General features: G+C 39.3%; 6 protein-coding genes and 1 long non-coding RNA gene across 10 annotated transcripts in view; 1 reads left to right on the top strand and 6 right to left on the bottom strand.

Annotated features, from left to right (window-relative positions):
- Positions 1 to 25815: 25815 nt before the first annotated feature.
- LOC132070609 (uncharacterized) lies at positions 25816 to 31390 on the bottom strand. Its single transcript, XR_009418026.1, has 2 exons — positions 31282 to 31390; positions 25816 to 25940 (listed from the first exon to the last, which is right to left on the bottom strand). It is a non-coding gene; the product is annotated as an uncharacterized LOC132070609 (long non-coding RNA).
- Positions 31391 to 32052: 662 nt separating this feature from the next.
- On the top strand, positions 32053 to 145186 carry REV3L (REV3 like, DNA directed polymerase zeta catalytic subunit). Its single transcript, XM_059467995.1, has 32 exons — positions 32053 to 32197; positions 73842 to 74031; positions 75396 to 75470; positions 76901 to 77061; positions 81108 to 81204; positions 89034 to 89128; positions 89710 to 89814; positions 90778 to 90862; positions 90948 to 91096; positions 91387 to 91515; positions 94025 to 94262; positions 97336 to 97472; positions 99882 to 104061; positions 104436 to 105418; positions 106010 to 106092; positions 107131 to 107256; positions 108825 to 109017; positions 111365 to 111476; positions 120353 to 120468; positions 125457 to 125575; positions 126260 to 126378; positions 127335 to 127476; positions 131337 to 131581; positions 132573 to 132681; positions 133531 to 133737; positions 134375 to 134484; positions 135508 to 135622; positions 137031 to 137168; positions 137970 to 138160; positions 139188 to 139434; positions 140808 to 141017; positions 144013 to 145186. Exons 1-32 carry the CDS (start codon positions 32059 to 32061, stop codon positions 144151 to 144153), a joined length of 9486 nt encoding a protein of 3161 aa, XP_059323978.1. The 5' UTR covers positions 32053 to 32058; the 3' UTR covers positions 144154 to 145186.
- Positions 145187 to 145414: 228 nt separating this feature from the next.
- On the bottom strand, positions 145415 to 156324 carry MFSD4B (major facilitator superfamily domain containing 4B). Its single transcript, XM_059468534.1, has 4 exons — positions 155935 to 156324; positions 155680 to 155848; positions 153120 to 153236; positions 145415 to 150628 (listed from the first exon to the last, which is right to left on the bottom strand). Exons 1-4 carry the CDS (start codon positions 156322 to 156324, stop codon positions 149391 to 149393), a joined length of 1914 nt encoding a protein of 637 aa, XP_059324517.1. The 3' UTR covers positions 145415 to 149390.
- A 1692-nt stretch (positions 156325 to 158016) lies between these two features.
- SLC16A10 (solute carrier family 16 member 10) lies at positions 158017 to 224175 on the bottom strand. Its single transcript, XM_059467807.1, has 6 exons — positions 223574 to 224175; positions 184365 to 184509; positions 180835 to 181273; positions 166229 to 166372; positions 164502 to 164730; positions 158017 to 163230 (listed from the first exon to the last, which is right to left on the bottom strand). Exons 1-6 carry the CDS (start codon positions 223944 to 223946, stop codon positions 162995 to 162997), a joined length of 1566 nt encoding a protein of 521 aa, XP_059323790.1. The 5' UTR covers positions 223947 to 224175; the 3' UTR covers positions 158017 to 162994.
- Positions 224176 to 248522: 24347 nt separating this feature from the next.
- RPF2 (ribosome production factor 2 homolog) lies at positions 248523 to 259598 on the bottom strand. Of its 3 annotated transcripts, none has more exons than XM_059469412.1 (10): positions 259524 to 259598; positions 258490 to 258622; positions 257659 to 257696; positions 256947 to 256986; positions 255072 to 255153; positions 254905 to 254981; positions 254486 to 254585; positions 250277 to 250379; positions 249228 to 249372; positions 248523 to 248928 (listed from the first exon to the last, which is right to left on the bottom strand). In XM_059469412.1, exons 1-10 carry the CDS (start codon positions 259544 to 259546, stop codon positions 248749 to 248751), a joined length of 921 nt encoding a protein of 306 aa, XP_059325395.1. In that variant the 5' UTR covers positions 259547 to 259598; the 3' UTR covers positions 248523 to 248748. The 3 variants fall into 3 exon arrangements, with proteins under 3 accessions (XP_059325395.1, XP_059325396.1, XP_059325397.1); XM_059469413.1 differs by lacking the exon at positions 259524 to 259598 and adding an exon at positions 259379 to 259486; XM_059469414.1 differs by lacking the exon at positions 259524 to 259598 and adding an exon at positions 259113 to 259131.
- Positions 259599 to 261486: 1888 nt separating this feature from the next.
- On the bottom strand, positions 261487 to 267943 carry GTF3C6 (general transcription factor IIIC subunit 6). 2 transcript variants are annotated; one of them, XM_059469416.1, is made up of 6 exons: positions 267873 to 267943; positions 266847 to 266927; positions 264517 to 264580; positions 263940 to 263984; positions 263692 to 263802; positions 261487 to 262127 (listed from the first exon to the last, which is right to left on the bottom strand). In XM_059469416.1, the coding sequence occupies exons 1-6, from the start codon at positions 267936 to 267938 to the stop codon at positions 261832 to 261834; spliced, it is 663 nt and encodes a 220-aa protein (XP_059325399.1). In that variant the 5' UTR covers positions 267939 to 267943; the 3' UTR covers positions 261487 to 261831. The 2 variants fall into 2 exon arrangements, with proteins under 2 accessions (XP_059325399.1, XP_059325398.1); XM_059469415.1 differs by having other exon boundaries at positions 263692 to 263805.
- Positions 267944 to 285155: 17212 nt separating this feature from the next.
- The window catches only part of AMD1 (adenosylmethionine decarboxylase 1), a 17686-nt gene continuing 14483 nt past the window's right edge, over positions 285156 to 288358 (bottom strand). Inside the window, exons 8-9 of the mRNA XM_059467380.1 lie at positions 288288 to 288358; positions 285156 to 287320 (exon numbers count right to left, since the gene is read on the bottom strand). The exon at positions 288288 to 288358 is cut by the window's right edge and continues 85 nt beyond it. Of these exons, the coding sequence (XP_059323363.1) occupies positions 287180 to 287320; positions 288288 to 288358 (212 nt within the window). The 3' untranslated portion in view covers positions 285156 to 287179. The remainder of the gene's footprint in view (positions 287321 to 288287) is intronic.

Here is a 288358-nt window from a genome sequence, read left to right on the forward strand (position 1 = left end):
AAAAATAATTGCAGCCATTTAAGAGAAGGGTGTATTCAGTGTTGTCAACTCCAATGATTTTTATTGTAGTATTTTCTGTGGCTCTTGCCACTCCAGTTTCAAAAGGGAAGCTAAAGAGCTGAAACAGGCTAATACCTGATGTGCCAGCAGCTTCCTGAGAGGGCACAATAAAACTGTGTTAGGCAGTGGCACTTCTTGGCACCTACTTACATGTGGGGAAGGGAGGTCTGTTTTTCATGTGATAAATTTTCTATTAAGAAAATAATTTTCTAGTATGTGGTGACAGCCTAAAATCATGACAGAAATTTATCTTAAATGGTCACCAAAGTAAACACAGGAGTGGGATGTGGGTTGACATTTGGGGTCACCTGGAGTGCACTACAACATCGAGCCCAGCCTCCAGGTTCAGTGAGTCTTCTGAAATGCTGGGGCATTATCTGCCAACTCAGTATGGCTGCCTCTGTTATCTGAAGTGTTCTAGCACTATGAATTAGTCTGTCTCAATTGGCTTCTGAGCCTCTTAGCCAATTTCTGCCACATTTAATAGGGAGGGCTCAAAGATATAAGTGCCTGTGAGTTTCATGGAAAGACTTCCCCAAGCAAAGAGCGAGCCCCAAACCCACACGCTGAGGAGGGAGAGGTTCTGGTCTCTTCCCAGAGGTGGACAGCTGGCCACCCTGGCCCTGGCAGGGGGCTGGGAGGCCTCCTGGGCTTCACAGCCTGCACAAGTCTGCAGGAGAGAAGCACGTGGGGAATGAGGCTGTGTCAGTTTAGCTGCTTGCAAAGCAGCGTATTAGGGAGTGCAGTTAAGCATTCAAAATGATTAGTGAGGCTGGGTAGTGAATTCCTTTCATCATTTTGGCTGTCATCTGAAAATATCTGCTCTAGATTTACCACAGATTTGCTTGGTTTGGGCCAGGGAATTTCATTAAGCAATTCCTGCATCATGTGATGCACAAGGTTGCATTAAATGGTCTGGTGATTATTTCTATTCTGTTTGAACGATCCTTTTCTGCAAAACAATACTAGCAGAGTGAGGAAGAAAAACTAAGCTTTGCTGTTTGGGAAGTACAAAGAGCCCAATCTATTTAACTGCTGGGGCCTTTTTTTTTTTTTTTTTTTTAATCGAATAAGAATTCCCAGGATTCATTGATCTTTACATTAGTTAGAGCATCCTACAAGGACAGAAACCATGATGGGGAGAGTGTGAGTAATGAGCTAGCAGCCTAGTGAATCATTTCCCCTAAAGCTTTGTATTTGTAGAGAGACAGATGGTGGGAGCTGTGAAGAGGGAGAGGCAGGAGAGGTTTTTGCAAACAGCAGAAGTATAGAGGATGGTGAGGAAAGGAAAATAGAAAAAAGAAATAATCAGCAGGTAAGGAAGAAGAAGAGGCTGAGAATACACCAGCTGTTTCAAAACTAATGCATTAATGTTAGAATGGATTAGGTTTAAGGGAAAATACAAAAAGGAAATTGCAGAAAACAAGTGCTTTGTGGCTGAGAGAGGGAAAATTTACCAAGAGCAGCCCTAAATATATATTTGTAGATGAACTCTTGAGTCAGTTATTAAGTGCAAATAACAGAGAAGCAGCTGAAAGGATGCAAGGCTCCATCCTGCAGACTGGCAGTGCTGCTGCCCAGCTGGAGCTGCCAAGCTGCAGGTGCCCACAGAGGCAAAAGGCATCACTTGGATGGCGACAGCACCAGGGGTTTTTCTCACAGCACCTGTAAATTTGCAAGGGGTGTGTGGGAAAGGAAATCCATTGTCCCTAACATGGAAAGTAAGCAAAGCAAGAGAATTACATACTTAACACTGGGATGAGTGCAGCATTAAGATAGAAATACAGGATTTAGAGACAGCCTGCTTTGGAGGCTTGCCAAAATTCAGATGACATTAATGCATGTAAAGGTTTTGTTGTGCAAGTCACCTGTGTGACAAAAATAGGGGTGCAAAATTTTATCCCACAGTTAATTTGGACCTCTCCAGAGAGGGTGATTCAAGTACAAAGTTAATTTAATAAAGCCTTGTACACAGGACAAGAAATGCTGCCCTAAGAGCTCATTTGCTCCTGGTAGGGTCTTAAATGGCATCATTTGATGCCATTTAAGAAAATAAATCAGCGGACTTCCCTGCAGCCTCTCTGGGGCCACCAGCAAGGCAGGTAATGAAACTGGCTCATAAAAACAGCTCCACCAAAGGGTGCCTTGCTGAGAGCCTTTCCCTCATCTCCAGCCACTGACCAGGCTGCAGGTAGCAAAGACATGGGCATCTCAATAACAGCATCAGTGTGGGCAGCAAACTTGGGCAGTGTGGTCAGGAAGCTCCTCACTGAGATAAGAAAAGGAGCAATTCCCACCATTTAGGATGCTCTGGGTTGTCAGATGGAGGCACTGGTAAAGCTGACAGACACCCCTTGTCTTAAAAGGGAAGGGGATGTGAGAGAGAGGAATTGGAAGCTCTGTGGCCTTGCAGTGCCAGAGGTCTGCTGTGGCAATGAAGTGAAACATGTCTCAGGGGGTTCCCTCCTTCAGTGCAGAACAGGCACACCTTATCTTCCAAAGCAAACATCTCCCTTGTTACACTTTGGCTCTAATTTAACAGGTTCCTCCATGCCCACATCTGATAATGTTTCACCTGTGTTTGGGAAACAGATCCTGCCTGGAAGGTCACAGCTTTTGTCAGCCTCCTCCTCCACCACCTTTTATCACGATGTTGCTGCAGGGAAGCACTGCCACAGCACCCACTTTGCAGTACTGATGGGCTGGCACTGCTGCTTCTCCCCAGAGCCCCCAGCATGGGTCTTCTGCAGAAGTGCCAGGCTGGCACACAGCACATCAGTATCACTACATAGCTCCAGTGTGTCACTTCTCCTCGAGCAATGGATGCTCACACAGTCCCCTCAGCCAGCATGCACCACACTGGCACATAAACATCTCACAAAAGTCACTTGCAAAACCCTCTCTGAGACATCAGGCACACCTCTCCCACGTGCATATTACAACCAGTGCAGAAGAGAAATGCCTGCGTTTATGTGGTATTTGTATTACAAGTTATTGCTCATAGCAAGAGATGTTCTCTGGGCTGCAGGGAAGGACATCTGAGCAAGCAGAGGCTCCACTGCCATGGCAGAGGAGTGCTGGATGCTGCTGCCCACAGAGGCAAAGCCAAACCAGGCCCTGAGATGCCAGAGCACAGAAGAAGGCAGCAGAGTAGCAGCCTGTCCAATCCCCCACTAAATGAGGCCAAGAATAAGATGGAATTGCTTAGCCCCACTCCAGCCTCCATGGGCTCAGAGCCCAGCCTCAGCCTGATCATGGAACAGTGCACAGACCACCAGCTGTGTGTCCCTGTCTGTGGCCAAGATCACTTGTAAACAAACAAAAAACCATCTAAAGCTAAGTTGCCCAGCCTAACCAGATCTGCCAGCTGGGCTGCATTTCAAGGGCTCGCTGATGTGGAGGGGACCAAACAAATACAAACACACATACTCCCTGCATCGTGGCTCTGAGCACTGCATGCCACTGCACAGATCCATGCAAACGGGAAAAATGTCACCAGCAGCAAAGGCAGGGTTTTTAAAAACATTTGTTCTTTATTGAAAAGTATCAGGGACTTCTCCAGTTTCCAGAGTGAGGGGAAAGCGCCTGCTTGCCCACCTAACTCTGGGGTAAGGGGAATTTCACAGCAACCTCTACAGACACCAACTCCTTAGGGCTAATGGACAGATCCAGGGAATCTCAGGTGAAACTTGGATGAACCCAGTGGATTTAAATCCCTCCAGGACTGGCTGTTGTGGAAGGGGGACCTGCCAAGGTGTAGGACATTTCCCAGGACCTACTTTGATGGTTGGGCAGATGAAGCCCTCTCTGTCTGACTTGCACCACTCTTCTAAGAATGGGGAAATGCACACTGTTGAAAAGCTCCAGAGAACCTCAAAAGTGTGGATTTTCTGGTGTGCAGAAGAAGGTACTGTAACGGCAGTACAAACACCCCACCACCCAAAAAACTACTAAAATAGTTAATAACTAAAATTGATTTTTAAAAAATCATTACAAGCATCTGCAGTGAGCTCATTCTGTCTGTACTCCATTCTTTGGATTTTCCACTTTTTTCCTAAGGAATTACATTCTGGAAATACTATCTTGGAGGCCTTCTTCAAAGTTACCTCCTTTACTTGGGCTGACAGTCCTTACAGCATGTCTGTTCTGGTTTTCATCAGCTACACCCAGTGAAAATCTGGTGAATGTGATGCATTGTGACTGCCACGTTCAGCACTGCACTGCTCCTGTGCCAGCCTTGGGATTTCCAGCAAGCAGCAGGTGCTGCAGTCCACTGTTAAAAACCCTGCAGTCTTCAAAGGCAGAAATTCAGTGAGAAAGACTTCTAAACAGGTAACACTACTGGGGATTGAGCTGAACATCCCAGAAGCAGCGAGTGCATTAAAGAATCTTTCACTCCAAGGCTGGGAGAGGGAATTGAGCCCAGCTTGGCACTGACCAAGCCCAGTCCATCAGTATCTGGTAGCATCAGTTCTCAGTGGGTGCTGTGTGCATCTCACTCATGTGCAAATGCACACAGCCAGATGCTCCCACCACAGTCCTCCTCTCAGAACTTCCCCCCACACAGACTCTACAGAGACACTGAAATCCATCCTCAGCACTGATAAGGCACTAGTGGCTCCCAAATGCCAAACCAACAGTATACAGAGGACAACTGACCACCCCTCTTCACAGCAGACTAAAAATATCCCTACCAGCAATGGTTCCAGATGCTCAGGACTGGCTTTCCCCACATACAGGGCAGAGAATTGTTTGGAAAACAGAGATTTTTTTTTTTATTCTTCACTTTACTACTGTACTGCTGCAGACAGCAGAAAGTTACCCACTCACTCTTCTGCAGCCTCCTTAGCTAAGAAGCTGAGATAATAGCAAAGCGGCCATTTAGGCAAGGGTGTTGAAGACTTACTGATGAAAGAAGCACGTACATACAAAAATTACTGATTTTTATGGGTCCATTCTCTTCACAGCCTTACAAGAGACAGTTTTTTCCTTGAAGCACCAGCTGTGCAGAAGCTGAAACAGCAAAAAGCCAGCAGTAAGACTATCCCAAAAGAGAGATGAAGGGGAGCTCTTAAAATAGGCACAATAGCACCTGAGAAGACAGACAGAGTACAATAAAGAAGTGAGAAAGAAGAAGGGAACTACACTGTAATAGAATTGAATGCAGTAGCAAAGTTAATCAGCTAGCATAGACTCATCTCTTTTGGTCTCTTCTTTTCTTTTTTTTTTTTTTAAGAGGTAAAATAACTTAGCACTTACTATTTTTAAAAAGAAGAGGAAAAAGAGAGAAAACCAGTATCTTCCTCCAGGCTTTTGTGTCCCATTTTAACTTAGTAGTTGGAAACCAACCTACTAAAGCAGCACAGTCCCTCCTGAGGACACAGTCACACTGATGACAATTTGATATACCAGCATACCAGCAGTCAAGAGACAGCTGCATCAAGGCAAGACAGACAGGTATAGAGATGCACATGCAAAACACAAGGAATGCAAACTGCACATCTCAGACCCTAACACTGATTGATGTAGTCAAGACTCCTTGCTCACTCCAGGGTAGAGTTAATTATTCCCAGGAGCAATTAACAGGTTGAATTTTCAGCTCTGGGCTGGATGGACTTGGCATTGGAGAGACAGGTTTCACCACTCCCTCAAAGCAATGCCCAGACAGTGCGACAGAATTTTGTGACTTGCTTTAATGGAGCAGTATGAGGGAAAAAGCATCATCCTCATCAAACCAGGTTATGGTTTTTCTGTTGCCCATATTTCTCAGTTGTGCACACTTCCCTGGTTTTGATGTCTTACTGAGTAACTTTGTCTAAAACAGCCCGATGTTCCAGGCCCCAACTTTCCAAGCCCCAGCTTTTTTCACTACAAAAAAAAATGTTCATCCAGGGACCCAGATCAGGCTCAGCCTGTGCATCCCTACACAAATTCAGCACTGGATGTGATGTGGCCCTGTACTGCCTTCATATGATGTGAAATGAGAGGTGTAGTTCAGCAGTGCTGTTGTATGGAGAGAGGGCAGTGCTTGGGCAAAACTTCCAGGGCATTTCTATATCAAGTATGGTCTAAGCCTACATCTGTGGTGATGCCCAAACTGGTCTTTTGCAGAGGGCAAGAAGACAAGCCTTGATGAGACACTGTCTGTGAAACAGCATTGGTGAGAAAATCCAGCGAGTGCCAGGAAATCTGGTGGCACATTGTTTGTGGCAGAGCTCAGTAAAATGAGGTGTCCTAGGCCTACCCCTACAACCAGGACATTTCTTAGGTACATCACAGGGAAAGGCATTTATCCTACCAGACATATGGGGTACAAGCACAGGTTGCAAGCAGCACGTCTGTGAGCTCCAGAGCTGTCAGACCAGTCTCAGTGCCTCAACCCTCAGTGCACATGGAGATTTAGCAAAGGCATTTCACATCAGCCCAGCTATCAGCTCTGACTATCATGCTGTAGATGTGCAAGATGTAAAAGCATGCTATCAGTTCTGATTTCCCTTTTCTCTCCCACCCTTCCATTAGGAAACCTCTAATCAAAAGAAGAATTTTTCATAATTCTTTTGTGTGTTGCCTGCATTTTATAATATTAGAAGCAGCTATGCAGATACAGCTGCCTTGTGCCTAATGCTGTATACCAGAAGGCTGCTCTAACGAAGAGCTTACAGTCTGACTCTATCTGGGATTTGAGTGGCTAACTAAAATCCTTTGCAAATTATCACTGTCACTTCTTTGTAAGCCCTGCTTCCTTTCTTTACGTCTGAATTCGGGCTGGGGATAATGAACTTCCTGTATCAGGGACTGGGATACAAGGAAACTCATTGTACACTCACCAAGGAAGGGGACAGCAGTAAGTAGCTTATGAGGCAGCTCTGAAGGGTCTTATTAGAATGACTTATTCTGAGTTTCAGTGGTTTGATTAAGTGCATCATGTGATAAACACTTATAATGAACTTCTTCAGATGCTGCCAGGGAAAACCCAGCAGATAAAATGCAGAATCCCATGGCACTGCTCTCTGCATAACAAACTGATTACAAAGATGGAAAAAATCATGAATTCACTGGCTTCTCCCACTCAGGACACACATAACAATGTTATACAATTTTCTCTTTGCTGTCCCAGATTAAAGTATCCTTGCTATTCAGTCCAGTTCAAACTAGTGCAATTTTTCTCCTACAAGTCACCAGGCAGATTACAGCTAAATGTAACTACTTGCAAGAAAGTCTAGTCATGCTTCTAAATGATTTCTTTGTTATTAAAGAAAACAAAATAATACAAACAAACATGGCTATGGTTAGAACTAGATGATCTTTAAGGTTGCTATAGGGAAAAAAACCCCAAAGAACTAAAAAAAGAACTTAAACTCACAAGTAACATACGCTAATTTGGTTTGTTTAAGAACAGCAGGCCACAGTTGAGAGCATCCCTTGCAGTTTTGGCCTGGCCAATACCTGTAGGACCAATGAACCAAGGTAATGCATCAGCATCTGCTCTGCTCTCTCCTCACCCCCAGTTTGCAGCTTCATTTTTTCTCCTTCTCAGCAGCACAGCCTCTTTTCTTTACCCTCCCAAGCTGTCTGTGCCTAACAAGCTACAGCACCTCTGCAAAAGGCATCCTGGTTCTGGCATGAAGCAGAGGATGGATGCACTGCTTCCTGTCCTGTTAGCCAGCATAAATTACAGCACTGCTTCTTCAAGGCCAGTGCCATATCCCTGGCTGGGGTGTCAGCTGGAGCAGGCAAATGTTTCAGCTGGGTGTGGTAAAGATGTCAGGAAGCACCAAGAGAGGTAGACAAGTGCTGGACTCTTAAGTGAGGTAATTGGTATTACCTGGGAGCCTTAATTCAGTAAAAGGTCAATGAGGGCATCCCTTTCCTTTAAGCTAGTTACTGACTGGTTTTCCCTCAGTCCAGGCTCCAGGCTTTACAGAGCAGTAGCTGAGATGGCAGAGGCTGCAAAGCCAGCCCACAGTAATGCCTGTCCTCAGGCTACCTTGCTCCATCATCCCACTGAGTAATCAGCTCTTTAGGGTCACTGGGTGAAGTGCCTTAAAGGGGATTGCTTTGGCAGTTCAGGTGTCAGTAGAAACAAGAGGGTAAAGGGTCACCTGACACCTGGCAGGACACCTCAGCAGCTCTGTCCTGCCTGTCACCAGTGGGTCTGATAGCTGCCAATGCCACAGAGTGGAACCACACTGGCAGTACTAATTCCTCTGATGCCTCAGGTTTTAGCTTTTATATTTTTGCAGATTTTGTACTTCTTTGGTGTGTAGATCTGAGCTTCATATTAGGGGATAGTGAGATACTCTCTTCACAGAGTAGGTTGACAAAACAATTCCTTCTCTAGCTGGGGGCCAAGGACAAATGATGCAAATTTCAGGCCCAAGAGCATAAACAACAGTGGACTGAAGAGAGAAAAACAAGAAGGGTGGGACTTCATAAGCTAAAGCTGTAACTGGACAGTAACTCCAGTATGCTAATGGACCAGAACTTATAAAAGTGTGAGACCCCGTGACCGGTCATCCATTTTGTGACCATTTTGGGTTCACCTTGGGTGTAGCCCTGGCTGGGCTCTTGTACTGCCCAGGGTGTATCTACTGAGGCCTTTTAATAAATACCTACTCTATTCTTTAACTCTGTCTAGCCTGTCTTCTAGGTCAGCCTTCACAAGGCATCACCTCCATCAGATGTACAGCCCTTGCATTTCCCTCCTGCCTGCCTCAAGACAAGAGTGCCCAGCCTGGCACACAAGTTGCCATCACCATCTCACCATCACCTGTGCACCATCACTGGAAAGCCTGCTCTGGCACAGCACCTGGGAGAGTGGTTTTGGTTATGGCTGGCATTGAATGTGCTCCCCACTCATGTGCTTCCCGTGCCCAGGAGCAGTGCCACATCCCCTGCTAAACCCCCTCACTAAATACCAGCTGCCAAACCTCAGATGTGCACAGACACACAGACAGCCCTGCAGGTGAGACCCCAGGCTGGCAGTGTGCACGGACACCACAGCTGCCCCAGAGGCAAGTCCAGCAGCATCCTTAAGTAGAATGCCAAGGTGTTAACGTGCTATATGAGCCAACAGCCTCATCACACCCAGGGCAGCTGTTACACAGAGATCTAGGCAGGAAACATGTGTCAGAGGAAGAACACAGGCAGGAATATCAAGTGGACTTGTCAGATGAATTACAGCACTGCTGGGGGGTAGATGCCCTGCTCCTTGGCTTGTCCATCAGTTCTGTTTTGAAGAATGGTCCAGCAATTATGGCATCTCAAAAAAGTCCTAGAGGATGGTAAAAACTGTTTGTGTTTTTTCCAAGCATCCAACCTGGAAACACAACAGCAGTTTAAAACGTACATCAAAACGTATGTGAGCTTTCCTATGTACTCTTACTAGCCATTAAGTTTCCCCAGGCCATGCTATTATTCAATTAATAGGATTGCAGGCTATAACTGAAGGGATAATACACCTCTCAGAACTCATCAGTTGTGATGCCATGTGAGAAAGAGGGCCTTATCTTGATTTATTTTACAGCCAAAGGGAATCCATGTATCTAATAGCAAGAAAAAGGTATCTTCAAAACGTGGTTCTATGCAATCAGTAAGAATCAATAACAATAACAATACTACTATTAGACTCAGTCATCAGAGAACAATGGAATTTTAGATCTGTAAACCAAGCAAAAATTTGCACATTCAGTCATTTCCACTTGATAAAGGAGCCTTCCTCCTACATGACAAAACAGGTAAAGGTGTTTGTGCTTTAAATCATGGATGCTAACTTATCCACAATCTAGTCTGAAAGTGTGAATCAATTTGGAGTGCCATTCAGCAGCTGCCTTTTTACTGGTCTCATACTTGTATGTATTAAATACTGTCCACAGATTTCCTTTGTAGGCCTGTCCCCAGGGACTGAAAACCTGGTGTACTCAACTCATAAATAAAGCTAGTGAGACATGAGCAAGAAAAAACATAGCATACTTCTGGGCATCACTCCAGGAAAATAAATATGCAAGATGGCACATCACCCTACACAAAGCTGGCAAAGGTAAAATAACATTTGGGTTCAATCATTATGGAAAAGAAAACAATTCTCTGTTCATATGTACATGCTGATCTTCCACTGAGACAAAAGGGCCAAGGTAAGACTGGAGTTTGACTCACAAGGAAACAAACCTCCTGGAAACAGTTGTGGCTTATTTAACCAAATGGAGGGAATCAAGTCTGAATCTGATTCCCAGCTTTCAGGAGGCCCTTGAATTCTCCAGCAATGACCAACACCCTCATTTTCTATCTCTGTGGTTCATGACTCTTCTTATGGCATATGCTTGCTTTTAAATTCGTATACCTTTCCCTCAGCAGCTACAATGCATGACTTTATACATTAGTAGTAAAACATGGTAAAGAACAAAAGAGGGTAAATTGTCCTGCTTTCCTACAATGGATTTGGATGAACATGCTCTCCTGTTTCCATCAGTGCTTCACTCTTTTTTTCTTGAACAGGATATTACATTTACTGGCATTGACTCTGAGGAAAGATTTTATTTTGCTCCCCTCTGCTCTTCTCTCATTTTCAGTCTTTTCTACATTTTTGTTTGGTTGGGGTTTTTTTGTCTAGTCTCCTGAATCCTTATTTTCCTATTAATAGGCTTTGCACTGTCTAATCCCCAGGTTAGTTTACTACTGCTATTTATGAGATACTGAAAAGTTTAAGCCAATCTATATAATGTATGACAACAATAGGATTGCACAGAAATACTCATTATTTAAGGGATGAATTGGCAGAACACACATCCAGCAGATTGCAGACAGATGTCTACCTGTGTATTTTGGCTGTGATTTGAAATGTACAGAATTCTTTGAGAGCAAATGTGATGTGCTCTTGGCAGTTTTAATTTCATTATGGATTGGTCCATATTTTTGCTTTTAGGGATGATGGCTTACTGTTGTCTTATCACTGTTTGCCGGGTGATGTTTGCTGGCAATTTTGCTTGTGTTCTTAAATTTTATACATGACAGTAGAACTGCACTTGCTGTGCAGACAAAGGTTTAGAACAAGGTATTTATTGATGCCGCATTCCGTTAATAAGTTTCAAAATTTGGAGTTCAAGGAAAATATCTTAAAAGTAGTGACTCACTCTATTTCAAATATTGTTTGCTTGGGTACTCTTACTGTTGCTTTCTGTGTGCATTTTAAAATTACTTTATCCTTTGTAAGATTGAACATGTTTATGCTGTCTGGTATTGCTACTTGCATTGCACAAAGAACCTGCAGGAAAGATATTCATTGCTGTGATTGAATGACTGCTAAAATATAGCACCAGGGTTCAATGAGAGGTATATATACATATCTGCACATTTGTTTAAGGGACTGCAAGGACTGACATAGTTGATGTAGCACATGTAAGCCTTGAGGCACCTGGAGATTTTAATTTGGACAACAGAACACTCAGTGTGCCTTTGTGTGTGAGAATCCCAAGGGTGCAGGAGTACAACAAAAGGAGAAAGGGGGCTGTGTGGAATATGTGCACATCCAGCACTCATCATTACTGGTAGGTAACATGCTCTGTTTTCCTCCTAGCAGTTATCTGCATGTGGCATATATCCATATTTTCAGCACAGTGTGCTCAATAACAACCATTAGTTCCTTCCCTGGCGAACTCAGATTCTTGAGGGGTTGCAATAGGAACAACACTTCATGTTGCAACCCATCAAGAGCTGTTAATCTATGTAACATCTGTTGAATTGGGAAGACAGAGCTTCAGGATGATGCTCTGTAGATGTCTAAGATAAATAATTTTCTTGCTGAAATTGTCAGCACAGATGCTGCTCTGACACAGTATGATCTAATGCTTTACCTGGAATTGCTATAACAATCTTAAAACAGACGTGCAGTCTGCAATAACTAGGTAGGAAAAGTCAAGTGAATATCTTCAAATACTTCACTTTTTGTAGTTAGCAGGGCACTTGTTACATCCCAAGTGCAAAGAGATGACTGACTCCAATAACGCGGTGTGACAGAGGAATACAGAAAGATGAATTCTCTAGTTCAGATGGAGCTCCATAACCATCATTGACAGAAATTGGAGGATTCCATTAAGTGCTCTGTATCCAGTGCACAGAGAACAGAAGAGGGATCAGCTTGATTTTTCCATCTCTCTTGTCACTGAAGTGATGGCCAAAAGTCATTAAAGGCATAAAATTTTTGTCAAGGATAGGAACTAATGTGAGCTGATGGTTCCAGGCACAGGTCCCACTGTGAAGCAGGAGAACTACCTTACATGTACACTTCAAAAACCTTCAAGAATTCAGTAAGGTGGGCAAAGACACTGAATATAGACTCCTGCAAGTTCAACTTCTTTCAGCCTTCCAGGACTGCCCACTGCTCCAAAGCCAGAAGATGGTTTAAAACATCATGTAGCAATTCCTGAAATGTGCTCAAGATACTTCACAGGTCTAAGAGGAAAATCTCATTTTCTTTGCCAATTAGAACTGCCTCAATGAGATCTTAGCACTGTGCAAGAATGAGTGAAATGCAGCACTTCCTATTCTTAACAGCTATCCAGCATGCAGGCTAAGAGAGGGAACAGCTTGAAGTACAGATACCGAACCATTCTGTTTGGTGGCTCCAAATGCTGGAAGTCCATTAGTTCCACAGTTACTCTTTTCAGGATATTGGGAAAGCAGGACTCTTTTGCCAAGTACTGATTTAAAAGGTTAATTTTGCTGAGTCTTACTTGATTTTGCCAAGTAATCTGCCAATGGGAAGGACTGACAGGAAAGAATAAAAGGAAACACCTATCTATCCCTGGAACATGGAAATCATTGCCTTATTGGCCTGTGCTTGAAGATGTCCATTCAGGGCAACTCTATTCTGAGCAGATGCCTTCAACTGACTTTGATTTCCTGTCTGTGTTTGGAGGAGGAGTATCTGCTGAAATCTTTCAAGCAGATACTCTGCAGACTAAGCACAACACAAAAAAAGATTTTATGCAAATACCGTAATTTAATTTCTTCCTGGCACAGAGAGTAATGTCACATTCTCACACATGAAGCCATACAAGATTGCTAACAATCATGATGACCTTTCTGGTTCAGATATTTGTCCACTGGAAACTGGTTTAAGGGTCTGACTTAACTGTACACAGTCCATCCAAAAACTATTAGATGACAAAAACTTTCTGCCATGACTTGTATGGTGTCAAGACCTAGCCTATATCCTGTAAGTTATCCATTTCCTATGAGGAATTACTTTATACTATCATATAACAGAAGAGCAACCACCTATTTTGCACTGAAATATTTACCTACTTTCTAGTGTTTCAGCAAGCACAATTTCCCTGAACTGACAGAATTTTTACAGTAAAAAGAGAGGTAAGGGTTCTGTGGTTTGGGGAAGTCAAAGCGAAATTCACTGCCTGGTTCAAAAGCAACCACATGACCATGTCTAAATTGATGTTTTCTGTAGCTCACTGCCTTCAACAAGAAAACTTTTAAAAAAGGGGAAGGACACATTGATTTGTATGTGTGAATTCTCCAGCTAATCTTCCCACTTGACTTATAAGAAACTGAGTGATGCATTTGGGGTTAGTTATTTTAATCCCCACTGTTTAGAAGTCCCCCTCTGAGGATAAATGAGACCACCACAGCTGTGTGACACTGTAATTGAACCAAAGGTCCTTTGGACCATGAGCAAACACAGTATATAATCCATAGCCCCTCCTCCCCAAGCCCTATCCACTCCAGATGTCTTATGGCACAAGGACCACCAGCAGACTGCTCATGACACTTAGGATGCTCCTGTACTAACCCACCAAACTCACTCAGGTGCCCAGATGCCAAGTGCTCTAAGGAAAGGGCAACATGCCCATTTCTGAGGTCAGTCCTGTATCTTTGCAGTACAAAATGTGGTTAAGCGTTATTTCCAAAAAGGTTTCAGGTCTGCTTTCATTAGAGCATAAATCTAGGTCTTAAGTGATTATGCAAATGAAGTAATTATGTAAATCTGTAAGACTTATGACAACTGGAATTAAGACTGAGGATGTAAATGTGGACTTTGCTATCTTGCATTTGGTGAGGGAGTTTTTATTTTTCTCAACATTGTAATATATGAAAACTTTAATTCTAACACAAATCTTTACTAACAAATCAGGTTGATGGGCAGAATGACAAAGGTTAAGCATAATTTGTTATTTACAGTTTTCAAAATCATACACAAATCCCCATGTTCTGAGTGCTAAACTCTCCTGACCTATACATATGTTGTTTATTTTATTAGACTACATGTGAATGAAGTGAACAGCTGTGACCTCCCCTTGTACTTTGAAAGGTCTCTGATAAAAACAAACAAATCCTCTTTAAGAAAAAAAAATTAATTTGGAGCCATTCATTCTGCTTATATAAGGACTTCCGAATGTAATAAAAACATGGAATAATTTCATAATTATTAGTGAAGAGGCAGGTGAGGGAGACTCTCACACCTGTTCCTATGTAGTTTTGGAGTTGTCTCGTAACATTTCAGTAATAATGCACTGTTCACCACCACTGTTTTCTAACACAGAACCAGACATTGTAAATGGATATGGCATTCATATAAGCCTCTATGTGGGCTGAAACTGAGTTCAAGCAATGCCATTCCCTCTTTGTGCAACTTTCAGTTACCTAAAATATGTTATTAAAAGGATCTCCCTCTTTCCATACATAATTGAAACAATTTTTTGTTGGATTGGGTGTGACTTTTTAAGTGTAATCACTAAACTGATACTAGTATTTATTTTTAATAAAGTCACTAAAATTACTGTGTCTGCTCTGCAGGCTTATATTGCTTTTATTACACCAAATGATTTATTTCAAATAGCTAACAGTACACGAAAACTAGGTGTGTGTAACCCATTGTTAAACTAATGCATAACCTTATGTAGTCTTATAAAGATTTAGTTTATGTCAAAAAATGAGACAATTAATCAGTGTAAGTTTTGAATGTGACTAAAACATGATACACATATTTCACTGTAAAGCACTTACAGCAATTATCACCCAATATCCCTTCTCTCTGCCTCCTGGACTGCACACACTCCTTTTTCCCCCCAGAAAATACAGCTCTTCAAATATGAGCATACATAATGAGAATACAACAACAAAACAGGAAAAAAGGCCTCTTAACTCAGCTGGAGAATGAGGCTGCTGCCTCCCCAGCTACAAGATGGTGTTGATCAGCTTTCTGCAAGACAGCTGCTCGCAGCTTCTGCTAAGCTGTGCACTCAGTATGGGATGTGGAAGAGAGGAGATGGGGTACTGGGATAGGAACCTGGAAACAGGGAATAGTGTAGCTCATGTTATGGCGTGGAGGGAACTGAGGAAGGAAAATGCAACCAAGCCATTGGTTTGTGACTCACTGACACCATGTATTTTATTTGCCTTGTTCTTGGCCTGTGCAAGTTTGATGATCTCTGTCCTTTGGCGTTCTTCCACTTACTCCCACTGCTATGTGAGCTTTCGCATGTGTCAGATGACCCAGATGTTTCTCCTTCACTCACTGTCTTCCAATTTGACTGAGCAATTCCTGGGATTAATAGGCAAAAAGTACATGAACGGGATGTATTTTCAGTAACAAATTCTGCAGCTAATTGAAAAGTAAAAATTAATTAAAATACTTTTAAACATTTAGTCAGTAGATGAGTGATTTGGTGTCTTCTACTTTTTAAAATTTTCATATGTAATCATATTTAGAATAATTGAAATTCTATGATGAATTACCAGAGTCTGTTACAGATTCTCTGCCTTTTAAGACTGAAGTAACAGAAAATTTGTTCACGCTTGCCATATGACTGCCTGGAGAGATGCAGGAACATGCAAAGAAAGCAAGCAGAACATAGCTGTAGCTGGCTAGGCTCATTTAATCCAAATGTTTAATAACCAAATGTTCCTAACAATAAATAAGAAATAGCAATCTCTTCTGTATCAAAGGATATATTTGAACTCCCTGGGCAAGTTTGGCTTAAGCTTATGAGGTATGTGTTAGTGGAAAGGAAATACACAAATAAAAGATTTGTTCTGAACTACTTTACCAACAAAGATGAGGGGAGGACACACAAATTAACTACACAGTTCTGTACTTTGTTCTTGAAACAAGCAGAGCAAGTTCCCTCAAAGCACACACTGTGAACTGCACAGGCTCTGACAAGAGCCCAGGCCTGGCCAGATGCCCAAACCAGCTCTCTGTGCCCAGCTGGAGTCACGTCATGTCACTGGACACGTTAGCTTAAGGCACAAAGCACTGATAAGAACATATTTACCCAGCTAAGAGGAAAAGTGCAGTAAATCTCTCTGTGTCATTTTCCACCATGTTCCTCAAACAGTTACATGAACCCAACCCACATTTCTATCTTACTATGTCACAGATATAATCCTCTTTCTAATAAAATAATAATAACAAAATATCTACATTTGAAAAAACATCTTAAATAATTTGCAGGCATGATTAACAGTTCTGCTGAATGGTAAAAATCTGGTTATAGCAGCTAGGGTATGGTGGTTTTTTAGGGGCAGGATAAAGTTTATTTGATTCTCTGTAACTGTGTGTCCTCAGCTGAACCTACCAGCCCTTTGCTGTGTGAGGATTATAACTCACGCAGTTGGATCAGCCTCTGTTTCTATTTTTAGTGCAGATCTTACTCCTTATTTAGTCCTGATTGCATAGCCAGAACTCCATTCTCAGCAGTTCAGTGAAAAGCCTGCCTGTTCCATTTTATAACTTTTCCAGACAAAAAGATGGGAAGCCTGTAGCTTTCCAAACACTCTTATTTTAGGAGCTTGCAACACAATATAGTCCAAAAACCCAAGGGCCACATGAATCCCTGCTGAAATACTATAGACTTTCCTGAAGCTTTACACAGCAAGAATCTGGCTGCTTCTAAGTTAACTGGGATATTAAAAAAAAAAAAGCCAACAACAAAAATAAACAAACAAAAACCCAAACCAAAACAAACAAAAAACCACCAACCAAAATATCCAAACAAACCCAAATAACCAAAACCAAACAAATCCCCAAATTCTCCCAAAACCTTCTTTGCCCTAAATACTTAAAATATATCTATTGAAACAGTAATAGACATCTGGATCAAATTCTTCAAAAAGCATTTTATCCTCCTTAGATTCATAGTTTATAAATCAAATTCAGGAAGGCAACTACTAGCCAAAAAAGAAATAAACAAGGAAAAATGGAAAATGTTGGTTTTAAAGAACCTCTTAGCAGGGATGACCACACAGAAGTAATTTTCTGCCACTCAATTAAAACCATAAGAACATTCCTGGTTTTGAACAAAGTTTTCCCATTATAGCAAGGAATTTCTGCAATTCTGTCAGCATCAGCTAAAATGCTTCACCTTCACTTCTAGGATTTGCTTCTGGAATATCTTCTCAGTCATTTATATTTTGTAAGCTATTGTTCCATTTGTTGCATGCAAGTGCATAACTGAAACCCAAGATTAAGATGATCGAGACCACTGTGAGGCTATAAACACACAAAATGCAAAAAATCTACATGGATAATACATGTAAAATACATTTTTATCTACATGTACAATGTTAATAATGGGTCCTATTTTCATGTGAGAAGGCACTGCATCTTACCATACACTGAAATTACACATAACTCCAAACAGGTCCTTTATTCCTAACACAAGATACTTATAGTCTTGCACGCACAGACCTCTTGCATGTAATCCTGAATCCTTTCTCTCCAAACCTGCAATAAATTGCTAAGGAATCGTTATGCTGGTCAGGCAGTGGTCACTGAATTCAGCCAGTTTTATTGTACATATAAGGATATCCAGCACTCCTCCTGTAGTGAGTGGGGAGATTGACTGCAGACAGAAATCTCCCTCAACTGCCCCTGTATTCAGGCTGTTGACAGTCCCTTCATCACACACTGAGAACACAAAGGCAGATTTAAAAGAAAATTAACTGGAGGAGTAAAGAATTAAAATCAATTAAGAGAAGGAGGGACTGATATATTCTCATTCTAAATTTAATTACCCCTTAGTCAAAAACTGGACAAATTACAAAGCCAATACAAAACAGAAGGGCCATAAAAATTATGTATTCAGCAGGTCTGCATTTGCATATTCTATGTTCCCCAAATATCTTACTGATTCTGTGAAAATGGAGAATATTCAAAATACATGAAGTCAAGTTCCATATCTTGATTTAAATGACAGGCTTGGAATGCCACAAGAAGTACTCTAGATCACTGTCTGGAAGGCAGAGGGTTAGAAACTGAAAGAACTGGAAGTCATTAACTGAAAAGACCCATGTACTTGAAATCCTGTTCATTCTTGCAGCTCTCAGAAACATTGCACCCTTGTACCCTGAGTGGAGATTACTGAAATTTGGGTATTTGGGATGTGGAATGTCTTGGCTGAGCTTCTCAGTATAACACATAAAGTTGAAACTCTAGCACATTTGGACAAATATAATTTAAAAATACTCATACCAAGACACCAATGTGCAAACTGGGGTGAGGAAATCACAATTTGTGTGCCTACAAATTGTGGGAACAAAAATTTAAGCATGACTATTCTGAGAAAGAAGGTATTTAAAACAGAGTTCTACTCTCAAAAAGCCACTCAGATTTTTTTCAAGATTATACTGAGAGACTGAACCGCACCTGAATCCTTCATAAAATGCCTAAAAACATAAGACAGCCAGAGACTAGAATAACTTCCTTTAAACCCTTTTCAAGGGCTGCGCATGACAGAGGAGCCCCAGAAGCTGATAGTGAGTTGCAGGGGTTTGAAACTCTGTACACCTTTATATTACAGGAGGGTGTGGAGAAGTTTGTCACAGGGAAACCCTCTATGGAATCATTACAAGATTTTCTCTAGCAAGCCTCTGGCATGGATTTTCTTATGAAACACCACAGCATAGTGCAAAGAGTATCAAATTACTCACAACTATTCTGGACATATTTTTTCATTAAAAACGTGACTGCTGAATCCATTTGGAAGAAAATCTGATCTAAGTGTATATAGCTTTGTTTGTAATTCAACACTATGAAGAGTACCCTAACAAATTATGAGTATTTTGCAACTGATGTCGTAACTATTTTTGCATTTTCAGTTAAGAGTGACCATTTCTCTGTTTTGAATTAGGAAATCTGCATAACATTAAAATAAATTACTCAAGTGCCATTTTAAATCAAAATTAAGTAGGTCACTTTGAAGTCAGCTTTGATGGGTAGTTTTGTTGTTGGTTTTGGTTTTCTTTTTCAAATGAGAACATGAGTCTGTTCCCTCAGCACCACTTAATCACTAGTAACTTTTATGAAGAGCAAACAAAAGGCCTCTTCTATTTATCCATTATGTCCCTAAGAGGTGAGAACAGCTTGATGCAAATGAAAATCATTAAAGCATTCTGCACTACCATTAACTGTCTGAATATGTGTCTATGCAAATGCAGCACATTACCCAGTGAAACTGCAGCCTCATGACCTTTTGCATTGAAAATCTATGCCTTATGACTCTCTTAGCAGCTGAAATGCTTTCTGTGATGTAAAGTGTAAGTGTTTGGTTTGGACAGGTACAGTAATGGAGTGCAAGCCATTTCACAGGAACATATTCAGTTTCAGATACCCTTTCACCCTGTCTGGGGAAGGGATAACATCAGAGATATCCAATTTGCAGCAGTGCTATGGTACAAATAATAAGCCAAAATGTGATTGCCCAGATCCAATCCTGCATGCATTTACATCCATAACTACACTCAAATAAGTAGTTCCATTTAAGACACAATGAACATATAATAATGCAAAACTGTGACTGGTTTGTAGGATTAGAGGCCTAATTAGATATTAAAGCTACTGATCTAATTCTTTAGAACTCTGTCCTTCGTGCAGCCATCCCAAATGCTGTGCAGAACCTGGCGATTCCCACTTGGTGCCATGGTGCCTGCCTGATGAGATGGGTGAATGTATGGAACTTACAGAGTCTAGTCCTCCAACAGCATACCTGCCTGACAGCAATGCACCACAACTCCTGTCTTCTTAAAAGCTTGAACAACAGACAGATTTACAGTAGCCCAGACAACAGGTCACAGGACATTTATTGCTATTTAGTGTGTCTCTCTCCTTGGCAAAATTTAGGTCAGTCTTCAGGCACAAATTTGCACCCACTGCATGAGCTTTTCTTGAACTAAGTCTTTGGCTTAGGCTATCTCCCCCTCCTTTGGGACATATCCCTTTGTTGCGTGCTTTTATGTAGCAGCAGAGTGGTTAGGACAGTGCATTATACAACAGCAGCAGAACAGGCAACAGCAGACCAGATTCTAGGCTTTCCATTTGAAGGACACCAAGCCAACCCCTCCTGTCTCACAGTCCTGGCACACTCTGAGGAGAATCCTTCAATCAGGAGGTGGCTGCACGTAAAGCATCTCTTACCTCCAGTTTGGGATTTTGCCAATCATTGCTGATGACTGGAAGACTTAGAGGACAAAAAGAATAAGGAAATTTTAATTTCCTAGGCCTGCTTGCTGTATGTTTTTTTTTCACTGGACAATAATTAGATGCCTTACATACACAGTACTAAATGCAGGGACAAAGGACCTTTAGGCAGGGGCCCTTATTACTCATTTGTTTGGATGTTATGAAAAGCTATTAAAGCATTTCAAGGCCAGGCTGGATGGGTGTTTGAGCATGCTGGTCTAGTGGAAGGTGTCCCTGACCTTGGCTGAGGGTTTGGAACTAGATGATGTCTGCGGTCTCTTCCAAGCCAAACCATTCTGTGGTTCTATTTGAAGCACATGGAAAAGAAATCAATCAATGAAACTGAATAACCCTAAAGGTCTTTTTCTGAATTCGGCAAATTGGCACATTTTAAAAGTCTGATTTAGTAAAATGATCCCCAGGAACAAACCTGAATACCAGCCTGCTTGTCACCTGGCCAGCGTGCTGGGGGCAGTTTGGGACCATAAGAGCAAGAGCCATCCAAAGCAGCATTCCCACAGCGGTCAGGGGCAGCAGTGGAAGGCAGGGTGATGCAGTGGTTTCAGCAGCCCTTTTCATTTCCCACTATAGCTGCAATATATGGCAAGTAACATTAAAAAGGATCCAAAGGAGTGAATTCAAATCCAAATTGTGAATTCTACTCTAATGCTACAGTTCATACGAAATAATTTGGAATTTTTAAACCTTGGAAGTAGCAGTGTTATAATTTTATAAATGATTAAATTAAAATAAGCTTAAAAAGTTTCAGGTTCTTAGGAACGTATATATTATGCTAGCAACAACAGAGTATTTACTGAAAAGTTGTGCCTATAACAAGCTCATTCATCTCATTTTCTGTCAGAACACAAGAAATAAAGCTGTTTATGTTTCCAGGTAATGCACTTTATCCCACCGGCAACTACTGCTGTCTTTTCTCTTCATCTGAGTGGAATTTACTTCTAAACAGAACTATTTAATTTTAAAAATGGTAATACTTTCAAATTGTGATAAAAGATTAAAGCTACTCATGATAAGATAGAAAAACATGGGTGCTGTAGATTCCTTTGTTTAAACGAAGTAATTTCTGCAGTACTTTCAAAAAAAAGCATTTCTGTGCCAGTAAAAAAAAAGAAGAAATTAGGGAACTGACTAGTAACCTTGGCAGGGGCAGGAGAGGGGAAACTCAGATTAGTGGTACTGTAAGCTTGATCACAAAAAAGTGGCAGCTAAAACATGTGGTCTTTAAACTTGTTTGGTTTTTTTTCCTCCAACATCAACTAAGAAAAGCTGGACGTTTTTCATAAGAAATCCAATTTCCTCTTTAAACAAATAGATATTAAAAAAACCTTAGAATACTTTAAAAAGCTTATTCATTACAGCACAAAAATGGAGTCTAATTTTTAATGTGTACCTAAAGATCTGCCCAGAATAGCCACCATAGCTGCTATCTTTAGACAATGATCAAGAAAAAAAATAAAAATCAGGTTATGGAGAAAAGGTATTGTTTAATGAAAGACATACCCATTTTCCTCAAAGCACAAGAGACCTTGGCACTGACAGTTCTTGTTTTAAATGTCCTGCCCTAATGCCTTATTTCAGACTGTTGCTACAGCTTTGCAGACATGCCTGCAACTACATCTGATTTACTGACTGATTATCTTCTGTTTCCTTTTAAAGGTAAAGAATGTCTCTAAAGCTGAGCTGAAGAATGTGACCACTTCTTAGAAGGTTCTCTTCCCTCTCTGAACAATGTGAGATTCTTAAAAGTTATTTTTATGGCATAATCATTTCCTATTTCCCCCTGTGCATTAGTAATTTCATTCACTTTTTTTTTCTTTCAAAAAACCACTGTCCTAATGCAAACACATCAGTTAATTATTAGAGATTAAAAATGAAACAGGTCAAAAGCCTCAGTCCTGTCCTCAGAAAAACAGGACAAAATAATGTCTCCACAAAATAGCTTACAGAGTAGCACAGGGAAAGGAAGGTGGAGGTAGCGTGTGTGAAGAGGCTGGAACATGAAATAGTATTTGATACTTCACAGATTTTGGGGGCAGTGTTGTTTCATCTTATTAGCCAAGTCATCAAGTTCCTCCTTTTGGACAAAAACAAGTGTCACTGATTTTCTAAGTAAAACAGCTGCAAGATTATTCAAGAACAGCAGGAAACATGCACCATATTATAACAGAACCCAGTCCCAGTCACTTAACTGCACAGCTCCCAGAGAGAACATGGCCCATTTCTGTACATGACTATGTGTGTTTATAAACAGCATACATGATTCTCCTCCCCAAAATCTGGAAACAGAATCACAGTGTCTTGCCCTTCAATCTGTCCTATCTTCAGTTAGTACATGACACTTTATAAACCCATTTTGCATTTCCAGTGGTACCTCCCTCATGCTTTGAGACATAAAACGATCAATACATTGGTATGAAAATTAATTTTATTTGCAAAATTCAAATTGTCAAGGTAGATCTGTGTGCTGATGGGGTCTGCACACTGTCATAGTAATAATAATATCTCAATATTAAAATAACATAATAATATGTTAATCATAGTGCAAGTTCTGGGGAAAAAAGAACACTAGCAAAAAGCATTCAGTAAATGAACATTTTTGAAAATAGGCTTCAGTAGCCACAAAATTAGTTTTTTTAAGCATCTAGATAAGAGCCTTACGTCTGAAATTGCATTAAACTTAATTTCAGATGAAGCAAGCCTGAAAATATTAGCCTTTAAGGACAGCAGAATACTAGGCAATATTTACCTTACAATAAAACAAACACCTCCACTTCCCCCAAAAGCCAGAACAAAATACAGGGTCCAAAGGAACTCTTTAGATAGTACATAACTCGATTTTTGGAAAGCATATGGTACTCCAATGAAACTTCAAAAATCTCTTAGGATGTGCTGCATGGGTTACAATGCAGAATGGGAGGTCCAAAGGACTGTGTAACAATTCTGTAGCTTAAAGTAAACAGTGACTATTACAGGGCTCAAGATAAAACTGGAATATAGGAAAATAAGTAATTTATCTATACCTGTGGTGCCACAGGAACCATTGTGAGGCCTTGTTTTATTTGACAGCTTCATTAATCCCCAAGAGGCTACAACGTGGGCAACTCTGAGGACACTGAGATACTTTAACATAAATTAGTGAGGCTAAAATGCAGCCAGAAAACTATAAAATTAAATTAAATACAAGAAAAATCAAGCTACTGCTATGGAAAAGACTGAGAGAAATATTCTGGAACAGATTCTGGAATATATTCAATGGGATGGCAATACCCCAGAGGCATCATTTTTGTAAAGGATCTAAGGATAACAAGCAAGTAGAAACTACAAATAGATTTGTGAGAGTACCAACAAAGAGACTAAGTGAGATTTGGGTTGCATACTTGGAAGCAGTGTATCCTGGAGCAGGAAGGTAATGGTCTCTCTAAACATGGCTCTAGGCAGGCTGTGCAACACTTTATTTGTGGGCAGCCAACAGAGTCCTTCAAACCTCATGGTGGACCAAACATCAATACTCCCAAGTAATTAATGCTGCCCTACAAATGGAGGTCATGCAGTTGCCTGGACATAAAACATGAATGCTTCATCCACACTCTTTACAACCACTGTGGAAATCACAAATGTGTTCTAGGCATATTACAAGAAAGATCTATGCAAATTGGATGGAATTCACATAAAAATAACAGAAATTCTTTGGGAGCTGGAAAGAATCAAAAGGAAATACTACAAGCGTTACTTTACTTAGCTTAAGCTAAACAAGTAAAAAGTTAAAAATGCTTTTTTGTTAACATTCAGTTTGATCAGGAAAATTATTTCAAAGGAACAAACCCCAGGAAGGAAAAATAATTATTTGAGGGCAATAAAAGGTTATATATACATACTTATTTGGTAACTCACAGAAAGCATATACTGACTTCTAAACTAGAGGTAATTGTCCTAATAGAAGAAAATATAGCAGGCTTCTGAACCTTCAGTATAATGTATACACTTGTATATGACAGAGACCAACAGAGATGGACAAAATATTTAATGGAGCTCTGCCATCTCTAAGCTAATCTTAAAACATTTCAGGTTTACTCTTATAGCAACACTCCTCTTTCCTTCTGAATAACAGATGGCTGTTTGTGAGCTACATATTGCGCTGGGGCTTCTTTCACTTTGTCTGATGCATGAACGAGGAATGCCTCCCATAAGTCAGACTACATGGCAGAAAAAAACGCAGCATCTAAAATTAAATGGCTTTCACTCCTTACCATCCAGCCTCATTTCTGTGATTCATTCACAGAAACCCATTTCCCATTTTAAAACAACAAAAATTCAAATAATAACCACATACTCATGTGTATTTGGCTACACAAGTTATAGAAGAATGATAGGGCTTTTGGCAGTTATAGCACTTGAAAATTTTCCATTATGACATCCTTTTAATTACTTATTATTTGAACCATTTGGGCTAACTGTCTTCACACCAGACGTATTTCTCAATGGAGACTTTCAACTAAATGCTTCAGCTATTTATCAGAACTAGAATATGAAAAATTATGTTTCACTTTCTTGTTTAAAAGAAATTCTTACAAGCATCTACCTGAGCTGCATTGTGCAGAATAAAAATTTTGGAGTATGGAGGGATTGGCAGCTCTCTTGTAGAAATAAACCTATTACTTTGATTTTTTAAAAAAAGGTATTCAAATGCTCAACCAATTTTCTTGTATACTCCACTACTTGCTAGTAAATCTGTTGAACATACCATTTCCCAAAATAGTATTAGTGCTCAAATGTTATATGTCATTACACACTGTTTTCTCTTGTGAGTCCACTCCCAACTTTTACAGTCATTAGTACAAAGCAACAAACAGAAGGTTTTTAAATTATGCTGGTTCAGCAATGCCAACAACTCTAGCACTATTCCTCAATTACTTAAGACTTAATCAGTTCATCTTAATCAAATTTAATCTACGAAATTCTCACTGTCATATAAGCAATCTCTGAAGGTCACTTAGTGCTATACTGTTAACTGCTTCCCAACAATGTGTGTTCTTGTTATACTAAACTGAATTCCTTAAAAAATCATATAATTATTTCACTCTTGACAATAGGTCATTTTCCAAGCATGGGAGGGAACCTCAATCACTTCTTGACATGTAGAATTCTGCCAGCAAACCTCACCTTTACAATTAAGTGTTTACTGGCACTCCTCTTACATGATGCATGTGCTGCTTCTCAATTAACTACACTTTCTCAATTTTTTCAAAAAGTGGCATAGTTCTACATTGTTACACATGTAATTCTTTATTAATTTTTACATTTCAATTTATATAATTTTCTTGAATACTTATGCATTTTCCTGTAGGCACATTCGGTGGCAGGTTTTTCTGATACAGGGCAACAGCAAGACCTGAAAATATTAGAAAAAAATCATTATTTAAAAAAAAACAACAAAGAAAAGGATAACTTTCAATGAAAACTGTTTGAAACATAAGTTGCTAAATGCAAATACAACCCAGGAAACAAAAATGGTCAAAGGTAATTTGTACTTTCATATAAAGATTATGTATGTGAGTTTGTACATACAACTCATTTACAGATAGGAACATACACATAAGGACACAATGCATGTTGTAGGAAGGTTGCCTTTTACACTGCTGTCCAGATTTTCTGAAACAGAAAGCTGTACCATCTTCATGGTATACAAAGTATTTAGTACAATGATGATGAGAACTCATTTATCCAAATGGCTAAATTGTCTGTATTGATTAGGGGAACCCATTATTGAAATGTTCAGGGATCTACATGCAGTCCTTCTAGAATTTAGATAATCAGGTGCAGTCGTGTGCAATAACCAGCAAACATCATATAACCTTTTCCATAATCTCGTCAATCTCCATATTAAAATTCACTGAAATGCTCTGCCCTGTTGCTTTCACTGAGAGAAGAAATCCATTCATCCATTGGATAGAAACTTTCTTTCTTGGAAAGTTCATTTCTAATTTATGTCTAATCATTCTACATTGAGAGTGTTCTTTGTCTTAAATATTTTTTTCCTTTCTTAACTCCAAAGTTCTAGATCTTATTTGATACACTATTCTCCTTCAAATTTAAAGTCATTAGCAACTTTTAGTTATAAGCTAACTAGGACTGCACCAAAGACATTAAATGGGCAGACTCCACCTGCAGCCAGCATCCAATTTTATAGTCCTTCTCTCAAAACAATCCATCAGAACTTCTCATCAGCAATTCTTTACATTATGCATCTTCCGTCTTTTCTCATATGACACTATACTGAATCTTTTTATGGTGGTGCTTGGATGACAGTTGGACTAGCTGATCTTGAAGGTCTCTTTCAGCCTTGATGATTTTGTGAAATTGACTTAATTTTGTCAAATAATTATTTTATTAAAAATTACAGTTATCCCAACAGAATCTAATGCTACTACACCAAAAATATATCTCTTTTTTTTTATTTCTATGCCTTTGCACACCCTATATTATAATTTGTTTCCTATGTCCCATACAATGCCCATGGGCTCTCCTTCGACCACACTGGTCGCTTTCCAATCACGTGGCACTGTTCTTGCCCTGACAGGTTTATTAAGAGTCTTTGCTAAAAGATTTTTTTGATACTTCTAATATTTTTATAATTGAGAGCTGGTTTCATTTTCCCATCAGGTTTCTAGTGACAAGACACTGATGGTAATGCCACTGACTACACTTCAGAGCCTACTGCCTAGCCTGTAGCCAGTAACTGAGAATTGAAACAGACAAACAAACAAATACACCTCATTAATTAGGATCTTAAGTGTTCTTTCCAAAACACTGCTACCCCTACCAATTATTTCAGCATCCTAAGAGCCACTCTGAGGCAGTTTGGTATGCACAGGTTGCTCAATCCCTTGCTGTCCACATACAGTCTTTAGATTTTTATCTGATAACATCCAGAGAGTAATTGTCTTTCAGCTGGTCTGATGTCATGTGTGGTATTGCTTAAAATTCTGGCTTTAGTGGGCTCAACTACCTGGAGCATAAGCAAGGCTTGTCAGAACCCTCATGTGAGGACTTCTTGGCCTGGGTGTGTATGGAGTCTTAGAGTCTAACAAGACTATGGACTGTCACACATGACAAAGCAAGGACACATTTGGCAGGCCAGAACTATACAGCATAGCACCATGTATTTATTTCAGTGTGAAGATTTAGATCTTCAGCATTCGCTCAGTCAGTGGGGCCACACTGGGAAATAACCTTCCTGTGCATTGCAGGCAGTCTGACTGTCCAGGGTGGGATACCAACTGGATGGACCACATATAACTTCATCCATGTGTCTAGATTTACTCCCTGCAGAAACCGTGTTTCTGTCACCTGGAAAAACAGCACCTGAGAATATGAGCCACACTCAGCTCTCATTTTGAAATCACAGCTTAGATAAAACCCCTGACTGAGAGAGCACTCCAAGATTCCAGATCACAGACCTCATAAATACTGAACATCTTTGAAATCAATAGGAACTCAAACATGGCTGACTAAGTGGGTTTTGAACTTAAGATGTGCTGCTGGAAATTTTACCTTTGTGTCATAGTCTAAACTCTTATCAGCAAATTTTGTTGCACTCTGCTACTATAAATAGTAGCAAAATGTGGATTTTCCCTGGGCCTCCATCATGTATAGTCACTAGATGATTCTGTTTCTGCTTATATTTGTATTTATAATTTTTTGCGAACTGCAGATATCATTTTGTGACCAGTTTTTTAAAGTAGCTACACAGTAAGCATTAAACAAAACAAAAACTGATATGTCTTTTGTTTAAAAAAACAGGGCAAACCTTTATTGATTTTACTCTTTGGAGAAATTCTGACTTCAAAGACAGTCATCAGTTATGCTGATAAGTAATATTATTAATACTCAAATTTTGATTGTACAGCTGTTTAGCTGTGCATGATTAGGACCAGTTATATATTCAAGAGTGATTATTTTCATGCAAATACTTGGCTGGCTAATGGGGAGAACAGCTGCTGCTTAGCAACTGGAGGAACAGAGAAAGGGGGTGACTTGCTTTATAACAGAAAACGGCATGAAACCTTAAGAGAGAGAACACAGTGTTTGGAGAAAAAATGAGTGGTAGTGCTGTCTGACCAGGATATTTCCTTTTACAATTACTGACACCCTAGAACAGCAGCATTTTAAGGTAATGAAGTGTAAACTACAAGAAAATTTATATATCATACATGCATACACACATGTGAGTGAACAACACATAAAACAACTAAAACCAAATACTGACACACAAATTGAAATGTAGGAAATCCAGAAACAGGCTTTGTGTCTGTCATCTATTGAAAGGGTTAAACCAATTTTCAGACTTCAGCAACTTAAAACTACCACAAGCCAAGCTTTCTGGAAGAAGTGTTCTCTTTATTCTTGCTGCTCAATCTCAGTCCCTGCACTGCCTCCTCCTCTGTGCAAGCACAGCCTTTCACACCCCTACATAATGAAGCACATCAAGGACCTGATGGAGGTTAAATTTAACCCATATTTCTTAGTGGGACTGCTTTTACCTGGCTCAGTTTCCAAGCCAAGTTTCTTGCGCAGCTATTCAAATGAGGAGTAGGGCAGGGGACCTCCTGTGACAGTGCTGACTCAGTCTTACCTTGATGCAACCCTGCAGACAAACCTACTGACTTGACTGCAAGACAAAACTGAAAGCAGAAGTGAGCTGCAGGACACCACTGGAAACTGAAAAGGCACCACTCAGAAAGCGTGCAAGTTCCACAAAAGTGTCTGCACAGGTTTAATGTACATGTGGATTACACTATTTACATCAAAAAGGAAAGCCACTTTTTTTTTTTCCCAAGAGTAACATTCAACATTTTCAGAAATCAAATTAATAACTCATATGAACAAGAAACTGGCTCTAGGTTAGGTATCAATTGCTCTTTCTGATTTCAAAGCATGGTTCTCCCTGATTTAATAAACAACATAACAAATGTTGTCATTTTAAATGGAATACTCTGCATGACATGCGTTAGCAAATCCTGCTTTATGCTTCTAAGAAGTTAGTTATTTCAGCTTTCTACACTATTCTACTGCAGGCAACTGGTTCCTCTTCAGCAGGACTCCCAGGTATGAACTCGTGCTACATCTCACACACCACCTCATTCAGGAGAAACCAGAATCCACCAGTGGCTCAAATGTCTCAGTTTATTCACCAACGCCACTGAGGGGCAGATCCACCATCATGTTCTCCTGCCTGAGCAATGACAACAGAATACAGCAGGACTGGTCCTCCCCAGCACAGGGGAGAACTGCTGACCTACCCTCAGCTCTTGCAGGCACCAGACCACATCTGCCAGGGTTCAAAGGCATTAAACTGTCAGTGAAATACACAGTGGGGGGAAGACACAATGCTCAGCAAGTTAAGAAGACCATGTGAACAGAGAGTAAACAGAGCATGGAATGGAGTAACACAAGAACTGTTACCATCCCTACCTAAGTTCTATGGAAAACTGAGGAAATGGAGTAGTGAGGGAGCAGTACAAAATGTATTCAAATAACAATAGTTAGAGATGGTGTTTGTTAACAAGCCCCAACAGCAAGCTCCTAGTGATTTATTAGCCTTTGTGAAATCTAAGCATTCATAAGAGTATTTTTGCAGTTCCAAAGGTTTTCCAAATATCAGCTTTGCAAATGTAAACAACTGTCAAAAGTTAAAGTTGTAGCTCAGTTATTCTTTAGATACAGTGAAAATAGTTTGCATTTCAACCCTATTTCAACCACTTCTGTGACACAAGATTTCTTGATGACTAGGTAGTTGGATTTTCTTTTTCTGTTCACATAAAAATGAGTTTAAGGAAGAAAACAGATGTGAGTTAGAGAAAATAAACAGCTTACAAAGAAAGAGTAGGAAACCAGTTACCCCTGAGTAGACAGGCAAGCTTCCTGTTCATTACAATGAAAAAATGAAGGGTAGCAACTGCCTGACCTGTCTTTTGTTCAAATCTAAACCCGAAACACATGTAAGCGAAATGCGAAACATGTGTTCTACATATTGGACGTTTGTCAGGTTTTATAGATTTGTGCATGTCTCGTATCATCCAGTGCTGCACGCACATGTAGCAGCATCACTCTGAGTGCACGTGAGAGCATTTGGCCTTTTAACCGGCTCAACTCCCACATCGCCAACTCTGGATATTTGCTATGGTTTGGGGTTTTTACCCGCGGACCCGCAGCTCTCAGACAAAGAGACTGCAACAGGATTCTTAAACCTAAAATCAACGTTTTTTCAGCTCCTCAACCTAAATTCAAGCCTGTTTTACGGCTTTCAATAAAAGCCTGCACGAGAGCGCTGCAAACCGCACAGTAAGCTCTCCTGCAGGGCAGAGGAGGCGGAGGAGCAGGGGCAGCGGGGCCGGGGGGGCCGCGGCCGCCTCAGGGCCGAACCGCCCGCAGGGGCGCGGGGCCGCGACCCCGCCCCCGCCGCTCCGCCGCAGCGCGCCCGGCCCGGCCCCGCCCGCCCCGCCCCCTCCGCGCGCCCGGCCCCGCCGCCAATCGCCGCCGTCCCTCCGCAGCCGCGGCCCCGCCCCGCCCCCGCGCCGCGCGCGCTCACCGTCACAGCTCGAGAGCGCGCGGGCGCCGGCGGGAGCGCGGCCGCTCCACCCCTTCCTCCCGGTCCCGTCCCCTTCCTCGCCCTCATCTTGTTAGGGTTTGGGGTTTTCTTTGGCCGGCCCCTGCGGCGTGGGGAGACTCACCTCCCCGCCATTCAAAATGGCGGTCGACCCAGCTTAACCCCGTCGTGTCCCCGCAGCGCTGCCTCTCCCGCCCCATCCGCGGCTCGGGATTCCGCAGCCTCACCCTCAGCCCGCGCGGCCGATCGCCGAATCACCGAGGCCGCCCCTCTGTCCCTCCCTGCCTCCTCCGTCGCCACCAGGGGAGGCGAGAGAAAGATTTTTTTCCCCCGCTCCCACGCGCGCTCGCGCCCCGCCTGCCGAGCCCAACCGAAGGGTGGGGGGGAGAGACCGTGTGTGTGCCGGGGAGTGACGGACACCTCCTCCGCTCGTTGAACCCCTCTCCGCCCCAACACATGGCCCATCCACCCCCCTGCCCGTTCCCCCAGTGGTTGCATCCGTGACGACATCATCATGGCAACAGCAGCTGCAGCCCGGGGCCGGGGCGCCGCCGGGGCGTCCGCGGGGCACGAGCCCGCGCTGTCCCTGAGGGGCGCGCGGCCGCACGGGCTGTAGGAGCGCGCGGGGGGCGCGCCGCCGCGCACGCGCCCCGAGCGGCGGCACCAGGCGGGGAAGGGGGGGCGGGGGAGTGGAGACACAGACAAGGCGCGTGCGGGACTGCGCGCGCTCCCGCGGGCGGGCGGGCAGGAGCGGCAGGCGCGGGGAGTGTTGCGCTCGCGCGCGCGCTCGCTGCGGCGGCAGCGGCGGCGGCGGGCGGGGGGAGCCGTGCGGGCTCCGCGCTCGCTCCGCGCTCGCTCGCTCGGTGCTGTGCTGGTGCCTCGGCGGCGGCGGCGAACAAACATGTTCTCAGTGCGGATCGTGACTGCCGACTACTACATGGGCAGCCCGCTGCCCGGCCTGGACCCCTGCCAGTCCCGCTTCCGAGAGGCCCCGGCCAAACGGGTGCCCGTCGTGAGAGTCTTCGGCGCCACCCCTGCAGGTAAGGGACGACCCTCGCCGCCGCCACCGATGGGCGGGCGGGGACGTCCCCCCGCTGCGGCGCCGCGGGTCGCGCTGGCGCCGGCCCCGCCGCCGCCCACCCCGCTCCCGCTCTTTGTGGCTGGGTCGCGCCCCCCCCTCCGCGCCCGGCGGCGCCGCCGCTGCGGCGCGTCTCACCTGCCGGCGGGGACGGCAGGGCAGCGGCCAGCAGCGGGGACCTGCCCCGGGTGCCGCGCCGCGCCCGCCCGGCGGCGGTGGGGGCTGCGGGGCCGCCGGGGCTTTGTGCGGGGCTGCCCCGGGAGAGCGGCGCAGCTGTGCAAACACCGGGGCCGGCCCGTGCCGCTCTCCTGCCCTTGCCGGGAGCTGTCGCTGCGGGCGGGCGAGCGGACGCGGGGAAGGCGCTGAGCGCGGCACAAGCGGGACTTGTGCGGCACTTGGGACGTGGGGACTCGGGGCTCGTGTGGCGGCACGGAGCGCGCACGGCCCGAGGCACCGGTGCTGCACTGCAGAGAGCGGCGTCCTGAGCGCCGGCCACATGTTGCCCCCCGAGACTGCCGAATGTCACATGCCACTTCTCCGCTGCCTCTTCGCCCCGTGGCCTTGTGCCTACAGCCGTCCCACGGCTCAGACGTGTTTCTGACCAATACAAACAAATACGTTGTCAGAGCAAATTTCGAACAAATTAAATACTTAGGAAAATTCATTTAGTATGTATTGTAGTTTGCCCGTACGTTAAATATAAAATTGGAAAAAGCCCTCGCTTTTGAGATATTAGGCGTAGTAAGTAAGCATCATTGCTTGTGATCTCTTTACACTTATGCTGTGTAATGCTGACCTTGGGAATTAAGGTATTTCTGCATATTTTATTGACTGACATGTTGAAAATTATCTATTCATGCACATACATTAAATCTTAGGCAAGACAAAAAACATGTAATAAAAGAACACAGCAGAGGTGTTTTTCCCTTCAGGCAGTTATTATAGTAGAGCAGCTATTTTTGTTCTCTTTTTTGTCGGCTTGTTTTTTGTTTGGTTTGGGTTTTTTTTTTTAAAATCCAGAATTAACTGTCTTCTCTGTTTAAGCACAAAGGAACGTGACATATTCAAGCTGTTGTGTTCTGATGCAACTACAGCTCCAAATTATTAAGTGAAGGAGTGGGATTAATAGATAAAATATTGAAATAGTGGGACCTATTTTATTGTAGCTCTAATTCTGCATACAAAGGAGATATTATGTAATAATATTTATGTAATGGCAGGAGTAACTATTTCATGATTAAAAAATGTAGAGCCTGAGGTTGTTGGCAGGTAGCAGGATTTTTGTGCATGCGTGTGGTTAACTCATTAAGGCTTATTTTCTTTTAAGAAAATGTTTAGGCTATGCCATATCATGAATGTGGCATCATAAAGTAAACAGTGAAGTAGTTTAGTTGTCCAGCTATTAGGAATACGGTAGGAAATCCCTGGCTTCCCCAAACATAAACTTTAATGTCAGTTTGCATAATAGAAGTGTTTCTAATTTGACTTCGTTAGAGCAAACAATTCACTAGAGTCTGCAAAAGCAGTGTTACTTGTCTATCCCATTTATTTCCTTTTTGAACTTTTAAATTTTTTTTAATGTTTTGTACCTTTAGTAATGTTTGCTATTAAGCTTCATGAGCTTCTTACTGCATCTCTGCATTGTTTTTTGGGTTTTTTTTCCTTTTTAGGAAAGCAGAAAAATGTATTTCTCTCTCTTCAGAGGTGTTGGACCTAAGCACTCATTGTCAGAATTACTCTGACAGTGATTCTCAGGTTATTTCTTGAGAGCTGAAATTTAAAACAAAGTGTAATCACTTACATCTACAATCACATTTTCTTTGAGGAAAAAGAAATAGTGAAAACAACTTCTAGCATACTGTCTGAGACAATGGGATGTCCTTATTGTTTGGCTTACAGGGAATGTGATGCTTTTCTTCCCTGGAGTTGGTCTGGGTGGGAATAACCCTTTCTCACTGGGTTTGAAGTGTGTGCCTTGCCTCCAGGAAAGGTGCTCTGCTGCCTTGTTGCCTCCATGGTAGCAGCCTATTATGGCTGTAGGGGCTGCTCCACCTTCAGCATGATTAACTTTGCACAACTCTTGGTGTGTTTATAGCTGAGTGCCCAAGCTGTGCAGGTAATTGGGAGTCAGGGTCAGAACAGATTCCAAATGTCACCTGCTGAGCGAGGGGGGTTTGATTGGTATGTGGCAGTGGCTTGTGCAGATGTTCAGAAAGTCAAACATCTGGCACTGCTGTATCCTTGTGTCCACCAGCAGCTGAGGACAGTGGTCCTGCAGGCACCCACCTGTGCTCTCTGCCCCATCTTGTGGAGGGACTGCACTCAGTGAGGTGTGTGAATGACAGGGATTGCCAGTGTTACCTTTGAAGGCTTTCATGTAAGCCAGTACTCAACAATTAATTTGTAGAGGTTTACTGGTACAATCTACAAAATGAAAGTGGCTTGTGGTTGGGGGAGGAAAAAGCCAGACTTTTAATTAGAAGTAATGAAAGGATCAGCTTCTAGAATGGACTCTGCTGGCAATAACATTGGCAACTTCTTTATGTCTTTTGAGGAAGAAATCTTCTTTTATTTGGTAAGGCTGTACAAATTCTGTCTTGATGTCCTACATCTTTGCATAATAAGAGCTTGAAAGATGAGGAATCAAAATTTTGTTTCAGCCCAAAGATCTGCCTGCTATATTCTGTTATTTTGTGAAATAAAGAGTAAAATTCTGATTACAGTAGCAAAAGGTGAAGTGAGCTGGTTGAGCCATTTCATTCAGTTTTAGCTGGTTAAGCAGACTGGCATGTCTGTTGACATAGTGACGTGGACAAAAGCATAATTTCAGAAATGCTGCAACACTGCCATGGTGGTAATACAATGAAAGCAGTGTTGAATTCATGCTTTATTGTACAAGGGCATAGATATTATCTGATACACCAGTATTTGTATCTCTAAGGGAGTCTCATAATATTGCTGCTTTTACATAAAAGCAATAGGTTTTCATTCATTAGGTAATGCTCAAGTATGAAACAAAGTCACATTCTATTCTCAGGCAGTATGGTCTGCTAACTAGTACTTTTGTAAATGCTCTTTGTAAAAATAGGAAAAGGCTGAAAAATTGCAAGACCTGTTGTTTAGAGTGAAATCATAATAAAAATTTATTTTTCTGTTAGTGTATTGCTGTTAGTTGTATTGTCAATTCTTGAATTGTCATTCCTATTGCTAATCTGAATCCTAAGATTTTTGCAACCATGTAAGTACCTGAATTTATAGCTTCAAAAGAGATATATTTAAGGTAAGACATATCTGTAATCATAAAAGTCATGTATGTTTTTAGTTTTGTTTGGGAAGAGGTTATTCCATAGATCTTAGTCATTGAATATGGAATATGCTGAGTTGGAAGGGACCTATCAGGATCCAACTCCAGGCCCTGTGCAAGACATGCCAAGAGTCACATCATGTGCCTGAGAGTGTTGTCCAAATTCTCGTTGAACTCTGTGAGGCTTGGTGCTATGACCACTTCCTTGGGGAGCCTGTTCCTGTGCAAGGAAAAATCTTTTTCCTCATATCAAACCTAAATTTTCCTCGACGCAGCTTCACGCCATTTCCTCGAGTCCTGTCATGAGAGTGAAGAGATCTGTGCCTGCATCTCCTTCATGAGGAAGTTGTAGGACTGCAGTGAGGTCTCCTCCAGGCTGAGCAGACAAAGCAGACCTCAGCTGCTCCCCATGAGGCTTCCCATCAGGACCCTTCACCATCCCTGTGGCCCTCCTTTGGATGCTCTCTAATAGCCTAGTGACTCTTGTTCGAGTTGCTCTTGTTCCAAACCCCCAGGTCCCTTCCTGCAGTGCTGCTCTCCAGCATCTTGTTCCCTGATCTAGAGATAAACCCAGGCTTGCTCCGTCCCTGGTGCAGAGTCCAGCACTTGACCTTCTTAAACCTCATGTGATTGATGGTTGCCCATCTCAGTGATTTATCTAGGTCTTTCTGCAGGGCCTGTGTGCCCTTGAGAGAGTCAGCAGCTCCTCCCAATTGAGTGCTGCCACAAAGTTACTTAGTATTCCTTCAAATCCTTTATCCAAGTTGTTAATGAAGATGTTGAAGAGAGCTGGGCTAAGGATGGAGCCCTACGGAATCCCACTAGTGACTGGATGCCATGTCTGTATTATTTTTATTCCTCTGAAAATGTATGTGGAATTTAATTCCATTTGCAAATCAAGCACTGTAAGTCACCCTATGCCTCATTCCAAATTTATATTAAATTTAGGTGATCTCAGAAGAAGATTGCTGTCTCAAGTTTCTTCCATTTAGCTGGTACAGTGAAGATTAGTTTACTATGAGGTCTCTTGTGGTGTATGGGGGTATTAAAGCTTTGTTTTGTTTCCTGCTAGCTCTTGGCTATTTCAAGCTCTTGGAGTCTGTCCTCAAGATTTCACTGACCACTTCAGAACATGTACATAAATTCTTAGTTGAGTGTTTCTGTCAGGTGCTTATTCAACTGCAGAAAGAACCAAGCTGTGAATCCATTCATAAAAAAATCAGGGAGACTAGATGAACTGGGTGTCATTTTAGGAGAGGCATTAATAAGCAAGCTGAGGTTGCTAAATTAGCACTTAATGAAACAAGCACAAGTAGCTGAGGATACTACTCATAAACCACATAGGAGATAGCTGTTGGTGTGTGATAATGAGTATTGTCAAACAGATAGCTGAAATGTTAGGAAAAAAATCATTTTGATGTGAGTGTGATTTGAGGCTGATATGTGATAAATTTTACAAATATAGGTGCACATTTTAAAATTGCTTTTGAAGGGTGTTAGGCTGAGAAATGTGTGTTCTGTTGACAGGAGGGTCTTTGGAGAAGGCAGATTAGGAATTTACGTAGGAAAGAGCAATGTGTAATTTGAGGAGTAATGTAAGTGCTATCCTCAACTGCCACTTTATGTATTTGTCTTGTTTGGAGGAGTTTTGTATTTTACATTATGAAATCACTGATCCAAGAAAGAATCTTGCTCAGGGCAGCATAAAAACCCAGTCAAAAAAAGGATGTTTTCAAGTTACTTTTGCATACTTTTGATTACAAGTTTTTCTGAGGCTAAATGTAACATAGTGTAGGAGCTTACAGTCAGCAAAATCTTAATGTATTTCAGGTAGACATCTAAGTTTGGTGCTTTCACTTCTTGGTTTTCTGAGAGGGGGGAAGAAAAGCAGAGGCAAAAGCTCCAGCTAAAATCTGGCTCCTGTCCAGCAGCAGTAGCTCTGGTATGACTCAGTGAAGGGGCCTGCTTATCTTCTTTTTTCTGTTCTTCCCCCTCCCCTTTCCCCCTTCACTGACCTGGCCAGGCTGTATATCTGATCCCATCCAGTGTCTGTGCCTTTCTGTACTCAGTTATTGCTCATTTGAGAAGGACTGAACTCACTGCAGGATCTTGCTGCTTTCTACGCTCAGCTCATGATGAACTTTTCCTCTCCCATTTTCACTACTATTTCAGACCCTGGCCCCCACAGTGGTCATTCCCTGTAGCTTCCTTAGTTCAGTGTTCACAGAGGAACATCGTTCCAGTTGCTGCTACTTTGTGTATTCCATTTCCCAGAGGCAGGTACTACTTCTTGATAACACTTCCACTTTCTTCTGTGCCTTCACAGTGAGAAGATGCAAATAGGATATAGCCATTGTGGAGATGCTTGTGCCTTTGCTTTACCTTTTCACACCCTTTCCCAAAACATAGCAGCATACAACTCTTGGTGAAGGGTTATTCTGTGGGCTACAGCATGGCCTAAAAGATTTTTGTGTTGTACAGTGTAGCTTCACTTCCAGCTTTACATTTCTGCATCTTGCTTCTGCATCAGGCTTCTCATACTTTTGAAGTACTGTTTGAAAAATTGCCTCATGTATTAAAAGGATATGTTTTCTAAATTGTCAGGTTGTGGTGGGGCTGTTGTGTTTGGTTGGGTTTTTTAAGAACCTTCTGTTTTTTGTTTTTTTTTTGTTGTTGGTTTTGGTTTGTTGTTTTGTTTTGGGATTTCTTTTTGGTTGGTTTTTTGGTTTTTTTTTAAGAGGCATTTGTTACATACTTTGTATAGATTGCCTGCTGAGTTGTTTGAGCATGAAAGGCTGCCTGAATAAACTGAGATTATACTTCACTAGCATGGAACTTAAGTAGCCAATTTCACACTTGTCTATATACAACTTGCTAAAATTCTGTCTCTTAAATAAACTTTTAAATACTGTGACAAAATTCATGTTCTAAATAGAATCCAGATACTGGTTCATAACCATTATTGTGCTTCCTATTGTAGAGTACCTCTTGGTCAATTCACTGAATATTTTTGTGCTGTTGTAATGCAGTGGAAAAAATACATACATAACTGACCCTACACACTTAAAACTCGATCAGCTGCAGACTTCAAAGTGTCCCACAAAGTAGTTGCATCTATATTGAATCTGGGATTGGTTTTTATGATTAGTGTCCCTGGAAGTAGATCAGGAGCTTATCTATATCAGCTGTAATTTCCAGTTCTGTTATATACTTCTTAAGGACACTTTTAGGCTGCTGGTTGGAATATATTCTTTTTCAGTGTGTAAAACGAACCTCCTCAAAATAGCACACTAGTCTGAAAATAGTTGTCTCTCTTAATTTTACCAGAGAAGCACATGCATATCACAACTGAGGTTGGCAGAATGAGATGATGTGTAAACACTCAGTGAGAAATAGCTCCTGCTTAGTAATTTTTGCAGTCTGAGTAGATGAGATAAATCTCTGAAAGAAAGAAGCAGGTGTGATAATACCATGCTGTCAATTTCTTCTCAGTCTCTCATATTCAGAGTTCCAGTATTGATCATTTAATAATACCCTCTTCTACTAACTCTTGTCATTACCTTGGTTTTGTCCTTTACCCTTGGTTGACTTGATTGACCTCTGTGTGCAGCAGACCTCTGAGAAGCATGGTGGTGAACATATAACCGTTTGGAAGGAGGCAGTATGAGCACTCATACTGAAAGATTTATAGTCCATGTTCTATCTCACAAATAAAGCAGCTGAAATTTTTGATGATGATTGGACTGTATCACTGAAGATTCGGTCTCATGTCACAGAAGACCTGCTCCTCAAAATCTCAGGAAAATTGGCAGTTGAAAAATTTTTTCTTCTTTAATTATGGCTTAAAAAGACTGTTATCTCCAGCTATTGCAAAGCCAGTATCTCAGCCTCCTGGTCTGTCATCACTGAATGTTGAGGTGACAACCGATGGACTTGCTTCTTTGCCTTTTCCTGGATATTTGCCCCTATATGTTACAATTGTGTAACAATTTAAAAAGGTTTTTTAAAGTTATATAATCAAGTATGTGTGCTTGCAAACAGGCAGTATTTTTCTGCCAGTGATATAGTTAAGACTGAGAATAGAGCCCAAAATATACAAGAAACTAAACAAATACCAGAAAAGTTTGTACCAAATACAGGGACTGTCTGAAACATCACTTCTTGCATAGGCTTCATTCATGCATGTTTGTTAAGGCTCTTTTCTTTCAAGAGCTGCTTTTTATTACAGGGGAGTTATAAGGTATGCAGAAGTTTGTGTGTTTTTTGGCAGGGCATTTAAATAAAACCTCACACTTGCTGGCTGGGCTGAACCATATGGCTTATTAAGGAACCATTTGATGTCTGTATGTTGCAGCCTTCCTGTGATCAGGATGCAGACAGCCATTTTGGATAACTTCTTCCTCAACTCATATATTTGCAGTCTGTCATGTTGACTGCATGTTTATGAGTTCATGTTATGTTACTTTTGTGTGTATGTGCATGCCTTCTCTGGTTTCAGGTTGTGGAGTCATCATCCTTGGAGGCACTTAAAAGTTCTTGGGATGTGGTCCTGGGCAGCCAGCTCTAGGTGGGAATAGCAGGGAATTTGTTCCAGGTGACCTCCAGAGGTCCCTTCTAACCTCAACCATTCTGTGATTACAGAGATTACTCTTGTCAGTAGTGAGTATCCAGGTGCTCTGTACAGCCTGTTTGTGTGTCCAGGTAAGCACAGTTGCATTCCAGCGGTGTGGAAAGGTTGCCAGGTAGCTGGCTGTCTTTGAGCTGATTGCCCTACAGCTGTGAAAGTTACTGGAAGATTTTGGTGGTGTTGGTGAGAACTGATTAAGATTTGGAAAGAAGAAAAGAGAGGATATTCATTACAGACACCTAAGTTGTGTTTGTCCCTTAGTGACATGTTTTTTTCCTAAAAATTAGAGAAAAAGTAGGAGCAGCCCTGCTTATTTATATTCAGGTTGTGCCTCTGTGCTGTTTGCTGACTAAACCAGTGTTTACTACAGAAAAGCTGTATGTCCTATTTTAGGTGCAATATCAACATGTGGTACTCAGTATGAATATTGAAAGGACTCTGGAATGTTGCACCTAATCCATAATACCTGACATTACACCTCAGGGAAGGTTTACAATAGAAGTTTTCCGAGTTTTGTATAATGAGATGTATAATGAGTCTTTCATTTTGTGTTCGAAACTACCTAGGTGCGTTTCTGCATAGCACAGATCTTATGAAGCAGTGGGAATTGGAAACTGATTCAGTCCTCATGTTGGCAGGTACTGCCTTCAGATCAATAATGAACAAATTTTTATTTCTACCACCCTTATGCTTATTAACCAGATGAAGAGGCTATTTTCTGGAGTTCTTGATACAGAAGCTTCTGTATTTTCTTTTGAAAAGTTATGTATTTAAGCTAGCTAAAATGTTACTAAATACTTGATGAATCATTCTTTATGTTTTTGTATGTCTTTGTCCATTGACCAGTAAGCAAATGGATTTGTGGCATTCACATTTGTAGGTAGTGAAACCTGTTTTGCTGTCTGTAGGAAATTAGAAGAGATTACAGGCAGATCCTTATGCTGAGGTAAAATGAATCTATGGTATCAAATATTTTAATGTTTGAGCTTTTTGAATTGGCTTTGTCCAACTGACCCTTAGCCATCTTTACTGGGGGGTTATCTGTTTATATATTTCTTACAGTAGAAGTATGTTTTCACTCTCAGATTAATGTTCATGTCAGAAGGGACATCTCTAGAGATTGTCTAGTTAGTCCAAGCATCCTGAACAAAGCAGGACTCTCTAGACCAGCTCCAAGGATGAAAATGCCACAATCTGAGTGACTTAGAGTGTTTGACCACGTTCACAGCACACCAAACCAAACAAATAAAGAAAACCACCAGACTTTTTTTAAAGTTTCTTGTGTTTCAGTTTGTGCTCATTGTCTCTTGTCCATTCATTGGGTGCCACTGAGAAGTCAGACTCACTCTTCTTTAGTGCTTCCTATCCGGCATTTATACCGGATCAATAATACATCAATAAGATCTTCCCACCTTCTCTTCCTGAAGCTACAAGATCCTGACCTACTCAGCTTTCCCTTGTATGTCCAGTGTTCCCAGCCCTTAATTATCTTTATGGCCTGACTCCAGTATGTCCATGTCTAGTGCTGGAATACCCAGACCTGAAGCTAGCACTCCAGGATGCATCTCACCAGTGCTGAGTAGAGGAGAAGCATCATGCTCCTCGACCTGCTGGTGTTACTGTTCCTAATGCTGCTCAGGACACTCTTTGGCCTTCTTTGTGGCTGCTTGTTCAATTCAGGACCCAGGGTCCTTTCCATCAGAGCTGCTTTCCAGACAGTCTGCCTCCAGCCCCTCCCCATGTTAAGACTTTTCATTTCTCCTTTTGGGGCTCCATGAAGTTCTGCCTATTTCTTCAGCCTGTTATGAATGTCAGCACAACCCTCTGGTGTATCAGGCACTGCTCCAGATTTTGTCATCTACAAACTTGCTGAGGTGCACCTGTTCAATGTGTGGGTCCTTAATGAAGATGTTAAACAGCGTTGGCCTCAGTTTTGACCTCTAAAGTACACCAAAAATGACTGGCCTCTGTGATCCATTATTGCAAGGCTGCTTCTCCACCCTTTGAAGTTTCATTACTCTCCTTGCTGCATAACAGTCAAATCTGTTTTAGTGATCTCCAGTACGTCTCTTGTAACCCCTTCTTTTTTTTAATATGCCGTCCTCTGAGGTGAAAGTATAAGCACTGCATCTCAATTCTGATTGCAGAAAGGTTGGTTTCATAACATTTATACAATTTCCATAAGATATCTTGGGTATGCTGTGGCTGTGTAAAAGTAATAAATCCTGGATCTGGATTTTCTGGGTTTTGATGGTATGTTTTACCTGATGGAAAACAAGAGAATTTTGTAAAATAACTGTATATAAGTCATCATGTGACTAAAAAGGTGTTCTGTATTGGAAATACAGTTTTAAATTGTCCCATATTTTTCATACTTCAGAAGAGTGACAGATGTTGTACATTTATGCCACGGTATTTCAGGTCCTTCCTTGTTCTGGTTTCTTACGGTTTTTTGGGTTCTGTTTTTTTGTTGGTGGTGGTTTTTTTGATGTACTGTTCTTGAGGAATTGTGCATTGACATGTGCATTTGTAAACCTGCTATTCCCATGCAGGGATTAATTTAGTGTCTTTACAGTACAGATTCCTGGTTTCAGTCTGATGCATTAAAAAACCCCAAAAAACCCACAACAAGAAAAGCCAAAAAACCCCAGAAGAACCCCATCAACACACTTTCAGATAGATGGAAAGAACAGAATAAAGTGCTGCTAAGCATTTACAGATTGTGCCAGCATGTCAGCTTTTGGTGAATTTGTGTTCTTATGCCAGCAGTTCGAAATCTAATCAAGGAAATAAATAGTCATTTTAAACCACTGCTATATTAAAGATGAAAGATTTAAGAATCAAAACCAGTTGTTTTAGGCAGGGTGCAGATGATAGTGGAGTAGTCCTCACTCCAGAAGAGTTATGTTCTTTATAAATGGAGCGTTAAAAGGTGTGGAAAGAGTGGTATGTTATAAAAACAGATGGCATGGCAATATTGTTAGTCTTTAGTTTGAAGTGGAATTTTGTAGGAGGGATATCCTGAATGGAAAAACAAGGGAAGGGTAGGATGTGTTGAAAAGAAGACTGGGATCATAAAGCAGTATGTAGAGCATGTGAGGTGAGCTGGGGGGTAGGGGAGGTTGGAGGAAGGAGGGTGCTGAGAGCTAGGACTGTGGAAAATATTGATGTTGGAGTTGCAGTAACAGGGATCAGTTATCTAAAGCTGCTCCCTTTTGGATTTGCTTGCTTTGGCTCATGAGGCTGACTCGTCCCCTGAAATTTATCTGTGAACTCGTGGCTGAAGGTACATGAGATGCTGCATGAGGTTTATCGCTCTGTGCAGTGAGAGAAGAGAGAAAAACAAAGTACTCCTGACTGAGAACTTTCCAAGAGGTGTGGAACATAGTGCAGAGCTACAGTATTCTCATCAGCACTGTACAGTTTGTAAACACCTTTTGTATTGTCTACTTTCAGGAAAATTTGAATTAGTTTTTGGTTAAGGGAGAATGTAAATAAAACAAATAAATATCTGGTGTTCATCTTCCCAGTATATCAATAGAAATAAACTAAAACCAGCCAGACTTGAAACCAGACTTTGCAGTAATGAGTGCACAAGAAAATGCATCTCTTGCTGGCTGAGTAAGATAGGTGGGCCTGCCTAATGTTAGGTGCATATGTGGCAGGTTTCAGAAACAGAACAAAACACAAATGCTGTGAAAAGCAACACATTTCTTCAACCTGATCATCTCTTCTTTGGTGCCAATGGGCTTCTTGTAGCTTGTTTGCTTGTTATGTTACTCAGTTACTTCCATAAGAATCTTACTTCTCTTGTGTAAGCTTGATTTATTGTAAGAAAACTGTAGCAATATCTTGTTCTTTCCAGGTTAGTCTTTGGCTTTTTCAGAATGTTGTTCTCTAATGGAAACCACTAGCAATGCAGTGTTTTATGATTATTAGTAATTTGGCTTCTGTAGCCATCTGACTCACAGTAAGCCATTAATTTCAGTGGATGTTTGAATTTTACTTTTTAAAGGATGAGTGACTGCATTTTTTACTTGTAGTACCCTAATTACTAGGGATTTGGTATTTTGACAGCAGAACATGTAATGGTGAGAGGCTGAAGCTTATGAGTTTGGCAATAAAGTTGTGGAGATAAAATGGTGGTGGAAAAATAACAGTAGATCAGAGTGGAGTTGGCCAGAGAAACTTGAGTAAGAAACTGATTCAGGAGAAAACCTAGTGACTTAAGATTGCATGGTAGTTCTTTTATTGTCTGAAGATTCATAATTTGGCATACAAGGGTCAGGAGAAGCACATGGAATATTTAAAACAGTAGTACAAAACTTGTCTGTTGTTATAGCTGCTTTGCAGAAGCCATCAGTTGGAACTTTAAACTTGATCATACAGTTGAATCTCTACATCAGATAACTTGATGAGTTTCCAATCCAGTGGTTTGCATTTAATTTCTTCTATATTTGGTTACTGATTTAAATGTTTTATTGTGTGCAGTATTGAACCAGAGTTTCTTCGTCCCAGAATTTGATACAGTAATCATCACACTGAATAAATGTTGCTTTCTGAAGCCTTTGATTTTATTTGGCTTGTGTTATGACAAGTGAGTGGTCAGGTATGGTTATTTTTTAGTGCTTTTAAACTAAGAAATCACTTAGAATTGCAGGGAAGAGGCAAGAGAGGGGAAAGGACTTATTCAGTATGCTTGCTGTGCTGAAGAGGCTTTTGTGGGGGTGTTTTTGGTATTCTGTTTTTTTGATGGAGGTAGACTCAATCTGTTGTCCTCAAGTAATTGGGTTCATTGTTAGCACAGTGTAATTGAGGTTTCAACTGTTCTAGAGCTGAAAATAACTTACAGCTTCAGAGTGTTTTGTGAGCTGCATATTGATGCTGTAATGAGTAACTGAGAAAGGCAGATAATTTTCTACTGGCTGTGTGCTGAATTACTGCACCCACTGAAGCTTTGCAGAAATGTGCTGTTTGGGTTCATCAGTACAGTAAAACAGGATACTTCTAGTACTTAGAGGTGGCATATTCCTGTGAGGATTACAGGAGGAGAAACAGATGAAGAAAAAAGAGGAAAAAAATAAGTCTTGGGGAATTAGAAGTCCATTCCACCTGCATTCATGAAGGAATCTCAACTTTTTTCCATCTAAACTGTTTTTTTCCATATTAAAATGGTTTCTTTATTTCTTCAAATGTGAAATGATCTGTTACAGATACCAGCCATTCCTTAATGTAACTATCATAGATACCAGTCATTCCTTAATGTAACTAGATGTAATGGAATTAGATCTATTCTGCTACTCTGAATATAACCCTAGCTCTTCAGTATCTCTTAATTGTATTTAAGTGCATAGCCAGAACCATAGTCTTTTTGACTGAGTAGAACCTGGTCTAGCAGTTACAAATGTTATGATACAGTTTGGAACAAAAATTTTTATGTTTAAATTAGATATGACTAAGCTTTTGATTTTTTTTTTTTTTTTTTTTTTTTTTTTGCATTTAAGTAGTATTTGGAAAATTCTCCAGCTGTTGTATTGATGCCCTTCATTTTCTTAGAGTTTTCAGAAGAGTAGAGAAGGAATATGTGATAGGGAAATGTGTCTGCTAAATCTTTGTGTCAATACCAGAGTGATTGGATATGACAGGAGTCCCATGTCATTATACTTCAAAGTGTGTCTTTCATTTGTTAGTACAGGTTTTTTTAGGGAAAATTCAAATGTTTGGGAAAGCATTGTTTAACAATCAGTTCAAGGATGAAATTTTTAATTAAGGATGATAATGTCATCGATATAAAAGATATTACTTCTAGTTAACTTCTATGGAAGTGACAGCAGTTCTTTTTTTTGTGTGCATGTTGATTTTCTAAATATTCTTAAATATTTCTGTCTCTGGTGCCACCCAGAATCTCTCAGTGCAACTTTGCTACTTCTTTCTGTGAAACCTAGAGTACTGGTGAAAGAGAAGGCATGTTGTGCTTTCCATAGTTATAGTGAATTGAACCTTAATTGCAATTCCAGAAATTCTTTCCAGCGTTCCAGCCAAGGAATAAACAATCAAGTCCTAGTTGTTATTACTATTTGAGTACTAATCAGCTACTTTTTAAAGTAAAGTGTTTATTTTTCCTTGTAGCTCTTGTGTAAAATCTTTAGAAAGTACCAAGGAGTAAAGTGGATTTTTTAAAATTGAGGTATGTTCTAGTAGCTGCAACTTTTAGAGCAAGGAAATGTCCAAATTGCCATTGGAGACTAGCCACGTAAAAGGATGAGGTGCCAACTGTTTTTCTGGCAACTAGCTTCTGTATACACTCATCCCTAACTCAGAGGTAAATCTGGCCTGAGGTGATTTCTGCTTTTATGAGTTAGTTCAAGTTTAGTTCTGAAGTCATGAAGCACAGCTCACATCTGTAGTGAAAATTGTTGCTCTTTGACCATTTTTGTGGTTGCACAGTGGGGTCAAAAGCTCTTTTGCTATTCAGGAATTTCAGTCACATTTTAAAATAAGCTCAGTTGCAACTGGACATAATTTTCTCTCATTACCAAGCTGTATGTTGAAGTGTTTAGCTTTAAAAAGGCTTTTAAAGATCACCTCTCATGAGGTTTAGTGGTATTTCTGCATAGGCCCATTCACAGACAAAAGACTTTAGTCCAAAGAAGGATAGTGATGGTTGGAATTGTTCTATTTTGTATTAGAATTTGCTCAAGCAGTTAAAAAAAGTGTTAAAAAAAAAAAAGGCAAACAGATGTTTTCTACTATTAGTAAAGAATGTGATGAAAATGGAGTGATCTTTTCCAGAGAAGTAAAGTGAAACAAAAGAAATTTTGGATTGAATTAAGACTCATAATTTCTATTAAGTGAAAGGAGAATAAAATGCAGAGGATTATGATTATAATTAATATCTATTTAGAAATGGCTTGCACCTTTTTCAGTGGGGAGACAAATATTTATGTTCTGTAATTGTTTGTTAATGGAGTTCTTGATCCCCAGCTATTGAACAGTGGCAGCCACAATAACAGAATCAATGTGTCCAAAATGTCACATTAGCAGACTTTTTTTTGTTAACACACCACTGTTGTAAGAAACCATGTGCTAGATCTTTCTTTGTTTTAAAACAGTTTCTTAATACGTGAGACCTCAAAATTTCAATGGACAATTCATCACTTGGGTGCAAGGAAATTTGTCAGTACAGTTATATACCGTACTGTATATAACAGGTACTGACAAATTAGTCTTATATACTACTGACAAATAAAGTCTTGATGTTATACTACTGATTCTTATATACTACTGAAAAATAAAGTCTTGATGTTATATAATAACATCAAGACTTTATTTTTCAGTAGTATATAAGAATCACAGTTCCTATAAAACTAATATGTTTCTGGCTATCTCTAGGAATTCCGTTCTTACCGGTTTTTTGTTTGATTGGTTCTTTTAATAGAACTGTGCTGCAGATGTTTTTATTTAGAACCAGTAATTGGAGTCCTGTGGGTTTTTTTAATGCATAATTGTCAAGGGTCGTTACTTTTTGTAGGAGCGAATAAGTAGAACCCACAGTCTCATCTGTGATTTGCGTATGAGGTTTTTAGTTCCTTTTGACCATAATTTTGAAGTGATTGCTATTTTTCATGCAGTCATATCTTAAGGTTTTTGTCTCCCCCACAGCTCCCCAGTTTACATCCAAAACAGAATTTTATACATCAGGACTTGATAACTTGGTAATAGCAAGATAAATCAAAGTATTTACCATATCAAAGCATTGCCCATTTAAGCAGTATTACTGTTATTTGGTCATTACTTTGTACATTTACATATTAGAGTTATTTTCAATTGGATTAAGCTTTTGCAAGATATTTCCTTCAAGCTGGCCTTGTAGGATTACGTTCAGATTAAAGCTGAGAGTAATGTGCAGAATCTTTGCAAAGACATTTGACTTTCTTTTAATTCAGCTCCTGCAAAGAGTGGGTTTTGAGTGTTTGTCACATATAAATTATGTGACTGCTTTTTTTCTCTGAATGCCATGGTATGTGGTTAGTGAATGACTTTGTGCTTTAAGATATTTAATCAATTATTAATTTGGTTATTACAGATGTAGAATCAAATCTGAGGGATTGAATGACTTTTGTACAAGGTCGTGGTAGATTTGAAGTGGAATTCATCCTCCTTTTCATGCCACTAGGTATTTTAATCACTAGACCATCATTTAAGATAATGATATGCACCAGTGCTTCTAAGAATTCCTCATAAGATCTGTGCCTTTATGCCATACTATTGTGTGCAGATTTGTACAGCAACCTAATGAGCAAAAGACTGGACACAAGACGTTGTAGAATATGTGTTTTGGAAAGTCACTAAAGAGAAAGTTTTGTTAAAAGATTACATTTTGAGGAGAATTAAAGAAGACCCTTTTCATTAAAGTTGAGGCTTTTTTTATCATGTGCTAAGCACAATATTGAGGATTCTGTATTGATAAGTGATTTTCAAGATTCACAGGATAGCATTTTGTGCTCTGAAAATTGAAGTTTTGACTGTGCTGTGTCTCCTAATGTTTTTGAACCATATTCAAGTGTAAGTCTGCATATATGATAGTGCACTTCCACTTCCTGAAAGAACTGCTTGAAGGATAGTCCCTGACAAAGTTTGGCTCACATAGTTCCTTTATTTAAAAAAAAAAAATCCTGGATAGGGAAACTTGGCAGGCAGTCATATTGGAAAATAATAAACATGCCTCTGCCAGAAGTGTTTGGATTTGTTACAGTCATCTGGTCAGGACTAGTAGCTGCTTAGAGAACTATGAATAGCAACAGTAAAGGCAGAGGAACAATTTTTCTACAGGCATAGGGTTTAAATGATGCTTATTTGGAAGACTGCCTTTGTCATCAAAGAGTTGGAAACATAGGGGTTTTTTCTCTTAAAGTTTTTTTCCTGAAGAAATTAAAATCTGTTTATACTATATGTAATTACAAGATTTTGAACCTTGATTTTTAGACACCCCAGTGACAGCAATGAATTATTGTTCTGGCCGAAGCCAAGGGAGAAAATAAATAGCTTTACCTGTGTTTTTGTATTTCAAGGTCTTCTGGTGGTTTGGATGGCAATGCTTTTCTGCTTTTTCAAGAGGAAGTTTTTTTTTCTGAAAAGGCTAGAGCCCTGGAAGTTTTAATAGTCAGCTTTTCTTTAAGCTTGCACAAGACTTCTTATTATTTTCTCTCAACAGGAGGGTTTCAGGTTGTTTTCCCAGTCCACAGCCATAATTGTTAATACCATGATGTAGCACCAACCGTGTGAGAAGTTCTGCTGGGTCTGTGCTTTGCTGTTGATTAACTTGATATCAAAAGTAAAATAAATGCATTTAAGTTAATTGAGTTGGTTTCCAAATAATCAGAGAAGTGTTGGTCCCAACTATATGAAATATTATTTAAACTCAGATATTTTTCATGCTGATTATGGTCCATTTCTTCCAGTTGTCCAATTGTTTGAACCCCCACTGGAAAAGTAAGAGCAGTCTCATGGCTAGGGGGCTAGAGTTCAGATTTGTTTTTTCTGTCAGTTTCCTGTGAGGCTTTGGAAAATACTTCTAATATCTATAAAAATATAAGCAGAAGTAAAGTATTAATTTATAAACAGGCACAGTGCTGTACTGGTAATCTAACCTGAGTAATTTGAATCTCCATAATCCTGTTTCCCCCTTTTGGTCTAATTGCAAATAAGAAAATGTGTTCTTTTCTTCATTGTTCTGAACTTTGCTATCAGTATTTCCAGGTTCTTCTGTTTTGCATGCCTGAGCGAGTTCAAGTGTGCCAGTTGTTTCTTAAACTCATGATTAATAATTTCTTCATTACTGTTGAAAGGATTGAGTTAGACCTTTCTCTCAAAAGAACCAGGAGCTGGGGCAGTGAAATAAATATCATTGCCCAGAATAGAGGTGAAACCATTAGTACTGGAAATAAAACATGCATAATTTCAAATTTGAAACATGAGAATGGGAAAATTTCTGTTCCATGGTACTGTGTTCTCAAGAGATTTTTTTGGACTTGAACTGGGGTCGCTAGTTGAGTAGTGCTCGTTGATTTACAAAACTATACATCCTGAGAAATCTTTTGCTTCTTTTTTAAAGGAGCAAGAGATGATGGCAACTTTATACTTCAACAGCCTAAAACTATTTACTAATCAGTAATCTTTACAGACTGGGAGTTAACTGCAGCAATAACTGTCCAGCAGACCTCAGGGACAAAAAAACCCTGGAGCTTTGATTCCTCAGTGTACTTCTGAACTTGTATAAACTTCTTCATCAGTCTCCTGATACAATATCATTATTGGGAAGTTGTTGCATGGCTTCAGGAACATGGTCTTTCTTTTCAAGCCTTGCAGACGTAAATAATTGCTTCTGAGGAAGTCTCTCAAGTGCTCATTTAAGGTGTGTCTTCACTAAGCAATTAGCAGTAGTGCTTCTTTGGTTCTTCTCCAGAAGTGTACCATATACTTTAACAACCTACCTGTATTTTCAGATTTGGTCCAGCTTTCTGATTTCAGGAGAAATCACAGATTGGAATTCAGTCCAATTTCTCACTCAAGCTTGTTGTGACTATGCAGCTAAAATTATTTTTGAGGCTTGTAGTCCTCCAGTCCTCTGGCTGTAGGAGTTCTCAAGAGGCATGTAAACTGACAGTATGTGCTGGTAAACACTCTTAGAGGAGCTCAGGATGAAAAGTAGAACATACCACCAGAGGCACGTGGATGAACAGAGAGTAGTGAAGATGAAGAGTTACTGACTGGTGTTTTACAAACACCTGCTAGATGTGTCTGAACACATGTGAATAAAGCAAAAGCTATTTTTGAAGAGATAAAGACTATTGCTTCTCTGACAACAAAAAGAATATGTTCAGTAGCTTCTAGTTCTCTTTGTTTTCTTTTAGGGCTAACTTCTACTATTCCAGTGGTTGTAGCATGGGGAAACAATGGTTTCAGAAGGTTGCCATGTGTGTATTCTGCCACCAGCTGAAATAAAGACCTAATAATGCATGCTTGTTTCTGTGAGCTCTGAAAAGCAAAGAATTCACTACAGAAAACCAACTCGTATGGAATAAACTGGTTTCAAAGATTTTATAATTTCATCAAAAATTATATTAAAAATACATTAAATTACCTTTCATAGCTAATCTCTAGTGTTATTTGCAAGTTTTTCCTGTTAGTGTGCTAAGGAGACTTTATCCTGTTAACTTACTAAGTGTACCGTGTCCTGAGAGTTTTGTCCCATCCACATTGCTCCTGCTTTTAGCTAACGTTTAGTCATAAACTCTGCACCATGCTTTTTGTTATTTTGGTTTTTTCATATCTGTACTAGCCCTGCTTTTGTATGAAAACTTAGTCTGTGTGGACTTTACATTAGTGCAGTGAGATGTCTGTATTTGGGTTGGATGTTGCTGTTCCAGTTACCAGGTTCTACTGAAGAGCTTAATTAAGTCCTCTGGGTGTCTTAAATGTAGATGGCCTCCATCCTATTACTAAAATATGCAGCTTTTAAACAGATTACAGATCAGAACTGAGGATTTATTTTGATGCAACTGAATAGTGATGATGATTTTCTCCATGCATTGGAAATGCAAGTTCTTTGTGTTCTTTAAGTATTCCTGTTGCTTTTGATGATCCATTCAACTCAAAGGCTTAATACAGTAATATGTGAAATTTTTTTATTAAGCTTGTATAGATATTTGATACTTTTTTCTAAATGTGGTAATTAGTAGACATAAATTTTCAAAACCTGAATCAATAAGGTTCTGATACAGTATATCAGTTTTGTATAATACATGCTGTTCCTTGCCATCTTCACTTTAAGAATTTTTTTGCAAAGTCAGACTTCTAAGAATAGTTGCAGCAATTTCAGGGGACATAAAAGAAAGCTTCTTGGGGACCCTTGTTTCGTGATTTATCATTTTAACTTTGTTTTCAAATGAGAATCAGTTCTGTAGTTGCAAGGAAACATTCAACACCAGAATTAAGTCAGTGTGATTGACTAGAGCTGTCAGAGAGCTTGAAACAATAGTTCTTAAAACTACACCAATCTAAGTGCCAATAGTGGTGGTCCAGAATATCAGAGTACTTTACTGTTTGATTGTTCATTGAGCTCTAGAAAGTAATACCATGTTTATGTGCATGTTACTTGCATTCTGAAAAATGTAGAGCCCATACAAGCTGATAATCAGTGAAAAGAGTAAAGGAGCATACGTATGTAAATATTAAACAGAACAGCAGCAAACTTTCAGATTTAGAATCTCTCTTCTGGAACAAAACTTCAGACTTGCCAATATAATTCATGTCAAATCGGGATACTTCATGCACATGATAATTAATTATATTTATTTTCTTGAACAAAACCTAACCCACTGTATTTTCTTTTGTTTTATTTTTTGTTGGGCTTAAGGCTAATTGTGGTTGTGATTGTATGGCTTAAATATTTGTTAAAATACATTTGTGTAGAAACTGGAGTCAAATGGAGAAAAAACTCCTTAACTAAAGTACTACACATTGCCATAAACCACCTGCTTTAGATTACTCTGCTTTGAGAAGGGAGGTTGGACTACATGATGTCCAGGGTGCCTTCCAACCTCAATTGTTCTGCCAATCTGTTATATAACAGAAGAATTGCATTTAATATACCTACAATAGAAATGGGTTTATCCAACTAGCTTGTATTTCAAATTTTCTTCTTTGTTTGTTGAAATATTTTCTCTCATGCTCTTGTCTTGAATTAAAAGAAAGAATACTTTAGTAATTTTAATGTGGCATTTATTTATGGAGCTGTTTCTCAGTTCTAAAGGAATATCATCTACATATATTAATTTCACCAATCTTAAGATATTTGTTCTGCACCTACTTGAGAAAAATGGTCTATGTTACAAGATGAATTTAGAAAAACTTTGTAATTCTAGTTCACTTACTTTACCTTTTCCGAGGTTTGGTTTTCTTCTAATGCCTTCATCAAGCTATTACACACACTGACAGATAACTTGTGATTCCCTAAAAGTAGAAGTGTAATAGTTATCCTGTTTGGCTAAAGGAGCATGATTTGATCCAGGTAATATAAGGGAGAAGCTCAGTACAGCTAACAAAGATGAACTCTAGTTGCTTGTGATGAAGTTACAGATTTGTAAGAACCGAATTTCAGGAGAGACTGGATATTAAATAAGTAAGTGATTAAATCTTCAATCATGGAACAAAGGCAAACAGCCAACACTTAGTAAAATATGCGTAGTTCAGTCTAGGTTGTGTTTGATTACTGGCATTTAACAGTGCATTTAGCATGCAGAGTATCCCTTCAGAAGATTTAAATTGTTAGCTTTGGTGGTCAAAATGAGTACAATTAAACTAGGAGTACTGCAGCACAAGTGAAAAGGAGGAAAAAAAAGTAAGTAAGTAAATAAATCTGAGCTTGATAGAGCTTTTTTAGTCCCACAAGTAAAATTTTAGAATGCAGACATTTCACCAGTTCCTTATTTGAATGAACACACCCACATGCTCTAACTACTGTATATATGTATATAGATAGAGATAGATAAAATGTATGTAGTTGGAAATGTTATTATGCTTCTAATATACAATGTATCTTGTTTTCAATCAGGCTAGTTTTGAGTTCTATGGTAAGCATACTCTTGCATATTTTTGCAAATTTTTTGCATATTCTTATTGATACATTTTTAGGTTTTTGTTCTTGTAGTACTTGTTTAATTTATTGCTCCATAGCTGTGTACTATGATGTACAAGCATATTGGTTCTTTCTGGCCTGTTTAACAATATCCCTTATAACTGTAGTAAAACTTATTAAAGAAATTTATTGAGAGTGGAGGACACAGGAGAGAACTGCTTGAGAATTTTTTATTTTAATTCTCACTGCAATGTAAAATTCAAGGTAAAAGTGTTCTGATAACTGTATCACCTGATACCATATGTTTTCATTTGATTTGAATTACACGTAGTTGCAGAGTAAGAGCTGGAGCTTGGTCTTTAGAAAAGTTCAATAACTTTGGAAGTTTCATCTCTTTAAGGACCAAAAATATTTCACATGAGAAATATTACTACTAATCATAATACTTATTTATAATAAACTCTTTAGTGCAAATTGATAATTCAATTAGTTTGTATAAGTAACATGCAATGTTCATAGAATTCAAGAAAGCTGAAGAATAGTAGCAGTCATACATAGTTATGTAGATCACTTGGTAGAGTTTAAATGTTCAGACAAAGTGCAGTGTTGTTTGTAAGAACAAAGAATGTAAACAAAGTCCCTGGTATGGGAAACAGTGACTGTGAAAAGAATTGCAGGTCATTGCAGACAAGCGGCTGGGCTAATGTCATTTTTGGTTACAACAGAATGCCAGAGGTTGAAGGTAGCATTTGTGAAACAGATGTGCTAAACAGTGTGACTCTGTGGCATTGCTGTTTAAATTATGTAGGAAAAATATAGGAGGCTTTGAAGAATGCTCAAAACATTTTTTTTCTCCTCTAGAGGATATTAAAATAAACTTCTATTAGATGGTATCAAGAGCTTGAGAAGAAGTGATGAGTTCTAGTTTAGTAAGAAAACCACAGGAAAAAAATACCTGAAATTCAGGCTAGTCAAATTCAAACAAAAACATAAGCAATGAAGAATTGTGGAGAGAGAATTTAAAGACTTCTGAGCTGCCTGTTAGGAGAAAGTGGTAGCCACAACTTCTCCTAAAGATAGATATAGATCTTTCTAGAATGTCTGCTTTTGTCATGTAAGCCACTGGGCAACCAGGTCTATAATGTCCTGGAATACAGACAAATTGAAGAAGCCTTCCCCCATAACTTAGGGGGGAAAACCCATTAAATATCAGTCTGCTGCGTCAATATGATTCAGTGCTGTATCAGTGCAGGGTTGCTTCTGGTTGGGAAATACTGCATGTAGTTCAGTCTCAGCAGTGTAGGGTACTAACTACGGCTGTGTGAAGTAGAAAAATGTGAGTTCCAGATCCCATTAGGCTCCTTGTGTTACTCAGAGTTCACTGGCCTGTGCAGGTCTGAGCTGTATGTGAGCAGCTGACTCCAAATACTGGGAGTTTAGATAAAATCTGTAGGTAGGATTGTGCTTCCTCTATCTTGGAGCTCATGAGAGAGCTCACTAGCTTTGCAGCACCACTTTAATGGTGTTACCCTGTAGTAACAGCTCTGCAAACTGTCATAGCAGGAGCAGCTGATATGCTGTAAATTTATGTGCTGGTTCAACCTGCTGTAAGTTGTGCATGTGCTCATACTTCCAGGGATGACAGGCAAAACATCTTGCCTGTGCTTTCAAAGCATTTGAGCAATCTGTTATAGTGTCTTCAGCTGGTGTCACTGCCACAATGGAATCAGAATTTGAAACTAAATGTAACTTTTCATGAAATGTGTCCATGGATAACTGGGGTCTCTCTCTGCCATTTTCATACTATGGGAGAAGGAGATCAGTGTCATAGAGCAGAGGCCTTTGTTGTCTTCCAAAAGCAGCTGTTAAATGCATAATTTGAGTAAATTTTAGCATGATAAACCAGTTTTTGAGATGTGCTTGTTCTTAGAAATGTATCTGATTAATAATTCAGCATGTGCAGGATTGGATTCTTTCAGCTGCTTGTGACTAAGAGAGAATGCCAATACAGAGTGCACTCACACATAGCTCAAGGCATAAAGGGCAAGTGGCTTCTACCTTCTGTCTGCTCTTTCTGGTTCTAAGAGAGAATGCTGTCGTTTATAAAATAAATGTGATGCGATAGAATTTATATACTTATTTATTACTTGTTTCTTTCTCCCATTCAAACAGGATAAGCCATGTAAGGTAGCATTTTGGCCAGTGGCAAAAGCACAGTGTTTGGGTTCATAGGATCATTGGGCTTTACTGTTTATCCATTATTGTTTAACATTTCTGATGCTTTTTGTATTTTGGCAGATGCTATTTTCTTGTTTCCTTTGTGTGAGGAAACTCTTCTCCAGAGGGATGTAAATGACACATGAGACACCTTTTCAGGTAGTGCTGGATCTGGGTAGATCTGCTGAAAGATCAGGCAAGTGCATCAGCATAATAAAGCCACTGTTTAGTAAATACAAGTGTAGTTTGGCAAGCCCAGTCTGTTTTAATTCAAACCTCTTTCTAGCATATAAAATGTAACACTGTAAAAAGCAGCTTCAGGAGAGCACAGTATCAGGCCAGATGCAGTTTGCTTCTGTACTGTGTGAAATAGAAAGAGAAAGCCTGGGCTCTTCTTTTCTGATGCAATTGTATTTTTGTTCCTGTTAGTGTTAAGCACTTCAACATCAAGTGTTCTGATCATCACAATATTCTTTGAAAGAGTTATCTTTATTTCTAGACAGACTGAGTTATTTATGGCAATACAAGTGTTTCCCTGGTATTGATTTGATTTATGGCATTAGGAGGCCTTTCCTGGCATTGCCATTGCCTTGTCTCTTTTCGAAAGCGTGAGCACTCATTGCAAAATATGGCTCGGTATTGTTTTGGAAACAAATGTTTCCAAATAGTCAGACCCGTCCACTGAAAGAAGCTTCCATGCCTTTGGAGATTTCTTAGTTGTACTTTGCACAACCCATGTTGATGAAATACAAGTCAGAATGAATCACTGGAGAATTTTCAAGTGGAATTGAGAGATGATTGTTGTGGTAGAAGGAGCAGCTGACATCATCACATTTAGTGCAGGATCCTCACCAGTCACAGAAGGATTGGGTCTCTTTAGACAATGGGCTTTATTTGTTGAAAGTAGATGTCCTTCACTGAATATTCACCAAATTCAGTATGGCTCATTTATGTCCATCACAGGGGAACCATTCCAGCTTGAGTGAATATTGTGCTGGTCGATTCCCAGTTTTTAAAAGGAGAACTGAGAAAGGAAGAGAGTATTTTTCAGATCACTACTTTCTGGCAAGTGCAGCTAAGGGCTTAGTAGAGAGGACTTAATACTCTTTAGTAGCAAACTGTCAAGCACTATGCATTGTATTTCTCATAAAGCTTAATAGCATGGAATCAGTATTATTTGTTTGGCAGTGTAAGTTGCATTTGGTGTTTCTGATTTGACATCACTGGCTTTGATTATTTAGCTGAACATGCTCCTGACAAGACTTTAAGGAGGTGATGTCCATTGACCATTCCTCTATTTAAGAAAGGCAGTGAAATGTATAATTTAATTTTAAAAATTTAAAAATATCACAAAGATATGATTCTCTGTTTGCATTTATGGGCTTTTTGTCTTTGTGTTACATATTTCTATGTGGATGGTAATCGGAAGAAGCCTAATTTATCTGGTGAAAAGTAAGGAAACTTAGAACATGGTAGAAAATATTGGAAGTTTCTTAGAAAATGAATCTTGTGGTGACAGCTTGAAATTTCCTCCAACTTATTCAAGTTTGAGTGCATATAACATGCCGCTGTAAAATATATTTTTAAATTTACATGGCAGGGAATAGTTTTTTGCTTTCTTGCTGTTTCTGGAAGTAGTTGTTTGTGCTTCTGAAACACTGAAGAAATGTTGTCTACAAAACCGCTGTCTTAATGTAGGGTGAATTACCTGTTGAAGGGGTCCAATCTGCTGCTAGTCCCCTTTGAAGCAGTATGGTGCTTAACTCATTAGACTGCATGAATCTCATGCTTAAAAAAAAAAAAGGTTGGTCTCTGGACCAAGAAAAAAGATTCATCTGATTCATAGTAGGTCTGTTCTTCTGACAATTAGACACATGGAAATAAAATACTTTCTTTTTCCCCTCCCTCTCTTCAGGGAACAGCAGTAGAGAGGAGCATCTTTATGTAGTCAGCGTTGCCACTAAATATGTGATGCAAGTTTTGGTTGAAGTACACATAGCGAAATGAGTCAAGATAGGAAACTGCAGATAAAGAGCCTCACACATATAGACAGGATTCATGGGCCCAAAAATCCAGGCAGGTAACAAGAGAGCTTGTGTTGTTTAAATATGGTGTGGTACCTACATGAAGAGTAGTAATTTTACCCATGTACTGTCTTGAGTCTGCTTATTTTTGCAGTGATTCTTCTTTTGCTGAAATTATTTACTTGGGACTAGGAATGTTTTAAAAATCACTTTGACTGTATTAGGTCCATTTGAAGTTAGACAGTCCCTTATTATATGTGGTTCCATTAGAAAAAGGAAAGTTACTTTATGCATGTTTGTAGTGTACACAGGGGGCTTGTCTGAACAATTTTTTTATAAGCAATGAACTACAAATTGGACTTTTAAGCACTTTTAAAAACTAGAATAAAGCTACTTTAGAAAATAGCCTGTTTTGTAATACACTTCCCTAGAGCTATATATCTTCCAGTTGAGTGCAGATGTTAATTATTAGTTGGTTAACCTCAAACTTCTTTGGAGCAAAAATGTAAACCTGGTCACATGGCAAGCCACAGTGTTGATTTCTATCATCAGTACTTCTTAAAAGTTTTCTTAACAATAGTCTAACTTCTTTCCAAATGTTTAAATAACTTTACATTCTTTTGCATGCCTAACTGCAGATTGTGGTGGGTGTGTCTTGAATCCTGTATTGGGTGTATTCCAGTGAGATTGTTTTTGTTCCACTTTTTAAAAGTTATTTGATAAATCATAATTCTGACACAGTAACTTTGTGCAGATTTGTTTAAATCTCCAATGCTGAGCCAATTTCTTCTGCTGTAATTTATTTGTGAACTTTCATGCATATTTATTTTCTGTAGATCTTTGTTTATAAGTACAATTACCAAAACTGGCATTGTTTCATTTGTGGAAAGACAATTTATTGCTGTATGATACTGTCATGTTTTCATTTTCTTTAATTGTTTTAATCAGTTTGGGAATCACAGCTGTGATCTGAGTAGTAGCTATTCACTAAATCTGTCTTTAAATGGTGCACTTAAAACTGTACTGATTTTTATTAATTTCTGTTATATTGTGCTCCCATAGCCTTACAGTGTGAACACATGATTTCACACTGGTCTCTTGTTCTGCCCATTTATGTTGTCCAGGAAATAACTGCAAAGTATATAAAACTGGTACATTTCTTGATTGTGAACAACACCACCACCATCTTTTCTTTTTTTAAATATGAAAAAGGGCAGAAATGTGACATTCACCATTCAATAGCCATTGTCTTACCTCTAGTACAGTTATAGTAACATTAATATAATTGCTTCCGTTTTAGAAATACTTAATTTGTTTTACACTCTGGATTAATTGGTTCTTTTTCTCCACATGAAACTCAAGTCATGTGATGTGGTTTACAAGTGATAAGAAAAATAGGATTTGTGTCTTGAAAATGTAGAACAAATCCTTTTCTGTTTTATTAGTGTTTGGAAGTTACTTGCTTTCTCAGTCTAGTTTGCCAAAAATACTGCAAAATACTGGCTGTCTAGCTTGCTTTAGAAGTAAGAAACATTTAAGAGATGTTGTTTGCTTAAATATGTTAGAGCAGTTAGTTTACTGGTATTTTCTTGTATTTGCAGAAGATAGTTGCTTTTCATCTCTCTGTGGAAGGGGCACAACATAAAAGCTGTATGTGTGTACCAGCCATTCCTTCCCACTTGTAAGAATGTGGCAGTATAGGAATTGTTTTCCCTTGGCTTTTAAAGTAGCTAACAATTAGGTGATAGTTTGGGATGCTGCATATGCTGTCTATTAGCTGACATTGGTACTGTATGAAGCAAGAAGCACAGCTGCTCTGTGTGGTTGTGTGTGCTGGCACAGTAAGTTGTGCAGTTGTGGTGAGCCTGGGGAGCTGATATGTGTTGAAAGGGTAATTGTTTTGCAGGATGAGTTTTTAGCCAGGTCAGTGTTCCAGTTCAGTTCCTAGTGCAGATTTCCCCAGTCTTGTTCAGTCTCAAAAGAGAAATGGAGAGCAGGAGCAAGACCAGATGACTTGGACAGCTTAGATGTCATCTGATTTTGTCTCTACTGTCCAGCCAAATTGCTTTTTCTAAAGAATGACCTCTCAATGTTATCTCTCTCTGCATAAACACCTGGAAGGTGTTTTTGTATTGAAATTCACGGAGTACAAAGAAGATTTTGAGATTTGTTTTGTTTTTTTCCTCATGCTGTATTTTGGATTTTGTCTTTCCCTTACCTTTCTTAGAGACATAAAAGGACAAAAATTAAAAACTGAGGAACATGTGTAGCAAACTTCCAAGTTTGTAAAACTGTGTGTTATTTCACTTCTTCCTAGGTATTGTTAAGGTTAAAAATGGGTGGGAGAAAGAGTAGTATCTAAACATTGAAATGTTTTCCATTTCACTGTAATCTGAAAACTCAAAAATCCAAATGGACAGTTATATGTGCTAGGTTCAAATATGCTGTGATGTATCTATTTTAAAAATTTACTTTAAAAAGTTGTAACTTAAAACATGCTTATCATTCAATAGTAATTCATAGGTAATATTTAAATAAATTTGACATTTAAATTTAGGGGGGAAAAAAAGACCAGTAAGCATGTCCTTTACCTCTAACTTGAATGAATTCATGCACCTTTATAATGTAGTTTCTCATATGTGGTATGAGAAGGGAATCTTTGGTACTTAGCTATACTATTTGCAATCAAACTCTACTTGTAATCTCACCTTTTGATGCATTTGCTGAAGTTGATGTGTGCAGATGCTGAACATGCAGTACTTTCATAAAACTGGTTTTAGATTAATGTTTATAGGGAATCTAGTACATTATTCATTCCGGCTACAAGGTGACTCGTGCAGTTGTTGCTCTTACAGAGCTGGAATTAAATGAGAAAGTATATATTCACTACAAAGGACAGCATACAGCACTGGCTGAATCAAAGTTGTTTTGTTTGCCAGGTTTGCTCTTTTTGGCCTGGGCTGATTTTGATTGAGAAGGTTAAATAGTGATAGATGTCACTTGTGCTGAGGCCACATGTCGGTCACTTTGTGTTTGGTAGGCATTTGTTCTCAGAACTGATTTGTAAGAGCTGATGTTATTTCTATAATAGCAAGGCCTCTGTGTCATGATACCATTAATTCCTTTTTCTTTATGTTTTGGTAATATATTGCAGTTTTCTGCAGTTTTAGCAGCAACCTTAAATTTTATTAATTTGATACTTTCATCTTCAACATATTTACCTTTTATGTAGCTCAAATTTTTTCATCATTTAGTGTCTTACTGTTAATTGGCTTGCTTGTTTATATTATTTATCTAATTGTAGTAAATCATTGGAGGTTTAACCTGAAATGTGAGCTACACCTAAGCAAAAAATGAGAAATACAGCTTTATGGAGCCTTGGAAACACCAGTGTAAATTTGGACACAGACTTTTGGTCCTTCTGTGACTTGAAACAATGAACAAATGACTTTAGGTCTTCATCTAGATCAGCAAAGTCTGACAAGTGGCATCTGCTGGTCAATTCAAAATGGTTTTTGGCTTTCATAGAACGGTTTGGTTTGGAAGGGACCTTTAAAGGTAATTTAGTCTAACCCTCTTGCAATGAACAAGGACCTCTTCAACCTTCAGAGGTGCCAAATTTAACTAGTTCCCCTCCCATCTCATCTTTTCCTCATCTGCTATAGGAGTTCTGGAGTCTCTGTTTATCAGTGTTGCATATAAATTCTTGGTTAAAAGAACACCAGGGTTGCAGTCACTAAAAAAGGTGAAAATATGCCAGAAGTATTTTTCTTTGTGTGAAACATTAGGATGATTTTCAATAAAGTGATAAAACACTATATTTTCTCATTTTCCCCAGCAATTAGCACAAGGTGCTCAGTGACTCTCACCAATTATTCAGTGAGTAGGCATAATCTTTTTTTATCATCCCCAGTCACAAATTCAATCCACATTACACATTCACTCTGAGAGGGTTTTTTCCTTGTAATACTGATGTATTTACCTTTTTTTTTTCTTTTGAAGTTATCTGCAAGTCTGAGCTGTGGTAATGATAGTAACTTGCATATGAAAAACTGAGATTGTAAAATGAGAAGACTAGGTTTTAATTTTTTAAGCTTTTGTGGGGCTTCAGCCAAAAGTTATGCTTTGAATTTCTGTAACATTAGACTGCTTAATGATTTAATTAGGCATAGAACTATTTTGCTGTTTTCTAAACCATTTTAACTGTCTCAATGCAATAAAGGCTCCCTCTGCCTTTTTAACATATGACCTACTCAGCATCCCAGTAAAAATTCCGAGGGAGAGGTGGGAGTGCTCTCTGTTTACTACAGTGATATTCATCTGCCTCAATGATGAACCTTTCTGTGTGCGTTGGTGTCTGCTTCATTGGCATGAATTTCTGACTGCTATGACAAATGAGATATGCATTATGCAGGTAAATCATTCAGCATGTTGTTCTGACTTGCAAATTCCAGGTCTTTGCTCTGTATCATGTGTAGCTAAGGTTTTGTGAGACAGTCACTATCAGTTGTACAAATACACTTTAATAATATATGTGAGGAGTCCAGGGCTTGACTAGTAGCGCTTTGTTCTGGCACTCACTAAGATTTCTGTCAGTAGATTGGCCCTGTTCTCCTCCAACACCAACACCTCCCACTCTGACTTTTTTTTTAATCTCTGTTTACCTGTTTGGGCCTTCTCTTCATGCAGAATGTAAATTTTGGGGTTTTTTTGGAAGGGTTATATTGTGGTGGTGGTTTTTAGGGGCTTTTGTTTTTTTGTTGTTTTCTGTGCTAACTGGATATTAGCTATAGGGCTACTGAGAACCTAGGGAGGGGAAGTCTTTGTATTTTAATGCTGTTATTTTGCTATTGATGCACATTTTATTAATGCTATTAGACAAAACCTCAAATATTGCTCAAATATTATTTTTATTTTTATTTAAAAACTTGTTAGTGTCTCAGTCACAAAGGCTACAGTCTTAAGGCTGCACCATGAAGGGTTTAGGTTGGACATTAAGAGAAATTTCTTCACAAGAAGGAGGAGGTTGAGCATTGCAATGGGCTGCCTAGGGTGGTGGAGGAGTCACTGTCCCTGGAGGTGTTTAAGGAAAGACTGGATGACACTCAGTGTCATGGTTTAGTTGACACGGGTGTTTGATCATAGGTTGGAGTTGATCTTGGAGGCCTTTTCCAACCTAATTCTGGGATTCTGTGACACTGCCTGTGTATCACTGCTATCATAGATTTGGGGAAAGGGAGGTAAGAGAATTCAAATCTGAACAGAGCTGTGAAGAGATTAAGTAATCCTTCAGCACATTTTGATACTCGCTTAAAATGTGAAACTAGATTGCTGTCTGATTTTTTGAGGGAGACCCTTTGTTTTCAGTGCAGAAAAGTAGCCACTGGTTAGTTGTGCTGTGCACAGAATTTCAGCAATTCAAAATACAAAAGCCAGTGAGATGACCTTGTAAAACAGGAGTATTTGGGCTGGGTGACACTACATCTGCAACAGATATTTTTGAGTAACACTTCAAAACATTCCCTAAAGAATGCAGATACTGCTATAAATACATTGCCTTGGCAAGTGAGGCATCCAGTCTACACAGGTTTTTACAGCCACTCTGAAGGCTGCTGAGTGTATACAAGGCAACCACATGAAATGATCTATACAAGCAAGGCAAGCAGTCTTTGGATACATACTTTCTGTAAAGTGCTCAGATGTTTAAATTTTTTTGCTGTAGCACTGGAACAGAAAAAGATTTTGTAGTTCTAATCATGTGAAGAAGTAGAGCAGTGTGTGTGTTCTCAGTTAATGATGGTGACAAGCCTAAGATAAGGATACTACAAAGTCTGGGCATTCTTTGCAGAAACAAAGGCGTGGAGCAGGCAAATAACCATGAAAGCCTTGCAGTGCTGCCACTAGACTTTACAGAAGATGAAAAGAGGGGGATGGGTGCCTAAGTCAGGGTGAGGAAGGAAAGTAGTATGTTGAAAAAAACCCCTAAAATAGGAATTAAGATACTTAATACTATTGCAAAATGTGTAGAATATAATAGCATTGGCTGTATTACTGAAAGAGCATTCATTTACATATTTTGTAAAACAGGAAAGAAGATGGCATAAAAATAGCACATGTAAAGAATGACAAATGCTGTGCCTGCATGTAGCATCTATCGACTTCAGTCATGTTTTAGTGGGTGTTTAGGTCTTTGTTCACCTGGAAATGAGTCAGTGAAGACCCTGCATGTTAGTGCCCACAGATAAGGGTGTGGCAGACACCTGAGGACGGTATTTGCACTAGAAGGCAAAAAGCTAAAATGTTGATTCTTTTAAAATACTGTAGGAAAGCTCCAAAAAGAGTTCATTTAATTTACTTTTGGTTTCAAGGTCGTTTTTTCTTCTATGAGACTCTTACCCTGCTATGTCTTTTGTAAAGCAAGGAGGCTATCTAATATATTGACAGGCAAAATAAAACATTACTGTAGTGTGATTTCCATATACTGTGCTCTTTAGTGTGAAGGAAAACAATTTTAAAAAATACTGAAAAATGCTGTAATCTGAATTTTTTCTAATGCTGCTGTTGTTTCCACTCTTTGAAACTACTGTATTTGCACTTGCACAGTACCTCTCAAGTCAGTCCTGACTATCTGTTGATGATAAGTATAATTATTGAACAACTGCTAAATTAAAGTTTAAAAATTATATGATCAAAAAAGGATTGGTAACATTTTTGTCTATGTGTGTGATGCAAACTTTAGTATTGCTCAGGATTTACAGTTCTGCTAGATAAATCAGGATTCAGACCACCGGTTTTTGAGGATATGGTTTCTCTAAGACACTTATGGAACCGCTCCCTCTGTAACTGGGTTATAGAATTGAGTTTGGCTGAGGATGGGTTCATGGCACATCTAGTGCTGCTGTTACCAGATGAAAATTGTTTCACTTGCTTGAAAGATCCTGTCATGAAATTCTCTAGGAAAAACTATAATAAGGATTTGAGGTATGTGCAATCTCATCTTAAAAAACTTCAATGGATCTAGAGCATTTTATCTTTCTGTCTGCTTGCTGGAGTTTCTCCCCCACATGGAAGTGTCTTGAATTTTCTCCACCTTCATGCACAACCTTTTTTGGAAGACTCATGAATAGGCATATCTTTCACTAATATATTTTTAAGTACATTTGTTGTAAAGGATAATACTGTCTCCCACATTGTTTAATTATGTATTAACACAACAAACAGACAATATTTATACCAATACATCACTTAATGTAAGCTATGATAATAGGACTACTTTATTTTAGTCAAGTTTGTGGTTAAATATTTTAATGTTGCATTGAAAGGTTTTGTTACTTTGGTGATTGAGGCTGTATATTGTTTTTATTGAATTAAATCTGGTAGACTGAAACTTCTATTCTGAGTAAAGGTTTAAAGTAGAGATTTGCAGCTGTAACACCCTCTGAAGTTTTCTGGTGCAGTTAGAGATCACAAGGTAGAAGACAGGAGTCTGCTAACACTAAGACTTGCTTTACTTTGTTACCTTTACTGTCTGACATAGTATGTTTTAGAGGTTGACATCCAGAGAATCATTTCTGTTAAGTGGTTTGTGCTCAGCCAGACTTGACCAACAGCAAAATTTCCATCCAGCTGCCTGCTTGTGCAGCCCACCACCCCCAGTCTGGTAATGGAAGGGGGTAAAATAGGAAAAACAGAAACAGTAAAACAGTAGGTTGAGATAACAACAGGAAAGATGCTTACCAATTATCATTGCAGGCAAAACAAACTCTGTTTGGGAAAAAATAGCTGTTTTATTTCCAACTAAAATTGATTCAGGTAGTGAGAAAGAAATTCAAAACAGCACACCTTTCCCCCCCTTCCCCCAGGCTCAGCTCTGTTTCTCACATCCCCCACCCGTGCCATGCCCGCTCACATGGAGAGTGGCAGGGGGGTTGCAGCCAGTACACAATGGTGTCTCTGCCTTCTTCCTCATCATGGCTTTGCTCTGATGGGGGCTCTCCATGGGCTTCAGTTCCTTCAGGAATATCCTTGTGCTCCACTGTGGCATCCTCCATGGACTGCAGGGATTATCTGCTGTTCCATGGAGATGTTCCTCCTCCGCTTTTCCTCTGACTGTGGTGTTCCTTTTCCTAAACATGTTCTCCCAGGAGTGTCCCCAGCTTGGCTGAGGGACTCAGCTCTGCTCTGCAGTGTGTCTGTTGGGTCTGGCCGTGTCCTGCACAGCAACCCCTCCTCTGCCAAACCCTTGGCACATAAACCTGGAACACAGAGTTAGCAAGATATTAAGAATACAGTTTATTTCCTGGGTCATGAGATTCTGTCCCCTACTATTACTGTCACACACCATGTAGTCATTTCAAAAGCTTACACAGAAATTTGGAGGGTGTCTGTAGTAAGGAAGTACTTCCTACTAAGTTGCTACTTGTCCAAAAATTATAAGCCTAAAACATAAAAATAAAAACTTTTTGTTTTTATTGAAATGAAAGGGTATGTGTGATAAGGAGTACCAAGTGTTGCAGATTTGCTTATGAGTAGGCTAAGAGCAGTGCTTGTATTTGTGGAGCACATCCTCTAGTTTTCATCAGCTCAAGGAGTGGGCTGAAATGACAGTTACCTGCAAGTGAGAGATCTTAATGCAGATACAAACCCAAAAATTTCAAGTAATATTTATAGAATTATTTAGTGCCATTTGAAGAATACAGAAAGAGAAAACAAACAGAATGTGATGTCATTTCATTGTCAGCATAAAATAATGTGACTCATGAGTGTATATACTCTACAGTGTGTCATTCTGGGGAGATTACACAAGCTTGGTGTTGTCCAGGAATTTATAGTCAGCATTGCTGAAAAGTGTCTATGAAGGATTATACTGATGAAAACACTGTTAACCTTACCACAAGGCCAGAGAGTTTTTGCCTGCAGTTTAGAGTAACAAATAATTTTTGGTAATAATTTATGGTGCTTTTTATCCAACTAGCTCTGCAGCTGACAGAAAAATACCTGTTGAATAAGAATGTTTTAGTTGCTTTTGTGTAGCACAGGACAAAGGGATGAGTTGTGGCTGGAGCAGTGCACACACACTGCAGTATTTAAATAGGAAGATGAGCCTCCTGTGGAAGTGAAAGTTCAGTTACTACAAAAACTTTTCTTTGAATATCTGTCTGTGCACCAGTCTCCATTTACGTGTGACTTGTGTAATTTGCACCAAGAGAGACCAGTAAGATTGACTTGTGTGGCAGTGTCAGTCTTTAATGAACAGTTGAGGAGGGAAGTGGAAACCAAAAGGTGTGTGACTGTTCTGCCCTCCTTTTTTATTACTGACTTGTTTCTTCATATTTTACAGGATGTGGTGCAGTACACCTCATCAGTTTACCTGAGACTAGTAAATACACTCTTTTCTGTTCAGCTGTGCTTTGGTCAGCGTGGTCTAACATAGCCTGCCTGTGTTGCTTTCATGTGGTTGTGTTTCTTACCAGAATGGCAGCTTGGACTGGGCTGCCAGCCTGTGAGTGCCAAGAGCTCAATCAGTATGATAGCTAGAGTCTGTAGCTGGGGCCAGCTGCATTTCCCTCCTCTGTGTGTTTTAGCTCATTTTAGCTGGCTGGCTTCATAGTGATTTTTGACACTCAGTCTAGAAATAGTTACTGATGTTGTCCAGCTGCTTACATGAGTAATCTGTCAATAGAGGAAGCAAGAATAATATTTTGTATGGGGTTCATTTTATAGACAGATCCTTAATAAGTGAATACCTGTCCTCACCTTGTATGTCTTAAGAAAAGAAGAAAATAACTATGGCTGTTATAACTCACAGTCATCAGCTTGAAGAATGGTTTGTACATAGCTTATCTTTGCTTTTTGAGATGCTTACTTTCTTTGGTCTCCATTATTTCTGGAGATACTTTTAAATTATCTTATCCCACTCTGGACTTTTCTGGTTTTAGTTGTACTGCATAACAATAATTTTTTTTTGTTATATTTCAGTTATTTTTGCTTGGTGATAACAGTAGGGAGTAGATGTTCCTTTCTGCTGGATGTACCTTTGCATCCTATAAGCAGCTAGGCTTATCAGTAGTACTTCTGAGGTTGTTTTCTAATGTCTCAGCAGTAATTCAGAAAAGATCCATCCTAATCAATTCCAGTCAGGAGGAGGTGGTTTTACGGAGATAATCAGAATATCTTCGTTGAGTTGATGTATTAAATAAACTGTTTCAACTTTTGTGCTTTTTCTTGGGGTTTGCTCATTGTTTATGTGTAAAAAAATGAATGCCTCTCTTACATATTTGAAATTGACTTCTGATAATATTCCACTTTAAAAATTTCATTTTTAGAATTCTTTTTACAATAGAATTGTTAATTTTCCAATTCTCTGTAGGCATCACTATTTGCAGTTCGTTTTTCAAGTGTTTTTGAATGTAAGTGGTTCAAGAGTTAGTTGAAAATACCAATTTTCTTTTTAAGATTGTAGTGTCATGTCTTTTGATTTATAATTATTCTGCTTTACTATTGCTGTTAAAGGGAAGAAATCTGTTATTTTTTCTGCATCCTGTAGTGACACTTGATATGTTTGTGTGCATTCTTCTTCTTATACTTGCCCATGCTTAGTTAGTCCTTCCACTTTACAAAACTGTACTTGAAGTACTTCTAACAGATTGCAAGTGTATGAAAAACCATTTGTCTTCCGTCTTCTGCATCTCTTTATTGATTCCCAGCCCAAATTTCCTAAAATCTTAGGGTTTTGCCATGCTTCTAAATGCTGCTGTAATTTCTATATTACTCCCACACCATTGTTCCCTATGGCTTTCCTTAGCGTCTTATAATGGGATCAGCTTGTTCTGTAGCAGAAATATCACAGCAAAATATGACTGCATGTAGACCAGTGTTGAACTGTTCTCTGAAGTAATATTTATCTAGATTTGGGTTTTGTTTTCTAAATACTAAAGAAGACATCTCTTCGGAATGTTTCCAGCACTGAGTTCCATCAGTGAGGATTCTGTAGTCAGTTTCTAAATTAAGAATTACAGGAGAGGAGCTACACAGCTTTGAGTATCATTTATGAAAAGTTAATTGAACTGTACCACAACTGTAGAACATGTTCTCATTCATTATTGGAAATTAGAGTAATCAGAATGGATTCACTCAATGTAAATCATCCTTGGCCAACCTGATTGCCTTCTGTGGTCATCTACATGCTTTGTTCAGACAGTTCTCCCATGAAACTGTAAGGCTTCTGGAGGAAATAAATGGAGACAGTATCTACAGAAGCTCTCCCCTTGATGGAATATGAGCCAGCAGGTAGTCATATATGTGTGGAATTCCATTTAGAACAGATAGACTTCTGTTTTCTCTTGGAATGTATACATAGATGTTCATGTGCTCCTTTTCTGTCTTATTTGCAAACTTTATTCCTGAACTGGACAATTAAATAAGTTGCCTTATTAATAATGTTCACATTTTTCTTTTGTACAGAAATTTGTCCAATTTGATCTTGGTGTAAGAAAGATTTAGAAGTTTAAATCAAAGTCAATGTTTATAAATGATGAAAAGGCACTTCTCTGAGGACACTTGAATAATAATTCTCAGATTCTCTAATTTCTTGTGCTGTGAAATTAGGTGTTCATAAGCTTGGGCAAGGGGCTGGGCAAGATGACTTTCAGAGGTCCTTCCAGCTTCACTCATTCTGTGTAAATTGCATCTCAGTTTCATCCCTACCAGATCATTCGTCATGGCTGAGCATTTTGGTGGTCAGAAGACGTCAGTTCCTGTATCTTTGCATTGCATTATCATTCTGGTTTCAGTTCTCTTTTGATAATATTGATGTTTTCTATCTTAGGGTTGCTACAGATTTTTCTTGTAATACTAAAAATTATAGAGTAGCTGAAGGATTATGCTTGGTATATGCTCCTAATAGTAATGTATATGGTAACCATCTTCCAGAAAAAATACCAGATTGACTTTCTTAATATCCCTCTCTCATGGGTCAAGTATGCAAAATGCTTTATTTTAATACTTCAGTAACATTTATGCCACTTGCTTTTAGAAGTATGGGTTTTGCAGGTGAGCTTTCTTTCTATGCTGTATGAAAATACTGCATTTGTATTATTTTTGAAGTATTGATTCATAATTATTATTATGAATATTCATCCATATTGATGTTTAGTTGGCAGTGTCTTCTTTTCAGAGAAAATGGCCAGTTTGCTACTTGAGTATCTCATAATATCTCAAGGTTTGGTGTATTGCCTTTTTTCTATGTTACAGCAGCAATTTTTGTGTTCCTTCATTTACCACTTCATTCAGTGCCTTACAAAGACTCATAATTAAGCCTCAGCTTTACTTATAGGTGCTTTAATTAGCAGTCTCTTTGAGTCATACTGAGGTGCTTGATCTGCAGGTGATTCAGCCAGCGCAGACCTCATTCTTTCAGGCCCATGAAGAGGGCACAGAATGAAAACATTTCTGTTGCTTGTTCCATCAGTGGCCAATTTTGTATCCAGAAATTCTGTGGAGAGCAGTCATATACAGAATCTGCTGTTGAGCATCCCTTCCACTGATTCTACAGATGTGAAGAAACTGATGAACAGATATAAAAATAACATCATCTGGTCACTGTAAGTGGGTACTGTAGCAGTCATTGCTATTCTAGTGGCACAAATTTGTTTTTCTGTATCTCCAAAAAGAAACAGGAGCATAAGATTAACATATTTAAACCATAAAACTCATTAACCTTTTCCCAAGCCAAGTTTTTAATTCTTGTAAATTGGCAGGTCTGTGTAGCCTGAAATCCTCAGTGGGCAGATCTTTTTTCTCCTTGTGGCTCTATTGGAAAGAATCCACTAGAATTTTTAATGGGTTAGTGCAAACCATGGTTGCTATTACTGGAGTCTGGGCTTCAAACTCAATACCATGATATTTGGTGCACTTTGATGATTTTACCTAAATGATGGAAATACATGACTGTTCTTAACAGGGTCAGACTTCTGATCATGTTGCTTTTAAGTAAAAATAGCAGTATAACCAAATATCACGATTAAGAAATCAATACTATCAAGGATCAAAGTAAGTAGCTGTGTAAACCCATGTAACTTGACTGCTGTTAGCCTAATAGGAGTCTTAGCTCAGCAGTAACTTGTTTGCTTTCTTGGCAGAATCAAAAATGAAAAGCAGCTCAGGGTGTGTATTCTGTAAGATTTCCCTGGAGTTAAGTGGCAATTTGACTCTGTTCAATCCAAAGCCAGTGTTTTTCATGGGTTTTTTTGCACATAAAGGGAAGTACAGGGGAGGGAACAGAAGGAAACTTTCTTTGTACATGTTCTCATTTTTATTCAACAATAAAAGTACATTTTCAGTTCAGCAAGAATTGTTAAATAGCTGATTAACTTGAAAGGAACCTGAATTTAAGTACAGTAAGTGTAGACTGTGTCACCGTTCTGTTTATTCTCGTGCTTTGCAATTTTGTCCTAAATTATGACATAAAAAACTAAGGGATCATAAATTAACTCCAACTCAGAATACTTGGACAACCATTAAAGCTAAGATATTTTTTTAAATATGAAAAAATTTATGCTCTTGAAAGGAGTCCATAGCAAGTAGTGCAAATAAAATGTATAAGCACAGAAATGATTCTGACTGATGAGTTCTAGAAAGCAAACACCTGAATTTGTAAAATTCATGGGGGTATAGACATGTATATTTGTATATATAGAAATTCAATCTGTATTTCAATATCAAATTTAGCTTGGGGTGAGTTGGTTTGTTCACTTGTTTTTTTTAAGCTGCAGTGAGCATTCAGACAAATTACTTCATGAACTAGTTTAAATTTTCCCCTGAACATGATCCTGGGATACATTTAAAAAAACAAGAAGAACAACCCACTCTTTCCAGCTTAGCAACAAAAAGTAATAAAAAAACCCAAACTCAAATCCTTCCCAAAACCAACCAACCAAACATGAATAGAGAACCTGTAGGATTTCAAAGAACTATTAATTTTCTGATAATTATATTTGGATGAGGGACTCCTTTATTTCAAAATCAATCCTAAGTACAGCCATCAGTATACACTCAGATTTGTTGGTGACCTGGTATAGAAAATAAATGGTTTGCTACCACTGTACAAATCAGTCCTCTCAGTTCACATGCCACTGATAGATGATTTTTTTCCATAGTTTTATGCCATATAAAGCTTTTACTGTCCTTTGTTTTTGGTTTTTAAAAAAACCTCAAACCTGTAGTTCTTAGTTTCTTTAGTTTACCATTTCTCTTAATGAATTTTTGTTTGAAAAACATGGTACATAAATAAGAACTTTATTCTCCTGAAATACCTTAAAAAACATGGGCAGAATTCATAGATGGTGACTTCAACATTATGAATGCATATATAGATTGTATTTCAACATTGATGAGGAGACTTGATGGAGCTGACATGCCAGAATAAAATTCAGTTCAGAAAATGGACTTGTAGTACCATTTTTTTATCAATTTCTTTACTTCTAAACATAATTCAAGAACAACACATCTGACCCCAGTTTTAAAAGAGTCAAAAAAGCTGTGCTGTTAGTGGGATTCTTGGGCATGTTTTTCACAGGTGTAAAAGATTTGCAGGCAGTCCCCAGTCTGAAAGTCTTGTTATTACTGCACTTCAGCAGGCATAAGCTGTCTTCACTGGGTGGCCACTGGGACATGACTGAGTGTAAATACTTCAGGCAAGCTCCACCAGCTAAGAAATAACCTCAGTTTGAAAGAGTGGGCTTTTAGAAGTCTTTTCATTGGTCTTGTGGATCAGTGAAGTTGTGTTCCCTTTTCGTAGCATTCATCTCCTGGGTGATGAAAGCACAGCCAGTTTTGCTGTCCTCATGCAGGGAGTTCATCCAAACAAAATGCAAAGGGATATGTGCTGCCTGTCCTTGCGGTGGTGGTTGTTAGTCAGCAACACATGCTTACAGTATTTTCCTGTGAAAGGTTTTCACTGGCCACTGAGAAGTCATGAATGATTTTGGGGACTGAAAAGGTGGCAAATGGATGCCACCAAATGCATGCTTTGTTGCATTGTGGTGAGAAAAGAGCAGATAACATGCATTGTAGTTGAGACTAGTCCCCCTAAAAATGTGGTGGGTTTGAGAGGCCCCAATCTGTATTACTGTACTGCCTTGTGTGAATGAGAAGCTCAGACTGGTCTAGCACGAAGGTTTTCATGGTGTGTCCTTTCACTCTGCTCTTGCTGCAGACTCACAGAAACTAATGCTGAGAAGTAAGTGTGTTGTTAGGAGTCTAGAGATTTGCAGATAGAGTAGAAATCTCTGAGGGATCTACAGATGTTAAATGTTGAAAGTTGCCTGGTATTTTTTCCACATCCCAATTTACACCCTAATAACTAGAATACTGAATGGCCTCATAGGTGCTCTGGATGTTCTTTTTAATTTCTGAGATTGTGTAATTGCTACTGAGAACTTTTCACAAAGGCTGAGAAACTGTTAAGCATCCAACATTTATTCAGTATGCAGAGGTAATCTTAGAGAGATGTTGTGTTGTTTCTATAAAGAAAACAATTAGTAGTGGATTCTATTACACAGGTGTAGTCATGGGTATGTCAGGTAACCACATCTGTTCTGTTTTGGTTTTGTCAATGGATCAAGTGTGAGAACTGCTGTACATTAGTACCCTTTGCTTGAAACACACTTGCACTTGCATCATAAATTTATCCTGTCTGAAGAACCTGAAAGTAATATGAAAAAACTCAGATGTAGCAACTACTAAGAAGAAGAAAAAGTAGTCATTAGAAAATAAATGTTTACCTTTTGTTTTTAGGTCAGAAGACTTGTCTCCACTTGCATGGTATCTTCCCTTACCTCTATGTACCGTACGATGGTTTTGGACAGCATCCAGAGTGCTACCTTCGTCAGGTGGCGTTCAGCATTGACAGGGCACTCAATGTGGCTTTAGGAAATCCATCTTCTACTGTCCAACATGTTTTCAAAGTATCATTAGTGTCTGGAATGTAAGTATGACCTGTCAGCAGTTCTGGTTGCTTGTTTTGAATAGCTTTTTGCAGTTGTACTATTTGGACTTGGATGATTGCAGTGCTAATCCTTTTTCATTTTCCACCCATGTATGTCTTCATACAGCGCTGTACAACTTCTTAATTATTCTTCTCACTTGCTTTGACCTTAACACAGTTAACATGTTTTCCCAAAAAACCTTCTTGACACAACCATTTTTTCCTAGCTTGTATCCTAGTGTCTATAATTTTGCAAAATCTGTTCTTCTTAGCTTTTTCTGTCTCTGCTGTTAGAGCAGTACTTTCCATGCAGCATTTCTACCTCGCTGGATTATTCTGTGTTCCCTGAGACCAGGCATGTCTTCCAGGAGCCTGAATCTAGCTGAATCTAGGTGCTCTTTTTTTTTTTTTTTTTTTTTTCAAATTAAATTGCCCCTATGAGACTCTCAAGTTGTCTTTATCTGTCTGATTCTTACAGCAGCACAGGCCAGGAAGTGTGGAGGCCCTTAAACATTCCTTTATTAATCTGTCAAGATGACCACTGTGTTTTATTTGGTGTAGCTGTCTATATTGAGTGTTAGCATTTTAAGGATTCTTTTAGTTAATTTTTATTTAACTTGCACAACCAAGGGTTGAAAAATAAATCATAATGAGTAATAGGAGAATATCCTTGAAGAGCATAGGTAATTGAGCTACATGCATTCAGTTTTTCATCTTCAAAACTATGTAAATGCTAATTTTCAGTGTTGTGCAACACTATTTTATTTGCTTTTTTCGTGCATTTCTGAAATACATTCTTTCTAATTGTTTAGGTGTAGGAAGTTAATATTTCTGTTCCCAGCCAGTTTTTGTGGCTTCTAGATATTATGAGTAAAGTGGCTGCAATAACTTGTTTTTATTTTCAGTCAGAACTTTCTGATGTTTTTACAGTAACAAAGGTCACCTACCAAATTTCTTGATATTGTTATTTTTTGTAAGAACTATATAAATTGTAGTATAGCTGTTCATCTCAATAGTGAAAGCTGGGCAGAGGAAGCTGTTGATGACAATCTTTACTTGAATAAGTGAGAAAAGAGCAGGTAGTAATTAGGAGAACCTGCCTCTTTTTCACCTCTCTTGCCTTAGAATTTCAGAACAGTTGTTACTGAAAGTCAGCTGCTCATTGCCTCAAAGCAGCCTAAGAGTGTTTTGGGTGTTTTGTTTGTTTGCATTAGAGGCTAATGGGAAAGACCTAGATTAAATCCATCTTCATCTTTAACTGGGTGGATAGACATGCTTATTTAATAGTCCTTATAGTAAAATGTCATTGAATAAATGCCACAGCATAACTGGCTAGCTTCTTGCTTTTATTCCTTTCTCTTCAGGCCTTTTTATGGTTACCATGAAAAGGAGAGACAGTTTATGAAGATTTATCTTTACAATCCTGCAATGGTAAAAAGGTAAGGATCTTGAAGTACAAAGTTCTGTCTGGTTTCCTTGTATCTTGAATTAAAAAGTCAGGTTTGAAATAAAATTCACCAATAACTTAACAAAATCTCCAAAATTATTGTCTCATGGTTTTCAAAACACTATAAAATTTACCAATTTTAAACACACCAATAATCTTTTAAAGCAGTAGAATGTTAGAAAAGCAATACCAAAGCATGCTTGCCTTTAGTTGTTATGTGTTTACTGTAATTTGTGAACACTTAAACAAATTTGCATCAGCTTACTTTCCTGTAACTCTTAAGGAAAACAATGTAGCTGTCTCTCATGTGGCTTCATTTCATCTGTTAGGAAGTAAATTTTGGTAGGTTTTAGTTCCAGTAAAAATTACTAAATTTAAGATTTGCTTGGAAAACTGAATAGCTTTTGTTATTCGACAGTTTCTCTATTTCTCAGTAATGTTCTGCTGTATGAAAGTGCTGTTGATTTCAATCTTACTGTAGCTGCAGTAAATTTAAAAATAAATAAGGAGGAATTGTTTTCCAAGCATAAACTAAAATCTCTTGAGTGTGTGCTATTACATACTGTAACTTTTTTTTGAAAGGTCCAATACATGATCATAAGACAGGATTATCTGTTTTTTCTTCTAGGCAAGTGAAATTTTGCATTATTTAAAATTTCTGTGTTAATGGGTGACGGGAAAGTTGTTTCAAAATTTGGAGATCCTCATATTTGAATTGCTCCTATCCAAATAAGGACTGACACTTCACTGAAATTATTCCTTTCTTTTTTCAGTATAAAACTTTATTTTAAATCCCAGTTTGTTGCATTTAGAAATGCTTAGTGCTTTTCTTTGTTGTATAGTTGTATACTGTTAATTTGAGATAAACTTATTGTACCAGTTTACAGTTATCCAGATACTTGCAATTATTTTTTAGTGTGCAGCTGTTTAAACGAGAGGATTTGTCCTTCTGCAGAGTTATAAAATACTTCTGAGTATACAGTATGTAGCTTGAAAACCATGCAGGAGATTATATGTATCATATACATTGTATATATGTCAATGAGAACTAGAGAGAATTTCAAACTTATTACTGCTGGGTAGGCATGCAGCTGCCACAGTTGTTCTGTTGAAAGATTTCCTTGGCCTATAATGGCTTTTGGATCACTTGCAGAAATAGAATATTGTAGGATTTTTTTTTCAGAGAGTTTCATGGTTTTTTAGCTGAAAGATTCAAATCTCCTTTGCAACTTAAACAAAATATTGTATCATTATTAGCAGAGATAATTTTTGTTCAACTGTTATTGTGAAAACACAGTTCTTAAGTTAAAAATACAACGAAGGCAAAATTTAAAATGTCGATAAGTATTCTGTACTTTGATGAAGTCAAATATCAATATTGTCGTAAATAATTTTTTATTTGTGTCCTAATTTGTCTCTTAGAGTTTGTGAGCTTCTGCAAGGTGGAGCCATAATGAACAAATCTTACCAGCCTCATGAAGCCCATATTCCCTACCTCCTCCAACTCTTTATAGACTACAATTTATATGGAATGAATTTAATAAACCTGGCTGCTGTGAAATTCAGAAAAGCAAGGAGAAAAGGTAAGGTGTTTATTTCTTAAGACCAAATAATTGTTTTGAAGGCTAAAAGTTACATTTTGTACAAGACATCACTCACTGTCAAGCTTTTGCTTTATTTTGGCTGAATGAGTATCGTGTTGTTTCCCTGAAGTTCTGTGTCAAAACAAAGTCCATATGTAGCTTTTTTTCTTTTCATGCCTCTGTGTGGGGATTGAGGAAGAGCCTGCTTCCCAAAATGAGATGCTGTGTGTCAGGAAACGTGTTCTGTCCGCAGTGCAGCTGTGACCATTTCACAAGATGACCACACCTCTTTTCTAGAAGATGAAAAATTGTTGATGTTTAGTTGAAGAATTGACATGAAAGATAGCACAATAATACTGTTGTTTAATTTTTTTATGGTTTTGATTCTTACATCAATTAAAATTCTTTTTTTGTTGTTGTTGCAGTAGTGTCTTTACAAAATTATGGCTAAAGATTTTGCTCTAATCACAATCAGTGTTCTTAATTAAAATACTTGTGTTTGTGCTGAAATCATTTGCTCTAAGGTAAAATTTGAATTATTAGTGTGTGAGCAAAGGAAGCATTTTAAGAAATTAATTTGGCATTTCGGAAGTACCACTGACATAGAAATTAAGTTTGGTGAAAACATCCCTAATTCTTCTTAATTCTTCATCATAAAGGAGAGATAACAGTAGAAAAAGCATGCCTTTGGTATGTAACATTTAGTAAAATAAGTATTGATTACTTAAATAGTAATTGTTCCTACAGCTAAAGCAAAAGTTGAAAGGAATGGTGAGGTATTTTTCTGTAAAAAGGTAGACCAATAATCATGCTGAATTTTCTCCTTATTTTTATGTATGTATATTCAGATGACAGTGGATTAGCCCATGCAGTTTTTCTTGTTTAAAGGAAAACACTCTTTTCATGCCCAACAATAGGCCACACTTTTTGCTAGTGTCAGAACTGTAGGAAGGCAAAAGCTCTGCCATGGACAGAGCATTGTCAGGGTTTTCAGTTCTGAGGAAATACAGTCAGGTACCTTTAGTTCTCCAAATATTCAAATCAGCCTTCTGGAAACGTGCAATGGGATTGTATCAAATACTTGCTTCCATTCTTTTTCCAATGCTCTTTTTTCCCCCTTTTTCAGATGATAGATGAAAAATATAAGCTGTTTATATTCTCCTTCATTATTTATATATGGATGAGAAACTTAAGTCCTGAATGGGAGCAAAGGAACGGAAGAGGAGTATGGGCTGAGACCAGTGTACTTTAACTATTCTTATAGGGGAAGAATACAATAAAATAAAAGGAAAAAAATGACACTACTTTGTCTGGCTTGATCATATACTGGCTGCAGTGCTCCTAAGAAGATTGATTCTGCTTTGCATGGCTCCACATCACACATGCATCAGGAGCCTGAGCTCAGTCTGTCGGAGTCCCCAGGCACAGGATCACTGTCTATTGCTCCTGGCACAGCAGCCAAGCGACAAATGGTTTGTCCCTGGTGCAGCCTTACAGAGGCACTGCTGTCAGGAGCCTGTCCTTGTACAGCAGCCCTCTCTGAGCTCAGGCTGTTGGAGTGGTGTGGAAGCACAGCCTCTGCTTACACCTGACACACTTTACCTGCCTGTTCCTCACTCAGCCTCTCTGTTGTGGGAGTTCCTTTCAGTCAGGTATGGCTGTGTCACACAGGCCAGACCAAACACTGTTTCTTAGACAGCAGTAAAAGCCTTTGCCAAAAGATGTGCAACAAACACACTTCCCTTACTTCCCTTGCAGATGATATGAAAATGAGTCTGCCAGTTAACACATTTGTCAGTGTAAGCAAGCAGCCTCAGGAGCCTGTTCATAGTGGTGTTTCTCTCACTGAGATAAGTCAGTCTTTTTGAAGGCTGAGAGAGGTCAGCATGCAGATTTCTTGTAGCAGGAATATTCTGCCTTCATCAGCTTGTATCCAGAAAGTGCAGCAGTTCATTTCTTCAAGGCCTTGTCTTTATGGGCTGTGAAGAAGACAGTCTATTCATTCATGCACTACATACCACTGTAACTGTTGCAAAACTTTTATTTTCAGTAGCTGAATCTGCTTCTTTAATACGTCTCTGAAAGACCTTGATGTGTCATTGCTACTGTATTTAAAGATCTTTATATCAAGAGAAGGGAAATATTGATTCTCCTTAAATTCCTGTTCCTATGATTAACTTTACTGAAGAAACAAACTAATACAGGAATTTGAGCCTCAAATTTTAGAAATATATGAAAACAGCAATGATAAGGAAGAAGAAATGGAATAATGCCCTGAAACTGCTGTGGTGTGGTATTTGAAATGCATATAATTTTAAAAAATAAATTATATGCATTTTTATTGCATATGCAATATGCATATAATGTATATATGCAATTATATACATTAAAATAGTATCTATTTTACCAATTGGCCTATAACCTTGCATAACTGCTGTGAGATGTATTTTCCTTTAAAATATATAGCTATTCAGTCCTATTTCATTAACTTAAATTAATCAAGCTGCAGATGAAAAATAACAAGAGTTGTTTCTATGCATAGTCAGTTTACATTTTAATATGGAGAATTAGCTGACATGCCACACAGTAAAAACATGGCTGTGTTTTTTCCTGGACTAGCTGGCCTGGACAAGTCAGCACTTTTGAAGAGCCCAGACAGTAAGGTGTGCTAGGTTTGAGCTGGATCTGTGCAAATGGGATCAGATATTTTGTGTTGTCTTTCCAGAATCGATGCTTAGGTGTCGAAGTGCATGGACCATAACAGGGCAGGTGTGGCTGAAAGGTGAGCTGGCTCTGCATGAGCACAAGAGTGTCCTTTCAGCCCACTTGAATGCCACATGTGCCATCCTGTACACTGAAGAGTCTGATGTAGGGACAGGGCTTGCAGGAACCTAATCTGAGAGCAGTAAGCTTGGTCTGGAACACATGGAATTAAGCCTGCTTGGTTCCATTTGTAGTTTCTAAGGTTCTTTTGGCATGGTGCCTGCCAATTGCTTCTTGTAACTTAGCACTTTTTGCTACATGAGGACAAACCTAATATTCCAAGTAGTGGAATTCACATGGAAGACTATTATGAAATTTTTAGAATAAAAATATATGTTCTAATAAATATTTAATTACTGAAGACCTCTGACAATTGAGTTAATTGGTGTAACTTTAACAAATGCAGGAGTGTTTGCTATGGCTGAAAGGTAAATTTAATACCAGAAAGCTGCTGGTGCATGACACCAACATAGCTGAGAAAATTCAAGGTTCAAGCTGGTCCTTTAGGTAGAAGTGGGAGACTGAGTAATTTTCAGTCTTCTCCCATTCTACCTCCCTCCAACTCCATTCTTGGAGCCTGGGATTTCTTTCTTGTGCCATATCCTGTGTATATTTTCTTTGCCTTCTCTGAAAAATGAGGGTTCAGGTGGAGACCTCAAGACAGGTAGGAATTCTTCAGAGAGGACTTCGCCAGCATGACTTTGGAGCACACTCCCTTACATGGAGACCTCTGAGCAAATGTAGAGTATTTTCTTTATTTGTAGGTCAGACAACATCTGCCTTCATTGCAGGTTTCCACTTACTGCTACTACCATTGTATCTCGACTGTGTTGTATATTCCCTTCCAGCTAACAAATAAGAAAAAGGAAAAGTGTGAAGTAGTGTTTTCTTTGGCTTCTAATTTCCATTGGGATTTGAACTGTGGACCCAGAAATTCTGAAGTTTACATCAGGCTGTATGATTTATTTTGAAATTTTCACGAATAGGAGAAGATTGAATTTAGGCTAAGATATGGCTGGAATGCAACAAATGTAGTTCAGAAAATGTCAATGTGTTGGAAGTATATTTTTCTTTTTTATATAAATGTGTCTATGTTTGAGAAAGAAAATTAGGTCATTTATATATGATAGCATAGTTAATGGATGAAAGTTATATCATGCAGTGCTATTAATTCTTTAGGAGCAGGTGGACCAGTAATATTAAATAATAAATGCAGTGATATAATATTTGTAAAAAATATTGCCACATAAATTAATTAATTTCTCATTCTACTTTTTCTCTAGGTGACACATCAGGTGTAAGTAAACATCATAGAACTCATTTGCCAGAAAATTCAAGCAATGTATCTTTCACTGAATGGGAAGAAGATGAAATACCAAGGTCAGCATCCCAGGTTTTTCTGTTGTATGCTATATTTTCCTGTATACATTAACTGGCATGTAATAGAGTTCCAGTCTCTCATTTAAAGGACCCTTATATATTTTGCATGTTTAAAAAACAAAAGTGATTATGTGACACAGATGACCATTATTTAGTTTCTCTGTATAGTCTTGGTCACCTGATGCTTTGTGGTTTATGTTTATAAAAATCCAGCTGCTAAATAATGGGCAAAATTCTATTTTCTGGGTTTTTGAATGATGACTTTGATGATGAAGAGTTTGGTGAAGAGTTAAGCCAATTTAATAGTTATAGAGAATATTTACACATCAGTTCACAGATTGTGTTTTTGTAATCATCCTTAACTAATGTGACCTCACTGTGAGGCCACATCTCGCATCTCAGTTTGGTTTTGGGCCACTCAGGACAAAAAGGACATTGAGGGGCTGGAGTGAGTCCAGAGAAGGGCAGTGAAGCTGGTGAAGGCTCTGGAGCATCAGTCCTGTGAGCAGCAGCTGAGGGAGCTGGGGGTGTTTAGCCTGGAGAAAAGGAGGCTCAGGGCTGCCCTTATTGCTCTCTACAACTCCCTGAAAGGTGGTTTCAGCCAGGTGAAGGTCAGTTTTTTCTCCCAGGTAAGAAGTGGGAGGACAAAATAAAATGGCCTGAGGAAAGGGGAGTAATAAATAATAACAATAATAAACAATAAATAAAATTATTTCTAGTAATTTACAATAATTAAAATAATAAACAGTAAAAGTGCCAGAGGAGGTTTAGATTGAGTATTAATTACTTCACTGGAAGGCTGATCAGGTATTAGAATAGACTGCCCAGGAATTGGTGGAATCTCCTGGAAGTGATCAAAAAATATGTGGATGTGGTGCTTGGGGGACACGGTTTAGCAGTCTTAGATTAATAATTGGACTTGATGATCTTGGAGGACTTCTCCAACCTTAATGACTACGATTCTATGAATAGTGTGTTATCAGAGAATTCAGTTTGTCCATTTCAAATGGCAGCTACATAAGAAACTTAGCTTAGAATTTCCATCTCTGTCTCCCATGCTTTTCCTTTTTCTTAAGCATTTCCTAACCTACGCAGTTTGTAATGTGTAATGATTTTACTTCTATAAGAAAATGAAGTATTTTTTGAACTTTGGGGATTTTGTGGCCAGAGTTGGGGAGGGGAGAGAAATTCACAGTATTGGAAGCTAACTGATTTATATAGTTTATCTACAGCAAGTTCATTCTTTAAGCTATTTGCTAATGATTGGCAGGTCCTTCTGTCATCTAGTAATCTTTTCAGTCTTTGGGTGGATCCTGTCATTCTCTGAAGAGCTTATTGGGCTCGATATGCCACACTTCCTGCAAGTGTTAGATACTGGGAGTTTTTGCTTCCCCAGTGGAAAATGTGTGCATTAGGCCATACTTAAGGTTTTTCTAGCATGCAAGAACATGAGCTTGTGTTGATTACATCTGGTTTTCTGATTGTTTTACTACTTCAAGGGAATTTTGCACCAACATTCATCTTACAACTTGTGGTCACTTTATGTGCAGTTGTTCTTGGGCTATTTCTTCTTTTTGGCTGCATTTTTCATTCATGGTCCATTTCAGGTTTTTTTTGGCTTGATTCTGCAAGTCAGCTTATGTAAGCATTAAGGTTGGATCATAAGTTAGACCAGGATTATCTGATGTTACTTTACACAGATCTGGGGAAGGCAGATAAACAGAACGCAGAGTAGTACTTCTGGCTGTCAGCACCAGAGACGGGTGAGCTCAGCAGAGCAGGAGCCAAGGATGCCTTCTTATGGCTGTAACCACAAGTCTTCTTTCCTCCTCCTTCCACACTTCCACATGTACAGCAAGGGGTGCAGCATCTCACTTGTGCCAGTCCTTCTCCAGCACTCACATGTCTTCCAGAAATGGGACATTAACAATAATGGGGAAAATCCCAAGTCTGTCCATTTCCCTGGTAGTCGTTTGCTGTATTTCTACCAGCAGGAATTTATTTCTTGAATGTAAAGCCTGAATACTACATAATATAGCACACAAATTCTCTGTACATCATGTGCAATGATAATGGTAGTTCCCCATACACCTTACACTTTCATTTATCATGCCAATTTGGCTTGTGAACATTTTAGGATTTATTAGTGCAAGATGTTTCTCTTCTCATCCTGTTTCTATTATTCTACTTCTCAGTTATCTTGCTTTTGTTTTCTGATACTATGATCTGGTTGTGTATCCAGCATGTCTACTGGCTTGCCTTATCAGGATATTTCATTACTACACTGCTGTATTAATGAGATGTGAAGTAAGCTCAGTTACAGAAACTGCCCTATACTCAGTTCTACACATTTTGTATTGATGCTCTGTCCTTTTTCTATACCCAAGAGGAATTTCACATTTAGTTAGCTCCTAAAATGCTTTAATAAATTAGGAACTCATTTATGATTCCTGCAACTGAAATTGTTTACATTTGATACTGTGTTAAATGTTCTTTTATCTAGAAAATTAATTTTTTATTGAGGGTGTTCTAGCATGACTGTCTTCCCCATGCTGTAGGACATACATGCCATAGCAAAGCAACAAATCTAAACTTTTCCAGTCCTGCTTTTACTCTGTTCTGTATCTACGCAAAAATATTTGCCTGTTAAAATTTCTCCTGGATTATTTATGAGTCATCAAGTTAAAACAGTGTTCTTGTAATCAAACCCATACTCAGTGCCACTTTCATATTGCCTTCCTACTTTCAAATTCTGAAAATTTGCTTCTAGGTTGGCTTAATGGATCTGTAATTGTCATGATCAGCCTTACTGAGAGTAAATCTGACCCAGATAGTATGAGATACCTATCCAAGGAAACCCTTTTAATTGTTTGCTGAAATGATTGTGACTCAGCTGTTTCTATTTTTGCATGCTACAGCATTACTCAGTAGCTGTAAAGCTGCCTTTCTTACTTTATTTCTTTTTTCTTAAAAAAAGGTCTTCTGTATTCCCAACATACATACTTGCATATCAACAGCTGTATTTATTTTTAGTTTCATGTGCAATATCTGCACAGTCCCCTCCTTTATTATCCAGTCCTCTTCAAGTTCCATCCAGTTCAAGTTGAGACATGTAACCGTTTTGTGAATTGTTTAGCAAAATTTTTTTACGTGCTGTAATTTTATCACTTGACTGCTATTTTCAGTAGCATTTGGAGTTTCTTCTGAATATCACTGAACTTCTAAATTTCTTTCCCTGTCCATTATATCAGATATGAAGATCACATAAATCTTTCCCTACCTTTCAGCTGTATGCTCAAGTAATTACTTGTTCTGTCAAGAAAAAGCAAGAAGAGAAAAGACATTCAAATGTTGTTTGAGACCACAACATTTCTAGGCCTGTCTTGTATTCTTAGTGACCAGGATGTCTGTTTGGACTCATTATCCTTTGTGTACCTTAAGAATACATTTTAGGGATAGTCCGACATGTATCTGCCAAGTCCTTGCTGTAAGTGGCAGTTAACAAGTTCTCTTGTTTAAGCAAGCAGGGCCAGTGACTGGGCACTTCTTGACTTTGGAACACAGTATATCACTTGGCTGAAATACAATTCTGGATACCTGGAAGGTAATATGCAAAATTTAAAAGTCACATATGTAACATGGACAGCATTTTGCTGAGTAAATACTAGTGATGTTTCCTTATTTCAAAAAACATCTGAGAATATGTAAAATTTTCTTGGTGACTGAACTCCCTCTTTCATGCTAGAGAGCACCTTGCTACTCAGCCACTTAGCAAGAACAGCATTCAACCCAGCCATGTCCTTTCTTGCTCTTGGCAAATCTCCAAATTATTGATTGGCTGCTATGATAAGTGCACTGTATTAAGTCAAAGGCATTTAAAAAAAATGTAATTGTAGAATGATTCTGTTATCAAGTAGACAAATGTCCAAATTTTCTAGTGCCCAGGAATCCCTGTAAGGCTTTTAGTTGTAATACTTGCCGGTGTTATTGCACTGAAGCCTACAAAGCCTAACCTGAAATGGGCAGCAGTCACCTGAACCTGGTAGTGCTATCCAAGAGTTTTTGACATCAGGAGTTCTGGACATGGGACACATTTTGTTATCCCATTCAGGCAGCTGATAATAAATGATGAAACACTTCTATGAGTTCCATTGAGAAAAAACTTTCTGGTAAACATCAGACTTGGAGTATCTGCCAGTCAAGTCTACCACTTGGACATAATGTGTTAAAAGCAGAATGATTGGTAGAATGCTTTTGAGAAACACTTTCTTTTTTTAAATCTTAGATTTGCTATTAGACACTAGTTTATATGGAAGTGGAGAGATCTGACAAATAACACTTCTGCACAGTCTAGCAGATATGTAATGTTGCAGATTTTTGTTAAGCTTGTGACTGTCATAATTGCTTTTCTCGCTTGTCAGCCTGTGCATGTTTTTATTTAGCTGTTTGATTTTTTAATTTAATGTGCATATTATTTAAGTCACTTGAGCATCCTGAAAACAAGGACATGTTTTCTGCCATGAGCAGAGCATGGAAAATTATTATGTGAAGTTTTAGAGTCCTTATCAGCACAGTTGAGTAACACCTTTCAGATACTCCATGAAGTTAGTTTTTGTCTCTTGTGCTCTTGTGTGTTTAACATTACAAATACCTCAGATGGGGTCATTACAGAACTTGTTTCCTTAGGCTGTCATTAATATTGGTATTCTTCAGGGGTTTTAAGAGCTTTGATCTACCTAGCTGCATGTAGTGAGCACTTTTTTTAAAAAGTGTTGACTGTAACCTTAATTCATTGTCTCAACGTCTGAGAAACCAGACCTTGGTAGTTTCTTTGAGCACAAGTTTCATCCTAAACTATAGTTTTTATCTCAGTGGATAGTGTGAACAAACTACTACATTCTTCAAAAATAAGGACCACTTTCTCTGTTCTCAAAATAATGTATTTGGAGCTTTTTATACAAAAGTAAGATGGATTTGTATTGCAGTTTTTCACCTAGTGTGTAGGTATAAAAGGCAATTTAAAATGAATTAGTATGAGTATCCCAAGTATGGCAGCTCAGTGTTGTACAACCCTGATTTGCTTCTTCAGAGAGTAAATTTCTATTCTCCTGCAGCTGGGTTCCTTCGACACTGCCTCACTCAAGCCTGTCTTTCATATACCTGTATTACAAGTTTTATCCTGTGAAGAAGTCTCTTTACATGCCTTCTTACAAAATGAAACATAGATGCTGTGAAAAGCTTTGCCTGGGTCTTCCTAATTCATTCTTTTCCAACCTTGTTCTAATACAGATATTCTCAAATCATGATTTTGGCATTACCTAAACTACTACTTTTCTTTGCAAAACTAATTCATGCAATGTGAGGCAGGTGATTAGTCTGTTGTATACAGCAGCCTGTATTGAACAGGCACTTCTGAATATCTTGGAAGGCATTACAGCTGCTAATGACATGAAATAGTTCATATTTTCAATCAACCACCACTGGGAGGAGAGTAGACATGTTCTGACTTCTTCATGCTGTCTTCTCACCTGCTAAAACAGCACTGTAGCTGCTGAGGAAATGTGTGTTGATCAGAGAGATTGGGAAATACGGTTACTTTGTGTATTTTCCCAATATGTTGCACACATTTGTTTTAGGTGAGCAAAAGCACCAAACCTAACACATGACCAAGCTGTTGCCAATACTCATTTGAACCAGTTCCCAAAGCAGCATGTAACCATGTTAAATAACTGTATTCAGGACAGTTTGTAATCCCCCCCTTACCACTTCATGTTTTTGTTTTATTAAACTTAAATTAAAATGTCAGCAGGGTCAGTTAAAGCTGCTCTGCTTTCATATGTCCTTCAAGGGTTTTCCTGAAGTGGGAACAAATGACTTCTTGGCCTTTGTGGCTTACCTGAAAGTTACAGAAGTTTGTAGTGCTACTACCATGACTTCAACTAGTGCAAGTGTCTAGCAGCTCACCTTGACAAGGATGTTAAATGCCAAGCTAATGAACCAGTGGTATTGGGAAGACATTCCCTCAAATCTAATGAAGAATTTACTGTCAGGTGTCTTTATCAGCTTCCATGTAACTCTTTAGAGTGTGCAGTTTTGACTGCCAGCCCTGCCTTCATCATGAAAGTGTTAATGACAACTATAATGATAAATCCTAGATTTGTTTCAGAAAAGGCCTGATATTATCTCAATGTTTTTAATTTGAATAATATGCCATGTAAATTGAAATACTGTAGTCTTTGACAGAAAGGCTCCTCATCTTCCTTTCCAACCCCCATTAGTTTTGGGGTTTTTAAATTGTCTTTTAAAGAGGAAATCAGTGAAAGTGGGAAGCTCAGATCTTTGATTTTGTATCCTCCAGACAAGTCAGAGCAAGTCTTTACCAAATTTCTGATGTCTCTGACCACTCTCTATCATAGTCCTTTCTGCTTGTTCCCAGAAGTGTTTTGGTTTTGTAAAGGGAGCTAAGAATTCTTGCAGCCTCTTTCCTCAGTCTTGTTTCCCAGTGCTCTTGCAGTGATTTGTTACTGTGGGATCAAAATACAAGTTTCAGCTTGCCCCCAGTTCCTGTTGCCCACTGTGCAGGCAGAGCTCTGTTTGATTCCTTTGATGAGTGAACACCCAAAGTGTGTGACATGAAAAGTATGAATTTTGAGCATATTGTGGGCTTGTTTCCTAGCTGGTAGCATGACTGGGAATGGAGGGACATGATGGCAGTGGATTGTCTTTAAAAGTGTGCATAGAATCATAAAATAGTTTGGGTTCAAAGAGACCTTTAAATGTCATCTAGTCCAGCCCTCCTGCTATGAACAGGAACAGCTTCAACTACATTAGGTTTCTTAGAGCCCTGTAACCTGACATTGAATGTTTGCAGAGATGGGATTTCTCCCACCTGTTTTGACAGCCTGTTCCAGCATTTCATCCCCCTCATCATAAAACAAAATCTTCCTTATGTCTAGTCTAAATTTACCCTCTTTCAGTTTAAAACCATTACCTCTTGTCCTATTGCTATAAGCCTTACTAGAAAGTTGAAGAGCTTGGAGTGGATTTTCAGTATTGCCCTAAAAGGGTAGGGTTTTTAAAGGGTAAACAGACTTTTACAAGATGTTTTCTGTTTGTTACCTTCCTCCATGGACTCCTTAAAATTTGTTCACTGACAGCAGCAGGTGGAAGGTCACTGACATTTGCAGATCTTGAAAGGCACAGCAGGAAGGTGATCAGATAATTGTACAGCAGTCTTGAATCTGTTTCTAGTATTTCAAGTCTTCATCAAACCAGCTGTCCTGGTTAGCTGTATTAATTCAGCATATAGTAAGGTTGTTAATACTCCCTTTCTTATTCACCACGCTAAATAAAGAAAAAACTCCAGAAAAACTAGTTGTAAATGTTAAAGTGCTCTTCATTGTCCTGAACTGTGAATGAGAAAGAAAAATTCTTGCCACTGTGTTTTCTGGGTGCATGATCCTGCCAGCATACCTGGTCCTATTGGCTGAGTTATGTGGAGAATTTCATTTTGTGCTTGAGGGGAAAAACATTGTTGTAATTGCTTTAGTAGTTGGAGTTATCTACCAGCTCTTTCTCTTCTCCTCACAAAAGAAAAAGCTAAACACTTTCAGTTGAAGGTACAGATTTCTTATCTAATTAGATTTGAATATGATCATTAGTTTAAGAACTTGCAGGTGAGGATGGGAACTGATAATTCTGCATTCAGTTAGTCACTTCTGTTTCCTCAAAATAATTTTTGATATTAGTCCAGTTAAAAAGCAGTGATGATACATGTTTCAAACTCAGTGTATTGATAAAATTAATCTGTGGTATTTATGTTGTCGCAGCTCTTTAATGTTGAAAGGTGTTGAGCCACAAAGTACCTGTGAATTGGAGGTGGATGCAGTAGCTGCTGACATTTTGAATCAACTGGATATTGAAGGTGAATTGTTAATAACATTCCATGTAAATGGTTTTAGAACAGAAACCATGTTGTCATAGTTCACTCTTCTTCTAAGGCTCATCTTAGTTAAATCACAATCAATATTTCAGTGTTAGTGAATTGTTGATCTTCAAATGTATAAAGTTTGAAAACAAATAGTTAACTGAAAGAAAGGAGGCTATAAAAATAGTGTCTTATCAGAGCAATATAAAGAGGGTTTTTTTAAATGCATAATAGGCGATTTCAGACCTATACGAAAAATACTAATGGAAATACTAACATCATGTGTGCATGTATGCCTATGTATGTGCATACACCCATATATATATATACACACACTACTTGGTGGGAAGACAAGAAAAAGCCAAAGATCTAGATTACAAATAGGAGATCTAGAAAGCAAATGAATTTACACCTTAACTTTTACATAATACCAAATCTTAGAGTAAGGCAGGAATGACAATTAAAAAATAACAGGCTAGAATGACAAAGAGATGAGGAAAAGTGTTAGAATCCAATTTGGGGAAAGAATGCTTTGTCATTTTGGCAGATTTCCCTTCATGTATAATTGCACATTTCAGCCCAGATTGGCAGGAACCCTGGTTTGCAAGCTATATGGGAGGATGAAAAGCAGCGACGGAGGCAGAAATGTGAATCTTCTCAGATTAAGCCACCTGAGTCACAAGGTAAAAAAACCCAAACAATTGAGCAGCTGTTAATCCAAAACTTTGAATAAGAAGCAAGCAAGAGGACAGAATTTAAATTGGTGTATCATGTTTGAGGGATTTTTAGATGTACTGGTTTTTTTACTTCCAGGCTTACTGATGGTCCAGTATGTGTTTTCCAATTTTGAAAGCAAGATGATGTAACCCTGCCTAAAGCATCATGATTCAGCTGTCTGCAAAACATTCTGACAGAATGAATGATAATGGTAGTTAAGATTGTGTGCTTTGTGATGGAAAACATTTAAATACCAACAAAGCTAAATCTCTTTATGCTGAAGCTTTCCACTGTAGTTTATGCACAAGGGCAGTTCCATTGAATTTCTGCAGAATTATAGCTAAGGTGATATTAGATTAAAATTCTAATAGGATAGACAAATTCCTGTCTTTATGTCCCTGTTTTTATGTAAAATTCATTACACGGGGAGGATTGTGCTCTGCAACGTAATTGCATAGTGAGCAGGCTCTTCTCCATAGAACTGGGGCCATATTTCTTTTAAAATATGAATGATATTTGGCAAATAAGACAGAGGATTGAAAGAAGGAAAGAGGCAGGTTTCTGCCTAAGGCAGACTACTTTCTGGTTGACTTTTTTCCTGTGTTTCTGTGTAATGTTATTGAGGCTGCATAAGCCAGACTTCTCAAAAATGTTCATTGATTTTTCTTGGATGCTCACCTTGGGGTACTTGCATCATGATTTATAAATGCTGTTGTTACTCACAGTTGCATATGAGATCAGTTGGGAGTATGTGAAGTATTTTAAAGTTTTTTTAATACTCTTGGAAAGTCAGCCCTCAGATTTGGCACTGAAATTTAGCAGGCACTTCAACTTTGAGCCTTTTTCTAATAAAATAAGTAATTTTAGCTGCTCTCTGTGTTGAGAGGTCAAAGTAAAACTGAATAACAAATATTTTTCAAATTTTAAAGACCGTGGATTTGTGCCAGCAACAGAGAGTGAAAAATTTTTTCAGAAGAGACTTAAAGAAATTCTCAAGCAAAATGACTTCTCTGTGTAAGTGTTTAGCCATTTGTCATAAAATATAGTATTCTATGCAAACCTTAAATATGCATTTAAAACTTGCTTTTCAATTAACTAGAACGTTGTCAGGATCATTGGACTACAGTAATGGATCAGAGGAGTTCTCTGCTGAGCTAACACTACATTCTGAGGTACTTTCTCCTGAAGCCTTTCCGTGTACACCAGCTAATACAGTAGAAGTGCATGATGATAAACAGATGGGCAAAGGTGAGTTTTTTTAATATCCTAATTGCTTAGGCATAAATCTATGTCATGGTTTGTCTATTCATACTATTAACAGAAGTAAGCCAAGGAAGTTGTGATTGTTAGTTATGAAAAACCAAAGAGTAGTTTTGGTTTTTGTTATTGTTAGAGTAAGCCTTTCTAAAATTGCTACAGCGAATAATGGAAATAGAGTTGGATAGTAAAATCCATTCTGAAGTGGCTTGCTTTCATAATGTATTGATGTCTCTGACTCAGAAGTTTTATGCTTTCTCTTCTCTTTTTTTCTTTTAAAGACTCCAATAGGATGCATACTGATAAAGAAGAGGAAGCACTTATTAATGAAGAAGCAATTTTAAACATTGTGGAGAATAGTCAGTGCTTTCAGCCTTTGTCTCAAAGACTGAATCAGACTACTGTTTTCAGTGAGTATGACTGGAATGTCTTTTCTTCCAGACTATTTTATTGTTCCACAGTCTTTGTGTTCCCTTAGGCTACCCATCATGAAAGAAAGAAAATAATTTATCTCAAGGAGTTTTTCAGGTTGAAAACGGGTTTAGACTTCACACACACAGACACATACCCTACCACCACCAAAACACACCTTCTGCTTTCTAAGAAGTGTCACCAGGACTATATTTGTAGAGGCTGCTCTGTTTGACTGGTTCAACAAGCCCTGTCCTCTTGCCAGGTCAGCTCAATGCAGTCTCTTGTGGGTATTGCTCTTCCTTGTGCTCCTAGGGCTATAAGGCTGAAACTATCAGAATGAAGATGATTTTGACTGTCTGCCCATGATACTCTTGCAGTTACTGACTGCATCTTTCATACAGTTAAGGTAGAAAATATGCATGTGATCTGTCTTCAGAGGCTCAGAAGAGCTGTCTGGAGGTACTGGGCAGTAGTAGGTTGATAATGAGAGGCAAGTTGCAGCAGAGCATTTCCCAAAATTTTTAGATACAAAGAATGGTTGAAGCAAAGAAACAAGAAGCAAAATATTTAAGAGGAGGAGAAAAACCATGACAGTGAAATTGTGAGGCATAAGGGGGAAACAACCATAAAATAACCAAGAAAGGACCTTGTATGAAAAACTAGGAGGTAGAAACAGTTCAAATACTCTAAAGGAGATTAAAAGCACATATTTCATGATGTATCTCTGTGTATGTTCTTTGGTAAACATAATGTATAATGTTAATGTGAATCACATAGTGTTGGGCAGGGAGGAGTATTTAAAACCTGTGGTAGCCTCCATTTGTTTTGATACCTATAGTGTATGAGTATGTGCTTGGGCAACAGTATATGTCTGTGGGTAATAGAATATACAACCTTGAAATCTGTTTTTGCTAAGAAAGGAGGAGTAGATGAAGTTAGATTTAGAGTGTAGTTTTATTTTGCAGAGAATAGGCAAGATTTTGATTATAGAAGTTTCATAGGCAAGGATTTGGATTTATTGAAAGAACTGCAAGAAATTCTGTAAGAGCTGGCAAACATGAGCAGACCTGAGAGGATAAAAAGTGGCTAAAATAATATGTAGGGGGTAATAAATGTAATATATACATTTGAATTGCTCAACCATATTGAAGTGATGAAATTGTCTTTTTTTTCCATTGACTAGGTAATCAAATTGAGATTATATTACTTTATTTTTCTCTTTCTTTCTCTCCTCCCTTCTTGTCATGCTGATTCCTAGTGTCTTGTGTGACTATGAGTAACATGCTGCATATTTATTTCTTATGCTCCCTCATAGCCTGCACCAGTGTCCACTTTTCCTCCCCAGTAGAGTTGTAGTGCTACAGGGAGACTGCGAACCACATGACTTTTGCTATTCAGTGTGAATTACATCCTAAGGTTCATATTAACATGAAGTAGAGGTTGGAGTTTAATGATGAGCCTCACCAAGGGCACAGGAGCAAAGAACAGAAAGTATAATTGAAAGTGGGTTACTTCAAAAACTCTGGAAAAAGGGATGGTTTCTGTTGTGAAGGATTGCGTGGTATCTTGTGAAGTCTTTGCAAAATATGAAAAATGCCTTTCTCACCAATGTTGAGATCTATTTTATATAATGCTCAAGATCATTTTAATCATATGATGCTTCCCAAGGAAAGAAATTAGAGATTATCAAACTAGAGAAGGAGAGAGAAGTAACAAAGATGCCTAGTAGACTTGAGGTCATAAAATGATTATGAGGTCAGATGATAGGTAAATAGGAAGAGAGTGAGAAAAAATTGTGACTTGGAAGGATTTTTAAGAAAAAAACAGAAGGGAACTGCATAAATTACTGTAAGCTTGGGTCAAATAAAAGAAATATGAAATTTAAGAGAGGTGTGATGTCAGGTAAACTTTCAGTGTTTCAAGAAACCTTGGAATAAAACAGCTTAAAGTGACATGAAAAGGGAGCCAAAGTTGAGCATTATATTTAAGAACAGAAGGAGGAATAGTTGGTCAAAATCATCATCCCTTTTCACAAAATGCAGTGCCTGAAAGACCTCAAGTGATACAGAAAAAAGTGCTCCAAGCTAATGCAGCTATTGAGCAAGAGAAGGCAGTGATGCTTCGTAAGCTGTCACTCAGGCTAAAATTAAAGGGGAGAGTGAAGCTTTACTGAATATGTGAAGGTAATAGGAGAGTGGAGAGAGAGAGAAATGAGTCCACTGGATCTGGTACAATCTGGTAGGGCAGAAAGAAAGAAAGTTGTCAAAGTTTTAGATACAGAGCTAGAAAAGATAAATAATAAAATTTGAAAAAACAAGATATGAAAAGAGCTTTGTTTCTGTAGCATGCCTTGCCTTAGACAGTAAAAAAATTGATTTTTAAATGGTGAGGGGCTTTCTTGTTTGGTTTGGTTGGTTTTGTTTTTTACTGGTAGACTGTAACTAGTAATTTTGTTCTACAAGTAGAACAAAATATAGATTCTACTTGTATGGGCTTTTTCTGCAGTGGGCAGTAGTGCTGATGAGGCCATGATTGATCTGTTGGCTGGACTGGAGAGTGATGGATATCAGATGGGACATCAAAAAACACTCTCTCACCATCATTCTCTTGGAAGCTGGCGAAATTCTCAGAACAGTGATGATGAAGAAAATGAGCCACAGTGTGAGAAAGAAGAAATGGAACTTAGCTTGCTAATGTCCCAGAGGTGGGACAGTAGCATGGAAGAGCCTGGGCAAAAAAGAAGGTATATATTTTCTTTTCTTAATGTTTTTTTTTTCTGCCAGATCTTTCCTTCCTCCCACCTTGTTTTCAAGTATGCTGTGGGCCCAATGAGATGTGGAGAGGTCTCTGTTAACAACATGGAAAAATCTGTGCAGATCTTGGGATGGAATGCACATTGTTTAGATGGTGATGTGATTATCAGTGTTATCTGGAGATAAAGTGTTTAAATTCGGCCAAACATAAGCTTCTAGTTTGCTCTTTGAGGAAGAATGAAGTGGGCTTTTTGTTCTACAAGTCCAAATACAAGAAAACCTTTAGTGGTAACTTGCTTGTAAGGTCACACCTTGGGTATGATGCAAATGTTAAGGTGTATCTTGTATATCTTTTAGTAAAGTCAATATTTAAGAAGTATTCATATGAAGACTAACCAAGCAACCTGAGGAAGAAACATCCATTTGTTTCCATGTTCAAAGCTTAAATCAAAACATGAATGTTGTTCACTCTGCTTGACTGCTAAAGGTCAGCAACTTCAATATATTTAAGGCCAAGTTTCTTGGAGCACCTTCTCAGGTTGTAATGACCTTTTGTACAGTCTGCACTGACAGGCATTGAAAGCAGCTATATCCAGTTTCTCTTGCCCCCTGCTTTCAGCACAGCTTCTGATATTTATAATTCTGTTTGAAGTGTGAGGAACTTCACAGACATAACCTTTTTTTTATTTGGGGTTTCTTCCTACGTCAGAAATTGTAATCATACTATGTTTCAGGGAACTAGAGAGGTATAGAAATGCTGCTTTTATTTCCATAAGGCACATTAAAGTTGTAACAGAACCAGAAGTTAGTTAGTTCATTAGTCTCCTAGTTCTAGAGGTAATTGATCTCTAAAGCTACTTTTCCTATCTGACCTTTGATTTTCTAGGATATCTGACCTTTGGTTTTTTTCCCTCCAGTAGTCTGAAAAGTTGAAATTTTCATCCAAAACACTTCACATCAAACTTCAGTTTAGTGGTAGTTACTGTGAAAACCTGTATCTTGCAGAATTCATTAGCTCAGGCACAGCTCTGTATAGACTTGACTGTAGAACTTCAGGAGTCAGGTAGGATTCTGAAGCAATTAACTGCTTTCATGCAGAAAAGAATCCTATTTAAAAACTCAAGAGACTTGATGAGCTGTCTCACTGATCTCTTACTCACATATGCCTACACCTTAATCCCAGACAGAAGACACTAGGGAAAATGTACGTACCGTGTACTTCCACAGGGACTGAGCTTGTGTTCAGAGGGAATTAATTACAAGTTCTCTTTCACTGAGATCTCTACAGAATTTGGACTGATTTCAGACACAAGCCATGGGTATCTTTGCCCCCTGCATGATTGTGCTCATGTGTGAAGAACCAGCTTGAATCTGATGATGGATCTGACTTTACTCTGCTCGGGCTCATTCCATCTGTGTGGCTTCCTAATGCATCCTTGAATGTCCATACTAAGGCTTTTCTGTTAGTGAGTGTTTACTAGTCTTACATGATCTCAGAAAATCTATTGTGCTAATGAGGAGTAACCACACCCTGTTGAATGAATTCAGTGGCTTGGGTTTGATTTGTATCGAATTGGAGAAAAAAGCCCACCAAGACCTGGACTAATTCATGTATGGTGATATCTTTGTGTCACATAAATTTTCCCAGAATCCAAACTGATAGGCTTGAATGAGGAGAAATCCAAGTTACCTGCAGAGGTCATCTCCAGGCTGATTTGGTTTACTAAAATTTACAAAAATTTACCTGGGATTGCAGCATAATTCATGTTGGAAGACATCCTCAGTTTGATATTAATTTGCATATCAAGCTGATTGCTTTGTGCTGTGCTTTTCCATGTTTTGGGAACATGGAAGAGGGACAACTAAGCTCTCTTAGATCATGGAGACTAGCTGTGCTTGTTACTTGATTCTCCAAGTCATGCTTCCAGACATGAGTGGAAATGATGTACTTACATTTGAGCCTGTTGTTTCTGAGCTAACAAATCTGTCCTGATCTAAATTAGCTCTGTGCTGACATTCAGATGTCTGGGGTGGTACCATACACATAATTCATGCTGGTCTAACTCCAGTCATCAAAGCATTCTACAAAAGTAAACTGTATTTAGGTTATTGTGGATTTTCCTTCCTGTAAATTCAAAACATTTGTATTTATATCTTTTAATGTATTACACAAACTTAAACAAAAAACAAACAAATTTAAAAACCCCAAACTTCAGTTCTGTTATGTATCTGTATTTCTTTTGTGTAGTCACAAAATACCTTACTTCTGGTAAGAATTTTGACTATCTCACACTTAATTTTAAAAAAGAAATCAAATCCCTAAGTTATAATATACTGCAGGATTTGTTCTTTGTGGTTTTCTATCATATTCTATGATATTCTTCCTTCCCCAATGCCCATATAAAGCAAACACAAAAAAATCCAGAGAAGCTTTTCTTTGTAGATTTGCTTCTTTTTTTTCCCAGTGAATTTATGACTGCAAACATGGCAGTGTAGAACAGTTAACTTAGTAAAAGCAGCTTAAGTATTAACAACAGCTGCTTCAGAATATTCAGTGAGAAGTGGAATGAAGCATAGTTTTGTTGGTCATGATTTAGTTAAGCCTGCCAAGAGAGAGAATTGTTATAATACAGTAAGACTTCTTAACAAAAAAAAAAAACAACCACAAAAAAGTAGACATCTGTTCACTAACAGCTGAACTGAAGTAATTTTGCATAGTTGGTTTAGTCTTCAAATTTCAAGCACTTTGAAGCAGTGAAATTAAATTGCAGTAAAATTGATCTAAAATTAAACATCTAAATGCTTTCTCTGCATCTTCTTAAGTTAGTGAATCCTGCTGTTTAAAATGTTTGGCTACCACTGTTGCCTCTTAAAATAATAACATTGAATAATATTTTGACTTTCTCACTGAGAAATGTGACAAAATTTTTGTTTGTTTCCTTTTGCTCCCCCAAATTACACAACCATATAGCACCACACCCCATTGAATTTCATGTTCCCTATGGTTCATGGTGTTTACTAATAGAAGTATTATGCATCAGTTAGTTCTTCACTTTCCTCCAGGTCAGCTGGCAAAAATATGCATCGAAGTTCAACAGAAGAGGATTCGTCTTCGGAGGAAGAAATGGAGTGGAGCACTAACAATATCCTAAGTAATCTCTCAATACCTCAGTTAGATGGAACTGCAGATGAAAATGGTGGTAAGTAAATGGAAAATCAGGTTTGGAAGTTGAATCATAGTTCATTTTCACATCAAATTGCTAGTTCTCAAAAGTACTGACCATTTTCAGTCCATGTTTCAATTGGAAGGAAAAGTTCTCACAGATTGCAGAAGCAGGCCCTTAACATCTTCCTTGAAAAACACTTGTATTTTAATCTCAGTGCCCTCTATGTATTACCAGAATCTGTTTTTCAAATTGTATTGATGATCCAATAAAGGACATAGTTTAATTAGTTCTTTGGAAAAAACCAAATGTGATATTAAGAGTAATAGTTCTGTGGGATCATTTATTCTCCTAGGATTATTGTAAATAATTAATGTCTTACTGTGTAGATTTAGATGATTCTTTACAAGTATTTGCCACACATGCTAAACTATAGTAAGCTTTTGTTTGGGCCTGTGTTTCATTCTGCAGATTGCATATTCACATTTGGGACTGCATGAATTAAAACTATGAGTGGCAAAGCCACTGCAGAAGGAACTGCCTTTCAAAATCTGTAAATAAAAAAAAATTAATCTGTAGAGATCTTTTGCCATCTTTATAACATGATCAATATCTTTGATCAAATAACATTAGTCAACAGAATGCACATTTCAAAGTTAGGGAAATATATAAATAATATTATTTGTTGCATTGGAAAATCTGCAAGTCACATTATAATGTTCAGTTGAGAAAGTGAACTGTATGATCTTACTAGATAGATTATAGATAACCACAGCTATTTTTTGTGTTCAGTGTTTAAAACATAGTTTGCTTTTTCCTTTGTTTTATAGGTATAATGGTAGGACTAATACATGATTTGATGTACTGATAATATGGTATGCTTTTGTCAGATATACAATTGTAATTTCCTTATTTGCCATACTTTCTAATTTGTTGTAATAAGAGATGCTGCTGGCTGAAGAGACTGTTCCTCACGTTGGCTTAGAAAGCGTATTTCTGTCAACTTTTACACTGATTTCTTACAATATGAGATACAGTAAATTCAAAACAGATCTCAGTCCAGGTTGTCTAAATTAGAAAATGCCTATCTACACATGAATCTGTGTCCATATAATCTGACTGACTGACAAGAATTTTTGCAGTTTTTATATCTGACTAGCCAGGTATTTTCCAGGTGTTTGTTGGCACCACCAAACTCCCATTTTCTGAGTTTTCAGTTAATCATCCTACTTCTTTCCGTGGACTCCTACCTCCAAAGAATAATAGGCAGTGTCTCCCAGCTGTGTTTCACACCTCAGGGACTCTGTGTATGCATTAGAAAATGTTATTCAAAACAGATTGGGACTTCCTTTTATTTTTCTCAGCCAGCAGCAAATAAATTGCTAAGCTGAAGGCAGCGTGAATCTAAGATGATCCCCAAATTGATTGAGACTTACACTAAAGGCCCAAAGGACCCCCAGTCTAGTAAATCAGTGTGCAGCACATGCTTTCAGGTCATGTAGCATGTTTCATAACTCCTGTCTCCCTTCAACATTTCAGCTAAAGATGTGGATACAAGAGGTGGAACAAATTTCTGTGTGCCAGGTGCTCTGTGGTAGCTGCCTCTGCAGTGGTACAGCTGCTGACAAACTACTTGTTCAGCAAGGTTATGAGCAAGCACACACTTGTTAATTTGTTACCACGTCCCTGTCCAAACTTGCCCCGCAATAAATGTGGTGAATGTATCACCAAAAGAGATGAAAATCATCACACATACCATGTGATGAGTTTGCACAGGACAAATTACCACAGCATCTCCTGGTCTCAGATTTTGTGAGAACATTAATACATGGATATGAATCCATGGTCTAACTAACTGGTGCAAGCTCCTTGCATGAACACCTGAATGGGTGCTGTATTGCTCTGCTATATAGAAATGCAGGAAAATACCTATGTTTAGTGCACAGCACAGTTCATACAAAGCCCTTGCCATGTTGTGAGATGTGCTACTTTAGCTTTCTATGCAATGATTTTTCTACATGAGGAAGGTCATCTAAATAAGAATTTAGTTTTTCAGAGCTAATGAGTATACATACTTCTCAGGGACAAAGCAGGGTACAAAACTTTTCTAGAAATCAGTCTGTTTTTATATAGTCATCTGAAAGCAATTGTGAAGCCTTCTTTCAGAAAGTCAGCATGAAATCTTTAACAATTGTATGCAAGTCTGTCATTGAGGTATAACTGACAAAATGCCTGAGACAAATGTACTGACAATGTGATTTTGATAAAGCAACTCATGTAGTCAGGGTCTCTAGTTGTCATGATGATAAATGTAATGTGACTTGCAAGTGTTTTGTTTCTTATTTGGATGGGAAGGCTTTCAGGAAAATACTATTAAAATTTTTAATGCCTTAGGTTATTTTTTTACAAGAAGACTAGAATGAAATTGCTTTTCTTCCATTTCAGACAATCCTTTGAATAATGAAAGTTCTCGAACTCACTCCTCCGTTATTGCAACAAGCAAAATGTCTGTAAAGACCTCAATCTTTCACAAAGATGCTGCTACACTAGAACCCCCATCTTCTGCTAAAATTACTTTTCAGTGTAAACACACAAGTGCCCTTTCTAACCATGTTTTGAATAATGAAGATTTTGTAGAAGACCTCTCACAACCAAACACAGAAACAAGACCTGAACTTTCAGTCCATTCTCTTACAAAAGAAAGCACTTACTCAGCCAAGTACCCAACTCCATTCAGCAATAGTACCCATGCAGAAAACTCTCACAAAGAGAGCAACAAGAAAGATACTCTTCCAGTTCCTTCATGTGGAAATAATATTTTTGACTATGAAGATGATATTTCATCAGTGAACAGACCAATACCTAGTAGGAAGTACATTAGCATTAGGAAGGCTGAAAAGGACGTCTCTTTTATGCATGTGGGCCGCCATATTGGTGACAACATGTTGAATAAAAATTTATATAACTTTTCTGATATGAGCCACTCCAAAGGTAAAATGTCCTCTGAAGTAAATGAAAAATCCAGCAGTGCAAGTATAAATAGTTTTTTTCCAGCAACAGCTACAGAAAATTGTGAATTGGTATCTTGTTCAGGAGGCAGTCGAACTGTGGTACATTCACTTGAAAATAACACTGATGAAGGTGGCCTTAATAAGCTTAAAATTAGGTATGAAGAATTTCAGGAGCACAAGGCGGAAAAGCCAAGCCTCAGTCAACAAGCAGCGCATTATATGTTCTTTCCTAGTGTTGTTCTTTCTAATTGTCTCAGTCGACCACAGAAGTTAGCTCCCGTCACATACAAATTACAGCAGGGCAACAAACAGTCCAGGCTGAAGCTGAATAAAAAGAAGCATAGTTTTATCAATCGTCAGGAGCCTGCAGGTGTAAATGATGTTGCAGCAGTGAAGGAAGGCTGCTATACACAAGGTAATGCCTGTAGTAACATTCCTGATAAGGATAGTGCTTTACCTAGTGACTTAGTTCAAGTTCCTCTTGAGGCTTTTGAAAACAAAATGCCTACAAGTACTGCTAATTACACTGACTGCCAGTTTGCAGATGGATCTCTTGAAACTGAGCAGTCATTTGGACTGTGTGGGAATAAGTACACGCTCCGAACAAAACGGAAGGTGAATTATGAGGCTGTAGACAGCGAATCGAGCTTTGTCGCACACAACTCAAAAATTAATCTACCTCAACCGATGGAAAGTGTTGAAAGTTTGGATGGGTCTCAGAAGTCTCGAAAGCGTAGAAAACTTTCTAAAAAGTTGCCACCTGTTATTATTAAATATATTATCATCAATAGATTTAGAGGGAGAAAAAATATGCTTGTTAAATTGGGGAAAGTAGATTCTAGTGAGGAAAGAGTAGTACTCACAGAGGAAAAGATGAATTTATATAAAAAGCTTGCACCTTTAAAGGACTTTTGGCCAAAAGTTCCTGACTCTCCTGCAACCAAATATCCTATTTATCCACTAACACCAAAGAAAAGTCACAAAAGGAAAGCAAAACATAAGTCAACCAAGAAAAAAGCTGGAAAACCACAAAAAACAGGTAGTACAAATATTAAAAGAACTTTAGCTTTCAGAAAAAGGACTCATACAATTCTTTCTCCTCCTTCGCCCTCCTACAGTGCTGAAGCTGAAGACTGTGACTATAACTATAGTGATGTTATGTCTAAGTTAGGTTTTCTTTCTGAGAGAAGCACAAGCCCAGTAAACACATCTCCACCTCGCTGCTGGTCTCCCACTGATCCAAAAGCAGAAGAAATTTTAACCAACCTGGACAGAGAAGCTTTATTTAGTAGGGGGCCCAATATCTACAACAGCAAGACACTTAATACTAGTGTAGGAAAAACTAGTAGGGCAAAAACTCAGGTTAAGAAATGTAAAAAGAAATTTGCTAGCCCCACTGTATCTACCAAGAAAAAGAAAAAGATTAATCAGGTTGATAAAACACCGGATGATGGAAAGAAGAAACCTAGAACAAAACAAAAAGCATCCTCAAGAAAACGCGTTGTATTTAAAGATGAAAAAGAAAGTAGTCGCTCTGCTACTGAAGTCAAGTTTGTGCTGAAGCATCAAGATCCTCATGAGATTTCTTACAACTCTGTCTGCTCTCAGCCACTTCACAACCTCAAAGACAGTCTTCTTCCTGGCTATTCAGCTGGATATCTGCCGTCAGCACAGCTCCCTTCAGCTGATGCACAAGGTAATTCACTGGGCTGTTTTCACTCACTGATGGAAATTGATAAGCCTGTAGATGCACAGTGTTTGCCTGCTCCACGGGAAGACCCTCATCCATCTTTCGCATCTACTCTCACAGCATCTGGAAGGGAAGTACCAAAAATGAGCTCTCAGAGGTCCAGGACTCAGAGTGCTATATTTAGAATGAAGGACTCTGCTCTCATTCAAAACATATTTGATCCATCTAATCACTCAACTCACATAACACAGAATGCTCATATCTCAAAAGATAAGACTTCTCCAAAAGCAGAAGAGATAAAAAATTTTCAAATCAGATATTTGCCACCAGCTGGAAAATTAAATGAAACTCGTGACTCTCTGGACACAGCAAAGATGGATCAATTACATACCACTAACTATTTGCATTGTAAAGACAATAATCAACAGCAGATTTTTTGTTTACCAGAGGCATCCAAGCATTCTGATCCTTGTTCTTCTATTCTTAAGCCATCTGAGGAAAACCCTGGGCCACTTCAACTGCCTAAAAACTGTTTAGTTACATCTTTGAAGAGTCCAGTGAAGCAGTTAAATTGCGATCAAAACCAGAGAGGGTTTATTTTGGATATGTCACATTTTAAACCAGAAACCACAAAACAAAGGCCTCTGTCAGAAACAACCATGCAACCAAAACCCATCTCCCAGTACAAAAACAGGAATATAGTGGCCCCATCAGCATTTGGTGAAGGACAGTCTGGTCTGGCTGTTTTAAAAGAGTTGCTCCAGAAGAGACAGCAGAAAGCTCAGAGTGCCAGTATTGCACAGGAGCCATTGCCAGACAAAACGCAGCTGAGCAAGAGCATACCATGCCCTCTTGAACAGAATAAAGCCATCAAAAGGTCACGACCAGTCACATCATCAAGAAAATCTCGTTCTCCCAGGAGCACAAAACCTAAAGAAAAAACAGCAAAACTTGCAAAAAAGGAGTCTTCAAGCCAGCCGGTGACTAATCGCACTGATCGTTCTGTATCTGATGACAGCCCCATTTTCTTTTCAGACCCTGGTTTTGAAAGCTGTTACTCACTTGAAGACAGCTTATCTCCAGACCACAATTACAACTTTGATATTAATACTATAGGGCAAAGTGGATTTTGCAGTTTTTATTCTGCAAGCCAGTTTGTCCCAGCAGATCAAAATTTGCCCCAGAAATTCTTGAGTGATGCAGTTCAGGATCTTGGTTCTGGACAAACAACAGAAGGTGACTTTCTATGTCATAATGACCAAAAATCTGAGGAAGAAAAGCAACATTCTTCAAGCACAAATAAATGGATACGGTCTGGTTCCCTGAGCCCTGAGCTTTTTGAGAAGACCTCACTAGATAATAGTGAGAACCACTGCCATAGTCAATGGAGGAAAAACATTCATTCTTCAACTTCTAGATCTAGTTTTATTGATACCTCCTGTACCCAAGAGACTGAAGTCTGTTTAAATGAAAAGTTCAAATTGAATATAAATACAGTAAATAAAGAGAGATTTCTTAATCTTTCTCAGCCAACCTGCTCAGACTGGATTCAAAGCCACCTTAGAAAAGAAACCACTTTTGAACCTTGTCAACCACTTGATTCAGTTAATATCTCTTTTACATCCTTATTGTCATCACCTGATGGTGAACTTCTAGATGCAGCTTCTGAGGATTTAGAATTACATGTTTCAAGAAACAACGAAGCATTAACTCCAACTCCAGATAGTTCACCAAGATCAACCAGTTCTCCCTCACAATCCAAGAATGGAAGCTTTACACCACGTACTGCTCACATTCTTAAACCTCTCATGTCTCCACCCAGTCGTGAAGAAATCATGGCAACTTTGCTGGATCATGATCTCGCAGAAACAGTCTATCAGGAACCATTCTGCAGCAACCCTTCAGATGCTCCAGAAAAGCCAAGGTACTGTGTTAAATGCATTTCTGTCTACCTGTGATTGTGATTATATTAAATTTAATTTATTCCTGTAAACAGTTTTATGCTGTTATATGGCACAGATGCTTGAAAGATCCCATCTGATATACATCCATTTGAAGTTGAAAGTTACTGTGCTTCCAGTCCAAATACCCATTTTCTTTCATGATACTTTGGATTTTTTATTGCATATTGTTGTAATAAGTGGGAATGTGCCTTCATAGTTTGTAAAATAAAAATACTGCCCATGGGAATTGCATAGTGAGAAAACAAGTTAGTAATACTCTGCTTTTCTGTCATCTGGAGGAATGCCTGCAGTGTAGTTTGGAGTAAAACAGTAATTCAAACTATTTTCTTCACAGGGAGATTGGAGGGCGGCTTCTCACGGTGGAAACCAGACTTCCAAATGACCTCCCTGAGTTTGAAGGGGACTTCTCATTAGAAGGTCTACGACTCTGGAAGACTGCATTTTCAGCAATGACAGAAAGTCCTAGACCAGGATCTCCTCCTCATTATGGTCACTCTACTGTTAATAAAAGAGAAAGTAATAGCCATAAAACTAGTGAAGACAAAAAAATAGTTATAATGCCATGCAAATGTGCTCCAAGCCAACAGCAAGTTCAGATATGGCTTCATGCCAAAGAAGAGTATGAACATTTCAAGAAATTGCCTAAGAATCATCCTGCTGAGCAGGGAAAGGCAGATGAGAATTTCAGCTCTGCAGTATTGTCTGAGGAGAAATCTATAGAAGTAATAAAAGTAGCTAAAGATTTGAATTTGTCTAGCCTGGAAGATGAAAGACCTATTGTGCCTACAAAGACTTCTCCTGCCTCCGTGGCAGAAAATACAAAAACGCAAACCAAGGAAAACTGTGATAAGTCTATAAGCACCATAGGAACTTCTGTAAATACTAAAAATGATGTAGACTCTAATAAAACTTCATATGCAAGCAAGACACACACTACTTCAGCTCTAGAACATGATAAGGAGGAGGAGGAGGAGGAGGAAGAAGATTATTATGTCAGTTACAGTTCTCCAGATTCTCCGATGCTTCCTCCTTGGCAACAGGTGGCATCTCCAGATCCTAAACAGTCCAGTTTAGAAGACACAGAGTGGAAAAATCAGAATATTATTCTGTCTTCTGGGGAAGGAAACGATGTTGGAAGTACACAAAATTCTCCATGCACCCAGGAGAACATTCGGACATCCTTTGACACATCCCCGCTTCCAGTTAATGAAGATCCTGGAAATTCTGAATCAGTTTGTCTACATAGTACACCCATTGTGCACAGAAAAAAACAAGATGGAATACCTGAAGTTCTTGGTTTTACTCCTTTATCTGCAGGTAAATCCATTAAGTGATTCTAATTATACACACACACACACACACACACACACACACAAATCTAAATATATTTCTTTCTACAAAATAAGAAAAAAAATATATCTCTGCAAAAATATATTTTAAATTAGTTTTTAAAGGAAAAGTTCTGTGCATTATTGCCAAAGTAACTATTGAATTATTGGAAAAGTCTACAAGTAGAACATCCATTTGCTTCCTAACAGTCTCTAGTATCTGAACTCTGAAGTGCTGGTTAAAAGCTTAATTTAGAAGTTTTGCTTATTTGGAGGATTTTTTTAGTCTTGTTGACTATATTGCTTGTATTTAAAAAAAAATCTCAATGTAGAGTATGAGTAACATTGCAGTATTCAAGATGATAATGTGAGGCTTTGTAACTTATTAATGTTCCTATATGTCCATAAATACCAAATTGCAGTAGTTTTGCTTTGGATTTGACAAAGGATGAAGCTGTATTTGTTTATCTATGTAACATTTGTTTGGAATGCTTATGAAATGCCTCTTTTCTTCCTTGCGTGTTGCTTGATGCTTAGACAATACTATTGAGGCTAAGTAGTCTTTCTCTCCTGTTTACAGTACCAAAAGCTCAGAAACTGAGCCACAAGAGGGGAAGTAATACTGATGGTCTTCGAAGAGTACTTCTAACTACACAAATGAAGGTAAATTACCATTTTCTGCACAGATGTGTTTTATTTTGTGGTATATACACATTTCCATTCTTTCTTCTTTGTTTTTTTTTTTGGTCTTTTATTATTAAGATCTTGAAAATACATTTAAAATGATATGGTGCAAATGTTGTAGAATCAGAGCACACTCAAAGTTGGGAACAAATTTATGAGTTTAATTTGGGGGAAGCGCGTGTAAGTTGGAGATTGAGAATGGTGCTCTAGGGTAGTGAGAAACTAATGAGACATCATATAAAGATGTTTTGCTCTTGGAGTTACAACATCCTTTTTAAGTTGTAGTGTGATTTCCCTTTTTTATATATATAGATATATATATAGATATAGCCAGACCTGTGTATATTTTGTGTTTCTATGTGTATTAGTTTTCAGACAATGTTCTAGGCATTTTCTGAAAACAAGGAGGGCAGTTTGTGGTGTGCTAACAGAGGAGAAAGAGGTTGGACTTATTTTACTTAAATGGTTTCTGCTCTCCATGTTGAAACAGAATGGAGGGCTAGGTGCATTACTGGAGTGACCCAGTAGTTTTTTCTTAATATATTCACTTATTTCAAGGAGGTACTTAATATACCTTTATTTCACTGCCTTAAAAAGTAATGACTGAAACAGGGTTTTTTGACAAATTGTTGCTCAAGAGAGAATAGAGAATTGCTGGTTTCAATATCCTCAGACTTCCAAGAAAGCCAGTATGTGTGGGACTGGGGTTTTTTTTGTAGGATTCTGGGAGTTTTTGATTGTTTGGGAGGTTTTTTAAGTATTTCAAACTGCCTCTTGCTTTGCTATGAATTAAAATTATTCCTAAAAGGCAGAAAGATACAACAGTTGTTTGTATATTGAAAAATTAAATGAGGAGATAGTTGAAGGTTGGGGACCTTTTAGTAATTTGCAGTGTAGCATTTGCATTTTCATTGATAAATTTGTATTTAATATTGCCTGTTATTTAATACTACATATGAGTTTAGCAACCTGTGTTTTCTCACTATCCTGTTATTTTTTCTTCCCCTGCCTGATAAGAATCAATTTGCTGCCCTCGGTGCTCCAAAGAAAGAGACTTCCCAGATTGAAGGACCATCTTTAAATAATACTTATGGTTTTAAAGTCAGTGTGGAAAACCTGCAGGAAGCAAAATCTTTACATGAGGTAACTTTATTCTTGCATGTCACTTTTTAAAATTATAATTTATCAAGCCAATTTTATACTGAAAATAAAAAGTCATTTTCTCTTGAGTTCCCTAAGTGACTTAAAAATTAATCAGTGATGTCTGCAGCTGATGTCAGCTGTTAATCACCTGATGTCTGCAGCTCATAAGTAGTTGATCTACCAGTTTCAGCTTGATATCCAATGCCTCTAACAGTATTGAATTAGACTTCACAGTATTTTGGTTGAGAAGATGATAAACCTCCCTTTAAAAATAGAAATAGGGGAAAAATCAGAAGGAATAGTCAGTTTTGCATAAAAACGTTACTTGAAAAACTAGTTGACCATAATTTTCATGGATTGTTTCCTTAAGAAATAAGGCATCTGGCAGCAATTAGTAAGGCCCTCCTGGTATTTCTACTTATTACCTTCTGAACCTGTTGGACAGTTTCTACTACATTTAACAGAAGGGTGCCTATCTCAAAGAAGGTCTCTTTATATCTGTCTAATGTAGGTGAGTGTTTGGTGTGCGGAGAGGAATCAAGGTGCCTGAGAAAGGGAAGCAGTGTAAATACAGTACTGCTGTGTCTGGCTGACAGGGCAAGCAGCCTGTGTATATGTGCTCCTAGACAGTCTGCACACCTGGAATTAGCTGTTGGCCAGTTTATAGAGGAGATAGGGAGATAGCACTGAGTAAAGGACATAGAGAAGCCACAGTGATCCTGGGGGCAACGGAGATGGAGTTTTGATAGTAAAATTTTACACAGTGATGTTTGTAGCAATTTATAGCATGCAAATGTGGAGGAAATCAGGCTGCCCCTAGAGCATCCTATATACACAGAAATACTTTTAATTTTTCCCTCCTAATCTGTCCAACCTCTCCATTAATCCACATTATGAGCAATGCTACGCAAGACAAAAGAGTAGCAACATGGTGTTGAAACAGTATTAAATAATACTGTCTTTACTGCACAATCAAAACTTCACAGTATATAGGGATTAGCATTTTCTAAATGTAAACCATTCTGCAAAAAACTCTGGCAATATGATGTGAAAGTTCTGAAGGCAAAGTTAGGTATTCTCCCTACCTTCCTGTAGGGCTTAGTTTTCACGATTGTCTTGTGTGAGGGAGGGAAGGGAGAAGAAAGACCAAGAGTGATTATTTGTTCTTGATCAGTTCAGAAATGTGATTCATCTCAATATACAAAGGTGTTTGAAAACACTACAGGAATTTACAATTGTTGAAGTTGAACATTATCTGGTTTTTGTATTACTTTCTGCTTTTAGTAGAAGAATACAGTACTCAGACATAAATACTGAATTTTCATAACTGACTGTAAAGCTGTGTTTCATGATGAATCTTAGTTTTTCCTAAGATGGTGGTATTTGCAAAAATGTGAGATCCAAAGATGCATGGTTAATCACTTCTGTTAATTTTAGGGTGGAACCTTGTAGTTACAATGTAATACCACCATATAAATGTCGGCACTGTCTTCATTTGCACAGTCTTCTCTTAATTTTTTTAAGAAACCTGCAGAACAAACTAACATACTGTCTTTATTTGTTGCTAGGTCCAGCACCTTACCCTCATCAGTATGGAGTTACATGCTCGAACAAGACGAGATTTGGAACCAGATCCAGAGTTTGATCCGATCTGCGCTTTATTCTACTGCGTCTCATCAGACTCAGCACTGCCAAATTCTGATAAAAAAGAAATCACTGGTGCTATAGTGATTGATAGAGGCAGGACACCATCAAGCCAAGGTTCCTATTTTTTTTTTCATATGATATTTTACAGAAATGCTATTTCATAGTAATCAAACAGTAGCAAGCAAAATGTAATAGAGTATCTATATTACTACGTATTTCATTTAATTTTGTCTTGTTGAATGGCCGTATTAAATATGGAGTTTTCCTGCTTATATCTTCCAAAGAACTATTGCATGGGCTGTAAACCACAAATGGCATTTGCGTGTGCAAAATATCCATGTTTGCGTGCTTGTGGACAAGCTCCTGCAGTGTTCTAAAAGTGTAAAGAGGAAAACCTGCCTTTAGTTTCCTACTCGAGTTGCTGGATAGCTGCAAGTAGAAAATGTTAAAAGCGAGACAGTATGTTTTATATTTTACTTAAGGGTTATTTTTGTGGTTTTAACTGATCCTTTTAGGATCTAAACAGGGGCCCTTATTCTATTGTACCTTTTTGGCTTTGTTTAGACCAGTGATACTCAACCTGTGGCTCTAGAGCCGGATGTGGCTCTTCATGGCCCTACAGGCGGCTCTCGCAATGTAGGCATCTGATCGGCGCTCCACTCTATCAGGCAGCGCGGGGAGCACTGAGCAAATGGACCAGCAGTGTGGGAGTCGCTGAAGTTCCCCCTCCCATAGGGGGAAAGAAAAGGAGCTGCTGGGATCCCCCCACAGGTAAGAGTAGAGATCACCTCCCACCCAGCAGCTGTGGGGCAGAATGGGGAAAAACTTGCCCTTTTGCCCCTTGCACCCCTCCACCCCACTCCCTCCTAGCAGCCAGAAGGGATTGAAGACAGAATGCTGCTGGGAGAGAGGATGCTGATGTGTCATGTCGTGATGTATCAATGTGTGGTGGCATTAAGGCAGCATCATCACACATTGAAGTGTCATGATGGAAAAAAAATCCATTGATATTTGATTTTTATGGTGCTCTACAACTCCATTTTATTAAGAAGTGGCTCTCCAGCTGTTAAAGGTTGAGTACCACTGGTTTAGGCTAGTAAAAAAAAAAACCCAACAAAAAAAATCTCAAACCAAAAACATCCCCAAAGTAGTCCTTTTTCTTTCAGGGTTTCTTTGGCAATGTGAATGTGTATCAAACCACAAAATACTGTCTAAAATTTTAAGCCTACAAAAAAATTAGCAATAAGGCAACAGCTTCTTCTTTTACCAGTGTATTTTGTAGATACTATATCATGTTAAGCTAAGTTCTTATTGTTCTCAGTGAATTTTATTCTGGTATTATATGCTTGTTACTATCTTAAAAAATATATTTCTATTACCTTACTGAGATTTTTCCACAGTATAGCCACTATGGCTCCCTAGGTGTGTGTGCCACTGATAGTTTATCAAGAACTGTAAATGTCCAATGATATTTGAAAAAATGAAGGTTCTGATCTGGTTTGTTAGTGAAATAAAATGATGTGTTTAAATGTTATTGTGACATTTGTTGCTTTAATTGATATGTGCTGTCAATACTTTATTGGTTAGAACTTTTTGAGTTCCCTGTGGAGTGACTTGACATTGAGATACATCTTTTTTTTTCCCTTTTGTGTTATTATTGCTTTGTAAGTCGCAGTACTTGTTTTAACATTTATTTCTGAAAGCACACTTTTCTTAATTCTTAAGAATGTGTCAAAGTAGAATGCCATTTAAAAATTCCAGTTCCTAAAATCTGCATTGTCACTGTAACAGAGCTCATATTACCTGTTGTGTAAAGAAAACAGAGTATGTGTTGTGCATTATTCATTTAAAGAAGGTTTTTTAATATGGAAGGCAAATGCTGAGTTTCTACATGCATACAAATTCAGATATTACTCAGACATTATCAATGCGGACATTCTTAATGTGCACTAAGTGAGCATTTGGTCATGTTTTTCCATTTCTGTCAGTAACTTAGTGTGCTGGAAAAAAAGAGCTATACTGTTATAAAGCATTTTCATTCTGTAAGGCATTTTGCAAAGCACTACTCTGAGATAGCAATTAAAATTATATTTTGCATAAAAACAGTGTGTGAGCTGTCATATAGTCATTTAATATTTCTTATTAAGAGTAATTTTCCAGGAGCTAGACTCCTGTGCATGTAAAATAGTGAAAATTCTCGTGACTCGGGTTTGTTTCTGTCTGAGAATCTGTGCAAGATTACCACTATGGCAGAATTCTACAAAGTGAAAAGAAAAAAATTATTCCACCCAAGAGGAAGAAAATAAATTCATGGAATTAATTGTGATAATTATTAAAGATAAAAATAAGTTGTGTTCCATTCTTCTTTTTGGTCGTATGTTTTATTCTAAAGCAGTATTGTTGACTGAAGTAATGAAATTCCTTCTAAATTGTAACAGGTTTTTTTACTTTTATTTTCTAGGGAGCAGAGATCAAGCCCCCTTGCTTACAAGATCTGGAGTTACAGGACTAGAAGTCAGTTACGCTACTGATGAAAGAACTCTTTTCCAGGAAGTAGTGAATATTGTAAAAAGGTAGCATATCTGTACGTTCTGCTTTTATTTTTCAGGCTTGGAACAGCAGATTTAGTTCCTTCAACCCTTGCCAGTCTTTCAAATACTGATTTTTTTTGTTGTTGTTTCCCTCAAAGGCTTATTTCTAGAGTGGACAAGCATGGTGGTCTTTCAAATAAAAATACTTTTTGCTTTTCCTTTTCTCTGACAGCAAGAACATTCAGATCCTCTTAAGCAGCTGAATTACAATCTTGAAACTTATCAGCCATATAAGTAATCTTTCTCAACATACAACTTTCCTGTTAACCCCAGAATTCATTACACATCTCTCTCTGAAACTCTCAGAACAGTAGATATTAAGAGTGCTGAGAGCTACAGAAAACCCCTCAGACAGGAAGAGTTTTCTAGGAACTCTGAGGCAAGACAGAAAAAAACCTGCATGGTACTGAAACTGCTGCAGTTTAAAATAAGGGTTCACTGAAAAAATCAGTTTCCTTGATTAGTTTTGTCTTCTCTGAATGGAAATCCCCTGCTCCATCAAACTTGGAAAACTGCTGGTTTTCCCCCTCTCCACCGAGGCTGAGAAGCCTGTTCGGGAGCCCTCTCGCCTGGTGCGTAGGTGGAACCACAGACGTCTCTCCAGACCCTACTGACAGGTGCAAAGCTGTAAAATTTCAAGGAAAACAAACAGATTTAAACTCTGAGTCACCCTGCTGGAATAGAGGCACAAGAAAAAAAAAAAAACAAACTAGGCAGAGTACATTTGCAATTCTTTCTCTCTCCAACCAGAAAACCTCTGATGAGAAAGGCTTTGACCAACCCCATGAAGCCAGAATACAAAAAGAGTTGCTGAATGCAACCAGCACAGGGTGGGTCCTGACAGAGCAGCAGATCCCTGTTCAGAGAAGACAAAATTCAGGTAAGGAATATAATATTATTTTTCTCTGTCTTGGAAATCTAGTGCTCCATCAAACTTAGGAAAATAACATGGAATGAGAAACTGCCAGTACATGAAGAATTCTCCACCAGTTGTGTGGAACTCTAAAACGTGACAGGACAGAAAGAATATGGTAGAGAGACAACCCAGCAGTTAAAATATATGTTTATCACTGAAGATCAGAAGTCTTCTATATCTGTATGTGCTGAAGGCATTACAGAACAAAAAGAAAAAAAACAAACAATTTTGGTGTACTTCAAGATGGAATGTATCAGGTTGCTGTCTGAGAAATCTCTGCTAATAAGATCTTCTCTAGCGTGTGCAAGTGTATCTTTTTGATGGAGCAACTTCATCCATAAAGATTGAGTTAGTTGACTTGTATTCCTGGAAGATAAAAAGTTTGCTCTATTAATGGAGAGACAGACTATTGTCATCATCTTAGTTTCCTTCCCTCACGACTCTAGAACTCAGCTATCAAACTTCTGATGGACTTTGAAAAAAGAAGTTTTTTGCAACTTGGACCACATCTACAGTTTGCTGCTCTTTTTCCCCGTTTATTTTCTGTAGCCTGGGCAAAAAAAAGGAGAAATTTTGTTGGAGTTAGTGTTTTGTTTTTCTTAAGCACAAAACAAGTGTCTAGGCCCAGAGTAGCTTTAACTGAAGGAGGAAGTATGGTAAAACCGTGTAATTAAGAAGTAGTGCAAAAACTTCCTCAATGAGAAATGAACAAGCAAGCAGCTTTAATGAAAAATAGTAATTATTTTTAAACAATCTTCTGTTTACCTTTTTAGTGTTATTTTTTTCCAGCACAAGCTAGGTGCTCTGGCTGTTCTGGTAGATGCACTTAATAGTAGGTCTGATAGATTAGAGAAAGAGAACTATCAGGCTATACTTAAGAAATATTATCACTTGAACTTCATGGATCAACACTCAAAATCACCTTAATTTTAAGCAAAGAATTGTATCAGTATCTTATATTCTGATACATGCTTTAGGCTGGACAATAATAGGCTCTTGTGAGTGAACAGCATGCCCAGCATGACTGCAGCCTGCTTTTCGTTCATGTTCTTGGCCTCTTGGGCAACTGGAGGGAAGGGTGGAAGACTGAAATTACAGATTCCTGGCATGATGAATGACAGACTGCCTAATCACTCTTGGTTGTCAATATCAGGAACAGACTTTATCAACTTGTTGGAGCATGGAACAGAAAGGATCTTGGCTGCAGGAGGAATTATCTTATACAGTCCACTTTAAGAATTCTTGTTCCTACTTCTACTCATTCTCTTAGTAGTTGGCCTAGTTCTTCCTCTTATTCCATATATGTGAAATTGTGGAACATACTTATTTGTTTCTGGTTCCAGCCTTCTACTTCCTTGTTTAGGCCTTTTGTTTTCTTTCCATCCTGGCTATTGAAAATAAATAATGGTTGATTCTGTAACTTCTTGTCAATACACGTAAACTCTGGAAGAGCCATGTAGAGAATTCTGGGTCATTGTTTCCAGCACACAGATGAAGGAAAGGGTGTTCCTGGAAAATTTATAACTTCTGCAATACTCATAGCTCATCAGTGTCTGACTAGGTTTTTGTCTCTGAAGAGTGCTTCCCAAACTTTTTGTAGCAAAGCTGAAGTTACTCTTTGTTGACTGAAGATGAGTATTGCTCCAGAAGATTCTCTGGAATAAATAAACTGAAGTTGGATTCAGTTAATACCTTCACTGTGAAGTTGTTTAGGCTGTGCTAGATCTGAATGACCACAGTATGGTTAATACCTTGGCATCCATGAGATGAATACCAGGTTAAATGTTCTTCTGTGGATTAGTAGATGTTGTCTCTGATTAACTCAGAGCCCTTGGCAAACAGAAATAAATAATCTTGTGTTCCAGTAGACCAGAAGACGACCTGGTTGTTTCCCTGGAATTGTGATCTGTGATTTCATCTATACTGCAAACTCACAGACTTGTCCAGATACTGAGAAGAATAAGCACCTCTGCTTCTAGGAGATTATTACTGAGACTGACTAACCTGTGAAATAGAAGTACTTACAAGCATAAATACCAAAGTCTATTCACAGACAATTTTAATTTTGAAGGATATTAGGTATACTGAGGCTGAGGGTTGAGAGTCAGGAAACAGACAGAAAGGAAGAGCCACAAATACGAGTTTGGAAGAGGTAGGGAAGAACAAACAGCACAGATTTGTAAAAAAGAAAAGCATCATTAGATTGGTTTTTGGTACCCTGACAACTGTCTTAGACTTTGAGAGGGAGCTGCACCTGCATAGGTCCAAATTTCCCTTCTTTGGTAAACTGTCCTCTGGCTGTAAACCAGAAAAATGGGCTTCAGCTCAAAACTGGCATAAAGCAGCTGAGAGACAACATCCTTCTAATCTGTGCAGTTGCTGGGGATGTCCTAGAAGCAGAGACATCCAAGTTGTAGGCTCTCTGGAACGTTCAGAGGGGATTTTTTTTTTCTTGAAATGAAGCTTGGACATGTATTGCTGTCCTAAAGCATTCTGTTGTACTACCTGAGGTGCTTTCCTGAACAGATCCTCTGTTGATCATAAGGTGTCAGCTGCAATGAGATGGGAGAAAAAATGGAAGAATCTCTCTGCTTGAGGAAGTAAAAGAGCCATCTCTCTGAACCTAAAGGCAGGAAAAAAAGTAAACACATTTACATACTTCCCTAACACAGGAAAGCTGACTGAGGAGGAGGAGAAGGTGGAATGGAATGCTACAAGAATGTTTGCAATGGGATTTAAAACTAGATAGGAAAACTAGAGATGTGCAAGCTTGATGGAGCAGTGGATTCCCATGAAAGAGAAATTAAATGTCTGAGCCTCTCCTTCACTTTTAGGGCAAATTGTTCTGCTTCTCCTTAAGGGCAGATGCTACCAGATAGCAGAAAAGGGCTGGTCCTGCATGTGTGAGAGGAGCAAAATTTGGGGAATTCATGTGGGAATGCACAATCCCCATCTCTCAGACAAACAGAGGATGTGAAAACAGGGCAGGCTTGAAACAAAGATTAGTAGGTTCATTGCTACTTGAAACTTAGAAACACCCACAGCTCCTTGTCTCAACTGAAGTAGTTTTTGAATTAGAATTACATGAACGGAGTATAATACAAGATTTATATAAACATTTTGGGGATAACATTTTTGTATTAAACTGCTAATGCTTAATACTTACATATTTTTATAGTGTTTTTCTTGTAAGATGTATAATGCTAATGAATTTTTTTGTTTGGATACAGTGCATTATATTTCTTCCTCTGTAAATACTCTAGCAACGTCTTCTTCTTAAAATAGAGATGTGCTAATCTAACCTTCTTTTTCCAGGCCAGTATCATCTTCATCAGTGACATTTTCCTGTAGAAATATGTATCTAATGCCCTCTATCAACTTTATGGATTTTTTTGTTGTCTAAGGCAAGCTGGAAAAATGTTTTCAGAAATTTCAGTTATGTGTTTGAGTCACCAAGCATTCTGTTGCTATGCACAGTTACTGCTTTTGTCTGTATCATAGGTCTGGCATGGTTCCCCTCCCCCTCCTTTTTTCTCTTAATCATAGCTGGAAGAAAAATAGCAGTCAGGAAAAGCAGACACATAAGAGAAGGGAAGGTATAACTGGGAGCTTTAGTGTTCATTCACAAAATCATCAAATGAGAAAGAGGAAGAGATGTCATAGCAGCAGATACAACTTAGCTGGAAAGGAAAATAATCGCCTTTCTTTTCTCTGCAGCATGTATGAGTTGAATGTTAATGCTGTTGTGTTTAAATCCTGCCAGCATAAATGCTGCTTTTCATCTTTGCAGAAAGTCTGGCAACAGCATGCAAAGCAGTATCAGGGCCCACCCTTTTAACAAAAGAGCATATGTTGGCAAGCACACCTCTTATTCCTGTCGTGTTACTCCTAGCCAACAGCTTTCAAATATCAGTATTACAGTTTACTAGTTTCTTGCAGGTGTAACAGCTGGTCTCATTACAATTTCTTCTAATAAAATAGCTTGAATTGATGTTGAAGACCAGTTTCATAGTATACTGTAAAAATTGTGAGACAGGAGGATGAAAGATAAAACTTGTCCTCTTAGCTCACAGCCTGTTGTCTTTGTGGCGCCGCATGAAAAGGAGAAAGTGAGTGAGAGAGTCACACTTCAGCTAAGCTCTCACATCAGCTAAATTTTGGGTTTGCCTGTTCATCTTCCCATGCAGAATAATGTACTCTTTTAGCTCCAGACATCTCTTCTTCTCTATTAGCAAATAGAATACCACAGGAAGTCTCAGCAAGTGCCACTGGTACATTGGTACCACTGGTACATGAGATTGGGCTGCAGGAGAGGGCATTTCTGCAGCATAAATTGGGATGTAGTTCATGAGCAAGCAACATAGAGGCAGGAAACAATATTGTCTCTTACTAGGTGCAAGAAATTTGATAGGTCTCTTAAACCTGTTGCATAAGGTAGATCTTAGGCGTATGTAGTGCCGGAGTTTGGGGTTGTAAGTGTTACTTAGTAGAAAGGAGTTCTTCAGTTTAATGTTACTTTGTTTTTTCCTTCAGAGATAATTGAGATACACTTGGGAATGCATACAGAGGTACATACAAAATACATATATGTGTAACTTACTGCAGTATCTGAGCAACTACTGAGTTGCCAGTAGTATGTTTATTGGTTTTCATGCTTTTAGAAGGATACCACTTGGATCCAAGTTTTAAATATGTACCAACTGACATTAAAGGACTGTGATTACAGGAAATTCACAGTAAGATTTGATCTCACCATTTGCTAGCTACTCTACCTTGATTTTCCATTTAGATAGCTTTGTATAAGTAATCTGACTGAAACTTAAACATCTGTACTTCACAATCAGTGTCTAATTAGCTTTCCTCACCAGAAGAGTTCAACAGAATAGGATCTTGGTCTGCAAGAGATGACTAAAATACAAAGAATGGTTCACCTGAAGAGGCCTTTTTGTTCAATGACAATAGAGACCAGTTTAGAAAACTTGAGATGCCAAAATTAGCTGACATTAGACACTCCCCTTAATACATGGGTGGTATCTAGTTGGGATGGAAAAGCAAAGTAATGTGCTGTAAAGTGATAGCCTGTAAGTCAGTAATGTGCAATTACAGGTGATCCCTAATGGCCTGGATGAGCAAGACTGAGTTTTAAAAAAATATTTCGATTAATAAGCTTTCCAATCTGGATGTGGATTTACATAGAATTGTGTTAAAATATGTGATACTTCAGTTAGACACAATTTATTTCTAGAAGAAAAAGCATGTATCTGAAAACATCATAAACTAAAGAGCTTTTATGTCTTGTCCTATAAAAACACCTTCAAATCTGAAGGATACTAGAGAAACAGTTCTTGAGATTATATGCAGATGGATTACAGAGGACATTTTGTTCACTAGGTTAAAAGGTAATGGGAAAATTACCTCCAGAATTGATAAAATATATTCAGTTGCAGTAGTAATATAATAGCCCACTAATTTTGTTTAAGTAGGAAGTAAGAAAGGTAATGCCCTCTTTGGGCAAGTTACAACCCAAAGCAACTATCTTTCATCAGTTGATGAAGGACAAACTTCACCAACTTGCTGCTTCCAAACAGTTCTTATTTCTGTTCAGAATAGGCTTATAAGAGAAAGCAAATTTCTGGCATAATGAATATTGGTTTATGTTTTCTTAAGCAGTTCTTCACGAGTTTCTGATTCACATTTGCATCTATCATAGACCCCATCTGCATAATGCCTTGTCTTGTGTAAAATCTACAAGTATTCTCCATTTTGAATTATGTGATGCCAGTTTTCAAATATGATAACAAATGACTACTTCCCTAATTTTAATTAATCAGTACTGATTTGCCATATGCTAGGACCAGGAAAGTTTAGTTATTACAATAATTAATTTGAAAATATGTTAATTTTTATAATGTTTATTCTATGCCTGTATAAAACATGGCATAATTCCTTTTAATTTCAAAGCTGAAATTGAGCTATTAATAATTTTGAGCATCATTTCACAATCATTGTATGTTGAGCAGAGCAGCCAGCAGTCCTAACTCTTTTTGTCACTGGTTCTGCTGCTGGAACGAACTGCAGGCTAGTTTGAGTCATTTGTCCATAAATTGTTCCAAGTAGCTTTGGGGTTGTACCATTGGTAGAATAGGTTTCCATATTGAGTAAATTTACTGCTTCCACTCCTGGAAGCAGTAAATTTCCACCTCCAAAACCAAATAATTCTTCTTTTGACATGAACAGCAGATAGCAAGATATCCCCCAAATTCAAACTGCTAGTTCTTTTACTTTCTGTAGAATGGCAGAAATCAAAAACTTGCTTTAGAACCCCCTGCTTTAGGTAAAAATTGTATCAAAACCATTCCCTTACAAGTAGAAGTAGGTGATAAAGGGGATTTTTGCAACTTCTGACCAAAAGCCCAAATTTTAATAAAGAGACAGCCATGATGAGTAGCAGCATTCAACTATTTTTCATAGAAGGTCAGTGTCCATGGCAGAAGTGTGGAGAAACTGTTTTTTGGAGCTATTCTCCAAGTAATTAGTATCAACTCAAAGTGAGTTGTCATTGCCTTTGGCTAGGACACATAAGCAAGGAAGACACTTTCCTGATAAAGTCTGAAGCTTCATTTGTAATGTCTGTGATACAACTAACTGAGTATTCAGGGAAAGGGTGTTCTGTATTCAACAGTCAAGAAATGTTTGTATTTTTTTAATGTGTTCATGGATGCAAGGAGTACAGAGTTCCTGTTAGTAATCCAAGGCCCCTGCCCACTCTCTCCATAAACTAAGGTCTACAAGCCTGTACCCTGTTGTAGAGTTGGGCATAGACTGTGGTGTACAGGATCCTCAGCCCATCATCCATCCTCTACCTCCTCACAGCTGCCTTGATGTCATTCAGTTGTATTGAGTAGTGCCTGCTGCATCAAGGTTGGAAAATACTTTAAAAATCATTCAGTCTAACCAGGAAGCGGCTATTCATCCCACTGAAACTTCCTTTGTTTCCTTGCTGTAAAAATAACAGATATCTTATGTTACTTTGTCCGGTCTCTTTCTGCCCAACAAAATCATTCTTAGGCTGTTGACCAAATCACCAGATCATGACTTGGGGCTTTAATAGTGCCTGCTCAAAAGTTAGGTGATACTGGCTCCTCTGAGCTAACTCCTGCCTGTGCTTTGTCTTTAAAGCCACACTTTTTGTCCGGTCAAGTGAGGTTTACTTTGAGCCTGACTGGAAGTGATTGTGTCAGAAGTCAATTCTGACTTTATTATCATACCTGAGCCAGTTAGATTTTCCAGCTGGAAAGAGATACGGCATAAGATAAGTTTTTCTTGTGTGTCGTCTAGAAAGAAGGCTATCTAGAAAAAGGTATTTAAGGAGAACTGGTAGATACAGTTGCTTTTCTCTGTTTCAGTTTAGACAGCTCTCACTCAACTACAAATTGTAACTCACAATAAGGGGTGATCATTTAGGACCTGAAGTTCCCTCTGATTACTCAGAGTTATACTGCACTATGTGTGACACAATACTATCAGTAAACATTCCAGTTAACCTACTGGCAAATTCTCTTCCATAGGCATGGCTATAATTCACTGCACATCTGTCTCATGCTGCTAAGTTTCAGCTAATGCTTGATACTTCCTGATGCCATCAATAAAACCTCATGAGACCTCAGTTTTGTTCTTTATTTGTAAAGACCAAGAAAAAAAATTCCAGTGAAAATATCCTTTCTAAATGTTTTTGCCATTGAATGTTATTATAAACCCTAAAAGATTGCCTGCTTTGAATATTGTCTCCTAGTCCAGATGCTGCTTTCATAGAAACCGATTATGACTGCGCCTTTTTTAAACTCAACATAATTTGAATGAAATCCTGTTTATACTTTGTTCATGGAAAATATTTTTGTGAATTATATGAAGCTCATGTTTTCTTCTCCCCCTACCTCTCTAGATATGACCCAGACATTTTGCTAGGCTATGAAGTCCAGATGCATTCCTGGGGATATCTCTTACAGAGGGCTGCAGCACTGAATGTTGATTTATGCCAGATGATTTCTCGTGTGCCAGGTATGTTATTTGTTTAGGGCTTCAGTTCAGTTCCAGTAGAAGCAAGTTGAAATCTATGAACAAATTTAAAAAATAAATGCAGAGTATTCCTTCAGAAAGACTTTTTTTTGTTCTTGCTCCTGTGTTGTTAGTAGTATAATCACACATACCCCTGGTGTTTTCTGAATTTTCAAATTTGTGGCATATTCCACTTCCTGTGTTCATGAACCTGGACTTATATTCTATAGTTGTGGGTTAAGTTTCAGTTCTTAGAGGTGCTTCTGCTACCAAACCTTCTTTTGCTTTCCTTGGCTCCAGCCATTCAGAGTACCTACCATAATCATCATTTGTGATTTCTCTGGATGTAATACAAGAACATTAAAATGCTCCTGAGCAGCAATTGTCCTGGACAGCTTTGTAATAAAATCCTCACTTTCAATGACCATTCTTGTACTTTGGGCAAGTTTTATTGGGTCCAAGTGCTGATGCTTTCCTCCAGCATTCAGAAAAAAGTCTGTTTAGACTGGCAGGAAAACTTGGATGAGAATGGTAAGCATAGTGCCTATACTTAGTCAATCAATAGAAGCCATCATTCTGAAGAATGGAGTTAGTGAACAGCTAAATAAATGTTCTGTCGTACCTGAGAAGAGTCAGGATAACTTTATAAAATGAAAAAGTGTCTCAATAATTTGTTCTGGCTCTTTGCAGTCATCAGGGGGATGTGGATGAGGGAGACTTTAAAGATCAAAACAGTTAAAAAAGCTGGTTTTGCCAGCTGTACAGAAAAAAGCATCTGTACAGAAATTAAATTGCTATGAAATAAGAAGTCCATTACTGTGATTGTTCTAATAAAAACTTGAGCCTGTTGCTTTGTAATGGTTGCAAAAGCAAATGTTAGGAATTACAGAGCAAGGAAAATATAAAGCAATGAATGTATATGTAAAAAATGTAAAAATCTGTAGTGTGCTTGTACTTCAAATACCAAGGTTGTAGCCTCCTCATAACCTTCTTCCCATCAAAGTGGATATTAGGGAACTGGTAAAAATGAGAAGGGTTATCCAGATGTGTCTAATAATTTAGTAATTTGGTATTCCAGAAGAGACAAAACAGTGTAGGAACAGTAAAAGCCTGTGAAATATTGAGGGATGTAAAGGGAAATAGAGATTGGGTTTTCATGGTTATTTCCAATGCAAGAACTGGAAATCAAGTGAAGCTAGCAAGTGGCAGCTACAGAATAGAAGTTAATTTTTAGTCTCAGCATTGCTGAACTCTTTAGTTCCTGGTCATGAGATAGTACAAATGCTTATAGTGTACATTGCTTTAAAAGGAGATAAATTCTTGCAAGAAGAATCCATTTGGAGCTATGATATATGTGAAAATAATGTCTGGCCCAGGAAGCTGAAAATGATTGGAAGCTGGAAGAGTTTTAGGGAGAGTATCAGCAGCTGCTTCCCCCATCTTGAAGCACCTGCCTTTGAGTACATGACAGAACATAATACTGGGCTACTTTAATCTTTGAGCATACCCAGCACAGGAATCATCTTTTATGTAGTTGTCCTGTGTGCCAGGCCAGGAGAATATGTTGTTTTAGCAGCACTGTGTTCACACAGTCCTTCTTTGAGGCTTGAATATTTGTATACTCTTGATGCTTTCAATACTTATGATGTATCTGGAAAAGAACTGAGTTATAGAGTCCTCCCAGAGACAAGAAAACACAAGAAAAAAAATTGCATCTTCAGTTAAATGTTGTTGACAATTGAACTTTGGTAAATTTTTAAATACTTCATATATGAAAACAGGATCATGTGATAGTTTAAATATGAACAGGCTGTCAGTGCCCCTAAGTTTCTTTCTTCAGGACAAAGCTGTCAAATTTATTCTTCAGGAATAACAGCAGATTGCATGAACCTTGTTATTCAGTTTCCCTGATGGCTCAAATTGAGATGATACACTAGTTGCAATATAATACCTCTGGGTACAGTCTTCAAAGGTACTGAAGGATGTTCAGAAAAGTTCTTGACCCATTACATCTAAAGATGTGCAATGTCTGTATTAAGAGGAGCAGTAAGTGTTGTAGTCAAAGGTTTCTTAAAGCCACCAATAATCACAAAGATTTGCTGTTCCACTGTAGAAGTATGGCTGAACAATCTCTTCAGTTTGGGACATGTGTCTCTGCTGTTGCTCTCAAAGGCTGAGTCACAGTTGGTGTCTTGCAGGACTACTCTGTCTGCACTGTATTTGATACAGAACCAAACAATGAGCAAAGCTGTTAATAGTACCCATCTTCCTGACATAAGCTCTTCCTCAAGTTAATGATTTTGGGATACACATGAATGGGTCCTCAAAGAAGAAAGGGAACTGTATGGTTCCTAATGGTAATGTCCCCATGTATTTCACAGTCAGGTTTCCTTCTCTACAACCATGAAGCCCCACACAACATGGGTTCAGTTCTAGTGAAGGAAATCAGGATTGTAGCCCGTAACATTTTTGCACATGAAGTTCAAGTGAGCATGCAGAGCCCAGGCATGATCTGCACAGCCCTGGTGTTTGTAGTGCAGGTGTTCCTGTGCCAGCTGCTAGATGCATACTCATAAGTGGAATACATAACACTTAAAAATGTTTCTAAGAACTGCTGTTATTTTAAGGTAAGTGTTTGGTTTGTTTTGACAGAATTGCAGCAGAAAGATGAGAAAATGTTTACACTGATGAGCTCTTCCCAGAAATGTCATGCCATAAATGTCTTGCATGCATGACCATATACGTGCAAGTTGTTGTGTTCTCTGTTGCTTTTTGGCCTCCTTGTCCATGATTTTGACCCCATCTGTCTTCCTCTTGCTTTTCCAACCCCTGTGCTTCACATTTCCCTCCCTTCTTCACATGCTGTATTTTCAGAACAGGAACTGCTCCTTCAAGAAGTATGCTTCTCTTACCTCTTGTTGCAATAGAGATGGAAGGGACTTTTCCTTTCCTGTGATTTCAACTTAACAAAAAGAAAGCTGGGCTTCTCTCTGGTTTTGCTTTATTGGCTGAGTCTGATGCTGCCTCTGCCCTTTACAAGTGAACGATTCATAAGTCATAGGACACATCATCACAAGAGAAGTGCATACTATGCCTGTGCGTGGTGGCATTTTTTGTGTGCCCTCCTGGTTCCTCCTTTGCATCACAGCTCAAAGTTAGGGAGTGGGTAAGAGAGGATGAGAGGAGACTTCTTTTTATTTCATCTCATGCACTCGAAAAATAGGAGGAATGTCCTGTTCTGCTTCTTACCAGCATAGTTCCCAAAGAGGCTTACATGGTTCTGGTGACACATTTCCCACACCAGTTGTAAAGTAGCGCAGGTTTTTTGTAATATGGTGGTGCTCATCACAGGCAGAGTTCATCAGACAGTGGGTCTCCTTGTGATCACAGTATACTTTGCTGCCTGTTTTTTACCAGCAAGACATGAAGCAAAATTAATATAGGAAATCCCCTAAACAAATCAAAAGAGAACTGGGATGACACTGAAGAAAGTAGAACTAACCAATAGTTTCTACTTCCAGTAAAAAAAAAAAAGGAAGGGAAGAAAGGCAAGTTCCTCACTTTCACAGGAGATCCAGCATGTAGAAATGAAGAAAAGCACAAGAAAAAATGTTGCTACTTGGTGGGGCATTTTTTTCCGTCCAAACACAGGAAGATAAATTGCTGGCTTTTCTCCTTAAAAATCTGAAACAATAAGGAGGTTAAAAAGATAGTATGCATTTTAATGAAGTGTACAAAAGGTCTGCTAAATTTTGTCAAGGATCTGGGATTTACTAATAGGGCCAGTAAATGACAAATAGGTTTTTTTAACCATATTTTCATTTATATGGGACACATTTAAAGATCAACATACAAAATTAGTCTGTGTTATGTTGTTTCACAACTATTCTGCAGCATTTCAGGCAATTTTTACTTCTGTCATGAAGGGTAAATGTGCTTCATGACTGTCTGAGGATCTAATTGTTCAGTTCTGATCATTATTGCAAAGCAGTGTGTATCCACACTTCTACACTCTGTGTCCAAAATGTTCTGCTCTTTATTATCAGGGTACTGTACAGACTGTGCTGTACCTGATAAATGAGTGCTGGTAGAATACAAAGCAACCAGCAGTTAAAAAATGGGTATGGATTTAGAATTGTGAGTAAATTGCCTTGAAGTGATTTCTCTCCTGTTAAACTAATAAGCCTGAGGATCAGTATGTTTTCATAATGGATTTTAGTCTGTGTGGTACATTTTAAAAAACATCTTTGTAAACTCTGGACAAAACACCAAAACTGTAGACCTAAAATGGCTGGGAAAAAGATGGTTTAAAGAAAGGCATACCAAAAAGACTGCCTTCTCTTGTGCTGCAGTATTCCAAAGCATGACAAAAATCAAGGATGGCGAAAGAGGATATATTTCTCTACTTTAGACACTGCTGTCTCACAGAAAGATTTAGAGTGCTGCTTCTGTATCTGCATTGGTTCCTTCCTATTTCCTTCTCCCTGTGCTATGCAGAAGTTATTTCTACTTACTCCCACAGCTGTGGGTTTGCTTATACTGTATGAAAGAGACTGAATTTTCTCTCCCATGACCTGGTTCAATCTGTGTAAGATCGTTGCAAGTGAAGCCTGGAGTTATAAACTCCTTAGAGCAGAAATTACTTTTTTCTTAATTATATTTTTTATGTTGTGCACTACTGCATGTGCAGCTCAAGGAACATTCAGCATTGCATAACCAATATATTCACTATGGAGAATATATTGCCTTGGACACTATTTCAGTGAAACCAAAGTAAGAGTTCTCTGTAAAGGGCAAGAGCAGAAAAATGTGTGGGGGGGGTTCATGTAAAGATTGTGTGGATGACTAGTAAATAAATAATTTTGTGGAAACAGCAGTAATCTTTATGAATTCTTACTTTTCTGGAGAGCACAAATTGGAAGAGGGATGGTTTGATCTGGTCTTGACTGTCTTATAACTTGTCTAAATAGATTCTCCTTTAATGTCTTTAGATGAAAATAAAGAGAACAGATTTGCCACTGAGCTGGATGAATATGGAGCGGATACAATGAGTGAAATAAATATTGTTGGGCGAATTGTCTTGAATATATGGAGAATGATGAGACATGAGGTAAATTTTTTAAAAGGCTAATGCTTTGATTTACTGAGTTTTCTAATTATTGCAGACTTAGTTGGAAGTTTCATGTAACTTGTGTAACTTCTACAATTTTTTTCTTTAGACACCTTTTCAAATGGAGTGGTTTGTCAGTTTCTGAGAATAGATTTTGTGTATCTCTAAACTGTAAAGACCTGAAGTCTTTATTTTTCATTAATGTTTCTTAATGATACTCCTTTTCAGTAATTTGTGGGTTTTGAGAACAACTTACTTGTTTTAGGAATTTGTCTAGTATGGTGCTTTTAGTACAATAAGTACTTGAGCATATTTTAAACTGTCAGGGTTTTTTTGGGTTTTTTTTTTGTTTGTTTGTTTGTTTCTTGGTTTGGATTTTTTTTTTTGTTCCATTTATAACTTTCCATTTAATACTCAAATAGCCCAGTCTTTACAAATCTTGTTCTGACCAAGTTCAGACCTGATCTTTATGAACTACTTAATTCTGCATATTCTTTTCAATTGATAAGGGATGCTTTTTCCTGACTTGTAAATAGTTAGGGATTTCTAAGAATAAAGACTAACTTTTTTAACAAAATATTAACAAAAAGTTAATAAATCTAGTTCTTGCAGTTTTTGAGAAGTAGAGATTTTTCAATTATGAGAGCTATCATGCATCTTGACATGTCCACTGTGCTTTCCTAGGTGAATCTAACAAATTACACTTTTGAAAATGTGGGCTTTCATGTTCTTCATCATCGTTTTCCTTTATTTACATTCCGAGTTCTGTCTGATTGGTTTGACAGTAAGGCAGATGTCTACAGGTAATGATCTATTAATTCATTTTGTTTGCTGTTTTTAAGGCCAGATTCTTAACATTGGATAGGTGTAAGATAAAGCCACAATAGGAAGAAATAATCAATTTAGCTTAGGTACTAGAGCAGTGTATATACAGCAACATGAGCTTATTTACTTGGATATTCTGTTGTATAGTTATACCCTCAATATTACAGTGAAATATTTTCAGTTACATTTTCAACATACCTGAATAGATGTATACTGTTTTGAAGTTCTATAATGTCTTTATTCTATTTTGTATATGCTATTCATTAGAAGGGCTTTTAATGAACTGCCAGGCTTCTGTTTTACTTCAAGTGCATGTCAAGCAGGCTTAAAAGTATTACAAAACAGTGCACAAAATGTTAAGACAGTAGCTATAGCTGCTTAAAAATACCTTCATGTGACATGTATCACATTCAGCTTCACTCTTTTTGAAGCAATTTGGTATTATGTGATATGAACAATTTATGAAACTGTATACTGATCTGCACGTTGTTTGTGACATACATAAAATTTCTGTAAAGGTTTCTGTAGGTAAGTGGAAACATGATTTATACTGAAATTATGAATTTATGTTCAGCTGTGGTAGGCATTCTTAATACAGAAGGATGTTTCCACAAAGGTCCAGTTAAAAAACATGTAAAGTGATGAGAGGGTAGTTGTGTCTGTTTTGGTAATTCTTTGGGGCAGTGAGGAAAACAGGATATATTGAGTCATTGCAAGGTGCTTAACAGTAGCTTGCTGTAACACAAGGTGTGTATGTCTTTAGAATACCTAAGTGTATATTTACATATGCCACACTTTTGAAAGAATTGTATGAAAGTGTTCTAGAGGAAAATTTTATTTGCTGTTTTGTTACAAGTTACCATAAAAATAATTTGTCTTAGTTGAAAGAGCAGCAGTCTTCTGATTGTTTGTAACGAGGTGTTCACTCTGACAGATGGAAAATGGTTGATCATTATGTTAGCCGGGTTCGTGGGAATCTCCTCTTGTTAGACAAACTGGATTTGATTGACAGAACAAGTGAAATGGCAAGAGTTTTTGGCATTCAGTTCTTACATGTATTAACAAGAGGCTCCCAGGTAAGACTTCATTCTCCTTATAATTCACAAAACCAAAATAGTTTTTACAAAATGTTCTAGTTATTTGGTAACTTCTCAGTCCATATGTGTATTTTCATAGGGTCACAGAAGGCTGTTAACATGAATAAACATGAAATTGAAACATAAAGAATACCATGCAATCTATTATTGCTTCTTTGGAATTGCCTAGTCTCAGAGGTTAAAAATAGGTGTTAAAAATAGAGTTCCCCAAATGTAATCACACCAGTGAATATCTTCTACTGCCTTCAGGAGCACTAAGCTTTCCCTTTGAGCTGGTATTGTTCACACTTACACGAGACTGAAAATGAGTGCTTTCTAAAACATTAAGAAATATAATTAACCATGTTTTAGAAATATGAGATTAGTTTCTTTCAGAGCAGACAAAGCAGCATTGAGTATGTTCTAAGTGACATTTCTGGTGCAGCAGACCTCTGGGTGAGATTTTACACTAAGACAAGAGGGGCTCTGGCTTTATTAAATACATGTCATGCAAGATGTTTGTGGTTCTATTATTTTGATACCAGCATCAGAGAGAAAAGGGAGCAGAGCAAGATGTGTACTTTGTTTGGGAGCCCAGCAGTCTCCAGTAATACCAAAAGCTTTCCTTGCCCAGATTGTGAGTGACTGGGCTAACTGAACTGCTTTCATGGCAACATGTGAGACCTGAGCAGCACCTGAAATGAGAGTCAGATGCTCTGTCATGTGTTACAACTCTTCTGTTATCATAAGCCAGCAAGATACAGGAGTGTCTGAAGCTGCAGTTTCCTTAACAATTCAATGCTATTAAAAAACTTTAGCCACCTTTTTTTCTTAGACTGCAATTGCCTGTGTCATCTCTTGACTCAAATCAGGTTCTTGTTGGTCTTTCTGGTAATGACCCTGTATTTGGGGGGAAAGGGGAGCAGGCTGGCAGGCACCATCAGCAGAACCATGGCAATATTCAGCAGGTATTTGCCAGTTTAGCTCCCTGATCTGGTTCACCATACTATTAGAAAATACCACTGTTGGAGCAAGGGAAGAGAAATGCACAGTTAGGGACAGGGAGTGTGGGACTGGCATACTGCCAGCATAGATATGCTTAAACTGTCATGATTGCAGCCCACAAAGACTGTTCTGCGTGTCATTTTCTCAGATGTCTGTGAGTGGGAGTGAGCAACAGAAGCATGCTGCATTTTCTATCCTGACTGTTCTTTTCTCTTCCCTTCTGTGCACGTATGTTCTGTTTCCATTGAAACTTTCTAGACCAAAAAAAAATGGCACTTGCAACAAATCCCAGTCACCTCAAATAATTTTTTTTTCACACGGAAGAGTCACTACTCTTTATGAAGATACTCCCCCATAGCTGAAAAACATGTTAAAATGGAATAATAAGAACAGATTTCAGATATTTCATTTTTCCATGTTCAAATCTCTCATTGACTTTTACAATAACTTTTTTAAAGTATTTTTGTTTATTGTATTAAGCCATCTCTAACATTTCTTAGTAGACTAAACAAAATCTAACAAGAGGTGGTCACAGGCATTTCAGATAACTAGTCAGATGTTTGGAGAACTTGCTGGTTTTTGCACAGGAGTCAGCAAGGCTCATTGAGAGAGCTTTAAACTTGATTTGGAGGGTGAAAGGAATAAGATCAGGCTCACTAGAGATAAACCGGGGAGCATCACACCAGTGGCTGAGAAACAGTGTCCTAGCAAAGTCCTTAGTCTGCTGTCTCAGTGGAGGTAAGGGCTGGAGATCCACATGGGAGCAAAGGCAAAAGGATTATTGATGTGTTAGGAACCACAGATGCACCTGAGAATGGTCCCTGAGAGGGATTAGGGCTTGTCCCCCTGCCTAAAAAATGGTGGTAGCATCAATAGCCCAGCTGAGGTGCATCTGCACCAGTGCGCTCAGCATGGGCAACAAACAAGAGGCCAGTCCTGGTTTGTGTCTTACTGATGATCTGGGCAACGGGATCCAGTGCTCCTTTAGTCGGTTTGCAGACAACTCCGAGTTGGGAGGGAGTGTTGCTCTGCTGGAGGGTAATAAGGCTCTAGAAAGGGATCTGGACAGGCTGGGTCAATGTGCTGAGGCCAGTTTTGCCCTTGGCGCCCAACAACCCCATGCAGGGCTGCAGGAAGAATGGCTGGAAAACTGCCCAGAGGAAGAGGACCTGGGGTGCTGGTCCACAGCAGCTGAACATGAGGCAGTGTGTGTGCCCAGGTGGCCAAGAAGGCCAATGGCATCCTGACCTCTGTCAGAAACAATGTGGCCAGCACCACCAGGCTGTCCCTCTGTACTCAGCACTGGTAAGGCCACACCTCTAATCCTGTGTTCAGTTTTGGGCCACTCACTACAAGAAGGACATTGAGGGGCTGGTGCGAGTCCAGAGAAGGGCAGTGAAGCTGGTGAAGGCTCTGGAGAACAAGTCCTGTGAAGAGCAGCTGAGGGAGCTGGGGGTGTTTACCCTGGAGAAAAGGAGGCTCAGGGCTGCCCTTAATGCTCTCTGTGACTCCCTGAAAGGAGGCTATATTGAGGTGGGGGTCAGTCTCCAAAATAAGAAACAATAGGACAAGAGGAAATCGCCTCAATTTGATCTCTGGCTGGTTTAGATTGGGTATTTATTTAAAAAATTTCTTCTCCGAGAGGATAGTCAGACATTGGAACAGGCTGTCCAGGGTCACCATCCCTGTACAGTGGTGCTTGGCAGCGTTGGGTTAACAGTTGGATTTGGTTGATCTTAGAGGTCTTTAACAACCTAAATTCTACAACGCTATGAAAACCAGAGAGAAAAACCCAAAATCTACCTCTTGCCAGAACCAGTCCCTGACCTCCTTGTCATACATCCATGTTCATCACTGGACACAAATTAATATGCAATTAGTGCAAGGCAGCAATAGCAGTTCATGTTGCTCCCTAACAACACATCAAACCCCAACCTCTGTTTAAGGTGCAGGATCTTGTTAAGGCTGTTGGTTCTGTAAGCTCATTTATAATTTCAAGGTTAAAGAAATTATATCTAACCCATTCAGTACAATGATTGAATACATAGTGTGTCAGGCAGATGGTCTTTAATAGTGATTTTTTACAAAGCACAGGATTTTACTATTATGTAGAATTGTTCTTTGATATTTTGGGATTTTTCAGTCCCTTGCCACCCATGTATGTAGTTTTCACACCATGTATTATGTTTTCAGCTATTTTGGTTTTTGTTCTGAATGGACACAGTGCATACCTGCCCATTTGTACTTGTAAAGCCTTTACTAAAGCATTGAGTACTACACAAATAAATAGGGCTGAGGTTTTTTTCTCTTGTTGCCAGCTACACATACAACATTTTGTGGTATCTTGAACAGGGTTTGTTGTTTTATGCTTCCTGTTCTGCTTGTGGTATCGGGGAGAAAGCAGGATACCCAGTGGATTTACTGCATATTAGACTTTGTTTTCTTCAGTGATCTGCAGATCTGACAGTAGTACAGTTTAGCAAATGCTCATTCACTGACAGTAGTATGGCCATCCACATACATTGTTGAAGCCTGTTGGATGATTATTTTTTCCATATATAAAAAGTACTCAATTTTCAACGATTTGGGCTAAGTGAAGACGAAACAGGTGGAAAAGTTCTACTCTGTGTAATACAGAGTACAGAACCATAGAACAGTTAGGGTTGGAAGGCACCTGAAGATGATCTAGTGATATAAAATACAATTAAAATATACCTTAAGAGCATGGCTGTTTATTTTGGAAAAGTAGTTAATTGTACTTTAAAATCAGGCAATGCAAGTGTGTGTTTGCACTAGTTAATGCAGGTTTGCTCTGCCCTTTTGATGCCAATGGTTATACCCACACTGATTTGCAGTACCGTGTGGAGTCGGTGATGCTGCGCATTGCAAAGCCCATGAACTACATTGCTGTGACTCCCAGTGTCCAGCAGCGAGCTCAGATGAAAGCCCCACAGTGTGTTCCCTTGATCATGGAGCCCGAGTCCCGCTTCTACAGCAACGCTGTTCTTGTCTTGGATTTCCAGTCCTTGTATCCTTCCATTGTCATAGCGTACAACTACTGCTATTCTACCTGCCTGGGACATGTTGAGAACTTAGGAAAGTAAGTTGTTACTCTTTTCTCATGATCTTTGATTCTGTAGATACTTGAGTGTCTTTTCTGAAGTACTGAGAACCCCTGGTTGCCATTGGAAACAGTGGGCACGTATGAATAGCACCATTTTCTGTTACACAATACAGATGATAAAAATCTACCATGTGGGTGTGTGCACATGTTATACACATACATATAAAAATCAATATGTATTTTTAATTAAATATAGAATTAGACTCTGTTCTCTTAAAAACCCCTGGAAACAACTCTGTGCATGTGTGTATGTACACCTCTTTGATTATTGTGGTGATGCCGGTTTTTAATATTGTTTCAGAACAAGTTAAAATTACTGTAAATCCACCATCTGTCTTCAAAACTAGACTGGGGTTATTCCTTAATGAATTAGGATTGTTTGTGTATCGCTTGTAGTTCACTTTGGTTCTAATTACTAAAAATTAAAAGGTACAATTGAGTTATTCTTTGTAGCATCTTATCTTTTATTGAGCTTAACAGTTACTCTGTTAAATGGAGAAAGATCTCACTGCTCGTTATAATTACCTCTGTAAAACAGTATTTTGAAGAATGGAAAGATGCCTGCAGTAATTGCTAGGTGTCACCATCAGGTTTTCAAGTTCTTGATTTGAAATTCTGAATTTGTAGGAAGAAAGTGCAGTGTGGTACTTGGTAAACATGGATGGTTTCCATAGGGGATTACAGTACTGAGTACATACCTCCACTAATTCAGTATTTGGTAATAATTCATAACACAGAGCAGAATTTATAAATTATGCATGTGTTGGAATTTAGCTGTTTATTACTACTTTGTTCCTAGAACCTTCTGTATGTAGCTAAGAAATTTGAAATTATGTTGTGTTTGTTTACACTTGAGTTTATTCTGTCCTTGCTGGCATTATTAGCATTTTAATGTGAGCTGATGTTTTCACTTGATTAGTCTGTAAATGAATGAATTGTCTTCATGTTTAAATTTTCTCTTTATTAGGTATGATGCATTCAAATTTGGCTGTACATCTCTGAGAGTACCTCCTGACTTACTCTACCAGATTAGACATGATATCACAGTGTCACCCAGTGGAGTAGCTTTTGTCAAGGTAATGATGTTAGTGCCCTGTGACAGCATTTTCACTGCCTGTTGGCTCACTTAAGATCAAATTGATATTGTAGTTTATATTTTGCTGCATTAAGAGCTGACAGAAAGGGGAGGTTCATTCTTTCATTTCACAATGTTTTTGCTATTTGTCAGTGCTGAACTTCTGGCATCTCAGGAAGTAAAATGTCTCTATGCTTTCCTTTATACTGAAGGCTTATTTCATCTATAATTAAACTGTATTTTACTTGTGCAGTTTGGGGATCAAACAGTAATTATCTGTGTGTAACAATTCATTTTTCTCCTGTCTGTATAGCAGAATGCTTTCTTAGAAAAAGAGTAATGATTTCAGAAATGAGGGTCTCTGACTTGCTTTCCATTGTTCTCATTTTGTAATGTGTCCTGCTGGCTGATGTGTAATGAATATGGCCTGGAGCTATTAAAAATATTTAGGCAATCACCAGCATACCTGTATTTAATGTAAAACAAAAAGTAAAGAATATTTGCAGAATTTTTAAAAGATAATGTTCCTTCATCATTTAATACTTTGAGAATTAACAGCTAAATATTGAAGTCCCATTTTAGTTAATAAGTTTATCTAAACATTGCATCAGCAGGGCTGATGAATACAAAGAACAAAAAGATATTTGTTCTGTCCTTAAGAGCTTTGCCTGTATTCTAGGTTCCTTGTAATATTTGTGAGAAAGGCCAAACTGTTGGTGGCTGGGGCATCTTGCTAGTTAATTTGTCTTCCTGTCAGTGGTTAACTAACAGTTCTGGGGTTTGATTTCACTCCTGACTGTTTCTGTTGGGCTTTCTAACACCATGTTTTTCTTTGTTCCCTTTATGGCAGCCATCAGTAAGAAAGGGTGTGCTGCCAAGGATGCTAGAAGAAATCTTGAAGACCAGGATAATGGTGAAACAGTCAATGAAGGCTTATAAGCATGACAAGGCTGTGACTCGAATGCTTGAAGCTCGTCAGTTGGGTCTTAAATATATAGCTAATTTTACTTTTGGCTATACTGCTGCTAATTTTTCTGGAAGAATGCCATGCACTGAGGTAAGGGTTGCGGGTAAAAATGTATTAAAATGTTGGAAAGACACTAGTCAGATAACATAATATTATTATTTGAAACAAGCTAAATACTTTCAGCAAAGCTGCTTTTATTAGTAGTACTGAAAATCAGCAACTTAGAATTTATTTCTGATCTTCCAGGAAAATATAAAGCTTGTCTTCTTCCTGTAAAGAAGCATTTGGAGTTGGCATTTCTGTAGAACTGTTTCCAAAGGTAGATTGGATTACAGTTCTAGTAGTGGAAGTTAAATAAAACATTGTAGGTTTTATTTCGTTTTCATGGGAATCGGCAGAATCCAAAAACTAGAGAAAATTATCCTGAGCAGTCTTGTCTTGCTCCATAGATTTTTTAATATATATTATAAACTTCTTTAGAAGTTTAAAACAGATTCTCCTTTATTTTAATACTTATTAGTTGTTGATCATTTTTCTTTAAGTTCTTGTTATTTTGGGGTAAGTTAAGCGACCTTTTTATTTATTATATGTATTTAAACCATTAAATAAAATATATTATCTCAACACAGTGATTTTTATAACAAGATCAAGCATGATTAGACTGTAGTTACCAAGAGCTAGTATTTGGTTTAGCAGTAGAATAAAGATTTTCAATCTAACTTTGCAGATTGGAGACAGCATTGTCCACAAAGCCAGAGAAACATTGGAGCGTGCCATTAAACTGGTGAATGATACAAAAAAATGGGGTGCTCACGTTGTATATGGTGATACAGACAGGTAATTCATGATCTGCTTCTTGAAATGTTTTAAAATCATAACAGTTCTTCATAGATAGATAGATTTTGCTTTTGTCTCAGCAAGACAAATTTATGATGCTGAAAAGGGTATGTGGATCTTCTTTGGATGTTTCTTACTGCCTTGCAGAATATGCAAAGTGAATAATACTGAGTTTGCTCAGGTTTCTTTAAGTACTTTAAAGGTTTCATTTCTTTTGAAAATTATGTGGAATAGAAAGGGGGGAGGGAATATTTTTTCAGTTGTGAATTAATACAAATCTAGTTTACCAAATTATTATTATTTTTGTGCCTGCTTCTGATGCCATTTTTATTTTTGAAAATATAGTATGTATAACAGTAGGCATTGCACCTCGAGGCAGGCGCTGTTTTAAGCTTCAGAAGTGGATACAATTCAAAAGCAGCCACCAGAGCATACAGAGATATTATTAGGCTGCCTGACATACATTTTCTCAGTCAGTCTTTCATCTAAATAATAGCCATGCTCTAGGCATATCCATCTCTGTTCCACACTTGGATAATTTTTCAGCCATTGGGAAACAAAGCTTGTCTGGCTGTCCTTTCTTAATAACTTATGAATCCAGTGACTGATTTCATCTGGATCTGATAAAAGACTTAATATTTCAAAGATACTGAATTCATAGTGCTTTCATTTAAAAAAAAAAAAGTTGGAGAAAGGAAGTAAAATCCTGCTGCTTCCCATAGTGGGGGAAAAATGGTGTACCAGAGCTCTTTGCAATACTTCCCTGGGAACTCCAGTTTTGTAGTGTGTGGGCGCAGTCCATTTCCTGCCTCATCAGATTGTCACAGCATTCAGTAGCCCTTTGGCACTCCTCAGCTCATGCTGAACACTGAAGTTTTTCAGATTTTTGGCTTTTCTAGCTGAAGAAGGAGAATACAACTCAAAATAACACCCCTGCCTTGCTACCAGGAAACTATAGTGTATGGTTTTCAGGAACTATGTTGAATAGATTTGCATTCACTTCCTGTGTCTGATTTCTTGTAGCATGTTTGTACTCTTGAAAGGAGCCACAAAGGAGCAGTCTTTTAAGATTGGTCAAGAAATTGCTGAAGCTGTAACAGCAACAAATCCCAAGCCTGTTAAACTGAAGTTTGAAAAGGTAAAAGAAAAGTATTTTGCTTGAAATGTTTTGGTGTTATCAAACCAACAACAACAAAACAAAAACTAAACAAAAAAAGCCAAAAAAAAGTTGAAGATAAAATATTTTTCTGAACCTAATGTACGTAAGGATAAACAAGTCATGTGCTGTTTCTGTAGATATATTGCAAGCTCCTTAATGCCTCAGGGACCTTTTCAGAGGAACACTGTAGTGTGAACAATAAAGAGAAATATTCCTAATTTCACATTAGTGGCTTGTTGTGCTGGCAGCATCAGGCAGTTTGAATTCCTGTCTCATCAGTTTTGAAATATCTCCCTGACTTTGGGATTGTATACCTACAATTGAATCAATATGGGCAACTTAGCAGAGGAAATATTCACCATCCCCAGTTCCAGTGCATTAATTACAAACCTGATATTTATTTTTCAGCCTGTCTTAGCACACTCACTTCAGCATATGTCCACATGATACATACACCTCTAAAATGAAAAGTCATTAAAATCTATTCATTAGGCTTCTAAAAGAAATATTAATCACAACAAATCTTTATAAAAGAGTAAGGCAATATGTTAATGATTTTGCTGGAAGTTTGTCACTGCAAAGTCATTAGCAAGGTGTTCAGGTCAGTCAGCATTAGTTCAGGTGGTCTGGATATTTTTAAAATACATACCTGACTCGACAAGGTCAATCAGAATTTTTAAGCCTGAGGCAACCTAAACTCACTGTTCCCTCTTCCATGAGAGTCAGGAAGATGTGGTGTTGTTCTAGTAACACTACAAAGAAGAAATTGTTCTCCATTCTTTCATTTCAAAGTATTCAAGGAATGCTTACCACAATCAAGAATCAAACAAAGAGGTTGGAGAAAACAAGCAAAAGAGACCATGACCCTTAAAATCCATTCCTGAGAAAACTGTTCTCCAAACACAGGAATTTAAAAAGCATATTTGCTCCAAATGGAGATACTAGCAGATTTTTGGCATCTCCTTAAGTCTGAAAACAGAAAGTTCTAAGCCACTACTTGTGCTGGGAGCATTTTCCTCTGATGTTTAAAATGACATTTTCTTTATAAGAAAGAATGATAATAGAGTTACATTAGAAATGGTGACAGGTGCAATCCAGAAAAGTAAAGGTACTTGCAACATTGTATACTGTGTGTCACTTTCCATCTGAGCTTCAGCTAAATGAAATATAAAGTGATTTAAGAATGGAACACCACAGAATCCCAACTTCTTCAGCCATCCTTTAAGAGTCCTCTGATCTATTTTATCAGTTGTAATGATTTAACAAAAAAAAAAAAGCAAACGAACTAGCAGACCGCAACAAAACAACAAAGCACAGTATTCCTTAGGAAACCCTCTATGTTCCAAACACATTCCAGACTGGGCTGTCTTCTTTCTAAACATTCCAGGTCTACTTGCCATGTGTCCTGCAAACTAAGAAGAGGTATGTGGGTTACATGTATGAAACACTGGACCAGAAGGACCCAGTATTTGATGCAAAAGGCATAGAGACAGTCCGAAGGGACTCCTGTCCTGCTGTTTCCAAGGTAAACTATTCATAGATTTCTTCCTGAATGAAATTGTAATCTTCTGTTCTTTTATTTGTCCTTTCTCAGAGTTTCTAGTCCTTTGAGTTGTCTTAATCTTCATCTGTTTTTCTTGTGTGAGCTATTTGAAAGATAAATTGAAGATCTTTTACAGCATTACAAGAATTTGTATTTTACAGCTTATATTTCATCCCATAAAAAGCCATTGGCCCATGTAAGCCCTCTCAAAGACCATTCTTGATCCAGTTCACTTCATCTGGAGCTATTACTGCCAGATGAGTGGGACACACTGATCTGTCTTCCAGATAGCTCACTTACATAATTCTAGTTCAGCTAAGCTTTCCCTTAAAATACCCTTTTTTTGCCTGTTTATTTTAAGCTGTGTATTGAGAGGTTAAACAGAAATTAGGAAATATTGTCCTTAGCCAAATTAAAAGACATTTATGCCAGTAAAAAAGATAGTAACATAGAGGGGTAAAGTCATGGCAAAATATTTTAGATGGCAGGGTAAAAACATCTTCTCTCATACTTTGGAAACTTCTATAATTGTTGAAAAAATCTTAGTGCTGGAGTATGGATGATGTCATGGAAGATGTGGCAAACTGAGGAGAAAGTTGTCCAGTAATGTGTTTATGAATGTCTTTGAGTGAAAGGCATTGCAACCTATCAATATCCTGGTTCACCACTGCTTTTTCTAAGCACTGTATTTGTATTTCCATATAATTTTCTGAATTAATTGCAATTAATTCTTTTTTATTCAAACATACATGTTTTTCTCACCTTTCTCTTTTGGTTGTAAAGATACTTGAGTGTTCTATCAAGCTGCTGTTTGAAACACGGGACATAAGTCAGATCAAGCAGTATGTTCAGAATCAATGCATGAAGTTACTGGAAGGAAAAGCCAGCATGCAGGACTTCATCTTTGCAAAAGAGTACAGAGGGAGCTCAGCATACAAACCTGGAGCCTGTGTACCTGCTCTGGAAATCACCAGGTAATGAGATCAAAAGTTCTAATCACAGATATTTCTTATCTTGACCTTTCTGCTGACAGGTTATGGGTAGGAGCTCATAGGTTTTTTGTCTTGATCTTTGCATTGACACATTAGATAGCAGATTGTGGATATTTTTTCTCTTGACCTTTGTACTGTCAAGTTACAAATAGCAGTCAGTTGTCTTCTTCAAATACTGTTGAAGCAGTTGTCCCTAAATTTCTTCTGTGTGTGAAAGGAGATGGTCCTGGAAATAGGCAGACATGCAAGAGGAAAGTCTTGTCAGGACACTGATAGTGTGTTCATTTCTGTTACTTACAGCTTGGGTTTTGTACAAGGGCTGGACTCTCCAAGATTATTCATCTCTCCCAGTTATTAAATATGTTACAGATTGTGACAGTTGTGTCTCTTAGTGCTGTGAAATACATTACCAGGCATAGTTTTTCATTTTTAATAAAGTACCTTACCTAAAGTTAATATTTCATCCTGTTGATATCCTTGATCAGTAATAGAAAAGTAGATAATGTAAGCTGAAAGATTTTGCCACCTTGCTTAATACAAAAGGTCTTCCAGTTAAGCTATGCTTCTGTAATGAAACAACATTGAAGTCCAGAACTCATATCTACTTCAAATTGAATTGTCCTTTGCTTTCTGAGTGGAAGATAATTCAGTTTGAAGCAGATATCCTTCTACTGAGTAAGCAGTCTCAGAAAGCAAAGGACCAGAATTTGACCAGGAAGCAAATTGTACTTGAGCTCTTTTTAGTACCTTGGAAATATTTCAGGAATATTTCTTTAAGGAAGTGGTAGCTGGAAAACAGTCTGCATGCAAATCCAAGTGACCTGAAACAGATTGTGTCTTTAGGGTTTATGCCTCAGGTTCTAAAATTTAGGTCCAATCACAAGTCAAATTAAAAATGAACCATTTTGGCCTGTGCTTCATAACGGGCACTGACTCCAGCCATCTGGAGAGCACCTAATCTAGTCAGATGGGGAGGCTTACAGGCATTCTCAAGGCTGTGTTTTGGCAGGAGGATGCTTGCCTACGACCGTCGCTCGGAGCCGCGCGTGGGGGAGCGCGTGCCCTACGTCATCGTGTACGGCATGCCCGGCCTGCCCCTCATCCAGCTCGTCCGGCGGCCGCTGGAGCTGCTGCAGGACCCCAGCCTGAGGCTCAATGCCACCTACTACATCACCAAGCAGATCCTGCCCCCCCTGGCCAGGGTCTTCTCGCTCATTGGCATAGATGTCTTCAGCTGGTACCACGAGCTGCCCCGGGTGAGTGTTTTCTAACAGGGGTTAGCGAGTGCAGTGCATCTGGCTGCAGTGTTTGGCCTTGCTGTGACTTGCAGTGGAATGAGGTTGATAGGAGGCAACAGCAAAGGTTATTTTGTGAAGCAGTGTTTGATGCTCAAATATACAATCCTGATTCTTAGATCTTCAGGTGTGGGATTTTTTTTCATGTAGTAAATCAGTTTTTTCAACCCTCTGTGCTGGGCTGATCACAGTCATCCTCTGTTTCCTGATCCCTTCTATAGTTTAAGAGAATATTTTGCCATAACTCTGTATTTTTAGCAGTATGTGTATGTGCATCTGTTTAGCCGTACCACATTTTAAATCTCTCTATATTAGATGTTGGAACTTCTGTTTTTTCAAAATGTTCTTGCATCTCTTGTCTGTATAGAAAGGGTGGCATGCCCCAGCAGCAGGAACACTTGAAAAATTTTATCACCAGAAGTTTAAAGCCAGTAATACCCAAACATGACTTCCCTAAAAGTTAAAGAAGTCATTGAGATGCAGGAAAAGAAGCATTAGATAGCTGGATTTTAGTTTGTTATTCCCTTGACAAAAAGGGATGGTAAAAGACAGTGTATCTGTGTAGTTTGGTTACTCTGCTCAGAACAGACTTCAGCAGCATAGTAATACGTCATGTTCCCACTGCAGTATAGCAGTATTTCCCAATACAGCCTTGATTGACTTCAGTTCTTCTTCTTTTTTTTACCTTTCCAATGGCACCATGGCAGTCACCCTAAGTATCTCCAACAAGCTGTTCTAGAAAGGTAAAAGAGCCCTGGCTTTCTGCAAGGCCAAGGAGCAGCAAGGAAGTCACAGAGAGCAGAGCAGCAGGAGAGTGAAGGATAGCACAAAGCAAAAGTCATGAGCAGCCAGGAGTAAGTGCAGAGAACAAACTTCCCAGGGTGATGGGCCAGTGGTGGAGCCTTGTCCAAGGAAATCAGAGCATGAGCTGGTGCCATGGACCAAAGCACCATGGCAGAGCTGTGCTCAGGACAGCAGCATCCAGAAAGCAGCCACTGGAGCTGCAGCCAGAGCACATTTAGATGTGAATCAGACCAGCACCTAAAAAAGGAGCAGCTGCAGGAGGCAGAGTTTGAGGTGAGATCAGGAGTTAAGGATGTGTGACCAAGGATGTTTCTGGTTACAGATTCCCTGTGAAATAGGTGTTGGGGAGGGCTCTGTTCAGTGTATCACTTGAGGGCCAGTGCTGCACTCTTCAGAGTGCTGTGATCCATGTTCATAATTTGTGTATGAACCCAGGCTCTGCAGGCCATCTTGCACTTTCTTACTAAGCTAGGAATAAGGCAAGCTGCTCTCTTGGGAGTTCATTACCTCTTAATTATTTTTCCTGACAGATTCAGAAGGCTGCCTCAGCTGCCCACACTGAGCTGGAGGGACGCAAGGGCACCATCTCCCAGTATTTCACGACCTTACACTGTCCTGTGTGTGATGAACTGACCCAGTATGGGATCTGTAATAAATGCAGAAGCCAGCCCCAGCATGTGGCAGTGATTCTCAACCAAGAAATCCGAGAGTTGGAGCGTAAACAAGAGCAGCTGGTCCAGGTACGATTAAAGCATTGTCAGATGTCTGTCGGCAAAAGACAGGGGCTGAAATTTCAAAGCAGTGCGTTACTGAGTGCTCCAACAGAAATAAATGGTCCAGGTGTTACATGTGCTGCAGCTTGTTTGCTTTACCCATTGCTGTTGAAGGCAGCGCAGCAGCTGTTGCTCTCCTCGGCTTTGTGGAAAGCTAAGGCAAAGGAGGGGATCAGAACAGAAGACACTTCTCTCATTTTCTTCTGATTTTTAAGAGTACCTTATATGGTTTGTAGGTCCCTTTTTATAATGACAGAGAGCTGTGAGAGTGTAAAAAACTCACTCTTTTTTGCATTAAAATAACAGATGATGTTCTAGAAACAAAAATGTTTGGGTCATAAAATTTATTTATTTATATGTAAAGCATGGATGTGGTTTAGCTTGGGGATTTTCTTGTTACCTTTCCTCTCAATAGGAATTTTCCAAGGTGCTTTTTCCCCTTGAGCTAGAAGTCAATTAAGAGGGTAGCTGACTGTGCTCATGAATATATTACAGCAAAGCACAATGCCTCCCCTTGTGGAAACATATACATACCTTCACCTAATTTTCATATTTTATAATTATTAAATATTTTAGTGAAAATTTATTTTTAGCACTAGCACGTGAAACATGCTAGTGTCTGAATGTCAGGGAGTGTAAGGTTTTCGGTGTTGTTTAGGTGGCCTGGAAAGGCCCAGGGATGGCCTTGAAGAGCTGACGCTTCAAAGGACGAGGAGAGACTTCTGATCTTGTCTCGGTCTTGGTGTTTATTAATTGTTTATCTAAAAGATTTTCTTTCAGCCCGACAGAGGTCTGCACAGCAAGTCAGCCATGGGCACACTCCACAAGCCCCCGGGGCAGTCACTTATCTTTATACCCTAAGTTACGTGTACAATATTTATCATTTCTCTCCAATACCTTCTACCCTTATTAACCGGTGCACTTCTAGTAATAACCAATCCCCAAGTGCCACCATCACCACAGAAGATGGAGGCCAAGAAGAAGAAGAAGAAGAAGAACAGGACACGCCCCAATTCCTCCATCTTACTTCTTTAGACCCCCCTGTACCAAAATCCTAAACCCTGTGTTTTACACTTTAACTAACTTATCCCTTCACCATTCACCCAGTGAAATCCTTCCAGTCCTCATACAGGCGTCGTCTCCTGTGTAGGATCAAAGTCCAGCCACCAGACACTTCTGGCAACATTCCAGGACTCCCGAGCCCCCCAAGGGTGGTCTCGGCCTCTCTGCACCTCCATCCTGAGGTGCTGAGATCCCACAAGGGAGATATAAATGTTCCTAAATCTAAGCATTGCTTTGATAGGTTCTCATGGGGTTGCTAAAAAAGCACTGTCATTCACTTCATCAGTATTTCATTACTAAGGTGTGGACTTCTTGCTGTATTTTGTAATATTTGCCTTTATCTGCGCTGTGAATGGCAGAAATGAGGAATTGCACGTTCTGCTGTTTGCCTGTGGTACTTTGAACTCTTTGCATTGCTCTTGTTCTGAAATAAAGCAGAACTTGGCAGGCTGGTCCAGCCCCACAGAAGGGTCAGCGAGTTTGATTAGAACATTCTCTTGTCTCTGCACCACACAACAGCTCAGCAAGGCCTGGGAACCTGTCCCAGTCAGTGTTTGATGCCTCTGTAAGTGCATCTGTCTTATTTTACTGTGAAGGCTCATATATCCTTCACAGCTTAAATCTTTAGCCCTTTGAGATTTTAAACATTCTGGAGCCAGCAGAAAACTGATATAACACTGAGCTGTACATTATTTTAAAATGCACTCAAAAATTACGTGCTCTAGGTTAAAACCATAGACTTCTCCCCTCAACACAAACTGAACTTAGGGGTTGTCTCAAGTACCATTTAATTTGATCCCTTGCATTTAAACCAGCCACAGCCTCTTTCAGAAGAACTAGGATAGATGAAGTTCTGAGTTTACAAACCTGGAACCAGCTGTTAAAATCCTGTTCCTTCTGGTCACAGGATTGGTATCCTCTGAGGTGCCACCTGTGGGACTGGGCCAGGAGGGGCTCCCCTCTCCAGCCATGGTCAGTCTGCAGGGATTTGGTGCTGATGCCGGCCTGGCATCACCAGGGAAGGTGGAAAGAGGGAAAAGAACTAGTTTTAAAGGCAAAGGGATACAATTTGGGTTTGTTGATCAGGCTATGCAAGTGATAGAATAAACTGTAACATTTTAATGTTACAAAAGACAGGTGTGGTTGGAAGCAACTTTCTAAGGTTTTAGAAAAACTGTTGCAGGTGCAAATGCTGCAAAGGTTAAAAATAAGAACAAAGCAGGGGCCTTTTGTTTCCTGAAGGTGTCTACCTTTGGAAAAACTGTCTGCTGCTATTTTATTCCATCAGGTATCTCACATTAAAAGTACTTTCAAGCAGCACTAACAAGTAATTCCTTGATCAAGAAGAGCAGTGCAACTACTGTGGCCTGTGTATTTTGGTGTTGGGATTGATTGACTCTAACTAGGTAAAACTAATTAAAGCTTATCCTGAAATGAGTAATTTATTTAAAGTCCCTTTTCTCTGCAGAGAATAACTGCTGGACAAGAGTTCTTTCTTTTTTCACTATGAGACTTTCATAGAGAGTAAGTTTATCACAAATAGAACACACTGCCCTGCTTAAACCCAGTCAACTTATTTACCTTGTTTTTTCAAGTGCCACCACATGCACAAGCAGGACTTAATTAGCAGGATTGAAGCCCAAGCTGTAGAGTTGTGCTGTTGCTCCTTGCCCAGTTCAGTGGGTGATGCTGCCAGCAGCCAAATGAGCTGTCTGGCAGCAGCCCAAGAGGCTGAGGCAGAGAAGGGAGCTGCTGTGGGGCCCTCCATACTGGGGAGCAGCTCTGTGCAGAGGGCTGTGCCTGTTCTGCTGATGCAGGCTTGAGGGTTTAGTAGTCCCTAGTGGTTTGTGCCTCGCTTGTGTTGTTTAAAATAATTTCTGCTTTTTCTTATGTGATACAGATATGCAAGAACTGCACGGGCTGCTTCGACCGGCACATCCAGTGTGTCTCCCTCAACTGCCCCGTGCTTTTCAAGCTCTCCAGAGTGAGCAGAGAACTGTCAAAGGCACCCTATCTCCGCCAGCTGCTTGACCAGTTTTAAATGATCTGTGTTACAGGATTCCAGGTGCTATTTTGTTTTTCCTTCAGTGTTTACCACACTAAGACTATTGTGCATGGTGCTTTTTCAATTCTCACCTAGTCCAGGATTTCCATTTTAACTGTTGGGTTTATTGTCTGAAGAATAATAAACGCTTACCATAACTAAATTGAAGAAAAAAAAAAAAAAAACCCAACCCATTTGTTGATCTATGAATAGCTCACTTTTTAAGATGTAAAAATTTCTTCTTCCTTTCATGTTTCTAACATACTGTTTTATAATGCTGATGTTGAAATAGCTCTGTGTAACATCTTGTAAATCCATTTCAAAGTAGAAGTCAAGTTTACTTCCTGGAGGAAGGAGCACTGAAAACCTCTTGAAATGATAAAACCATTCGTGTGTGTTCTTGAACTGTCAGTATCAAGACGTGTTACTTATATATTCTCCATTCACTTTATAATTTTGTCTGCGAAATATTTTGTAAATACACTTTTTTACTTTTCAAACAACTGAGTAAAATAATGTGCAATGACTTTTATACAGATAATTTTAAAGTTGGTTGGTATATCTCCTCCTAAGTTTTGCTTGATTCCAAGTAGATTGTTATTTTGATCAGACTGTGCAAGCAGGAGTACCATGTGTAGCATTTTGAAACATTATTTTCTAAAAATTGCTGTCTTGCTTTAGCTATTAATGGGGCATTGTGAGGAACTGTGCAAAGACATTTTTGTTACAAACCTGTGGGACTGTTGCAATACTTTAAATATAAAATTTTATTCCATTTTTGCTTGTTTTGTATAGACATTTCTATTGCTTCTAAATATGCTTAAAATATTTTCTTTCCTTACGTACTGTACAGTTAAATCTTATTTGCCACCATCTTGACAAAATGTGTATTTAGAATATTTGTATAACTGTATAAAATGGAAAAGGAATTATGTGGTCAGTGCATTGTTTTCTAAACTGGAAATCATTTTGTTTTAGAAGTTAATAATGGAAACCATATTAAAGTTGAATAAAATGATATGGTAAAAAACTCTACAGGTTTTTTTAATATTTACCCTCAATTTGTTTCCTTCTCTGGCACACACAATAATGTAAAAACAAGACTGCTCAAATCAAAGTTAAGATTCCATCTTAAACTTTGGGATCTAAAACATCAGTAGGAGTTCTTAGAGGCCTTCCCCAAACCAGAAGAGAAACATTTCCAGTTTTCCATTAGTCAGACAAAGACCAAGTTTTAAATTTAAAAGTCTAGAGAAGATTTGAAAAATAGAAGAAAACTTTATTTACATCAAGGAACCTGAGCGCCTTCTCCAGATAAGAATTTATTACAGTCAAGACACCAGTCAGTCTATTAAATGTCACATTACACAGTACAATGTAAAACCCACACCAAGCAGAATCAAAACTATTACATATACAATAGAAAATCTACAGATTGCAATGCACTTGTATGCAAAGTAACTCTAAAAAAACAAAACATCAAGGCAGAAAACTTTGCCTGGTCGTGCATTCACGCATTGGTCAAGTACAGAATAAAAGTGCAAATGCCAGGAGTGAGTGCTTGTAGTACACTCCAGCATGCCTCAGGATAAACAAAGTATTAAATGACACTTAGCTGCAAGAGGTTACCTTTCACACTGGAGCAGAGCACTCATCTTCAAACTGTTCCTGGGTTCGTGGACAAAAATAGGATTCTTATCAAATTCAGGTATCTAATTTATGGATTAAAGCTCTTGTCCTCAACAGAGGGATGGCTTTTCAAGCATAAGCAGGGCAATAGTAATGTAATACAGTTACTTCAAGTAATTTCAACCCCCAACATGTAAGTATTTGAGCTTTCTGGAGCACCTGTAACTTAAAATAGATCTGCATTGTAAATAGATCCTCACTTCAGCTGTAGATACCAGGAAGCAATTTACTGTGAAAGGAAATTTAAACATGAGAAAACCAATATTCATTGTCTGAAAACAAGCCTTGAGGAACGCCAAAATCCAAGAGCAGGGAGCTAAGCCTTGGCCATCGAGGGTGCCTAGAATTGGTATGAGCTGGACTCATCCTTGGAAATGTCCTAGATCTTGTTTTAAACTTAAATTGCTTCAAGCATTTTATTTTCAGTCAAGGGCAGCCCCTGCTGTTAAAAGCAGGCTGGTTAGGGGATAAGGACAACACTTTCTGTCTGTCTAGCCAGTTCAAGTTCAAGACCAGAACTAAGACACGGAAGGCTCCAAGTCCTCATTAAGATGACTCTAAATTTAGGCAGGTCTCCACACGTCAGTGGAAAGTGATTCCACATAGATAATTCTTCAGCTTCCACTGTCTTACAGCCACTGCTTTTTGGATCCTTTACTTGAGGGAAAAGGCTGCTCTTACCTTGGCATTCCTGCCTGTTGCTACATTCCTACTACACAGGCCTCTTGCTTTTTAAAGACGAAATGGGGATGAATTGAAGTTACTCTCACAGGAATTAATACATGCAGGAAAAAAAAGAAAATGTTTTGTGCAATATTTTTACATTTGCTGGGACGACGCTGGTCAGAAACACAAATAAGTGTCTGTATATGTGCAGTAGATCAGCTTCTAAGAGATTACAGCATATTTCCCAATGCAGCTTTGATTTCATTTTCTGGGGTTTTTTAGTACTTGATTATGCAAACGATATAAAATATCCATGTAAAGTATCCCTGAGAACAGTCTTACGTGTAGGACATTCCAATCTGGAATTTCATCAAAACTTAGCATATAAATTGGGGGAGTTTAGAATTTTCCTGGTTGCTCAGTATCTTTCTTTAAGTAATTTTCTTCTGGCACCATGATCTCAGGTATGGGGAAACTTTTTTATAGCAATGTCAACACAGGGGGATGGCAGGTCCAGCAAGGAGCTGCCATAGAACAGTTTCTGTATCTTTCATTCTGTATCTTTCATTTCACTGTATCTTTCAACAGTTTCTGTATCTTTCATTGTGTGCAGGTGTCCTGCACCTTCTCCCTGCCCCTGCACCAGTGAGATTTCTCCTCACCATCAGCTGACACCCCCTGCCTCCCACACACAGAGCAGCGTGCAGGAGGGAAGAGGAAAAACAGTGAAATGCAGGCTCCAGGTGCCCTCGTTCCATTCCCTCTGCCTACCACACTGTTTGCTTCCATGTCACACCAGAGGAGCACTCAGGGCCGCACAGACTCACTCGTGTCACCTGTGCCCAGGGCTGGGGCTGGCACTGACCATCCCTGGAAGCAAACAGAACCCTCGTGGCTCGAGTGAAACCAGGCTGCATTCTAAAGTGCAGGTCCATGCATTGCACTGGAAAAAGATGCCACAGAAGGAATCCATCAAAACCACAGTGGCATTTAAGTGCCAGCAGCAGAAAGAGAGGGAGGCTCTGCAACATGGCAAGCTATTAACAAAAAAACTTTCACAGCAAGTTGATTCTGGCTTCTTATTAACTTCTCAGAAGAAAAGAAAAAGCCATTCAAGCCTAGGTTGCATAGTTGAAGGACAAGAGAGGGAACAAAACCAGACCTGGAAATTCAGGAACATCTGACATTCTGTGCTGTTACACCTGGAGCCCTTTTGTTACTAAATGAAACCTCTTAGCAAGAAACATACTAACAAAAGTGCGAAGTTAAAAACCCCAAACAAAGCACATTCTTATCATATAGACTTAAAAAAATACTTAACTGATTTGGAGCTCCAAGCTGACAAATGACAAGATTACTGTTCAGAGACAGATTTGCATTTACTGTTACTTTTTTCCTCTTACACTGGGAGAGCTCTCTGGCATGGCTGCACCTGCCCAGGGTTTCCTGCTCAGCAGCAATGAACCTTCACATACAAACCACTGCTTCTCCACTAGGGAGAATCCATCTCCATGTCACCCCCCAAAGAAAAAACCCAAATGTCACCAAGCCAGATGGCCAGGGGCAAGTAGTCATTCTGGAAAGGATTGTCTCATTGATAATTCCCTCTCCTCAAATCTCCATTGTAACACATTACTCTGGTAAGTCTTGGGACAGGAAACCAGAGAAGTTGTGATAACCTTTAACAACTGGCTTTAAAATACCATATATTAAGCAATCTCTTTTACCTGAAGGGAGTCAGCAAGAAAGGTGGAGTGGGACTTTTTACAAGAGCATGTAGGATAGAACAAGGGGGAATGGCTTCAAACTGAAAGTAGGTTTAGATTAGAAATCAGGGAAAAAAATCTTTCCTGTGAGGGTGGTGAGGCACTGAAACAGGTTGCCCTGAGAAATTGTGGATGCTCCAGCCCTGGAAGTTTTCAAGGCCAGTCTGGATAGAGTTCTGAGCAACCTGTTCCAGTGGAAGGTGTCCCTGCCATGGCAGCAGGTTGGAACTGGATGATCTTTAAAGGTCCCTTCCAACTCAAACCATTCAAAGATTACATTATAATTTTATCATCTTCTGTGTACATTTTTTAATTTCAGTGATAGTGCCATAATAAAAATCAGAAATACTTTGGATCATTTGGATTATTTAGATTTGTCGCCACGGTTTAGTAGGTTGGAGTTATGCATTTGAGCAGATAAACAGTGGCCCATTTTGTGCCCTTTCTTCTAAACTGCTTTTAAGTGACCCAAAGGCATGATTTCACTCCTAAGAAATGTACTCTTGGGCGTTTCCTAATCTCCACGTGCAAATATGCCACCATTTCCCAGGGGGGTTTTTTGTCTTTGTCTCAGAACCAAAAATTCCTGTAGTTTGCCACAAGTTATTCAATTTACAGCTCCTGGGCATCACCAGAAATTTTAACTGATTTGATCACACACAACTGTCAGACACAGTAGGAACATTCCTCCTTCACAAGGTAAGAAAGTTCAGCATTACTGGTAACAGATGTCTCTGCTCTCTCATGAAACCATTTTGTGACAAAGCATCTCAGACCTTCACCTTTCACCCACCTTAAAAATCTGAGTAGTCTGAGCAGTCCCCTTCTTTCCCAGTTATTACAGCATCTCTTCCTTGGATGCATGCCTCATATTTAGAAAACATCTTTTATGTTTTAACAGTTTTGGCATAGCTAAACATTTATCATGTTGCCCCTTTCACATCACTGAGGACCTTCCCACTCCAAGACATATCCCCACAGGCTGAAAGAGGAGAAAGGACTGGGAAAATGAACATGCTGAGCTCTGCACCACTATGAAAGGGTTCCCGAACCACTTGACAACAGCTACAATTCAATTGCATTTCCATTAATAAAAAAAAGTCTGTTGTGACTCTATTCACTCTTGTCCCAGTTAATACTCCCATTTTGTCTCCCAGGGGAACCATCAGCAACCACTGGAGGATCACCCAAAGCATTGTCCAGATGGGGCTGGACAGCTGAAGAGTCCCCTGGTATCCTGTGGGACGTGTCCCTCAGAGAGTTTTTGAGCTCGTCATTCATTTCTACCACCTCAAAGTCTGCATCATTCCACTCTCTCACGTGCTGCTCCTCCTCCTCCTCATCCTCAGTGAGCCTGGAGTTCGACAGCAGCGTTTTCCGGGTCTCCCTGTCGCTCACTTCCCGCGAGTCGCGCTGCTGGGGCCAGTTGGCGAGTTTGTACATGGCGGGGAAGAGCAGCACCGTCACCATGGAGGTGACAAAGGCCGTGTACATGACGACAGGGATGTGGTGGTACCTGCCTTGCAGGTAGCCCACCGCCACGGGGATGCACATCTCGCCCAGCGCCGCGCCCACCACGAAGAGCGAGGCCGTTTTCCCTTCCACCACCGTGTACTGCTCGATCCAGGCGATGCCGCTGGGGAAGATGGTGGCCATGGACGCTCCGTACACGGCGCTGCCCGCCCACAGCGCGGCCCGCAAGTGGGAGAAGAAGGCCAGGGCCATGGAGGAGGTGGCCGAGCACACGAGGCTCAGGACGATCATGGTGGCAGGGGACAGGAATGCGGCGCCGAATATCGCCGCGCCTCGGCACACGGCAAACGCGCCCCAGAAGACGGAATTGAGGGCGGCTGCCTCGCTTTCCTTCATCTCGGCAAAGACCATTGCGTGAGTGTACACATAGGAGCCATAAGTGACCTCAGCTCCCACGTAGAACAAGAAGAACACGAACAGCAGACCAACGAGAGGCCAGTGGTATTTGGCAAGCTTGTCCTTGTGCGCAGAAGCCTTTGATTTGTCTTTAACTGAGCTGCTCTTTGAAAACAAAACAAAAAAGAAGATGGAAACTAAGAGAATATAGGAACCTATGAAAATATAGGACCACAAAAAGCTCTCATTGCGATGGTCGTTCAGTGCTGGTGTAGCTGATGCAGCTGATGCTATTGGCACAGACTTGAGGACAGACTGGTTTGTCTTTTCAGCCCCTGACAGTTCCTCAGATTTGGAACTCCCCAAGTCCATTTGAGCCACCAGAGGAGCCAGAAATGCGCCAGCAGCAAAACTGAAGTGCAAAGCCTGCAAGTGTGGCCCAGCCTCTGATCCCCAGGTGTACAGTGCCAGTACATTGCCACCTGCAGATCAGAGAGAAAAACATTCCTTTCAGTCTGAGACTAGATATTGTTTAAAAGAAAATAAAAAACCAACAAAACAAAACAAACCATAACAGATATTGCTAATTCAATGTACAATAATGCCAGGTTTAGCAAACACAATGTGTAAAACAGCAGTTTACTGAAACTCTACCTTAAATCCATGTGATTACTTCAGCTTTAGGAGGATATTCAGAGCAGTCAAAACAAAGAGTCACACAGTGGCTTAATCCAGCAGCAATGGACAGACATAACTGTGCCAGGGGAGGTTTAGATGGGGTGTTGGGAAAAATTTTCTCATGGGAAAAGGTTGTTAAGCATTAGAACAGGCTGCCCAGGAAAGTAGTGCCAAGTCACCATCCCTGGAGGTATTTAAAAGACATATGGATGTGGCATTAGGGACACGGTTTAAGGCAGGACTCAGCATTGCTGGGTTAAGGGTTGGACCTGATGACCTTAAGGGTATTTTCCCACTTAGGGACCCTATGATTCTATGGTTCTAATTACCCTCCTTGACAATTTGCAGCATTTTTCAGCCTTTTTTAAAAGGGAAATTTAACTGCTTCTCATTTCTCAAAGTATCAAAAGCAACAATGCCCAATGCTAAGAATCAGAGGAACAAAAACAACATTTAAAATTCATTAAACAATATCCCAGGAAAAATAACAATTCACTTGCTACTGATGGGCTGGGCCCACCACCCCACTGTGTTCAAATGACTTTCCAGAAACAGAAGGGTTTGCATCAGTACTGCTGTAAGCACCAAACTACAACACCATCAGATCAACAATAATGGTAGGAAATGAGATCTCAGAGAGGTGTTTTGAAGTAGACCCTCAGAGGAATGCAGGAAAACAAAACAGTAATCAAATTCCTGTGCTGCAGTACAGCAGCCCTTGTCACTCAGCACTCTTCCAAACCAATTCAGCTTTGCCTTACTGCCTTGCTGTGAGTTTCTTCTGCTACTCCTGCTCATCATGGAGAGTCTCTCTGGCTCTGAGGTCTGATCCAAGCAATACACCCACTGAAGGTATTTTGACCATTGGCTGACAAGATTTTCCCATCCAAAGAATTTTTAAACCAAGTGCCACGTATAACAATCTTACCAGAGGCAGCAAATACAGCTCTGCACTCAGTTTATTTAACACAACCTGTGCTGTGCAAAACCATCTCTTCACCACTGGATCCTGCTCTTTTTACATCTTAGCAGAGCTCCCTCAAACCCCACAGCATTAAGGCAGACACTTCACATGTGCAGCCATCGTTCCTCTTTGTTGCCAACCAGCCAGGCCCTGGCTGGGATGCTTCCAGAGCTGTTTGGATAAGCTAACACGTGAGTCAGCTCTGTCTCAGCAATAACCCTGCCCTGAAGGTGACCAAGCAGCTGCTGTAGTGATTGCTGGTTAGTGAGCCTGCCCAGGTCCTGCAGGAGGGCAGCAGAGCCAGCACAGCTGCTGGGACACGGCTGGAGAGGTGCCAGGAGGGGCTGCCTGCTCTTGCCTCACCACCACGTGCTGCAGCAATGAGAGCACTCTGCTGACAGATGCACTTTTGGGCATTTCCTAATCTCCATGTGCAAGTGTGCCAGCATTTCCCAGGCATTTTCGAGCGTGCCCAAAGCCTCTGCTGTGGCCTTGACTCCTGGTGCAAACTGCCTGCTAAAGCCTGAGCCGCCCTGTCCGAGCCTGCCCAGGGACTCCTTTGTGGGAGTTCATTTTTCACACCTCCAGCACCACTGACCTTTCTGACCACACCTGCACTGGCTCTGCAACTTCACCAACACATCTGAGGATCATGGAATCATTTAGGCTGGAAAAGATCCTCAAGATCATCTTCCTCCAATAATAAGCCTCTGCTAAGACACTGGGTTTGAACAGCTGTCCAGCAAACTGCTGGGTTTGGGGGTTTTTGCCCAGGTCATTTGCAGTACGCACATGCCACAGACTTAGAATCTGGGGACAGAACAAATTTGTATTCCCAGCCACCTAAGCATGGCTGGCCAAAGGTGGAAAACAGCCCTTAATTCAGGGAGATGGGCACCATGGTGCTGTGAACTCCCAGCTGCAGGTGGGCAGCTCTGCCAACAGCAGCTGTAAGAATCTCAAACACCAAGGCTTTGCTCAGGACTAGCTTAGGCACAGCTAATGCTAATGAACCATGTCCTCACCAGCTTCCTGCAAATGAGCAATTTAAAGAAAACATTGCTTAAAGAGCACAGGGCACTTCTTTATGCCTGTAATGGCCCACTGAAATGCAAATTAATCTTCTCCAGGAACCAGCCCTAAAGGAAGGCCTGTCTCACACACAAACGCTGGAAGCCTAAGGACCAGACTAATCCAAGAGCCACAACCAGGTAAAACATTCCCCTCTTTTCATTCACCATGCATCACAAGAAAAGCCAACAACTGTTTTGGTATGCTTGAAGTTTCCAATTCGTTTGCTGAAAGAACGGCCAGAGCACAGGGTGCCCTACCTGTGTCCAGAATTCCCATGGAACCTCCAATAACTGACATCAAGATGGTCAATATCAGGGACTGGTTACACCAGGGTATCACATAAAGACCAGCTGCTGTTCCAAGCATGGAGAAGGCTGCAAAGGTTAAAAAACAAAACATAACACTCTCATACTACAGCTTCCATTTAAATAACACAGAAGAAGAAGAAATACAAATAAATTCGTGGTTTTCTTAAAGTTACAGATAATCCTAATAAGGGATGCAATGTAAATACCTCAATCCACGGTGAGCAGCAGCAGCTAGAAAGTTGAACAGATAATTTTTTAGTTGGGAAAAAAAAGGAATTTCATAAAACCTTGCATGACAAACTTCTCTGGCTAAAGCAAAGAGAGGAGTAGCTCCTGCTGGGACACTAAGAATTCTTCTGCAAACTTCTGATTTAGAAAGTGACTTCAGTGTGAAACCAGTAAACCATGGGTTTGAGCAGTGTCAAGCCTGTCCTCTGAGAACTGCATAACATTTAATTTGGCTCCATTTCTAAAAGAAACCAAATAACTAACTCTTAAAAATGCTATAAGTAATTGCACCTCGTCCACCAAGTGATCTTCATATAAAGATGCTGACTTTTATTTCTATTTTGTTCTCACATGAGGGATGTATTCCAAGGGATTTCTGGGGTTTTAGACAGAACTACAACATTTCTCATAAATTAATTTTGCAGCAGTTCATTACCTGCATTCATTTCACCATTATTGGCTACACTTACAACATGCCATTTCAGAAAATATTTTTAGCAGATGGAAATTGCTTTTATTACCATTTGGGAGGAAGTTCAGTAGTTCAATTCTATGCTTATAATTGCCTCCATAATAAAACAACCTGCAATTAATATCTTGAACTGAAAATATTAGGTTATTAGAAAGCTTGTACCAGTTCAACTGTCTCTATTCTTTTTAAAATCAATCCATGATCATAGATGCAGCAGATACTTGAAACATCAATGGAGCCCGATGTATTTAAGAATTTAGGTTGATTCCAAAAAAAAACCAACCAGCAACAATGTCCAGAACCCTAGAGACCTCGCAAGATACTTGGAATACATGCCTCAAAACATTTTTGAAGGTGGTGTGCATGCTGAGCTGCATGAAGCAAACACCAGAGACAGGGAATACTAAGTGCAGCTCCTCAGGTGCCACACTCAAACCTGAAAGTAACTTCCCAGCAAGGGCTTTGTTGTCCACTTCAGCTCTATGCCTGATAATCAGCGCTTAAAAATTTCCTTGACAAACACCGGTGATGTTTTTGATTTTTCCTCCATATAGAGTTTTTCTCTGTAGCAGAATTCCAGCAGTTGATAGATGGGAGGCAAAACTACACAAGCCAAAATCTCTTACAGGCAGCCCTCAGATGATAAAAATGAGACAAGGTTCAGTAGTTCAGATTGTGGTTCTGCCATAAGCACTGCTAAACTGGAAAGGATTAGGAGATCCATCATTTCCCACAGATTGTTAACAGACAGCTATCCTCAGGGAAAGAAGGAAATACTAAACTATTTCAAGTTAACCTGGGTTTCTACAGGTGTCTGCACTGATTCCATTACAGGAGGCAAAGTCTGACTTGGTCAGGTGTACAAGGGGGAGGTTAAAGGAAACCCACCCCACAACTGCAAACACTAGCAATGGGAAAAGGGAATCTTATCTGACCTGACCATGTGATTATAGCATGCTCCTTATGGGAGGCACAGTTCCCTGAAGGGGTGAAGGAGAAGAGTGAGCCCTGGTACACATTTTAATCCCTAATTTTGAGCACAAAGGCACTTGAAAGAAAAAAAGACAGAGCTTCCACTATTTTTGGTGTGAGAATGAGACGCAACTCTAAAAGGAGCCCCTCCTTTCTGGATGCTGAGTGTGGCTCCTGGATCCCTGCTGGCTGAGCAGCCTCAGGGATCTGCCTGCACAAAACCGGTCCTGTGCTCCTTACAGCAGCAAGTTCCCACACGTCCAGAGAACTGTTACAGTCGTCAGCTGTGGTACCCACAGTTTAAATGTTTCCACCATTATAAACAATAATTAATGTTTCCCACTGTAAATCAGTTAAAACTTGGCTACAGCCCTCCATCAAAGGCCACAGGCCTTCGTCCATTGCACGAAGCCGATCGTGACTGATGAGTGTTGAGGAAAGAGGAAGGTCCCCCACAGAGCTGCGGGAGGTTTCAGCTGCACACACGGCAGCCCGGACACAGCTTCCTGCCTCACGCCTTGTACGGTGGCGCTACAGGAGCCTGGTATGTTCCAAGAGCACCCACCCTGGGCACATTACTTGATGCAAACTAAAAAAAGCCCAGCTGTTCTTTTCAGAGCGAGCCACTGGTCGATCCCTGCACATTTTGTCCGTTCGATCCCAGTTCCCGCTCGGCCGTGCCCGGCGGGCGGGGGCTCTGGCAGCGCTGCAGGCAGGGCCACATGGCGACAGCCGCGGGCATCTGGGGACAGCCCCACGTCCCACGGACCCTGCCGCTCCCGGGGCTGCAGCAGAAGCTGCCCCAGACGGTGTCCGGGAGGGCGAGGCCGCACTCACCGAGCAGCAGAGTGGCGTTCATGCAGTCGAGGAGCACCCCGCCGACCACCGACCCGCCCAGGGAGCCCAAGGACCGGCCCACGAAGATGTAGTAGATGTCGCTGACGTTCTTGCCGACATTGGCGGCCAGGGTGGGGAAGGTGGGACCCAGCACGGCGATGCTCATCCCCTGCAGGGGAGAGTGCGGGGTCACCTCGGGAGGGTCCGCAGCGCCCCCGCAGCGCCGGGGCCGCCCTCGCTCACTCGTTCACTCACCAGCCCCAGGAAGGAGGCGCAGAGGGTCCCGGAGATGCACCAGCGCAGCGCGGCCCCGTCCGGGCAGCGCCCGCAGCGCCACCCGCCCCCGGCCGCCCCCGCCTCCGGCTCGTTCTCGGTCTCCTCCGCCTCGATGAAGGGGACGCGCAGCTCCCGGTCGGCCTCGGCCATGGCTCCGGCCGCCGGCTCCGAGGGCCGCTCCGGGCCCGAGGAGAGCGGCCCCGGCGGCTCCGCCCCGCGCACGGCGCCGGGAGGAGCGGGAGGAGGAGCGGGAGCCGCGGGAGGAGCAGCGGGAGCAGCGGCGGGATCGGAGCCGGGGGGCGGCAGCGCCGCGTCCTCCTCCGCCGGGGGCTCCTCCGGGGAGCAGGGCTCGGCGCTGGGGAGCGACATTGCCGGGGCAGCTGACACTCCACACCGCTGGAAGTTTGTGCCACGGTGCCCGAGGAAGTGCCCTTATAAACTAGCATTTATTTTTAATCTGTGTTATCACTCAAACTGCACTCTACCTTTCAATCGACCGATCATAAACGGTCTTTGCCTTCCACAAGGATCGTGTTATGGCACGGCAATAAAGCTTCTCAAGAGAGAGAGAGAAAGCTGTCGAGTCTGCTAAGCACATAAGCTATTAACACATGCCTGGTATTTAAAGTTTTCAGCATTAAAACTACATTAATTCCTACCGCTCACGTGGAGCAGCTCACCGACTGTGCAACAGGTCTCAGTGCGTGCTCCCTGTCCGGCACGGAGCTGCTGCTCCCTCCAAGAAAGGCTCCGAGTTTCACCGCACTTGGTAAGTTTAAGTGTCACAAGCAAACAAACAACTCGAGAGAGAATTCCAAACCGCACTGCTTTGTTTTGCGAGGTGTCCCTAACAAGTAGATTCAGGGATATGGCAGCGCATGGACAGTGATGAGCAACCCATTCCCGTTTCTCCCGGCACTGGCAAGCATGTTGCAAGTGTTCGGAATAGCCTGGGTGCATTAAGCCATTAAAAAAAAAAAAAAAAAAAAAAAAAAAGAGTGGCTGCTTGCTAACAAGTAACACTGCCAGATAATATCTAAACCTGATCGATCCCACGTTCTACCTTCGGAGGAGTGCAGAGTCTGCAGAAAACTGCTGAGCTTCTGTTCATACGTAGAGACAGACTGCTCTGCCCAGCAGTAGAGACAATTCCAGATAAAATAATAATTTCAACTATAAAATAACAGTAGTCACACACAACTCAAACCACATTTCTAGATGTTTTGCCTGGTTTGAAATGCCTCCCCCAGGCTTCTCCTCACTGTTGTTTTACACACTTACAAAGAGGCTTTGTACATTGAAAGTGTACAAATGGCAACAGCACCCAGGCACTTAAAAAGGTTTTGAGCATCTTTTTCAATTCTTAATTTGAACTGCAAGTAGCCTAGGGAATAACCCCAGGAATATTTCACCTATATCATCAGATGTATTTATTAAAGAAAATAAATATTTGGCTCTACTACAAAGGAAAGGTGAATGAATTTTTGGGACTTACTGAAGCTGTCAATGAGGAAACATTTCATGAACTGTAAGTCAAGGGAAGGTAAGGACAGTCAAGGTAAGTCAAAGGGAAATTGGTAGTAGGCCAGTAAAGGATTAAAGGTCCCACTGGCAGTCCATGAAGCAAAAATCAGAATTATTTTGAAACACCACTCAAGCTTACTGTACCAGTTTCCCTCCCTCCTTCAATTTTCCTTCTGCCTTTTGTAAATGCAACTGCTTCTGCAAGTTTCCTATTAAGACCCAGAATGGAAAATACAGAAGATAAACTTTTCAGAAACAAGCAGCTCAGAAGCTAGCTTAGGTTTTTAAATCATTAGTCTTATAATGGGTTGTCAGTGCAATCAGAATAAAACGGGTTGCACCATATATTAATGTAGAAACAAATGTAATGGGGACATCTCAGTCAGACCACAGTAGCAACAAAAGCTGTAAAGACTTTTTGTATAAAAGTCTTCACACTAGAGTCAATAATTATCAGAATACAACAAAATTACCTTTCAAAATGGCGAGTTTTACACAAGAATAAGACCAAAAATGATGCATGCAGTAACAAATGGGGCAATTATGAACTACCATCTTTATTCTGAATAATTTGAGGCTGATCACAGTTACTTTAGCACCACAAAAAACATTAGACATTCATTTCTTACCCTTCTAACAAAGCAGAACTTGAAAGACTGGAGTTAAGGCTAGCAAAACATATATACCCTTTAATATCAAAAACAACATACAAAATATGATGTCTATAAAGATACTTAAACATGTCAGTGTTGTCAATATTAGCAAACATTTTAGTATAAATCACTCTAATCTTAGCATATGCACTTCCAAAACATCACAGCTGTTGACACAAGTTATGTATAGGCTAGAAGGCATTCTGCACATATGCCAAAGCTTACATGACTAGAAACTCACTGGCTGGCTGGAACTCCACTGGTGCTGTGCTCGTCAACAGGGAGGCAAAGAAAGGCATCACTTCTTCCTCAGCCATCTCACAGTTCAGAACTGCTTCTCCTCTAGTGAGATGCAGACTGTTCCTGCATGCCCTGCTCAAAACACATTGTATTCATAGATACACACACTCCCCTAATAGCAGGGGGTCCTTTCTGACTTGTGTAACACTTCCAGCTCTCCAGACGGGAATGTGGGCCCCAGCCCAGGCACTGCCTCTGTGCAAGCAGCAGGGCTGGGAATGCCCCGAGCCAGCACAGGGAGAGCCCGGCCGTGTATGCTGACCCGAATGGATGACCTGAAGGATTGTGGCACTGATCCCCAACCTGACACACACCCTTTGGGGCTGCAAGGAAGCCCCTCCGGTCCCTCTGGCATGTGCCACCCGAGGCAAGGACCTGAGCAGGGCACTTCTGCTTTGCAATGGCCATGTCCCTTTTTGACACCACGAGCCTGTGATCAAAGCACTCATCTGGTACCTGTGAGATGGCATCACCTGCTGCCTCCCGCAGGGGTGATGCAACCTCCCACCCCTCCAAAAGCTGCCTGCTCTGCCAGGCTGTGTCTGCTCAAAGGCTTCATCCAGGGAAGGCTGGGAAGTACCACCCATTCCCAGTGTGGTGGGCATCAGCCTGATGATCCAGTATCCCTGCAGGGAGGGGGGAATTAAGTGCCCACACATAGTGCATCAAGGGCCAAAGGAGAACAGTGTCACTTGTCTGCCTCATCTGATGCCAAATACACCCTGAAGAAAGGCCACAGAACAGCTACAGCATCTTTGACTCATGCGGGCAATTTTCAGGGACAATAAATTCTCACTGGAAATAAAATTAGAAAAATAATTTAAAGGCTAATGCTGAACAGATGAAGACCTGAATGCAAGAAATTCTAACTACATTATCATTTGAATTCTGGGTCTGAGATTTGTACATGTCTCCAAATGTAGCCAGGACAAACCCATCAATACTTCACTAGTTACACATTGGATCCTGTTGCATAGCTGAGATGTAATTAAGAACCCAAAGGGTTTCCATTATTTCAGACTATTTGCTGAACAGTTTTCTTTAGATTAAAAGGATCTCATACCTACCAAAAAAGTATGAAACCAATAAAACCTTGCTCAAAATTAGTATTGGTTTCAAGATCTGGTGTATTAAATGACAGCATCACATATGACTGGAAATTTCACACTGCCATTTCAAATGAACCCGTTTCTACGCATTTTCTTCTGAAGATTTACCCTGATAACATTCAATGAAAAGATGATTACTTTGTTTATAGGATACAAGAACAATGTCTACAGAAAGTACTCCATGAACTGTTCTCAAGAGAGGGATAGATTAGAGTGATTTAAGGGTCTTCTTGAATTAAGCTGCTATTTTAATTTTGGAATCTACCCCCAACCAGATTAAGGCTTGCATTATTTGGGTCATCAAAGTAAGATTTCAGCAGGTTCCCCATGAATAGGTTTTCACACCCAAAAATAAATTGTTACAAAATCTTATTTGCATTTATTCCGTTAAAATAAAATTGAATATTCAGTCCTTTTCTCCACTTCTACAATAATAAGTATTTTTTAAAATAAATTTACAAAATAGTTACTATTTGTGTAGGGTTTTTCATGTTTTAGTTGTTTGGGGATTTATTTGTTGGGTTTTCTTAAAACAGAGTCATCTAACCTCATTTTTAAAACCTCAGGGCATACAGAATCTAGTATCTCTCTCAATAAGTTTCTCAGTGGTTGGTCAGCCTCAGCACAATCTGAACTTGTTTTTCATCTTACCTAGTTTTAGGACATAAATACCTTATGCTTTTGTCCAGAAAAGAGCATGTGCTACTGGACATTTCCCCCACAGAAAAGAGCATGTGCTACTGGACATTAGCAAGAAAACTTGCTAATAGAGTTCTTAAACAGCAATTTACTTTACCTTCTCTGAAGAGCCTTTCCCATTTTAGCATTGTTGCAAAACAGGCACTGCATCAGAAATGGTTTTGTTATTCCAACATCATTACACCAGCGGAGCTTCCTTCCCCCCAAACTCTGCTTCTCTCTCATCCAACATCCCACTCACCAGGTGGTTCTACCACAGGAATCACTCCTGAACAATTAGTCATTGCACCCTTCTCACAGAGGTCATGATTTCGGCAAGTTTTTTGGATTGTTGGTTTGGGGATTTTTATAAATTTTATGTAAATATGAGAGTTTGGATTTATTTTTTTTAAACAGCATGGCAATATTTGATCCATACTATTGATATACCATTTCCATGTAATTTATAAATCTTTACAACAATTATTTAATATACTCTCCCAGATAATTTAGAGATGCAGAGCAGCAAGTTGGAAAGATGCCATAATTACACCAAGATATCTGGTCACAACCCTTTCAAATTGCACCAGTGATAAAAAAAGCAGCAGCTTTGTTTTTGGTATAAAACTCAGGGCTAAAAAACACATGAAATGCAAGATCCATGATGAACACTAATTTTTCATAACAGGACAACAGGAAACGAGAGTCTTGTATCACACTTAGCCAACACCACCTTCTGTGTTGCCCAAATGGAAAATAATACTGAATATCACGTTCTACAGGAACACTCCAGACAAGAGCATCATTGGCTGTCAGCATCACTTTTGTAATGAAGGCAGTAATTTTAATTAACACTACTATGCATATTTCAATGACATTTTCAGAAGTACTTGCAATGTGCCAAAGCACAAGTCCCAGTGAACCTGAAGGGACCTTGGCTTTCCAGACTGGTTTTCCCCCCCTCCCCACAACCACCTCCAAGTCCCTCCACATATGTCTCTCTAACATTTTAATATTCAATTCTTTTAGACCTCACTCATGCAAAGTAGGGTTTGAAATTCTGCAATATAAAAAATGCCTGAGATTTGGTCTACAATAATTACAATGCTTTGCATGATTATATTTAAAGAACTTCTGTTGGTTGCTAGATGTAAACATTAAATGCAATAGTATTGCTGTTTTATATGGGTTTTCTGAGCAATTTACTACAACACTGGAATAAGAAGAATGAAAAAAAAAAAAAAAAAGGCTCTCATAAAGAAAAACCCAAACAGTATGCCTCCATGGTTTATGTAAAGAACAGTTGCTAATTAAACAAAGCACTTGAATATGCATTTTGCCCAGATCACATTTAGTTTACTCTTTGCTATGACAGTTTTAAAAGAAGCAACAAAAATTACTGGTATCAAATGGACCTGAAATAAAAAATTAAGTATTCCAGTGATTGCTGAACCATATCTATAGATAAGCAGTATGCTTAGAAGTGTTTATCTATAGATAAGCAGTATGCTTTTAAGTGTTTTATGATAAACTGAAAAGCAGTGTTTTCATCTCAAAGTATTATACTTTCAAACATTTTTCAGAAAAAGAGGTTACTTGCTTGACAAACAGCGCATGATACCTAAGGAGACATAAGCAATGGGGCTATTAGTTTAGGGTGTTAAGAAAGAAATAGGACATGCAAAGGCATTTCTTTATATTTGAAAAAAATATGGAGCCATATAATCTACAGGCAGTTGAGCACAGCTATAAAGACCTGTAATAAACCTGCATGTTCACATAGTGCAAAAATCTTGAATTGCTGAATGTTGTTTTAATAGCTCACGTATATTTCCACATTAAAAACAACGTGGTATTGCACTTAGAATGTATCCTTTAAAGCTGTCTTGGTTTTACGAACAACAAAAAAAGAAATCCTAAGAAGTACAACTGAATAATTTGAAATTTAGTCTAATTCACAATACTGCTCCAAAGAATTAGTCAGTACAGTTTCAAAACTATCCACTACTCTGAGGTTTGCCTGAAAAAAGATTTATAAACATACATCTTAAGGGTATTGCCTTCACCAAATAATAATAATAATAACAATAATAATAGTAACAATAAAAAATCTATTATTCAGCAGCTTAACTTCTGAACGTGTTTGCACTTGGAGCTTGGTTTGGATACATTCAAAACCTGAGCCCATCAAAAATGCCATCCTTAATGTTCTTTGGGCTACTGTGAAAGGTGAATGCAAACACAAGTGAGTGTTTCAACAGTTGTATAATAATTTAGCTTTCTAATGAAACAATCATTTCAGCAAAAAGATGCATATTTGTGTTCACGATAGAGAATTATAGAAGACTGTAAACAGCATGATAAACTTCAATAAAACAGATCAGTCATAAGAGCTACTACATTATCCAGTATAAACACCCAGGGGCATGCCTGCAGAGGATGGATCATAGACATCATTGAAGAACCCTGGGTCAGTGAAGGAAAAACAGCTTTCACATTTCCAGAAATCAGTTCTGATGGATTAGAAAAATATTCTCTTCACACACAGAATCACTACGCACGTACACACTAAAGCTACAAAACTTCAAATACCTTGAAAATGTGGCTTGAAATCAAATTCAAAGACTTGTCAAAAAAGTTCAATGGTATAAAAGATTCTTGTAGCAGTTCTGCAATTTGAGCAATAGTTCAAGACTTCAGTATCCTCAGCCAACAAGTAGAAATCTGGTTTCTGTAGGAGGAGGTCAGGATGGTATAGGGAAAAGAAAAAAAGCATCAAAAGCCAGAATCCAGTTCTTTGGCTGGCTTTTCTGTCGTGTCCGACACCAAAGTGCTTTCATTTTCCAGCATTTTCTCAGTAGTTTCTCCATCAACAGGTTTTGCTCTCGCTTTCAACTTCTGCCGCTCATGGACCCAGGGGATGAAGCACAGGATCGCTCCTCCAATGAGGGGAGGGACTCCAGCCAGGTAAAACGCCACATCGTAGGTGCCAAGCTTGTCCCGCAGCAAACCTGGGAATAGAAAGTGACCACTCATAAATAAAGGGGCCTCAGGAATCTACAGAAAACAGGCCATGGCTCTGGGTTCAGGAACCCAAGAGCTGGCACAGATTATAGCCACTAGAACTGACAACCTGATGGCCAAACAGAGGCGTACACGGAGGTAGAAAGGTATTCCAGAGTTGACTTGGAGCAGTAATGAAGAGCTCAGTATGTCACTCCTCAACCAATTAAAAATTGCTTAATTACCATCCACTGAAAACATGCACCATCTTTCCTATGTGAAAGTTGCTCATTTGAGCTTCTCCAGCACCTGTATCTTGCCATGACTTAGAGAAATTCTCCCTCCTTTTGGAAACAGCTACCTTTGATCAATGTGTCCATTCTTCTAATTCTAGACATACTCCATATATTGCATTCCTTGTGGCCTCTTAGTAAGAAGTGTGTTTCCCAATAATTCACTCTAATTGTTCTCTCCAAATTCCTCCCATTAGTCAAATTCTATTTAAGTATTAATAGCTGTGAAAGTAGGAAGCACCAAGTCTGTGCATTAAATGCATTAAATGTGCATTAATGCATTCTAGCATTAAAATTTTGTCCTTTATAATGCAGCATAGTTCAATTACATCTTATGAAGTATACCTTTCACTCACCAAACCTCAGGGTAAATTACCACTGAAAATCATCAGTGGTGAGGAATACACTTCTAGCTATTTCTACCTCCCAAGAACTTCTAAGTTTTCATCTTCAAAACCTGTACTTTGTCAGTCTCCCAACAAAGGATGAATAAAGCCACTTAATATATTAATAATTATAATTTTATATTTATGTATATATATATTTCTACTTATGAGGAGCAATTAAAGTGACTGGAGCCTTCAGCCTCACAATGGTTTTAACATGAGCAAACTTTGAAATCCAGTTAATTTTCAGATTTTAATTTGGAGGCCCTCTGTAACACATGCAACCAATAGGCTGTCAGTTGTACAAACTGGAAAATGTCAGGTCCTAAATCCAACTGGAAACCCATCTATCTTTCTTTTGAGGAATGTTTTACACCTGCATACAATGAAGAAGACTGAGCAAACTTTGAAGAGTGCAGTAAGTTAACAACTCTCAAGCAGCAGGTAAATTTCCTTTACCTTCTCAAGCACACACAGATACAACCTCTGATGTCAAAGCTCTGCACGTGATGCGGGAATGGGAAACATGGCCAAAGTGTTTCTCTAAAGTCATGCAAACAAAGGAACACATTTACAGCTACAAACCCTGCCTACGCTCACCTGCAACGGGTGGACCAACTGTCATAGGCACTGACATGAGTCCAAGCAGGAACCCGATGGCCTGGGAGACGTCCTGAGCCCCAACGAGCTCGAAGGCAATAGGAGCCATAATGCAAATGAAGCACCCATCAAACAGGCCCATGAAGAGACAGACAGCAACGAGAGCTCCAAAGACATTGCACAGTGGAATCATCATAGACATCAGCCCAATAAAAAAGAATGAGGCCACCTAAATATGGACAAGGGAAAAAAAAAAAATGCATTGCATCAAATTTGCAAATCCTTAGGGATCAGATGAACCTCCTTGCATTTGCAGTGAATTAGATTGCCTGCCTGTATTTACTTTAAAATAATCAGTCTCCATGGATTACCACCGTCAGAAGTTACATATTAAAATAAAACAAACATATCACTCATGACAGGCAAAGAAATTCCACCACCCATTTCACAAGCTTTGAAAATGCAATTGTAATCCTCTATCCTACAATGATTGTGTAAGGTCGTTTCTTATGCACTAATAGTTTTTGAGAAATAAGTCACAGAATTATTAAAAGTTTAAGATAGCTGGAATACTGCAATTAGACTCCTCGCTGTTGTAAGTAAAAATATCCGTATTATGAGTGGTTATTTCAGGGTGCTTAAATTCAACAGAAGTGAAAACATTTAATTTTTCCATTAAAAAAAGTATCCTGATGTACTGCTGTAGTCATGCATACTTAAAAAGATTTTCTAATATAATCTTAGATTATTTATTTGTTTCAGATTAAAGGAATAAAACTGTCTTTCAGCAAAATGAAGCAGAATTAAAAAGAAAATAAAAGCAGTAACAGTTTTGCCTGTGCACCATCCATATGTAAGCACTGGAAACCAATGTTCCACCTAACTGCAATAAAACATCAAAGAATCTAAATTTATCCATGACAACAAATACTCCAGCAGAACAGTAATACTTTCCTAAGAATTTTTTATTTCCATAATGCAGTGCAGACAACCCCCACTAGATGCCTCCCTTGCTATTCATTTTAAGAGACCAAATGAAAAACACCTCGAAATTGCCAATATGGAAGTAAATTAAAGCTTTTTGCAAAATCCCACACCAACACTGCTAGTATTAAAAAAAAAAATCACTTATAAGTGTGGAGGGAAAGAAGTATATATCCTCCTTCCTCCCCAAGCTTCAGCATTTCTGGAAGCCAGGACTCCTTCTGCAAAATCTCCTCAACTATGCACCGCTTGTATTGCCATGGCCATTTCCCTGTGTACTTGCACAGAACATAGCTGACACCAAATTAGTGCCTGTCAAAGATCAAGAGATCCAAAATCCTTACTAGAGAAACATGGTTTAATTTTTTTCCCCTATATGGGGAAAGCCATTATGAAATCATAATCTGGGATAAAACGGAGAAAGTAGAATCTAGAGAATCCCCAAAGGTTCTCAGTCACGTGTTAATGAACAGTAATTTCTTTCATTCCCAGCTGAAAACAGCCAGCAGGAAAGAGATATCTTTCTCAGAGAAAATGAAAAAAAACCCCAAAAATCAGAGATTCATAAATTTTGCACTAAAGGCTCCTAGGATCAAAAGCCATACACTGAGTTTCCTAGAGTTTTGAAACTTCTCAAATTTGAATCTCCAATCAGTTAATTCTGCTTACTTACTAACAGTACCCAAAATCAAATCCTTTGCAATCCACAGTTCAGAAGGAATATAGAAACAATAAACACATACCTGTAGATAGATTTTTTTTGCACCAGGAATATAATCTGCAACTCTGCCAAAGATCAATCTGCCAACTCCTGAAGTAATGCCCAGACACAGCAGAAGCACTTCTTCTGGCACGCTGTCACCAAATCTCTCTTTTACATGATTCATCTGTTTAAAAAGAAAAAAAATAAATTTGCTTTAGAATTAAAAAGATAGACCTTGGCAAACCTGAGTCAACAGAATTAATCTGTCAGTCACAAATTCAGCTACAGTCATCTGATTTACTCTGCTTTTACAGATTTTAAAATGCAGTATTTTGTGCAACACAATAAAAACAATCTGAAATGTGTTGCTGCTTTATCCACAACCAATGAATTGAATCAGGAAAACAGGAAGGCTCGGTCTAATTAAGGATTAAAAAAAAAAAAAAAAAAAGTAACTGAGAAGTGCTCTCTCCAACCACTCTAAATTTACTGATGATAGATTCAAAGTAACACAGAAACCACACGGGCTACCAAGCCTGCAACATAGCTCCGGGCAAGGAGCAAGAAGCAGAGAGCTGAAGACAAGACAGTGCAAGCAGGAGCGGCCCTTCAGGAGGTCTCATCCCAACATCCAAGATGTCCAGGGGCAAGGAGGAAGCGGGGCAGAAGCCAGCTGCAGGGCCAACCACAACAGCGAGCACTCCCACCAGGGGGAGCAGCTTCAGCAGCAACGAGCAGGGCAGACTGGAAGAAAGATTTATCACCCGCTGCAGCATGAAGAACTAAAGCAACGGACCATGGACCACAACAGGATGAACTACCAGTGCCAGTAATGCCAACTTTTCAATTCATAGTAAAAAAAAAAAAAAAAAAAAAAAAAAAAAAAATATATATATATATATATACACACATATATGTATAAACAGACTGGCTCGATGGATTTGCATTTTTTTATATTCTCTCTACTTCCACAGTGTTTTTCATCTGTGGTTTTTGCTGTGATTTTTTTGGTTTTTGGTTTTGGTTTTGTTTTTTAATCATCCCCAAAGATCAGAAAATTATCCGCAAGAGATTTTTTCACTACCACGTTTTGGAACGTGCGTGGCTATGCCAAAATGGGCACTAGAAGACATAGAAATCATTTGCACAATCCTGCAATATCCATGTTCATCCAGTTTTGAACGAGAAAAGTAAACAAGTGAAAACAAGTGAAAGTTCAGAGATGTAAAAGACCAAACAGAAGAAACTGATTTTCAGTAAAGATGTAGTAAGAACATTTGAGGGACAAGGTAACCACAGGCTGATATCGCTTCAAACCAGAGAACTCCTAATTTCTCATCTATAAAATTAAAATTTTCCGTTTTAGCAAATACTTCTAAAGCAAAATAGTGTGAATTCTTTCCTGGCCAGAATGTTACTATACAAGCAGAGCTGTTTTTTCCAACAAGAAAATAGGACTTGCTGAGTAAGAGTAATTTTCTTAAATATAAAATCTGTTGGAGTTTTTTTACATGTCACAGAAAGCCTATTAAATCTAATATTATTTTGTCCAATATAACTGATTTTGTAAGAAAGAAAAAATCAAGACTTATTCTAGTTTTAAAGAAAAACTTCTAACTTAAATTGAAGACATGTTGCTTGCTCTTTCTGTTTTTTCCTTTGCTTTGTGAGACACATTTGGGAACAGAATCTGATGAAATTTTTCATCTGAAATGACATTTAAACACAAAAGATAAGCTGTTCTACTTACTCCCTTTCTGCCAAAGGTGAGAAAAGGGAAAGCTGACAGTTTTCCCACCTCTACCTTTGTGTGCTTGTCAACACCTGCTGGCCCAGCTGGCAAGAGAAGCCAAGGTGTTCTTTGCAATTTTTCTCACCTGTTCCACATCCAGGTTTCTGCAGCCTCTAGATGGTTTAATTAGCAGGCCTGATCCATCCACTCCCTGGAGGCTTTTCAAGAGGCAAAGCAAAGCTCTGTATCTAGATAACTATTAACCCTGCACCTGCAACTAAGTAACTGGATTTCTCAAAGCAGCACAGGGGGTGAAATGCTGCCGCTCTTCCACCAAGGAGGGAAAACTGCCACTACTTATCCCAAATTTAAAATATCTAAATTAGTTTCTGGTTTCTTTTGTTTGGTAACTGAGCGGGGGTTTTTTTTTTGTTTTGTTGTTGTCTTTGTTGGGTTGTTTTGGTTTTGTTTTTTTTTTCTTCCACTACTCTTAAGCACACGATAATCTTGAAGAAAGCTTCCAAGTAGATATATAGAATATAGATATATACAATTTTTTTCCTCAGGAAGGCAGTGGCATAGGCTGTCCAGAGATCTTGTTCAGACTCCTTCCTTGGAGGTTTTTCAGGACTAAGTGCACAAAGCCCTGAGCCACCTGGCCTGATCTCTCAGAGCTGATGCTCAGATGCTAAACAGCTTATTCAATCTTCAGTGGCACCGTCACAAAATAAGCAGCAGCAGTATTAACTGTCTGAAAATACAGTGATTCAGGACTAATTCAGTACTGTAAGTGTAACTAGGTTAAATATATTCATGAAGTAGCTCCAGCAAGATTCAGATTTCCACAGCTTTTTAGCTGTTAGAACTACTCAAAATCTCACGATGATCAATCAGTTGTGAATATTCTCAAGGCATCAACGCTCTCCTCACTGCAGAACTATACAGGTTGTGATTATACAACTCTCCAGGCATTGTCTACAGCAGCCAAATGGGGACCCAGCCACACAAAGGCCAAAGCATTTCAATGTGTGTTGTGCCTGTTCTCAGTAACATAGCTGCTTCTTCACTCAGGGCTCTGTGCATGCTGAAATGCAGGTCTGATTTTTCCAAATGTAGAAAAGACCTGGTTAGCTCAGGCAAAACTACAGTCCAGAGTAGCATGGTTTCTTCGTTACTTAAAAATATAATTTATCTTTGTACAATCCAGTTGTCCAAATAAAGATATACAGACAGTGAAAACCAGAACTGAATGCATCCCTGGCATCAGCATTTTCCTTTATACCTGTGCTCTCTACTATCAGGGTGACACACACAGATCTTCCCCAAATTCTCATTACTTTTAGAATGAGATTAGAAGACATAGCAGCCACTTGGTAGTGGCTAGAATGCTTTCTGATACACAGTTCTGGTTGACCTCTCTCCAACCAGCCAAGACCCAGGTTTTTCTAAGCCCTCTGTTGGAGAATTTTGCTCAGAAATGGCTTATAGAGTTTTGTTCAGACATGCCATAATCATATACAGCTGATGGAAAAGTAAAAGGCAGCTGTGAGGAGCAAATTCTCACAGCCTGTTTCTGTAAACAGCAGAGTTCTCAGGCAGTCTTCTCATAACAGGTAAACATTCTGTCCTTGGCTGTTTTGGGAACAGACATGGAGATTTTGAGAACCATTCATATCAGGGTGAGAACACAAATCTTGGTTTCAATAACAAACCACAGGTATTGAAAACAAAGGGAGGGGTTAATGTGTAATCTGTGACCAGTGATGAGCTCAGGTTTTGTAATATGTATAAGCTTAATTAACACTGTTATAAAAATGTGCATGTTGGATCAATAAATTGGAGTTCGATGCTGATCAAAGGATGGGTCGTCTCCGCTTCAATAGCCCTCCCCTTCACTGCACATGCATTTCAACTACACTCATACAGTGAATCAAAGACATCAATCTAAGCAAAGCTGGAGCTCCTTTTTTTCCTGAACACCAAGAACCTGAATCTGAAAGAAGTGGTTATCAACTAGTGAGAAACACTTCTGTCAACAACTTTCTTCCCATGTATATTCTATTTTGGGGATTCTCAATCAAGCAAAGCTTTTGTAAGCTAAGTGCAATAGCCTCTCTGACCAAAACAGATGGCCAATGGCAGCATAAAACCTAGGAAACTCTGAGCACATTAAAACCACCTTTTTCTTCAATTACTGATGCAAGTCCTACTGTCTGACACTCTCACTGTAAACAAGCCTAAGGATAAAAGGAAATGTTTAGGGAGTACTGCTGGTACAATTTGTGTACTAGAAATGTTATTAACTGCTCCAAATCAAGTTTTCTGGAAGTGCTGAGGGGGTGTAGAAGCCTAGAAGATAAGGGGGCTCGTGCGCATGTCTCAAACACTGATAGCCAGATAGCTGTGGAGCCAACCAAGGATTGCTGGTAATAACAGCCAAGGATTGTTGGCAATAACATACTGTGAAAAAGAAACAGTGTGTGACTGGAGAAGGGGGCCATACAAAGGTAGGGCAGCACTTTTCCAGGACAAACGTCCTTGTTCTGGCTCCTGGAGATAAGCGTAACAGAACGGTGCAAGCGCAGGAATGAGGTCGAGAAGCCAGTATGGACTGTAGGGTGGAATCAGCACCAAAAGCCCTAAAACCCCATAGCCCATTTCCAGGAAGGGCTACAAGAACAAACTGTGCATAACTTCCTCACTTTCTATGCAATTTAGTTATCTCCAGGCCAGAGAGAAGCAGCCACACAGGGTCCAGGTGGCACCCTGGCCATCCCATCAGCTCAATCAATGCTGTAGCCAGGACTGGTGATCTCTTTATTTGCATTGAGCTGTCCTGGATGATTGGATGTTTCAGAAAACACTAAGAAGCAGAGCATAAATTAACTCTGGAAAGTCACTGTTTATTCTCCCACATATGGACTCACTACAAAAATGAGGGGTAAGGAGAGTGAGAAACAGAAAAAGAAACTTGGTTGCCAGCAAGCTTTATATGATACAGGGCACCAGGAAGATCATTTAAGGCAAATACATTTCTAGTCCAGACTCCACCAAAGAAACTTTCACTGGTAAGCAAAAAAACCAGCAAAATGAGCAACTCCTGCACTTCTACAGAAAAGATGATCTTCATGTTAAGAGACAGAAACAGCATTAGTAATACCTAACCTGGATCATTTTTTTGAGGGATTGCCAATATTCTGAGATAATTTCTATGAAATATTACTTTAGTTAAGTATCTTCACATGACAAATATGCATATGCATATCTTTGAGAAACTCTTGCTGACACACTTGCCCCAGCAGTGCTAATACCTCTTTTTATCTCTTGTCAATTTAAATTATCTGAAGAACAAGGAAAAATTAAATAAACAAGGTGATTCATTGCATGCCAACAGTGAACTTTTCTCTTATTCCACTGAGTAAAGCAGATTAAACACAATAATTCATACATCATGAAGATTCAGAACAACCATAATCTGAATTTCTGAAGTAAAACTGAACACAACAGTTAACAGGTTAACTGTTAAGCCTATTTAACATAAAAACCCTAAGCATTAAAAATTCAAAAATACTCAAGGCTTACAATTACACAGTTAAAATAATTTTGAGGTTTTTTTTTTTTTCAAAAAACAGCTAGTGCTGAAGCCATATGCCTTAAATAGTAATAATATTTTTTTTAAATCTCAGAGCTGTTAGTGTTATCCTAAAGAGCATGTGAAGGAAGCCAGTGGCTTGGTGTGGCTTGGGCAGCAGCAACAAGGCAGATAAGGCACACACGCATCTTTGGAAGCTCACAGCGACTGAGCACAAGGATGCAGAATAAAGTCAGGGATCCACAAAAAATGAAGTGTTATGTACACAGGGATGAGTGTTAAATTATTGGATAAGACCCTTTAAAAACATTATTTTAACTTATTCCTGTTTGGGACTACAATCCGTATTTTACAGTCTCAGTTCCAGCCATTTCTTGTGGCACAAAGCAGTGTTTCCAGCGCCTACTTTACTCTCAAAACTCAACTGTGTCCAAAACCAGCTACTATCAGAACATCCTAGAGAGTTACAGGTCAATCACATTAATTTGAATTTCCAGAATAACAGCAGATCTATTTTAAAACATCTAACAGGTAACATCACAAACTAAGGACCAACAGGGATTTGTGGGGGAAAAAAGAAAACAAACAACCCACCCTAATTTCTCTAATCTCATCTTCCTATTGTCTCAACCATGTAATGAGACTGATGCTGCAAATAAAAGCTCAAGGACCATACCCCAGCAGTCCCATTCGTGAGAAACCTCCCCAACACACAAATCCTTGTGGCATTTACTAATGGCATAAAATGTTATCAGTTTGCAACTTATGCAATTAAAACCGAGCACACTATATGATATGCTACCATTAAGAAATTATGGAATAGCAAAGCAATGGATTAGGATATCTTGTACAAATCCCGTACAATGCTACTGTCATGCCCTAAGAGAGGTTGACATCATTGCTCAGCAACAGCATCTGTGCCACTCATATCACATCTCTCAAAAGTAGACTCCTTAAACCATTGGACCTAGGCAAGTAAAATCTAAAGGGATTCTCAAACCTCTGTTCAAGCACCACAGAATTCCCAGGGCATCCACAGCACTTCAGGATTAGAGATCTACTTGTGGACATGGTCATAATTCCCTCAGCTTTCACAAACCTGGGTGAAGCACCTGACTCATTCTACTGGGGAACAGAAGAAAGCTTTTAATTGTCTCAATTCTTCAAGACAGTCCTAAATATACTACCAAGTATCTACTGGATCGGGGCCTTGAATCAAAATTGAATCAAGTAGTCCAATTTTCATTTAAGTCCTAAGGAAAAGATGACAATGATAGTCTCTCGTCCTTATACAGAGATACAGTCCGTACTCAGGATACAGACATTTATGTTCTCTTTTTTTTTTCCCCCTTCCTAGAGCAATCCAAAACCACTTTCCCCTTTACAAGAAAATATTCCACTCAGTAGTAATGAAAAAATTAACCCAATAATCAGAAAAGAACCTGGAAAATAGCTCAAGAGCTTCAAGAGGTCAGTTCAAGTCAAGATGCTTCAAGAGTCCAAAGTTAAGATTTTGAGTTTGCCATTGAAATAGCATTAAAAAAAAATATATAACACTCTGAATTTACTCTGACTTTGAATTATACACTCCATCTGCTAGCAGAATAATTTGTACTACACCAGAGTACATGAAGTAGTGTGCTGTTAGAGACAGATACAAAGGAAATCACAATGAAACTCAGACCTTTCAACCTGCCAGTATTGCACAGACCTCAGGAAGACTCCTTTGTCTTCAGGGTCATCACATAGTTTGCACCTGAGCATACCTGCTGCCTTTTTTTTAAATTTCATTTACTTTTAATTCTAAAATATAGCCCAGAAAAGCTTTGGTTTATTCTTGTTTGTTTCTGTTCTTTCTGTATATTTTCAAATATTATTTGTCTTCAGTACTTATTTGACAAACATATCTAAAATATGCTTTCAATAACAATTACAAATATAAAGTAGGAAATAATTTGTTTCGTTTCCCACCATCACCCCCAATGTCCAAAGTGGATGATCTAACCAAGAATAAATGCTTCCAGGTCAACATTAAGAAATATTGGAAAAGAAATGGGTACACAGAATAATGACAGAAATGGGAAAATAGAAGTGGGATAAAGGGGGACAATTTCACTAACCTGGGCAGTCAAACTGCAGCAGATGTTGAGATCTGAAGGGAGATAAATGCAAAGATTAGAAAAGCAAGTAAAGCACAGGGAGCCACTGAAGATTTTGGGTCTCAGAGACATCTGCTTAATAATTACATCAGACCTTTACAAAACCAGTGTCTTGTTAGTCTTCCATTGGAGAAAGAAATACGATAGATTAAGTGGATGAGAAAGGTAATAGTGCTAAAACTGGCAGCTATACCTAGTTTTAGCTTTTTTAGAATATCTACATATAGAGAAATCTGTTCAACACAGTTATGGTTAGTACTGGACATAATTTAAAAGATAACTTTCCTACCATTACAAGACTAACAGCAGATTCTGGGAAAGAAAAGATGTGGTAGACTTCAGACAAATGACTGATGTAGGAGATCTGAAGAAATAGAGGTTTCTTGAACAGCAGCCCATAAAAGCAAGTGAATGGAGTGATGGAGGCTGTTTTTTTCCAGTTTGAATAAAAAAAATCCAGACACACCCATTGGATATTCAGCATTATTTTACACAACATTCTAAAAGTAGCAAATTTATAACATAATACAGGTGGTTCAAAAAACAGACAGTACTTACCTTACAAGAACTGATGTGTTACTGCCTTACAAGATGTGTTATGTGTATGCAGTTTACTGTGGACATGCAGACTTTGTACATGAAAGTTTAGAGATTTTTGGTTACTAGAGTCCTTAGAGTATACACCTGACTCTTCAACATGCTCTGCCCTCAAACATAGAGGAAAACATTTATTTCTGTGCTTCCATTTGTCTCCACTGTGGAACCCAGGGGCATAAGAATTAAAGGGAGGAGAGAGGTGTAGGATCAGGACTTTACACACAATACAAAACTTGAACAGCTTCACATACTGCAAGGTAAATCCTTTCTACTGTGACTCCTTTGGCAAGTCTCCCACAGCAGAGGACACAGAGCCACTGCCACTGTCTGTGGACAAGGGCAGAAGCTAAAACACTCATTTCTCAAGTGAGGAGATGTAATTTAGAGATATCATAGCTAACAACATTCAGGGAACACAACATCAGTGTGTTCTCCCCTTAGGGGAGGCTTGAAGAGTTACAGAAATATTTGTAAGAAATGTTATGGATGATGATTAGGGTCTTGCTGGGCAGGACATCAAATACAGCATTGAGATTCATCCTGACTATCATACCTCATCCCAACACAGCAGCTCAGAACTACCTGAAGAGTCTTAGGTGGTTTCTATACTCCCTTTATATTTTTCCAGTATAATTCTTCCTAACAACCCAAAGCTTTTGCCTGGGGAGGGAGCAGTTTACAAGTGGAAAATGTCCATTTTTCTTAACAGGCAGAATAGATAGAATGTGTTGTACTGAATAAGTTTTAGAAACTTCCAGAGTATATGAAAGTAAATACAGCTTGCAAATTACAGAGCAAGATTTTCAGACAAGTTCCTATGAAAGCTGTAACTACAGAGGATCTCACAAGAACTTGGCTCTTCATTTCTCCAAGCTGATTGCACAAGACAACAGTTTTTATTGGCACATATTTTAGGGAGCAAAGGTTCAAACACACTGAATTTGCACAGCGGAATCTGATCTCTTATTAACAAAAACAAGGCACATCACTGATAGAGAATGAGACATGGGCCACCATTTATCCAAAATAGGTGGCTCATAAAGAACAGAGCTGAAGGCCAAGTCATCCTCAAGGCTCGATTTAAAAACATACTCCAAGCTGATAAGGTAGATGTAGAACAGATAAATCACACAAAAGACACAGAACTTACACTATAGATCAGAAGGGGGGGGGGAGGAATCAAATCTGGCAAAACAAGTCTGCATCAGCTCTAATCCATATCAGCAAGTCCTCCTGTTAATTATGTTTCTAAAGTGAAAAGACTACTTTTCTTATCTAAAGAGCAGGAACAAAATGAATGCTCCAGCAAAAGATAGGAAACATAGACCAGCAGAGAGCACTGTCTTTTTGTCCAAGGACAGACACTGTGGCCATAGCACTAGACTCAGCAACTTCAAAGTGACAAACACAAGATCTGGAGACAGACACAGCCACCCAGAGGACAGATTAATATTTATCCAAGTTGCCTGATTTTGTGATGCAGCCAAGAAAATGAGTTTGTTTATATGCATGAAAAAGTCCTTTTGACTAACGTACTCTAACCAGCTTCATGACTCTCCCATGAATAAAATTGCTTGGAAGCATCTTTACTTTTCATTTCTGAGATGTATTTTCTTTTCCAAGAATCTTAGAGCAGAGTCCAAGGTGATGCTTTGTTTCTCAGCAGAAGTATCTACCTTTTTCCCCCCTGAGCATTAGGTCTGCAATCTCACTTCCCTGTTCTCTAGAGGTCTAGATGAGCCTATTCCTGGCATATGCAGATTTCAGAGAGGCAATGAATCTTCAGCATCCATCTATGGAGGACATTAAATCCAGTACTTATTTGCCTACCAAGACAGAGTCTCCTAAGAAAGTTGTTAGAAAAAATGGTCAGACACAAACCATTTTTTCATCTCTTAAACATGAAGCAAACAGACAGAGAACACATGTACTCCACATAGCTACTGCTAACCAGAAATGTCTACATATGCATGCACCCATTGTGGAATATGAGCATGGATAAGCATCAAAAGGAAAAGCCAGATCTACACGGTAAATTAAGAAACAGGCAGCAAAGCAAGGTGAGAAATACTGAAATCTTTTCCTGAGCTACTCTGAAGTTTTAAAAAGACAGTCACTGTCACGGGAACTTTCACACTGCATATCAATTAATGAATATCTTTGTATACAAGCCTGCAGCCGTATTTAAACCACAAACCTTATTTTCAAACATATCTAGTAATTCTTTAGGAGTATTTTCTTCATAACAAATATTTAAACTTAAAAAGGTAAACTTTATCAAGACACATTTTCATTGCATTATCTACTATCCAGATGCTTTTTTTAAAAGTAGAACACATAATAAATATGTGCACTTTTTTTTTTCAACTACTTGGTTGTTAAAGTCAGTTTTTCATCCTGCAAGGTATCAAATACTATAAATAAGGCAGGACTTATTAGCAAGAGGCATTTAATAAAAGTAACTGCTAAATCAAACCATACTTGTAAACACTCCAAGACAAATTACTACAGGACTGAAACACTCAAAGCATTAAGATGGTATTATCAGTCCTAGCAGTATTCCTCACAGTGGCTGAATATTGCTACATCAAAATTACACAATATTGGATCCCTTTTTGTAAGTGTGTCATAATTAATATTTTCCTAAATTCATACTGAAACCTGATAATGACCTCAGTCACTGCTTAGAGAAGACCAGGCAGTGACAACATCCACTTTAAGCAGTATTTCTTTTCACCCTGCTAAATAAAGCACAAAAGGCAACCACATCTTGTAAGCTACTGAGCATGTGACCTTGTATCAAATTTTAACAGAAATTACCTAACAAGCTCCTAAGAATTAAGGATGCATGATACTGATTGAGTAAATATTTTTTAAGGGTAAGAGAACAACAACAAGCCCTTAACATCAGACTGCTGAAAAACAGAAGTTCTCTATTTATTATCAAAACAAGCACAGGACAAGTGGCACAGAGACTAGGTATACTTTCTTCCAGATATACTTCATTTCCTTGTGATACAGTCTTTAGTAAAAACACTTGAAAAGAGCATTTTCCACTGATTCTACAGATTGCTGCTATGAATTCACAATTTAAACCATAATAGACTAAGCAAGGATTTTACTTGTCTGTCTGCCTCTTTTAGAGAGGCACCAAAGCAAGAAAATCTCAGTCACTAGTTTGGACTGATTTTAAAATTGAGAGGAATAACAACCATTTGATTTGGTAATCTTATGATTTATTGGTTTGTTCTTCAACAATCTCAATTAATGCTGAAAGTATATAATAAACTTAAGTCAAAACTTATTTATAGTCTTCATCTCAACCCAATTCCCAAGTTACATGTAATGGAACACCTATTAATGGAATTTGACACCAATTAAATAGGGATAAGAAAAGCTCTCCCTTTTGGTTCTCCCCTGCAAGAGCCAAAAGGAATCTGATGCCTAATACCTACCAGTCAGGATTCATGCCAAGGAGCTGGCAAGAGTTACCAGCTCCTATCTAGCATGCCATATAATCAATTTGTTAGTGCATTTAATTTTAAATTAGAGCCTGCTTAATGAGCAGGTTGTTTCTTCAGTTTTAACAGCTTTTATTCCACACAGCAAACATGGTGCAGAGAGTTAAATTGCAAAGACTTGGCTAATTCTGTTACTTCAAAGCCCTAATTCTGTTACTTCAAAGTTTTTACTTCTCTTTCACTACAGGAGTCACAGCACGTATTCTCCTTTCCAACAGGCTTCAGGAAATGCAAGAGGGATGAACAGAGACTGGGAAGGGCACAGAAGCACACAGAGAGCCTGGCTGGGACCTCAGGATCTCCTAAGCAGTGCTAGGCTGGCAGACAGTGATTCCAGCCGCCACCAGGGGCAAAGCAGTGACACACAGGGACCCCAACCTGCAGGGTCTGTGCCACCTGGGTTTCATCACATGGTCAAACAGCCATTCTGGCAGAAGCTGTCTTTCCAGGTGGGAAAAATGGAACTTGGTGAGTACAGGTACCAGGTCAGAGGCTATGACATTCACTGTATTTTTTTCTTAGGGCACTTTTAACCAGTGTTACAAGTCTAGCAGTCTGGCTGCTGTCAGACACCCCTAACACTGGGAAAAATTCAAGAATTTTACCATAACAAAAGCTGTCACTTATCTAGAGATCATATCCCTCTTCCAGTTACCACATTTTTAAAAATAAACAATGAAACAATAGTAACTTTCATTTTCAAAAGATGAAGAAAGTAGTCTCAGGTTGGATAGATGTGCCAGTGAAAAACTATTTTTTTTCTTATAGCCTTTGACTTACTTGTAAGTACATACTTCTTTTTACTTCTGGAAGTACACAAAGTGTGGCTTTTTTATCAAAAGCAGACAAAACTATGATGAAAAAATCCAGAGCTATCTACTTGAGCTGAAGTATCTGTGTTGAAGGGCACAATCCATACTTTGCCTTCATAAACACTGATTTTTTTCAGATCCTCAGGGATTTTAAGGATAATCAAGTATTTAGATACACATAAATTAAAATAAAAACTTGTGGGTTTCAGGGAGGGGTTCTGACAAGAATTATTCAGTCTAAGTTTTACTGAGAGCTGAAGATTCCCCTCTCAAAGGGCACATACAAAGTTTGTGTCTGTCTCCCATTGAAGATTTTATGTTATATAAACATGTAAGCATCATGGTTTCTCTGAAACTCTGAGCAAAAAGAGTATCTTCATATAATTTTGAGGTAATCCTTAAAATATTAGATTCTAACATTACACTGAAATAAGTTTTACAGTGTTATCAAACACTATATTAGAAACAGCCTCAATCAAATTGTTTTCCTATACTAGAGATTTATTTCAGAAGCCAATCTGATTTATTTCATGTTCCAGTCTGATGGGGGGAAAGGACCCGATAAAAAAGAAAACTATATTATCATAATATTATATTGTATGGTATAATATAAGGGGCTTTGTTCTCTACAAGCCAACCAGCTGCTTTAGTCTGAATTATAAACAGGAAGCAGTAACACAAGCATCTTCTAAAAAAAATCACAAGCTTTTTGTTCAATAAATATATTTTAGAAGTTCTTTTTGCCTGCTTGTATAGCCTTATTCTTCAGTTCTCTGCAAGGGTTAACAATGATTTATGACCTACCCAATAGCTTACTCTAGAACACCTGACTCCTACTCCTCTGAAGTTGGTTTTATTTTAAAGCATCTCTACAAAGCTTATGGGGAAATAGCATAAGATGTCATCTGGATTGTACAGTTCTTTGAAAAAGGCTAATTCGAAGTGTTATACAATAAGATCTACGTGATTAAAAACTAAGTTACAAGAAGTAAGCATTAATAGAAGTCAGTTTATAACTGCTCAAAAACACACTTGCCCCCCACCATAAGATACTTTTAAAAATAAATATCTGATGTAGAGTCAGTAATCTAATCCATTGCAGTGACAGCCATTTGTTATATTGAATAAAAAAATAGCTTTTAAGGCATTGAAGATTTTTCAACAGAAATGAAGATATTTATTTTCATTAATCTCACTGTTCTATCATGGGTGAATAATGAGTATTAAAATGACCCTTGTGTTTTCATACTGAGTTCTACTAGCCCATGCTCCATCAAATACTCTTAATATGAGGATGTGTAATGGTCTCAAAGCAGCATCTCAATGGAGACTGTGGGCTTTTCCCCACCTTTCCCTTTGAAGCCCTTTGGTTCACACCACTTCAGTCAAGAGAACACCACCAGCAAGGTGTCCAGGATCAATTCACCATTTAAGCAGTGCAATGTGTGTCAGCCATCCTGATACAAATGCATGCATCTCCCAGTTGCACCTGAATTTCTTAGTTTAGGAGTGTACTACAGAAAAAAAAAAAAAAAAAAAAACAACAAAACTCTGCTAGGGAAATAACTCTAGTACATGTACAGGAGATGGCTAATTGACATCTTCCCCGTCACCAGAAGCCAAAGCTCCTTCAGCTGCTGAAGACAGCAATAAAACACAGCTCACCTGGCAGCTGTGGGACAGGGTAAGAGCAGCAGTTACATGAATGCTATACAATGTAGTAAACTAAAAGGCTGAATTTTGAGAGACAGAAAAATCCATGTATTTTGCTTTTAATAAACCTGAAACATGGTGAATACAACGGAGCCTGAAAATTGACACTTTAACAAACCTCCATACAAGGGACAAAAATTACACTTCTGGAATGTTTTACTCCTTTCACACTGCATCTAAAACACACAAGTGTCATTGGCCATGTATGCAGCTGAGTACCAAAATAAAGAATTCTCTTTGGAATAGTATAGAATATTTTTCAAATCTCTCTTTTCATTGTTAAAGTATTTTAAACCTTGCATTGAGACCAAAGAATAAAGATTTTATCTGGCTTAACTAATACTTCTGATTAAAGCACTCTTTTAATAAGACAACATCCAAATTAATTTTGTGTTTCTCCCCAACACAACCCGCAGTTTAAACCTGGCTTCCAATCACCAATTGCTTTCTTTAGCAATAACACAAAGGCAAGTATGTATAGTTTCAAACACATCACACCCAGGAAGAAATGTGCACTTACCAAGTGAACATAAGGCACAAAGTATCCAAAAAGTGCAGCAGGAATCCCTAATGCCCAGATCCGGTAGCTGAGAACTTTGAAAACGGAGAAATTGCAAATCTTTTTCGCAGGAGGTAATTTGAATTTTCCCTTCTTTCCTCCCTCCTTGTCTTTGGTGTTGGGAACAAGAGGTTTGTACGTAAATCCAGCCAGGAAGAGCACAAACATAAGGATGCAGAGGACCCTCAAGGTGTTGAAGAGGTCGACAGAGTCGAGGAGGACCCTGAGGAGGAAGGGCAGTGACACTGTGAACAGGCTGCTGCCCGCGGTGACAATGCCATTCACCAGGCCCAGGCGCTTCTTGAAGTAGTGCCCGAGGATGACCAGGGAGGGCTGGTAGGCAAAGGAGCAGCCACAGGCAAACACGATCCCGTAGGTGAAATACAGAGGTTCAATGGTGCTGTACCAAAAGAAAAGAACAAATCAGTGTTTGGTAAGGCAGTGGATGCTCATGCACCTGGAAGTGACAACAAAACAGCTTCTCAATCAATCAACACAACTCACTACTGTAAATAAGAGTTTGTATATACTTATAGTTGAATAGCACTGTATCAGCTTAATTCACCAACTACTCTATCTCCTTCCACTGAAAAATTTCACAGAATTTACTGAACAGGTAAAAAAATAAAAATTAAATTCAATTCTAATTACATCAAATAGTGTAGCTAAAAAAAGTTTTAAAAATCACTGTCAAGGCACATTAGCCAAATGTAAGTTCAACCATTGCTGGGTTTTTGGATTTTTTTTTTCCCAAAGAAAATTGTACTGTTTTGATTTACACATTTCTTCACTTTGCTAGCAGGTCAAATGTCATACTGAACTCTCCTCATGAACCCATAGAAATCAAGTAAACAATTTGTCATGAAAATAAAGTAACAAATGTGGCAAACATCATTAATAATGAAAAATAAAATATATAAATACTGACAAAATTTTGTAATGTAATATATTAATAAATTATAGACTCTTTAGGTATTAATTTTTTAGACAAATAGTCTCCTTTTGAATAAATACTTTAAATTCAGTGGTTTGGCACATATATTGAATATGCTAAGAAAGAACTAAAGAAAAATGTTAATAAGAAATGAAACATTTCATCTCATAGGAAGGTGGATCTTCATTATAAAGTTCACTATTATTACCATTTACTCTACAACTGAAACAAAGCAGAGCCATTTTAATTGATCACAAACATGTGACATGAATAAAAAGTTCTTGTGCAAGAAATGTTAAAAGTAGGAAGTAACAGCAGCAGTATAATTAATTAAATTAGTGCTGTAGTACTAGTTAGTGAAAGAAAACATTTTTTAACATTTAGATGGAGGCAGGGTGCAAGAAATTTTTATGAGTTTTCTGAGGTAGCACATGAGAGTTTATATAATTTTTTTAATGTTATGTTTACAATGAACCCTCACCTCTTGTTTTATCAGTTAACACCTGCATTTAAAGCACTTCTAGAAAACAGTTAATCTTTTTAACTCTTTAACTTTTTTTAAATGAGCATGAGTGCTTTACATAGTGCTTTTTGTGACAGGATGCAACCTGCCAGCACCCCTCTGTAAAAAAATAAGATACCACAAGCTCCCTATGCATGAACTTCTTAGGAAATAGTAATTGACTAATCAAGGTCTGACTCCAGGTACTGGTATTTATATATATAAATATTTATAGATATTTATATATAGAAATACCTATATATTTATTTATATTAGGTATTTATATATATAAATATTGTAGCGAAAAATAATTATTTGTGTAACATAATATTGTCACCTTCTATATTAAGCTATCAATTTCTGAAACTGATGATACACAACATAAGCCAGCAGAAACAACAAAAGGGGAAACACTTATTACCTTTATTAATGGAAAATAATCAGGAAAATAAAACCAGAAGTAACAAAATGAGAGGAGTAACATCATGCAGTGAAGACAGTGAACTTTTGCTTCCATATGTAAATTCACTCAAAGAGTCTGCAGCACAACATGCATATTAAAATATCATCCTGCATTATAAACACATCTTAATTTCCTAAGACAAAATTTATATTAAGAAATTGGAGCAATGCAAAAGCAGTAGATCATATGACATTTGCCTGCTTTACAGTATTTTACTTCCAGAACACTGGCTTTTGTATCTGAACTATGCTCCTTTAATGAACTGATAACATCACAGGCATAAATCATTTTAGTGTCAGTAACATAATGAAACACCAAGTATGCACATCAACCTGGCATGTACTCTTACAAGAATTCACCTCTCAAAGTGCTCTTCAAAGTTCAGTTAAGCTGAAATATTTTTAAAGCCTTTACAAAACAACTTGCTCTTGCGTGTCTCTTCTGTGCCCTTGTTCCACTGGGTATCAGACAAACCCAAGAATGATCTTTATCTAATGACAAGGGTGGTTTGGTATTCATCACTCAACATACTACTAGGTAGAAAGGAGGAAGAAAGACTTTTCCAAGACACATCTTCTAATTTTTTTGTTTAATAAAATTAATTAAGCCAAATATTTGCACCAGGATTAACCATTCAGATCACAGCAGCTCACATCCATCTGATTCAGAGTACGAGCACAGAAAAGACATTGACAAGTTTTTTGCCTGCATCAATACATTTGCACCTAAGTGGAAAGCTCTTCTGAATGTAGCTTGATTGTTCCTATACTTATTCTGCTAAGGGTGGGAACAAAAAAGGTCTCTGAAAATTAGCAGTAACTGGATTATTTCCCCACTACTTTTTACACTCTACCTTCACTAACAAATTTCTGACAGTGACTAAACTAAGTAAATTTCCTGTTTCCTCATCTTCTACAGGGTACATGCAACAAATGAGTCACTCTTTAATTCCTTAAGATTTACTCTGCAAAAGTTACATGCAAATGAAAAAAAACGAAAAGAAACACATAAATTAATTGTAAACTAGAAGAAAAAAATTCTAAAATTAATAAGTCTTAAGTATAGTCAATGCACCAAGGTTTTCTCTATCTCCATATTTGGCAATTGGACCAGTAAGAACAGAAGAAAACATCAAATTTCACTAGAATTTTAACAGCTTCCTGGAGGCTCTACTGTGTTTTTATCACCATTAAAACTTTCAAAAGAAAATTAAGGGGACAGGCCTGGAAGGGAAGACAACAACAATGTTTATGTACCTGTTACAACACAATGTACATCAAGCAAATATATAAAGTTTATCCTGGAAAATGCTGTTGATCTTATAGCACTAGTCTTGCTGTTGATATATTTATAAATAGTAGTTCCTGTTAAATAGGTACTCTTGTTTTTATTTATAAACAAAAGTATTTTAAAACTTATTAAGTTGAAAGTTTACAAGTCATAGTTTGAAAGACAAAACCAAACACAAAAACCACAAGTTTTCTAAAGATAATTTAAGGTAGCACTGTTTAACCCTTCTACTGATTAGATCAATATTACAACACTAAAAAATTTATAAAATACATTAAAAATTATGAATTTCAGTTTTTTACCTAACAAAAGAACTTGAAAGGAGTCCAACAAGCCCTACTGCAGCTCCAATAACAGCTACTTTCCGACAGCCAAACAGGTCTGTGAATATGCTGACTATTGGGGAGCAGAAGAAGACCATTCCCATGGAAAGAGAGCTCACCCATGCTGCAAAATAGAAAAGAAAAGACAACAGTTTAGAAGACAAAGTGATTTCAGCTTTCAGTTAATACTTGTTTTCACCTAGGGTTTTATGTTGCTGAACGAAAGTTGGGTAGCAATTGGGTAACTATTTTAAAAACATTTAACTACATCTTGAAATTTATTTACCTAACATGGTAAAAAAAACCCTAACAATTTATATAATCAACTAATTTAGATTTTATCAGCTCAAAGCATGCAATTAGCTTTTTTGTAGCTATTACTCCTACTTTTTTTTTTTTTTTCTTATAAGCACAAAAACATTTCTCTAGTAACTAACCTATTATTCAAACTGATGCCTAGGTCATTAAAGACACCTTTGAGGATTCATATTCATTCTGACATCAGTTCATTCATTTCACTTGACTTCATGCTAGACCTTAAACAGGTACATTAGCTGAAAAAAGAGTAATAATTTTTAAACTTCATTACTAGATGTAGATCATACTGAACATCAATAAGGAGTAATCAATAGGCTTTCAGACTGTAATAGGAATGTGATTTTACTTTAGACAAAAACTTGAGTTACTAAAACCTCTTTCATATATATAATGGGAAAATTTCACTACTTTTGATACTGCTTGAGCTTTATAGACATTGTGAAAACTGTACTCGGTTTATTAGATCATTCAGATTCGATTCAGGTGAGTCCACTATAGTTTCAGCCACAAGTGGGGTTTTTTAGCACAGCTAGTAGTTACAACTAATATGTTTGATATATATAGTCATGTATATATTGGAAATGTCCCCACCAATAGGGGGGGGAAAAAATTGTCTAAACAATAAGTGGAAAAAGTTGCTAATTCAAAATGAATTGGAAAAAATATTTTATCTTCATTTTGAATTATACAGAAAACAGGACAACTCTTTCAACCTGAAAGAGTTTTAAATTTGTGTAGCTGGAATTTTGTTTAGAATATCTTTCCTAAAGACATAGTTAGATAAACAATTGTGATTCAGTGATGAAGCCAAAAAAATCATCTGGAAAAGCTTATAACCACAAGACCAAATAAAGTGTATTTGCAAGTAGATCTACCACTACCAAGGCTTAGGAGATGAGTTGCTGAAGTGCCAGGGAGCCCTATACATTGACTGAGACCTCATCGTGCAAGGCACTAACGACAAAAAAAAGAAACCAACAAGCAAAAACTTGTTTCTTCCAAGAACTTACAATGCAAATGAAAGACAAGAGAGTAGATAGCTACAGATAACCAGAAACGAGTACAAGAAACAAAACCTTTATTTTAGGTCAAACAATGCTTTCAACAAGCCATGGCCTAACTGTCTAGGGAAGGGAGGGAGGGATGTGTGTCACAGGGATTTTTTGATCATGTGATAAAATAATAGAGTTTCAAGGCACAATCTAAGGCTGATGTGCTTTTATGCCCATTTCCTGTGTAGGGCTACCCCATATATGATGCCCTGCTGCCTTGCACCTCTGCAGCAAAATCTCAAACTGTACAAAGGGACAGCACAAGAGATTAGGAAGAACAAAGACCCCATGACATTGCCTGAACAGCAAAGACCAAGTTTATGAAAAGTCTAGTTCCCTGCAGTAGGGGAAAGCTCAAGAGCACCTTGGGTGTGGCAGGACACAACTCCTCTGAGATCTGTCGCCTATTACAGCCCCAATGGCTACTGATGGGACAAGACATTACACAAACCACAGTTTGTAGGCAGGAGTAAGGGAGATGTTCTCACACAGCCTGGAGACCAGGCAGTTACAAAGCTTCTAAGAAGTCCAACTTCTACAAGACTTCTCATCCTTATCTTTCCCAGAGTGAGCCTGCAGTTTTACTGTTCAAAGGAAACTGCAAACACCAGGGGACAGAATGTCCATTTCAGCCTATCACCCTCCCAAATAAATGGTTACACCACCATGAACAGTCCTCAGCACCTCTGCATGATTTGCAGGGCAGCACTAGGAATCAGAGTCCCCCTCTGCAAGGCCAAGAGGCAGCTAAGCCTTGAGAAGCATCCGTCACAAGTTTCACATGGTATGAAGGTACAAGGAAGGGCTGAACCACCTGTCACCCTGCCTGTCCAGGTACAAAAAGATTAAAAGGCAACAGACAGGAGACAAGCCCACCAGGGATAACTGGTTTGGAGAATTCAATCTCACATGGCCCCCATTCATGGAGGCAAAACCAACAAAGAAAGTGGGCACCTAAAACTGAGCTTAAGTAGCTTGCATAAAGTAACTGACTAAATTACTTTAGAGCTACAGGCTGTGATTTTATTTCCATTCTTCTTAGTGAAGTCCAGGTTTACAGTGTATTTTTATGGCCTATACAGCTAATAAAATCATTGGAATATAAAAGGCTGAAGACATTCAGCTCAAATTAAACTAACATTGATTTTGTCTCTTTGTGCTTCCAGGCACTCATGAAAAAACTATGCCTTTTTCATCACTTGATTCTCTTTTTTTATTACAATAATGACGGGGCAGAGTCTAAAAGAGAAAGTTTCCACTGGTTTTCAACACAACAGACAGTTAAGATAAATGATGATGCCTTATCTGAAGCATTTCAGAATGGAATGTTCATGTGGGAATAAGTCCCACTGCAGAAGTGGGAGACCATTTATCTACCTAACGAAAACTGGAGCCCTTCAAATTACTGCTTCAGGTTAGTAAGTTGCTCTCATTAATCTACAGAAATGTAGTTTAGAGATGTGGTTGACATGTTTTGTATGAACAGCTTTATTATCTATTGAAAAGAATATTCCTGAAGTTAAACTTCACCTCTATACATAGATCAAAAAAATGTACTGCCATCTTCCTTTGTGAAGAAACCTTGCACCAAAAATAAACATAACAGTACATGAGCAAACCTTTAAATGCCCTAATGCAAATAATTCTTGCTGTGATATCTTCATTCTATAAAGAAATTTTTGGCTTTTAAATATATTCAGTAGATCCAAGTAATTTTTGATCTCACTTCATTTAAGTAAGTTTTCAAGCACCCTTATACTTTTTCATGCAGTATGAAAAATGTACATTGAATTGTCTTCCACACTTTTTCGAACAGATATTACAACTGTCCTAAGTAATACAAAAAATTACAAGTGCAGCTTGCCAGAATGCTGAGAGCTCTCTAGAGCAGTTATTACATATTAATTAAAGTATTTCTCCTCCAGGCTACTGGCTGCCTCCCTGGCACAAGCTGGCCATACTCCAGAGCTGCTAATTCAGATACTAATACAGCACCTAATTGCTACATATAACTGTATTCATATTCATACACAAAACATTTTGATTGCTATAGAAGAAAACCTATTTCTACTTTAAGGACTTAAATATTCCTTAAGGCACTGAAAGTTAAGAATTAACTCCTCAAAACATGTAATTTTCTGTGGATTTAACAATTCCCAGGCTTCCCTAGAAGATGGAAAAGTAGTCATCCTTAAGATAAAAGTATCAGACCAGAGAGCACCTGTACTGAAAAGTCTGTTTGTTCTGTGCCAGTGAAACACACAATGGATTACAAAACCCCAAAGTTTCACTATAACTAGAATTATTCAAACATGAAAGTCACAGCTACGTGTTCTTTCCTGATCAGTTCACTGAAAATCTGAAGATATATTCTGATATTTCTTTAATTATTTTCTCTGTTCAAAAGTCTACAGCAATGCAATTATACTATGTACTCCAAAATTATGCTGCTGTTCTACCATGACTCTTTAAAAATTAAATAACTATTATTTTAAATAGTGCCTTTACTATAAATATAGTATCTAATATCTGAGCACTCTCAGAATTATTCCCACTGTCACAGTTAGATTACACAATGAATATTTATCTACCAAATTATAAACCAAGCTATTAAATATTTTAGTTCACTTTTTTAGAGTCAAGCACTAGGATTTACAGGACAACAAAAAAGAAAACATCATTATCATGTTCTATTGGAATGCTTTATCATGCACAAATTTAAATAAAGGCTACTTGTCCAAAACCTTCTTGTTTAAAACCATTTTTTTCTAAGAATTACAATAAGGAACTTAGCAGTTTTATCCTCAAGTGCCTTACAAGTGTTTGGCACAACACAGTAGTAACACCCTTCATTCTTTAACAAGCTTCAAGATGGTGGTTTTTTTTAATATTTTCCCTTGAGATTGTTCTGGTTGAGAAAGAGAACAAAATGCTGCTGTCTAGAAGACAAGCAATGTGGGGCAAGAAAAATAAAGGCACTTAGTAACTTCTAAAAGCTCAATAAGCTTGAATAATATTTAGCTTTCACTAAGTTATTAGTTACAATTTATGCAAGCATAAGGAAGCCTGTATGTACTCTCCCAGCCTCAAACCACTAACAGCTGAGAGACTTCTTAAGCCTATTATTATTTGTTTTTCTTTATACATAAATTTGGACATTACTTCTTTTTCCACTGCATTTTTCAATATTCTGGCAATTTCTCCTCCATGAACGGCCAAACTTCCTTGGAACACTGGTGTATTTTCAGCTTCCACAACTTCTTACAGCAAAAAACTCCATAATTTAAATATGGAATGGGTAAAAGATCCATACTTCTATTATGGCCATTTACACAGATATTCTCTTCAGCAAAGCATAAGATTGACTGCCATAAAAAGATTTGTTATGAGAATAGTTTGGAAATTTGAGAGATCCTGTTCTGGAGGAAACAAAAGTGGTTGTTGAAAGTTATTTATGGAAATAATTTGCGTGTCTCCAGCTAGTATTAATAATTCCTTGCCTGTTAAATCACATTTACATGGCATTTAATTTTTAAAACAACAAGATAATTGCAAAGCCATGTAGATCAAAGATTGATTTAGCCCAGAATCCTGTTTCTCACCACCACAAAGTACTTAGACAAAGACCTCTGGATAAAGGGCTAGCATGCTTTTCCCTGCTACATCCTTCCAAGATCCAGCAACAAGCAGCTTAGGAACCGCCTAAGCAGAGTGCTGCATCTAACAACGCAACAGGAACATTCAGTTCCATCAATATTATTTTGGCTTCCCTGCCTTTGTTGTAATCAGTTACAGAACATGCTCAGGGCACCAGCACCACATTAGAAATAACTCCCCTTGGCTTTGAACTTACTCATATTTAATTCCTCCACTATAAGAAACAAGAATTAATCATCCCTGCTGAAGTTCCTCTTGAAACCCATGATTTTATGTGCCCTAATCAGATCCGTTTATACTAATTTCTTCTCCAAAATGAAGCAACTTTTTGATTCAGTCTGTCTTTGTACAGAAGATGTACTTTGCCCCTTTATATTGAGTACATCCCACTGTTTCTGAGACCAGGTAGCCAGAATTGCATGCTTATTATGCAATAACTTATGTAATAATAAGTTTCTTTATTTCCCAGTCTCTTTGTTCTAATTATACTGCCTTGTTTCTCCATCTTTTTGTTCTTTATGTATTGCAGCTACTTCTGAGTAAATATGTTTATAAAACTATCCATTACCTTATTTTCCTACAAATGCTTATGATGTCTGAAGGTGCAGACACCTTTTTTTTACCACTCATTTGGATTACCTTTCTCCTCATGAGACACATACATAAGCTGAATTTAATCTGCCATATTAATCACCCAGCAGTAACAGAAGAACACAGCAAGTCTAGTGGTCAGCCACCAACACACTGAGGACACAACAGAGTTTGAAGACACACCAGAGTTTGGATTTGTTCAGCATGCAGAAGACACACAGCTCAAAAAGAATCTAATCAGTGTCTGCAGGTATCTAACAGGTGATTATTACAGATATAAAGCTGTCTTCTTTTCAGTCATGTACAGCAATGGGACAAAACCCCAACTGAAACTGCAACAAAGGATATTCCAATTAGATGTCATGAAAATTTTCACCATAAAGTTAATCAAACTTTAGAAAGTGTGACCCAAAAATGTAGTGGAAATTCCTTTCTTGGATGTATTTAAAACTTGACTGGACAACACTGAATAACTCAGATCTAGCTGATCTAACTCAGAGGTTCAATATATTTTAACTTGCTGGCCTTGAGTGAAGGGTGTCAGACCAGATAACCAGAGTTATTCCATATAATTTATGGAACAGTACTGTTCTAAATTCCTGCTTCTTGAAAAACTGAATTCTGAAGATCATGTTAAACATCAGCAGTTCTTCAGAAAAAAAAAAAAAAAAAAAGGAAAAGGTTGGCAATATAAATTCCTTCAGGTAAAAAAAAAAAAAAACACCAAAAACCTAGTCATGGGAATAAAACTGTTTGTCCCCTAAAAATAGGAGGGAGTTGAGGGTATCCTTGAATTGTAAACCAAATAGATCCTAACAAGCAAATCACATGAGACCTATTATTAAAATTAGAGATGTAAAATTCATTGCTTAGAACTACTGTATCTCCCTCCTATGATGCAATTTTTCCATCGGTATTGTTTTATTCTTTTTGCCTTGTGTCCAGAAGCACTGGGTTATCCTCTGCCTAAGGCACTCCAGATACATTCTCTTTTATCCACTTCTTTTTTTTCTTCAGAGAAAGCCAGCAATTTCCAAAAGAGGGAATTGCTCAGCAGATATTAGTTACCTAACATCAACACAACCATTGGACCCAACAAATATTCCAATATCCTCTGAGAGCCTCTGTAGGTCAGCCTCCTGGAAATTGCCACCCCATTTTTATCTAACCTATCACTACCCAAAGACAACATCAAATACCTTGTGCTACATGTTTTGCTTACACCTGCCTGTGAAAATTGTTCCAGAATCTGCTCAGTAAATTCTCATGAATTGTGAGGAATTTCATTAGTTGTGGATGCAAAAGGGAGAGCAATTTGTTTCCACACTGCCACTCCTATTATTGAGTAATCCACAGATCCCAGAACAGTATGTCAGTGCAAAAGGAAAGCAGATGTTAAAATGCATGTACAGACACACTTAGAATCCCTACTGTCAAAAAAGTCCTCTGCTTCTTCTATCCAAAAGCGAACTGCTGATCCCATTAGAGAAAGTATGTGTTTAAGGACTAAAAATAAATTTATGACATAATGCTACCACAGGAAGTATCCTATACTCTGAACTCAGGTTACATGACTGCAGCTTCCAGTTTGCTTACTTTCCCATGTTTAGTTTGCAGACGTCTGAGCTAGGCTCTCCCTTAAAGCAATACTATAAAGAAAAAAATTTTTTTATTCTAAATTAAGCAGAAATTAATTTAATTAATTAAGCAGAAATACTTTGGTCAAAGATAATTGAGTGCAAAGAAGTACCAACTCTTTTGGATACCAAGCCGATCTTGCACATGCTTTGGAAATCAGAATTATCTGTAAAGGATCTAGTCAGATTTCCATAACACACTCAGATCATGGTCAACACATGAAGATTTATGAACCAGGATTTAATGGAAGTATCCAACAGGAATACAAGGCATTGGGGGGTTTCCTCACAACGTTCTTTTTTTCTTGTCCCTGAGGAAAAAACCTTTTATTGAATAACCTTATTACTGAAAAATACTGGTTGTTACCATGCATCTGAATCCAATAATTGAATATTAGTCACTGAATCCCTATAAAGAGACCTTTCAACAGACACCTTGTTTCCATATCACAAAGCATGAAAGCACAACCTCTGCTTTCAGGTCATTATCAGGTAGTTTGAATTAGTTTATTCTGAATGAAAGACTGAACACTCCCAGATTTTGCCAATAGCTGTAAGCTCTCCTGTGTTTATGTATAGCATCTCTTCAGTGTATTGCCTCTTGACCATCCAAAATGCTTCTTCAGGTTCGTGTATGCCATGTTGAACTTAATGCAAGAAGGTGGAAGGAAGCATAAACTTGCCAACATGTTGTAACATTGCTGTGCAAGCAAAGCAAGCTTGTTGGTGTAAAAAACAAAACCAAACATTCTGTCAAGTCAAATCATAGGCTTATTTCTTTAAAGGCTTTTTACACTATATTCTTTCATATGATGTGTGACAGATACACCAGCAAGTGCCAAAGAGTCACACATATCCCTAATACAGTGAGCCTCACCAACCTTCCCACTTATCAGAATTGGACTAGACTAATTTCACCCTCTGTGAAAGTAACGACATGACAAAATCAGAATTTCTACTAATTCCTTGTGTGCATAAGCAGCAGGAAAACAGAACAGTGGAAAAAAAAAAAAAAAGAGTATTCATATACTGACAAAACATCCCACACTACTGCAACTAGCCAATTATTTAAGTACCTTCTGATTTACACTTTCTGTATTAACACAAGTTTAGGCAGAGTGTTGTAGCTTTATTTTTTTTCTTGTTTGCTTCCCCTTTAACAAAAGGGATAGTAATGGTGAACGCAAACCAAGTTCCATGGGAACCTATCACAAAATCCCGCCTACCATGGGAAGCTATCACAAAATTTTCACAAACAACAGGGGAGAAAATATAAACCTGAAACAGTTAAAAATGTACTTATAGGCCAACAATTCTTAGTACTAGAGAAACTGCAACTCTTCTACATATTTTGAAAAGCTAGATGAAAATAAACAAATGCTTAAGTTAGCAGAAGCTAAAACAAAAGCTCAAAAGCATAGGGTTAGACAAAATATTGCTGCTAGAGATTTTAAGTGTTAAGCCTTCAGGAATCTTTAAAGGAAGGTTGAAGTAAATCATTAACAGAAAAACACGTGCATTTGAGTTTCATAGCAAACTGAGCTTGACCTTTGACACTTAATAAAGTCTGAAAATGCTGTGGTAGGAAGAATAAACAAGGAACAAATCGATAAGAAATGGCTGTAACCACTTGTTTTTCCATTTAGGAGTCATACTAGAATGTTTTCTGCTGAGACTCTTTTCAAAGTACAATGTAATCACATTTTTAACTAACAGCCTAAAAAATTGAGCTCCAGAACTGATTTCTAGGCACATTTTTATCTTTCCTTTCCTCCTCTCAAATTAGCACTGGTTTGTTTGTTCATTTTTTTTTAAATTCCAAACAACTGAAGGCCAAGAATCATGTTCTGTTTTGATTTAGGATCAGTAATTTTCTGCATAAGGAAGTAGTAGCTATTAACTTCAAAGAAGATACTCTGATTTTTCCAGATTTAATCCTTACTGCTCTCCCAACCAACAGCTGTATACATTCCAAACTTATCTGCAACCAAACATTATACAATGGTCTGGTGTTTTAGAGCTATAGCATAGATTAAAACTCAAGATTCAAATTCCTAAACTCTTAATGGGGCTAGTCTTCTTTCTTTCCCTCACCTCACTTGCACTGGGGCAAGACGTGCAAATCAAGGTTGCCCTTTAACTGACATGGGCATTCATTTCACTTCTACAGTAAATCCTTGTGAGACCATGAAGATAAAAGCAGCATGGTAAAGAAATCTTACTTCGCAAGTACGTTTGGTTCACTATTGGAAGTTCAGGAGGACAGACTGCCACCAAGCAACTCACAAACTAACTCTGACTTTTCACATTAAAAGATCCTTCTGAGCCTCTCAGGATTGGCTAAAAGACCCCAGTACGTGTCAGTACCTTCAGTTGGACAGATTCTAACAGCTTTGCTTCCCTGATTCCATCAATGTAGTCCCCTTATGTTCTGTACATCCCTAGAAAATAATCAAACTTTAGGTTTTCAATCCCTACTCTTAAGGCTCAAACTGTTATCTAAAAGATATTCCCATGTTACAAACTAGCCTTTTCCACCCTCCACCCCAAAGCAGCCATCAGCCAGTAGGCATTTTAAGCAAGGGACAGACTAGTTACCATAGAGGAAAAGGTAGAATAACAAAACTCTATTATGCAGATCAAATAAAACAGAAAAACAAGCGACTTTAGGGCAAATCATTTAGTTGCTGCAAAAAGTAAGTATTTTTCAAGGTAAGATCTGATTGTTTAACTTACACCTGCTTCAGAGGGGAATCTGCATTTGCACAGAAACAACAGTGCCTATTTTGCAACATGACTTTACAAACCAAAAACCAGACAAATGCCTGCATTTAATAATACAAGTACAAACTCTGAACTACACAGCAAATTTCTGTCTTCGGCCTTATAACACTATTTTGTGGTATTGTTATGTGGAAAGCACATTTGACTTTAAAGCCAGGAACCTTCAGGTGAAGTGAGATGACAATTAAAAAGTTCAGTATGTGTTCTTCATAAATAATGCTTTCTTGTTTTTCCAGATAATTTTAGCAATCCTATCACAAATACAATGCCAAGTCAATACAAAAGTCCAAAACTGGATTATTTTTAAGCAACACTAAGAGTTGGATATTGTTTTCACAGGCTGAAGTAAAAAAGGGGACTTCCATACATTTAATTTTCTTTTACCCACCATCTCCTACTCTCCTCCCTTCAAGCACAGAAAACTTAAGACAAACAACAGGGGCACCTTAAGTTTCTGGACAGCAAGCAAATGAATTAAAGTAACCTCCCTTTCAGAGGATTAATAGTGAGAGGAAATCATTTGCATGGAAAGCTTGATAAGAGCAGACAGCACGTGTGAAGGAATAAATCTTTATGTCAGCGTGTGCCCTTTATATCAGTTACACTCACGTGCACTCTAACCCTTGCAACCAAGTGAACCAGCCACTGTTAACTCTTGACCTTGTTCTTCTCTCTCACTCCCATGCAAAATTTTTAAGTCTGCCAATATGACTCACTGGGACAATAAACTATTTCTCATTAACTTAATACCCAGCTACCCAGGACTTCCAGCAATCCAAAAGGCCAGGTTGCCATTCATCTAGAAAACTTGAACAACTTGCTACACTGCACACACAGTGAGTATTTTTATCTTAGCTAAGCAGCTGGATGTGACTTGCTGTGTAGGTCAGCCTGACAGATACAGGACACGTACAATACAGCTTGTTGAGGTACTCAGCAGATTTAGAGCTCACACCTGCATATTTTTGGTTATTATGAACAACAAAGGATTTTGAGTGGTGTCTCAACATTGCAAATATCACAGGTTGCAGTTATAATCTGGATGATATTTACAGTTAGTAAAGCACAAAAATTTTTTAAACAAAATGCTTTCCGATAAGCTGTTGAACCAAGACACCCTTCCCCAAGACAGAACATACTGTCCAAACCCTATTTTCTCGGCCTTAAGTCAAACCAATGGGCAGGAACTTGGGAGAGTCACTTTTTATCAATCTTTAATGTTTGTTTTTCTTTCCAAGGAAGGTGGAAGAGATAGGAAAGGAGAGTTTGTACACCTACTGCTGAGAAAGGCAGCATGGATTGAGCACCTACCACAGAGGGACTTGCTCTTATAATGCCAGCATGCCCTGGGGCTGTAAGATATTTGTATTTCTAAACATGCTACTTTCCCCTAGTTAAAAACAAGCCACAAACCAGAAGTGGTTTCTCAAAACAGTGGTTCCCAAACTTGCTTCCCAGGAGGTAGCAGGAGGAGCTGCAGCTGTAGATTCACCCTGTGCTCCCAGAGCCGGCAATGCCATCCTGGTATCCAAAATGATTACTTCCAGATTAAAGAACTGACTCCCTAAAATGCCATGGGGTTCTATGGGCATCCCAGCATGGCATTAGGGGAATTGGAACTACATGGTGTTTAAGCTTCCTTCCAACTCAAAGTATGCTACAGTTCTCTGATAAAAATGGTTTGGGATTGGGTTTTTCCTTAAGAAACACTACTGAGAAGCATGAAAGGAAACACTCCCTAAAATCTATTTTAAAGGAGCACCATACTTATTTCAAGCTAATAATCTAGAGCTGAACATTTCTATTTGTGGTGGATTAATCTTGGTTAGACATCAGGCACCTACCAAGCCATTCTAGAACTCCCCTCCTCAGCTCAGGACAGAGGAGAGAAAATAACTAAAGGCTCATGGGTTGACATCAAAGACGAGGAGATCAGTCACCAATTACAGTCATGGGCAAAACAGGCTCAGCTTAGGGAAATGAGTTTAATTTGTTACCAATCAAATCAGATTAATGAAAAATAAAACCTAATCCTAAAATATACATTCCCCTTCCTCCTGGGCTCAATTTCATTCCCAAATTCTCTACCTCTTCCCTTCAGTGGCACAGAGGTACTGAGAATGGGGGTTGCAGAGAGTTCATCACATGCTGTCTCTGCTGCTCCTTCCTCCTCACACTCTTCCCCTGCTCCACCATGGGATTCCTTCCACAGGGGACTGTCCTCCACTAACTCCTCCAGTACAAATTCTTCCCATGCCCAGCAGTTCTTCCTGAACTGCTGTGCAGACCCCTACAACATTTTTCACATATGAGAGTCCTCTTTAGCATTAGAGGTTCTCTCCTATTCTGTATTGTATTACTTTCCAAAAATTATATAGTTATGCCTAAGACATCAAATCAGCTCTGAAAATACTGAGTATCCTTACAAATTAAATACTTTGGTGAGTTTTTGTATAGATAAAATCCCATCAAAGATAAGGGAGTAATAATGCCTATATAAAAAATAAAAATTGTGTATAAACAATCATAACTGGAATAAATTTGTTGTTTTAGTCAAGAACCATATCTTTCTAGTCCAATAATGCTTGTACTACATTGCTTATTCTTTGACTGTGCATCCACCTACTAGCAATTCTTTACCCAAACTGTGGTTAAAAAAACCCAAGAACACCACAACACATACCAGTCCATCAAATTTTGGTTAGGGTTACAATCTTCTGAAGATTGTTTTAAAGAAAAAAAATAGTTTTGCTTGATAAAGATCACACTATCTTAGTAATAAAACTGATGTTTTTACTGACTATTTTGCTGTATTCTGGAAAAAAAAAATCAGAAGTCCAAAGCTCTTATTTATAAAATAAGTAGGTAAAACAACACAAAACTGAGCCAATCATACTGCTGGTTCTTTTCCTCCCCTTTTTTCACCAATACCTTTAGCTCTTCAAGCTTCTGGATGCCTGTTTTAAAAAGACTCTGTACCCGCCATGAGCAAACAAATGAGCACACAGTGTCCAGTATAATTTTTTTTTTAAGTCCTGGATTAAAACTTTGTTTATTTCTTCCTTAATGTAAGCTGGCTTGGTGTTTGGGGTTTTTTTTAAGAGAAACTATAAAATTTAGTCAAGGAATCAGATGTCTCCTTCAAATATCTGATGGAAATTGGAAGATCTTAGGAAGTTTCAATGCCCTACTCCTTTACTGCTCACTAGAAAAACTTTTTGTTTGTTGAAAAGAAGCCTAAAAACACCACTCTTCCTAGAAACTAGCAGTCTTGCTTAAGTGGGCAAACATTAAATACTTTCTTGCAATGACAAAGCCATTTTTCTTCTGTCAAAAGCAAGAACTGGTACATGAACTGTACAGATTTTTTTCCAGTTATTATGCATACTAGCACATTACCAAACAGTATAACAGTTATCACAAAAGACAAGCACCCAATTATTTCTGCTGAAGGCTCAATCTCCATGCAATAACATTTGACTCTGATATCTTAGAATCACTGCGTTTTACACATGTTCTATTTTATCAGCTTCCTACCTAAGCACTAAGTAGCTCAGCTACTACCACCATTTCTACAAACACATTTACTTCAGTGCTATTTCCAGAACTCTATCAATTAAGGAATTATGCCAACAATTTTCCACCTATGCAGTTTAACTCCCTATGAGTAAGTGAACTATTATTCTCTTTTTTCTGATTTTAGGAGAAAGGAAGCAGTAAAAATAACATTAAGCCTAACAAAAGTACTATTACAACAGTAACTGTCATTAGATAATGTGTATACAGTTAGATCAACATTAATAACACATATACAATATATACGTTCACATTTCATACAAAAGAAAAAGTCTCACTCTTATAATGATCTAAAAAGCATAAGACATAGGGCTTCTTTCACTAACCACTAAATTACAGTTTGTGAAAGAAGAAAAGGGCAGAAAAAGCAACAGAACAAGAAAAGGGGTGTTAAGTGTATTACATGCAAGTTCCTGAACAAAGATTTTGACCCCTGCTGCTCATGGAGTACAACTCTACTGAGCTTGGCCAAGGGCTGCTGCCAGCCCCACGAGTGACCTCAGCAGGTTGTGTCTTGTGTGGAGCTCCTGCTGCTCAGTGCTGGGCTATGCAGTGCAGGATTGGCTGCAGGCACACAGGGGCACAGAGAGGCAGTGGCAGGACAGAGAACCCAAAGAGCATCCTTCTTCCAGGAGCCTTCATCCCTGACAGCTCCAGCCTGTCTCCATGCCCCAAGGAGCACTGGGGTGAAGGCAGGGAGGGAACCCAAGGCACAGGCCCAGAAGAGGGGACACTCTGGCCTGTTCTCCTTGGTCTGTCCCTCCCAGGAGGGCCTGAGCCCCCATGGCCAGGTGAGCCCATGACAGGGCACTTTCAGAACCAAGGGAGAGTACTGACCTGGGTCATGGGACACACTGGGGGAGAAAAGCATTTCAGGATTACACAATTAACTTAGGGGATGTTTATGGGAGGAACCAGGGAGATGTTTAGGGGTTTGGGGGAGGAACAAGTGTGGAAAAGTAAGAATTATGAGGGAGTAAAAAGCATTGCCCATACGTGAGCAGTTTGCTGGCTGTATGGTCATCTCAGCACACCCTGCCCCTGCCAAGCACAGCCTGTCCTGTCTTCCTGTCTGCTTGCTAAATTCCCATTTAAACTTCTCCTGGTAAAGGCATCTGTGTTCATATCTGAGTGTCTGAAACCAGCAGGAAGGACCCACATTGCAAAGATGCATACATATGTTATAAACAGAGATAGACACACATTCACACTACCAGAACCCCATTCTGTTCAGCTAGAGAGGGGAGTGGGATGTCACCAGTAGTGCTGTGTTCATGTGAATGGTTGGAGCGCCTGCCAGTTAATCTGTACATGTGTACATGTGGTGTGCATGTGCACTGTGTGACACAAAGCTGCAGCAACTTCACTGCTCTCAGGCTGTCACATCTGGCCTGGGATTTTCCAAAAATTTAGAACCAAAGAAAAAAATTATAGCCCTACTTGAAATACGCTAGTCCTCCCCTTCTGGTCTAAGTTTGTATTTCCAGAAAGTTGCACTTGTCACACAACACAATTAGTTCTTTCTTACACCAGTCAATGAAAAGCTAGTGACATAGCAAAGCTCAGCAGAGCTGGCTAAACAAGACATTTTCAATTCTGAAAGCCCAGTTTTAATTCCACCATCTTAGCAAAGGAGTTTTCATGTACAGTGTCCACTTGGCAACAGGTTTGTCCTCCTGAAGAGCCAACTGTAGCACTTACTCCCAGCCACTATAGAGTTAACTCAGGTGTCATCAGGAGCTCTGAATTGTGTCAGAGGGTAAGAAGGCATTGTACAAAAATCCTGCTGGAGATATCCCTGTCAGATAAATTCACTAGTAGCTTTTAGCTGATAAAAAGAACATTATTCCATCATAAGGAATACCTCTGGGAAGCCCTGCACTTCCTCCCAAAGACAGCACAGCATAAGAGTTGCTAGGACAGGACACTTTCCTTGCAGCAACTGGAATACAAGTTACAGAGCTCAGCAGCTGTTCTAAACTTCCATGAAGTCCAAATGTCTTCACAGAAAAAAAAAAAAAAAAAACCAAAAAAGAAAAAAAACCCACCCCACCACCCCCAGACTTTCATGCCTGATCCCTAAACAGAAATATGGAAATTTGTTGTGCATAGCTTGACCTTGATAGCATAACATAATGTAAATTAGTAATCAATTACTTTTACTAGTAGGTAAAAGTAATCAAATAACATGAATTATTAGCATGCCTGCTCTTGAGTAGTGTAGGAGAATTTTCAAGTAAAACTGCAAACACACGTATCAACCCAACAGACTGCACAAGTAATTAACTGCTGGGAGTGCAGACAGCAAAATAACAGTGCCCGTTCTTTAATTATTCTAAAATTATTAAAAAGTAAACTATAGCAGGCATGTTTCTTTAGCTAAAGTGTTTCAAAGAAAAGCTGTTGACATTCACCATCCCCCAGCCAGCCCAAAGTAAACAAAGAATCAAAAGGCCTGACTGGTTCCAATTCAGGGTGCAGACTAGAGTGCAGAAAGCCCTGTGGCTTGTGCTTTATTCAGTGAAAAGCACTGGGTGCCAAAGAAGGATGAAATCAGCAGTGATGTGAGGAGCACCTGGCAGTTCAAACCTGCTAACAACCACCCCACCAGTTCTCTAAGAATCCATCTCCAGAGGAAGGTGGCTGCTCTTCAGAGTTTCTTTAAGGGAAAGAAGAGAAGCTTCACTGTGCAGGGAATGCATACAAAGCCCACGAATCAGGAGCCTGAAAAGGAGGAATTGCCAAGTATTGAGCAGGTGTGTAAGATCTGAGGATTGGTAACTCTGCAGGTATGAACAAGACAGGAGTTGCAATACCAAAACCAAGCAAAGCATTAAGCTGATAAGCTCCAACACTAAAGCTAGTGTGGCACTGGAGTCCTGTGTTTCCTTTGGCACCAGCAAGGTAGAGGAAGCAAGAAAAGGGGAAGAAGGAAAACTAGGCAGATTTCATGGATGATAGGATAAGAGCAAAAAGATTCTAACAAACTGAAGCCTATACAAGAATGCGTAGGTGAAGTAGTTACCCAAACAAAAGGGAGTAATCTTAATAACAATTCATGGAATAGGTCTGAAAAGCATATTTTAATAGTTTAAGTGGTATAACAGATGAGAAACAGCTATTGTGGAACAGAGGCATGTGTTCTTTCCCTCTTTGTACAAATGCAGAGACATTCATGCAAAGACATGGAAACATTACAGCTCATTGGACAATGAATGGGAATGGCTGGGTGTGGGAACACCAGGAAGAACAGAGGAGAAAACAGCAGCACATGTTGATCACACCTAGATAAGCAGATCAAAGATCATAGTACATCTACATATCCGCTCCTCGAAATACCTAAGTCAGTAAAACAAGGACTACATTTACACTACAGTAGGGGACAAACTATAGGTTAGGTCACAGAGAGATAATGGTGGGAAGATAAACAACAAAATTGGAGATATAAGGCAGCCAGGAAAGGGACACAAGAGACTGAGTAAATTCTAATCTCAGTAATGACTCAGGGGTGGAACAAGATTAAGAGATCCTCACCACTATGATTTCCAATAGGGTACAAAAGTCCAAATTCAGCACATAACTACTGACCTAAGAAAAACCCAGCAGACATGAGGATTTTGATAGCAGCAATCTCCCATCACTCATCGCATTTGGAGGATTTCTAGCAAGACCACTTGGACACATTCATCTGTGGTCTGGTTGCCCAACAGCAGGTACTGAGTATGTGGGTAGGACTGTGTGCATGCACAGGGGCAAGGGTTGGTTAGGTTTTGGGTTGAGTTTTAGGTGAGTTTTTGGGTTGGTTTGTTTTAATTTTAAAAATTACTTCCCTATCTTCTAACAGCTTGCAATGAACCCTGCTTCAACATTATTCACCATTCAAATGGAAGGAAATTAATGGGACAGGTAAGAGGGGAAAAAAACATATACTATACTACCAGGGGAAACAGTCCATAACTGCCATCACCATATCATTCAGGCATTAAGGAATTGCACATACCAGCTGTAGTACAGACTACTTTATGTCTGACTCAACCTTTCCCACTATTTGACTGAGGAAAAAATTTCATTGCAGGAGAAATTCCTGATTTTCTAAATAGCATATAACACTAGCTTATTGTGAAACAAAACCTGATGCAGCAATTTAAATGCCAAACCACTCCAAATTCAATCTTCTTTTAAAGCTGCAATTTAATTACTTCTCTCCCTGGGTATTCCTGGCTTATGAACACCACAATTTAAAGACCAATTCAGATAATTCCATGTACCAATAAAATTATACTGCATTTTAATACATTCTTAGCCAGTAAGTTACATGTGGTATCTGACATTTATACTAGACAATGCAATGCAATCCTTCAGTCATTTCTTAGAATTACTTATTCAACCCAATGACATGGGCAAAAAGTAAGAGCTGATAAGAAGGCAGTGAATGCAACAAAGTAAAGCTTGTAAAAAAAACAAAGGGAAACTAATTAGGAACAAAAATTTGATCTAATAAATTATTCTGCATTAATAATGATCAGCTTGTCAAAATTCATACTGTTTGTTCACAAAGCTCACAGCTGGAAACAGGAGGGATATTTCAGGTCAAGAACAAGGAGGTTCTTTGGCAAAAACTACACAAAGAAGTTTGCACAACTCCTGCCAACACCATGCTTAGCTTGAGGCAATGCTTTAACTTTCAGGAGCTCTGAAGTGAATCAATTAGAAAAAAAAAAAAAAAGAAAAAACACACCAAAAAACTTCTAACATAGTTACTAAAGGATTCTGGTAGTTTTACACCCAGTTTACCACTCATAAGAATATTACAGACTTCATATGAGAAATTACAGAAACCAGAATATGAAAAGATCCAAAGCAACAATGTTATTTTTACATGTTTCTCTTCCATTTGTAAATGCAACTAGGGACAGCTCTTAGAAGACAAGAGGACAAATTCACAGAAGCTGGTCATATTCAAGATGGCTACTGTCAAACTGGGCCATTCCTGCTTTTCAAAAGCCTGGATGGAACAAGGCATGAAAGTCTCTATCAATCCTTCTCCCTTGTCCCTCACCCCCAGCCAGAAACTATCTTCACATAACCTTGCCAAGGCAAACAGATGATGCCATACACGGCAGTATTGCTGAACATAAATAGTAAGTTTCCTGACAATCAGAACCAAATACTTGCTAGGTGCCAGTTGGTAGGAGCTTCAAGACCACCACCCTTCTCATGGCTTCAATATAGCTAGATAAAAGTATTATTTTTTTTAAATTTAGGGATAGGAAAAAAAACCCTTTTTTCTTGTTTGACGGGAAAAGACCCTAGCATTTCCACATGACAAAGATACAACTACAAATTCTTTTTAAAACTACTCCTCAAGAAGAACAAAGGCTCTTCAGTACATGATTAGAGAATTGATATTTTCAAGTATGTTTTCTGCATTTTGCTAATAAACTAGAATAAAACTTAGAAGAAGTGAGAGATGCTTTATTCTTTTACACAGTTTATTTCCTTTCTAAAGGAGTACTCTTCTCCCTCATCTAATTTTTATTCTAGAAAGCACTAAAACAAAACAAGTAGTTCTTCACCACAATGAGGTCATCACCTCTGATACAAAGACCTCTTCAAAGCAGCTGAATACCATGAACTTTTGCACATCTAAAAGCAGCTTTAAATACCTATCACTTATCAAGCAATTATGAATCATGCGATTAAACTTCTTTTATTCAAAAAGATTTAAGAAAAACAGTGTTTAGATATAATCACTTATCGAGAATTATCTGGATATGCTAAAGTAACATGCCATTCCAAGTATGTTTAAGATGGAACTTCTAGCAGCTTTCAACAAAGGGCTCATCCATCACAAAAGATTCTTAGAAAAACAAAGTTTCCATTTGATAAGAGAAAAGCCCGGGAGGTACGAACAAAGTAGGTTAAAGAAACAAAGAGGGGTCAAATCAGCATAAGAGAGCAGTTACCAGCAACATCCAGAAGGAATCCATTTTGAGTCCCTTGCTGTTTGGCAATATTAACTAATCACCTGGGAAACTGAGAAGAGGTGAAGAGACAAAATTCCTCATCTTAAAACACAAACTCAGGTGACTGCAGCTGAAAGGTGTTTTTTTGCTTAGTTGGCTTTATAGTGTGTTTTTTATTGTGGGTTTTTTTTAAGAGAGAGATTATATACAGATGATCTAATAAAGTAATTTACTTTTTAATTTCTCATCAAACAAAAATGGGATGGGACTCCAGAATGATCAGAAAGCACATTTAGAACACAAGGAAGCATGGATTGTGTAAAGAAAGTAAGTTTTAATGGTGCATCCTTTACAACTGAACATTCTGAAGTCCGCCTGCAATTGATGTCAGTTGGACTTCAGCCTCTCCAAGTCCAAAAATCACAGACTGACCAAAGGGAAGAAGGTGTATAACAGCAGAAATTACCTTTTAAGCTTCATAAGCATCAATTACTAGATACAGAACGCTGTCTTAGATTAATTTCCAGTGTGAAGGTCTCTTACTAAGCATTAAAGACATACAGCTGGTTTTATAAGAGATAACACATATTAAAAGAAACACTTCACATGTACCAACTTGTATCACATTGGAAGGAGTGACTGATATGCTGAAGGTCAGGGTTGCTATGAGCAGGGACCTCAACGTGCTGACGAAAGGGACAACAGCAGACAGAAGGAATTCAGAGGCAGATGCAAAGTCTTGCACCTGGGATGAAAGAACAGGAGCCTGTACAGACTGCAGGTCAATTGCTTAGACAGCAGGTTTGCAGAAAGGGACACGTGGGACCTCATGGACACAAGCTGAATTTGAGCCAGCACGGTGCCCTTCAGCAATAAAAACTGACTGCACTCCAAGCTGCATTAGCAGGAGCATTACCAGCAGGCTGAGGGACATGGGCTCTCCATTTTCATGAGGCTCCATGTGGAACTGCTCTGAGTTCTCTGCACCCCAGAGCAAGAGACAGACATTGATATATTGGACTGAGAGCAGGAGAAGGCCACCAAAGTAACTGAGGGTTGGAGCACCTAATGTTGGAGGGAAGACTGGCAGATTTGGGAGTTTTCAACCTTATGAAAAGTTTTGGGAGGCATAAGGAGTGCAGATCTTACTGACATCTACAGTTACCTAAAAGGCAGAGAAATATAACAACACTGCTCGAAGGTGCACAGCTATAACACAAGAGGCAGAAGATGGAACATGGGACCTCTATCCAAACTCAGCCAAAGGCCCCAAGTTATCTGATCTGACTGAACTTGCTCTGAACAGGAGATCCTACCCAGCCTATCATTAATACAGACACCACAGCTAGGACCTTTCATAAGCAGGGCTATTTCCTCTAAAATCCACTGCCAGTAAGCTTGAAAGGAAAGGTCATAAATCTTCCTTGCAAATTAACAGGAGGATCCATGCAAAGCACAGCCTTACACATGGAGGTCTCAGAACGTTTTTATGCAATGAGTTTCTTTTCTCCATAGCTACCAAACACAAGGAAGAAGATACAACAGAAACAACAAGCAACCACATTTTTTGATAAATTAAACATTCCTTAGTTCACCCTAGAGGTTTGTTCCCAAGTGGCTCAAGTTTATAACAGTAAATAAAATATCAAATTTAATAATGAATTTGCTGCCAGAAAATTACAGCATCTATTACATATTTCAGTCAGCAGCTCCCAATTCTCCTTGGGAGAGTTCTCATATCACTGAAGACATTACTTTAAAAGACAAAAGTTGAATTCAATTATTCAAAAATCTTTATAATCAGGTTTAGCACCAAGTCAGTTTCTTTTCTCAAGTGCAGTCATGCCAGTGAGCACACTGACACAACACAACCACGCATTAGTCACAGCAACACAAATCCCAGCAGTAAATCACACAGCCAGGGATGTATGCAATAAGTTGTGTGCAAAATAAAAGCCCCCACTGCTTCTTATTATGCTGTGTTCCTGGTTTGCATTCAAAAGTTAGGATCTGGAAGTTGTATTGAGGCAGGGGTTAGTCCCTTCTCCCATGCAGGAAGTCACAGGACAAGAGGAAATGGCCTCAGGTTGTACCAGGAGAGGATATTGTGAACTGCATATTAGGAAAAATTTCTTCCCCTAAAGGGTGGTCAGGCATTGAGAACATGCTGCCCAGGAGGGTGGTGGAATCACCATCCCTCTAAGTGTTCAAAAAACACATGGATGTGGCATTTGGAGACAGACTTTAATGATGGACTTAACAGTGCTGGGTTGGTGGTTTGGGCTTTGAGGTCTCTCCAGCCTTATTGGTTCTGACTGCACAATATGTGTGCTGATTCTTTTGCATATGCTAACTTCTTCATAAAATTCAGAATTTGAACCACCTGGGTTTAAAACCAACCTTCAAGTGCTCAAGAAAGGTATAAAGCAATTCTAATTAACTCTAAATTGGAAATAAAAAGGCGTTGGGAAATACCATATCAAGGAAGTCTCTACTAGCAGTAGTCCAGGAAACTCAAAGACAGCAGTGGGGAAAAAAGTAACATTGTTTTCAATTTATTCTGCATTTGATATGCTGTACATAGTGCAATACTCCTGACCACCAAAAATTGCCAAGAATAAGCCATTTTCTCGTTTGCACAACTGCATTTTTGAAGACCCATAAGTTTGAAATAACACACTTCTACCTTTTGTACCAATCTATTCAAAGACTTTTTTGATAGATCTAATTCTAATTACTCTAATATTTTCACTATCGAAATTCAATTCTGCAACAATAAATACATACAATATTGACTGTTTTCCCATAATAAATTTATTTCCACTGTGTGCAGCTCTTATTCAAATTTTTTTAAGTACTGGGGCTATGCTGTGGCAGAAATAAACCTGCAAAGAGTAGGCTGGGTTTGATTCTGGTTTTGTACTTTCCTAAAAGCATGTGTCTGCATTCAGAAACAGAAGTCCCTGAGTGCAAAAGGAAATGCTGTCTCTTTCTTGTATGTTCAAAATAAAACATTGTGTATTTGCAGCAAGTACCTATGACAGTACATAGTTTTTACACTTCCAGTGTTACCAACCTGTGGATGATACCTGGACATTGACTGGAGGAGGGCTCTGAAGCCTCCATCCCACTCTGAATACAAGTCAGACACAACTTACTGGGATCACAGTTTGTCCCTAAAGAATATCAGTAATAACATCCTTATATGACAAGTCTGCTATATCCTGATATTTTGACAGTAGTTAAAATAAATGGAAGGAGAATAAATAAAGCTTACTTCTTTAAGCTGAGCAAGTTCCAGAGATCCCGCAATATAGAGACTATAGGACAGAAGTGCAGTTCCCACTGACAGGCAGAAACATATTGCATGTAACAATTACTTCCAATCAGAGTAACCCAGGATATTGTTATCACTTTGCCAGAATCCCTGTGGGGTTTTGATCAAGTGTAATGTATTAAACATCATAATAAACAGCATAAAAAAATCTGAATGGCTATATACTGTTATTTGTAAAGACCAGATATAGAATAGGAATTTGAAAGAGAGATTTTTATAGCCTCAAAACAATGCATTGACTGCCCATACCAGCAATCTACAGAGATTAAAAATACCCATCAAGACAAAGATGCAGGAGCCCTTAAAGTACTCCTTAGTTATCCTGCAAAGAAAAGGTTTTGAAAATTAGTTAGCAGGCATTTTATTCTACAGAGAAAATTTTTACATGTATTTGAGGCTTACTTGCTTATCTAGGTATTTTTGGGCTCTGAATATTTTCAGATATATGTGTGGGGGAGGATGTTTGCTCCCAGACACAGAAAAAGACTCCAGTGAGGTCAATGCCACTGAGCAGGAATTACGAATGATGACTCCTAACACCTCCCTCATGCTGCTCTCCAAAGGCAAAGCAGTTGGACCACCAGTGAAAAGCAACATGACTTTCAAATACCAATACCCTAAAACCATAAATCATGAGGCCACACAGTTATGAAGGACTCAGAAACAAATTTTGGATACTAACATGCCTAAGTCATGTCAAAAGAAGGAGAATAAGGAAAACTGATGTAAATGTCACCCGGTAGACTGTCTAGAGCTAAAAAGCACATGCCTTCATCTATGTCCAAATCAGAGGACCAACCCAAAATAACATCACTTCAAACCCAAAATGGTTTGGTCATTCAAACCAGCAGTACATAGTGTATCTTACTGCACATACGTCCCACCATTGTACTGCCAGAAACATTGACAAATTTCAGTCTCCAGCTTAAACTTCAGTTGATAATAGTAAAACTCATAAGGGTGTCCCAGTTTTGGCTGGGACTAAACTACAACAAAGGGGAATAAATAATATTTATTTCCACTACATATATTTCTATATTGCAAAGTTCAGCCACAATAGTCAAGAATAAAAGACTGAAAACTCAGCTGCTGCTCATTTGTGGTTAACCTTTTTTTAATAGTTCACTAGTTCTGACAGATCCATAAACTTACAAAACTAATTTCTTTAAGAGCTAAGATCTCCTGCTCAGCAAGCAATTATCCCAAGATTAGTGTCTGGTAATTAATTTATTCTCTTCAATGAGCAGAAATAATAGGAATTGGGTTTCTGTGACTTTAAGCAGCTCATGCTCAGTTACCACCAGATGCTCAGAGTCATCACAATGAATCAGAGCAGGAAAATACATTAATTGGATTAAGTGTTACTTCTACATTTCCCACTTTCCAGTCAAAAGTGGAGAACATCTTACCTCATTTAATGTAAGGAATCTAAAAGTAAATGTAATAAGAGTAGTAAAACTATCAAAATAACAGAAGAATATTTCAATTTTCCTGCATTTCTCATCTGGTTTGAGAGCTCAGAGAAGCAGACAGCTGCAAACAGAAACGGTAGAATTCATCTTGGCAATTCTCATCAGTAAAGTATCGAGAGCTGATACACACAGGAACTCAGAAGACCTGACAATTTGCTGCTGAAGATCAACAGCACAGCAAAATCTTGAGATTAATTGTCTAGATAACATTCTTAAGGAGAAATCTGAACCATTTCAGGAAGGAAAAAACCAAAATTATTCTTCAAGCCATTTTGTAACAGAGCAGCACTGATCTTTCCAGATACTGCCCATATACAGACAATAACTGTTAGGAAAAGAAGGAAGAGGCTCTTCATTTCCATGCAGATACCCAGCAGTGCCACTGGTTGCCTACACCTGTTTAAGTCAAAACCAGGCAGCATGCTATTCCAAAATATTTTCATAGCAACTGGTCTATTTCAAGGGAAACTAAGAGAATTACAGAACAAAACAAAAACAAACCAGTCAAAAACCAAAACAAACACACACAGCCCCCCAACTTAAAAAAGGCAGAATGTTCAAGTTAAATGATAAAAACAAAATAGAAACATTTGCATATATAATATATACTGAGCATATATAAAAGTGAGTACCAATGGGATTATAATCAGGTTTTTTTACATCAAGAGGTCAGCTAACAATGTCTAGGCTTTCAGATTGAATTTTTCTATTGTTTTATTTAATCTCTAATACCAACAAAAAAGTAACTACAAATTTCTTGTTGCAGCTAAATACCTCCAAGTCTTAACTACTGCAAGGTCTTCTTAAGTGGTTTCCTTAGAATAAGAAAAAAACATTACCAGAATGATTCCACTTGTACTTGGATATATCCACCTAAAACCTAGTTATGTTATTTATCTATTAGACAGCTTCCTCCTAAAAATCATGCCAAATTTAATTTACAAATATTTGGTTATCCTCCTGAGATGCAATTAACGCATTTGAGAAGCCTCAAATAGCATATTAGCCCTGCCAACACTTAAAAAAAAATTGAATGGCAGGTACCAACTGGCATCTCTCAGATACTTTGGCAAAGAATTAGGTCCTGCCATGACAAATTTCAGAGAAGCAATACACTGCTTCAGAGAGGAAGCGATTTGCAGTTTCCAACTTCTACCAAATGTGGGACTCAGCACAAATTCCCTCTCCCAGAGACAGGACATGACTGGCTGGCATCTGTGTCTGCCAGCAGCTCTATAACCATGCCAAGACCAAAACTGGAAACAAAAAGGTTACAGGGCAGTGGGAGGGTGGGGAGGACACACCAAGCAGCTCTATCTCGCCTCCAAGAACAAGATTTACAAGTCTACCCAGTACTGGTTGGTAAACTACTTCAACTTTCTGCATGTTTTCACACTGATTTTTTTACTCTTCTTTGTAGCCTAACTTTGCTCATCAAGAAACCACTCAAACATACCTGGAAAAGCTGCCTACAACTACCTCATATATGGAAACAGCTGAAATGGATCCAGCACCTATAATTACAGTCTAACTGTTGGGAGTTATAGAAATGAATTTAAGCATTCCAAATACAAAATGAACTTACCTTTCAAGAATCATTCAAAAGTGTTAGCTACGAAGTCAGCATCAGCCTGTTTTCCATATGCCATGAAGTAAAGATCATCTAACATCACATGGAAGACCCACCAGCAAATAGAGCTAAATTACTGACTACATACAAGATCAGAGCATCAAAGAGTTCCATGGGGCATTGCTTTCTGTATTGATCCTATCAGGCTCTGATAAACTTTCAAAAGAAAGATAACTTTAGCAATAGTTCCCTAAATATCCAACTAACCAGGTTTGTAAATGTGAACTCTAAGTAGCATGGACTGGTGCATGTGCCATTGCAGATACTGTTAGAGCAAAGTCCACAAAGATGTACCATGTACTCATAAGGTAAGACAGCACTTTTTGGCGTTCTACAGGACACCTGGAGCTGGATTCCAGTTGCATGTGAAAGCACCCGAGCGAGGATGCCTGTGTGAGTGAGGAGTCAAAGCTCCCACTAGAGGCAGTGGAGATCTAGGCAGCACAGCTTGGGTTAACTGTAGAATTTCAGCCCACCCGAAAGTTAAAAGCATCTACCCAGCTGAGTAACTCTCCACAAACCACTAAATTTACTCCACAGACCTCCAGCTAGTATAATCTGCCAGATGAATTCCACACCTTGCCAGTTTTCTCCAGGTGTAACACTCTTGCATCACTGCCTGAAAATGTCACCCAGTGATCCAGTGCAACAAACACAGACAAGCAGAGCAAAGCTAAATAAAAAAAAAAAACACCCCAAAAAACTACTAATGACAGCAAAACACACATTACTGGTACAGTGTGATGCCAAGCATCACTGAATGACTGGCACCTATGCCATTTAGGAAGACTGTGTCTCACCTCAATATATATCATGCCTTTCAGAATATTAAAAACCCTCCAACCATCACATTTGCTTCAGCACTCACATAGTGACCCAGATAAATACAGGAAAAAAGGTAAGGGAGAGGAACAACTATATATAGTTTACCCATTATTTTAAAACAGGCCAGATATAACTACTGAGGGCAAAAAATATACATATAATACTTGAAACTCTCCTTAAATTGGAGGCAAGCATATGAACAGACCAGGTCTAAAAGCCCACGGTCTTCTATCACAAAATATTTGCGGTACCCTTGTCTTACACTACACTGAAATTCATTACTTACAGAACTTCACAGAAGTTATGACCCTCTAAGCTAAACCAATTACACACAGGAAAGTGCTTTACAATTATGAAATTACTTTATAAAAAAGGGAGAGGTAGCTAAAGACAAAAAGTAACTGCCAAAGCAAACAAGAATATCAACCAAACATAGCTGTAATCAGAAGCAGTACAAGTCAGTTTAGAAGACAAGCACTTACATGAACAAGCAAATCAGTGTGGATGCAGCATTCCCAATGGAGAGTGGCTTAACAAGATGTCCCACTTTTAAAACAAGCAGATACCTTTGATCTCCTCTTCACTAGCCCTAACAAAAGTGGATGCTCCTTTTTCCTTCCTCTGCATTTACTCTAGTCCTGAACTCCACGTATCTTTGTGTAAACACTGCTTAGCCATTCTGTAACTACTTCTTAGCCTCCCACTAAACATTCATTTACTTCCCCAATCAGTAACTGATAATCCCACAACTCAATTGATGTTTTTTTCACACAAAGCTACACCCAACACTTCACTAAAAGGTTGGCCACTTCAGCCACTTATTCAAGAAAAAAGGACTTAACTCATTCTATACTTTCACACTTGGTGGCAAGATTACCTTAAAATGAATTCACCACTCCCAAGCTATAAGTTTTGCACACAAGACAGGAGGTAGTTCTGACAATAATGGCATGGAGACCCTGAGAGAAAAAGTTAGTTCATGGCCCCTGTGATTTTTCCGTCATGCAATTTAAAATTCATAAAAAGCAAATAAACTGAAAGGCAAATCATATCCTGGGGTGCATCAGGCACAGCATAGCCAGCCAGGCAAGGGAGGGGATGGCCGCACTCTGCTCTGCACTGGGGCAGACTCACCTGGAGTCCTGTGTGCATCTTCGCAATAACCTAAGAAGGGTATAAAGTGTTAGAGAGCATCCAAAGGAGGGCCACAAAGATAGTGGAGAGTCTAGAGGAGAAGCCCCATATGAGAAGGGACTGAGGTCACTTTGTTCATACTGGTGGAGATTGAGGAGAGACCTCATGGCAGACTACAACTTTCTGGTGAGGGGAAGAGGAGAAGGAGACACTGATCTCTTCACTCTGGTGACCTGAGGGAATGGCCTGAAGCTGTGCCAGGGAGGGTTAGGTTGGATATTGGGAAAAGCTTCTTCACCCAGAGGATGGCTGGGCACTGGCACAGGCTCCCCAGGGAAGTGGTCACAGCACCAAGCCTGACAGAGCTCAAGAAGAGTTTGGACAATGCTCTCAGGCACATGGTGACTGTTGGGGTCACCTTGTCCACCTTACTCTTATCCATTTCTAAGTATGACCACTCCTAATTATCTTTTAGAGTCCACTGAGCCTCCTCTACTTCATATTTTAGTTTAACACACAAAAGAAAAACAGTAGCCAGGTTTTAAGCCACTGGAACCAAGTTGTGGTATCTTAGTCACAGAAAATCTTCTCTTTCAAAAAACCAAGTAAGTGTGTTGATGAGGAATTCCAGAACAGTTCATGCAGTGCTCTACAGATCTCTGCAAAGATGAAGAAGCAAAGCCCTACCCGTCTTTTGTTAAAGCAATGTCTTGATAAAAATAGTGTCTTGTCATTTTAAGAATGCTGTTCATATTATCCCTGTCTTTTGTACAATAAACACTGACCAGCAATCTCTCAGGCTGAGACTCTACCCAAAAGAACTGGCACTTAGTTTCCAGAGAATTCACACTGCCTATAAACAGCAAGCTGTGAGAAATGCTAAGATTTATCACCTTCAGAAGACAACATAATTTCAACACAAAAATTCGCTACAAGTTCTAAGTTTCTGTCCTTTCCATTATGATTCTTAACTCAAAATCTAAAGGAATGCTGTCCCATTAAGAAGCCACATCATTTTTTATCTGAAACTCTGGAACAACCACATAGGTCCAGATGGAGGCAGTTTTATAAAGACATGAGAAAATTTTTCACCTGGGTTTTAAGTTTCCTGTTTATAGTATAGCAACTCTCTTACCTACTCTGATCAGGAAAATATGCACCTGGAATACTGGTAAGTGGGATACCACATCAATAGAAAAGAAATCTCAATTGCTCAGAGACAGTACCCCAAAGAACAAGCAGCAGAGTAGTTTGTAGAATATCCACCTTTCTTGACCTTTATTTTCCCAATACAATTATCCTTAGTAAATACAGCTAAATTATCTACAAAATATTTTAAAATATTTTGAACAACTGTTGAAATATTGACATTTCAGACAGAAAAGTAATTAATACAGTATACAGTTGGTGGCACAGACCTCAATGCAGAGACTGAGCATAACATACATTAAGTTAAATGCCTTAAACCACATATACAAAAGATCAATACTGCAGCATGAGGTTGCATAAATTGCATGCTACTTACTATTTTCTTTGCCTAATATCAGAAAAAGCGAAAAAAAAAAGGACACTGAAGTGGGGCCACGCTGACTAAACTTCTGACTGCATACAAAGACTAACATCATCCATACCAATTTTGTGCAGTTCTACTCCAGCCTTTCCACTAATTTACCTAATTCTGTCCCAGTCCCCCCACATACCTCCAAGGGTCAGTGATTTCATTGCATCAAACTAAATGTTCATTGAACTGCTTCACTATGAACAAAATACTTTTATATGTACAGAGGTGTAAAAAGCTGATAATGCTTCATGCTTCAATTTGTAACAAACAGGGTTACTCTGATAGGATTAGAAAACATATCCCAGGTTTGCACATTTAAGCTTCCAGAAAATGTCCTAGTGTTGATTTAATTTTCTAGATCACTGCCAGTACCCAGCTGTGGCAGAAATTATAAGCTGAGAGTTCTAATTTCTTTCAAGTCTGGAATGCAATGCTGGGTTTTGAAGAGCCTAAGCTAAATAAATATTTCAAAGGTAAGAAATTACTTGAAGTTATAAAAGAACAAAGGGCAACTTCAAATTCCCTTTTGTGTGCCAAGATCATAAAGGCTTTCTCTAAAGTACATTACCTTCAGTTTTGTCACACACATGACAACTTAATCCAATGAACTCAAGGGCCACAGGCAGTATTTTTAGAGATAAATTGAAAGAGAATCCAAAAGTCATCATATAAATAGTACACTCAAGATTCAAAAAAATATTATCTAGCCATACTAAATCAACTTTCTGATAAGGCTGTTGCTCTGAACCATGACACATACCATTGTCATGTCCAAAATATGCACCACAGGTCAAGTCTCAATTTCAATCTCATATGCTTTGAGGTTAACAGCATCTTTAGGTAAGGCACTGCTACCACACCTTCCTTCCTCTCATAAAAACAAGCAGCCCTGTATAGAAGCAGATCTCATCAGCCAATTCCAACCACTTTGAAACTACTACAGTATGCACCAAACTGGAGCACACTGACAACAAACAGGCTCAGTGTGACCAGTGGAACCCATTGAGATTGTTCCAACCCCAGCACCTTCAGTTACAACACAGGATCAAGTTACTGTCCTAGACAGCCCTGGCTGCCTACCCCAAGCACACTTAGTGCTTCCAACTCTTTGGAAAAGAGCTACAGCCTCCTTGGAGCATGCTAACCCGTTTGTTTTACACCCATGCCCTTGCTGCCCAACTGCTCACTGTAGGTGGCTTTGCTGCCACCCAGACTCTAATCTAGAGCAGACTGAGCAGCTCCCTAAGAGACACATGGCTGGTACACACCTGGGTACAGAAACCACTCAAGGCAAAGGCACAGAAAGCAGCCCAAGGACAACAGGCAGGTTTAGAGTGCTGACACCAGAGACAACACAGACAAAAGTCCCCAAAGATACAGCCCACCTCCAACACCTCAACTCACTCGGGATCACTTGGTAATGAACCTGTGCTTTTCCTCTTGAATTCTTCGACTCTTAAGCTTTCAATGCAATATAGGAAGTGCTAAAACTAGGACATCACTAATTAGAACAATCTCTTTTGATGTTGTAGTTAAATAAAGTGGGTTTTTTTGGTTTTTCTTTCTTCAAAACAAACTTTCCTACCTGGTACACAAGAACACTGTTCCATACGGTTTCATATAATGAACTTGCCACTAAGAAAGCAGTGTTTTGCTCCAAAAGAAAGGACTGTTCATTCATTTTAGACTGCAAAAGCTTGAAGGTCACAGTTTATTTAGAACATTATATCATAGTGTTTTATCCTTGCTCAGCCCCAGCACTGATAAAATACAGCTAAAATTACATGGTACCAATATCAATATATTTCTTTACAATGAAGTAGGAAGACTTATTTTATTTACACAACGCTTTTTCTACTTGCAATGTTTTTATTGAAGCATCTTGAAAAAAATTGCTAAAACACAGTTTAGGAGTCAGAAGACAATCTTCACTGCATGTTTTACAAATCATTTCCCAGAGGAAAACAGCTAGAGACTAAGAAAATTAAATTAATAATTAACGTGTTTTGAATTACTTATTATTCCTCCAATCTATGTTCTTAAAAATGCAAAAGAAGAAAAAAACATATTTGGCACTTGGAAGATATACATAAAGTACAGCTCTGCTGAATAAAACACACTCCAGAAGATAAACAGCCAAAGATTGCACTATTTGTGCTTACTCAGAAAAAAGGCAGCAAGGAAATTACTTTACAACTTCCAGTCTAAGTACAAGTCCCTACCGTGTAAGTGACACCATGTTCCATGGGATTATAGACATGCTGCTGATAACAGAGACTGCAATCAAAATCCCAGTTATCCCTTCCTGTGTGTGGGAACAAACTAGCACTGATCATTTTTAAATTGGTCCCATCCTTACTAAAGGGCTGCTATTAATTTAGCTATTAGAACCAGCCATTCCTATCCAGTTCCCACAAAAATTAAAGGCAATATCCAAAACAGAGCTGCTGCTATTGTAATAAATTATATTTCTGAAATGCAAACAGATAGGATAATTCTGAGAAAACATTCCCTTGTGATCTTGTACTTTCTGTACATATTTGCTGAAGGTTGAACTGCAGTGGTCTAAGGCTGCATGGTTTGTTCACAAAATTAAAGAATAAAAAAAAGTGTGTGGAGGACATAAGAAAGAAGCTATATCATTCCTTCACACAAAGACTATTTTAAAACCAGACAGTTATATTATCAGTGCTACATTAGCCTGGATGCAAGTAATCACCACATCTCCTTCCCTGAAATTCACAGAGCAGAAGCAACTTCAAATTGGGTAATTATTTGCTGAGCATTATAGATGCTTATTGAAAATCCTTGTTTTCCTTAGCAATACACAGCAATAAAAGTTAGAATTTTCTGAACATTTTTCTCATTTCAAAGCATGATCTTTGGTGTGGAGAATTCTATTAAAAGAATGTGGCAGGCAGCAGGCACTCAGACACTTGAGGAGGTGTGTGCTGGTGCAGTATTTACTGCACCAGTATTTTATTTACCAGTATTTATGTCACCAGGTGAGGGAAAGGTGGGAGGGGGTCAGCACAAAGCACGACACTGGAGGCGACAAGGGATTGACTTCATCTTCTCTGAGACCTTCAAGTGTCAAAAGCCTGGAAGGAGGCAGGAGCAGGCAGTCTGATTACTACTGTGAAACCAGCAAGGGGATGCAGAGATATGGGGCTGGTTAGGTTCAAGCAGGAAGGGCTGCAGGGGGCAATCTCAGCATGCACAAATACCCCATGAGAGGATGCGAAGAGAATGAGCCAGACTTCTCAGTGGTGTTCTGACGAGAAGCAAGAGACAATGGACACAAATTGAAATAGAGAAAATTCCATTTAAAGGTAAGAAAAATCTTCTTTGCTCACAGTAGCCAAACACTGGCACTTTGGAGGCTGTGGAGTCTCCATCCTTGGATCAAAACCCAACTGGGCAAGGTCATTAGATGCCTGCTCTAGTAGACATTGCTCCAAGTGGAGGCTAGAGTTTGTTATTATCTCTAATTAACTCAGACTGGCTAAGAGTAAATAGACATATATACATATTATGCTATCATAGTTTAAGAACAGTGCTTCATTCAAGACTAGTAACTCAATAATATTTAGACTTCAAGATGGCCTTCAATAACACTCCTTTCAGGAGGCTAAAGAAATCATGATAAAAGAAACTGAACATTATCAGGAAATGGAAAGTGTCCAGAGGCAAGCAGACTGCGTTGAAAGACGAAAACATGTTTACGGATAGGCAAACACTAAGCATGGGTACAACTTGCTAAATCTAAGAAAAAGGTTACAGACTTTGCTAACTTCCCCTTTAAACAGCACTTATTTAAGGCAACTCAAAAATGAGGAAGGGATCTGAGAAACCTCAAAGAATGGCAGCCAAAAAACAGATGAGTAAGATGGCATTGAACAGACTACAGGGACCAATTAAACAAAACAAAGTTGAAGAGCAAGGAGTAATGCACATTGGAAAACTTCAAAGTGAACTAAGCTTCACTGACTGCAGGTACTAATAATAAGCAGCAAGAAAAACATTATGTTATGTAAATAATGCAAAATCGACAGCACAATGTCATTAGAGTGCATCACTCATGCCAGAAAACAGCAAGGCCTCATTTTGTAAAATGACACAGTACCTTTCTTCTCTACATTACAGAGAGTTAGAGCAACAGAGATATTGACAAAGAAATAACATTGGGAGTATGAAATGTATTTCACATGCAACAAAACTGTCATGAGTAGAGCACAGTAAAACTTAGTATTTCAGTGGATTTGCATGAAGGATATTTTAGAGGATATAGTTTTGTCTGACAGGCAGCACACCAGAGTTCATAACTTGAGGCACGTGGATTTAATGCAGAGCAGTGACAATTCCCAATCATCTTTAGAATTCTAGAGGGATGTTTCATCACTATGAAATTCAAGTACTGCCCCCAAAGAAAACCACAAAAATTAACTGGAAACTAGCTTTCAGGCATATTAGAAAGATTATTCTCCCTAACAAAGTTGTTTGTTGCAAGTTAACCTGCAGTTGGAACAGGAAGAACCTAACCAATGTGAAATTTTATATAAGGAAAAAAAAACTCACAAGAATACAACCTAAGTAATCACTCTGCAGAATAGTTGACAAGACTACAAGAGAAATGCTCCAAAGGTACAAAGACATTGCATGTGTGCATGCAAAAACAGTAGTGGTATTAGTCATTCTGGTCTTAACAAAAACAGCATACTACAGAAATTGCCTTCAACTTTCCAGTTTGACCCAATCATCATACCAACTACTCCAGAATCTTCATTTACATAGGTATTTATAATCACAATGCCAGTCAAAGGAATACAAAAATTACTACAGCTGAATAAAATTAAACACTATTTATATATCAGGCTAGTTTTCAGGTTAGAACTCACTGTTGGTTCACTGCTCTTGTTTCAGCAGCCAAGCAAACATGAGAAGGAAAGTAGACTACAGCAGCACTGATAATCATGTGCACTATATAAGCAATTCCATTGTTTCCTTGTGTAGCCATGTTCAATACTGAAGTCCAGGTTTTTGGGGAACTACATCCTCCACTCCAATGTAACCCTTATTGACCAAGCTGTTATGCAGTTATACACTTCCTTGTACCTCACACAAATTATACTTGTGTACTCTGATAACTTCTGTGTTCCAAATTTTACTTACTACTTCTTAAAAAGAAAAGTCAGTTGCTTTCTCATAAGCCACGTGACACAGGTCCAGCCTGCCAAGGTTCCCAGTTTACTGGATACAGCAGCCCATAGATTTAGAAACATAAGTGTGGTTCTGAAGGACACAGCAGGACTTGAATTATACCAAAATTGCTGATGGTCTTTATCTCTGGAGGGAAACTCAGGAAGATATCAAAAGATTGTAGAAAAGAGTAAAGGAAAACTTCAAACTCTCCTGTGAAATTATCTCTTGTAGATCTTTGTAGTCATTCAACATTATCTCCTCAGTATCTGAATTACAGCCTGAATGTGAAAGTAAAATCAGAATTCTCCTCCCTGCCCTATCAAACTCTCAGCAACCCAGGGCCAAGAGCTGTGATGGTGCCAACAGTGCTGAGGCAGCCAATCAATCATGCTGATATGCAGATATGTCACCAAAGGCTGCACCTAAGAGAGCCAAGCCCAGAGGCATACAAGCACACAGATAACCAGTCCAGGCAAGGTGAGGGGGTGTTTTCCAGGAACACTGGATAACAAAGCAAACACATAGATGCAGAACTCTAACAGCAGTACATGTTCCCTGTGCAGGTGATACCTGTACTCACAGGTATATTCAATACTTGCACATGAGAGAAAAATCCAGTGGAGTTACAGAACCAGCACTTCAAATCATAGAACAACTACAAACATTGCAAAACATAGAAGCAATTAAAGTAGTGGAACTGGTAATTTTATCTTTTTTTTAATGAAGCCTACAATTTTTATCTCTGTTACCATTAGAATCATAGCATTTATTTGCCTTTTGAAAACAAGTATGGGTACATATGCACATAAAAACCTATACAACAGAGGCAACTGTCAAGAGAGCAAAACACAGGAGTAGATGGGGCTCACACAAATATCTGAGATAACAACAGGACTGGCTCAGTGCCCCTCATCCCCATGTGACAACTCCAATAGGGAAAGGAACCAAGTGCTCTTCCTGTCAGACCCTGGACTGGTCTGGACCAAATCTTTTCCCTTCAAGGGTGACCAGACTACAATTGCATTTAAACACTAGAGGCCAGCTAGGTCTGCCCTATTTCCAAGGACCACGAGCCTCCTGCACTTCATTGCCATTGGTTTTTTCCACCCAACTTGTTTCTCAAACACAATGAACTATAAACAATGAACAGAGTAGTTTTCTGAGACTTCAGGCACACCTTTCTAGAAGTTTTATACTTACTTACACCAGGGGCCTTTCCTCTTCTGGAGTTGTGAATCAAGTACTTTTTGAACAAAAAATGGCTACGCAAGGAAACAATGGAATTGCTTATATAGTGCACTACATAAGCAAAGAAATTTGATTTTTGCTAATATAAATACCAAAATACTGTGTACTAGTTACATTCAAATTTTTTTCATAAAAAGGTGTCCCTTGAAGGAATTTTTGAACCCTCCATGACCCACAAGTTTTTTCCATTAATACTCCTAAATCCAGCAACAATGTTAATAATACTTCTTTAACTTATTTATCCAGTGCTGATGCTGCATGCTGTAAACTGCCCTGCTCATACTTTTGGTTTCTTCCACTCCCCATCTGCAAGGCAGAGTCACTTCTTGACTACATCTTCCTCCATCCTGCCTCCTCCCTTTTTGCCTTTCACACTGAAAAACACCCACCCATCTACTAACACTAACAAAATTAGCATAGCCTATGATATGTAATGCCCTCCCATTTTGCCTTGCATTTTGACTTTTAAGATATTACACTATGTTATTAAGAGATACCAAAAGCAGCTTTTATCATAACCTACTTAATTCCTCTTTTCAGGAAAAACACCAGGCAAGAGATGACTACTGACTGGTCTCAAAAGAGCAGGCACACAAAAACCTCTGGCAACACATGTGCTCTTGGCAACAGCTAAGCAATCTGTAGTAAAAAAAAAAAAAAAAAAAAACCAAACTAAAAACAAACCAAAAAAACCCAAACAACTAACAGACCTGAATTCTTCTGTGCTGTGGATCGACTGCAAAATTCCACAGACACCTGTGGTCCTCTTAAAGAAATTACATGGAATACTCGTGCCTCTCAAAAAAGCAGCATTTCAGATATTAGAGGAATATTTTTTTCCAGAAGGATTAGACTATTAAACTTTGCTTTCCAAAGCAAAGCCCCACAGCAAGAAAACTTTCATTACAAATTCCAGTTTTCCAATTCATTAAACTTGACTAACTCAGTTACCACTGCCAGGTTTGAGTTGCAATCAGTCCAAACACAAGAGAGTCCGCAGATTAAGTATTTGAATCAATACCATGGGAATGATCAGGCTAGACTTTTCTCTAACACTAAAATCATAAGTGACTTTTCCCTTCCAGTACCCCAACTCATCAAGGTACTTTCAGGAAGGGAAAGGAAAGGAATGTTTTTTATCTGCTGTGCTTTTTTTTTACAGGAGACTCCATGTATTTGCCGTCCTCCTTCACATGCACACAAGTCATCTAGGGAAGGCAGCTATCTTGCAGCATTTCCCCCAGTTTGAACCCATTCGGAATAAAAAAAAAAAAAAAAAAAAAAAAAAAAGCAGAATTAGTGCCTTCTGCATTACTCAAACCAGTACATCTGACAAAGCAAAGTGCAGCTGTAACTATTTTTTCCCCCTCACATCACTTAAAAAGCAATACAGGAGGTGCTGGTTATATCCAGGACTCAGAACTCTTCCTGCTCTTCTACGCAGGATGCAAACGTTGGCTCTAAAGCCAGGTTCCAAACCCCCACCCCCCCATCCCCCTCTGTTTTCTGCAATTGGGCAAATCTTCAAAAACAGGAGTGAAGCACACCCACAATCTCGCCTCACTTAGACATCAGTGATGCAATTACCCTTCTGGAAGGCAGGAGATAGGCTGAAATTTTCTCTTGTTGATTATTTTGACTACTGCACTAGCACCTAAAGACCGTTTTTATTTTTTCAGTACAAGACAATTTTTAAGAAATTGTTACTACCGAACAGATACTCGGAAAAAGCAATTTTTACACTTCCCTACAATGAGCAGGCAGAGTATCAGCCACCCATTTGCTCATGCAATTCTGACTGGCCAGGAGCTCCCAGGGCAGCATGCAAATGTTCACAGCACATTCTCTGAATCTCATTCCTCTCCTGTGCAGGCTAAGGAGCCTAGGCACCTACTTCTGGATGTGCATTTCCCTTCTGAGAAACAGGCACTGTCCAGCCTGACGTGCAAACGTAGCTTCCCATCTTCCTAGCTCAAGAACACTGGGGAATACACCTTGTACATCACTGCAAGCTGTTTAAATGCTGGAGAGGACATCACTTAATGCACCACCACAGCTTTTCAGCTTTCCTACTTTAGTCTAAACACCTGCCCTGATTTTCTACCTCAGACAATAATAGTTATTAAGCTGCAGGAGGAAAATTAACTTTTTAACATTTTAACTTTAGGCCCACCTATGCAAGTATTAAGGAAGACATAAATTTCAAAAGGTCTATAACACTCACTCTATACTGGAAAATTTTTCTAGATGGCTTACAAGTCTCTAAGGCTAGACATTTTTTAAAGAAATTAACAAAACCATAAAAGACAGTGTTTATTTTTCAGTATTTCATTTTAATAATTTAACACGAAGCTATCGTTTACGCAAGTCAACTTTATTATTTACTATAATAAAATATAATTTTCATTCTGCCCCTTAATTTCAATTGTTGTCATGCCAGGGGCCAAAAACTGCATTTCCTCAACTTACAAAGTCAGAGCACAAGACACTTTCCACAGAAAACTTACATAAAATAAAACAGAATGCACGCTCACCTCTTAACTAATTGACACTTAGTGCCTAAAGTGCTTTAGATCAGTAACATGTGAGAGGGCTGGTAATGTCTTTAAAGTTTAGTAAATATCATTAACGTCACTGGTGAGTTGCATGACACTGGTTGCAGCAGCAAATCTGCACTTCAAAATGCCGGGTTTGGAAACTGTCAAACCCATTCTCGACACATTTTAAGTGTCACTATAACCCACTCTTAATTGATCTTGATTTAGGCTAACCTTAGGCTAACGGGGGCAGGGCAATAAGAGTTTCTGCGACCAGAAGTGTGCATTGTAACCCATAACGCACAACAGCAGATGCCTAAAGATGCAGCGGTGGAAGAAGCGGGAGCACACCTGCTCCTCTCCCGCAGCTTCTCCCCCGACACCCCGGAGGTGCTGCCAGGGGCAGGGCTGTGAGGGCGCACCCCTGCCGGGACAGCGGCCTTTCCCCTCGGGTATTCCCGAGTGCCCCAGCAGGCTCCGGCCCGGCCCGACCCTCCGGAGGGGTCTCGTTCCTGCGGCCCCCGGGGCTCGGACACTGCCGGCAGCGAGAGGCCCCGGGCCGGGACCCCGGGACACGTCCTGCGCCCGGGCTGCAGGCGGGGAAGGCCCGAGGCGGAGCGGGCTGGAAGCCGCCCCGAGCCCTTTCCCGGCCGCCCCTCACCTGTTTTGAAGACCAGCTGCTTGTCGTCGCTGCTGCCGAAGAGCCGGAGCATGGAGACGAAGAGGACCCCGCACGAGTTCTGAATGCCGAAGACGGCGCCGTTGCACCACATGGCGGCCAGCATCACCACCCAGCCCCAGCCGCCCTCGGGGGGCTCCGGCGCCGCAGCGCTCCCGGGACAGCCCGGGCTGCCGGGGCCCTCCTCCGCCGGGGCCGCAGGGGGCTGGGCCCCGCTCTCGCCGCTCCCGGGGCGCCACTCGCCGCCGTTCTCCCGCCGCGGCTCCTCGCCTGCTGGCGGGCCGGGCAGGGGGGTCGCGGCGGCGGGGTCTGCCCTCGCGCCCTGCGGCTCCAGCTGCTCGCTCACCGGCGCCATCCGCGGAGCGGGCGTGAGACCCTCCAGGCGCGCCGCTCCCGCCTTCCTTTTCCTTCTCCTCGCGACCTCTCGTCCCCCGCTCGCTTCAGCCCCTGGCCGCGGGGGCTGCGGGCATCCTGCGGCGCTCGCTGTCTGTTTATCTGTCCGCCCGCCGGTGTGCGGGACCGAGCGAGGCCAGCACACACCCCCCTCTTCCCGCCGCGCCGCCGCCGCTTTATTTTAAAAGGGGGGGCTCCCTCGGGGGCGTCAGCGACAAGAGCTCTTCCCTCCGCGCCGATTGGCCGCGGGAGGGGAGGAGGGAGGGAGGGGGGCCGGGGAAAGGCAGGCGAAGCCACGCTCCTCTCCGGGCCCCCCCCCACCTCGCCCGCCGCTCTGGCTCTCCGGTGGAGGGGGTGGAGCGGGGCGGGACCGCGCCGTGGCGGCGGCGGCGAGCGCACGGTGCGGCGGCCGCCCGGGGAGGGGGAGCGGGGAAGCGGAGGGCGAGGCTGGAAGTCAGCGGTTAACGGCCGCCGAGAAGGGGCGGGAGGCGGGCGAGCGCCCCGAGCCTGCACACAGGTACGGCAGAGCGGTAAACAAGCCCCTGGCCCCGCTCCCGGGCCCTGCCCGCTCCCCGCGAGGCAGGGCAGCTGCGCCCAGCGGTGTCCCGCCCCAGCTGGGCCGGGGGAAAAGTCTGAAACTCCCGCCCCGGCCGTTTGCAAACAACAAGGAGATAAGGAGAAGCCGCCCCAAAACGCGCACCCTCCGGCGCACACGCGCACCCTCGCAGCCACACGCGTGGGGAGAGCCGCTCCCGGCCCTGCCCAGCGCCCTCGGCCCCTGCGGAGCTCCAGTGCCCACCCTCCTGCCCCGGGAAGGGCTGCCAGCCCCGGCACGGAGGCGCCCGGCTCCAGGGCCCTCGGGGCATCCGCTGTCCTCCGGGACAGCTGTCCACCTCCTCTCGGGACACCCTGTGCCAGGGGACACCGTGCGCGAACTACTGCTGCCCAGTTGTCTTTGCTCCTTTTTAAGAAAGGAAGAGAAAGTGCTTGCTTCTGCACAGCTCTTGACATGTTTCCCATTTGCACAGAGGCATCAAGTCTTGACCTTTCCTCCCCACAGCCAGGGAAATGAGAGGATAGGAAAAGCACAGGTCAGGAGTGTTAAATGACAAGTTTTGGATTCATGATCCTGCTTCCAAGCTTGCAGACGCGCATCTGTTCTGCTGTTTGGCAGCTACGTACGTTTTGAGCACTTCGGGTTGGTGAGGCAGAGAGCTTCTTGAAAGAAAATCAGCAGATTAAATCTGAATGCTTTGTCCTTCCCTGTGAGATCTGGAGGGCTCAAAGCATCCTTTTGCATTTATGCACCATCCCAATTTCTTCCCTGAGAGCTTGGGCTGCTACTGCTATGCCTACTGTGGCATCCAGCTCCCCAGCCTGCCTGCCAAAGCCTCTTCTTCCTTTTTTATCCCTGAATCACCTTCCCCACTTTACCTGCCAGTGGCCACATGGAAAAACAAAGCTTAGTCCAAAACAAAGCACAGCTTCTTAAGAACGTGTCTTCTGGCTCAGTACACATTGCTTTCCACATGAAAAGTAGTAGTAGCTAAAGAAAGAAAACCATATAACGATCTTGAATGCATTTGTGATTATAATGGAGTGCATTTTATAGGTGCACTAATCTTGCTGCACATTCACTGTCTTGTTACTCGTGCCCTTCTGAGTTAAACATAAAAATATTACACATAAAGATACAGCAGTGGAATTCAGAAAAAAATAAAAGCCCAGCAACGAAACACAATACAGTTCCATGAAATACATAATGATTGTCAAAGCAAAGAGAGACTATTTGGCCGACCACTGAAAAACACATCTGTTCCCCCCAAGGAACAAGTCTGGATGCTTATTAAAACCCCAAGCCTATGATAAGCTTAACTATGCTCAAAATGTTTCATAAGCAATTTAACGTGCAAAAGTTAACCGTTCACATTCTCCAACAAGTCTTTGTCCAGAAGCTGTTTTCTAAATCTGTTGAGCTTTCTTAAAATAATTAAAGCTTCCTCCACCACAATTTTTTGAACAGTTTGAACTGTTCAATTTTTTGAACAGTTATGACAGAGCAAACAAAGCTTTTTTAGTTTCAGATTCTATCTTTCTTATGTGTGCCAGCAACGATTAACTTAATTAAACTTTCAGTTGCATAGAAATAAACAAGGGTAAAATCCAAGATTGGCCCTTAATGTGACTGATCCAAGGGGTCGTGGCTCCACAAATTCTTAGATAAGTTTCTAACTCTTAGTGAGACTCCTCAGATGGGAGTCCTGAATGGGAGCCTGTGAAGTGCATGATGGAAAGTCAAATCAGCTTGAGGGAACTGCCACGTATTTTTTCCGTTTTGGACAGTGTTCAGTTAAGCTCAAGACTTAATTCCTTCTCTGTGTATTTTTTCAAGGTAATATTTATGTACTGCAGTTTCATTTGCGTGTTTCCTATAAACACTAATATGACTCCCCCACTTTTTAAGATAAAGGGTGTGTCTTTAAGAAAACCCATTATGAATATATTGTGTGCAGCTTCCTCTTTGGTGCATTTTTTAAAATAGATTCTATTTTCCAGTCATTAAGTTTCTTATACCCCGATTAGTATGAACAAATTATTTTCCCTTTCTCCTCACATTTGGGAATGCATAGTCAGAAAATCAGATTTTCCAGAACATACATTTTTTGTAAATGTGATGCCTATAACTATTTTGAATGCTTCTTCAATGTTCTGTACCTTATTGTCCTATTACTGTTTAGCTAAACTAAAAAAATATGTCATATTTATATATTAAAAAGTTTAAGCTTGTGAAGTCTTCCTTTACAGACCTTAAGTAGGTATCTAGAGAAACTTTGTACCTCTTTGGTACATTCTGCTCCTCTCAATAGCTAAGCCTCTTCCTTTTTGAGAGAGGTCTCTTGAGATCTCAGCTATTTCCCTAGTAGTTCCCAAGAACAAGAACAATAAAATCTCGCTCTTCATAGTCAGATATTCCATAGAAGATGTACTTTGCAAACAGAATATGGGCAGGTTTGACTGCAGTTTGATTTCTGAAGTTTTTGATTTCTGGTTTTTTGTAACCCCAAAGATTCACAATAAAAGCACTGTTGTTTAGATTATTGCTATCAAAGAATTTTAGAAGTATTATTTGAAAAAAATAATACTAATTCTGGAAAATTATATAAAAGGAGAGCTACCTTTGTGGCTCTGTATGTTTGAGCCCTATATGTTCACAAGAAAAACAGTTAAAAAGGAAAAAGAAGGAAGATGAGCAGGAGATAATCACCGTAAAACAGTGAAAATAAAGAGGTTACATAGATATAGAAGATATACCTCATATATAGATAACTAATATGTTTCAGCTAAATTGTTGTTATAAACAAAAAGAAAAAAATCATAAAACCAACAGCAAAAAAGGGAGAAAAGTGGAAAAAAACCAAGAGAGTATGGATAAGCTGAGAATGTGATGTGAGGAAGGCCTTGGGTTTGTCTAAGATTCCTTCCTGTTTATGGTAATGTGATTATTTTACATGTTTTATTAATACCCTACAGCTGATAACAAACAGCAATTGTGCACACAAAAGACATAATGCTCTGCAACAGACATCTGCCATGGTGGTACTTAGGCTGTGCCTATTTTAGGATTAATACATAAAAGACCAATGCCAAAGGAGGAATTTGCCCTATCATTTGTGGACTTTGAAAAGCCCCAGGGGCCAAGAAATGGCATCTTCTGCAACCCTATCTGAAATTCTAGCCAGCTCCCCATTAAACATTGACTCCCTTTCTCACAAGCTATTGAAAATAGACCAAGACTTCAGTAGCTTTCACAGGCAGCATTTTCTTTGACCATAAAGAATATTTCAATTACCTATGGCTTAAAAAAAATTAGCTATATTGTTGAAGCATGCTGTTGGTGACACACCAAGACAGCTTTTCCATAAACCATTTTATTTTTAAAGCTTTTCAAAATCATGTAGTATTCCACAAAAGTGCACAGAATGTCAAGCCTGAAGAGTACATGTTCAGAGAGATTAATTCTTCCTTCTTCTGTTGATCTGATTAGAATTTGTGCTGTAATCAATGAAAACAGTATGCCTACATCATCCAGAAAAAAAAATAGGTCTTCAGCAAGATGCCTAACTTTGCCACAAATTTTCAACAAGTACAGTAGAAGCAAATCCAAGAAAGAAAGGAACTGTGCAGAGAGGACATGAGGCTAATATAAAATCTTGTCGCCAGTTAGACTAGTGCATGATATTAATGATTAAGCCTTTCTGTTCTTTAATTTTCAGCTAGTATTATTAAGACACCTATTCAGGAGAAGGATTTGGACTTAGGTCAGAATGATGAGATAAACAGGATAACCATTAAAACACAAAAGCATATGGTATCGCCAACTGCATGAAGATCAACATTTGATTAAATGCTATTCAGTGAGCAGTGTTTATGCCTCTCTCAGCCAGACAGGATGTTCTACTGATGTTTCAGACTGGGCTCCAGCTGAGTCGTGTGAGCTACCAGGGCTGCATCTGACTGCTGAGCAGATGAGTCACATTTTCAAAGGCAAAACCCACAGATTTTACTTGTTTACTGAGGGGACTGTTCAAAGTGTCTAAATTTGGTAATACCTACAGTAGAAATTTTCTAGACGGCTATTAGTTGTCAAGATATAGGATCCTTCCTAATTGCAACCAGTATGAGAAAGGGAAACAAAGTAGACTAAATGTCTAAGTGGTGAAGCTCAGGAAAAGCAACACATCCAGTTCCCACTTCTGCATTTATTTAAAATACCAATTCCAGATTTAACATCTTCCTTTTTTAAGTTTGCCTTATGGCTCAGGTCTGGCTCCTTTACAGAATTAAACTCAGGTTCAGTTTATCATTCAGTGAAGAGTGGATGGGACTTGACTTGATTGTTGTCTGGAATGTGGTTGACACATAACTGCTACTATTAAAGGTGAGCAAATGAAAGAAAATGGCAGTCACTACCAATCAAAGCCCTCTACCCTTGCCAATCCCCAGCTGCACAAAGATAAATTTTTGATGGCAGACTTTTAGTGCAGGATTTCTCTAGCCCACCTCGTCACTATCTCCATTGTGAACATCTGATCAGGGATGTCATCTATGTAGTGTTGGTAGGTGGGAAAAGGGGTGCAAATTACTTCAAACATTAACATTTATGAGTGATGGTGAAGGAGCCCAGATGACTAGCTTAGATGTACAAGTGAGAACTCTAAACACCTAAAATTTGGTGAAATTAGTCCTGCCCATGGATATTAAGTTGAAGAACATCTTAAGATAATTTTTATTCTGACCTCAAACTCGGAATTTGTTTTGATCCTATTGCTAAATGAGGAAGCGTGAAGAATACATTGTCCTAGCATGATAATTCACCTCTCTTGGCAGTGAAGTAACTAACAGTGCTGGCAGCATTCTCCCTCAGCTTCAAAGTTAACATCTCTTTCAAATGAGCAGGAACAGCTTCAAGCCATTGTTTTAGGCTCTCTTCAGGCTTGGTTTGGTACCACTGCGCAGGTCAAGTATTTCATATTGCCTGCATTATCATAGGATCTAAGCACCTCAGAGTTCCTTCCGTTGTTTATGTAGATTTAATATCTTCCAGACCACCTTTGCAATCTCAAGAACTCAATTTTGTTCTCAACAAAAGTTTGGAGCATCTGAGAAGTAAATGTTTTACCAAATCAACCAAATCAGACTGTTGTCCAGAAGCAGATTTTAGTTGGTTGCTCAGTGGCCACTCAGCTAATTTTTCAGGCTGCAAAAAGCTGAAAAAGAAAAAAACTACTAACTCTGACAGTACTAAGTTGGAGTGAAAAACCACCAGGAAGAGAAGTGAAACTAATCTTGCTGACTTGATGTTTAAGAATTCTAATTTTTATGGAAGTTAAATTAACTTTGTTGATCACCATTGTCCGTTTGTCCCTTTGAAAGTGTTTCTGTATTAAAGGCTATAGCAAAGGCTGGCAGGTGGTAGTGGCCCCATTTCAAGGTATGATTTACAACACTGTCAGCATTTTACTTAACTAGGTAAGCAAAACTGTGTATCTAAGTGAGTCAATTCAAATATTAAGGCATATGAAAACTGTTAACAAAGTCTTCCGTGTAGAAAGTCTACTTGCCTTTGCAAATGGAACAGATTTCCATTGAGAAGTACAACATTAAAAAAAATCTGACGTTTTAAGACTGTTATAGGAGTACTAAATACAGCAAAGAATAGTTTCAGGCTGTACATATTTGCATGGAAGTATTTAAACTATACTGGACATAAAATATATGGTAAATAATTTCATGCATTTACTTTGCAGCTGGTTCAGAAGGACTTAATTCCATTCTGTTTTTCTACTCATGAAGAGTTTCTTTAATATGTGAAAGATTAACAAATGTTATCTTTTTTATTTTTTAATTCTAAACTATTGTTCTCAGTCTACATCTACTTTTCAACTATCATCTGAAATCCTGAATTTGAAGTTGCGCATCCCACAAGAAAAATCCAATCTTTTGCAGGTCAGTAAAAAAAAAACAAAACATACTCTCTCTGGTTCACTTTTTTCCAATTGATAGGTTATTTAATGCACAATTCATCTAATACATGGTAATATGGGTAAAATAGATTTCAACAAAGGTGTGTGAAAATGCAACATTAGTTTTCTATGACTGCGTTTTGTGAAATAAACATAACAATTCTTGTTAGCACCATTAAATATCTCCTCTCTTTCAAAAGCAGAACTAAATTAATCCTTCTGTTGACAGGGATTTTTTAAAAGTTAAATAAATCCTGTATCAGTGGCCTTCCTCTAAATATGTATTTACTTTGTGGTTAAGTAAAAATATACTACTTGTTTAAAAGTAAGCACATTCATAGGCCCTGCACTTTCTATTTATACTCTGATAAAATCCCTCCCTACCAGATTAATGGGATAACCATTACTTTACATACTAAAATAAAATAAATTAGTACAGAAAAGTTTCTAGTACAGCATATATTCACACAAATCAATTTCATTAAGGAATCTTAAACTGCCCTCCCTATTACTTAGGCTGAGCAGGACAATGTGCTACCTACCCCTGGCCAGTCTCACCCATGAGGAGTACAAGGTTATCTTATGGCTGGTCGTTCATGGTGCAGCATTTCTTTGAAAGCCACATGTGAATGGTTCAGGTTCAGTGGCTCCCAGGTGCTCTTTGTTCTCCCTCTGAAACTGCATTTTTCGTAACTCAAGAGATACACATAGGCTAAGATTCCTCTCTGGGAATCCTAGATGCATTCCCTAAGACAGATAAAATTAACAGTCAATTTTCTCTATCATCATAATAATCTTCCCAATTGTTTAAAATAAAGATTTTGCATTACATAAGCTTCTGATCACAGCACTGTGACATAACAGGTGCAGTATCCATTTTCAGGCAGAGTTATTCAGTATATAAAAGGTCTAACCATTTAGATGTCTGTTTGTGTCTTGTATTTTAGTTAGGAACACTTTGAAGAAAACACTTCCCTCCTTCTCTCATCAGGGTGAAATCAAGGTCATTTTATTTAAATTCTGTTGTTGTTATCTTATTGTATTTCATATTTCTGGAGTCCCATCTTAAAGTCCATACCTTCTTGCTGGTCCTATTATGCAGCTCCTTTCTGCAGCACAGTTCCTCATGGTTTCCATAGGGGCTCCTCCTGGGCTCTCGACCCAACCCCCTTTTATCCCAGAGCCCTTCATGAGCTACAGCTGCTACCCAACCAAGGATCCCACAGCTGTAGCTCATCCAGAGCAACAGGACCCACCTATCTAATACATAGGACTCTCACTACATATATATATTCACAAGGACTCCTTTATAACAATACATATATTCAGGCCCCTACATTTCCCCCCTTTTCTTTTAACAATTTCTCCATTACACAGTTACAATATCCATATCTGTCCCAGCTCTCAGGCTGCCACAGCTCTCGGCTGTCCGGGGGATTCCATACCTAATACATATATTCAGGCCCCTACATTTCCCCCCTTTTCTTTTAACAATTTCTCCATTACACAGTTACAATATCCATATCTGTCCCAGCTCCCAGGCTGCCACAGCTCTCGGCTGTCCGGGGGATTCCATACCTAATACATATATTCAGGCCCCTACATTTCCCCCCTTTTCTTTTAACAATTTCTCAATTACACAGTTACAATATCCATATCTGTCCCAGCTCTCAGGCTGCCACAGCTCTCAGCTGTCCGGGGGATTCCATACCTAATACATATATTCAGGCCCCTACATTTCCCCCCTTTTCTTTTAACAATTTCTCAATTACACAGTTACAATATCCATATCTGTCCCAGCTCTCAGGCTGCCACAGCTCTCGGCTGTCCGGGGGATTCCATACCTAATACATATATTCAGGCCCCTACATTTCCCCCCTTTTCTTTTAACAATTTCTCCATTACACAGTTACAATATCCATATCTGTCCCAGCTCTCAGGCTGCCACAGCTCTCAGCTGTCCTATCTTCCACTGTCCCAGCTCTCCGGCTGCCACAGCTCTCGGCTGTCCGGGGGATTCCATACCTTCTCCTTGGCTGCATGTTCTTTATCACGTCGGGGTCACCAATTGTTGTTGTTATCTTATTGTATTTCATATTTCTGGAGTCCCATCTTAAAGTCCATACCTTCTTGCTGGTCCTATTATGCAGCTCCTTTCTGCAGCACAGTTCCTCATGGTTTCCATAGGGGCTCCTCCTGGGCTCTCGACCCAACCCCCTTTTATCCCAGAGCCCTTCATGAGCTACAGCTGCTACCCAACCAAGGATCCCACAGCTGTAGCTCATCCAGAGCAACAGGACCCACCTATCTAATACATAGGACTCTCACTACATATATATATTCACAAGGACTCCTTTATAACAATACATATATTCAGGCCCCTACATTTCCCCCCTTTTCTTTTAACAATTTCTCCATTACACAGTTACAATATCCATATCTGTCCCAGCTCTCAGCTGTCCTATCTTCCACTGTCCCAGCTCTCCGGCTGCCACACCTATCTTCCACAGCTCTTCAGGCTGCTACACCTATCTTCCACAGCTCTTCAAGCTGCTACAGCTCTCAGGCTGTCCTATTTTCCACAGCTCTTCAGGCTGCTACACCTATCTTCCACAGCTCTTCAGGCTGCTACACCTATCTTCCACAGCTCTTCAGGCTGCTACAGCTCTCAGGCTGTCCTATTTTCCACAGCTCTTCAGGCTGCATACCTCCATCACGTCGGGGTCACCAATTGTTGTTGTTATCTTATTGTATTTCATATTTCTGGAGTCCCATCTTAAAGTCCCTACCTTCTTGCTGGTCCTATTATGCAGCTCCTTTCTGCAGCACAGTTCCTCATGGTTTCCATAGGGGCTCCTCCTGGGCTCTCGACCCAACCCCCTTTTATCCCAGAGCCCTTCATGAGCTACAGCTGCTACCCAACCAAGGATCCCACAGCTGTAGCTCATCCAGAGCAACAGGACCCACCTATCTAATACATAGGACTCTCACTACATATATATATTCACAAGGACTCCTTTATAACAATACATATATTCAGGCCCCTACAAAATTCCTTGGGATAGTAATATTTAAAATGAAATGACACTCCACCTAATTATTTTACTAAAAGCCTTCAACTCTTGTAAGCTCTTCAAGTGACATCTAAACCTTTAAGAAGTTGCCAACTGTTTGAATAATACAGTACACAGAGAACCACCCTCTGAGGGAAAGCTTGCATGTTCAAATTAGGCCAAATAAGCAATAAGACAATATAAACCCAAGCCACTTAAACCACATTAATAATTCCCAGACACCTAGAAATCTGATTTATAACCATGCACAGGCAGTGCTATCATCATTCCAGAATTCACTTTGCTGGAATTTACTGAAGGATACTGCTGTGTACTGAAGGATACAGGACTGTACAATTAATGAAACCTATAATGCTACTGACTGGGCATGAACACTGTGTACTAAATTATGTACAATTCTTCTATTTGAGGTAAATTTGCTATGAAGAATAACACTATTAATCTTTAAGTCATCTCAGGTTTCTGTATTATCAAAATATGCCTTATACTCCCACTAAGAAAGCCAGCCCAACATGAGGAGGTGATCTTAAAAATAAGCTGGGACCCTTAGTTTTACAGAAGGAATGTTTGCTGACCTTTAGTGACCCACTTTGTTGCCAGACACTGTAACTCAGTAGTTCCTTAGATCTTAAGACATTTTTCTAATTGCATTTCTGCAGGATATTTGATGTGCTGCCACCAGTCAGTAGAAAAGCAGGAAGTTAAAGTAGTACCAACCCTTTCTTATATATACCATTATATATTCATATATACAAGAGGACTTTGTTTTTCATGAGCTAGCTTAATATTCCAGGGACGTGGGAAAAGTTAAAGAAGAAAAGCAACTATTCTCACATAAAACTGTTTATATATGAATGATTATGGAGTAAAACCAGACCTTTAAATTGTGTTTGCACATGAATTATTATGGGGTTACTACAGAGCTTTAACTTTAGACCATCTTTTACTTCATGCAATCTAATAACTTGCACCCACATAGCAAATGGGAATAGTTAACCTGGTGTCAAACCTCATTGCAGAAACACTTGTTAAAACCCTGCTCACCTATATACATCCAGCCTCCTATCTGCTTTTCTCCTTGGGAAAAAATAAAGTTCTTTATTCAGTGTTAGAAGGGTTGATCCACTCCAATTTAAATACAATTAGCAAGATTGTTACACAGGCTGCAGTTGCCAGATCTTTATGGCTGGTAATACCTCTGCCAAAGTACACAGTATTTTTTGGTTTCAGTATGACTTTGCAGGACTATTGGCTGGAAAAAGCAAGTTTTCAGTTCTGCAATGAATCCAAGCATAGCCTGGAACTACATACACTTACAAAAAGCCCCAACCTTGTGTTTGACTTCAACTTGCTCAGTAGGACTGATACTCTAAGGTAACCTCCGAAGGGATTTGAGTAGAACTTTTCCCATTTAGCTTTTACTGATGTGCAGAATCAATGTGAGAAGTAGACTTCAGATTTTTTCTAATCAAGATGTGTGCTTCTCGTAAAGATGAGCTGTCAGCCTCCTTTTGGAGACCAAAATGTGAGGAGATATTGACTGGAAGCACTAGTTGCCACAGGAAGCTTGATGTCCGTTCTCTGGTTAGACATCAACTTAGTCTGGCTGTATCCAAACTCCATCTCCCACATTTCAAAGCTTTGCTGATACAGACAGACACAGTGTTCCTAACTCTGGATTTCTCAAGCAAATTGCCAGGTGCAGACCCATGTATAATTCCATTTTCACCACCATGACCCTCTTCTCTCCTACCCCAAAACCAACCCTCCTAATTCATCCTCCTGGATGAATTCCTCCTGCTCTTTCCTAATACCATGGTTTCCTAACAGTTTTCAGAAACAAGTTTGCTGTTAAAGCAATGAGCACAGGCTTAGAGCAATAATTTCTTACCCATTAACATGTAAGAGTTACATGTTTGTTTGTTTCTTAAACAAACATTTGAACACAGTCCTTGTAGGCTAGGTCTAAACTGTCCACCAACAGCAGCAAATCCTGTAGGGCAGACAGTCCCTCCAGATTTCTGCTTCAACTGGCTTGTTTCTGGTGGTCCAGACTCTCCCTCACTCAAGGAAACATTTTCTTTTCTGGCAATGAGAAGGCTTGTAACTCAGGGTGTGACAGAGCACAGGCCATGAATGACAGAACACAAGGGCAGGCTTTGCACACTTCTGGTCTGTGTACAGTACCTTGGGAAAAGCCCTTGAGGTAAAAACTGTCACTCACACTCTCGGTCTAGGAATGAATTCACTCATTATATTTTGATGGTATCAGTACACCTGGTAAATAAAACACAGTATTTTGATCACTTTCAAATATTGAGTGTTTAAAAGTAAACCTGGCTTCTTGGCAGGACCCCTAGTACCTCTTCCAATAGTTTTCCTTTTTCCCTCCCTTCAGCCCTCCGTCTTACATCAGGACAACTAAACTTTGAGCCACATAAAGCTAGATAAAGCTTGCTTCATATCCTATTTATGTTTCTCCAGGCAAAAAGATTGACAGAAATTATTTTAGGAATTTTTTCCCCCCACACTTACTGAGAACTTCTGGCCCAGTCATTTCTGTAATGTCAGCTTGGACCCCCTTCTTAACCTTTCTTCCTCCCTACATTGGGAGTTACCAATCCTGAGACATAAAACTCACAACATTCCCTAAATAAGACATTGTAGTTAGTCCTACAGAGCCATTTCAGTGTGAAAACGAAACAGAAATTCAGGTAAGGAAAATATCAATGTATTTGCCCATTAATCATTGTTCTGTTTTGCTGACTTTTTACATCATTTCTGAAACTTTTTCATTTTACAGCAAAGAAACTAACTTGAGTCTACATTGATTTCTCTGCAGCAGTCTTCTCTGCAAACCTCCTCCAGAAGTCTGTAATTTAATACATATATTATCTGCACCTGCATGCTGGTTTTTTTTTTTTTTCCCCTTCTGAAATGAAATCGGTCATTTCCCACAGATTTGTAACAGCAGGAAACACCCTCCTGTATTAGCTTTCATTTCAGCTCTCAGTGTCAATGAATGTCAGGAACATTTGATGTGACAGAAAACGTCCCCAAAGCGATGTAGATTCTGCAATACCATTAAAATGGGACCAAAAGTTCCTGTGCTGCTTGTTAGAACAGCAAAACAGAGTTAACTGCTGGGTGAACAGAATAGTATTAAGTTCTTTCCCCCTTAATGTACGACAACACTGATTTCCCACACTGAGTAGCTCTGCTATCTGATTTGGTAGTAGCTGACAGTAAACATGAGCACAATTTCCAGAGGTGTTTTTACGTTTAATGAAGTGTTATGGAGACTTTGCCACTGCAAACTCCTCTTTCTGTACGCCCTCAAGGCCGCCTAAGGATATCTTACAAAGCAGGAATTGCCATCTGCTGGCCGAGCCGGGAATGGGCTTTGTCCACAATTTATTACTACATCTCCCTGACTAAATTTGGAAATGGATTTGAGCGAAGGAGACGGTGCCACTGCCAGCTGAGCCTGCCCGCGGGACAGAAGTATGTGCATACTTCTCCAGCTCACGCTGCAAAAGGAGGGGAAAAACTGTAGAGGAGGAGATGACTTCGGGGGGAATCCATGATGCTGAAGTATGGATTTTAAAATAGATTGTAAGATAGTTTTGTCTCCATCTGGAAATTACACTTTAATTTTTATACTTTGGAGTGACAAAAAGAGAATGTAGGGATGGCAAAACCCATGCTGCTGGGAGAGGAAGGCTAAGTCTCTGCAAATTTCTGTTTCCAGATAAGAGCTGCTTAGAGGCAGCAGGGAGGCACCACGGTAATCCCATCAAAATCCTGTATAGCACAGCACAGTCATCCCCTGACTCTCTTCTCTCATCTGCTTTTTCATAGCTGTGACTTTTTATGTCCCAAACTCTTCTATATCCAAACTCCCTTCACAAGCTACCTCCCCCCTCTCAGAGTCAAAACATTTCTCCTCATTCTTTCAATCCAGAACCCTTCACACTTTTCATCATCTTTCCCATCCTTTTTTAAGTTTTCTATTCTACCAAGTCTTCCTCCTTTTCCCCTAACTCTTCATGCAGGCACAGACATTCCGCTGCCCAGCTGGTTTGTAAAGAAGTAAAGTAGTAACTTCCTCTTACTATTCCCCAGCCTTAGTAGAATTATGATAAATGGAGTTCTTTCTATCACTCATATTTTCTAGCAGGAGTTCCATAGCTTAAGTGCCTGTTTTAAAAAATTGCATCCTTTTATGTGCCACCTATTTTCTTCATTGCATAGTCCCAAAACAACTGTCTTTTCCAATGAAAGAACAACAGGGACAAGAAAAATGGCCTCAAGTTGTGCCAGGGGAGGTTCAGATTGGGTATTATGAAGAATGTTTTCACAAAGAGGGTTGTCCAGCATTGGAACAGGCTGCCCAGGGAAGCGGTTGAATCACCATCCCTGGAGGTATTTAAAAGATGAGTGGATGTGGCACCTGGGACATGGTTTAGTGTTGGATGTGGCAGTGCTGGGTTTATAGATGGCTGGATCAACAGTACTCAAGGTATTTTCCAGCCTAAATGGTTCTGTGATCTCCATATCATACATTAATTCCTGTATTTTTGCAATGTTTGTATTTATTTTCTGTTATATTTCCAAGCAGAGACCTATTTATTCTTCCTGTAGAAGCCATTTCATACCTTAAGATCAGCTTTGGCTTTCTCTGGCTAGTTCTATTATAGCCCTTTTCAAGGTGGAGGACAGGGAGAGCTGAACTGCACACAGCAGGCAGAGTATGGGCACACTTTGGATTTATACAGCAGCAAATTTTTGTACTCTATTTAATTTTCCTTGTACTCATTCTTATTTCCCCATACTAATTCTTAACATTTGATTTCCTTTTTTGATTATAAGGATGACTTTTCACCTTTCTAATACAATTGCAAGGTCTCATTCCCTTTTTAATTGATGTCAGTTTTGTCCATTGTTTGTACGTAATAAAATGCATTTAATTTGTGTGGCATTAAAATGCACCTCCCCAATAGTCTTAGGAAAATCTTCGCAGGTGCCAGTCATCTTTACAACGTCAATCAAACTTCATTGTAACAGGTTATCAAGGTACAAGTTATGAAAGAACATAGCAATAGCTCCCTAAACCATGTCTAAGAGGTTTAGGATAATTGAGGTTGGAAAAGACCTTTGAGATCATTGAGTGCAACTGTAAAAATGTGACTGCCCTGTCCACCACTAAGCCATGTCCCTAAGCAAGGCATTTACAAGTCTGGAGCTGAGAAAATGGCCCAGCTGCAGCTTTCTTGGAAGGGTCCTCCTGTTTCTGCAGCTCTTTCATCTGCTGGCCTTGGCATAGCCAAGACAACACTGCAATAAATATTCAGCCTCCATCTGAACAGTAATCTAAGAAGAGAAAATAAAAAAGAAAGTGTTGCAGAAGTCTGAATTACTCATGTAAAAATACTTTTGATATCACACACAGTTCTCTTCTCAGAAAGAACATAACAGAAATAGAAAGAGTTCAAAGAGGACAAATAAGCAATATTTACAGTTTGTGTGAAAAACATTTAAATTGACCAAGACACGTCAGCTTGGGAAAGAAATCGGTAAGGAAACTGAGGCCTGTAAAGTCATAATAGGCATGAAACAGGTGAAGGGAAATGTTTATCTGATAATACTCAAATAAAAGACTTAAGGAAGATCTGAGAATATGATCAGACCTCAAGTTTTACCCAGTAATTCCTGTGCCACTCAACAAAACTAAATTATTAAACTAACCAATACAGAGTATTTAAGATGCCAAAACTGCATACTTAATCAAACAATAGGAAGAGTCATAAAAGAAAGATGCAGTAACAACAAAATACAATAAAAAGATTACCTCCAGCTCAGGAAATTTTCAAACTGTGGATTTCTCTACACTAGGAAATAACAGGAGAGGTATTGAAATAAGGCTCCATTGAGTTTCTCCCTGTTCTCACACTCTTCCCCAAAGTAGCAGGAACTCAGTGGAGACTTAATGCTCATTTTAAACTTTCAGAGTGAAGCACAAATGCAGTTCCACACTACCACAGACACTGCAGTGAATTTTCTCACGTTTGAGGAGATCACAGGGACAACCCATCCAGCACGTAAGAGGTAAACCTTACCTTTGGGAAAGGAAGTGTCTCAATCATTTATTTCCCTCAGATGAAATGGACTCTTGATGCCAATTGAGTGTAGCTCTTTTTTGGCTTCTGACATGGGTGGAAATTCAAAATGTGTAGAAGTAAAAATGTCAAAGTAAAGCATTGTGCTTTCACTAAACTGAATTTCTTTTTCTTCAACTTGAGAAAGATTAAGATTGATATTTGCATTATTGTTAATGTTGTACAAAGTTATGAATATTTCAATGGTAACAAATCAACTTTCTCTTTTCCTCAGAGTTTTCATACCATGGGAAGTTTGGCCTTTTTATTCTGATTTGGAAAAACACAAAGTCTGCAAATATTGTGATTCTGAGAAATTCCATTTTTCCAACAGCTTATTTTTCTCATGGACTGACTATGAAACACCATTGTGTTTGTTTGGAAAAGGAAGGTTCCTGTCACTTGAACACATTCATCTTGGAGATATCTTTATTCACACAAGTGCTAAACCTTAGCGATCTCTCTGAGATCTCTCCCTCGGCAGGAAGTGAGAGCAGCAGTGAGCTCACTGAGATATTCTGGCCCATGGCAGCTGGATGTATCCCACACCCAAACCATCGATCTAAAACAACAAACCACCTTAATCAACAAGTACTTCTTGGCATGTACAAAGCACAAAGGAGGAGTAACATTCCCAAACAAAGAGGAATGCCTGTTCTCATTAAGGGTTTCCCTCAACGTGGGGAAAACAAGGAGCAGGGTTCTCCAGGACAGACTGTGTTCAACACTCTTCTGCAACGCATGGCTGCAAGCAAACAGGAGAGCTTGAAGGACAAGGTCTGAAAGCTTGTTTGTTTTATAAGTAGAAGCTACCACCATTCAGGAAAACCATGTGCAGTCTCTGAGCAAGGCTCCAAGTGTCTGGTTCAGTGTCCAAGAGGGGACATAGAAAATCTGATAGTTTCTGATTTCAGTCATCTGGCTTTTATTGTGAGAAAACACTTCCCCCATTGCCTTGTGTTAATAATTTGGCTGGTCCTTCTTAACGCTCATTTGTTTTGCTGAAAGAATTGGGCTCCTAGTTCTTTACCTACTAGGTTGAAAAGTTCATCCTGTTCTACCTTTTATTAGAACAGCAAAACTTCCCTGTAAACTCAGCTCCCAGAATTGATTACAACCCTAGTAAAGCTGGCTCTGACCAAATGTTGGCACCATTTTCATAAACCACAAGTTTTGAACAAGCTTTTTCCTTCTTCTCTGCTAGCATTTAATACATCTTTTTCTCCAGGCATACCAGTCAGGTGGCATAAATCTCCTGCCAAAAGCATGAGTCCCTAAAGGAACAAGAATTACCTTTGACAGAATGTCATGCATGAGATCATCTTTAGGGTAGGTTTATTGTGTCCTACGCAGCTCACAGCTGAAAAAGAATTTCACCTTTTACTTTTTCATAGTATGCCTTTAACTATACTCTTTTCTTAACAGCTTTGTCTACACATGCTTAAACCTTTCAGTCACCTAACCACACAGGCCACAGAATAGATTTCCTTCCAGGAATTGAAAGAAAAGTAACTAAGAACCTAAACAGCTATTTCATCCTGAAAACCGTAACATAGATAACAAAATGTAAATGAAATTTCAAATATTTTTCATAGCTGGAGAAAATAACTAAATCTGCCATCAAAAACTTGAGGCTCATGCTAAGATGTAGCATTAACTTTCCAAACTAAACATAACAACTTAATCTTTTATTCAAGTTCATTAAACAAAATCACTTACTGCAGCTCAAAAAACCTTGTATGTTGAGAAATCTTCATAGTGGAGAAAATCCTTCCAGTTAAACCAGAAACCACATAGGGAGTTTTGTCAGAAGGTTACTCCTGATCAGCAGAAGTTTCCTGAATATTATTTTGAAGGCTGCCTTAAAACCAATCTGGACTGATTTCTTCATGTTTTGCTAAAAATGGCACAGAGATGACCTAGCATCTTTCTTACAACTGGTGTTGGTCTTTGTTGAAAAAGCTCAGCATTTCTGAGAGGGTGTTTTTGCAAAGAAAATGAAGAACCATCAGCGATTCCACTTGAGTAAATTTTTCCCTGACCAAGTGATGCCGACAGCTGTGCCAGCTCCACCACAGCAGAGACAGCAAAGGCTTCAGCCACAGGAAGGCACATGGAAACCACCAACAGAGACCACACCAACAAGGAATTCATGACTTCCACATTTTATCTTTGTTCCCAAAGCAAATCTGTTTGCTTAACCTTTGCTATCACTTCTGTAAAATGGTGTTAAAAGAGACTGTCACAGGGAAAGCTGTTATGAAGCTTTCTGGCAAATATAGGTCTCAAACCCCATTCATTTCCTTAAGAGCAAACTCAGAACTGTAGTAATTCTCAAACTTGGGCACTGTCTTGCAGATACTGCTGTAAGCAGGAACTCAAGTGGCAGGAGTTCCCCTACATCTCCCATCCCACCCCCAGCCTTCTGCTGCCTGCCCAGTGCAGCAGTGCACATCCAGTTGTGCTGTGAGCCAGATCAGGGAGCTGATCCAGGCTTCAAAACAAAGCACAGCCCCTTCCCTCTCCCCCACCTGCCTTTCCAAGTGAATTCAATTCCCTGACCTGATTGCCAGTCCCACAAACAGCTGCACTTTCCTAACTCCTTATGTCAGCACTGCTGTTGCACTCCCCACATGGTGTTATCTATAAAGTGTTTGGTTTGTGGGTTTGTTTGGTTTTTTAAAGAAATATTATTATGTATGACCTACTGCCTCTGAGAAATTGGAGAAGGCTAAAGGCAGGAAGGGTGGGTATCCCTCTCTCTCTGGAAGGAACGAGAGAAGTGCCCAGCAGTTACCAGGTCTCTGAATCTTTCTTCAAGTGAGCCTTTCTGCACAGCCCTGAGGAGGTGACCATCTGAAACACAAAGACAAACCCTTCACCAATCAACTACAGAACCCATTTGAGTCATACCACTATTTTCCCTACAATATCCTAGAAGTATCCTTAGGTATTTCAAGTATGTTCAGAGAAGAAAGGGAAAAAAAAAAGAAAGAAACAAACAAACAAAAAAAAAAAAAAGAAGTAAAGCATCTACAAACATCTTCTCACAACATAACACATAAACCCTAACATTTCTTTAAAATAACTCTACTGAGAAAGGAATTATTCCTGTGTGGAAAATAAGCCAACAGGAGCTGAAGTCTATTGCCTCTTATGAATTTAAAGCTCATTCCTATTTATTGACATGTTGCATCTGCCCTTTGGAGACCCTCATAAATTCTTCATAATAATCTATTTTCAACTGGCAAAAAATGAAATGGCAGCAATGGGAGGTGAGTTCAAGTTCTACATCACACTCTTTGCAGCAATCTGTCCCAAGGCAGACCCCTGGTACAGTAGCTGTGACTGCCCATCTTTGGCAGTGACTCACACCAAACAGGTGAGAGGCTCATGAGAACTTTGCTTAGAGATGTTTGGAGTGAATTTATACTGCCCAACATCTCACATTTGTTTGTTGCATTTGGGAGACTAGTTTCTGTCACACACAAGAACATGACACACCAGGGGAGAGAGGAGACATTTTGCCTGAATCTTCCTCCTCCCACTTCTGTGGTCTCTCCTTCACCTTCCTCCAGAGGAGAGAGCAACTTCCAGGACAAGAAGCTCGGTTGCCACCGGAGAGAAACATTAGCAAATTGCAATAAAGCTGAAAAGATACAACTACTCATGGACTACTTTGGATCAGGAAAACAGGGAGCCTGACTTAGTTCAAGAAACATGCATTTATCTGAAAAACAAGTGGAGAGGGAAAAGGGTTTTAAACTATCTTTTGGCAACAGACAGATCTTGGGCCCCAGCGTGGCTATCTACAACTAACACAGATAGCTGCTGCTGCAGCAATAATTCCAGGGCATACAGCAGCATCTGCCTAGAGGCCAGCAGCAGAGATCAGTGGTTTAATTTTGTGCATTTAAAAGGGGGAGAAATAATGTCAGTGCCTAAAGCAGCCTTAGAACTGATCATAGAGCTCTGCCTTAAGTGACAGCCCTTTCACCGCATGGCTGCTGAGACTGCCTTCTCCAGGGAATATATCTAAATGTTGGGAAACAGGGAGAGAAACTTGGATTCTGAAGTTCACCTTGCTTTGCATTGCAGCACTGTATATGTAAAAAACACCATTTATTGTGCATAAATTACCGGACAAGAAACTCAATTTCTTGCCAGTGAAAGAAGTCAAACAGTGGAAAAAGGGCACTGCAGATCTGTCATGTTTGTTTTGGAGGCTGTGAGGGTAAAAGGAGTCAAGAGGAACTAATTGCAACAATCAAAACAGAACAGAGGGCCCATATTGGCTTACTTCAGGATCATGGATGAAGTGAGAAATCCAGATTTCATAGGTGCTGTTTTGCATCACAGAAAGAATTATGGGGTTATCAAGGGGGAAAGTTGGAAGAAAATGAGATTTTGTCATTAACCATGTTAAATTCTACTAAACATTTATTTAATGTTTACAAGGAATTTAACATTCTCTGTTAAATTCTACTAAAAACTTTGTGTCTACTTCCCCTGAATTACTTTGTGTTTATCTTAGAGAAGCAGGGTGGGGGGGGGGGGTGTGAAGGTCAAGTAAACAGAATATCACCAAAAGTCAAACAAAACAAGAAATGAAGAAGAGACACCTTAGAAATGTCTTGGTCAGAGAACACCTGTTGTGTCTTCTGATTGCTCTGAGTATATGATGCTCGTGTTATTTAGGACACATTGTAATCCCAGATTACCTACATATTTTTCCTTATGCTCTGTATAGATGTGTGACAGCAAAGCTGTTCTTCCTATGTAGTGTTAGTCATATTGCTAACTTGGAACATTCATCCATTTAGAAAGGCAATCCTACAGAGACTTCACATTCAAAAGCCTCATGTCTCTTTTCCTTGTACATTTTTAGGAAATCTGACTTCTGATGCAATTGACCCATTTCTCAGCTATGTTTTTGGATTGCATCTGGGATGTGTCAGTACTGCTAGAGGCACTTTAGCAAAGTTCAAAGGGAGGAGATAAATTACACTGGGGGACAGGGGAGAACTCTCTGCACCACATGTAATACACATGTTAACATGTATTATGTATGGCTATGTTATATATATTATGCACAGCTAACATTTTCCACTTTCTTCTCTTTAATAATGAAAATGTCTCTAACAGAGTTCTGCTCTAGTCTCCTTACCCTGCTCCCTTATATTTGATAGCATCTAGAATAAGCCTTTTTTCCCCTGGCTGAAGGAAGCAGCAGTCAGTGTGACACTCAATGTGTCTGCAATGTCCTCTTTTCATGCTCTTTTCTAACCCTTCCCAGCTGCAATGAAGCCAGTGGTGGAGGGAAACCCTCACAATCAAAGTCAGAAAGCACTTACTGAAAACAAATAAGGTTGCTAAGGTACTGTAAAGATAAGCTCAAACCTACCAAATCCAGGAAGGAGAAGAGAGTTCATATGCTCTTTTCAAACACACACCTCTCATTGCTCAGTCTGTCACATTATTCTAACCCAGAGCTAAAGCTGTGATTTTGTGCACCCAGGACAGATTCCCAGAAATATGGGAATCCCAAGAACCTAGCAGGTTTCAGCACTCAGTATTTACCTCTCTTCCTACTTTTTACAATTCCACCACACCTAAAAAGAGCCAAGAAGCCTTAAACTGCAGGTAGGCTGTATATTATATGTGCATCATCAGTTACTTATAATGACAGGAGCCTGGATAACAGTAGCAGTAAAGCCACCAGCAGCACATCTGGGCAACATCAGCACAGAGACCAGGGGTTCACAGAAGGCACAGATTGTACCCTCCTTGCCCTGGCCACCCTGCCAGCTAGGCTAAAGAGAGTGTGGGCTTGACTGCCTATTTGCAGCTTCACCTTCCTGCACAGGCACAGCCTCAGGAGCCAAGCTTTGCCCACATGTGTTTGCTTCAAACCAGAGCTATTATATAGGCTCAAGCCATAAATAAAGCTGACTCCTGTGGGTTGGGAGGTGGGAAGATGAAAGCCAGAGGAAAAGGATGAGCATGCCTGTTATGCCTTGCCTATGCCAGGCAACCCCTGGGGCCGTGTTTAGGTGTTTTCAGAGCCTGATGAACTCTGGAAGCAAGGAGCAATTGAGGTAGAGCAAGCCCCTTTCATCAGCTGCCCTTTGAGTACTGCACATTCTGTTCCTCATGCAGACAAATTTCCCTACACTTTGAAAGACTCTGGGAAATAAGAGCATTCCACTAGAAAGGTTATATTTAGCCTTCCTATCACCATTCACCTTGAGTTAAATCAGATACTGGGAATGCAGCCATTGCCTATAGAGCAGATGTGTGGTTGTACCTGCTGAACCCCTGAAATTGCAACAACCACCAGCCCTGTGGCTTTATCAGTGCTTCACAGTAAGGCTGAAACTTCTCCAAAGGGCACCAGTGATCTCATTCGTGAGCTTGGCTTCATCCTATCTCATCATACAGAGATCAGAGCAGCTCATTTCTGCTGTGAAAAACAAGAGAGCATTTCCACTTCACACTCAAGAATTTGCACCAAAATGGCACTAGGGTACTTACAAAGTATCTCTCAGAAATGCAGTAAATTTTAATCCTTGCTAACAACATACCCTGAAAGTGATTGGCATGAAAAAGCATAACCTAAATATCCTTACACTGTACCCAGAAGAATTTCTCCTTGCCTCTCATATCTACCACATTCTGTCCACCATGTAACTGTATTTTAACAGTACAAAAAGCTATAAAAAAAAAGGGCATTCACACAAACAGCCACCGGTGAGTGACCTCTGGCACTACTAATTCCACCTGCAAAGGGCTAATAAATGCACCTGGGTTCTCCCACCTGACTGATTTCCCATGCTCAAGGACTTCTCACCCCCTGAAGCTTTAAGTAACCACACTCAGGTGCTGGAAGGTGTAGTAGCCCTACCCTGTCCAAAGCTCCTCTTCATACAAGGAACAACCCAGCAGCAGCATTAAAAAAAACTACACACCAGGATGCAACAGCTTCTCTCTGAGGGCTGCTACTGAACAACTGTTACACTTTTTACATTAAGAGGTAGCAGGATTTTAGATGGTCTACATTACTGCTAAGAAGTCAAGTTTTAAAACCCAAATTAAGCACCAAAACTAGCTTCCAAATTAGGAAAATATGGAAAATTACAGTCTTTTAAACTGTGGGCATGCTTTTACGAATTTATAGTATTTTGCTATGACTTCTACAACTCAAACCTTGTAAAAGACAGCATTGCTAGTAGGGTACTAGTCAGCTACTGCTAGTAGGGTTCTTCTACAGCTTTCAGACAAAAGCCTAGTGATTTGTACTTCAGAAATATACAATTGGAAATACAATCCTGAAGAAGTTTATGGAATCATCAATTTCTCAAACACATGGTTATAGTTTGGAGAAAAGGGTTTGGAGAGAGACATTGAAGATAAATATGCTTGTGCCCCCAAAATGAACCCAAACTTTTAAAGCCCTTCCCTTTTCACACTACAAATTTTATCAAATGAGCATTGCAAGAATGTCATGGGTGGCATTTGCACAGCCACAGCTCCAGCTCAGCCCTCCCATAAGGAAAGCAAAGCTGCCCAACAGCTTCCATCCAGGATGCAGAAGACAATTGAAAATAACAAACCACCTATTTCTGATGTGACACTGATTAGAAAACTAGCAAGGAAGGTATTAAAAACATAAGTAGGGTGAGCAAGTTTGCTGTTCTCATGGTAATGTGTGTATACTTCTATAACAATTATGCTTACAGGGCAGAGAAACAGCTTCCAAAGAGACAAGCAAAATTAAAAAACCTGTTTTTCAATGTGTTCCAAAAACAGAACACCACGCCAAAGTCTCATTAAACTCTTAAACTCTCATCCCCTTTATACAAGTCTAGCTGAGTCTGCACTAACTCATGAGCACGAAATGGGAGGAAAGCAGGGTAAGAAGAAAAAATATTTGAAAAAATGGACCTTTAGTGGTTGCTTCACATATTTCCATTCTGGGCACAAATCAGGCAGCAAAGACTGAAATTCAACCTGTAAAGGTTTCATTTATGCCTAAAGTAAATATCAGGTACTTTGCTACCATGGTGATGAACACAGTAAAAACACCTTAAGCACTCCCACTTCTGCCAGTGCAATAATCAGAAGCAAAGCCTGGCTATCACATATATATTGAGCTCACACTTTAGAAAATGTATTGAATGTTGCAGCTGTGCAAAATCTGAAATACATAAACAATAAATGAACAGAGAGGTTGTGCATCTTATGCACATTCATTGCTCTGGTCCTCCAAAGAATGTGTAAGAACTGACTGATCAAGGGCTCCCAAAAAAACAGCAATAAAACAAAAGTTTCTGGGGGAAGGGAACCTCAATCCATCCCACACTGCCCAAAGCCTGGAGAGGGATTGCAGTTCAATAGAAGAGCACCTGAAGGGCAGCACAGAGGAATTTAAGCCTCTCCCACCAGCAAGGTGCTTCACTGGAGACACAATTTAAATGCCTCTATGCTAAAAGCACAAAGCATGGGGGATATTAGGAAGAAATTCTTTTGTGTGTGGGTGATAAGGCACTGGAACAGGTTGCCCAGAGAAGCTGGGGATGCCCCATCTCTGGAAGGGTTCAAGACCAAGTTGGATGGGGCCTTGAGCAGCCTGGTCTAGTAGAAAACGTCCCTCCTTATGGCAAAGGGATTGGAATCAGATGATCTTTAAAGTCCCTTCCAATCCACTCTGTGAAATTGTCCATGATATGAGTCACCTGTCTGACTCCCATACATTGTTAATACCAAGAAACAAACACTCAGCTTTGGAAAACTAAGAAAGTTATATCATAATTTTATTTTAAATAACCAAGCTCCGTGTTAAAGCTCAATACCTCAGTGTTCCCTTTAAAATGACAAATTATTTAAAAGATTTTTTTGTTACAAAACTAAAGCTAACAGCAGCTCAATCTTTAATGTCTGACAATTTATATTACAACATATATACTAAATTTGAAAGCACTAAGAGTTCTGAAAACTGTCCCAGACTGTCAAGCTGACTTTGACTTTTTGGGAGTAGCCCCACCATCTTGAGCTGACTTCTCTGCTGGCCTCTTTTTTAAGCCTTTCATTTTCCGTGTCTGCAGTTTGCTGAGATCCTGCCTCTGCATGTGGATTCGGCCGTAGGTTGTACCAAGCGCATCATGGGAGATATTCTTTTTCTTCTTGGGCTGCAAGGGAAGAGCAATGTTAATAGCTCTGAGTACAGTCCCAGGGCTCTGGTGAGAATCAGGTGCCCAAAGCAAGGCCTCATACACTGGTTGGAGAGACTAAGATTTGTGCTGTGTGTTCTGTGTGCTTCCAGAGGAGAGTCTGGCTGCCAGCTGAGCACCACAGAAGTGCTGTGGCCCCAGGAATGTCAGCTGGACTCGATGAAAGTAAGCTCTGGTCAAACACACAACAAGTAATACTTCAGCCTTTGCTCTTCTTCAGAGAGATCTGAAAGCAATGCCCTTCCCAAGGTACATACCTTCAGGCCTTTTGGCTGTTTCAAAGACAGCTTATAAAGGTCATCTGAGGCTAAATGTGTCCTCCTCATAACCAGATCTAATGAAGGTCCCATCTCTTCCAGTTCAATTCTGGGTATTTTACAGCCAGATTTCTTCAGAAGCACTCTAGGAGGAGAAAACCAATGAAAATCAACATTGTCCCCTGTGCCAGAGATTGATCCATCTTCCTTAACAGGTTATTCAATCCTGCAGTTCAAAATACTATTGTATTTTGGGAAGGCATCCATCAATAACAGTTTATAATAAATCAGTCCCATTACAATTTGAACACATCCAAAATATGACCTGACTAATGTAATTTTTTTTTAATGGGACTAGTATAATCAGAATTACTTTTAAAACTCAGCTCCAGTACCCTGAAAGCCATATCACTTTTCAAAATCAAAACAACACCCTGGGTATTATTAGACATAAAAAATTCACTATAATTTACAGCAAAATAACCTGAGCACTTATCTGAGGAAGTGTTTTGGTTCTTTGTTTTTAAGAGTGAGGCTGATTAAAATGATTTTATATTAAGAAAAATCAAAATCACATGGAACACAAGCTATGAATGTTCACAGTCTCCTAAGGTAGGGAGTGACTGTGAGGGTGAACACCAATGCAACAAGAAAGATTTCCTTCTCCTGCCTTTTCCTGGTTTTCCTTGTGCATCTCTGTCTGCAGCCTATCCCCTGTTGTTCCCTGGCAAACATCTAAGTGAGGAGAGTTGTAGAAATCAGCCTGAGAACAGACTAAGGCCGTCAAGTCTAAGACAGTACCCAGAATTCACTAAGTTAATTCACACCACCTTACTAACCAAGCCATATGAAAGAGCAATCCTGAGCCAGGAGGAGCTCAACAAGGAAGGAGGCAGCAGACCTAGGGCTTATGTGCTTGTCTTCTGCTGTACAAATTACACTGGAGCACCTCTCAACATTGCATGTTCTAAATGCAGCTCAAGCCAGTTCAATTTCACAATTAAGGTTTTGTACCAAAACCCAGACAAACAGATAAAACAGATACTCACTTGTAGCTTCTCATGTAAATTTTCCCATCCACAGCTGTGAAATGCAGAACGTACTCTAAACCAGCCAGACGAATATTGGGCACAGTGGGACCTCTGAAGAAATCTGAGAGAGTATTTAAAAGGAATAAATGGCAGGTTCTTGGCTGAAAACAAAACCAACAGATACCTGTAACAAATTGGTGATGTGATGTGGGCCCATTCTGAAACAGGAATCTCAAGAAATAGCCCCTACTTCCAACTGCAGCCTGGCCGGTACACAGGACAGAAATTTAACATCGCACATTTTGGTGAATCCAAATGTGTGTGGATATCCTGACAGGAACTCAGTGACTTCCCAGAGATAATTTTGTAGGAATATACATGCTACTTATATATATACTTCCTGTATTAAGTGCATAGAAAAGAGCAAAAACACTTTCAGAGAAGTAACTTAGCATTATTGAGCTAATGGCAATAATTGCATTGTCTATTCTTTTAAATAGCCATCTCTAAAATCAGGGGGGGAAAATCACCTTATTTGGTGTTTAGGCCAGTCAAGGCTCAGACAAACACAGATCAGTACAGAGAAGCCATTTCCTCAGGTATCTGTTTAAAGACATCATTCAAACCTAATACTTAAATCTTAATCATAGCCAGATTTGGAACAGTAGAAAGAGGGATCAAAACCAGTACACAGCAGAACAAAACTCCTATTCTTACCTACATTTTCTCTCTCTGACTTTGGGAAAAAGTTTAGATATAGAACTTCTTTCATATGTCTCTCACAACAAGGTACTCCTGTCCTCTATATAAAGCAGTATTTGTCATTATGTCTAATGTTTTCTCTATTAATAAGCAACACATCTATGAAAATAAGGCACTTCAAATATTTGCCCAGTTTGCAAAGAGAATGCTGAAATACAGGTTAAATACAAAATGGGCTGCCTCTAGCAAGATTCTTATATCAGGCTATGAAAATATACTGTGCAATCAGAGAGCAATGAGCACAGCAATCTGTCCAACATATGCAGAGGGTGGAGAAAGAATGTGACCTTGACCAAGGGAACAAGGTGTGCTAATAAACTTGACAGGGCAATGCTGAAACATAGGAGAACAGCTAACAGATGCAAAACACATCACTCTTTTCTGCTCTGCCCTGCTTTCAGACCCCTTGGCTACTTGTCTTTTCCTTCACCTTTTTGAAAGAGTATAAGCACTGGAGTGCTTATACTCTTTGGAGTATCCAAAACACAGTTTGGCTGGCAAATAACAGATGGAGTCAGCCCAGGAAACTTTCTTGGTCAATTAAATACTCTCTTATTTCAAGTCTAACTTGTAGTTAGAGGAAAAGTTGCAAATAAAACATTTTGTTCACTCGTGGCATATTTTTTTCCCTTCAGTTAGTTCTCTGCAGGTACACAAGCTTACATTCACAGTGGTTTTATTGGCAACACCTCCCTTTCATATTTTCCTGTGGCATCATACATCTTTTTACCCACAGGATCATCTCTTCCCATAAACGCAGGTGGTCAGGAATTTGTTTCTTGGCAACACCAAACAGCTGCAGAAACCCTACACTTCAGTACACCCAGAGAGTTGAAGTTTTTTAAACATACTCTTAATTTACAACTCTTGCTTTGGTTGGACTAGAGACTTGCTTTCTCCTTTCTTTCCATTCCTAGTTCTCTCTGCCCCTGGTCCTCAAACATGTTTCCAGGAAGTCTAATTTACTCTTTCATACAGAGAGCTTTTCAGGACCTTTCTATTTCCAGATTAAATTCTTAACTGATTTTTGAATGTAACTCCTTCTGTATCAATTTGTATCCAAAAGCTGGTAGCACTGTATTCTATGTAGCTTTGGTTAGCATGAAAGCAGTTTAAACATTTCCCAGCCATCCCTTTCCTGGCCAGAAAAAGCTCTCAAATCCTTTCAAACACTCAAAAAGAGTCTGTGTGAGGAAGGATGTTTGAAGACCAAAGGCGACAGCCAATTTAAAATTGCAGAAATCTGCAAATCAACATTTAGAAAGTGTATAAGCATGCCCTATAGTGGTCTGGCCATTTTTAGGATAAAATAGATGTGCAATAACAGAACTAACAACAAGCAGGCAGTGTTGTAAGAGTTGAAACATCTTATAGATGCAGGTATTAGAATGTCATTAAATGCATTCCAAGACTTACATCATTTAAATGAACTACACTACCACTTGGAGACCAACGAAAACCAAAAGAGAAAAAGTGGTATGTCTTTCTCTTCCACGTCTCTAAAGAAAATGCATCCATCATTTATTTCTCCTAAACAGCTTCTTCCACTTCACAGTTTACCCAGACTGTAGCATTAGGTTACCACGAAGACAATAATTCACCCTTGCCCTTAACTTTACCAAGAAACTGCTGTAAGATGATTGTCCAAACATACATAAGCCCTTTTGATGTCACAAAAGCCAATGAAAGCTTGGTTGCTCCTCAGCATCACTGGCATCACTGCTTTGGCAACAAGTAGCTGTCAGCTATCTGATATTCCCTCTGGGATCCCAACAATACTGGTACAGCAACAAAATATTTGCAGCTGTTGTTATAAAGACATTCTTGTATCTTAGCAAGAGTAGCAGCTTAAGGCAACCATCTTTTGCAGAAATGGAACAAATCACTTCTTCCTTATTGGTTAAGGGCAGTTTTGAAGCAGATCAGATTAATACCCAAACGATTTTAATTTGTGAGTGATACCTTCGGGCCTTTACTCTCCTTAACTTTTTTCTTTGACTACTGTTGTGCATCTGGGTATTTCACAGAACTCAGCAGCATAATTAAGACCTGGAGTACTTGGCATATGTTCAAGAAGAAAGATTGGGTGTAGAATACATTTGACTGCCAAGTCATTCATGGCTAATAAACAGGGGAGGAGAAAGGACAGGCGAACATCAAGAGAAAGAGGAAGGACTGCTCAGTTATTTGGCAACTATCTTACTATGCATGTTTGCCATTTCAGCTGTTTGATCATGGGCTGTTTGAGCACATCTGGATGCCCAAAACTGTACAGATGCCTGAACAAGATACACTTCAGAAAATGCACCTGCTTCCTGTGTCAATACCCATTTACAGTGACGAGCATGCAGCAGCAAAACTTACTTATCTTTGTATTCAGGCATCTTCAAAGATGCACAAGCTCAGTTATCACCCTTTCACCCATCCCCAAGAACCAATCAACTGTATTGAGAGGAAGAAAATTTACTCCTCTCCTGCTCCCTTTCAGTCTCATTCCAAATGAAACATCTTGCTTTAAGGAATAATACTAAGGAAAAAAAATCTCTTTTTTAGGGGGTCTGTTTTTAAAGAGCAATCTTTTACCCATTTGCCTAGAAATCTAGAAACCCAAGAAAGGAGCTGAAAGAACAAGACTGCGCTTACTGGGCCAGGTTCAGTATTTTACCAGAACTTAAAAAAATAGACCAACAAAAAACCTAATCTACTTTTAGGAAAACTATTAAAAAGAAAAATCACTCCACCTACTTACTAGATCTAGTTTTGCCAAGCAAGAAGCATTTTTTCAGTGCCAAGAGATGCAATATCCTGTAACTTTTTTGTCTACATATAGCTTCTATAAAGCTACAATGTGCTTTATCTTCCAGAGCCTCCAACTTAAGGATAATAAAAAACTTCATGCCAGTTTGTTCCCTAAGCTCCAAGCCTACCTTAAAGTTAGGGCACAATTTATCTACAGCTGATTTTTACTGCAGGTGTTCTCTCCAAATATTCTAAACAATGGCATGCTTGTTAGAATTGGTGGAATTACCAAGAAAAACTGCTTTCAACACAGAAATTAGACTGAATTGACTTTTCTGTAAACAAAAAACATCCCACTTTCTGAACTTAATCCACTGATTTTAATTTAGATACTTCAAAACATTTGGTTAGAAAAGTGAAACCCAGTACAATTATAAGAAAAGTACATTTTGGAAAACCAAGTATTCCCACAACCTAAGTAATGAATTCTAGTGAATATGAAGTTTCATCTTCAGAGTCTTTTAGGACATTCTTTTTTCCTCCCTTTAAAAGTCATCATTATTAGTTAACTTTAATTTTATGTGACATGAAACCTACAAATGCTAGTTCTTGTTTTCCTTCTGTGCTGAACATAAGCAAGCATTTATTGACAAACCAGCTTTTCCCAACAGATCACATTATTACAGATCCATGCAATCCTACTGCCCAAATAATCAAAATACTGACCAATAAGCAGGCTCTTCAGTCTTCTGTATTCTTCATTCACATCAAACATGTCACCAGCAAATATCAACATAGGTTTTGTCCCTTCAGGACACTTACTGTTCTGTGGAATAAGAATTTTAAAACAACAAAAATTCAGACAGTTAGGGAACATATAATTCATTTAATAGCTGGCCAGTCATTCAACACTGAAAGAAAAACTGCTGTGACCTGTCATCAACAGGGACAGAATAGACTAACGAAACTAAATTAAAAAGCAGAGCATAAAATTAACATTCTGGAGTACACAAATTGACAATCCTCATATACTGCATTAAACACTTCTATTAAACACCGTGATTCATTTCAGGGAACGGAAGAAATTGCAACCAAAAAACCCCACCAGTAGGTGTCGCTGAAATACTGAATTAGCAATTCCTTACCTTGATATCTTTTAGGGCTACAAACTTCTCAACGCCCAGCTCAATCATGTCCAGCACGTGGTAGTCAAACATGCGACCTGTGAGAGTAAAAAAGAAAATCCAGCTATTTAAATACTCACTGAAAACTACACCTACCATCCCAAAAAAAGCCAAGTGAGATTTATTACCTATTATCAGGTTGTTAGGTCGCTTCTTGTTGTGAGATCCAAAGAGAAACAGAGAACAATCTGATTTCTTGGAAAAAAACTCCTGCAATTGAAGAATATAATCAAACTTTTGAGTTGCAGTTCACAGGGTTTAAAACATTCTGCAAAGGCATATGGCACAAACATATGGGTTTAGGAGCTACTTAATGAGAACAACTGCACTTACCAGAATAGTTTTGACCATGGAATGAGTGTTTTTCAGCATTTATGTTAAACTGACAGCTGGATTCAAGATTCAAATAATTTCTTTTTTTATTTACTATTGCATCTTAAAATACAAGTCAGGCAATTTTTTCTTGCTATTTTATCTATTACCCTTTCTTGTAATTCCTAGTTATTTGATTTTCCACAAGATACTTTCAACCTCTTCTCCTTGCCTGACAAGTAAGTATTGTCAAGCTGGCTACCATTTTAATGTCTCACTGTAGTTTCCCACCTAAGCTTTATGCAGCATATTGACCTTGTCTGACAGCTTCTGAACAGCCAGTTAATTCCCTCAAGAGCCAGGCTAGCAACATCTGCACTTGGCACAGGAGCCCTACTACAGAGCAACTTCATGTCAATTTATTATTTAAGACTAAGATGCTACTTAAAACCAAGCCAGTGGTGACTATCACAGAGATCTTTTCTCCAGGAGGAACCGATTAGAGAACTTACTATGGTACAATGTCCACAGCCAACATTACAGCAGTTCTTTCTAAAGATGTCCAGCTCCAAAGTCTTTTTATACACTTCTGCCTCCCAAGGCAGCTCCTCATCTTGTGTATCAAGAGTGACATAAACACAGAGAACTTACCCAGTGCTTCCCACAAGCACTTGGCACTTGTGAAGCACACAAGGACATTTTATCTCCCATTCCTGCAACAGCAGCAGCTCAGAGAGGACATTGCAGCTCTGACCCTCTGAGAGGTCAGAGAGACACTTTCAGAGGCTGGACTAATTGCATGTACAAATCACACAGCTCAGCACCGAGTTTTGCCACCAGATCCCTGAGAAATGCTGACTCTAGACAGGCCAAGAGCAGAGCAGAGGGGACTCCCCTTGAAACATGTGCTCATACAGCTCTGTTAGTCACTGTGTGTTGATATCTGTGCACTCTCTAAAAGCTGTATATTTTATTAAAGAGATGTAAAAAACTCAAATTCTTTGAATGTGCTCTGCAAATATGCAACAACACACAAATTGAAAAACTGCCCTTTAAAAAAAAGCCTCTAGCCAGCCAGCCATTCAGGATTGCTGCTAAAGGATTGAAAGGGGCTTGGTGAGCTTTTCCACCAGCTCCCTGGGCACCCTTGATGGATCCCATGTAGCCCCATAGACATGTGTGTCTGAGTGGTGTAGGAGGTCACCAACCATCTCTTCCTGCATTATGGGGACTTCATTCTGCTCCCTGTCCCTGTCTTCCAGCTCAGGGTACCCAGAGAGCAACTGATGTTGCTATTATAGGCAAAGAAGGCATTAGGTACCTCAGCATTCTCCTCATCCTTTGTCCCTGTGTTTCCCTCTGCACCCAGTAAAGGATGGAGATCCTCTTTGGCCCTCACTTTGCTGGTGATCTAATTGCAAAAACATTTTTATTGTCTTTTATGGCAGTAACCAGATTAAATTCTAGTTGGGCTTGGACCCTTCTAATTTTCTCCCTGCATACCCTCACAACATCTTTGTGGTCCTCCTGAGTGGCCTGCCTCTTCCAAAAGCAATAGACTCTCTTTTTACCCCTGAGTTCCAGCAAAGCTCTATCCAGACAGGCTATTCTTCTTTCCTGATGGTTCATCTTTTGGCACACAAGGATAGCCTGCCCAAAACTGTTGTAAGAGAAAAATTGTTTATACTTACCAATGATGTTTGGTCCTCAAAAGGCCTGGTAATATTTTTCCTGAGAGGAGGAGAAAAAAACAAGTTAGAAACAAAACCAAAACAAACAAAAACCAAAACAAAACAAAAACACACAAACAAAAACAAACAAAACCAAAAAGCCCAGAACAGGCCCAGATAATAATTTCTTATTAATTCCCTGATAATAAAAAGTTTTGCATTCTACCACAAACTCAGCAGTAAAAGCTCAGTTTGAGTTCAAATCACAAGTCCTATGACTACTGCCAGGAATGCCTCAGTGCCATCTCTGCCATTCCAAGTACTTTCCTCCACATTTCCTGTCTCCTGGGGCCTGACCTGCAGAACACCACCACCACTACCACCAGTGACACTATGAGTAAATGCCTTTGCCTGTTCATTCATTAAATTTAGACAGCAATTTACAGTTGTTTCTGCACTACATTCATGCAGACACTGGGTTCCCATTTTGAACAAGACTTAGAGCTGAATCCTGCTCTGTACCAGCTGCCACAGAACAGGGCTCAGCACCAATGCTGATCTCAGGTAGCTTGTTCCCAGTCTATTGAAAATTATGATCAGTCATCTTCTGCACCCTGGACATTGTTCAAGGCCCCAGGCTATCCTGAATGTCTATTCATGCCCTGAAACTACCCCAAAACAAAAGCTGCTTGTCTGCCAGAAGACTCAAAGATGTCAAAGTCAGATCCCTTACCTTTTATACAGTACAGCAAAAGGCTTCTTCACAGCATACTGCAAAACACAAAGTTTAACACATGTCACCTCTAAAACATGTACAGCACTGCTGTTTTTACAACCCAACAGTTTACAGGAACATGTGAAACAGTAACTATGCAGAGCAGCCTAGAAGAAGGTACCTCAAAAGGCCTGCTCACCGTAATACCCTTTGAGCTGGTGACAATCTTGTTTCCAAATTAATTGCACAAGAAATTATTTGTAGAAACTGAGAAATAAAAAAATAATTGAGAAACAGCTGAAATCAAAGCAATCCCTCTGCTTCTAAGGGGCATAAGGAAAAACAGGGAGAGAACAACAACTTGATTATAGAAGCATAAAAGAATAGGAAAACAACAAAGCAAAGAGAAAACAAGTGTAGGAACACCTATAATATTTTGAGGTATAGAGTTAGGAGACACATTTGGTAACTTAGTTTTAGGAGAGGCTGAAAGCTCCCTATCAATGCACAAAGTCAGCTTACAGGATTCTGGGATATGACTTAGCTGTGTGATACAGTCCCAATTCTGTACCTAATCCTCTTAATCCTCTTGTTTTCAAACAGACTTGGCAACACTTCACTTATATACTAGACAATTGTGAAAAAATAAAAGAGCAAGCTCAACATTTCTGGCAAAGAAGAAACTGGAAGAAAGCAATCTTCCTTAAGAAGTAGGTAATGACACCTTTGGAGTACTGGCCATTCTGAGATTTGGGGTACAGGGAGAGTATGAAAATACTGATAGTGCAGCAGAGACAGAAAATTGTAAGAAAGAGAGAGGAAGGTTGCATGCTACATCCAACAACTTACAATGTCTTTAAGCACTTCGGTCACTGTTAAATTTGCATTTCCTCCTTTTATGAGCATAGCATTTTTTGTATTTTCATTTAGCTTGGGTTCTCTCTTCTCAAGAAATCTTTTTGCTCTCTTAGTTTTCGGCTTTCTGTAAGAAATTAAAAGTTAAAAACTTAATATATGTAACAAGACTTGACACTACAGAAAAAGGTGAATCCAAACAAGAATTGTTTCCATGTAACTTGTTTCAATGACTCAAACTAATCCCAACCTGCAGAATAACAATCAATGCCAAAAGCCCTGTGTCAGGTGAATGTGAGAAGAAAACAAAGTTCCTCAAAGACCACCAACAGCCCCCAAAATAAAAGCTGTTGTCAGGAAACAGCGAGGAAGGCTGAGCACCATCCAGGTGAAACACCGCAGCCTGTGCAGGGGCACAGACCATACACACATCAGTGCTACGTGGCTTAACAATTACAGCTCTCCACTAGATTATCTTCTCAGTAAAGCATTAGTTTTATTTTCTTCTTTAAAACAAACAATACCCCCCCCCTCACACACAGGTATCCTAGCATCGTCAGGGGTGGAACGGCGCTTGGAGATCATTGAGTCCAACCCCCTTGCCAAGGCAGGGTAACCTGGAGCAGGTGCCACAGGAACGTGTCCAGGTGGGCTTGGACTGTCTCCAGAGAGGGACACTCCAGGATGTCCCTGGGCAGCCTGTTCCAGCGCCCTGTCACTGTAAAGGAGTTCCTCCTCACGTTGAGGTGGGACTTCTGCTGTTTTAGTTTATGGCAACTGCTCCCCATGCATCACTGAAACTTCAGAAATTAATTCTCTGAGGTGTGTGCAAACACAGAGATTCAACGCCAGCTTGTCACCGCGGTTATTTTAAGCCACCAACTGAGCAAGGGCTGTTTGGCCACCACTAAAAAGACGGCGGCGCTCGGCTTCCTCTCCCCCGCACGTTTTCCATGAGGCTCCGGCAGTGCATCCCGCCCGGGCCGCCGCCCGTCCCGTTTCCCGGAGCGGTTCCCCGGCACACTCACACCACCCGATCCAGCGCATCCATCGCTGCCCTCACGTGCGGAACGCCGCGCCGTAGCCGCCGCGCGCGTCACATCCGCCGGCAGGGCGGGGCGGGGCACGGCGCATGCGCGGGGCGCGGCTCCGCGCCATCGTCCCACGGGGCGGAGGGGAATTCCTGTGGGGAGCGGCTGAGGGTGCTTGGGCTGTTCAGCCTGGATCGGTGGAGGCTGAGGGGAGACCTCATCGCAGTCCGCCACTTCCTCCTGAGGGGAAGAGGAGGGGCAGACTGATTTCTGGTGACCAGTGCCAGGACCTGAGGGAATGGCCTGAAGTTGTGTCAGGGGAGGGGTTAGGTTGGATATCAGGAAAAGGTGTTTTCACCCAGAGGTTGTATGGTTGCAAAAGTTAGGGTTAACAGTAATAGGAACAAAAGCTCGACCATTAGAAATAACACTTAAAATTAATGTACTCATTGCATGTGATATACATAAAATGTTTTCAAAAAATAATACTGATTACCAGATAAACTAGAACAAAGAAACAGCTTCAGTGTAATGCTGAAAGAAAAGGGCTGAGAAGGCAGAAACCAATGCTGTTGGAATACTCCTTGTACATGGGGAAAAAACCTCCCATTCATACTGCTAGACTAAGTAACAAATTAGCAAAACATGGGAGAGTTGCTGTGTTTGCACTCTGTCAGAGAGCAAACTCCCGAAGCACCTCTCTGCTCTCGGTGGCTGAAGCAGCCATAACAAGAGCCCTCCCTGCAGGAGGCTCAGCTGCCACCGAGCGCACCACAAACCCTCCCTCCGGCACTCAAGAGCCTGTGTATTCCCAGGATCATTATTCCAGTTATAATTGTCCTCTATCTATCAGCACCACACAAATCAAGCATGAATGATGATGTCTTTAAACTTCCATGATTGCAGTTAAATCCAGAGGGATGGCTGTGCGGTCTCCTCAAATGCAACACCACCATGTGAAATACCCACACCCAGGCTGAAGGCACACAGAGCATGTTCCCTTTCCTTCCTCTCCCTGCCTCCCTTTCCCCTAGGATTCAAGTTGCTTCTACACAGAAAAAAAAAAGGGAATAATGGGATTGATGGTTTGAAACTGTTACTGTTTTAATGACTTTTCTTTACTGATGCTGTGCTGTGAACAACGCTGTGGGTGAGCTTCTCCTCTGCTCATTACTAATTAAGGTATTACATAATCATACTGGAATTAATCAGGTGTTCTCATTCTCACAGCACTGTTGCAGTTACACTGTTTTGAGGGAGACAGAGAAAGGTAGGAAAGAAGAAGGGTCAGTGAGAAAATGTCTTCTGTTTTAAAATTGTGCTTTTGAAAACATTATCCCGAGTGCACCACACACTCAACTGTGATACAGAACGGTGTGTGGCAGAACAAATGATGTAGCAGTATCAACCCACAGACTAGCTAGGCAGCAGAATACAATCACATGGACTAGTCTGGGAACCACTGATGCATGGGTACAGGATCTTAAGCATAAAACCCTTCAGGAAAATGCCAAAGAGGAAGATTAGAGATAAGAAGTTACTGTGAGGAAAAAGAAAAACGAGGTGACCGCATTTCCTTTTGTATAACACGCATTGTATTATACAGAAAATGGGGGAAGCAGTGTGACAGATGCCTCTTTAAGACATGGATTTAATTTGCTGACACGTTTGCAGAGGTTTTCAAGGCCTGAGTGGAAAAGCCCTGACCAGCTTGCCCTGAATTTCAGTGTTGATCCTATTTTACATCGGAAGCTAGATGAGAGACCCCCTAAAGTCCCTTCCCACATGGAAGATTTCTAAACTCCTTCAAGGAGACAAAGGACACTAGAAAGAATCTAAACTAAGCAATTTGAGGAGCATTCAATAAGCCACACTTACTTGATTTGTTCTCTTTCAATAACTGCATTACAAGAGCAGACAGAGTATGTGGCTGAATACGACACACAAGGTGAAGCCATAGTTGAAAAATTCAGGTCTTTATTTTAAACAATGGTGTTTCTTTCTTTTTACAAAATGTTTCAGACTGTACAATACATCAACATTTTTCTAAGCTAGGAGTTTCTTTTAATTATGTAACCACTTCCACTTGTCCAGTTTTGAGGTAGTGATACATACATTTCCAGTCAGTAATTTTAAAAAACAATTAAAGCCCTTCCCATTATAATTCAAACACAAAAGCAATGCACAAGAACATAATGTCTGTTTTCCACTATCCTTTTTTCAGAGCAGGTGGAAACCATGTCATGGTCTATAAAGGTTGGCCCATTAATTCTGTGAAGAAGTCCTGAAAAGATCAGATTTAGTATCATGGAGGTACATCCTCTAAGGCAGCATTTCCAGAAGGAGATTGCTCTGCCCCAGAAGCAGAGCTGTCAGGCAAAGGAACAGGGGCATCCATTTCCAAGTTGGGCTGCTTTTCCAGGTCACAGTTCATGTTAGAATTGCCTTGGCCACTCACCTCTCCCTCTGACTCTTCAGTCAATTTATCTTGGGCCTGAGCTGACTCCTCAGAATCATCCTTTTCAGGCAGAAAACTACAAATCATATTAAGCCTGCTGTAGGAAAAATCTCTGTCCTTGATCTGCAGCCACTCTACTCCACCTGATGTAAAGAAGGAAAATTCTATTAGTGACAAAAGGAGTTAACAGCAGTTTTTAACTTAAGTTCACTGTTATTAAGGCTGAGCCAGACCAAGATCGAAGTAAAAGAACCACTTAGAATAGAAAGATGTGCATATTCCTCTCCTATTACTTTTCACATGCCCATTTATTACTTCTCATAGTCAGAAAATACAATGCAGGGCTAAAAAGATCTTTCCTCTGATCCAGTGTGGCAGTTCCTGTTGTATTTAGGTGTCTGATGCCACTCTCAGGCTCTTAAAATAACTTAGACATTAATCAAAATGCAGAGAAAATATTTCACAAATGCAATGAAGAGAACAGAATATTTGTTCACCTAAATATTAGATCTTCAGGCAATAAGTAATGACAACAGAGATAGTACACAAGTTCTTGCACTCTCTTTAACTCAAGTGTAACAATAACTTGGAACAACAGGTTGAAACCAACCCCAAATAGAAATGGGATTCCACTCCCATTTTGATTTTTACTCAGTACATGTTGTCAGTTCTCAAGATGTTACAATTACTCTGTATGCACAAGTTAAATTCCTGTCAGGGTACAGAAACAAAGTGGTTTTCAGTACTTATTAGCAGTACTGCTGCTCCAGAATAAAAAAGGCCTTTGTATTAAGCAAAATACTCTCTAGTCTCAATTTAATATTAGACTAGCAAAATAATGCTTTCAGTTTAACATTACATAATTAATTCTACAGAGAGAAGTGGTACTTGGTGGTGATAGGAATGCTGATATTTGGTTAGATTCTAATTGACATTTCATTTTATACCTCCTATGGCCAGTGTCCTGCTGACTGCTCATATTTAAGGTAAAATGGCTATATATTCTTAAAATATGAAGCAGTAACACTGACTTGAGTGAAAAAAAGAAGCAAAAAGCAGTAGGTCAGTTCTAATGAATACTGCTATACATAGTAATACTATATAGTATATATAATACTATTTGACTACATAGTCAAATACACTCGGTATTTGGCTATGTAAAAGTTCTGACTTCTGTACAAAAAAATAAATAAAGCAAACATATGAACCCCAAGTTCTGCCTACAGAATGAAAATCAATATAAATAGGTACTTCTAAGTACGTCTTTGCAAGCAATTTGCATTCATTTCCATTTAACTGTAAATTCATTAAGTGCAATTCAGTTCTTTTCAACAATTACAGAGATTCAGAATGTCCTTAGAAAAAATTATGGAAGTAGGGAAAAAAAAATTCAAGAAAGAACAACTAAACAGCACCTCTGATTTTGAAACTTCTAGATGACAGAAGAATATACGATGGAGCATCAGTGTATGTTTTCCCTGCTCTTATACTTCTTTGTATTCATCTCCTAGTAGTGATTTCTGGAGGCAGCACTGGTCAGAAATGTATTTAACTTTTTAATTTAAATATACACATATGGTGCCTAAAGAAGCAAGTTCCTTTAAATTCCTGCATGCTCTTGAATCAAACACTTAATAAAGGCTGACTCTCCTTGTGGATTAAGCATAATCCACTCATGTCCACATGCATAAGAGCAGAATCACTCACCAACATGCTCTTCTCCTTCCTTCTTTTCTGTCAGAAGGGTCCGTGTCATGTTCAACTTCTTCACTGTGTGGCATTTGTACTTCAGCTGTACTTTTTGGTTGCCTTCTGCATCTACTAAGAAGAGAGGAGAAAAAACAATACCCAAACCTCAATCATTATAGTGAATTCCACTGGCAACTGAAACAAGATAAATATTTTTAACCTCCCCAGCTACTGAAACAAACAGAACATCAAATCACAACAATTACCTTGCTCTGTGTTTTCTTCAAAAACCACACAGGTTCCCAAGGCATCTATGAAAAACAAAGCAAGAGAAAGTTTTAGAGACTAATTTGTATCAGCTGCAGGCAATGCATCAACTGGGCCAGCTGTGGGAATGTCCTGACTTCCAGCCCCTCACAGAGGCACAGCACTGTTCAGGAACTCAGAGCAGGCAGGAGTGTCACAGTCATTGGGATCACTACAAAGGAGGGTCCCAGACCATTTTCTCCCAGACCAGTGTTGTCACCATAGAGCAAATGACATGCCAGTCCTGCTCACACAGGAGACAGCAGCACTTGAAGGCATTTTATATCCCACATTTTTGTCTGCAGTAATACTGGCTGATGCACCCCAGTCAGCTTCCACACATACTTTCCCTAGAAGTACCACGGATGCAAGGCTAACTCAGCAGTGAGCTCAGACTGCTGCTGCTCTACATGGTGTTATACAACTGCCCACAACTACGGCATCTCACAGGACCAACTGCACAACACCACCTGATGTTAAGGAAGTTCCTTGGGTCACGTGAAAAGGGAGAGATTGGATTCACATAAGTTTTCCTACCTTCATATTCTCCTGCAAATACATATCTGTCCACTTGTAAAATGGGCCTCTCTGTCTCTATTCCCTATGTAAAGAAGGAAAAAATTGCATAATGTCAGGTCTGTATTAGCCCAGGTGCATTTCTCACTGTAAGACCAGCAAAGACAGACATAGCAGAATTTAGATTATATCAATTCCTCATCACACATGGTTCTTTAAGTATATTAAATACAAAAAAACCCCAGATTATACTCTTTTAGTAATCATAATAAAACCTAGTACAGAACAGTATAGAATATGCTCTAGTATATTAAAACAAGTTCAGATCAAATGGCAGCCAATAGTCTATTTAAGTTAAAGTACTGTTACTTCCTCTAGGAAATTAATGTAACCTCCATTTCAAATTAACAAAAATTTAGGTGTTTGCATGAAGATTATGTTATTTTCTAAGCTTCAACTAATACAAGTTCTAGAAAGTGGAATAACTTTAAAATAACTTCTTCAGACAGGGCGAAGAAGTCCAGCATAAGGCATTACATCAGCACCAGAAGTGCCACTGCAGGTCACAGAAGCTTCTGTGATTACTGTGTGTCTCTGTTGTGAAGGGGCTGGAAATTGTTGCTACCTTATATTTTTTTAAACAAGGAGTGGAAGAGTAAGGAAGCACTTCTGTCAGCTCATTTCCTTCCTCTAGAGCACAGGTTTTCCAAATACACAAGCTAGCATCCCATTTTTCTTATATAATATATATCTACATACTGTATTTTGATAAAAATCAATGTCTGAACAGAAGACACTAATTAAAGCAAAATGTCTTTGAATAGTACCTTGTGAACATCAGAATTATTCAGGACATGAAGACAAGCGCTTGCTAAAGGTTTTGAAGATAAGGCATTACATGGTAAATTGCATAAAATACAGAATATCACACAGGTTAATATGAATTTGTACAATTTTCCTCTTATATATTTCTGTGTTTCAAAAATACAAAATCAACAAGATTTAAGCTCTGGGATTCCCTTTCTTCTGCATAAATTGAGAACACAAATAACACTAAGCTATCACACAGAACATATTTTTGTGGGTTTTTTCCTTCTACAAGAAATAAATGCAATCAATAACACATCAGTACTAAACAATAGCATTATAGGGGTTTTACAGTCAAAATTTTATTTCTTTGGCTGATTTGCATTCCTTTGTGGACTATGCAGACTTGGAGACTGTCTTCCCCTGATGCCACCAGCGACACAGAAAACTTGCTAAACACAGTAACACAGAGCAGACACTTTAATTAAAGTGTTAACAACAGCTGTCTCTTAGGAAAAGTCTCAAGGAAAGCTTACTCTGCGGAGTGAACTCAGGTAGACATGGATACAAGTAGGACACAGCATGGATACTTTAAGCTTTTACTAGTAACATTACAAGGGAATCACAAAGCACAACATCTGAAAGAATCCCACCAGCACTGCAGCATCTGCAGCCATTCAGCCATCAGTATGAATGATACATGTAACATTTCAAGAGAATTAGATCAGCGCAAGGGGGGAAACCTGCATATCCATCTAAGGATGAATATTTCATGAATTTTGATTGTATTTCTACTTCTGAGACATTCAGAATTGACTACCACCCATCTATTGTGATCAGTAGCACACTCAGATGTTCTCTCCCATCTTTTCAGCCTATAATAAAGGTCTACTTTGAGAAAGTACAAGTGCTGCTGATTTGCAAATACTATCCATACAACTCTCATAGCCTACATAAGTTTTGAAGGGCAAATAAAATCTGTCCTATACACATAAAGTGATTAAAAAACTCAAAAGGAACAGGACAGGGAAACCAGCTTCTTACAACAACCTTCCAGTGAAGGAAACATCCAAAACTGTTCATGAAAAGCTTAATACCCAGTTATCCTTTACAAAACTTGAACTTGCCAGGACACATCTGCAAAAAGCCCCATTGTAAATACAGTGCAAAACTTAAATATTCTGCTTTACCTGTCTGCTGTTTTCCAGTTATTCGAATAAGTGTGATTAACATTTATGGGTTTTTTTAACATGTGCAATACATAATTTAAAGAAAAATTAACTTAGAACTTGAAATCAGAGTAGATACTGGTCCAAGCTTATATATATTCTTCTGAAAAAGTTTCCTTATATTTATGCAATAATATATTCAAAGACTTTATGCTGTTTCTGAGAGCCCACAGCATGCAGCCAAGCACAGCATACATAATTCTCTATCAAAGATTTGATCTAATGTTATTACATCAAAAAATTTAGAAGCAGCCTCACTCCCTTGTTCACATCCGTAATAACTTACCCCTTTCCTATTGTGCTGTAATCACTCACCAAAATCTTGCACTTGTTTTCACATTTTTCTAGGAAGTCTGAATCAATAATTCCTGATAGCTCAACCATGACCAGTTGCTCCTACAAGAAAAGTTGATCATATACAGCTATAACAGATATGACAGAACTCAGGGGGGAAAAGGCCTCCCTGAAATCAATCTTTACCAATAAGAACAGCATACAAAGACACAGCCTTTCAGGACAAGCAGACCCCAAAGTGGAGTTTATGCTGCATTTTGTCAAGAGACAGAACTCTTGTAATACCCAGGGAAATTTCGTGACTCACTATTCCATGAGACACCTGTTTCACACCCAAATTTCCTGGTCTTTTCTTCCCAGCGAGCAATGGGGGAGCACTTTTTTCACCCCTGGAAAACGAGCATCAGTATGGCTCTGGGGGGATCCTACACCACCCTCCAGTACCTAAAGAGGGCCTACAAGAGAGCTGGAGAGGGACTTTTTACAAGGGCCTGTAGTGACAGGACAAGGAGTAAGAGATTTAAATCGAGAGTGGGTTTAGATTAGATACTGAAATTTTCATTAATGAATTATTTTTTTTTTACTGAGGGGAGAGGTGTGGCACTGGAACAGATTGCCCAGAGAATTTGTGGATGCCTCATCCTTGCAAGTCCAAGGCCAGGCTGGATGACGCTTTAAGCAACCTGGTCTAGTGGAAGGTGTCGCTACCCATGGCAGGGGTTTGGAACCAGATGACTTTTAAAGGCCCTTGCAACCCAAATCCTTCTCTGATTCTGTGATTTTATAGCAATAGGAAGAGACATAAACTGCAAGTGCGCTCTCTAAGCACGCCGTTTTCGGGGAAGCCCGAGGAAGAACAGCCAGAACCCCACAGCACGGCTGTGGGGACTGAGAAACCCTCCGACCCCAGGGAAACGCGCTCTGTCCGCGGCCGGCCCCTCTCCCTGCCTCCCCTCCGGCCGGGCGGAGCGGGGTCGGGCCACGCCCCGCGGGGGGCCGGACCCTTCCCCAGGGTTGGGGATCGCCCCGGTGTCGGCATCCACCAACCTCCACTTCGTCCTCCTCAGCTCCGTCGCTCCTCCCGCCCTCGCTGCCCACCGCCGCTGCCGCCATGTCGCCAGAGCCCGCCCCGCGCCCGCCTTAGCGCGCACCACGTGGGGCCCGCGCCGCCATCTTAGAGCGGAGCGGCCCCGCGGCTGGAGTGGGGCGGTGCCGCTCCTCCTTCGGCGCCGCTCCGCCCTCGGGGCCGCGCCTCCCTCAGCGCCGCGCCGCCCTCAGCGCCGTTCCACCCTCAGCCCCGCGCCTCCCTCAGCACCGCTCCGCCCCCAGCACCGCTCCGCCCTCAGCACTGCGCCTCCCTCAGCGCCGTTCCTCCCTCAGCACCGCGCCGCCCTGGGGTCCGAGCCTCCCTCAGGGCCGCGCCGCGCACTGAGCGAACCTGGCCTCGCCTCAGCGCTGAAAAGCCAGAACACGAGCTGCTTTATGGCACTCCCGAACGCTCTGCGAGTTTTTCTTGAATCGCAGATGTGGTACTGGAAGATGGGAGTCCCTAAAGTGGCATCCTTCCCTCACGCTTTTATTAAAAAAAAAAAAAAAGGGTAACAGACACATCTTATTAACACAAACAATGTCCTGCTTCTGGTACAGACCTTTAGTTTAGAAAGCTTTTAGTGAATAATCAAATATGCAGTTAGTTTTTGCCACTCGTGTCCTTTGCATGATGCTTTCTAGTTATTTTGGCAGGTTCAAATACTCCCCATCAAATACATCCTTCCGACCAGGGTTTCTGAGATAACATCTTAATTTACAAGGGCAGGATGTTGTTGTCCACAAAAATTGGATTTGTTTCCCAGTGTGCAACAATAATTACAATATAAGCCAATAATTACACATGTGACAGAGACATTGATTATTTTATTTTAGAGTTCTGCAAGCCTGGGTCCCCAGTGGAATTCCACAAATCAAGCACAATAACTATCACAGTTTTTACTATTCATACATTTCAGCAAACAATAATTAGTGTTCATTGGCTACAAGTTTCATAGTTGTCATATATTAATTAGTGTTCTATCTTCTATTGGTTAATGATTCTCTCTCTTCTCATGCTAATCAGTCCCACGGTATTTCTCTTCTCTTGGGCTGAAGGGTTTTTGGGTCAGTGATTTGTGAGTGGTGGTTGGGCTCTCCCCCTGCAGAATTCCCTTTTACCCAGTCACAGCTGGCTCAGCACAGTTGCTGGGTAAGGTTTATTTGTTTCTTCCTTATCTTGGGAAGAAGTTCTGCCCAATGTCCTTGTGGCCCATAAATTCTACATTCTTTGTGTCTGCTGTGAATGGTACATCCTTCTCCCCAGCTTTTTTAACCTCCCTCTGGGTGTGAGATCACTGAAACCTGCCAGGCCCTAAAGCTTAGCAAGACAATTCTACCAGTTAGTAATTTGTCTTTCTAACACCTGCACATCACATAGAGCTTGTGGGCTGCTGTCTGTTTCACAGACTAAATCTCCCATCTTGTTGACAAAGCTTGAAAGTATACAAAAATCAAACATTAAAGAACACCCATCCTTGAGAAAACGTCATATTCCACATTTTGCTACAATGTTGCACTCCATAATTATGTTTTACCCTGTTTTTTTTAAATTTCCCCATTTTCTTTATATATTCTATATTTCTTATTTTGTCTCAAAGGTGTCTTTCAACTCATTATATTGAAGTAATTAATTAAAATGTTATTTTAAAACTGTTTGCAAGAGAAATTGCTGTCATTTTCTTCCAGCCTCTCCTTAACTTCCATAAGATAGACATAAATGTCAGCATTTCACCATATCAAGTGTTTATCTATGTCCATATAGCTGTGGTCTAATGCATTTCTCCTTTTCCTAGAAAAATTACAAATCTTAATAATGTCAATAAGTTTTGCAGGATTTTTCTTTGGCTTTAGGCTTTGTCTCATTTTCTGTTAAGCATCACATTTTAAATTACTTTTTCTTAGAGCTTGTTTTGGAATATTGTATACTGCTGTGGCAAAAACAGCCCATAAATCTGGATTTGTTCTAAATACAGAAAAAGATGCTGGGTCATGTTACCTTTTCAGCAGGCAAATTGCAAAGGCTTGAATTTTGACTGCAGGGAATAAAAGCTGTGGAACAGATGTTAGATTTTCTATAAGTGTTAATTATCAGATATTTCAAAATAGCGTTTTGTATCATTGTCTGTATTTAGCTTTAGTTTTTTGCACCAGGTCTTCCCCACTTTAAATAAATTTTTTGTTGTTTTTAAAAAAAGGCTCTACCTCAATAAAGCAGAATCAACTCTCTATTCTGAATATTTTTTAAAATTAATTGTCATAACTGACAGTGCCTCTGTAATGTTACGTTAATACCATCATTCTCTTTTTATAGCTGGAGGGAGGTGAAGTGATACGGTTAAAAACTACAGAAAGACCTCACAGGAATGTAAATGTGTGCCAGATCAGCCTGTGTAAATCATAGACTGGCATGAACTGCTGTGAAGGAAGAAGAACATTTATTTGCTTTTAAATCAGCCTAAGTGTCGTGTAGACCGGGTTCATCTCAGTCTCCCAGTTATGGGGATTCAGGGCATGCAGTTGGATGATGGGAAATTTTTGGTGCATTAGTGCCAAAGGTATTTTAGAAGAGATTATTGCCTTGTCAGGCTAAATTTGCCGTGGGCATTAGTAGTTTACCTTGCTCTTTCCTATCCTGGCAGGAGTATTTTGACAACTTATCTCTTAGAAGAGACTGTCCTCAGAATCTGCAGTGAGATTGAACTGCTTGATGAGATAAATATGGAAATATATGTCTTGAGGACCCAGATTTTGGGTTTCTGAGGCCTCAGCTAACAGTCCTGTCAGTGCTTGAGCAGATTTATATGTGTGTGCTGCCAGAGGCCAGTTCCTTGGTGGCTCTTACGTAATTCTGAGTCAGGGAGAACTAAATGGTCAATTTAAAATAAATGCTCGTGTTTGAGATCGACGTACGCGATATGGACGCACTGGTTTTCGTGGGTCATCTCCAATTTAAGCACATTAATATGTATCTTATGTAGTTTGCAAAATTTACTTGTGGGAGCTCATAGATTAGAGGCTTGGACTATCTATTTAGCAAATAAACATTGTTGCAGTTAAGTTACATTACAGGAAATCACAGAAAGTTCACTGAAACACATAATGAAAAAATTCTGGCTTCCTACTTTGTCTCAATTTTCCATTTTATTTTGATTTTATTTTCATGTTTGAAATTCCTTCTCAATCCTTTTGCAGAAGGGAGGTGCCCTTTCTCCATTCCCTCCTGAACACATTACTTTCTTTGTGAGGCCCTGGCACTAGTCTATCTAAGTAAAAGGTTAAATGTTTTATAAAAGCACAGAGTAAGATAAGAGTCTTTGTTTAAGCTCTTGTGTTCTTTTCTGTCTGTTTAGATTGTGAGTGTCTCTGGTTGAAAGCCTTTTGTATTATGTGGTGAAAAAACATAGGATTTAGCATTCAAAAAATTATAATAGATCATATGTGCAAATATACACACACAACTTATATTTAATCTTTATATCTGAGCTATTTGCTGAATTGACAGCCTTGGGAGAAGGGCATTGTAGTTCCTAGGCTTATTTTCAGTTGGAAATGTAGCTAAAAGCAATGATTTGACAAAAGGTGATTGCCTGTGGATGTCTGAAGAGACTCTCAGTAAAATGCTACCATGTGAAACATCAAAATGCCATAATACAGCATTGTAAGGTGCAGAGAGATGCAGGAGAAAGCTTGTAAGAGACTAGTGTGTGTTTCTGGCTGTATCTGGGATTGCACAAGGTAAATCATCCCCAGGACAATTTCCTGATAGTATTACAGAAGATGATTTCCTTTTCTCTGCAGCTACATTGCTGAGCCTCTTCAGTTAGGAATTTGCAAGCCAAACCAGCTCACAGGTTTTGATAAAAATAACCCCCAAACAAACAAACAAACAAAAAACCCCACTCCCACCTGTTTGTTTCCTTTGCACATGTGCCTTTGTCTTTTCCAGAACTCCTTAAACATTCTGTAAGGACATCATAGGAATGATATTAGACAAAGAAAAGAAGGGTAGGTACTGTAAGGGGTACAGAGCTGCTTCTATTTACTGTGTCTAGTCTAAAATAATGGAGTGAGATTTTATAGTTGCAAGAGGAGGGGGAGCAGTAGGCTCACATTTTTCCCAGTCTTTTGTTTGTCCCCTACAGAAGCACTTCTTGTTTTCTTTGACATCCAGCCGGGCTTTAACTTTTGGGACCTCATCCTGGTGTACCTGAACTGTGTGTCTGTATTCCTCACAGGTTATCTGTCCTTTATGCCACCTTCTTTATGCTTACTTTCTGTGTTTGAGTTTGGAGGTGCTCCCTGTTCACCCACAGAGGTCTCCTGGCATTTTTGCCTGACTTCCCTCATGTTTCCTGGGCACCCTCTTCCTTCCAGGGCCTTATTCGATGGGGGTCCAGCAAAAGTCCTTGAAGAGACACATTTTGTTTTGTTTATTAGGGAAAAAGAGCTTTGCTCTTAAAAGCTATCAATGCTGCCTCCTGCACACAGCCAGCTCAGAGCTTCAAATGCTCCTTCCTTGGGAGCACCCTGAAGAAACTTGGTGCTGTATCCACATGTGGAAGGGATGCATCTTCATGTCTGTGAGTGACAGGTCAGGAGGAGAGTGGTGTGGCAAAGCTGAGAACTGCTATGGTGTCCTTCATGGAGTTCTGAAACAGGGATCCCTCTCAGTAAACTTGGCAGGTGGCAATCTTCTGAAGCAGGTGGTAACAGATAGGGAGTAAATTAAATTACTTGTTATCCAGCTGGATCAGAAGGGGATGTCTATCTATAGAGCTGACTTGCTAATTTATGAAATGTCAAAGTTTGGGATCTTTTACAGGACCTCAGATAATCTGGCATCAGTTATTTGAGATACCAGGATAGAAATTCTTACTCCTGTTGGGTTGAAAGCAGCTGACAGCCCTTGACTTCAAAATTCACCAGGAATAATTATTATTCAGGGCTAAGCTCATATATAATCCCAGCTGTCCTCTCCATATTTCATAGAATCAGAGAATGGCTTGGGTTGGAAGGGACCTTAAAGGTTACCTGGTTCTATCCCCCTGCCATGGGCAGGGACACCTTGCACTGGACTGACTTGCTCAGAGCCCCTTCCAGCCTGGCCTTGAACACTCCCAGGGACTGTGCACCCACAACTTCTCTGGACAACCTGTTCCAGTGCCTAACCACCCTCACAGGAAAGAATTTCTTCCTAATATCTAATCTAAACTTGCCCTCTCTCAGTTTAAAGCCATTCCCCCTGGTCTTATCACTTCATGCTCTTGTAAAAAGTCCGTCTTCAGCTCTCTTGCAGCCCCCTTTACATACTGCTCAAAGGTACTTCTGGAACTTTCTCTTTTCCAGGCTGAACAGCCCCAAATCTCTTAGCTTTTCCTCATAGGAGAGTATTTGTTTAAAGCATATTTTAAACAAACTGATATAAATGACCTTTGGAATTTTTTTGTGTACAATTATGTAAAACCATAAAGTTATTTCTATTTCATATTTATTCACTGATTTTGATCAATGTTCCCATGGCTTACTTTTTATTGAAGTGAAATATTTGTATTGAATTTTGTTTTGGTTTCCATCTACATGAACACCTTTTGCTTGTTAGTGAAGTGCTGTTAAAAGCAATTTTTACACACCTCAAGAACTGCCAGAGTGCTTTGCAGTGCAGGAAATAAAAATCAGTTATTAATCAATCTGCATCAGAAGCATCAGAGTCCTGATTCAGTAGGCTTTTATTGAAGTGTAACTTGGCAGCAATTTGGAATTCCTGTTAGTTTAGTGCTTGTGTAGTTATGCCCACTGACCTGCAGAAATGTTTCTGACACAGTAGGAAAAGTAAGAATCATATTGCTGAAGCCTGAGGGTCAATACTATATGTATTGTTTTTTCTTACTGCAATATTACTAAAAGGTGTAAGAATGTTGCTTTTTCAGTGTTAGTTCCTATTGTGTGAGTGAAATCTTAAATGCATTCTGTATCACTAAAGAAGAAGGGCAGAAGTGCCAAAAGTGAGGTAGGATAGAGAGGAGTAGCCTGGTATCATAAATAAGTCTAATTGTACAACCAACAGAAGGATACATTGACTCAGTTATTTGTATGTGTGTATCTTCTTTATTACTAAAAATGTATTGCTCCACAAACATCCAAACCCCCAAATCCAGAGAAGGAGACTAAGAAAATCTAGTTTAAATGGGGATAGTGTGATACTGTGCATATGAGACTCTGGAGGGAAGGAGAATAAACACCAGGTATAAATTATGTAGAGAAAGTGAAAATAGCCCTTTACACTACCGAAGGATGTTAAGACAAATAAGAGTTTAAATGAATTCTAAATAAGAAATATATCTTGCTAGGACTGTAATATCTAGATGGTGGCAAACATTTCCTGATATGGAAACTCAGGCACTGTAAAAGAAAACAAAGGAGAGAAGATTGTCTGCGTACTCTTGAGGGCTGTAGGTGAATGTCATATTGATCAGAGTCATAAGACTAAAATCTTTGGTGCCAAAATTTTAGGCTTCTTAGCCTGGACTTGATTTTTTTTCACCATTGTGCATGGTCTATTTCAAACTGTTTTAATAGAAGAGCCATTCTGAAATAGTGATCTTGTTGTACTTGCAGTTGATGCACTTGCATAAAAAAAATATCTGTTTGCATAACAGATTACAATGGACTGTGGCTCTTAAAAGAAACTAAACTGCCAAGGAATAAGTTGCTGATACAACTTAGGATAAAATGGTCTGTTTCCAAAATGAAGGGTGACTATTAGTGTATTTTCATGTAAATTTGAAATATGAAATATATTTCTAAATTATTTGTTGAGAAAAGCCCCTTTAGAATCAAAGATGGAAAGTGAGGCATGGAAGTTAGATGATGGTAACAGTACCATCATCTAACATCCATGCCTCACTTTTTTTGGGTTCTAAAAATGAAAGCCTACTGTGAGATGTAACACATGACTGGATAGTAAAAGGGCAGGTGAAATGTAACCATTCTCTGTCAGGAACTCCTGAGATAAAGACTGCTGAGGAATGAGGAAATAGCTTTGCATGCTAGTCCTGCCTGTTCTGCTGCTTTTTCCAGGCATTCACTGTGGGCTGATTTAGGTGACAAGGGCACTGGCTAGGTGGATCTTTGATCTGTCTCACTGTATGACTGTTCTAGGCTCTCAAATTTGGTTCAGAACAACAAACCAAAAAGCTAGCAAACTTGTTACATTCATTTCCAAAGTCTATAAAGGCAAAAATTTTTATGAACTCAATGAGAGATTAGACAAGTACTTGAAGGAGGGGTCCACTGGGAATAATAACACAGGCAAGTCCTATCAGGCCAAGGACACAACTGAGCTGACAGCTGGGAGCACACCATATGTACTTGAGCTCTTCACTTGGTGGCCACTGCTGCACACAGTGTAGTGAGCGAGCTAGACCCAAAAGGTGAAACCTTTTATGAGCAATAAATTGTGTTCAGCAGCTTTATTTCTAATTCCAGATATTTAACTCCACTGACTCTTGTACAGAGAAGCACAGGAGTATAACAGAGTAGATAAATGACAGCAGATAAAAACCCAACAGGAGGAAACCCCTGTGAAGTCCCCATTGTTACTTAACATATCATGACATTTGGTATGCCTACAATTACTACTTTTACTCACAAAGGGATCAGAACTTGGAAAAGACTCTTTAGGAATTCTCTGTAGGAAGACTGAAAAATATTGTGAGTGACTTTTAAGACTTTAAAGCTACTGGAAAAGTAATTTTGAGGAGTTGTGTGCAAAGCTGATGCCCTGACCCACTCACTGCATGTCTTGCCTTTATTTTCAAGAGGAAGGAAGAGTAATGAGTGGTGAAGAAGGACCTGAATCTATACCGAAGCACACTTACCATTTACACTGACTAAAGAATATCATTCAGAAACACCAAGCAAAAAGCGGAAAGAAGGACACTGCCACAGCTACCACATTTTTTCAGTAGTCCTTCCTTCCTGACTCACCTTACTGTTTTATAGATAATGTGTTTGGAAAACAAGGACAGAAATGCAACATGATAATCTTTCCCACGACAGTTGGATTTCTTAAAATGCTTTATATTTGCATGAATCTGTTTGTTTGGGTTTTTAAGTTAGTTCACAGACCAGCTTAGGCACCACACTGTTGTGGTGATGTTTACAAAAACTTCCATTACCATATCCTGTAAGATTTCATTACTCCATTTCCAGTTATGCAATTAAAATGCCATTAATTGGAGAACCAATTCCTAAAACTAGCTTTTGTTACAGCACACAGTGCCTGGGGTCATCTGAGGGTACATCCACATGGATGGGTGCAGACAGTGGCAGGTTCACTGTGCCTGTGCCCTGAGCCAGCCAGTGTAACAGCTGTGTAGCTCTGATTTGTGTGTTGCTGAGCCTGAGTTAATAAGTTTGGCTGTGAAACAGAATACATTAGCTTGGGCTCAGGACTGTGCAAATGTGGCCACATGATTTCTGGAAAGAAGCTGATCTTACTTATGTCCAGCTGGCTCAAAGCACGAACAGAGCAAAGAAATGGCAGTCTCTGTAAGCTAGTCAGAAATGCAGGTCAGGAGATGAAGTGTGAAAGAGTTTATCTATACTGTTATAGCTGCTGTGAATGGAATTTTCACTTTTATGTAAGAAAATAAACTCATTGCTGACAATTGTCTCATCTAGCTTGCAGTAAGCTCATGATATTTTCAGTATGTATGAATGTACACTTTTGACTTCTAACATTTATCAGGACAGATTATTTAAAAAAAATAATAATTTTAATTTGTTGGGGATTTTTTTTCCCTAGAAAAGCAGGCAGGGATTTTTATAAAAAACCTAAGATCTATTACCTTTAAGGCTTGAAGACCTTGCTATCCTTTATTACTTACATTTGCAGTGAAGCATAGATGTTTTCTTCCCAGCAACCAATCAAGAGGGAGTTACAATTGTCAGCTCAAATTCCAAATTGGACCTAGGCAGCTCTGGAGGGAGTTATTAGCTGTCTGAAAATGCCTCAGCAGCACTTACTGCTGAAGTGATCTTTATTTTCTTTTTCCGTAAAGATCTGCTCTTACAGGAGAATAATTTATATTTTCTCATAGGTATTTCCAAATGGTAGATAGACTTGAGGCACTTCATACAAGGCTGTAGTGAAAATGGAAAATATTGAATTCTGATGCATTGACTTTTTTAGCTCTCTTTATTTGCTCTCCTGGAGATTCTGAAGGCAAGTTGTTTACACTAAGGATCATCTTTTACAATCAGTAGCAACACATAAATACCCTTTACACATAATTAATTCAGGACTTTCTGTTCCTACTTCTGCTCTTACAAGCATGTGTTTTATTTGTACTAGGTCCCCAGTGCATCACTTTATAACACCTTCTTTTGTAACTAATTTCATAATTTTTTTGCTGTTTTTGCATTTTGAGTAGCTTATACTGAATAAAAGGTTATTGATTGAATGGTGACTGATGCTAAAGTACATTCATCTGAACATGTGCTACATGACCATTTTTTAAAATATTGCTATTAAGTACTGCTTAATCTGCCAGGGTCCTCATACTGTAATTGAACATCAAAATTATAAGAGATGAGAGAAGATGCCCCTAAGTTTGTACTGTCATATCTGTATTTTAATCCAATATTTTTGCTTTATCCTCCTTAAAGGATTGAACATAACATCCAAATGACAGACTTGAACATCTTAGCCATAAGGTCAATCATTAACATCTATCATTGGCTAAGAATTCCCCTGCAAACAAGACAAATAGAAGTTTATGTTGCCATTTAGATACATATGTACTTATGAAAAAACCACCAGGTACCAATTTTAAGACACAAAAATAATTTATTTTTGAAGAGGATAATTTTTCAGAAAGTATTATGGTAAACCCCAAAACTTTCTGTCTGTAAGTCCTAGTTATATAATATTGTGCACTTCCATTGTGCATGAAATCATGCCCAGTCCCTTGGAAGCAGGAGAGTTTTTCCCCTTGTAGAAGCTAGAGTAACACTTTAGACTTGCTCTCCCTTGTACTCAGTGTGTTAAAGCACATAATGATGTGTAACTGGCACTATTTCAGTTCCTTTAGGTTTATCCAGCCAGCAGCACTCTGGAAACCAGAAAAGGCAAGGCAAAGCATTACAAATACCCTTCTGTCATCTTCATTTTGGGAGCAATCCAGATGGAAAGATACTGCTGGAAAGACCAGCCTTAGACCAGTCTGGGCAAGGGATTGTGTGCTTGGCAAGAGCTGCAGAACGGCCAGATCTGGCATTGCTGACAGGAGCAGTGGTCACTGCCAACATCTCCCTTCTCCTTCAGTTTCTCTAATCAGCTCAGAATTAACAGGCAACAGCCCTGAATTTGTGATTAGAAGCAACAAATCATTTTCTCTCTTTCCTTCTTCTATGCTATTCCAATCAGCTCTTTCCCCCATATTAGCAGATATACCAAGTGACCAGCAGTAAATGATTCATTTACTTATTTACTTGGCTTTGCTGCTTCTCTGGAATTCCCAAAGTGCATCTTTTTTTCCCCTTTTTTTTATTTTTTTCACTCAGAAGAGAGTGAGTAGTTCAAATCTCTCAACCTGATTTAGAATGTAAATATATATATATATTCTTATGTAACCTTAAGATTGTCTCATGAAAAGAATCCTCATAATCATAATACTGTGCATTTAGGGCAACTACCAATGAAGGATCATTGCACTCAGCCTCTCCATGTTACCACCTTTTCTAACATTCAAGTTGCCACTGGTGCCTCTGTGAAATGAAGTAAATACCATAATTTCCACACTGTATAACTGGTTTACAGGACTGTGAAAAGAGTAAACACTTCCATTCCTGCATGCAGTCCTCATGACCCACTGGCAGCCCAGGTCTCAAGAAGACCCATAGGTCATGTCTCCTTCCCACTTGGTCCTTGAAGCATTTAAAGAGACAGCTGTCTGTCTTCCTGTGTGGTTTCAGATCACATTAGACTTAAGTGTATTAAATCCAATGTAATTTGAATCAGGCTGCTTATCACTACAGTAAAATCCTGAATGGATTTTTTTTTTTTGTATGGAACAGAACATCCTTTTAAGGAGGAGATGCATGTGACATTTCTATTCTCCTCAGCATACAATACAAACATAACCATTCCACTGATTCCAATAAGGTCCCTGAGGAAGCAGAAGGAATAATCCAGCATCTACAAAAAGGCCTGACTTAAAATCTTCCCATTTCACCCCAGAACGCATTAAAACGTATCTTTCTGGGGATGGCTAGAGGTCCATGAAGAAATTGTATGGGATGTATGGCTCCTGGAACTGCAGCAATTTCCCAGCACACTGTTTCAGAGCTCATGCTCTACTGCTAGAGTACAATTTGGTTAGATTTGCAGGTAGAGCGTTCAAAAAATTCAAAGTGCCTATGGAGTTTAAAACAATCTTGAAAATAAAGGGCTCCAAAACAATAAAACTTGAGTTACTGCTACAAAAATGGTAGTCTAGAATTGCTTGGTTTTTAGGTGTGATTTATAGTTTTCCATAATTATATATATAAAGATATACCAGTGTGTATTTACTTTGTATCTAAAATGTGTATTACACATGGAATACAGAGATTGTAAAAATTTCTTGAGTTGCCATCACAGAAACTGAAAAACAATGAATATTTTGAGATATTCAGTATGGACTGAACATCTGTTTCTGTAACCATCTATTTTTTTGTCTATTAATTCACCTTGACTATTGCAAGAACTTGAGCAGTGGCTCAATGAGATGGCAGTCACCCAAATTCAGTAAGAATAGCTAGAATTACAATTCTTTAAAAATGAGTTAAGAGAGTTTTATCAAAGCTGGTTTAAATATGATTTCTGTGTGTCTCTGGACTATTCTCTTTGTGAAAAATCAAACTGGATAGCTCTTTCGAGTAGTTGATTAATTTCTTACCAACTGCTTGACATAGTAACATGAGCAGTTGAAGAGAAATTTACTGGTTTGAAACTTCTCTGCTGAGCCCTTCTGGGTGGTCTGCATAGTTCAAATATTTCAGGAATGAAGTATTTAAGAGATTACAATGCTAAGAGAGCAGGTAATCAGGAAATATATCTTTCTGTTATGTAGCAGCACACTAAATGGAAGAACTGAAAGGCACAAATATAAACTGTTCAGCTTTTTCATGTCATGGCACTTAACAACAGAGTACTACAAGTAAACTTCTTACCGTGCTTAAAACTAGAACATTAAAACCTGTGAATTTGCAGTTGATTATCTGCCTAAAACCAGTGCAGGCACAGCTGAACCAATGAAATACTAACAATAAAACCAGTGTTAATCAAGAGCACAGACAATTACAACACTGGCTGTTTGTCTGTTTGCTTTACTGCTTTTACTAGCCCCATCAGCTTCCTGCTCAGTATCCGTCAGTTGTAGGCATTGTAGCCTCAGCAATTACACCCTGAAGCCTTTGCAGCTTTACCTTCTTGTTATATTTGCCAGCTTTCACTACAGCACACTAGGAAAAATAGACCTTCTGTAAGGGGAATGAGTAATTTTCTTATTTTTCTGTCCTTTTCCTCTAAGCCCCCTCATATTTCACAACAGTTTAGGGGAATAAATAAATCAGGCCTTTATTTAAATCAGCAACTTCATCAACACTTTTGGTTTTATGTCAGATTTTCACTCTAAATAAGATTTTAAGATTTGAGAATTAGAAACAATTAAATTTTAGAGAACCGAATAAGATGAAAAAATAACTTCTGCACTATCTGAAAAATACATGTCTGTAAGAACCCTTAGAATTGGCAAATTTTGGGCTGTGAGAGAGATGTTTGGATAGAGCATCCTATCTATAATGCAGCTGATAATGTGGCTTTAGGAAAAATGCATCCTAAAAGGAGCCCAAGACTCCAAGCCTAATCAAGCGAACATACAATAAGTAGACTTGATGACATGTCTTGCAGGATATTGTATTGAGGATATTTCAATAATTGAATAAATACATATTCTTCCCTCTCCTCTAAGATAATGCAACAGCACTATCTCAGCTTTAGAACAGCATCATGAAATAAAAACAGGAGAGAAGCTTTCAAACAAAAACAAAGAGTTTGGATAGAGTTATCATTAGACAACACCCCTCAAGGGCTTAGGCCCTCTGGTTAGATTTAAGTTTCATCCTGAAATAGAATGGAATACATGTGTTATTGCTGCCTGGGCTGTTAGGGGTTCTGGCTGCAAAATATCACAGCAGCTAAGAAATAATCCTTTAGTTTAATCTACCTTTTTATAGCTTGGATTCTAACCTTGTATTTGAAATCTGACCTTGTATTTGGCTGAATATTTCCTAACTTTTAAGGCCAGTGCAGTTAAAAATGAATCTAGTGAAGCTGACAGGTACTTAGCAAGTTCCTCTTTGAAAGACACAAGTCCAAATTTAGGGACTGGAGATGGCTGTAAAGCTACAGTGGCTGGTGTGTTGATGGAGCTGGCATATGGTTTGTTTCAATAAATAATCTCTGGCAGGCACAGAGGCCAGTGCCTCTTCTGGAAGAAGCAGATAATGAAGAGGCATCAAATTGCTCCAAGTTCTAAACAAGAACAATGGATTTGGAACATTTTGTCTTGTTCTGTTACATCTGTGTTACTCCTGTCCACACAGAGAGGAAGCTGAAACTTAGTCCTGTAACTGGAACTTTCAACTCTGTTCAATGCTAGGCTGGTTTTATCTTGTATCTCTAAGGCTTTGTTGGTGCCGCAGTTCTAATAGTGTAAAACAAGTACCAAATACTTACTTTTGCCCATGAAGTAAGGCAATGAAATTGAAGAAGGAAATTAGACTGTGGACCCAGAAGTCCATTTCTAGAGGAAATAAGAGTTGAAAGTTCTATTTCTCTGGCTACCTTGCAAACTCAAGCCAGAACTTCACACCTTTCTAATGCAGAGGGCAATATTGGATGTCCATATTGGGATCAGTGTAATTTAGTATCTTCTTTAATGACATAGATAAAGAGATTTAGTGCACCCTCTGCAAAACTGCAGGTGACACAAACCTGAGTAGTGCAGTTGACACACCTGAAGGATAGGATGCAATCCAGAGGGACCTGGACAAGCCTGAGAAATGGGTCTGTGGGAATCTCATGAGGTTTAACATAATGAGGTGCTGGACCTGTGTCCTAGCAAGCCAGGCTGGGACATGGAGAGTCCCAAAATGCCTCTGGGCTGCTGGTGGGTGAGAGGCTGGACATGAGCTGGCTATGTGCACTCACAGCCCAGAAAGCCAAACGTGCCCTGGGCTGCATCCAAAGCAGATTGGCCAACAGGGCAAGGGAGGGGATTCTGCCCCTCTGCCCTGGTGAGACCCCACCTGCAGGGCTGCATCAGCTCTGGGGTCCCAGCACAGGAAGGACATGGAGCTGCTGGAGCAAGCCCAGAGGAAGAACACCAAGTTAATTAGTGATGTGTCATCTCTCCTGTGAGGCAAGGCTGAGAAAATTTGGATTTACTCTTTTCGAAAAGAGAAGGCTTTCAGCCCTCCAGTACCTGAAAGGAGCCCATCAGAAAGATAGGGAGAGACTATTTACAAGATCATGTAGTGATAGGACATGGGGAATTGCTTTAAACGGAATGAGCAAAGGTGCAGATTAGGTATTAGGAAGAAATTCTTTCCTGTGAGGGTGGTGAGACACTGGGACAGGTTGCCCAGAGATGCTGAGCATGCCCCATCCCTAGTAGTGTTCAAGGGCAGGCCAGAAGGAGCTTTGAGCAAGTCAGTCTACTGGAAGGTGTCCCTACCCATGGCAGGGGGGTTGGAATCAGATGATCTTTAAGGTTCCTTCCAATCCAAACAATTCTGTGATTCTATGTTTTTAAATGGGCATCTGCCCATTTAGCCAATTTGCCCATTAGTCTTACATACTATTTTGAAATCTTAGTATTTAAGAAAAATTTAGAGTGATGGACAGAGAGGATAAATATAATCTAGAAAAAGATGTGGGGAAAATAACAGGAAGGCTATAAACAACGTAATTTAGAGTTAGGGATTAGGTAAAGCGTCTGCATTAGGAATTACATGATACAAAAATATGTGTTCACATTCTGGCTAATCCAGCAATGAAAAATGCTGAGTTTATGGTATTCATTTGTCTGGTCTTGCTCCTAAAAGTGACTGTACACATTTCACTTGTACACATATATTTAAAATTAATAGCAGTTGCCAAAGGCAGAACTAAGCATGTTATAGAGAATGCAAAATTTATATAAATATAGGGATTTCAGGCAGCTGCAGAAACAAGACTCTCTAGGGCCTGCTTAATTAAAAAAAAAATAGAACAGCAGCTCTTATTTTTTTTAAAATATAACAGTACAACAAGCAATAGGAAAAAATGGAACAGTTCACTTGAAATAACTTGGGAGAACTCCACACCTTGGGAGCATATCCTCAGCATTATTTCTAAGCCTTGTGCATTTATATATTGGTGGCATTGCTTTTGGGATTATCGCTAGGGAAACCCAAGTTTATACCACCCCAGTTGGCGAGCTTCAACATTTCTGCCCACACATTATCCTGCACCACCAAGGCAGCAGCCAGACTGACAGGCAGTAGAGTTTTAGAGTCATCCCACTCAGATACAGGTACCAGAGCAGTGTCATCTCTTTGGCATTACACCACAGTAAAGGTGTAGGATTGAAAATCACTGGTTTTTAGTGCCTATTCAAGTGGCCTGGTAACAGCATTGGTGTCAGCATCTCCCTTTCTGCCCCATGTTGACAGGACATGAGAGTGCTCAGGCACAGAACTGCCTTATCCTCTTTCCTGCCCCAATCATGCTACCTTCAGTCTGCCCATCCCCTCCATTCCCACACAGTCTAATATAGAATCATAGAATGGTTTAAGATTGGAAGGAACCTTAGAGATCCCCCCTGCCACTGGATGAGACACCACCAGCTTTGCAACCACAACCCTGAGCCCTGTGACCACCACTGGTGACCAGCCACGGGCTGCATGTGGCACACTCATCCCCTTCTCTGGGCCTGATGACCCAGCCTGCATGTTGTGACACAGCATCTGAGGATTTACTGAAGTCCAGATGTGCACCATCCACCTTTCCCTCATCCCCATGAGTGGGTCAGCTTGCCATCAATGGAGAAGGCTGGTTAATCACAAGACAAGACCTGTCTTTCACAAACACATGCTGCTGGGCCTGATTATCCTGTGTGTGCTGCATGACAGTACTCAGTATCATACAATCCATGATATTCCTGGGCAACAAGGTCAGGCTGCCAGATCCTCCTTGTGGCCCTTTTTGTAGGTGGACATCACATTTGCTACCCTCCAGCCAACTGGGACCTTTCCAGTTAACCAGGGCAGCTGCTAAATAATTGAAAGTGACTCAACAAGGTATTTCACCAGCTCCATCAGTATCCTTCAGAGGTAGATTACCGCTCATTTGTCATGGCTGACATTGTTAAAACAACCTCTTGATGCTGCAAATTGGAATTTATTATTCTCATAGAGTTTGTTGGGCTTTTTTTAAAAAGTCTTAAGTACTTGAAATAACTACAAGTTACTATTTACTATCCAGAACCCCATTAGAGATATGTAACATCATAGATAAGGTTCTGGATAACTAAATATAAAAGTTTTAAGCCACCAATACCAACATATTACTTAGGTGATTGGGGGATATCAGCACTACTGGAGCTTTAATCAGGTATGAATAAACTGCAGCTGCTCTTCCTGCAGGACTTACCACATGAACTCAAGGAATTTTTAATTGTGCTGGGTGCATTTGCTTAGCCCTGACATTGCCAGCCACTAGCTTCTGGTCTAGGTTACTATCTAGATTAGACACCTGCCCACTTTACACCTTAAGAGATAAATCTCACCTTGAACTCTCAAAGCCAGTCTAAGCTTAAGTACATAAATGCACACCAGCTTGTTACTTAGAAGCAGTTGTCTTAATTCAGAGGGCTATTTAGAATATTTAATGCTCAAGAAAAAGATATAGGTTAAATGTAGGCAATAAATTTTGAGTTAATTTAGAGAAACAGTTTTAGCTGCACAACAGCATAACATGTTCACTTGACTCCATTTCACATGCTGCCTCATTTTATGCTGCCAGTGTGTAGAGATGCACCCCCTACAGGAGCAGTGCAAATAAGCAGTAAGGACACAAATCTGTTTCAGAATTAAACCATTTGGTACCATAAAGCATGAAGAGAATGAAGGATAGAATTGCTGGATCATCACTACAAACAATTTAAGCGAACTTTTATTGAAGCGTTAAGTTGTGGTACAGATATTTTTAAATGATCAAAGTCTAACACCACAGAAATTATAAACACCATACTCCCCCCATCCTGATCACCCAGATAGTTCAATAACCCATTCAACAGCTTTCATTTTCATAGACGAGGCTTATGCTTCTTTTTCTAAGATGCATTCTCTTTCAGTTTTACTTGACAAGGGATCTTCAGTCTACTTAAAGGACCTCAAGCCAAAAAAAGTCAGAACAATTGGGACAATGCAAGAACAAAAAAAAAAAAAAACCCCATTGAAATATTGGTCCTCAATATTAACACCAAAAAGCTTTAGTGCCATTTACAGCATGTAATTGGTAACACTGGTAAAGAACATCAATAATATGCTTTAAAAAAAAAAAATCAAAACATTCCAACCACTTGATTTCTAACCAAGCAGACTTTAGTTTAGAAGCACTGAAAAAGTGCTTCATTTATAAATACAGAAGGAACAAAAGAACCATTGCATCAAACCAGAAAGAGTCAAAACATTGCAAGGACAAGAGGGGAAAAATAATCTCAATTTTGTTGCTAACATGCTGATCTCACAGCTGTTAAAATCCCAGTATTTGCAAACAAACATAGCTGAAAGTGTGCCAGCTTTTCAAAGCCTGCATTTTAGTCAATACTCATTAAAGTGACTTTGAATTACACACTTTTCATGCTCCATGAATAGCATTCTACTTCACTTCTGTCCAGATGTCCCAGACAGTTCTTGCTCTGTACCTTCACTTAATGCCCTCGAGTCACAGTAAGAGGAACCACCTTAGCAATTAGGAGGAAAAAACAGATGAAGTCACAACAATCAAGTACAACATAAGTCACATGCACAACAATGTCACAGGACTGTCACAAGACAGAGGCATTAGCTTTGCTTGGAACAACAAAATGAAGTGACACTGGACCGGTTTAGAAGCACTCTTTACAGTCCAAAGTGGCAGGTCACAGAGAATAATCCAAACCAATCAACACACCCAGACTGGCAAATCCCACTCCTCCACCAGCCCTACCTGCCAGGGCTCAGGATCACCAGCCTCCTGTTCTGACACAACAGGTGACTGGGACAGAAAATGCCTGCTGCCAATATCAACTTGCACTTTGCAAAGCTGTCACACAACAACATCAAAGCACTTGAAGCCTGGCTCAGCTCTTCCCCTGTCAAGTCTTGGACCTTCATCAAGTTGTGCCATTGCGTGGCGGTGTGACAGCTCGGGGATGTGGACAGACAAATGGCCATTGAGGTGAGACAGTTTAGCCTGCTCTAGTACCGATACCCACGTCACTAAAGGTGAAAGACCAATGTGTCAGCCCAGCTCTACAGGAGAGCTGAGCTAACTCCCAGAAGCTGTATCAGAGCATGGAAAGTCAGTCTGATTTAAAAATAAATCAACCACCACCTGTAGTAGCAAAACAATTTGTAACTGTTTTAAGAAATTTCTCCAAACATGAAAGTGTTAATTAGGAATCAGTTTCATTAGAAATCATGGAAGTTCATCAAAAACTGTTTTAGACTGAAATCACAACATAGATTAAAAAAAAAAAAGGAGTGACAATTTAACAGAGAACTGTCCCCAGTGAGTAGGTTGAGGCTGAAGTCTAATGAGGACGAAAGCCTTGTCTGTGGGGAATTTTTGGTGATACTTGGAGAAAAACTATACTGTGTGTAATTCTACCTGAATCATTTTTACAAGTGTTGTAAAGTTTCATACAGTAAGATTTTTCTACATGCACTTCAATTTCACAGCAAGAGTGGCATAGAGTACCTAAACACAGAAGAGAGCATTCATGCAAGATATCTAACTCCTTGATATAATAATGCATACAATTCAAAATGGTTATACTATGATTACACCTAGGGCTTTCCACAACTACAAGGTGGTGGGAGTGGAAAGCATGGCCCCCTGAATCATTAACTAGAAAGCAACCACCACCTTTTATATGGGATTTCTTTTTGCGCTTTTTCTTCATTCTTAATCAACTGTGCTGCTGCTGGCGATTTTTTGTAAAACTGGTGAAAACAAAATTATAATCACTGAATTGGGCAATCTGGTGATCAAGACGTTTAAACCCCTCAATCTTCTGGGCAGAGGAAAACACTGTGCGACATTTAGAGCTCTGGAAAACAAAAAAAAAAAAAAGTGGGAAGTTACTTTTAAAGCTGTAATTTAGAGATGGATTAGCACACTGCATTTCATATGTGGTTCATACTAACATATTTTAACACTCTTCCTGACAGTGGAGCAGAAAGTTTCATTCCCAAGCAGTGATTCTGCTCCCTATATACAGTACTGCTGTTCTGTGAACAATTATGGGATGTGGAGCACCTCTCCTATGCACACAGGCTGAGAGAATTTGGCTTGTTCAGCCTGGGGAAGAGAAGGCTCTGAGGAGACCTTACACCACCTTACAGTATCCTAAAGGGGGCTGCAAGAGAGCTGGAGGGACTTTTTTCCAGAGCATGTAGTGGTAGAACAAGTGGCAACAGATTTAAACTGAAAGAAGGTGGGTTTAGATTAGGTATTGGGAAAAAAAAAAATCTTCATTGTAAGGGTGGTGCGACATTGGAGCAGGTTGCCCAGAGAAGTTGTGTATGTCCCATGCCTGGCAATACTCAAGGCCAGGTTGGATGGGGCTTTGATCAACCTGGTCTAGTGGAAAGTGTCCCTGCCCATGGCATGGGGCTGGAACTAAGAGGATCTTTAAGGTCCCTTCCAACCCAAGTAATTTTGTAGTTCTATGATTAGCTGAGCAACACTATTAACAGCAGGTGTTCTACAACTGACAGCTGCAGGCAAATCCAGGAAAATGCCAAGGAAAGAAATTATACCTATACAGAACTACATAGGAAGTCATTAGAATTCTGGGACTGGGACACTGCATCTTACTGTTTCTGAAATTTGCTGAAGATCAGATTTAGTACATGCCATAGCAAGACTGAAGAGCATATTTACTTTCTAAAAAAACTACCGCTCAAATATAGAGGCAAACTAGAAACTGTTAATCTCCAGTAAAATCTCTAGCCTTGCTTCATTTGTGTCTGTATGTATTTCATCAGCTGCTAAGACAATGCAAGAAAACTCACCTGATTAACAAAGAGAGTTGTCACAAATTTTCCTGGCTTGAAAACCTCCACAACTTTTCTAATCAGGTCAT

Source organism: Ammospiza nelsoni, chromosome 3, assembly GCF_027579445.1.
Source record: "Ammospiza nelsoni isolate bAmmNel1 chromosome 3, bAmmNel1.pri, whole genome shotgun sequence".
Lineage (NCBI taxonomy): Eukaryota > Metazoa > Chordata > Aves > Passeriformes > Passerellidae > Ammospiza > Ammospiza nelsoni.

Bases quoted from the DNA above. Each gene is read 5' to 3' on its own strand.
- GTF3C6 (XM_059469415.1), bottom strand. From the start codon at position 267,938: ATGGCGGCAGCGGCGGTGGGCAGCGAGGGCGGGAGGAGCGACGGAGCT. The intron at 263,985-264,516 runs GTAGGAAAACTT...TGTTTTTCATAG, and splicing joins ATTTGCAGGAGAATATGAAG to ATGCCTTGGGAACCTGTGTG. The intron at 262,128-263,691 runs GTGAGTGATTCT...TCTTTACATCAG, and splicing joins GGAAGGAGAAGAGCATGTTG to GTGGAGTAGAGTGGCTGCAG.
- SLC16A10 (XM_059467807.1), bottom strand. From the start codon at position 223,946: ATGGCGCCGGTGAGCGAGCAGCTGGAGCCGCAGGGCGCGAGGGCAGAC. The intron at 184,510-223,573 runs GTGAGGGGCGGC...TCTATTTTGCAG, and splicing joins GCAGCTGGTCTTCAAAACAG to CATGGGTGAGCTCTCTTTCC. The intron at 166,373-180,834 runs GTAAGTGCACAT...CTTTTTAAACAG, and splicing joins TTGTGCCTTATGTTCACTTG to ATGAATCATGTAAAAGAGAG.
- MFSD4B (XM_059468534.1), bottom strand. From the start codon at position 156,324: ATGTCGCTCCCCAGCGCCGAGCCCTGCTCCCCGGAGGAGCCCCCGGCG. The intron at 153,237-155,679 runs GTGAGTGCGGCC...TAACCTTTGCAG, and splicing joins GAACGCCACTCTGCTGCTCG to CCTTCTCCATGCTTGGAACA. The intron at 150,629-153,119 runs GTAGGGCACCCT...TCTGATCTGCAG, and splicing joins CATGGGAATTCTGGACACAG to GTGGCAATGTACTGGCACTG.
- RPF2 (XM_059469412.1), bottom strand. From the start codon at position 259,546: ATGGATGCGCTGGATCGGGTGGT. The intron at 254,982-255,071 runs GTAATAAATCTC...TTACTCTCACAG, and splicing joins ACCTAACAACCTGATAATAG to GTCGCATGTTTGACTACCAC. The intron at 254,586-254,904 runs GTAAGGAATTGC...CTTATTCCACAG, and splicing joins TAGCCCTAAAAGATATCAAG to AACAGTAAGTGTCCTGAAGG.
- REV3L (XM_059467995.1), top strand. From the start codon at position 32,059: ATGTTCTCAGTGCGGATCGTGACTGCCGACTACTACATGGGCAGCCCG. The intron at 91,516-94,024 runs GTGAGTATGACT...CTTTTTCTGCAG, and splicing joins GAATCAGACTACTGTTTTCA to TGGGCAGTAGTGCTGATGAG. The intron at 111,477-120,352 runs GTAGCATATCTG...CTACCTCTCTAG, and splicing joins GTAGTGAATATTGTAAAAAG to ATATGACCCAGACATTTTGC.